At 42.1% G+C, this 248,800-nt stretch overlaps 3 protein-coding genes and 2 long non-coding RNA genes across 15 annotated transcripts; 2 read left to right on the top strand and 3 right to left on the bottom strand.

Moving 5' to 3' along the window:
• The first annotated feature begins 6,867 nt into the window (after positions 1 to 6,867).
• On the top strand, positions 6,868 to 151,814 carry AKAP19 (A-kinase anchoring protein 19). Of its 2 annotated transcripts, XR_013545247.1 has the most exons (4): positions 6,868 to 7,029; positions 8,825 to 8,886; positions 134,786 to 134,860; positions 149,492 to 151,814. XR_013545247.1 is itself a non-coding variant. In XM_020802869.3 (3 exons), the coding sequence occupies exon 3, from the start codon at positions 149,616 to 149,618 to the stop codon at positions 149,877 to 149,879; it is 264 nt and encodes an 87-aa protein (XP_020658528.1). In that variant the 5' UTR covers positions 117,434 to 117,719; positions 134,786 to 134,860; positions 149,492 to 149,615; the 3' UTR covers positions 149,880 to 151,814. The 2 variants fall into 2 exon arrangements, 1 of the variants encoding a protein (XP_020658528.1); XM_020802869.3 differs by lacking the exons at positions 6,868 to 7,029; positions 8,825 to 8,886 and adding an exon at positions 117,434 to 117,719.
• Positions 62,437 to 79,486, bottom strand: MSTN (myostatin). Its single transcript, XM_020802864.3, has 3 exons — positions 74,730 to 79,486; positions 70,595 to 70,968; positions 62,437 to 65,455 (listed from the first exon to the last, which is right to left on the bottom strand). The coding sequence occupies exons 1-3, from the start codon at positions 75,100 to 75,102 to the stop codon at positions 65,075 to 65,077; spliced, it is 1,128 nt and encodes a 375-aa protein (XP_020658523.1). The 5' UTR covers positions 75,103 to 79,486; the 3' UTR covers positions 62,437 to 65,074.
• On the bottom strand, positions 100,195 to 118,487 carry LOC144589237 (uncharacterized). Its single transcript, XR_013545249.1, has 2 exons — positions 118,181 to 118,487; positions 100,195 to 116,090 (listed from the first exon to the last, which is right to left on the bottom strand). It is a non-coding gene; the product is annotated as an uncharacterized LOC144589237 (long non-coding RNA).
• A 418-nt stretch (positions 151,815 to 152,232) lies between the features above and the next one.
• HIBCH (3-hydroxyisobutyryl-CoA hydrolase) lies at positions 152,233 to 230,450 on the bottom strand. Of its 10 annotated transcripts, none has more exons than XM_078393491.1 (16): positions 230,122 to 230,448; positions 227,716 to 227,758; positions 225,834 to 225,974; positions 222,853 to 222,937; positions 222,023 to 222,103; positions 219,535 to 219,587; positions 186,593 to 186,671; positions 184,048 to 184,193; positions 182,647 to 182,733; positions 179,857 to 179,915; positions 178,571 to 178,652; positions 168,883 to 169,002; positions 164,059 to 164,092; positions 158,193 to 158,311; positions 155,828 to 157,257; positions 152,233 to 155,425 (listed from the first exon to the last, which is right to left on the bottom strand). In XM_078393491.1, the coding sequence occupies exons 1-14, from the start codon at positions 230,316 to 230,318 to the stop codon at positions 158,193 to 158,195; spliced, it is 1,326 nt and encodes a 441-aa protein (XP_078249617.1). In that variant the 5' UTR covers positions 230,319 to 230,448; the 3' UTR covers positions 152,233 to 155,425; positions 155,828 to 157,257. The 10 variants fall into 10 exon arrangements, with proteins under 10 accessions (XP_078249617.1, XP_078249619.1, XP_078249608.1 ...); XM_078393493.1 differs by having other exon boundaries at positions 155,828 to 156,775; XM_078393482.1 differs by having other exon boundaries at positions 157,538 to 158,311; positions 230,122 to 230,447.
• LOC144589236 (uncharacterized) lies at positions 198,291 to 204,507 on the top strand. The gene is made up of 2 exons (XR_013545248.1): positions 198,291 to 202,609; positions 204,369 to 204,507. It is a non-coding gene; the product is annotated as an uncharacterized LOC144589236 (long non-coding RNA).
• Positions 230,451 to 248,800: the final 18,350 nt, after the last annotated feature.

Genomic DNA, 248,800 nt, shown 5'->3' with positions numbered 1-248,800 from the left:
TGTAGCAGCGGCTTCTTGATATGGGTTGCCTTGTTGGAATTGTTCAGACAGATGCAGAAGATGTGCATTCAGACATAGCATACATATTGTTAGGAATGTAGGGTCTTATAAAATTGAACTGTGGCTGGGGCAATAGTGCAAAAGAAGGTTCGCAGGACTCGGGTACTGTATAATATTTTAAAGGGTGTTAGCAAATTTCTATGTTATAGTATGCAACTTTTTATAAAATGCATGTAAATGGCAAATACATATTAGCAGTATTATTTGTAATATAATGAGTTCTTAAATGTAACTTTGAACAGGACACTTCCTGTTAACTGTTGCTGTGCCAAAAGGCAAGGAAGCCCTAGGCCATTTATTGTGAAGCAAATTATTTTCAGATTGCTGATTGCTTTAAAAATGAAAGATTGTACAAGACTGACCAGAAACAAAGCTAATTTTGTAGGTTTCTTTCTCTATAAAACAATGGCTGTCTTTTCCACAATGCAACACTGGATGTCTATGATATATGGCTGACATCTGAAAGCAAGAAACTATACTTAAGATTACTTGATGGTTTCAGTAGTTCCTGTACATCAGTGGTCCCCAACCTTGGGCTTCCAGATATTCTTGGACTACAACAGCCTTCACCACCACCCCTGCTGGCCAGGTTTCTGGAAGTTGAAGTCCCAAAAACATCTGGAGGCCCAAAGTTGGGGACCACTGCTGTACATGATGCAATGTAATACGAATAAAATGAACTTGAGTAACATACATAAACATCCATCCTTTTAATTAATACACCCAGTTATATATTTATAGGAAGAGGTACAGAAAGCTTTCTTGGGTCAGACCTCTGACCCACTATTGTCTACTGTGACTGGCCAGCAGCACTTTAGGGACTCCCAACAGTGTTCTTTTACATTACGTCCTAATACACATTAATAGTTGAAATGGAATTCCAGTTTGTTTGTTTGATTGACTGTATGAATGGGAATAGGGTAGTTATTCTCGATGAGGAGCAGGAGGTGATTTTGTCTTGTTGCATTAGGCTTGTACCATACCCAGTGATGCTTATTACAGGGCTCCTTTTTTATGTAAAAAGAAAAGGAGAAGGAAAACCATTGTGTGGCCTGTCTATAATTATGTGAATTAAGAGCAGGGTAAAGTAGGTCACATGAATGACAAAACTGTTGTATGCCTTAGATATACGTATATATCTCTAGTCTGTAGTAAGTATGAAAAGTGGGGTAGAAAATCCTTGTTACTTTAAGTGAGGGAAGCATAACCTTACTACTCAGCTTCCTAGTGTTGTCACCACTACCCCATAATTTAGATCACAGCCTGACCAGCATCCCCAAGTTAGCATTTTGCATATTTCTTGAGACGTGATAAAGCTTGGAATTCCTTTGGGAGAGCCAATAAAGGTGAACATAAAGATGAGGCTCATCCAACATTTCCTCTTGATTTTCTGGAGTACTGGGTGGGGCCCTGCCCCTTGTGTATGGGGTACTAGCCACAAACAAAAGCAAATGGGCACTAACACTGGCTTGGCAGCACAGCCCAGATGCAGTGGTACAGCTTAGAGGGAACATTGGGCTCATCCCAATGCTTTATAGAAGATGTTTTCTGGGATACAATATTTGCCTGCTAATCAGTGGTATTGTAGGGCCATTGCCTGCTGTCTACAAGAAGCATGTGTCACCCTGAGAGAAATAAAGACAGGGAGTAGCCATTGGAACGGTAATGGACAGAGGAATGTATAGAGAAGAGAAAGTTGTTTCATCTTAGAAGAAGGAAGAGTCAAAATGCGTTCATTACTGTGGCGGACAGCCCACATGTCACTTCTGTCAGTCATTTTGGAGCTCTAGTGCAGGAGCCTATGAGAGGACAGGAGGGGTGGAGTCAAGAGAACTGGGTGAGACAGAGTCAGGGAGAAGATTGTGAAGTGTTTAGACAGATTGGAAGGTTGATGTGGTAGAGAATAAGTTAAAAGTAATAAATACATAGAATATATTGAGACTTTGATTAAAGTGAATGAATGCAAGCAAGCGTATATGTAATCAAATCCACGTTTATTGAATGAATAATAAAAGATCAGTGATTTTACTTCTATGATTTACCTACCAAACCATAAGTAAACCATGTTATATTTGTCAGTAATAGTCTGAGATTCATATTTGGTACAGTGAGGGTAATATCCTGTGGTGGCAGCGTAAAAGGGTTAAAATAACAAGTTGTCCGAAGGTGAACCTGTGTGAGTGGGGAAACTAACAGGGGACACTGGGGGTGCATGACAATTACCCTTAAATTATTCCCCAGTTCAGATACCCTCGATATCCTTGGAGATAGTCCCCATGAACTGAAAGCGCTTTTGTTTAGTGCCAGTTTGGTGAGCAAGAAAACCATATGTGACCTGACCCTGGATAATTTTTTTAACTTGGCTTGGATTAGAGATGTGCCTTGATGAAACTGGGGGAAGGCAGCAGGGGGGAGGTTTGATTTCTGTCAACTTTGTCCACCATCAGGTGAGGTCTGGGGATGGAGAAGCAGAGCTGCTATGGTCTGTCAGGTTTCTTTCTCCCTTGCTAGACACCCTACTGCACTGTCTTGCTGGATTCGAATATACAGTGGTGCCTCGCTTAGCGACATTAATCCGTTCCGGAAAAAAGTCACTAAGCTACTTAATCGCTAAGCAATTTTTAAAAGCCCATAGAAACGCATTAAAACTTGTTTAGTGCGTTCCTATGGGCTTTAAAACTAACCTTATGCGAAGATCCTCCATTGCGGTGGCCATTTTTGGTGCCTCTAAAGTGAGGCAACACAGCAGGTGGCCATTTTGAAACCGCCGATCAGCTGGCCGAAAATGGGGGCTTTGCGGTGATCGCTTCTCTCACTAAGCGATTGCTCTGGCGATGGACAAAACCCCATTGCTAAGCAATTTCATCGCTCAATGAAGCAATCGCTAAGCGAGACACCACTGTATTTAAAAGTGGATGTTAGTAAGGCACCCCTCATTTCTCAACAGTCCTTCCTCAGATAGCTGAGCTGGTCTTGGGATAGTGCTGGATTTCCTTCAGTTTGTTTTGTCAGAGGGGCTCAGAACTTTATATCTTCTGACAACCATGGGTTTGTCCCAAGTGGTATCTGGCCCCACTCATGCTAGGGCATACTCTAGACCTGGTTTACTGTGTTGTATGAGATGAGTGTGAAGTAACTCTGTGTATTTAAATTGTCATGGTCAAATCACTACCTGTCATGGTTTAGTCTCACTAGAACTTCTGTAGCAGCGCAGAACTTAGCAAGATGATCTGTCTCAGGGAGCTTATATATCTATGTGGTTTCCTGATGGCTCTTGGGGAGTTTTTTCTCACTTCAGCAGCAATTATTTGGAAGTTCTGGTTGATTTCTGGAATGGGAAAGTGGCCAGGGCACGGGATACAAATGTTCCCAAGTGTTTCCTATGGAATAAAGCCAAACTAACCTGGTTTCCTAGGGAGCTGGCAGCTATAAAACTTGATGTGATTGGAGTGATAACAGCAAAAAATCAAGAGCAGACCAAGTGTGAGCTAGAATCCACTTGAAGTCAGCCCCTCAAGCAGTAGTTGCAGCAAAGACATTGGTACTGTTCAATTCAAAGTGTTAGCGACCTCCTATAAAACTTTTAGTTTGGATCCAAGCTACCAGAAGAACCATCACCCTATTGGAACCTGTCTGGGTCCTAAGATCATCAGGAGGGCCCTGTCTTTTTGTCCCACCACCCTCACAAGCATATCTGGTAAGGACAAGGGTGAGGGCTTTTTTTAGTGGCTGTCCCCAGGCAAGTCCCTTCCTAGGGAAGCTAGGCTGACTCCCTGCTTGCTTCTGTTTTGCCAGCAAAGGCATTTTTCTTTAAACAGGTCTTGTAATGATGAGCATTGTGATGTTATGTTGTTTTTGATGTTAAATGATTTTAAACTTTAATTTTTCCTTTCCTTTGTTTATTTATTTATTTAGTTTATATTACCTGCCTGTCTGGCCAATCACTGCTCGGGATGGTGTGCAAGAGAAATATGGAAAAAATTTAAAAAAAATGAAACCACAATTGCTACAGGCACTAAACAGGCGCACAAATAAAAATTATTTTGAATGTGCTTAATACTGGTTTAATAGCGGAGTTTACTGTAATTGTAATGTTTCAGTTTGCATCTTTTAAATATGTATTTTAAGCTGCCTTGGATCCTGCAAGGTAGATAGGCTGCACGTAGACAGAAAGATAGTAAGGTAATAAAAAAATAAACAAGATACTGTATAGAGAAACTGGGTAAGGTGACAGATTGATGGTCAATGCTGAAAGTAGAATCAAGATATAAAAAGGACAAAATATGGCCTTTCTTGAGGGGAAAAGTCGGATGGATGAATTATGAAATGTCACAAGAAATTGTTCAGCAAAAATTAAGTTTTAAACCTGAAATATTATTGAATATAATGCCAGAAATTGATAAGAAAATAAAATATAGTTTACTGTATATATTTACTGCAGCTAGGTTACTCTGGGCCCAAAAATGGAAGAATGGAGAAAAACCAGTGATGCATGAGCTATTAAAGAAGCTACTGGATATTACAGAGTGGTAAAATGAGTACCCAGCTTCCTGGGGGGGGGGCAATGTGTAGCCTGTATAATTAAAATTGTAAACCGCCTGGAGAGTGCTTGTAGCGCTATGGGGCGGTATATAAGTCCAATCAATCAATCAATCAATCAATCAATCAATAAATACGCTTTCAGAGGCACTATGGCAGCGGTCCCCAACCTTTTTAGCCCTACGGACCAGCTGGGGAAGGCAGGGCACCCCCTGCGCTTGTGTGCATGCGCAAATGAGCGCTCTCGCGCGTGCTGGTGTGCATGCGCAAATGGTGGCATGGCACTTGTGGGTGCTCATGTGCATGCGCAAAGGGCGGTGTAGCGCTCAGGGGCGCTCATGCGCATAGAGGTGGGGGAGCGCTCATGTGGACGCAGGCACGCACGTGCAGGAGCAAATGAGCAAAAGGGGGGAGTGGGGGGGAGGTCTGTGTGGCCCAGTCCGGCTCAGGCCACGGACCGTGGGTTGGGAACCTCTGCACTACAGGATTGTGATCGGGTTCTTTGCCCGTGTTTGACAGTTCCTTGATTTGGATGGGAAATGACAGGAGAGGAGATTCTTTGAACAATCCTTTATTAACACAACTACCTGTATTAGGTTTGTCTATCACAACTTCAACAGGGTCAGCAGAATCAACATCAACAGGTAAATCGGTCCACGACAGGGGTAACATGGTCTCATACATATCTCTCTTCACTGGGAAGACTGGCCGAAGCGTTCATGGTTCGTAGGTCTTCTCAGGCAATCACTTGTATCGCACAAGATTGTCCCGCAGCAGGGGTGACATGCCCCTTCTCCCTCTGGCGGTTTCTGCTGAGGCTGGAGTCGTCCTGGTCGAGCCACCTTCTTCCAGGGACCTTGGCCACATGGGTATACCAAAACCATCCATTCTTCCAGCCCCAGTCCTTCAGTAATTGGTTTCACTCCTTCACCCTTTTTCTCTGTCACCTTACAATCTTTATCCTCCAAATCTATCCCATTCTGTGGGATCTGGAACATCCTCGGTTCCCCTTCTTTTTCTATTCATTCTTCCCAAATCACCACCTTTCTTGTTTCACCCGATTCCTTTTCCTCCTCTTTCAAGTCATCTCTCTGGAATCCTCCCCCTCTTTTCCTGCCTTTAACCCTTTCATCTTTGTAATAACTTTCCTTATTTCTTTTCTCAACATTTCGATCCTTTTTCTTTTTCTTAGACACTTGAGGGGACAGCTCACTCTCACTCTTTTCCTCCCTCTCGCTCACAGGGATAAATCCAGACACTTTATAAAGGAAAGCTGGAAGCTGATATATAACTGGGCCCAGGAAAAGACAGAAATTTAGGGGAAGAAATAGTTTATGGTGAATTACTGCTCAATAGAATCCTTTGATGGTATTCTGATAACCAGACGATTGTGAAATCTGTGATCTATAGGTGTAGTTTGGATATTTATTTTTGATGTTTCTTGTTATTAGTTTTTATTTCTGTTTTGTTTTAGTTTTCTGTTCTGTATGTTTGTATGTATGAAATAAAAATACTATTAAATACAAAAAAATAAATATGTAAATAAATAAATCCTCTGGGCAGGCAGGCAGGGAGAAGTGGGTAACATCCCAGTTCCTTTCCCAAGGTAATATGTATTGTAATTACACGCCTAAACAAATGGCTATTCCTTCCTTAGAAGTACAGTAATGCAATATGTATATTGCAGAACTATTTGCATCATTCCAGCCACTGGAAATCAACCCTGAGTGCTTCCTGAAGCTGAGGCTCCAATACTTTGGCCATCTCATGAGAAGAGAAGACTCCCTGGAAAAGACCCTGATGTTGGGAAAGTGTGATGGCAAGAGGAGAAGGGGACGACCAAGGATGAGATGGCTGGACAGTGTCTGCGAAGCAACCAACATGAATTTAACCCAACTCCGGGAGGCAGTGGAAGACAGGAGGGCCTGGCGTGCTCTGATCCATGGGGTCACAAATAGACACGACTAAACGACTAAGCAACAACAAGCCACTGTTTTGTTAATAAACTATGAATAGACTGGAGCCAAATTATACAAAATAAGGGTAAGGGGTGCTTGTGCGTGCGTGTGGAGAACGGCCCTCTCAGCGAGCATCTCCAGGAAGGCTCTCGAGGCAAACGCTCGACGGCGGGCTCAGTCCTTCCCTCGCTCCTCCCTCCGTTCCTTCTGGCGCTGCAACGGCCGCCTCAACGGTCGCAGCGGAGCAGCTTCGCCCTCGCCGCCCCCCCCCCCCCGTCCAGCTCAGGGCTCGGAAAGCAGAGGCCGGCCGCCGCCCCTTCTCTTCCCCCCCCCTCACCCCGTTCCAGGGAAAATACCACCACCCCCCCCCGAGACCCGCCGGCCATCCCATCCCGGTCCCCCGCCTCGACCTCTCGGACCCATTGGAATTAGGGGGTTAGAAGGGGATGGATAGACAACAGGTTGTGCCCAGGTACTTCGCCCTGAGTTGTCGACGGCGTGAAAGGGTGTGATTTCTGCCTGCCTTCTCCTTCCCTTCGGAGCCTCAACCCGCCTTTAAAAAAAAAAGCCTAATTTTGACGAATGGTAAAATTGAACTGCCGCCCTGTGCCGGGGGCTGCGTCGAAAACCTCAAGTGGGAAGAAAGGGCAGGTTTTGAAACAGTGTGTGGTTTGGTGTTTTTTTTTTTTAAATAGATGGTACGTTTATACACACACACCTTTGCTCTGGTGTAGGGTACGCGGTAATTTCCCGCGCTTTCCCCTCCCCCTTCAGCAGCTAGTAAGGCTGAAAGAGCAAATGAAGAAGAAATCTTATGAGGTGTATCTTGAGGGATATTATGGGGCAGAGGGGGTGTCATATGACCCAGGCTTGCTTTTGGAGGAAATTCAGGGTTCAGTTCCGTGCGAAGCAGGACACGAACGTCTCTTTTGAGATTTGCCCGTATGTGAGATGGCTGCTTTTTGATATAGTAAGCAAAAAATGTAAATGAAGGAAAGTGTAACCTTTGAGTAGAAATCTATATGGTTAGGTTTTGGAAGTGGTATAGGCAGAAATAAAGAAGTAGAAAATACGCTTTTTAGCACAGTCACATAAGAATGCTGCACTGTAGGATTAGTAGCTTTCTCTTCTGTCAGTAGGACGGTGTGATCTGCATATCTTAAATTATTTAAGTTTCTTCCACCAGTTTTCACTCCTTAATCTGAGTCTAGTCCAGGTTTCCATATATCAAGTTTTGCATACAAATTGATCTGATAGAGAAAATGTACCTTCGGCTGTAGGAAACCATTCTGTTTCTTCATATTCTGTCCTAACTTGTAGCTTCTTGTATACTAGATAGATTACGCACCAAGGCAATCAAGTACTGTACTGAGGTGGATCCACTTATTTCAGAATAGCCCATAGCTTCTCATGATCCACACAGTCAAAGGCTATATTGTAGTGTAGTCGGCTCAAGGTTGACTCAGCCTTCCATCCTTCTGAGGTCGGTAAAATGAGTACCCAGCTTGCTGGGGGGGCAATGTGTAGCCTGTATAATTAAAAATTGTAAACCGCCCGGAGAGTGCTTGTAGCGCTATGGGGCGGTATATAAGTCCAATAAATAAATAAAATAAATAAATAGTCTATAAAGCACAGATTGATTTTCTGAAATTCTTTGGTGTGCTGCAGTAGTCAGTTATACTTGCAAAATAATCAAAAGCACCTCTTCAGAATCTACTCTGAACACCAGGCATTTCTTGCTCCACATAAGACAAAAGTCTTCATTGCAACAATTAGAACATCTTTGGTTACATGGGAAATTGCAGCAATTCCCCTCATGCTAACTACCTATACTTGGAAATGATTTTCTTATTAAAAAGAGAAAGTGCCCTGCTTATATACCACCCCATGATGCTTAAAGCACTCTCTGGACAGTATACAATTTAATTGTACAGGCTACACACTGCCCCTCCACCAGGCTTAGTACTCAATTTATTGACCTTGGAAGGATGGAAGGCTGAGTGAACCTCAATCCCTAAATGTAAAATGCTTGTTAAAAGGAAAGAATACCACAGGGAATATAATCAGATCCAATGGACCTCAGCGTACCCATTCCAACCTATGTGCTGAAACCAAGCCACTTGCTCTCTGAGTTGACATGTTGGGCTGTATGTCCTTAGTATGTATTTAATTCCTACAGTCCAGCCTTTGCTGTACGACTTGTAATTTACCCATAAAAACCATTTCTTATTACAGTATATCATTTAATTTAAATTTTTTAATTGTAGGAGAATCATACTGAAAGAAACTGCCTGATGATCTCTCTATGTACAAAGTTGAAGCCCATAAGGTAATAAAATCAATATAATTTACAACTTATGTTAAGATACATTTTAAGCATTTTTATATTCAAAGGAAAGAACACAATATTTTTATTTTTATTTACAGCCAACTAATTATGAATTATTACAGATAGTTTTGTACCATGTCTTTACTGGATCCACTGCTGGTGAAATTAGTTAACTGCTCGTTTATATGTATATTTTATGTATTTTTTATGTAATTCCTTCTAAACGTAAGTCTTTTCTCCTTTTTATTTCAATTTTATTATTCCAGCCAACACACTTAGCATTATTGCCTGTTTAAACAAGGAAATACTTTATCAAATTTTGGTAAGGACACATGGTTGCAAATGATACCGAAGAGTTATTTCAAATAAATATACAATTTCAAGCTTGATTATCATTTATAGCTTAACTAAAATAGAGATATATTACTGCTATGAATTTGATACTCTGTTACTTCATAATTATCATGGTTTTCAGAGGTGAATTTGATATACAACAGTTGGCAAAGAAAGGCTGTTCAGTTGTGTGACTAAAGATTTTATGGAGCACATCTGACATAATTAGTTCAGCATGTGCACAGTGTAATCTTGAATTAAACTCTTGGGCTGTAATCCATGATTGCTTACACCATAATAAATCTGTTAGTCTTTTAAAATGCCACAAATGCTCTTGTTTTATTTCATATCTGTTATACATTAACATATAAATACGTGTTCTATATGGATTTTTATAATAAATGAAATTTGTTCACATTGGTGAAAATATCATTTGGGGTATAATTTAAAAACCTTCAAATTGGAAATTGAATTTGGCTTCTGTTGAAAGGGTCAAACGAATTGTTCACACCTGTTAGATTTAAAACAGCTGTTTCTTTTATTATCTGTAAACAGATGCAGAAGGCAATGGAATTTTTTGAGGGAATAAGACAATCCTGATTTTCAATGTGTCAGTGGAAATCTCCACACAATATCATGATTAAATATGTAAGGGTAATGCATCTGTAATGTTTAATTACATAATCCATTTAAAAAACTTTTTGAAGTCTAAGGAAGAAAACAATTATTCTACAAATCTATGAAACCAATCTTACTGATTTTGTTTTCTTATCTTTAAGTCCTAATCTTGCATCTATCCTGTTTGTGAGTTCGTTTGCCAGGATAACATGTAAATGTTGCATTTTTCCCAGCTATTGATGAAATGTTTCAATGTTCAGTGTTAATTTGGTTATATATTTAAATAACTTTATGAACTGAAGTAGATTTAATAATACAAATCAACAGACTACCCCAGAGAATGTACTTATATTTTGGGGGAAAAATATTACCCTAGATATTTGCCCAACTATATGAATGGGCAAGTAAAGCCACGTTGCACTTGAAGGGATGAACTGGCAGATAGGAAAGAGAGGTACTTTATTCTTCCTATGCTGCATGTTGGTTCAGCTCTAAAAATCCACCCCCCCTCTAGCTCAGCATCAATTTTGAGGTTCATCAGGAGATGGGGAATGATATTCTAAAACTTTGATAGGCGTGTGAACAGAAACATCAGTTAAGAAAAGAACCTTTCGGTACTCCAGTTCTTTTCAGGTGGTCCTACAGCCTGGGTGAGCATTACAACAGAAACACCTGAATTTTCTTTTAGTTTGTTGTTTAGTCGTTAAGTCATGTCCGACTCTTTGTGACCCCATGGACCAGAGCACGCTAGGCCTTCTGTCTTCCACTGCCTCCCATGTTGGTAGCTTCGATGACACTGTCTAACCAGTTCATCTTCTGTCAACCCCGTCTGCTCTTGCCTTCACACTTTCCCAACATCAGGGTCTTTTCCAGAGAGTCTTCTCTTCTCATGAGATGGCCAAAGTATTGGAGGGTTGATTTCCTTTAGAATGGATAGGTTTGTTCTCTTTGCAGTCCAGGGGACTCTCAAGAGTCTCCTCCAGCACTGCAATTCAAAAGCATAAATTCTGGGAGTTCTCAGTCCACATACTGCTGAAGCCTACCTTGTAAGATTTTGAGCATAACTTTGCTAGTGTGTGAAATGGGTGCAATTGTACGGTAGCTGGCACATTCTTTGGCACTGCCCTTCTTTGGGATTGAGATGTAGACTGAGTTTTCCAAACTTGCTGGCATATTGAGTGTAGCACATTAACAGCGTTGTCTTTTAAGATTTTAAATAGTTCAACGGGAACGCCTTCACCTCCACTGGCCTTGTTGTTAGTCATGCTTTCTAAGGCCCATTTGACTTCACTCTCCAGGATTTGTGGCTCAAGGTCAGCAACCACACTATCTGGGTTGTCCGGCATATCCAAATCTTTTTGGTATAATTCCTCTGTGTATTCTTGCCACCTCTTTTTGATGTCTTCTACTTCTGCAAGGTCCCTACCATTTTTGTCCTTTATCATGTCCATCTTTGCATAAGATGTTCCTTTAATAGCTCCAGTTTTCTTGAACAGATCTCTGGTTTTTCCCTTTCTATTGTTTTCCTTAATATCTTTGCATTGTTCATTTAAGAAGGCCCTCTTGTCTCTCCTTGCTATTCTTCGGAAGTCCACATTCAATTTACTTTAACTTTCCCTATCTTCCTTGCATTTTGTTTCCTTTCTCATCTCTGCTATTTCTAAGGCCTTGTTGGACAGCCACTTTGCTTTCTTGCATTTCCTTTTCTTTGAGATGTTTTTTGTTGCTGCCTCCTGTACAATGTTACGAAGCTCCATCCATAATTCTTCAAGCACTCTGTCCAACAAATCTAGTTCCTTAAATCTCTTCTTCACTTCCACCGTGTACTCATAAGGGATTTTGTTTAGATTATACCTGAGTAGCCCAGTGGCTTTTCCTACTTTCTTCAGTTTAAGCTTGAATTTTGCTAATAGAAGCTGATGATCAGAGCCACAATCAGCTCCAGGTCTTGTTTTTGCTGACTGTATAGAGCTTCTTCACCTTTGGCTGCAGAGAACATAATCAATCTGATTTTGTTACTGCCCATCTGGTGATGTCCATGTGTAGAGTCGTCTTTTGTGTCTTTCGAAAAGAGTGTTTGTGATTACCAACTTGTTCTCTTGACAAAACTCTATTGGCCTTTGCCCTGCTTCATTTTGTATTCCAAGGCCAACCTTAACCTATTGTTCCTTTTATCTCTTGACTCCCTACTTTAGCATTCCAGTCCCGTATAATGACAAGGACATCTTTCTTTGATGTCAGTTCTAGAAGGTGTAGTACGTGTTCATAGAATTGGTCAATTTCAGCCTCATCAGCATCAGTGGTTGATACATAAACTTGGATACTAAAACATCAAAGAAAAACTACACCAAACCAATACAGATAATACAATGAAAGATGCTAATTTATTCTCAGCATTGTGAATATATCTTTGGTGAACATGTTTTAAAAAGTAATTTTTAAAAAGAATCCCTTTGTATTATCAAGCTCAAGAAGTAGCCAGGTATACAGACTTTAAGATCAACTGTTAATATTATATTTATATTGGACGAACTGGGATTAAGAAGTCAGTATTGTGGTTCATGGACTAATGGGGGCTCCGAAAAGACTGCAGATCATAGCTCTGTGCAGCTTTTCAACTTGAATGTATGGAAAGGAGCTCATCTGGTTCCTCAACACTTCTATATAAAGCTTTAAAAACTGATTTAAAGCAAATTGAATATAATGATACTCTCAAATGATCCATAACTGAGCACTGATAGGATGGTGCTCCAGGACCCAGATTTTACATGTTCGTCTGCATAAGGGCCTATGTATATATAATCAATCAGATATGGGCTCTGACTCTGTAATGTGTATTCTGTTGAAACAAGAAATTATATGTAAAGAGTTCCTTGTGTTGGGAAGTGTGGAAGTGCCTTTGCGGACAGGACCTTAACATTATATTTGTGGAGAGTAAAGGCCAGCAGGCATAATCCTGAATTTCTACATGCATTCAATTGTACCCAGACAGAACATCTACTGTATATAGGGCTCCTGTCTTTTGTGATGCTGGAATTATTAGACTGGCAGTAGATCCAGAGAAGACTCAGCACAATGTGACGTGTACAGTCAGGACTTCCTTATTTTTCCCTTCCACTAAACCCTCTGCTCCCCCATTCTCAGCTACAACTGAATGTCAAGAGACCTTCTGCAGTTGATTGGAATATAGCCTAGAGGTTGCAGCAAAACAGAAAAATTGCAAGAATTTGGCAAGACTGTGCAAGAGGAAGTATTACATAAATGTAATTGCCACTGCCATATGATGTCAATATTTTTAAAGTTTGATGTCTTCAGATTATATTTGATAATTGAATATACTTTGAATAGGCTTTATTTCTAAAATAGCATTTATTAATTTTAATTTGGAGTATTGGAAGATAATTTAATATTTAACTAGCATTGTTAATGAATTGTCATGCAACTGCGAAGCATTATTAAGCCATCACTCAAAACAGAATAGAAGCACAATAGTTGAGTGTGGTAACATACACAGGAGATTAGTTTCCGGATACATTGAAACGAATGAACATGGCAGCTGCATTATTAAAATATTGTACTGAAGCCCAGATCGGTTTGTTAATTCATGCACACAGGAATTCAGTATTTATTCATTCACTGCATTTTTCAGCCATCTATCTTTCATGCAAGTTGTTTTAGCGAATCATTTTTTTCCAAATGAAAACTTGTGTTGGTTTGGATTGTCTCATCATAGAGTTTTCAAGGTCCACAATATTCAAAAGTGGTTTGCACTAGTTTCTTCGTAGTACTAATAGGTTAGCTAGAGTGTCACTGCAGTTGTCTATGATAGATCCTCTACCAATATCCCATTTTACTACCACTGCTGCCCCGTAACTGCTTCAATAATTTATTTGCTCCAGATACTGTACTGCTGACCTATTCATTCTCTTCTGCTGATGTGCCTATTCATTTCTGAAGAGGATGGATGCACATATTCTGATCTCTCAGCTTTGACCATTCTGCCATGGATGACCCTGCTAGGACTAAACAAGAAAGTCTAATGTCCTCATGATATTGTTTTTAGCTTTCCTGACACACTCCAACCCCCTTACCATGTGAAGGCATGCATTCATGGTTGCAGATTTCCATTTATATCTTATTAAACAACAACAACAACAAAATCATCCAGGTGGGTAACGATGGCGTTAGAACATGTAGCAATAAACTAGGAATTAGACCACATATACACAAGTCATATAGCAAGTCAGTAAGAAGCTAACCCATTATAAATGCATAGTAGGACAAATGAAGTGGGGGAGGTACATAAATAAGGTTAATGCTTGGTCAAAGAAGAGCATTCTAAACTCAGGGCACTATCTGAGAGATCGTATATCTTGTTACCACTCAAAGAACATCCTCAGTGTACTTTTCCCAGTGGTGGAACAAAGAGATGAGATTTACTCATATATTTAATAGCACAGAGAGAACGGTATAAGCTATCCACCAAACCCCTAAGTCCATAGATGCCTGATAGGAGAATATCTTGCACAGCTGATTACTTAAAATGACGCATTTAAACCTTTCAATTTCTTGTCAGCAGAATTTAACTTTTCCCGGTCCATATTATTGCAGTGGCCAAAATCCTGTTGCTTAGCATAGTAAATCACAATAGAGTAGGCCCATTGAATCAATGGGGATTTGTAACTCAACTACTTCATAAATACTGTTTATTCAAATGGGCCTGCTCTCCTTTAATTTGACGTAGTAATTCACAGTTAGAATAGGAAACAGTGTGTAAACAGAAGGTTTCTTTTTAACCAAAGACTGTGCTGTGAGCTTTTGTGTGAAAGTCATGTGTTCTACCAACAAACAACAGTACACCTGAAATTCCAGACATTCTTTAATTATTTTGTACAATCATCTTTTTGTATGCCACTTTTTGGGGCCTAAGAAGGGCCACTAAAGCAGCTTCAATAAAAATAATAGCAAGGATAAAATATTCTAAAATAAAATCAGACTCTGGGCAGAATAAAAATACCACAGCATCTAATTAAAGGTATCCACTGATTTATTTACAACAAAGTTTAACTCGGGGCATGTCTAGATGGGGAAAGTTGGAGTAATCTGATTCACGCTTAAAAGGTTCTTACCTGTAGGCCAATCTATTTTAACTCACTTAAGCAATCCTCCCCTTCACACTAGTCGGTGTTTTTTATTTTGTGAGAAGGGCTGAGACAGGTCTTTGGATTGTTCCAATTTGTCCCAATTTTGATTAATGACACTCCCTTTCCCACCCCCTTCCCTGCCTTTTTTCATTCAGCGGTCCACAGTGACTTCCTTTTTTTTTTTTTAAGTAACTAACATAGTGCAACATCAATGCATCTACCTGACATGGTACACATAATGCTGCCAATGTATCTCATTTAACTAGAATAGTGCTGCATCAATAGAATTATATACACAGAAACATACACACATGTATATGTATATATATAAGTTTAAAACCATATGTCACAGGGTTTCACCTCAGTTAACACTGCCCACTGCTCTGTTTGGGTGTGAACTAACCATCCATATGGACTACAGAATGGGACAATCAAGAGCACTCCAAAATACATCAAAAAACAAAACACTATTGTTCTAGCATTGTGCCAAAAATGAGTGGCACAGTTCTAAAAGGGATCACTCTAAGATATGAAGACACTGTAATTTGATTCAACCTAGACAGCACCAACACCAAATACTGTATGGTCGAAACAGAGAGTGACATACATGCCCATCTGGCTGTGCCTTCATACGCTGAAGTCAATGGACACTTCCAGTTTTCCTGGCATTATCTATAAAATCAGTTGCAATAAATTGCAAATTCAGGTTAATATGAAATAGTACTACATAGACCACATTATTTTTGATACAGTATTTTTATGTGGGCAACAGAAATTTAGGATGCTACAGCTTCTTCCTTAAAAGTATTTATGACTGATTCTCCAGTTTTCCAACTACCATTTTACAAATCAATACAACATTTTGCCCTGTAATTATCTTCCAGGTGATCATTCACTCTAATTGTTAATTGCAGTTTTGAAGCTGCCCACCTTCCCAACATTTTGATATCCATTAAATGAACCTACTGGATTGGGGTGGGGGCAGATCTTTAGAGAAATTGAATGTTCTGTACAGTATTGGCAAATTTTCAGTGAACACTACTTAATATGACCAAATAAGTATACAGTACAAGGAGGAGTCCCCAAAATGACAGGGTAGGACACATTCCTATTCAGTTAATGAGCTACTGGTGTGTACAGCAGTGGCCAGATCTGTACAATCATCATAGCAATATAGCTGGCACATTATTCAAAACTGCAAAAGTCTTCCTAGCCACAGTTGCCAACTGGAGATCAAGAAGCAAGGCTAGACTGAGAACATTCCCACATATTTCACAGGGAATGCAACCCAACTAGAACAGGACATATCCTCGCTACTAGATTCAGCTTTCCTGCTGACCAGAAGCACCTTTATCTTATGTGGATTAAGTCTTAGTTTATTAGCCTGCATCATGATGGAGCAGGTGTGCCGTCTCTTGAAATCTTGGCATGAGGTGCCTCTGTCTAGAAGCCACCTCTGGACTCGATTACTGTACTTGTTGTGTGCCATTAAATTGGGACTGACGTATAGCAACCCTGACGGGGCATTCAAGTAAGTGAGATATTTAAGGAGTGGTTGTGCCAGTTCTACCTCCACAGTGAATTTCCATGGCATTGCCAGAATTTGAACCCAGGTCTCCTGAATCCCAATCTGTCACTCTATCGACTTTACCACACTGGGTATTACTGCACTACTGAACCCAACATTTTCACAGCTTATCTGAAAGAAAGAAGACATGCAGTAATTTTATAAAACAAATTTTAGGATAAAGCCTTCGAGAATACATTTAGGATAACTACTTGATCAGTTTGATTTGTCCAGCTATAGTTTTTTTTAATCAGATCAAATACTTTGGCATAGAGCAGTTTGTTGTAAGGAAGATTTAATAGCTTGTTGCGTCCTATTTATAACCAAAAGTCATGTAGAGTTCAAGAGATATATTTAGGATCAGCATTTGTCCATGGTGTTGCAGCTAAATAAAGTAATATTAGAACTGCATACTAGAAATGTAAAGAGAAATTCAAATTTGTCATTGATTATTATTGAAATATAATTTGAAGACACTTTCAATATACTTTGTGTAAAAGTATCATACCTAGGCTTTGCTTTTTGTTTATTTTTTAGAATTAAAGAATTAACCTTTACAAACAGTTGTTGTCAGCACCCCCTAAGTGTTCAAGTCACTGAATATTTATCTAAAATGTCTGAAAGTACAGTTTGTATTTTTTAACTTCTTAATAGCATTTGTTCTGCTAATACCTTTTTCTGGGTGAAACTCAGATAACTTTCAATGAGATTTTGACAGAAGGCTTAGAGATTTCAGAACTCTTCTGTGTTCTGTGCTGTGGAGTATCATGATATTAATAGAGTTAGTTTTAGTTTAGTTTCTAATTTGTACACTTTAAGATATCTTATGCTAACTTGTCAGTTTAACATATGAATTTTATAGCATATGGTAAACTAAAACCATGGTGACCTTTTGGTCTTGTTGATCACATGGATGAAGATGATCATCTGATAATCTGTACTAATCACTCTGAAATAACACCTGTGCAGAAGGCAGTATAATAAATACTGCTCATTTCTGCTTTTTTAAAAAAGAAACCTTTTCTATTTAAAAATGTTTTAGAGCCCTGAGAAAATGAAATAGCATACTGTATCTGCTTAGCTAGTGAATGTATTTCAGGACAATAGGTGATATATGGTGTAGAAAGAGCAGGTCCAAGTTTCCTGTTGCATCTGCTTCTCCCTAAGACATTTGGAAGAGCTGTCTGGCTTTATCCCAGTCGTTGTTTAGTCGTTAAGTCATGTCCGACTCTTCAGGACCCCATGGACCAGAGCACGCCAGGCCCTCTTGTCTTCCACTGCCTCCCGGAGTTTGGTCAAATTCATGTTGGTAGCTTCGATGACAATGTCCAACCATCTTGTCCCACAGGTCACAGCTATTATGACCCAGTAAGGTAAAGGTTCCCCTTGACATTTAGTCCAGTTGTGTCTGACTCTAGGGCTCGGTGCTCATCTCCATTTCCAAGCCATAGAGCCAGCGTATGTCCGAAGATAGTTTCTGTGGTCATGTGGGCAGCGTGACTAGACACAGAACACCGTTATCTTCCCACCGAGGTGGTACCTATTTATCTGCTTGCATTTACATGCTTTCGAACTGCTAGGTTGGCAGGAGCTGGGACAAGCGACGGGAGCTCACTCCGTTGCGTGGATTCGATCTTACGACTGCTGGTCTGACACTGCAGCACAGAGGCTTCTGCAGTTTAACCCACAGCACCACCACATCCCATTATGACCCAGAGGTTACAGGTATTGTTCCTCCTTCCCTGATACCCAAGAAATCACTTGTGTGGCTTCTGTCAAAAGGATGGGCCTGCTAGGTGCCATGCTGAGTGTAGGGCTACTCAAAATACACTGGTGAAATATTTAATGCTTGAGGTCAGGGGACTGGCTTTGTGATGCTCTTTCAAAATGTCAGGAGTGAGGCATTGTGGCCAAGGCCAGGAATGACTAAAATGACATGCTTGGTTTGTCTTATTATGTTGATTATTCTGATGGTACATATGGTTGCATAAATATTCAAATAGATTTTGATAGTCATTAAGCAATACACTTCTTAAGATCAAAAGAACAATACTCAAAAGATCCAGTACAGTATCTGTTGGCAACAGCACAAGACTTTCTGCAAAAGCATGTACTTAGCAAGCAAAGTAGAAGCTTGATTCCACCCACCCACCCTGGGCAAAGAGCTTTTCAATTTTATTTTATTTTATTTATTTTTCCGGCTTTTACCCCGCCCATCTAGATTCTATAAATCTACTCTGGGCGGCTTACAGTCAGAGTATATAACAAAAATTAACCTATATCACAGCAGAGCCCTGTCTGTTTAATATATCAGAAAGAAGGCAATGCTTCTGGAGTGAAATATAGATGACTTTTTCAATGTCTTTTTCCAACCTAAGATCTAGTTACCATATATCTGATCCAGTAGCTATTAGAATAGACCCATTGAATCAGTAAGGATTTGGTAAGTCAACTCCTCCATAGATTCCATTGATTTAATGGACCTATTTTAGCTGCAATTTAGTACTGGATTTATTTTTTTGACAGTGAATGAATGTCATAATGGGAGGAGGATCTTCTGTTGCTTCCTGTGTGTTTTTCCACCGGAAAAGCCATGTACTGTAATTCAAAATTAATAGACTAATGAAAGGTTAAGCAGCTTTTCCCCTATTCTATTTTTCCACTAAAAATCTCAAACAACCCACTTCTCTTTTTTTAAAAAAAAAATCATGTTGAGTATCTGTTACATGTATTGATGTGAAATGTTAAAATTCACATGTAAAACTTTCAGCAGACTAACACAGATCATGTTGAATAGGAAGACAAGGAAAATGTGAGGATTCTTTTCGCTTCACTGGGTGCAACTCACCTTACACTTAAGAAAGTACATGAGGAGTGGTAGACTTCCTTGAGTTTCCTCAACTGTCTTTTACCTGTTCTGATGTATGCTGACCTTCTTGCAAACTTCGCTGATATTCTTAGTGTTGCTGAAGTCATGCCCTTTTCATATTTCTGTTTTGACTCTCTCAGAGGGCAGACGAGACATTTGTCTTTGTACTGAGGCATCAGCTAGGACTCCTTGCATCTCCATTCTTAAGTAGTTAGAACTAATATTTTTATGGCATAGGATTATGACATAATCTTATGCCATAGCGTACTAATGTTAATGTAACTTTACAAATAATATAGTATATTCTGATTTCTATTTCATGTGCTCTAAGCCTTGTACAGTTCCTATTCCACATTGTAAGTTTTCAAAATAAGCATTTCAGTATTGCCAAACTCAAATCTTGAGATCCAAATATTTATGATAGCAAATTACTTTTGTAGAATTTTGCTGGGTAAAGCTGTTTCTGTGTATTAGCAATTGATCACCTGCAACTGTCACATTGCCTTGTTTTGGAATATATGTTGTAATGGAAAATGTAGGACAAGCTAGAACCCAGGTGTGTCTTCTGCAACATTTTCTATGGGTACTATGGTTCATTTTATATATATATAAACTCCCCACAAAACACTAAAAAACCGAAGAAGTAGGAAACAATGACATAGTAAGTTATCAATACTTAATAATATTGTTGTTTGAATTTAAAAAATCCCTCCAAAGATTCAATTGTATAGCGGGTGGTCCATATGCTGGAGTGCTATTTTTTATGAATTGTATAAAAAGTCTAAATTATTATAAATTTACCTATTCAGATCTCTTTTGTCTTCTGAGTTTGTATGGCAAATTCTTCATTAGGATGATATGCCAGATATGAACCACATCAATGCTGAATCAATCCAAGGTTTTCCATGTCTGTGTTGTCTTCTCTTTTTTTAACTGGTCAATCATAGTAGAGTTATGGATGTATTATATTGTATGACAAATAATGTTCTATATCCTGTCCCCTACATTTTGCTCTTCTCTGTGTATTTCTGTGGTTCACAAGGTTGCATTCCCAGAGATTGTTGGATTACAACTGCTAGAATCCCTGAACATGCTGGCTGGGGCTTGAGGGAAGTGAAATCCAGCAACATCTGGGGACCTAAATTTGAGACCCACCGATTGATTCTGTAGTCTGAACCTATTAATACTTACTTCTGTCACTGTAGCCACCTTTAATTTACTAGTGCCATTCAGGCATAGCAACCAGAGAGAAATTGATGGAGAATAAAACTGGATCTGGAGATGCTATTCTAAGTTTAGGCCTCAATTTTCTGATTTAAAAAAGCAATACAGCTGCTCTTGCTACACTTGTTTGAATAGTCTGTAAAACAAGAACATAAGGCCAGGGACAAGAAGGGAGAAAATGGGAGAAAGTAATTACAGTACAGTAGGACTCCCATATCCAACATTCTCTCTGATTCTCTGCAGCTCTGCACAGAGGCTCCGCCCCGTGTGTGCAGAGTTTCAGCTGCAAACGAAAGCAAATGGGTGTATACACTCCTTTGGCTGAGCATGCCTGATAGAGCGGTGCACTTCTGCGCACCCACACAGGTTAGAGGGAACATGCCCATATCCAAGCCCCCTGCAGATGCATGAAACCGCAGATAGTAGTGAACCCATTAAAAAGAGGGAGAGAATAAAGGCAGAGAGAAGCAGATACATGCACAAGTGCACTGTGGGCTGGGTTGCAGAAACAGCAACCAAGGACAGTGAGAATTGGGGGAAGGGTGCGAGAAGAAGGTAACTGTGCATGTGCACTGTAAGCTGGGTTGCAGCAGCAGCAGTTACAGTACTACAGACAGTTGAAGCCATGGATACTAGTTTCAAAGGTACAGAGGTCCTAGTGTACTACAAATGCGATTTAGTCATGATGTCTCTTATGAAATCACATCTCCATGGTACAACAGAAGGATCATCATATCCAATTATCACATCAGCACACTTATTTATTTTTATTTGTGTGCTGTTCTTCTGCAAAAGACACCCAGAACAGCACACAAGAGATTTGTGGACTACATTCCCCATAGGCCTGCAGCAACTTCCCGAGTCAGATTTCGTGGTACTTTAACCAAGAAATCAAATCCCTGACAGATGTTTTCCAGTTCTTAGGCTAATGAATTTAAACTGCATCAGCTATTTTCATCCCGTGAAGAAGACAGGGGAAATGGGAAGACAGGTCGTAGACCTGTGGAGGTTGCAAGGAATTATGGGTGTGGTAATCTCTGCCCATTGGGCTCTGCACAGGAAGCCTCTCAAAAACAAAAACAAACCCCAGACTCATAATCCCTTGCACCTCCCACAGAGCTTAGCCCTACCTAACAATTCTACCTGGCTTCTCCCCAGAGAATGAGGAGGAGCTAGGTTCTCCCATACACTGCAGTTGTGTCAGAGTTAGCAGTGAGCAAATACTGTAAGTAATGCAGCTATTTAATAAATTGGTAGTCCTTGGTTTCACAAAATTGTTTATATCTTTGTAGACCTTTGCACTCTTTATGTTTAGCTAATATAGTACAGAAGCAAAAGGTTTTCTCTTGATGACTTATAGCTGGATGGAAAACCTCTAAGGAATAATCTAAATGTTGCAGGAATTTGTGAGACATATCTCACCCTTCCATTTAATTCCTTCATAATCCAAATGTAGCCTGGGATGTAAAACCAGGGTCCTGACCACTTGTAGCTGTTAAAATTCCTATGGGACTCATCATAGAAGTATAAGATGTTAATGTTAATGTCCTGGCCAAATTCCAAAAGGGATAATTGCATTCTTCCTACCTAAATTCTCCCTGAGATTTCAATTAGTTATGGTATTCTTCTTCACTTCCTTTTCTGTGATAAGCTACACTCTATACTATGAAGCAGTTGTTGTATTTCATTCCAGAAGTAGCTGTATTTCAGTGACTGATTAAGTGATCTCTGTGTATAATCTGTAAGCATTATTGGATGAAGTGGAAGATTTGAGACCATTATGCAGCTGTAAATTCTTTACATATTTAACTAAAAGCTCAAGGTAAATAATGATTCGAGTTCAAAAATGGCATAACCAGACGCAGAGATACAATAAAGCTAAGAATCTATGTTTTATTTCAGTTCTTCCCACCCTTCTGCCATTAGCTGAAGAAAGCAGGACAGCCAGCAAGAATGGAAGAACTCAAGGCTACATTAATAAGATAGACACACAATTACCACTGCAGTAATTGAAGTTTCTGTTTTAGTTTTATGGAATTCATCTTCCTGTCATGCCCAACTGTTTCATACCCAAAACTCAGGGTATAGGAAAACGTAGCGACTACGTAGACAAGATTAAAATTTCAAAACTCCAGAATGACAAAAATACAATCATAAACCATTTATTGACACAATTAAGAGATAGCTGTTCAGGTATAGCATCATGTAAGAACCAGACAACCAGTATTTTGCTATGTCTTGAACCCTAGCACAATTCATCAGGATATGATATGCTTTTTCCACTGATGCTTGCGTTCTTGATATTGTCGCTCATGGGGACACAATAAGCTTCAGCAAAATCCCACTGATGGAAACTTTGTATATATCATCAGAGATTTTGGTAGCAGAAATATTAACTTTGCTGCAGAAAGATTCAATAGTTCTGTTCCTGCTGTCAGGATAAGAATAGGATTTTATTCTGAGTACCTCACAGTCCTGAAAAAGTATGATGACTGTTGAATTATATATTTTGTGGAAACATAGCAAAAAGGCTGCTACAAGCAAACTGAAAAGATAGGAATGCCCCAAACAAAAAAATTCTAACTATGAAACTGGACCTCAGATCAGCACCAAATTGGGCACGGATATAGCAGAAAGTCTGTTCTTGTTGTTGTTTAGTCGTTAAGCTGTGTCCGACTCTTCATGAACCCATGGACGAGAGCACACCAGGCCCTCCTATCTTCCACTGCCTCCCAGAGTTGGGTTAAATTCATGTTGGTAGCTTTGATGTGTGTCCAACCATCTCCTCCTCTGACGTCCCTTTCTCCTCTTGCCTTCACAGTTTCCCAACATCAGGGTTTTTTCCAGGGAGTCTTCTCTTCTCATGAGATGGCCAAAGTATTGGAGCCTCAGCTTCAGAATCTGTCCTTCCAGTGAGCACTCAGGGTTGATTTCCTTCAAAATGGATAGGTTTGTTCTCTTTGCAGTCCAGGGGACTCTCAAGAGTCTCCTCCAGCACCACAGTTCAAAAGCATCGATTCTTTGGCGGTCAGACTTCTTTATGGTCCATCTCTCACTTCCATTCATCGCTACTGGAAAAACCATAGCATCGACTATGCAGACTTTTGTCGGCAAGGTGATGTGTCTGCTTTTTAAGATGGTGTCTAGGTTTGTCATTGCTTTCCTCCCACGAAGCAGTAGTCTTTTAATTTCGTGTCTACTGTCACCATCTGCAGTGATCATGGAGCCCAAGAAAATAAAATCTGACACTGCCTCCATATCTTCCCCTTCTATTTGCCAGGTGGTGATGGGACCAGTAGCCGTGATCTTAGCTTATTTGATGTTGAGTCTCAGACCATTTTTTGCACTCTCCCCTTTCACCCTCATTAAGAGGTTCTTTAATTCCTCCTCACTTTCTGCCATCAGAGTGGTATCATCTGCATATCGGAGGTTGTTGATATTTCTTCCTGCAATCTTAATTACGGTTTGGGATTCCTCCAGTCCAGTCTTTCACATGATGTATTCTGCATATAAGTTAAATAAGCAGGAAGACAATATACAGCTTTGTCGTACTTCTTTCCCAGTTTTGAACCAATCAGTTGTTCCATATCCAGTTCTAACTGTTGCTTTCTGTCCCACATATAGATTTCTCAGGAGGTAGATATGGTGGTAAGGCACTCCCATTTCTTTAAGAACTTGCCATAGTTCGTTGTGGTGTACACAGTCAAAGGCTTTTGTGTAGTCAAAGAAGCAGAAGGATATGTTTTTCTGGAACTCTCTGGCTTTCTCCATAATCCAGCGCATTTTAGCATTTTGGTCTCGAGTTCCTCTGCCCCTTCAAAATCCAGCTTGTTCTTCTGGGAGTTCTTGGTCCACATACTGCTGAAGCCTACCTTGTAGGATTTTGAGCATAACTTTGCTAGCATGTGAAATGAGTGCAATTGTACAGTAGTTGGAGCATTCTTTGGCACTGCCCTTCTTTGGGATTGGGATGTAGACTGATCTTTTCCAGTCCTCTGGTCACTGTTGAGTTTTCCAAACTTGCTGGCATATCGAGTGTAGCATCTTAACAGCATCATCTTTCAAGATTTTAAATAGTTCAACTGGAATGCCATCACCTCCACTGGCCTTGTTGTTAGCCATGCTTTCTAAGGCCCATTTGACTTCATTCTCCAGGATGTTTGGGTCAAGGTCAGCGACCACACCATCTGGGTTGTCCGGGATATCCAGATCTTTCTGGTATAATTCCTCTATATATTCTTGCCACCTCTTCTTGATGTCTTCTGCTTCTGTTAGGTCCCTAACATTTTTATCCTTTATCATGTCCATCTTCATATCATGTTCCTTTCATATCTCCAATGTTCTTGAACAGATCTCTGGTTTCCCCCTTTCTATTATTTTCCTCTATATCTTTGCACTGTTCATTTAAGAAGGCCCTCTTGTCTCTCCTTGCTATTTTTTGGAAGTCTGCATTCAATTTTCTGTAACTTTCCCTATCTCCCTTGCATTTTGTTTCCCTTCTCTTCTCTGCTATTTGTAAGGCCTTGTTGGACAGCCACTTTGCTTTCTTGCATTTCCTTTTCTTTGGGATGGTTTTGTTGCTGCCTTCTGTACAATGTTGCGAGCCTCTATCCATAATTCTTCAAGCATTGTGTGCAACAAATCTAGTTCCTTAAATCTCTTCTTCACTTCCACCGTGTACTCATAAGGGATTTGGTTTAGATTATACCTGAGTAGCCCATTGGTTTTTCCTACTTTCTTCAGTTTAAGCTTGGATTTTGCTATAAGAAGCTGATGATCAGAGCCACAATCAGCTCCAGGTCTTGTTTTTGCTGACTGTATAGAGCTTCTTCATCTTTGGCTGCAGAGGACATAATCAATCTGATTTTGTTACTGCCCATCTGGTGATGTCCCTGTGTAGAGTCGTCTTTTGTGTTTTTCGAAAAGAGTGTTTGTGATTACCAGCTTGTTCTCTTGACAAAACTCTATTGGCCTTTGCCCTGCTTCATTTTGTATTCCAAGGCCAACCTTAACCTATTGTTCCTTTTATCTCTTGACTCCCTACTTTAGCATTCCAGTCCCCTATAATGAAAAAAACATCTTTCTTTGGTGTCAGTTCTAGAAGGTGTTGTAAGTCCTCATAGAATTGGTCAATTTCAGCCTCCTCAGCATCGGTGGTAGGTGCATAAACCTGGGTTACTGTGATGTTGAAAGGTCTGCCTTGGATTTGTATTGCAATCCAAGTGGAAAGTTCTGACTAAACGCGATCCACCTGGAGGAGGAACTAGCAAGCCATTCCAGTATCTTTGCCAAAAAAACAACAACCCATGAACAGTAACAAAAGGTTGAGATCTGCTGCTGCTCTGTGCCAAATTCGGTTTTTTTAGTTGAGCTTTAAAAAAATACTTTTTTACCATTTTGCACAAGCAAGCAACTGTTAATTACAGCTAGTTGAAAAAGATGAAAAATGTAAATAAGACAAAAATTTGCATACCTCTGTTTTAACCTCTCTTTCTTCTTCCACAGGAATTGGGCCATCATAATTCTAATTCACACCCTTTAATTACTGGTTTTTAACCCCAAAAACTTTTGAAATCTCTCCTTTATTTATAACACAGGTCAGATATCTGTCACTTTTAACCCTGCTATGGCCTTCAGTGTGAAAGCAAGCATTTAATCCCTTCCTGGCCACTCATTCTTAGCTCCTACCTGTGGAAATATTTTAAAAAATAGATAATGATATACAGTAGCTCACTCATTTAAGCTGTGAACTTACTATTTTTTCCCTTTGTAGCTTTGAATTATCTCAGAACATGTTGTACCCAGTTTACTCATAAGTTTATGGATTCACATCATTTCATATGACTGATTAGATGTTATTCTCTCATTTCTCCTGCCTTTTTTTGTTCGTAGGTCAAAGCTCGGGCCGCAAGTCAAAGCAAAATTTTGTGGCCGGAGCTGTTCGTAAGTCAATTTGTTTGTAGGTCAGGGTGTTCGTAAGTCAAGGCACCACTATATACTCAAACATATAAATATTAAAACACTAGGAAAAATAAACAATTCAAATCATTCATGTGATTAAGCTGTAAATCTGATATTTTCAAATGTAACCCAAATTGTATAATACGATTTTCTTGTCGTTATGTGCTGTCAAGTTGCCTCTGACTTATGGCAGCCCTATCTCTAAAATATCCTGTCATCAACAGCTCTGCTGTGTTTTCAGCTTTTGTAAACACAAGCCTATGGCTTTCTTTGGGGAATCGATCCATCTCAATTTGGTCTTCTTCTTTTCCTGCTGCTTTCCGCCTTTCCCAACATTATTGTCTTTTCCAGTGAATCTTGCCTTTTCATGATGTGCCCGAAGTCAGACAGTCTCAGTTTCAACATTTTTGCCTCCAGAGAAAGTTTATTATTTATTTATTTATTTGATTTATACCCCGCCTATCTGGACTACCAGACCACTCTCGGCGGTTCAGGTTTGATTTGCCCTAGGACCCACTTATTCATCTTTCTGACAGTCCAGGGTATCTGCAAACCTCTCTTCCAGCACCACATTTCAAACGAATCATTCCTCCCTCCCCCCCCCCATTAGCTTTCTTAACTGTTCAGCTTTCACACCATTTACTCATTTATATTGCGTTTTGGAGCAATACAGAACTGAAAATGTTCAGCTTCCTGCAACCTCAGATCCAGTTTATGGTATCAGATAAAACACATGATTAACCAGCAAACTGCCAAAGAATTTTATATACTTTATGGCTTTGTGAACTTAAATCCATACTACATGTAATTTAGATTGAAGAAAATGATCTAAACATTGTGACAGTCTTCCCCAAAGCCTGAACTATGCCTGGAATACATTAGACACATGAGTTATTTTGCACAATTTACACTATGTAATCTGATAAGTAAGATTTTTGTAGACTCTTCCTCCCCATTCTCCCCCAAAATTCTGAATTAAATGGGGGGATGTGAAATACTGAAAACAAAGCCAGACAAAAATGTTGAGGGGACTGAAATAAAATGTAAGTGCAGGGTGTATGAGTATGATTTTTTTAAAAACAGGTGATTCGACTATTGATCTTGCTGTATTGAAAATGTTGGTCCCAGACTTACTGCCTTTGTTTTGGACAATGATAGAGAAACTTTAACCTCTAGTCTATTAGAAGGTATTTTTTTCTGTATTGTTGATAGTAATATTATTTTTGTCAGTCTTTAATCAATCAATCAATCAATCAATCAATCAATCAATCAATCAGTCAATCAAGTCACTTTATATCCTGCCTTTCTTCCAATAAAGGAACACAAAGTGGAATTCAACAATTAAAAATACATGTAATTGAAATTTATCATATACAGTACTGTATATGAAATAAGATATTGTCAACAAACATTAAAAATTATAAAGAAATGTAAGTTTTAAAATACGTTTTCACTGTTTTTAATAAAATACATAGCAGAATATATTGCAAAAAAAACTGTATTTTAGCAACAGATTTGAAAGTCTACACATATGGCCTGCATTCTCTGAGCAGAACTAGTATAAATCAAAAGTGGGATTCTTAGTTTGAAATGCATGCAGAAATCATCAATTTATGCGATTAAATTGTTCCCTGAAAGTATTTTCATAGAAATGATAAACTTTTTATAATGCACTGTTGTTTTTTATGTAAGTACTACATCAACCCTCCCACATAGTATTAAATGGTATGTCTTGATCATAGATAATTTAAAATCCCACCCTATACAGAGCTAACCCCCTTTCTGGGTTATATTTTCTATATACTGGAGTCTTCTCATAACAGTTTTTAGCCAATTCAGTTTTATAGTTACGGATGCTTAATGTTTTAAATCATTCTCAAATACCTCATCATACTCTGTTCAGTGATATCTTAAGCTCCTAGACTGATTGCAAAACTAACAGTTGGATCTGAAGCTAGTCAGCTGCTGAACTAGTTATTTACACATGTCATCATCAAAGCACCTCGGCCAATAATTAGCCACTCCTGTTAAAATTTATGCTTGGAGTGCTATCATTGTAATTGATTGAACATAAAATAAGTGAATGGTAGAAGCAGACACTGTGGTGAGAAATACAACTTATTCCAATTAGAAGATACTAGAAAGTGGATTTTTTATATAGGTACATATTTTCTAGGCTTCAATCCAGCATTGTGCTCACTTCTCTTTTTCAGTGTCGCATACTATCTGGAAAGGGTGTATAGAGTACTGCAAAGGAGAAAGGGAATTGCATGTTCCTGATTCTACTAAAAGAAGCAGTTCAGTATCACCCACTGTGCATATAATATGAATTTTATATGAAAAGAATTACTCAAGCCATTTTCCTAATGTAAGATATAAGTAATTGTTCACAGAAATCAGAGATCATTCTGGGAAAAGTGAATAGTTTATTGGCATGAATATGGTTGAAGAAATTAAGTAAGTCTTTTTGTGTACACAGTGATAGCCATAGTAGGAAGTGGTTCTGGCATGAACACAGCAAAAGTAGGGTGAAGGTAAGTATGAATAATAGTTAAACACTTATAAACAGGTGCAGTACATTTTGTCTTCTCTGGGCCCTTGCCACTGTTATTTGATAGCTTAGCTTCTGTACAGCTGGGATGGCAGCAATATTCTGCTTAGGATACATAAGTGGGTATGTCCTGATAAAGTCGCATTTGAAGAATTAGTGTTCATTCTTTGATTAACAGGATTATATTGTGTTTTTGAAGTGTTTCAATAATATGAATATGAATTTTATTTTCTTGATTTCTATTTTTGTGTTTGTCCAGAACATTTAGAATCAAGATGATATTTATGTTTGCATGCCTAAGAAACAGAGTTAAAGAACTATTGTTAATGACAGAATTACCATTTGTCCTGCTACCATATATTGACTAAAATCTTGTTGCATTGCATCGTACCTTACACTAGAATAGGCCCATTGAATCAACAGGAATTTAGTGAGTCAACTGCTTGTAAGTTTCATTAATTCAAACAGGCCTACTCTAACTGCAACTAACTTTAACATAGTAAAGCTTCAGTTAGAGTAGGCCTATTTGAATCAATGGAACTTTCTGAGGAGTTGACTCACCAAATCCCCATTAGTTAATTCAGCCTAGTCTTATGTGATTTATTATGCTAATCAATAGGATTTTAGCCAATATTATATTAGGAATTCTCTTGGAAACAGATACACATTTTGCAGAAACATCTGTACTCTTAGTAACAGATGGAAATAGCTCTATTATCCGATGCAGTTGTCTAACAATTCAGTAGTTTTAGATGTGGAAACCCTCTTTAAGTTACTAATGTGCAATATGCATGTATGTTTCCCTATGTCCATCTTTCATTTCCTTTATATTACTTAGATTACTCCCTTTTACTCCTCTCCTCCTTTGTCTGCTACTTTTCCCTCTGCATCTCTTGTTTTCTTTTAAATTTTTTACATATTTTTAGAAAGGCAGGGGGCTTTTTGTTTTTATGTGCCATAAATTTCTGAAGACCCTCTGAGTTAGCTATCTCCAAAAGGTTTTATCATCATCACCTCTGTTAAGTTCTTATGAACTCAAGCCTGTGACTATCTTTCTTGGCTCAAACCATCTCTTATTTTATCTTCCTTTTTCCCTGTTGCCTTCAACTTTTCCCAGCATTATTATTTGTTTCAGAGAGTTGTGTCATTCCATATTGCCCCCAAAGTGCAATAGCTGCATTCCAGTCACTTTTGCTTATAAAGAGAGAGCTAGGATTGATTTAATCTACAACCCAATTATTTGTTTTCCTGGTACTCCGTGGTATCTGTACAACTCTCGTTCAACATCCTATTTCAAGTGAACTGATTTCTTCATTGTCCAGCTTCAACATCCCTACATTATCACTCCATGAGAGTGCAGTTATGTTATTGTGCAGCATAGTAAATCAGCATTCTACAAGGCAATTCTAAAAACAGGCAGCCCAATCAAAACGTTTGTAACTTTGAAAATGGATTTGGGATCTGCACCAAATTTGGCACAGATGTAGTAGACATACTGCTCTTGCTGTGTTCCAAATTTGGGTAACAGCTTTTGAGTTTCAATTTTAAAACATAAAACCATTTTGGACATGCACACCCTAGTGCAGAAGCAAGCAACCTTTAATGTCTCCAGATTTAAAAAAGATCAAATAGATTGAAAGGGCCTATCTTGCTTATCTTGGAAGAGAATGGTTGGCCTTACACACACACACCCCACTTTTTTTAGGGGGGGAGGAATCTGTGCTGCAAGGTATGCCATCCAGAAAGAGACATTTTGTCATGTGTCCCCAAGGAATTAGCATACACTTTTGTAAGGCATATTCAGCGCATTTCTGCATGACATTTGGAAGGCATCTGGGCTGCAGGGGCTGAAATATTGATCCTTTCAAAAGGACAAACCTGTTACTTTGTTATAAACTGAGAATGCATAGAATATGCTTACCAGCAAGAGTGTTCCAAAACAGAGACATTGTTACAGCTTCTTGGCTAGGAAGGGATATGTTTGGGAGGCAATAAAAGGTCATAAAAACAGTCAAAAGAAAGGTTTTCTTTGAAAAGTTTTTTTTAAAGTCTTGCTTTAAAGAAAATAGTGGAGTGACAGTCCTCCAGAAGAGACATTTATTTATTTATTTATTTATTTATTTATTTATTTATTTATTTATCGATCGATCGATCTATCTATCTATCTATCTATCTATCTATCTATCTATCTATCTATCTATCTATCTATCTATCTATCTATCTATCTATCTATCTATCTATCTATCTATCTATCTATCTATCTATCTATCCCGCCCTTCTGGACAATGTCTACTCAGGGCGGCTTACAATAAAAGTATTCATAAAACATTTTACCATATATCTCCAGGAAATTATCATGCAGTTTTGTAAGGAATATTCAAAGTATTTCTGCATTACAGAAGCACAGATCACTTCTGTTTCTCCCAGCCCTTAATGTTTTCAGTAAACATTCTCTCAGAATTTGAGACCAGTCTCCTGACACAAGTCTTCAAAGCTCCAGGTCTGGGACAATCTGAACTTTTGGCCATGTCTGTCAGGGCCCAATTAGTTGACTCTCAGGAGGACAACTTTTGAACCCCTTCTTGACCAAATAGGCATTCATGTTGGCAAAGGGATTCTGTGTCTGGTTGTAAAAATAATTAAAAAGATATTTTAAAAGGAATAGGCACCAAATATTCAGAAGCTCACTCATTTATGCTGTGAAATTACTGGTTTTTGTTTTATAGCTAGGGATGGTATTACTTTGTACCTATATTGTGTCATAGTTTCCACCATTCCATCCATCTTGTCACTCAACAATTGTTGGACAATTAAGGAAAAAAAACCCAAAGATGTTGTGTGCCATCAAGTCACTTCTGATCTGTGGTGACTGAGTTAATTACCTCCAAAAAGTCATATCATTAACAGCTCTACTTAGATCTTACAAACGAAAGCATCTCATGTTAGACTGTTCTTTCTTCCTACTGCCCCTCCCCTGACCTTCATAGTAAAATTGTCTTTTCCATTAAGTTCTGCTCATGTCTTACAAAGTAACAGCTTAAGCTTCCTTTATTGAGACAATCTGTCATATTAGGCCTTCCTCTGTTCCTGCTGTCTCACTGCTGCCCCCTTTCCCAGGACTACTGTGTTTTCTGGTCAGTTTTGCATTTTCATTATATGTGCATGGTAGGATCACCTCAGTTGACTCATTTTTCCTCTAATCAAAGTTCAGGTTTGACTTGATTGAGCACCTGCTTTTTTCCTTTCTGACTGTGGTGTCTGTAAGGCTCCAACTCTACATTTCAAATGAGTCGATTTCTGTTTCTTTCTTTCTTCACTGTATTTCTTTCACATAGTATGGATGAAAATGACTTTGGTTTCCAGTAACAATTTCTGCTCTCCCCATTTTTTAATTTCAGAAGAAAGCTTTTTAAAAATGTCCACACAACATGTCCGTAGAGCGTTTGGTCCAATGTAGATTTGCTTCCCCAGGTTGCCTACCCCAAAAAAAGGGTTTGGGAATTGGAACATAGCTTTAGTCTGCATTCTGTGAAGAGGGCATGGCAACATTAGTTTACCTGAGAGGTTAAAAGGTGTGCTTGTTTCTCCATTGTATGTATTGCACTCACTCGCACTTTTGCTTCGCTATTTCATTAAGTCCAAAGGACTTCAAAATATTTTGGCACATATTGCAGCCACACAGCTGTTCTTGCTTCTCTTCTCTCCCAGCAACCATAGTACAGGTCATGTACTCATCATCTGAGATCCTGTAGCATAGGGGTCCCCAACCTTTTTTGCCTCCACGGACCGGTTTAGCATGTAGGGAGGGGCGTGCGTGCATCCTTGCATTAGTGGGAGGGGCCTTGCATGTGTGGGATGGGCCGTGCATGCATGGGAGGGGTGTAAATGCATCTCCTGCTGCGGGGACAGGAGATTTGTCTCTGCGGACCGGCCCTGGCAAGGCCACGGACCAGGAGTGGTCCGTGGACCAGGGATTGGGGAACCCCTGCTGTAGCAGATCCTGGATAATTCTTCATGAGGGAAGTTTCTATTGGAATTATTCCCTTTGCTATCTATGTAAAGCTTAGCATTCTTTTTCCAGCTAGCAACAGGAGTACAGTATTGTGCAACAGTTTCAGGCCATTTCCTGGCATTTTGAATTGTGGATATAGAAGCACAATATCCCATATTCATAAACCAGAGGGGTTTTGTGGTTTGAAGAATTGAATAGTAATTGGGAATACTATTGTGGAAATGATCTCACCTTCCATTTGCCACATGTTTCCAGTGGTCTGTGCTTCTTATATCTACGATGCCAGTCTCAGTTCTCCTATTTTACCAAGTTTTGCTGCTGCTGCCACTTCCATCTGTATTAGTAATGTTATTGGTTTACCATTCAACTGTCTTGGCTGCTAATGCTGGACTCCCATCATTCTCTTTGCCTCTGGAACCAGGTCACCCATTCAGCATGCAATCAGCAATTTAAGCCCTACATTCTGTACCAGTGACAGTCTATCCCAGTATCTTCCACTTAAGTAGGAAATTCACATCCAGAAATTATTTCAGGAGCCATGACATCTGCTTCATACTGTGAGTCTCACATATTTTTCTTGTATCTCTGTAGAGAATTCAGTAGCTTTTGGCAGGAATTCTGCCTGCAGCTCTGTCATGTTGAAGCAGTCACTTCGGTTTGTTATTGTCTGCCATATGAGCAGCAGTGTTTTGGAAATGTTCCTTCTTTTTTGTCATCTTCTTCCCAAATAGATTATTGTATATTGCATATAGTACTTTAAGGGACACAGAAAGAGCCTCCCAGAAGAATGTGAGGATTGTGAATACATTCAGATGTCCCCAGGGCAATGACAGTATCATGTCAGTTGATCCTTCTACTCCAGAAGTACCATTGGAATGTCTCTGACATGAATCAAGTTCTCTAATATTTTAATGAGTCCTTACAGTTCAATTTTTTCAATTTAAATAAGTGAATAGTTTTACTTATAGACATTTTATCTACTTTGGTTAATAGCCTCAATAGCTCTTTTCAAGAGTATCACATGTGAGGGCAAAATTGCTCGTTGTGGTAAGACATTTTATGTTAATTGTTTGGCAGACGTTAATTTTCCCCATCTTTGTTCCATCTGTAAGGGCATTGCTAAGCCAGGATTTAAAAATAATCACACCAGAAGCTGTATTTATAGGACCAATCCCTTAATGCTGCTGCTGAAGCTGCTTCTGATAAGCCTTTTTTCATGGCCTTTGCTGGTATTTGCAAAACCCCAGCTCTTGCAAAGTTCTCCAGCTTGTTCCATCTTTGTTGGATCTGACTATATTTCCATGTGGAGCCTTTCAATACTGATGTCTTTGCTTGCAACTCTACATTTATATCTTTCACATCAGGCTCATTGGCACCTATTTCACTGTTTCCAGTTTTACCTCTGTCAACATCAGTGTCAGCTAAAGAGATGACAGAGAGCATACTGAATTTAGAGATAGAGTGATCAAGAAGAAAGCAAAGAAGACAGGCAACTTATCTTTGTTGACTTTGGTTAGCAATTACTTCTATGCATTCGCGAAGGCTTTCACGGCCAGGATCTAATGGTTTTTGTGGGTTTTTCGGGCTCTTTGGTCGTGTTCGTCAACCATCAGTGGTTGGTGCATAAACTTGGATTACTGTGATGTTGAAGGGTCTTCTTTGAATTTGTATTGAAATCATTCTATCATTTTTGAGATTGTATCACAGTACAGCTTTTCGCACTTGACTATGAGGGCTACTCCATTTCTTCTACTGGATTCTTGCCCACAGCAGCAGATATGATAATCATCTGAATTGAATTATCCCATTCCCGTCCATTTTAGTTCACTGACGCCCAGGATGTCAATGTTTATTCTTGCCATCTCCTGCTTTACCACATCCAGCTTACCCTGGTTCATAGATCTTACATTCCAGATTCCTATGATTCCAAATTCTTTCCAATGATTCCAGATTCCAGATTCTTTTCCAGCATCGGACTTTTCTTTCACTTCCATGCACATCCGCAGCTGAGCATCCTTTCGGCTTTGGCCCAATCACTTCATTAGCTCTGGAGCTACTTGTCCTCCGCTCTTCCTCAGTAGCATGTTGGACGCCTTCTGACATGAGGAGTTCATCTTCCAGCGTCATATCTTTTAGCCTTTTGTTTCTGTCCATGGAGTTTTCTTGGCAAAGATACTGGAGTGGCTTGCCAGTTCCTGCTCCAGGTGGATCGCATTTAGTCAGAACTCTCCACTATGACCCATCCATCTTGGGTGTCCCTGCATCGCATAGCCCATAGCTTCTCTGGATTACTCAAGCCCCTTCACCGTGACAAGGCAGCAATCCTTGCCTGGCTTGTTTGCTGGCTGAGAGAGAGAGAGAGAGAGAGAGAGAGAGAGACTCTTTCCCAGCATTCCTGGGATACCTGAATTCCTGCTTTTGGACCCTAGAATAATACACATATTTGACTTTGACTCCCCAGAACTTGACTTGTTGACATATATCAAACTATGTTATCTGTCTTGACCTTGTTTACTAGATGTGACTATAGAAACTCCTTGCCTGACTTGTTTGCTAGCTGAGAGAGAGAGAGAGAGAATATTACTATGAACTTTTAATGAGTAATAATTGTTTTCCACAATATTGTACTAGTTTTACAGAAGCAGTTTGAGAAGTCCAGATTTGTGATTATTTGGTACAGAAAATGGTTCTGAATATAAGAGAACAAAAGAGAGTCTTGCGGCAACAGAATACAAACTAGCATGGCTACTCCTGCAAATTTCTGCAGGTGACTCAAGACTATATTAAGACTGTTAGATATTGGAGATGACACAGAAGGAGATCCCAAAATCAATTTGCAGCCCAGCAGGTGACTGAAATACTCAAAAGTTACTAATTGTCAAAAGTGCCAACTGTGTAAAGCATCTGTGAGCGGAAAGTACGTTTCTCCTCCCCTCTCCTGTGGCATCCCTCCCCCCCGTATCTGAGATAGACGCCAAAGAATAATTCAGTTGCAGAAATTTGTTTCTGCATGTGTATTGAGCAAGTTGCATCCGTGTGCATATGCTTAAATGCAAATAAATTTTTCAGGAGGGTAGTAAAAACACGATTGAAGAAGCATCTGATGTCATTATAGTTCAAAAGTACTAACTGTGTAGTACTTTGCATTCATAGCATAGTTCTTAGAAATATTTCCATAGATTCACAGAACAGAAACCTTCCATTGGAAAGGATCAACCAGACTAGTTGCTGGAAGATTATACTGTGAAATGAAACCATCCAGCCTCATTTCAGAGTATCATCTTTGAGCCATTTGCATTCTGTTGAAATGTTTTCATATGCATACATCTCCTGCATGCCAAACATTTTGAGAGGATTGACCCTGTATCTCTCCCTACTATGGTATGTTCCAAACTGCTATCAAAATCAGAAGTATTAATAGCTTTAAAATTAAGTGACAGATGCATTACATTTAATTGGCAGGCGGACTGAGATCTTGAATCGTGTATCTTCATTAATCAATAACTTTGTTGTTTTACAGAGAATAACTAAAAGGATATTGCAAGACTCCTTAAAACAGACAAGCAATAACATACTTACTCTCTGAAATCAATCTGTTTTTCTACAAATACTGGATAGTCTAACATATTCTTATCCACACATACATGCACACCTTATTTATTTGTTTAAAATATTTTACCCTGCCTTTTAATATTGTTTTACAATATTAAGGCAAACAAAATAAAATCTGGAAAGAGGGAAACAGCATCCCCATCTCCCTAAGTCAGCCAGTTACTGAGAAAAAGCCTGCTGAAGAACGCTGCCTGTGGAAGGACAACAGGGGCCAGACCTGACCTCTAATGGGAGCAAGTTCCACAACTTGAGAATAGTGTCAGAGAAGGCCCTCTCCTCACTAAACAAACCTGTGAGGATGGCAGGATGGAAAATAATTATCATAATTATTACAATTATATACTTGGGTTGCCTAACGTTTGCAATAAACTTTGAAACAGAATTCAACAAAATAACATCAAATGATTGCATTATGTTTCCACCCTACCTTTCTACTACTAGGTAAGGGAAAAACAAGTGCAAACATATGGTCAGTGAAAACAAACATGAAGACTCTAAAGTAAATAAAATGAAATACAATAGCAATGACAACAACTATTTAAAAATCTTCAGCCTGTTAAAATCATCATTTAAGCATAATAAAATAGATAATATTATACAGCAATTGTAAAATAGTTGTATTTATACTCTTCCTAAAAGGAATGAGAGTAGAAACTGATAATCAGTGTCCTCAAGGAGAGCTGCAGTACTACCATCTTGTCAATTACATTAGCCAGTAATGGTAAGTTTGAAACTGGCTTATAGTTAGTCAAAACATCACGGCCAAGGACAGGTTTCATAGAGATGTTATAATGGCTTTCTTTAGGCAGTAAGGAGCAGCCTCTTCCTGTAAGGAATCATTTATCACCACAAGAGTTTGCAGGAGAATAAAACATACTATTTTTATCACTGTCAGTACGTGTTTCTTCAAATTTTGCTGTCTGTATGCCTTGCTATTTGATTATACAAATCCTTCATTGATATACATTATTGATTACTTTTAATTTTAAAAATAATGCACCTATCAGGTAGCTCCGCAGCACCACCACTAGGATAGGTAGAGCCATTACCACGATATGTGTGTATGGGAATACCCATTACAAAATCTGGGATCTGCTGAATGTTCAAATCCCAACATTTGAAGAATATGGCCATATTCTAAAGTTATATATAACTTTAGATTTTGTGATTAATATTATTGTCAAGAGCTGGAGCTGATTTAAGCACATGCTGCTGGCTTGCTGGAAGCAGATTTTATTGCACCTTCGACTCCATGGCATCCCCTGTAACCCCTTGAGAACTGTTTACAGAAGGCAGGGTGGGACTGCTGAATGAGTTGAATTGTAAGGTTATTCCCAGATCCACCTCAGAACTTTTGCATTTCTCCATTTCCTTGCTGATTGATTGTTATTAATATGTTTGCAGTTTTAAAAATTTATGAATAATCTATACAGATAGACCTACTTTCCATTATTATTATTAAAACTGAATATAATTATTAATGTATTAAAGACACTGTGATGCATTAATCCCAGGCTGCATACTGAATGCATCAGCAGAAACTTTAGGAAGATGAGAAGCTCCTTCTGTTTCTGCAGAGGGCTACAGATGCTTCAAAAGATCACATTCACAAGCTTAGCACGTATATTAGGTTTTAGGCATTTATAGATTTCATTCTTTTGCATATGCATGCACACACACATACAGACATACAGAGAGAGATATGCATACTATTTCTGTCTTGAAAAATAATTCAGCAATGGAATCTTTAAAAATTAAGCTCAATTATTGTGTAAACATATTAAATCCATATGTGATGTATTAATATCTTAAGAGCACTAGCTTGGCGAGGCATAGCTGTGATAGGGGGAGATAAGTTTCCGGATCTCAACATTCACTACATGGCAACCTGATGAAAACTAATGGAAATTTTTAAGTTAGGGATACCACAGATATGTGATATATTGCACTTGTGGTGAAGTTTCCGATAATTGTACCGCCTTAACCTCTCTTTTTTAAAACCATTTTATTCATATCTAAACATACAAACTTAAAAACATTAACAATCTAACAGATAATTAACACACAAAAAAGCCCCACAGCTGAACATCCATCCTTCTCCTATGGATCAGAGATTTCACCGTCATCTGGTCATCGGAATAACTTTAAGGGGATTCCGGTGAGCACTGGTTCTCTATAGACTAATTTCCCCCCTAAGTTCCTGTCTTTTTCTGGGCCCAATTATATATCACCTTCCAGCTTTGCATTACAGAGTCTCTTGGTTGATCCCGTAGTGCCTCTGGAAGCATGTCTAGTTCTGCAATAGCTTCTTTAATAACTCATCTGTCGTTGATATCTCTACATTATTCCCTTTTGGGGCCCAGATTAACCTAGGTGCTATGAATATATATAGTAGACTATATTTTATTTTCTTGTCAATAATTTCTGGCATTATATTCAATAATAACATTTCCGGTTTAAAACTTAATTCTTGAACAATCTCTTTTACCATTTCCCAAACCTGTATCCAATTTGTTTTTCTTTTTCACATGACCACCACATATGATAATAAGTCCCTGGATTTTTTTTACACTTCCAACAAACATTACTGTTCCCTTCTGACATTTTTGCCAATCTTACAGGGGTAAAATGCCATCTATGAAACATTTTAAGTATGGTTTCTCTAAGATTCACTGGTTTAATCATTTTATGATTCTCTTTCCATATTTTTGTCCATTCATCAATATCAATATTGTACCCAAAGCTTTGTGCCCATTTTACCATTGCCTCCTTCACCCTCTCATCCTCTAAGTCATATTCTAATAAGTACAGTGGTGCCTCGCATAGCGAGGTTAATCCTTTCCGGATTAACCTACACTATGCGAAAACATCGCTGTACGGATCAAAAAAAAGCCATTGGAACGATGTTTAATGCGTTCCAAATGGTCAAAAACTCACCGTACAGCGATGTTTTCCGGGTCCGGCAGCCATTTTCGCGCTCTCGGTAAGCGAGGGGAGGGCGCAAAAACGCTGTGCACAGCCATTTTGGCCGTAGCGAGACCGTGGATCAGCTGTTCGGTGGGTCCAAAATGGCCGCCGGAACAGCCAAAATGGCCACGCACAGCGTTTTCGCGCCCTCCCCTCGCTTACCAAGGGCGCGAAAACGCCGCCCGTGGCCATTTTGGCTGTTCCGGCGGCCATTTTAGACCCGCCGAACAGCTGATCTGCGGGTCGCAAAGCGAAGGTCGGTAAGCGAAATGCTTACCGATCTTCGCTATGCGAATTTCGGCCATAGAGGCTGACGCGATGCCTTCGCATTAGCGATCCCGGAAAAGGGATCGCTATGCGAATTCATCGCTATACGAGGCGCTCGTAAAGCGAGGCACCACTGTATACATTTTTAAAATTATTTTCTCATTAATGTAAATCCATAATTCATCCACCTGGATTTCCCCCTCAAAAACACCCATAATTTTGTCTTTTTTATATCTTGATTCTAATTTCAACATTGACCACCAATCTGTAGCTAGGCCCAGTTTCTCTAGATCTTGTTTATCTTTTATATTCTGATCTTTAGTTAATAAGTCTTCATACGTGAGTAATGCTCCCTTCTGATGCAATACTTTCAAAGTTAATGCTTCTATTGGTGCTACCCATATTGGAATTTTCTTGTAGGTTTGTATTTGAAATTTTTGCCATACTAGGCAGATCGCATTCCTCAGAATATGTTCTGCAAAATGTGATTGTTCTTTGTATTTCCCATAGCACACATATGCATGCCAACCCATTTTTAGTTCATGACCCTCAAATTCAATAATATTTGATTTTCTAATGTTATCCATTCTTTTATCCAGACCATGGCACATGCCTTATAATACAGTGGGGTCTTGACTTAAGAACGGCTTGAGTTAAGAACATTTTGACTGAAGAACCGCTCTCATAGGAAAATATTGACTTGACTTAAGTACTTAGATTTGAGTTAAGAACTGAAAAAAACCCACGTGGGAGGCAGGGAAAGTGCAAAAAGTGAACTTTCAGTTAACTGTTGGCCAGTGAAAAGGGTGCTTGTCTGCTTCCTCACTCCTCCCAGTGTTTAGAGAGTGGATTGGGAGACAGTCTTCAGACTGCCTGGTACTGTACTGGCTGGACTGTATTTTCCCTGCCTTCCCTTAACCTTTCTTGACCTAAGAAAAAAAGAAACAAAATATCCCCCTCGAGTGGTCGAAGGCAGAATAGCAGCTTCCCATTAGTTTCTATGGACGGAAAAGAGCAGATACGGATTAAATGGTTTTCAATGCATTCCTATGGGAAATGCAGATTTGACTTGAGAACTTTTTGACTTGAGAACCGCCTTCCAATACGGATTAAGTTCTCAAGTCAAGACCCCACTGTATAATAGCCAGTTTGGTAATCCTGAACCACCTCTTTCTTTTAAGTCTTGCAGTATTCTAAGTTTTATTCTTGGTTTCTTGGCCTTCCATACAAATTCCGAAGTTTGGCTGTCCAGGTCCTTGAAGTATTAATAATGTAATAAATTTGGTAAATTTTGAAATAAAAACAACAGTTTTGGTAATATCATCATCTTTATTTTTGAGTTTCTTCCCATTATAGAGGTTTGTAGCTTATTCCATTCATCCAGGTCTCTCTGAATTTCCTTCTGTGTTGTAAGATAATTTTCTTTGAGCAAATTACTTGGGTTTTTTGTAATGATAACTCTTAGATGTTTCACTTTCTGTACCTCCGCAAAATTAGTTTTCATTGGCAATCTTTCCACATCTTCTTTCTTTATGATTTTAATCATGAAATTTTTTTGATAGTTTATTTTAAGACCTGCAACAGCTCTGAATTCTTCTATAGTTCTCACCAATTCTTCCAAACTGTTCAGAGGGTTTTCTAGTGTTATTGCTAAATCATCAGCATTTGCTTGCAGCTTAAATTCTTCTCCCCTGATTCTGAGACCCTTAATTCCAGCATTACCTCTTATTTGTCTATTTTGAATCTCTAATGTTAGAATAAATAATAACAGAGAAACTGGACAACCTTGCCTTGTGCCTTGTTCAATTTGAATATTTTCAGTTAATTGACCATTGATTATAATCTTGGTCTTCTGTTTAGCATATATTGCTTTAATTGTTTGTAGAAAAATTCCTTCTGCTCCCATCTTTTTTAATTGCAGCAACGTAAACTCCCAATCGACATTATCAATGGCCTTTTCTGCATCTAAAAATATTAACATCATTTGCTTTTCTGGATGTGTTTCATAATATTCGAAAATGTTTATTATTGATCTTACATTTGATGATAGTTTCCTTTTTGGGATGAAACCTGTTTGATCTTTGTGTATCATTTCCTTAAGTGCCTCCTTTAGCCTTGTTGCCCAAATGGTTGTATATATCTTATAATCATTCAAGAGAGAGATTGGTCTGTAATTCTTGATTTGTTTTTCCCCCATCTTCGCTTTGTATATTAAGGAGATATGTGTCTCTTTCCATGAATCCGGGATTTCCCCTCTATTTTCAATGTCTTCTATTAATTTCTTGAAGTGTGGACTTAAAGTTTCTTCAAATGCTTTGTAATATTCAGCTGGAAGTCCATCTGGTCCATGGGCTTTCGCATTTTTTTGTTTTTCCATGCTTCTCCAATTTCACTTGCCATGATTGGTTTATTTAAGTTTTCCAATTGTTGAGAACTACCATATTTTTCGCTGCATAAGACGCACTTTTTCTTACAAAAAAGTGTGTGGAAAAGTGTGCGTCTTATGGAGTGAATACTGTAAAAGAAGCTGCTATTTGTAGACAATAGCAGACACCCCCCCAGAGCCCATGCCACTGTCATACATGGCTGGGCTCTGTACTCATTAGTAGCGCTGGTCCTACAGGGCATCCGTAGCAGCCCTGCAGGACCAGCACTGCTTACTGGACAGACGGATCATGTGACCAGCCAGACACCAAGGGAAGCAGAGAGGGAAGAGAGTGCCATGGGGGAAGGGAGAAGATTCATCCAGGTACCGTAAATTACATAATACAGAGGAATTCCTTGCTGGATTGCTGACTGGTGACATTAAGGGGCACATATGGATGACTGAGACATTGTTGGTGAAAAGTAGGATTTGTTTCAGTTGCTCACTGAGTGAAAGGCTTTTAGCTCTTTTGAGATTTGTCATACTATTCAAAGCAACCCACTCTACTGGTATTTTAAACCTGAATTTTGCTCAACCTGCCAAAAGGTGTCTTTCTTCATTTGATACTTTACACTGATGTATTGCGCCTTGGGGTGTCTACTTCACTCCCCTAATAGTGAACATAATTCAAAATGTATTATATAAAGTAATAGACCTCCTCACATGGGAGCACTCTGACTATAGAGATACCATACAACTTGTCCAAAGCCAATTACTTAGTCATTCTCACTGTTGCAAAGTTGCTTTCCCTTGACTTTATATCTTAAAAAGCTTCATTTCTTGGTGGGTGGCTTTTTTAAAACTTATTTTAATGCTCAGGCACATGCAGTTCTGGCAGCAAAAGCCCAGCATCCTGAGTAGGGCTTTCCAGTCTGCCTTATACTTCCTTACAACCAAGATCAATCTATTCAAGTCAGCAGCAGACTTTCAATTATCTTCTTGCAGCCCATTTGCTTTTCTAGCCCTTTTTATCATAAATAATATAATACTGTACAGAGGAATTCCTGGCTCGATTGCTGACTGGTGACATTAAGGGGCACAATATGGATGGCAATATCAATTAAGGTACACAGTATGGATGGCGTCTTATGGTCAAGTGCGTCTTATGGGTTGAAAAATATGGCAAATCTCCAATCCAGATACTGTCTTAACTGCAGAGTGTCTTTGTGTTGTTCACTATTTTATTTGTTTAACATTGAGGGAAAATATTTTTGTGCATATGTGTGAGATATATACTTATACAATATTTTAGTTATTAAATAGACAACATGTCTTATCAAATAGATGCATTTTGTTGATACAAAATATCTGAGTTGTTAACTTGTACATTGAGGTAGGAATCAGGGCAAGGATTAGATCAAACCCCTGAGCATGAGGACAAGAGTCAGAGTCTTCCACAGATACTGAAACCTCAAGGGTACAAGAAGCTGCACCCTCAGAGACAGGGAATATACCCTCTGAATCTGAAAGGCTGTGTCTTTTCTTAGCCAGGAGCAGTTCCTGGTACAAAATAGGCATGAATCCATAGGATGTGCATGGCTACAAGAAAGGAGTCCTCTGGATTAGAGGGCTTCTCAGGAGTAAGGAATTTACTTGAGTGCAGAATCACTTTCTCTGGGAGCGTAAATATTGAATTGCATGTGCAAGAGTAATGGGTGGGATTCAACTGATTCAGCTGTATAAAAGCCTTACTTCTGACCAGGTCAAGCTGCTAAGGTGTGGAGTCATTGATTAGTCAGTCTAGCCTTGTAAATCCATGTTTCTGATAACTTCCTTTTTGGTGCCTCTAACCTTGGTCTGCATTTTGTTTTTATTGTGGAACTTTCTTTGTCAGTTATGCTCATATTTTGACTTTGAATTGCCTCACTTTGCCTCTGTATCTGTTGTAGCTGAGAGTAACTTGCTGCCGGGTAAAATGTGGCTGTTTGATCTTCTCTTTGCTTACAAACCCTCCTGTTAGATCTTTTTGCATGTTGCTCACATGGAATCAATCCTTAAACCAGTCTGACAGTGGGTAACTGTGCCCCTCCGAGTGTTTCTGGACTTCCATCAGTCCCAGTCAGGAAAGCCAACAGTGAGACATTGTGGAAGTTATAGTTCAACAAAATCTTAGTGGCCAGAAATGGTTACGCTTGTGTACATAATATATAATATTGGTTTACTATTTTGAATAACTTGGCTGGCATCTAAAATCCTCTGTTCTCTTTTCTGTTTTGAGAAGATACAGACTGTTAGATTAAGTAGTTTATGGATTTTTTTTCTTAAGAAGAGTCATGCTTGTGCTTGCAAGTGCAGTGATAAATATCTACTGGTATTGTACATTGACATATACTTATACAGAACTAGAACCTTACTCTCTGTCATGTAGGGTTACCTAGTAGGAAAGGAATTGCTAACAGTTGTGTTCAAAGCTATGAGTTGCTGTGCATAGGATCTGAGGATTTTTTAGAAAAATGAAGCATGAATCTGCTAAATGCTAGATCAATAAACGGTAAAATAACAGCCATCCAGGACTTGATCCATGCCAACCTGGCTTGCATTACAGAGACTTGATTGGATAAGGCTTGGGGGTATTAATCCCACTAGGTTTTGCCCTCCAGGCTTCTCTGGGCAGCAGAAGGCAAGACCTGACAGTGAGGAGGTAGAGTTGCAGTGGTCTAACACGATCCCATCCCCCCTTGCCCCATTACCAGGTGACATGTCCTCCAATTTTTGAGGTTTAGATATGTGAATTTAGAAGTGGAAGCTCAGGACAGAATAGGGATTCTTTTGGTGTACTATCCACCCCACTGCTTAACAGTCTGAACTATCTGAGTCGGAGGTGGTGTTGGCGTTCCTCCAGTTTGTTGTGCTGGGGAACTTCAATGTGCATGCCAAGATAGCTTTGTCAGGAGTGGTTCAGGACTTCATGTCCTCCATGATGACCATGGGTCTGACACAAATAGTATCTGGCCCTACCCATACTGAAAGGATGCACTTTAGACCTGGTTTTCTGTACTAGGGTAGATGTTGGTAATCTGAATCTGGAGGAACTCTCTGCCATTCCATTGTCATGTACAGATCATTAGTGGGGTTTAGACTCACTGGCTCAGCGACCTGTTACGTGCAGACCACACTTTGGAGAATTGTGTGACATTTTGCAGCAAAACTGCTCAGACCCACTCTGACTTGGATGCTGTAGTTAATACAAGTCCTGTGAATGTAACTATGGTCCCTGCTTGTTTTGTGTTAATGGATAAGTTTCAGGTTTTTTAGCCTGATAATGTGGACAGGACCCTTGGAGACGTGAAGGCTACCACATGTATTTTGGACCATTGCTCTTCCAGTGTATAACAGCTGCCAGAAAGGGACTCTGAGTGGATAGGAAGAGTGGTGACTGCCTCCTTACAGCAGGTTAGGATCCCAGCATGTTTCAAGGAGGTAGTAGTAAGACCATTGTTGAAAAAGTCATCCTTGGATCACATGGCATTGGATAATGACCAGCCAGTCTCTAATGTTTCATTCTTGGACAAGGTGGTAGGCTGTGACCTCTTAGCTCCAGGGGCTCCTGGATGAAACATTATCTAGATTCATTTCAGTCTGGTTTCAGGCCTAGTTATGAGATGGAGACTGCTTTGGTTGCCTTAATGATGTCTGATGCCAGGAATTGGACAAAGAGAGCATGTTCCTGTTAGTCTTTCTGGACCATCTCTCTGGGATGGAGGCAGTGTTTTACAATGGATTGGGTCCTACCTGGAGGGGAGAACTCAGAAGGTAGCGCTGAGTGAATTCAGTTCAATGCCATGACTGTTGGCCTGTGGGGTCCCTCAGGGTTCTGTTTTGTCCCCTATGCAATTTAACGTCTACATGAAACTACTGGGAGAGGTTGTCCAGAGTTTGTGGGTAGAGTTTACTAGTATGCGGATGATATCCAACTTTATCTCTCCTTTCCATCTAAATCCAAGGAAGCTGTTAGTTCTAGATCAATGTCTGTTTTCAGTAATGCACTAGATGAGGGTGAATAAACTGAAACTTAATCCAGATAAGGCAGAGATGCTCCTGGTTAGTCAAAAGGCACATAAAGAAATAGAGATGCAGCCTGTGCTGGATGGGGTTACACTCCCCCTGAAAACACAGGTGCCCAGCCTGGATGTAACTCTGAATTTGTCTTTGAGCCGGGCTACCAAGCTTCAGAGGTGGCCAGGAGTGCATTTGTCCAAATAAAACTGATGCACCAGCTGTGTTTATTCTCGGAGAGGTCTGACCTGGCCATGGTGACACATGCCTTAGTTACATCCCAGCTGGATTACTATAACTCAGTCTGTGTGAGACTGCCTTTGGAAGGTGTTCAGAAACTCTAGCAGGTCCAAAATGCTGCAGCCAGGTTGTTGACTGGGGCTGGTTGCATGGGTCACACAATCCCCTATTACAGCAAGTCCACTGGCTACTGATCTCTTTCTGGGTACAATTCGAAGTCATGGTGCTCACTTATAAAGGCCTAAATGGCTTGGGTCCAAGTTGTCTCAAATACCACATTTCCCCTTATGAGCTTGCCCAGATGTTAAGATAATCAGGGGGGCCTTTCACTTCTCAGTCCCACCATCCTCACAGGTCCATTTTGTGCAGACACAGGAGAGGGTCTTCTCTGCAGCTGCTCTCAAACTCTGGAATTCCCTCTCAATGGAGGCCAGACTGGCCCCATCTTTGCTGTCCTCCTGCAAGCAGGCAAAGACCTTTCTTTTCAGGCAGGCTTTCCCTTTGTGACTGGCTGGTAGGTGTTCTTCACTAAGTTTTAAAATGGGATGGTTTGTAATTTTGTTGTTTTTAAATCTCTTTTAATAATTTCATCTAACATTTTAATATAATATCTATTTAATTCTTTTTCATACATGTATAATTTACTATTTTTAGCTTCTATATATTGTCTTTTTTAGAGATGTAGACGACCTTGGATCTTTTTTCTAGAGAAAAGCAGAGTAAAATATGTGAAATAAATAAATGGCTGTTCTAAAGGCCATGTTTTTTCTTTGCAACATTGTTCGATTTATGAAAGCAAAAGTGATTTATTTCTGTCATAAGCAGGATGAGTAAAAGTGATAGATTTTTATAAATTATTTTTAAAGAAGTGTAGGTTATCTAGAAGCTGCAATATTAAAACACAAGCAGCATTTAGGAAGTTAAACTTATGAATCAGTGAATGCAGAAATATTTCATCTATGGCATACACTATTAAGGTCCAGAGGATAATAATTAATTAGTAATATATAGCATGTGCAACTTTTCTCAGCACTGGCTATCAATGAAACCCTTTCTATTTTAAATGTTTGCATAGATGGCCTTATTTCTGCATTCAATACTTGATATAGCTCTGCTAACATTAGAACCACAATTGCAGTATGATCCTCTGGGCAGCTGGCAATACTCTGATGCTTTTGGATAGTGACATAAAAGGGAAGGAGGCATATCTTCTTACAGTGTGCATGTGTAACTCCAATTAGTGTTAGTAGGAGTTACGTGCTCACATTGAGAGGAAAGCATATCCTTGAAATATGTAACTATATTTACAATTGGGAAATAAATACACCCTACTGGCACTGTATATTACTTTTAGTGTAAACATCTGTTCTCAAAGGGAAAAATGAACTCTTACTATTTCCTTACTCTTATCTGATATTCTTTCCCCCTTAAATTTTATAAAAATCATGGAGTATGTGGAAATGCCACTTTTTGATACTTTAAAATTTATCCATAGTATAAAGAATTCACTGAGGAGAAGAAAGGAATATATTTCTAGGAGTTCTGTGTTATTAATAAATGCTTATCGTTACTTATGGTTGAGTGCTATCCAACAAGCATCTCTCCTGAATGGAATGGTATTCATCAGCAGAACAGGGCCTACCTCTGTTGCCTTTTCTCCCAAATTCTGCTGCAGTCACAGAACTCTCTGAAATAGGAGGGAGGCAGAAAAAAAGGAGGAAAGGAAGAGAAAATTCCACATACAACATGAGTGAAGTCTGCTCATGCAATAGGTGAAGAGTCACAATGTTTCTTCAGTATTTTGCAACTCTCAGGTTCAGTATACAGTGGTGCCTTGACTTACAACCATAATCCATTCCAGAAGATGGTTGTAAGTCGAATCAGCATTTCCCATTGAAATGCACTGAAACCCATTTAATCCGTTCCGGCTGTTTTTGGTTGTACAGTGGTGCCTCACAAGACGATTGCCTCGCGGGATGAAAAACCCGCAAGATGATTGGTTTTTGCAATCGCTATGGTGCTTCTCAAGATGGTTTCTTCTATGACATGCTTCACAAGACTTTTTTCTATACTGATGCCTCGCAAGATGAATAAATTTTATTCGTCTTGCGAGGTTCCCATAGGAAACCTTGCAAGATGATTTTTTCACAAGACAGTGATTCTCGTGGAACGAATTACAATTGTCTTGCGAGGCACCACTGTATATAGAGGCGTTGGTTGCAAGTCGAAGCATTCGTTCCCATAGGAACTATTAATTAACTATTAATTAAAATACAATTAAAATATGTACTAAAAATTGCCATCAGGACCCACAGTTGATATCATTTCAATTAAAAGCCTTCTGGAACAGGAAGGTTTTGACCTCGCGCTGAAATGTCATCAGCGTCGGCACCAGAAAAGACCCTTTGTCTATAAGCCATCCCTCTTACCTCCTCGAGGGAAAGCTCTTTCAAAAGGGCCCCCTGGCTAGATCTTAACTGCTGGGTAGGTTCATATGGAAGGAGGCAGTCCTTCAGGTCTCCAGGGCCCAAGCCATTTAGGGCTTTATACGTCAAAACAATCACTTTGAATTGGGCCTGGGCAGCAACTGGTAGCCAATGTAATTTAAACAGAATCAACAGAGTTTCAACAAAAAAGAAGAAAGTTTAAAACTGAATAAAGCTTGGCTTCCAGCACTGAAAAATACAGCCTGCAAAAGGTCACGAACTCTACCCATCCACAAGGACTGGTGATCACTATACACAAAGGACCAGCTAGGGACACCCATCAAGCACAGTGACAGATAATCTCTCCTCCTTATCACAACAATAGACACACACAAAAAAACACTGACCACCATTATCATCCATCTCCTGAATAGGACAAAAGCTGAACTCACAGGTATAAATACTCAACTCTCCAACTAATTGCACCAGAGCACAGTGTGCTACTCCTGTCCTCTGAAGATGCTGGCCACAGAGACTGGCAAAACATTAGGAAGAACATCCTTCAGAACACAGTCAAAGAACCTAAAAAAAAACCACAACAACCATTAGATCCTGGCCATGAAAGCCTTCGCGAATACATTAAACAGAATCGGCTTGATATGTCCCCTAGTCGCCCCACCACTCACCAGCCGTGCAGCTGGATTCTGGATCAGTTGCAGTCGCCGGACTGTCTTCAAAGGCAGCCCCACGTAGAGCGCATTGTGATAATCTATACGAGATGTTACCAGTGTGTGTGTAACTGTCATGAGACTCTGCTCGTCCAAGTAGGGCCGTAGCTGGTATAATTTCCGCAACTAAAGGAAGACACCCCAGCCACCGAGTCTGCCTGGGCTTCCAGAGTTAGACTGGGGTCCAGGAGCACCCCCAGGCTGCAGACCCTGTTCCTTAGGGGGAGTGTAACCCCATTCAGGGCAGGGAAATGGCCCTCCAGCCTGTCCAACGAAGCACCCACTAACAGCACTTCCATATTGTTTGGATTGAGTTTCAATTTACAGTGGTGCCTCGCACAACGAGCGCCCCGTAGAGCGATGAATTCGCTCTACGGTGACGCTTTTGCGATCGCTAATGCGATCGCAGAGCGATGGCCCCAATGGGAAAAAATCGCAGAGCGAAGGTCGGTAAGCGGTTCGCTTACCGACCTTCGCTTTGCGACCCGCCGATCAGCTGTTCTGTGGCTTCAAAATGGCCGCCGGAACAGCCGAAAGGGCCGGGGGGCAGCGTTTTCGCACCCTTGGTAAGCAAGGGGAGGGCGCGAAAACGCTGCCAGAACAGCCGAAATGGCTGCGCGCAGCGTTTTCGCGCCCTCCCCTCGCTTACCAAGGGCACGAAAACGCTGCGGCCGGCCGTTTCGGCTGTTCCGGTGGCCATTTTGGACCTGCCGGACAGCTGATCGCAGCCATTTTCGCGCCCTCGTAAAGCGAGGGGAGGGCGCGAAAATGGCTGCCGGCCATAGAGGAACATCGCACAACGGTGAGTATTCGGCCGAATTGGAATGCATTAAACGCTGTTTAATGCATTCCAGTGGCTTTTTACTTTCCGTTGAGCGATGTTTCACACAGCGAGGGTTAATCCGGGACGGATTAACCTCGTTGTGCGAGGCACCACTGTATTAATCCTCATCCAGTCCATTATCAGGTCCAGACACGAGTTCAGCACAGAAACCGCCTCACCTGGATAGGTGGAAAACGAGAGGTAGAGCTGAGTATCGTCAGCATATTGCTGACTCCTCGGCCCAAACCTCCTGATGACCTCCCCCAGCGGTTTCATGTAGATGTTGAACAGCATGGAGGACAGTATCGTGCCCTGAGGAACTCCATGACATAAACGCCATGGGACAGAGCAACTGTCCCCCAGCACCACCCTCTGGACACGGTCAGCCAGGAAGGAGCGGAACCATCGTAAAACTCCCAACCCAGCCAGCCTATCCAGAAGGACACCAGGGTCGATGGTGTCGAAAGCTGCTGAGAAGTCCAGGAGTATCAACAGGGTCACACTCCCCCTGTCTCTCTCCCAGCAAAGGTCATCATACAGGGCGACCAAGGCAGTCTCCGTACCAAAACCCGGCCTGAAACCCGATTGAAATGGATCCAGAAAATCCGTTTTTATCCAGCAGCACTTGGAGTTCCCAGCCACAACCAACACTTTGCCCAAATCGGTAGTTAACCACAAGCTTTGGGTCCAGGTTAGGCTTTTTAAGGAGTTGCCATATGACTCCCTCTCTCAAAGAGGCGTTCATGGCCTCCTGGAACCAGGTGCCAACCGCCCTGGCAGATCTTCCAGTTAGCCAAGATGGGCAAGGGTTGAGCGGAGTGGTGGTAGAATAGATCAGTGGCTCTTAACCTTTGTTACTCAGATGTTTTTGAACTGCAACTCCCAGAAACCCCAGCCAGCACAGTTGGTGGTGAGGGCTTCTGCGAGTTGCAGTCCAAAACCCCTGGGTAACCCAAGGTTAAGAACCAGTGGAATAGACAGATCCAAGCACCATGTCCACATCCTCAGGTCTCAACAATTGAAACTCATCCATTAATATTTGACCTAAGCACGGCACACTGGAGACATCCTCTGATTCTGCAGTAATGGTGGAGTTCAACCCACTACGAATCTGAGCGATTTCCCCCTCAAAATGAATGGCAAACTCATCATAGCGAGCTGATAAGCAGTCCAGCACCTCCACCAATTTCCTGGCTGAAGAAGATCTCAGACCACCCGAAATAGCTCTGCTGGACGACATTCTGAGGAAGCAATACGGCTGGAGAAATTTTGTCATTTCGCCAGCTGTATTGCCACAAAATAGGCCTGATTATGGGATCTAAGTTGTGTTCAATCGGACTCCCAGCGGGGTTTCCTCCACCTGCGCTCCAGCTGTCTCCCCTCTTGCTTCATCGCCCGCAGTTCAAAAGTATACCAAGGAGCTGTCTGGGCTTTGCGTGCAGGGAGAAGGCGCTGAGATGCAATCGTGTCAACCGCCCGGGTCATCTCCCTATTCCATAGGGTGACCTGAGCTTTGACAGGAGTGCTGACCATATCAGATGGATAATCCCCCAGAGCATTCAGGAAACCATCCATTAGTCTCCGAGAGCAGATCATCTTAATAGATCCCCCACCCTTGCAGAGGGGAGAAGAAGCTAATAGAGTAAACTTGAACAGGAAGTGGTCTGACTATGACAATGGGGTCACAACCAGCCCCTCCACATCCAAACCACCACCTACCAGTCCCGTTGAGAAAACCAGGTCCAAGGTATAGCCCTTCTCATGTGTCGGGCCAATGACATATTGAGACAGCCCCTTGGTTGTCATGGCTGCCATGAAGTCCTGGGCTGCCCCAGTCAAGGCAGCCTTGGCATGGATGTTGAGGTACCCCAGCACCAACAGCCTCTGAGTCCTCAACACCAGGTCCAAGACTACCTCCGTCAGCTCAGGCAGGGAGATTGTTGGTACGCAGCAGGGTGGGCGGTACACCAACAGAATCCCTAATCTGTCTTGAAAGCCCAACACACAATACAAGCCCTCAAGACCTCCTCTCAAACAGATAGGAAGCCTGGTCAAAGAGATAGAACTCCTATAGACTATAGCAACTCCCCCTCCCCGACCCTCCAAGTGGTGCTGGACCGAATACCCAGGTGGACACAGCTGGGAGGGGGAACACCACTTTCCTCTCCCACCCAGGTCTCAGTAATGCATGCCAGGTCAGCACCCTCATCCAGAATTACATCATGGATGAGGGCAGTCTTATTTTGTACTGACCTGACATTCATCAACAGCACCGTGTGACTCAAGGGTTTGCTGATATGGTCACCTGATACCATCTGGTTGGGGGTAGGACTAGAAGAGGGGATAGATGTAAGATATTTAACCTCTCTTCTCCTATGTGGCATGTTCTACCCCCACCTCCATTCCTTCCCCTACCCAGCACCACCTCAATGGCTGCCCCCTCCAATCCAACCTAAGATGACTTAGGTTACAAAAAGGACGGGAAAGGAGGGAGGGAGGGAAGGAACAATGGGGAAAAGAGAAAAGAAAGAAGGTTATCATTGGGGCACACAGACCCCTCAGACAAAGGTTTGTGCTGTTAAGCACAAAAAGAGAGAAGATAAAGAGAGAGAAGACAATGGGGCAGGGAGAGAGTTTGGAGTCTAAAATACCTTTTAAACAAAACATTTTTAAAACCAAGCACCTTTTAAACAAAAGACATTTAAAACCAAACCAAGCACATTTTAAACAAAACACATTTTAAACAAAACACTTTTAAACAAAAGACATTTAAACCAAACCAAGCACCTTTTAAACAAAACACATTTAAACCAAGCCAAACACCTTTTAAACAAAACACATTTTAAAACCAAACACCATTTAAACCAAACACATTTTAAACACACCCACCAACACCTTGTTCCATCAAACAGATCCTTCCAGCACAAAAAGAGAGCAAGAGAGAGAGAGAGAGAGAGAGAGAGAGAGAGAGAGAGAGAGAGAAGAAAATTGGGGGGGGGGAGAGACTTGAGTCTAAACCCCATTTTACACCATGGTTTTAAAACAAAAAGACTTATGAGTCTAAACTCCATTTTACAGCATGCTAGCCACCACAGACCCTCACAGATAATTTTCTGATTTTAACACAAAAATACTTTGGAATCACATTTTAAACCCACACATTTTAAAACAAGAGAGAGGTCACAGTACACAAACCCTAGGAGCCACAGAATGCAAAAATAAATAAATAAATTTAACATTTTAAAATTACAATCTAATTTTCACATTTAATTTTAATTTAATGTTACAGTCTACTTTTCACATTTTAAATCCACACTGCAAGACCCATCACAGCACAGAAACATAATGCCCCCATCCCAGTCTCTCTGTTTTAAAAAAAGTCAAAAATCCAAAAAGCAACCAACCCCCCCCAGACCCATCACAGCACAGAAACATAACCCCCCCAGCTCAAAGCCACGCTGCAAAAACACCCAGAACAGTTTTTAAAAAGCAGAAAACAGCACTTTACCTTCCTGCAAATGCATACACGCTCACTCCAAAGCAGAAGGAGGCAGTTCCGAAGCCGACAACACACACTCTCTAACTGCTGGGGCGAAAAAGCTACAAAGAAGCAGCCTCGTCGCCACCTACTGTTATACATTTGAATTTCCCACCTTTCCCCCCTGCCCTTTTCTGTTCATAAGTGGAAGTTCCAGTCGCAAGTAAAAGCAAATTTTGCGACCGGAGCTGGTCGTAACTCGAAATGGTCGTAAGTAGGGATGTTTGTAAGTCGAGGCACCACTGTACAGTAAAGATTGTTCCCTAACCTGTTCGACTTTTACAACTGCCATATCCAAGAAAATAATTTACTACATACTGTTTCTTTTTCTCTATGCCATGTAATATTCATTTTGCTTTTCATAATATAAACTCTAGAGAAAAATAATTTAAGCATTATGTTTAATGCTTTCTGCATTCATATTTCCCATGTAGCTCTAGCATACAAGAAAACTTTAATTAGGTAAGGTTGAAAAGGGTAGGGAGAAGGCAGTTGACTGAAGAGAAGTCATGGCAAAGGGACTAAAGAAAGAAGAGGTGCAAAAAGCAGTTTGCCTGAGAAAGTTCACCAAGTAAGGTTGGTGTGGGTGTGAGGAAAGAGAAACTGTTTCAGAAAAGCAGGAGAGAGAGGTCATGGAATGAAGAGTCAACTAATGTCTGGGGCAGGGAAGCAAAGGATTCAAGACAGGGAGAAATGGAGGAAGCAGAAGTACATCTCATTTTTTAATTTGGGAAATTGCAGGATAGCTCTCAGTTATTTGGTATCTAGAAACATTGGCTCAGTTCAGATATAAAGACAAGCTATGGTCAGCAGAAAGCCTTAGGCTTGTGTTTTCCCATCTTTTTCCTGTTATTTTATATACAAGGTGGGAGGCAGATTAAAAACTGTTGCCATCTGATTTGTAATAAATTATAATAGCTGAAATCCTGTTGTTTAGATACGCCTGCAGAAGTCAGATAGTGTAACAGCAAGTTGTCACTGCTGATTAATGAGTACCTGCTTGGATTTTTCAGGTATGTTGCAACACATTGAACTGGCATGCACCTGAAAATCTAAATAGGAATGTGATCCCTGATGGCTCTGGCCTAGTTGGCTGATAGACCCTCCTTACTCACCTGATCCATAGATTCAATAATGGCTGTTTCTAAAACCACACAATTTATTCTAACTGTGATTGGGTTTACAACTAAATGTGTTTTGCCTGATAGGTGTTTGTTTATATGGAATAGATGCCACACTGGCCCAAACCTTGGCCTGCAAAACTGAGGGCTGGTACTCCTGCAGTGTCTGCAGGATAAGTTTGAAATTTTACCCTGTTCTGCCTGGGGAAGATGCTGGCACTGTTTCTGGTGTTTTCTTTTCCAGTATTCGAGCTTGGTCATTGTTGCCTACCCAATCCTGAACTCTTCCTGTCCACGTGGCGTCTGTTTTTGGCCCCTTTCACCCCAGTTTGAGGGTGGAGAGGAGGCTGGGAAGTTACGTGCTTTTCTCCTTCCACTTTGGTGCCTTCAACTGCACCAGGAACTCTGTCCAGGGATCCTCTTTAATTATGTAGTCCTACTTGTTAGGGAATACTGGGTCCTCTTCTCCTTTCTCCTCTGCTTGGTAGACCTCCCAACATTCTTGGGTGTTACCACAAGCAATCTCTCTTCCCCTTCTTCTACCTGTTCCATCTGAACCCCCAGATCCAAACTCTCTCATTTCTCCTTCAGCTTCAGAGTGCTCTTCACTACCTCCAGTGCCTCCTTTCTGTCTTTTAGTTTCCATTAATCCCCTGCTTCCTGTCCCCCCTCCAGGAGTCACCCCTGATAAGATTAGTTATTATATCCCCTGCAGGCAGCACCTCAGGTTATGTCTCACTGTCCCAGGCACAAGGATCTCCTAGTATGGGTTCTTCACTCTTGGGGTATGGCTTAACCCCTCTGGTACTTAGGCTACTGTGAGGCTGGCTACTCCTTCCTGCCCCTGGCCTTGGGCTTAGATGGCACACCAACAAAGGCAATTTTGCTGAGGTCTCACTCACAGGGGACTTTTTATATCAACAGTGGGAAGCCACTGAGTGTGTTTTGCACTCTGTAGATGTAAATAACCAGCAGGAATTTGGCCAACATGTTTTTAAGTCTGAAGTACGGATGAAGCCATCAAGCTATAGCATGCCACCAGCTAGATGTGAAGCTATCTCATCTTCCTTCATGCACAGAGAAAGAAAGACAGGACAGATACATATGCCCGAGGATTACTCATTCTTCAGATCAGTAGAATACAGGATTCTCTGAATGCTGCCAGCCCTTATGACAGAAGTACAGGCACCCCTGACAACTTAATGCTACTGGAAATTTTAAGTTGAGGAGACTGTCTGAATTATAGCCCTGTGCAGGATGGCTCATCCAGGTCATTTATGAAGATGTTGAAGAGTGCTGGGCCCAAGACAGAACCTTGGGGGACTCCACTACACACTTTCCTCCATGTAGATGTGGTTCCATTGAGGACCACAGGTTGAGTGCAGTTGGTCAGCCAGAGGCAAATCCATCTGGCAATTGCGCTGTCTGTCCCACTTTGTTCTAGCTTACACAGAAGTAGGTTGTGGTCTACCTTATCAAATGCCTTATTGAAGTCTAAGTATACTATTTCCACTGCGTTTCCTTGGTCCACTAATTTAGTTACTTTATCAAAGAAGGTAATATGATTTGTTTGGCATGACCTGTTCTTAACAAACCCATGCTGGCTTCTAATAATCACCTTGTTATTTTCTAGGTGCTCACAAATTGGCTGCTTGATTTTTTTTCCAGGATTTTCCCAGGTATTGATGTCAAGCTGATTAGTCTGGATCCACTTTTTTCCCTTTTTGAAGATTGGAACCACATCAGCTCTTTTCCAGTCCTCTGGCAGTTTGCCTATGGTCCAGGACCTCTCAAAGATTTAATTCAGTGGTTCTGAGATGACATCTGCCAGTTCTTTTAGTACCCTAGGATGTAAAAACCATCCAGTCCATGAGACTTGAACTTATTCAAAGCAGCTAGGTGTTCTTTTACCACTTCCTATTTTACCTATTCTGACCTGCTTCCCTCTCCTTATTTATTTGTTTATTTGATTGATTGATTGATTGATTGATTGATTGATTGATTGATTGATTGATTGATTGATTGATTGATTGATTTATTTATTTATTTATTTATTTATTTATTTATTTATTTATTTATTTATTTATTTATTTATTTATTTATTTCTATCCTGCCCATCTAGACCAAAGGTCTATTCTGGCGGTTTACAAATTTAAAAACAATAAAACCAATAAACATATACTATAGATCCAAGGTGGCGAAAGTACAAGAAATTAAGATACGGCAGGAGGGAAAGCCTGCCCAAATAGCCAGGTTTTAAGTTTGTTCCTGAAAACACCCAGAGAGGGAGCCAGGAGGATCTCCACTGGCAAGTTGTTCCAAAGGCGAGGGGCCACTGCTGAGAAGGCCGGTTTCTCGTTCTTTCCTTCCAGACCTCCCTCAGCCACCCGGCCTGGCTAAAAAGAGTGACTCTGGCAGAACTGGGTGGGAGAAGGCGCTCTGCCAGATATCGAGGTCCTAAACCATTTAGGCCTTTATATGTAATCGTAAGAACTTTACAATCAACACGGAAACGAATGGGCAGCCAATGACAGGTGGCCCATGTCGGGGAAATATGTTGGTACCTTTTCACCCCTGTAGGAAGTCTGGCTGCCGCATTTTGTACAATCTGAAGTTTCCATGTCACTCTCAAAGGCAGCCCCACGTAGAGCGCATTACAGTAGTCTAATCCTGAGACTACAAGCGCATGGACCAAAGTGGTGAGTGCCCCCACATCAAGAAAGGAACACAGCTGGGCAATCTGCCAAAGGTGGAAATGTGCAGAACGGACCACTGATGACACCTGGGTCTCCATGGTGAGCGCCGGGTCCAGATGTATACCCAAACTGTGAACCTCACTCTTGGTGGTGAGCGTCACCCCCCCCCCAAAGGAAAGAGAGTTTCCCAGACCACTGATATCTGGAACACCACACTCCTGTCTCCCACAGTGCTGCTTTTGACAGGGTGGACCAATTTTTCCTTTTGCATAAATACAGATGCAAAAAAAAAAAAAAAAGAATTAAGCAGTTCCGATGCCTGTTGCCTGTCACCTTCTTGTCATCTTCTCCCACTAGTGGACCAACCATTTCCTTTACTTTCCTCTTGCTTCTTACGTTGTTGAAAGAAACTTTGTTGTTATTTTTGGCATGTGTTGCAAGTCTTAGTTCATTCTGAGCCTTAGCCTTCCTGACTCCATCCTTGCAGATTCAAGCTATTTGATGGTATTCTGTTCTAGTTATGAGCCTCCTTTCCAGTTTTTTTTAGTTATCTTTTTTGTCCCTTAGCTTGTCAGAGAGCTCTGTGTGCATCCACACCGGCCTTGTCAGATGTCTCTTGTTTTTCTTTCTCTGTGGTATTGTTTTGGTTTGGGCCTTTATTATCTCGCCTTTCAGGGTTTCCCAGACATCCTGAACTGTTTTAAGAGAGATTACTTTAACAAACTAAGAGATGTGATAGGAAGGATTGATTCCATGGATAGAAATCCTAAAGGATTTCTATCCGTGGAATCAATCCTTCCTATTACATCTCTTAGTTTGTTAAAGTCATCTCTCTTAAAATCTAGACCATTAGTCTGACTTCGTACAGTTACCCTTGCCTGCATGATGGTGGATTCTAATATGACATGGTTGCTTTCTCCTAAAATTCCTACAATTTCCACTCCCTCAACTATTTCCTCCCTATTAGTAAGTATTAAGTCCAGTATGGCTGACCCTCTAGTTCCCCTCCTCCACTTTTTGGATGATAAAGTTGTCAGCCAGGCATGTCAGGAACCTGTTGGATCTTCCACTTGCTGCAGAGTTGGTTTCCCAGTTGATATCCTGGTAGTTAAAGTAGATTACATTTATCACTTTTTCCAGCTAAAGACCACATTTATTGCTACATTATCCATATAGATTTTCCCTCTCCACTCAGCTAGGCATATTGTTTGATATTATCAGTAACAGAATTCCTGCAAATCTAGTTGATTAAAAAAATGTCAAGAAAAATGGGAAGCAGTCAGATGAGTTAACCATTTGTGTAAGTTTAGCAATAGAATAAGGAGGTCAGAGCAGTCAGTCCTCTTCTGTCAAAAAAATGAAGTAAAATGTGAAAGCCACCTGAACAATACCAGTCTAAAGCCAGCAGGACTGGCAGTACTATCCACTGTATTTTACAGTGCCATGCATATGACAGCCTGGTGGAGGGCAGACATCACAGAAGTCTGCTAGAGGAAATTAGTTGCTTCCTAAGGAAAAACCCATCCCTTGAGCCTGAGATTGCTGATCTACAGTTGCCGAGAGGAACTTTTAAAATGTAAGAGGCATATTGCTCCAAGGTCAACAGGACCTCTGTTGTCACAGATTGTGAAGATTAGGGACATCCAATTTACCCTAAGGCAACAGGGAAATGGTCCTTAAGAAAGGTAGTGAACTAATATTTTCCAGTGCAGAAGACATACCTTAGAAAGAAAAGGAAGGAGAGCTTTGAGTAGTCAACAACATCATTATCGGTTGAGGTTCAGCTCTCACTATTCTGTGGAGGGGAGGGGTACTTTTTCTGTTAGGGAAAGGATTAAGAGAAAGTCAAAGAATTAAGTAGTCAAGCACTGAGAGAGCTGAGAGGGAAAAAAATCTAAGACATGCATTTTAAAGTCAGTACTGAGAGGATGAGGGGGGAAAGTGCCATTATAAGCATAGGTTAAGAAGCATAAAAAGATATATGTGAGCTTTTACTTCTTTTTAATGCATAAATCCCCCAATTCAGTTCAGGTACTAATTCAGCTCCCCTGAATTCATTATGACTTCATATTGTTCTGTCTCCCTCTGCCCCCATCCAGGCCATATTCACTATGACAATTCAGGTTTTAAACACTCAGAAGAGCTCCTAAACAAGTGACTGTTACTTTGGTGTTTTTTACAGTGTCATGAAACAGAAAAGCAAAGCAAAAAAATAAAAAAATAAAAAAAAAAATTAGGCATCCTTTCTATTGAAGTTTAGAGTGACAGGGGAAAAGGGCTCCCCACAAACCAACAGATAGAGAGAAGTGGACCAAACAACAATAAGTTATTGTGCTACACTTTTCCTTTGTCCTTGCCAAGGGAAAAAATAGTGTACTGCGATACGAACAGAATTTTGCAGTCACATCCATGTATGCAAAGAAAGAGTTGGTTCCCAATGGGATTTGCTAATTTGGATTTCTACTTTTTGACTGATAATTACCTCACCTGTTCTAATCATTACTTCACCAGTGCTTGGGAACTCCAGATATATTTTAAAGAAAAACTGTGATTTCTCAGTGCTTGCTTATGGGGGAAGGGGAGGTTAAGGGTGAACAATACTACATGAAGCTACTTCTTCAGGTCAAGTAAACACAAGCATACAAACAGCATGCATTTGTATTTGTATATATCACACACACACACACACACACACACACACACACACACAACACACACACACACACACACACACACACACACACACACACACACACACACACACAGAGTTCTGAATGTAAATTTAACTCATAAAAAACCTTCAGTTTATGAATGTGGCCTATTGTGCTTCTGTCTCTGCTGTTCAGAACTGCAAGAAATGGCCCAATATTGTTACACCATATCATGCCCAAATGGCCAGCAGGAAAAAAGATGCCAAGTTTTAAATAGCCAGATGATGCCCTAAATGTGGGAAAGATGCCCCTGGCAGATTCCTGCTAACTAAATGGGTCATTTTTTCACTTTGAGGGTGTGCATGATTTTGTCTCATTGGATGGAAGTTGTGTGCACTCCACAACTGGAAAAGGAACTTTAATTAGAAGCAATCTGTTGGTGGTGATGATATTTCCCACACTATACCAGTTGAGCTCTGCAGGATGAATCTGGCCTTTTAAAAAAAAACATTGAACAGTGGAGAAAGAGTAATAGAAAGTAGCAGTACCACAACTCATAAACTGAGTTGGCACCAGCTGATGAAAACAGAAGAGACTGGCAGTTTCACTCCAGCCCCACCTGAAAACCAAGAATCTCTCTTCCACTAATAGAAACAATTCCATGGTAGAACAGTCTAATTTGATTCTGGCCAATGATACACTGTGTTCCCTCAAAAATAAGACAGGGTCTTATATTAATTTTTGCTCCCAAAAATGCATTAGGTATTATTTGTTTGTTTGTTTGTTTATTTGTTTATTTATTTAATATCCCGCCTATCTGGTCAGTTAAGACCACTCTAGATGGATTATTTTCAGGGCATGTTTTTTTTTCCATTTAAAACAATCTATATTTATTCAAAGACAGTCTTGTCATCTTCCTCTGGTTGCTGCACAATAGTGGAGGGCAGGGTTTCACTTAACTGGGGATTATTTTTTGGGTGGGGCTTATATTATGAGCATCCTGAAAAATCAAACTAGGGCTTATTTTCAGGTTAGGTCTTAATTTCGGGGAAGCAGTGTATTCTCATGGATACAGCTACATTTGTTGCAATATCAGCTACCAGAGCGTGTAGAAAATACTGTATTTTTCTGTGTATACGACCCCCCCAATGTATAAAACCACCCCCTAATGTTGACTCTTGCTGGAGACGGAGGAGCAGTTAATGGGCAACTGCTCCTCCACCTCGGTCTTTCCTGCTGCTGATGCCTCCGCTGCCCGCCCGATCACCTCCTCCAGTGCAACTGCTTTGCCTCCGCCTCCTGCTGATTCCGTTACCGGAGGGGACAAACCATGAGCCCTGGAGGAGGCAATTGGGCACCAGCAGCAGCAAGAGGCGCCCAAACACGCGTGCGACTGCTCTTTTGCCTCTGCCTCCTTCCGTGTATAAAACGACCATCAATTTCTCCTCTAATTGTTTTAGGAAAAGTGTCATTTTATACACGGAAAAATACGGTATGCCATTTAGTTAATCCGTCTCTCTAGTATTACAAATTCTGGCTGTGGTAGGCTTAGAGAGCTAGACATATTTAAGTCTCCTTGAATCCTGTGGCTAGGATCCAGAAAGACCATTTGTCTTCTTCCGCACATACATAAGGGGTTTCCAGCCATTCCTTTCCACTTTCCTCTTGCAGTGTCGCACATAGCTGTTTCCAGAGTAACATTCCATTAAGCTTGAGGTGATGCTGCCAGAAGAGGAAGTCAGCAGCTTCACTGTCAATAAGAGTTTTACATGCATGTATTATTTTTGGATTTTGGGGTGTTTCCAGATAAAGGGCTCTTCACACTAATAGTAAGAAGTCTTTGTACCGCTTTTCCAACTCTTTCTCCTTAACAGACTTTCTCTGGTAAGAAAAAAGATGGAAGAAATGGTGGAAAAACAAGGGGGTAGATCATGCGTGGAAGAAGAACCCAGGAAGAAATCAGTGAGGATGGGTAAAAGCCTCATCTGGAGCACCCAGAACAGTGCATCACTAATAGGCATTTAAATTGTGACAACTAAATACAATTCAGAAAAATATTTTTAATCCAGTTTAAATATTAGAAAAAGTCTGCTTTTGTTATATATACAGTAGAGAAGAGAAGAAAACAAAGCGATTGATACTCTGCTGTAATTTCATGAAAATGAAACAATAAACTGAATCCAGAATACAACAAATAGAGATTTGATATTGTACAAAAATGAAAATATTTTAACAGAAATTATAGCAATTATTGAACATTAAGCATGTTTTCAATAATCTTTCACATTTGAAAAGAACGTCCCTGAATAGGAAATAGGTAGATTTTGTTTTAATTAAAAATTACTGATAATGCTGAGCAAAATATACAGTAATGTGTGGAAATTGAAGTTTATTACATACTTATAAAATAAAGGTAATAAAATATTTGTACGATTTTAGATTTTAAGAAAAATACAATTAATAAACATATTAAGGGGGTTTGTTGTTAACAGTATATTGATATATTACTAAAAGTATGAAATTTAATGTTTCAACTGAATCAATACAAAATTTATAATTGATTGGGTTGGAATCAAATTGAGCAAAACTAGTTATTAGTGAAGTTCTAAAAATACTTATGCAAGAATTCAGCTTCACATACTGATATAAAAATTAGATTCTCTATGCAAGGTCTTTGCAAGTGGAAGGACATCTTGGGATTTTGTTCAATTTTATTGTACAATGCTTTAGCATGAAATAACTTTCCCTTCCACACATGGAAAGACATATTTGGCTCCAACCAATAATGTGCCACATTTATTCTCCTTCTGTATTTTACAAATATAAGAAAGAAGAAAAATAACTATATACTTGTCCTGCGGATTACATTGCTGATCTGGAAGTAATTATATTCACAATTGCTCTGATCCACTAATCTATATTCACATGGAATGCTTACATACAGGCTTTGTCATTCATTTTAAATTAATTTAGCAGAACCCATATGAGCAACAAGTGTACAACAGATGAGTGGAACAGTAATTGAGGCAGGGAACTTCATATGTATGTCACAGCTCTCAGGAGCACAAAAATATACACTGGATCATAGCATACTGGCTGCACAAGGAAAAAATAACTTCTATCATTGTTAGAAATGTAACTGTACATGATAGAACAAGCTAGTCCAAAACCTGTTGCCCCATATATTCATGGTATTTTCATAAGAAATTAAAAAACAAACATTTATTTACAATAAAATATTGTATGTGTATATATGTACATATACATATACACATTACACAAACTTAGTAATATATCAATGTTTTGTTTTTACAATACTGTACTTATTAATTCTATCCATTGGTTTTTCATAGTGCAAACTGTAATGCTGCAATGTGGACAATTTTTCCTTTTATCACTCTCTGTAATGTGGATATCCGCTAAAGCCAACAATCCCTCAAGAAATCCTCATTGCTTGTAGATAATTAATACATTATACTTGAGAAAAGAGAGATTACCATCACCATCTTGATTCCATGGTGTCTGCAGTTCTAGCACATCTAGTTTTGTTACTATGCTATAAAACCAATATTGTGCAACTGCTACTCGTGAGAATTTCTTCCCCTCCTCCTTGCAGCCCTCCATGCTGCCCAGATACAGTACTTGCTCTGAAAGGTTCTCTAGTCCATCTGAGCTGAAGCAGATTTTTAAAGCAAAGAGGGAGGGGGATGAAACTGAGAAGGGCTTGTTTTTGGATTCTGGCCATTGGAGGTATACTTGTTAGCACACCCCAATCTCTGGTTATTGGCTCCTACAGCAATTATTGGGATTAGACTGAAAGTTTACTGTGATAGCACCATTGACAGAAAGTAATGAGCATATTAATTATAAACGGAATGGAAACACAATGTACCTACCCTAATTTGTGGACGTTTCTGTTTTGTGGAATTTCATCTTATCAGTTTTAAAACTCTAAACTTATTCAAGTGTTTGAGGACAATCCAGTGGTACTCTATTCACTCTATCTGTCACCAGTATATATCCTTTAATGTAAATGGAACAGTAAATTAAACTGTTCAGACTATATTTAATAGGTCATTCCTTTGCATTCTTTGGAATAGAAGGAGGTTGTTTTTATCTATTTCTACCTGCTGTATATGATTATATTGTTTACATATGTGAAAACAGATCTCTTTCCAGAATGAGTAATTCATTGTGAAATCCTGTAAGTTTGATTGTAGCTTCTCTTTTTCACTGGTTAAAAACCAGCACTTTCATTAAACGGTCCTTCAGTTCACGTACTGTAGTTTTTTTCTGGTAAGAAATCTTTTTGATAACCTAGAATATAGCCTATTAGAAGTAGGCTTATTGTACAAAAATTCACAGTTTCAGAAATTGCTGAAGGGAATATTTTATGGAGTAGCAAACCTAATGAAGAGCTCATGAGCACCCACAACGATCTACTACCATGGCTGGTATCTTTCCATATATTATTTGTTCTTTTCCGTTGAAATACAGCATATTTATTGGGGACATCTTAGTAGGTGTGCAGCAAGGGCCTGCTGAGCCTCTTGGATTTGCTTGATGTACAAGATGAGTGTGTGGGTATTTTTGTAAAAAAACAAATTCACATTCTCCTGAGCAATAGTTTGCTTTGTATCTTTTGGGTGCAATTATCCAGTCCCATCCAAAAGCTTCAAAATCCACAGTCAGTGGGTAACGGCAGCAGCGAGATTCTGTTGAATGTTCATCACAGTCAAGACCAAAATCTCTACGTGATCTCTTTGGTGTGTCTGTAATCCTGACCTCTAAAAATGGATTCTATGAAAAAAGGAAAAGGAATTACATTTGAAGAAAGTACCAATGCTGTGACAACTGGATTAGACCAAACATTTCCCCCCTAAACTTAGCTTAGCATTTGAATGCTATAATTTCATAATACAAACTCTCCCCCCTTATCCTTAAGAAATACTCTTTTAAAATTGCATGTGGTAATACTTGTAAAATAAATCCATTTTACATTTCTTTTACTCTGCATGTTCATCCATGGTTGTTAAAAACCTATTTTTTAGTGTGGAATTGAAGGAAATATGCAGCTATCTCCATGAATCCAATGAGGTTTTAGACTTGTTTATCTTGAACAGAAGTAACCATCCCCCTTACTATAATGGAAACTACGGTATGCTTTATACAAAGTAGTTTCACTAGCAGTTCATTATATAGCATGATTTTCAAAGAATTGGGTATTTCTGATGTCAAGTGACCATATTTCCATTCATGCAGTGGGACTTGTTCTTCCTCCCTCCTCCCCTTCCATATCTGCTGCAGAGATCCCTGACTTTCCAGAAGATATATGGGGTTATGTGCAATCTGTAGGAAGAGGAGAAATCCATTGTGCCAGTGATGGATTGGCTAAGGGACATAGTTGGTTGCAAACAAACATTTAAAAACTCCATTAAGAATTCTAAAGTTCATGACTGAAGACTATGTAAAGAGAGGGGATCTTTGGATCATAACCATTAATTTTTCAATTACCCCATTAGAAGGGCTTGAAGGCATCTGCATAATAGCAAACTTCCAAATTTCCCTCAAATCAAAACTACAGTAGGGAGTAAAAAGGAAATGCAAAATAAGAAAATAGGAATGTGTTAAAGGGAGGTTGTTGGTCTTTAAAATCCTGACTTCCTTTTGTTCTTAATATACCAAATTTCTCAAATAAATATTGTATAGTTATAAATAGGTGGTGAGAGCAATGATTGGGGATCTTTGTTGTAGAAACCTGAAAAACAGCAACATGTTTCTGCTTTGTGACAGAAGATTGGCATTAAAATATTTGGCATTTCTGGCCTTTATACAAAGGATCACTTGAAAAACACCTGAAACTCTCTAGTATTTATGGAAACAGATTCTTCACTGTGTATTCTCAGCACAGTTAAACTGTTATGTCCAAGAAGTAAAGGATTCATCAGGATTTCTTTTTATTGTATACAGTTCATTACTGTAATGGCCTAAGGAGGTACCTTCGAAAACATGAAAGAAAAGATCAGTGCCAGAAGACCAAGAATCTCCAACCACAGCAAAAATGGCATTATTTTAGTGTATCAGCACTCTGATCACCATGCGGACTAGATAGTCTTTCATGGAAGGAAGTTCCAATGCAGTGTTGAAATACAGTGGACCCTTGACTTACAGACGGCTTGACTTACAGACTTTTTGAGTTACAGACTTCTCTGGCCGCAAAATTTAGGTTTGACTTGCAGCCTGAGAATTGACTTACAGACCAGAAAAAAACCAAAATGGAACAAAAACGGCCTGTTACGGGATTAATCGGTTTTCAATGCACTGTAGGTCAATGGAGACTTGACCTACAGACTTTTTGACTTGAGAACCGCCTTCCAATACGGATTAAGTTCTCAAGTCAAGACCCCACTGTAAGGAATAATAACTACAAAGAAAAAGAAGAAAACTAAACCAAAAGCTCCTACAGAAGTGCCAGTCTTCCTGATCCAAGCAAGCCAACATCCGTTGAAGAGGAACAATCTGCAGCTTCATCAGAGAAGGACAGCATCAATGGTTACCATGTCAATGGCTTGGCCAATAAGGCAGAGTCAGTGGACTCATTCAGTCAAAACTTGGATACACTTTCCATCAGTGCCAGAGAGTTGGAGGAATGTGAACCTGCTATGCCTGAAGTGCCTGATAGGGCAGCAGCACTTGAGCTAGAAAATGGAATTCTACAGTGGTGCCTCACAAGACAAAAATAATTTGTTCTTCGAGACCTGTCTTGTGAAATTTTCTTCTTGCGAGGTGCGTTTTCCCATAGGAATGCATTGAAATTTAATTAATGCATTCCAATGGGCCAAAAAACTCTGAAAAAGTCACTTACCAGGTAGGGAGCTGAGGAAGCACCATTGGAGGACTGGTGGGGGTCCCCTGCAACTGCGATCACCACTTTCAGAGGTCCCCCGGCAGTCCTCCGATGGTGCTGGGCAAGCCTCTGAAGACTTCCCTAGCACCATTTTTGAATTTCCCACCCTCTTCCCCTGCCTTTTTCCATTCGGAGGCTTGCTGGCAAACTACAGTGGTGCCTCGCTTTATGATTGCTCCGTTTAACGACGAAACCACATTACAACGAACTTTTTGCGATCGCTTTACAATGTTTCCTATGGGGGAATTTCACTTTGCAATGATTGGTTCCCTGCTTCGGGAACGGAGTCTTCGCAAAACGATGATTTTCGGACAGCTGATCAGCGGTTTCAGAATGGCCACCGGGTAAACAAAATGCCCCCCGCTGTTTTCTGGGACGGATTTCTTGCTGCACAGGCAGCGAAAATTGCCCCCCTATGGAGGATCTTCGCTGCACTGTGAGTTTCCAGCACATCAGAATGCATTAAATGGGTTTTAATGTGTTTCTGTGGGCTTTTTAATTTCACTTTACGACATTTTTGTTCTACAGCGATTTCGCTGGAACGAATTAACGTCATAATGCAAGGCACCACTGTACACCAGAGCACTGGTGCTGTCCTCTGAAGATGCTGGCCACAGAGACTGGCGAAACGTTAGGAGGAACACGGCCAAACAGCCCGAAAAACCCACAACAACCATTAGATCCCGGCCATGAAAGCCTTCACAAATACATAAAGCACTTTACAGTGGTGCTCCGCATAGCAACGTTAATCCGTTCCAGGATTAATGTCGCTATCTGGAAACATCGCTAAACGGAAAGAAAAACCCCATAGGAATGAACCCTGTTTAATGCGTTCCTATGGGGCAAAAACTCACCATTCAGCGAGGATCCTCCATATGGGTGGCCATTTTCGCTGCCTCGGTAAGCGGGGGGCCATTTTGGAACCACCAATCAACTGGCATTTCCCCCCAGCTGGCCAGCGGGCCCTTCAGAAGGAGCCTCCCGAGGAAGAGGAGGAGGTGAAGCGGGAGACAGGGAGCCAGGCGCCCGGCCGCGCCAGGGCCCTTTCCCTTCCCCTTCCGTCGGCCCAGGAAGAGCAAGCCGACGGCTGCCGGCTTTTGGAAGAAGAGGGGGAGGCGGAGCCAGGCGCCCGGCCGCGCCACGGCCCTTTCCCTTCCCCTGTTGCCGCCGCCGCCCCAGGAGGAGCGAGTCGGCCAAAGCGCCGCTTGCAGCTGGCCTGGGAATGAGCGCACACCGCCGCCTCGTCGGAGGAAGATGGCTCCCCTGCGGTCCTTCTCAAGCTCCCGCCGGCATTTTCCCCCAGCTGACCGGCGGGAGCTTGAGAAGCTCCCCCGCGGTCCTTCCGATGCCCCCGCCGGTCAGCTGGGGGAAAATGGGGCCCATAGGGAACATCGCAATGCGATCGCTTTTGTGATCGCAAAATCCGCATCGGTATGCGGATTCGTTGTTAAACGGGGCACCCGTTAAGCGAGGCACCACTGTATTTGTGAGCAGAAATACAATGAAGATTTGGGAAGGGTGGCTTGCTTCGCTTGTTATCTAGATGCAGTAAAGAGGAGCACTGAATCCTTCGGACATGTTTAACACCCCAAAAATAGTTATAAGTTCAGTGATGCTTTGAGAAGGAGCACATATTTAGATACAGGAAAACTCAATTTGTGGAGTTATATGATGGATCATGATAAAGGTAATTAAGTGATAGTGCTAGAAACCATCCATCTGGAAGCACCTATAGTTTCTTGTTGTTTCTATAGAGATCATTTGAACAGGTGTGAATTCCTTGGTAAAGGAATGAAAATGTTGAATTCTCTTTAATATTTCTCATTATTTTAATTTTTTTTCATATGTCTGTGCCTTCTCTAAAAACATCTGAGTCTAGATTAAATAAACAATATTGCCAGAGGGAGTAGCATTACAAGAGTACAAACTAAAGTGTATCTGGAGTTGCTAGCTGGCAATTCATTTTTCTGCACATCACTGACTTCATTGAAGCCACATCGTTTTCTAAAACTTGCAATTACAGATGCTTCCACAAAAAGACTAGACTAGTTATTCCTAACAATATAGTAAAATGCCTTCTATTGAGTTGTCCTCAGATATGGAGAAATTGGTTAGAGGGAAGTTTTTCTTCTTTTCTTATAATAGTAGAACCTAGGGTCATTAAATGAAGCTGAACAGTAGGAGATTCAAGAGTACAAAAGGAAATACTTATTCAGGCAGCACACTATGAAAATTACTGGTGCTGTATCTGATGATGGCCAACAATTTAGATGGCTTTAAACAGGGATTAAGCACATTCATATGGGATAAAGCTGTCTTTGACTGCTGCTCATTATGGCAATATAATACATCCATTATCAAAGACAGCACTCCGGTGGGAAACAACAGCTTTTTAAAATGTTCTTATTCCATATTTATTGTAATGTTTGCTTGAATGTGCTAGCTATAGTAACTGTTGCCTAACTCACCATAGTTATATAGAAACAGGAAACTGGAGAGCAATTATTATTATTTTGTTAACTGAATATAAAGGCTATGAAAATTTGCCCCTTAAAAACCTAGCAATTCACAGTGGAAGGTACTGTTAAGAACTGAATGTCCCTTTTTGTGACTTAATTACATAAACATGTTGTAGATAGAAAATGCAATAGATAGGAAAATGGATTGCATTCATGCATAATGGTCATTTAAACTGTTAGAAAGCAGGTAAAATGTCCAATCTCTTGATTCTATGGCTTAAATACAATTGGTAGTCTCAACCCATCCAATTGACAGAAGTTACATAAATGGTGACTCACGGAGTTCCCAATGATTCAGTAACCCTACTATAATTACCAGTAAGGTTTAGGACAATGACTTTCAGGAACTTTCACATTGTAAAGCTAATCAGATTTATCTGGAAGCAAGTATTGGAAAAGACAATGCATATGGCCACAGGCTTAGAACATGCCTATTTTATTAATATAAATTAAATCTCATTTGCAAATGCTAAACGAAAAGAATGTTCCTGTAGGTTTTCATATGTAGCTTACCAAGCCATCTTCCCCTGGTCCTGGATATGTTACTGCAAGATCTCTTCCCTTTTCATCCAGTGCTTTGATTTCAATGCCCAAGTTGGATTCAGGTTGTTTGAGCCAGTTTTGCAGCACACTCTTCACATCAATGCTCTGCCAAATACCAGTGCCTGGGTTCATGTCAAGTTTCAAAGATCGTATTGCAGTAGAAGTTGTACCATCTTGCATGGGTCTGATGAGTCTCAGGATCTGCACAAATACTGTTGTAGGCCTTTGGACTTGTCTTAAGTATATCCACAACTGGGCCTTCACTACTTTATTATACTGTATTTTAGAACTAAATTTAAAAAAGCAACATTTTGGTTTTCCTTCCACTGGTATAGGAAAATCAGCTATAAATGAATGGATAGAAAACATTACATGTTTGCAAGCAACCAGAAACATTTGAAAAATAAAGCATTAAAATTAATGGTGTTTCTAAATGGCTTCGTAGGACTTCGTAGCAATAACTTGTGATTTGTAAAAGTGGCGCTTGCCCTTGTCTAGTGAGACAATGCATAAAGTATATCCATTTTAAAAGCCTTCTAGGTCTATCCCTCCCACCATGTTCGCATAGGCATCCTTCAGTCTCGAGAGACTGTGGTAACATGCTCTGAATCAAGGAGTCTCCTTTCCAGAGCATGAAGCCTGGGTAAAGTAATATGGAGGATAGGCTGTTACCCAAGCAGCAGATCCCCCCTCTTCACATTGCTGAAATGGTCCAATGGAAAGGCAAGAGCCAATACAACTGGTTCCAGCAACGTCGCAGGAGTTGGCAGAACAACACGAACTGCCTTCAGGACTCCAGCTCCAGATTTTGCCTCAAAGTTATCTCCTGAAGCTTTTTCCATCAGTGGATATAGCCACAAGGCAGTGGAGGTTTGAAATCAAAGTTTTCCTTCTCCTAGATGGGCTGCCTTCCATGGCTGATGAGCCCCACCTACCCGGCCTGCTCTTTAATAGTGCAGAAGTATGATCCGACCCTTAAAAATTTCCTGCTTCCCAGGTATATGCAAATCTAATTGGTTTTCCTATTTACCATATTAGGGCCAGAGATAGAATCAGAGAGTTTATATTTTAATAAACATCCAATCCTTCTTTTGTCACAGTTAGCTATACCTCCTAACATATGTAACAAAATTTTATACCCAGTCTACTTGTGTGTGAAAACATTATTCCCCAGAAAGACTGAAGTGCCAGACATGCATAAACATACTGCATGGGAAAGAGGAAAAGGTCACATCCAATAATAAGGAATATATACAGAAATACATATTATATCCCATACAAATATTTCAGAGTGTATGCCCTGTGCTCTGTTTATTCATGCGTGCAGTATATAATCTGCTCTGTCCTGGTCTAGAACTGAGGCAATCATTTTTGAAATTTAAAACAGTGCCTTGACAATAGATTGTGGCCTTATGTGCATCATTTTTTTTTGTACTAAGTTAAATCTACCTCCTATGTTTTTAAATAGAATTTCTAAAGCAGCTTACAGTACTCATAAAATATAGTGGTTTCTTTAGGGCTTGTTTCTTAAAACTTATTTTAAAGATAATTTATATGTCATTTTAAAGCTAACTTTTACAATTAAAACCACAGAAGAATTGGACAGATGGCAGGGAATCAAAAGAGGAGAAAAGAATAAATCTAGAATTTTGAGATTCTGATAACGATGATGAATGTTTTTATTAAAGCAACACATGATATGCCAGAAGTTTAGGATGTTTTAGATTATCCTGAAAAGGAACAGATCCACTGAATTGTATGGAAGGTGAGAAAAATATTCAGATAATTTGAAGACTGGGGAAAAAATTAAAATGTTGTGACAAATGTGTAATTTATTTACATATCTATTTACTTTAGATATTCTAGAAAAATAAATTTTCTCTCCCTTTAGAACTATTACTTTCAAAGTTATGCCTAAAATATTCTTACAAAAAAGTGTTGGTAGCATATACTTTTTGAGTCCTTATATTGATTTCTGGTGAAGACATGAGGCTTATATTTATAATTTTAGTGACCTATGAGAAGGAATATACCCAAGGAGTCTTCCGGAAGCTATGTAGTTATACTAGCTGACCAGCTGTACAAATCACTCTCTGAAATACACTCCCCTCACCCCACTTAAAATCACCAGGGATACTGAACACACTGTTCAGAGTACTCAGCCTGAAAAAAGACTGTGTCATGTAACATCTTTCTAAGTCAATTCCTAAAATATCTTTATATAAAGAGAAAGAATCAGCTGTCGTTTCCTGTTTAGAAGGGCTACTGCCCACAAAAGCTTGTTACAGATAGAATATGTTGATCTTTAAGGTCCCACAACACTTTTTGACGGATGTTGAATTTATTGGACTTTCTATAATGCCAAACCAAATTAACTCAGAGATATGTATTTCACTATGCTGCCTGTAGTAAATCTAAGTCATATGTGCCCAGATTTTCATTTCATTTCATCGTCATCTTAAATGCTATTCTGAAAATTGCTGCCACAGCCAAATACTTTAGCTAATTAAGAACATAAGATGCTATAATATAATCTGTGCAAAAGATACTTGATAGGAGTCATGCCAGGTGCCTAGCACTAAGAAACTGGAGAAACTCAGAAATCTGCTCATTCAGTAAATCTTTTCATTCCTCTATAACACAAATAATAGAATTGCTAAATTGTTCATTCATTCAATACTTAAAAGATTGCACTGTTGATATTTCATTTGTGTTTATGGTAATATAAAGATATAGGTTGTTTCATTAATAATTGTCAACAGCCCTATGAGATTAGATGAAAACATATTTACACCAGGCTTGAGTGCAGTGTTGTGAACATTTCTGCAACTCTCAAAAAATTCCTTATCAATCATGTTCAGTAATTTCAGGGAATGCGGAGTGCTCCAGTGTTTTTGTAATAGTAAGGGTGTGTCCCCGATGAGAACTGGATAAAATCTTGTTTGTTGCTTGTTTGTTTACGTGGTCACATTGCCAGTGAAGAAACGGCTGGCTGAATAGCTCAGATACCTAGTGAGTTAGGTGTCCAGCTGCAGAGTCAGAAGCTGGAGTTTGATTTCCCACTAAGTGTTGTCCGAGAAAAGCCAGCCTGTGTAGCTTTGGTCTATTTGCATGGTGTCAGAGTGCCCCCAGAAGAAGGAAATGGTAAACGACTTCTGAGTACTCTACTCTGTATCTAAAAAAAACTCTAGAAAGCGGTGCCCTAAGTCAGAACAAACTTGACAGGACACAATTAATAATTATTAATGAAGAAACTACTATGCCACAGTGGAGTTATAGTACATAGGATATTGGCTGTCTATACTGTATTGCTTTCAATATGATGCATGTTTAAATGTGCTTTGAGAGACGTTGAAGCTGAATTGGAATTTCAAACTGAGAGCAAAGCAGCTCTGTTCACACCACCATGTGGCCAAATATAATTGGTTTTATGCTTCTGTAATGTCTTGAAGGTGTATTATATTATCAATTATTGGCCAGAATCACAAAAAGGAGCAGAAGCAAGAGTTTATTTTGTGGTGGTGGTTGTTTTAAAATGCCAAAAGAGAAGGAGAAAAATGACATTAAAAAGCATTGAAAGATGCGAAAACTGTAGATTGGGGACTGCATTTTTCATGTTTTTCATACTCAAAACATGGCATAATTCTAATTGATATACCTGTATAGTGAAAACATAATATATGAGGGCACCGAAGTTAAATGTTTAACATTTTCAATTCTATCCACTTTTCAGCAAATTCTTAAAAACAGGTGTCTTCAAAAGGTTATCTTTATAATATTCCTGTCATTTATTTTTCTGAAACTTTGCACAAATGCCCTACTAAAGTATTGAAAAAAATAAGATTAAATGTCTTTTTCTTCACCTTTTCAGCAATGGTTGATGGGAATGCTTCTTATATATTACATATTGCATTAGATATATATAATGTGTAGTAGATATTATATATAAGGGGAAAATACCATTATTCAAATTATTTCAAATATGTTCTTCTATCCCCGCTTGCATGCTTCAATAAACAGTTTATTAGAGAATATTAAAAGGAGCTTGTTGCTTCTAACACAAAAATCAGTAGAGCAGTATTTTATAAAGTGATACAGTACTTACACTCTGTAGGCATTGTAATAATAGTTTCAGTAGTAGCATGGTAATCATCATCTTCCAAAGAGCCATCACTGCTATCATCTCTCTGAACATCATACTGATCAATTAGTTCTTGTAGTGGAGGAGCTTTAGGTAAAAGTTGCCTTATAGCATCCCGACTAATGTTAGGTGCTTGTTCCAGACGCAGTTTACTGAGGATCTGAATTTTTATAGCTTCTATTCTTGAAGATTTTGTACTTTGCCTCCATGTACATGCATTGCATGGTCCATCTTTTTCTATGTTCTCATTTGCCTGGTTGTTTTCATTTAAATCCACTGGACCAGGTATGATTAATACAAGAAGGTAAATATAAAGATACCTTTTAAACTTTTGCATGATCTAACATTCACTGCAGTCCTTTTTCTTCTTTTCTTTTTCTCTTTCCTTTAGTTCTTTTTTAATCTTTCAGTACTCTGTGAATCACTGAAGGCAAATGCAATCTGAGACAACTCACTACTCTGGTGAATCTTGTATATTCCAAGAGGGCTTTTTATATTCCAACCCTTCATTAGGCTTGTGTCGTCAAAACCAGTGATTGGCTGTTAAACCAACAATGAATCTAGCTGTCAAATGTTAAAACCATGTCCGTCATAAGTTGCTAGACTGCATTTTGTTCCTGCAAATTGTGAGCTGATTTTTTTTACTATTCCATAGAGGGTATCTCCTCACATACTAAAGGAATATTTCCAAGGAACATGGCCAGCAGTATCAAAAGATAGAATTACCATTCTTAAATGTGAATCAGCTGCTTCTTTTATTATGAATCCATCTATATATCCCTCTCACATCCAAAAGGACCAGTAATTGAAATAGTAGACATTCGCAAATTTTAAAAACTGTACCATAAACACTCTTCTTAACTGTTTGTTTTATCATAAGTTGAGCAATGAACTGTGAGTACACTGTGATTAAAAAGACTGTGTCTCAGTGTTAATAGCACTATATAGATAATGTTTTATTCAATTTCATTCTGTTTTACATTTAGTGCATTCAGTATTTAAGGTGATGGAATATTGTTTGCTTTATGTTTGGTAATCCTAAGCAATAGCTTCTTGAGTGCAGTAGCAGATTCTATTCTATTCTATTCTAATTTTTGCTAAGAGCCTCGTGGCACAGTAGTTAAAACGCTGTACTGCAGCTAAAACTGTGCTCACGACCTGGGGTTCAAATCCCAGGTAGCCGGCTCAAGGTTGACTCAGCCTTCCATCCTTCCGAGGTCGGTAAAATGAGTACCCAGCTTGCTGGGGGGACAATGTATAGCCTGTATAATTAAAAATTGTAAACCGCCCGGAGAGTGCTTGTAGCACTATGGGGCGGTATATAAGTCCAATAAATAAATAAATAAATAAATAAATAAATAAATAAATAAGGCTTAGGATGTCCTTGAGAGCATCCCACAATATCTAGTTGATATAATCAGCTTTACCAGCCTTGGTTGCTTGGTGAGAGGTGGAAATCAGGCTGAGAGAATTCTCCTTTGGAAAGGGAAGTTACCTTATGCAGCACATAAAGAACCGTGCTTCTATATCCAAATCATCTGCATGCTTGATTAGGCTGAGCATGTCATATGATTAAAATAGAAATTATTACAATATGATTACTTTGGTTTCCCTCATTTGTAAACCATTCTGTTTGTATTCATTGTTATACAATATAGTGGCTGAGAGCCAGTAATAAATTGCAACTAGAGTAGGCCCATTTAAGCTGTGGGGATTTAGTAAGTAAACTACTCCCTAAATTCTGCTGATTCAATAGGTCTTTGGTTACTACTTGCTGCTGGATTTCAGTTGCTTATGTCTTTATTAAGGAGAAAAGCTAATACCTTGGGTATCTATTAATCAAAGACATGGGCACTTGTGGTCTGATGTTTTTGAACTGTAACTTACATAATGCCTGATTATTGGCTGTGCTGGCTAGGACTAAGGGGAGTTGTAGGCCAAAATGATTGGAAGGACCAAAATTGCTCTCCCTTGCTCCAAATTAAAATTTTCAGTTAAAACTAATATAATTTGTAAATTTTACATAATATTTAATTATTAAAAACCTGTAGATTTTAGGACTTTTATTACAGAAATAAGATTTCCATTATGTTACAAACTTCATATGATAAATACATATTTGCTAGGTGCTGTTTCTTTTTCCTGTATTCCAAAGAGGTAGCTGTGTGAGTCTTATTTCAGCTTATTGACCAAATAAAAGGTGAGAAAGGAAAAGGGAAGCTAAGGACAGAATGTTGTTGGTTTTAAAAGTAAAAGCAAACAAAGTGTCCTGCTTATATACCATCCCATAGTGCTAAAAGCCCTAAAGAGCGATTTACAATTTAATTATGCAGGCTACAAAAAATAATAGATTTATTTCAGTGTGAGCATTCATGAACCAACATCCACTTCCTCAGACACATTAAATGCTCATACTGTGCTATCTACATTTCCATATATCCCTGTCTTGTCAAGATCATGACTCACTGAAGATACAGCCAGGAGATAAAATGACAATGTATAGGTAACACAGCAATGAGGCTGTCAGTGAGACTATTAATTATTGAAAACTGCAGGATGAGTGATTAGCTGTGTATCAGTAAATTTAGCTGTCATGAAAATGCTAGAGATTGTTTCTAAGGCAGAGCATGGCAAGGAAAACAACTATTTCATACATAAGATGTTACATAAAATTAGTTTATTAATATAAATAGGCTGAAATCTTCTTGCACAGGTCTGTGAATTTAATAGAAATGAGTTTAGCACTAATTAAAGGCAATTTCCAGGTGCACTTGACTTGTACACAGTGTGATAAAGTGACATGTACCCAGAATCCTCCGAGGAAGCCTTTGATCATAGGCAGTTCATCACTGATCAAACTCATCATTGTTACACAGACACAGCTGTGCAAAAGAATTTCAGCCATACTGTGCTAAGAATCCTTGTTCTTTATTTAATCCTTTAGACATACACTGGAATTTGTGTATGTAGGCCTACTTCTGCCCTCTTCAATTTTCCTTTGTAATGTTTGTAATGTCTACACTGCCCAGTTTGATAACCATGACATAACCATGACAGTTGTTTTTCTATTGTAACTTTAACTGCTTCAATCACACATTGTCATCAATATTTTGCAAAATATTAATATTTAGATGTTAAAATATTTGTTATAGTATAGATATTGATTTGAGCAAAATAAATTGCTAAATATATATAATTGATATTATATTTTACATATAATAATGTAAAATGCAACATGCATTTTTCTCTGTGCACAACATGCATTTTTCTCTGTGCACAACATTCATCTTAGGAAATATATGGCACATAAGAGAGAGGTTTCCACCCACCAAATATTCTGCTGAGATCTTTATTTGTGTTCATTCATCCCCACATAAGCAAGCAGGACCTACCATATATTTGTCAGTGAAGTTATCAGTGGGAAAAGGGTCAGCTTTTTAAAAAAATATACTGTATAGCGCTTGTACTATCTTTCTCTCACAATTTTGGGCCATATGTTACAAAATTGTTCTGAAACCAGAATGATTTGCTGAACATCTCTACGGGACTAGCAAGAGCTGGAAGAGAGGGAAAAGTTAAAGGGATGTGTATCTTAATAACAGAATTCAGTATGTATGCTACACTGAGTGAGGAAGAATGTGTGCTAAGTAGAGATTAAGAATAGGTGAGAAGTGGTATAACAAAGAAAGCAACATGGTGAGGTTCTTCTCTTTAAGAAAAAAAGAACTGTAGAAAACCTACAAGACCAGAACTACTCTGATGCCAAGCAAAACTGCTGTTCTGTATGCTGACTAGAGCAGTGGCCCCCAATGTTTTTAATGCCAGGGACCGGATTGTTGAAGACCATTCTTCCAAGGACCGGGGGGGGGGCTGCTGTTGCTGGCATCCGTGAATGGGGGTGGGGGTGGAACGTCTGTGCATACTTGTTATGCAGTAGGTTGTTGGAGGATAGCTATGAATCAACCACATTACATGTATTGTGCCCTTTGTCTCCACCCCCACCCCAGAATAAAGAGGCAAGACACAGGTGTTGGATTAATTAGGGCCACACTTTATTAACTTTAATTCTTGTTGTTCCCAAGCAGGGGGGGCTATAGTAAAAATATATATACCAAAATAAAAATATGTAAACAGAGAAAGTCCCATGCTGGGACTGAAAAAACAAAAAAAAAACAAAACCCGACCCTCAATTCCTCCCCCCCAAAAAACCCCAAAAGCCACCCAAAACTTGTTTTAAAAGCAGCACCTTACCGGTCCCAAGCCTCCTCAGCCTCCTGGGGACCACCTTTTCTCCCCTGCTTTTTGAAGGGGGGGGGAGAAGGAACTGACCCTCCACTGTGTGCCAGGATGCAGGTGTCCTCCACTCCCCCTTCCCTGCCAGCCTGCAGCTGTCGAGGCGCACCTTCCTGCATGTCCAAACAAATCCCTGTGCAGTTCTGGGGTGGGGACAGGGTGGGGTGAGGATCCTTTTCCAGGGGTGGCTGGGTCTCCTGCCCCCCATTAAGAGGGCGATGGGATGGGCTGAGGGGGGCAGGAGGAGGAAGAGGAGGAGGAGGGAGGGCTAATTAATACCTGGTGGCTTGTGCCAGGCATGCCTGGTGCACATCGTTGGCTGCTGCCAGAGGCAACCAGGGCACCCAGCCCACCTTTCCAGGCCAGGCTCAGGGAGCTTTTAAATCCAGAACACGGATCCTGCCTTGCACCACCTCAGGAGTAGTAGTAGTCGTAGAAGCAGTAGGGATGGAGGGCATGGTGGTGTTGTGCCCAAGGAGCTGTCGGGGCCCCGGACGCCGACGCCGCCACTGCCACCCCTTCCCGCAGCAGTGGGGACGCCCTGCCAAGCTGCGCCCTTGGCCACCTGCCCTGTCTGCACGGGCGGCTTCTTGCCCGGCTAAGGTCCGGAGAGGCCAACATTACCAGCCTCCAGCCACCTCCAAGCTCCAAAAGGGGGGCCGTGCTGCCAGTGTGACACGGCCTGCGGGTGGAAGGGCCTCCTGGGGAGAGGGAAGGGGAGGCGATGGCGCAGAATGGGAGGTGGGCGCAGGATCGGGCCTGACACGCGGGGTTCCCCCTCGCTTCCTCTTCCCGCTCCACAACGGGATGGGAGTGCACCGGGCTCCTCTTCCTCTTCCCAGGGACGGCAACATGGGGGAGAGCCGAGGACGGAGACACCTCCAAGCTCCGAAAGGGGGTCCTGCTGCCACTGCCGCCTCTCCCTGTCCTAGCCAGGCTCTCTCCCAGAAGGGCCAGCATGGCGCAGCCTGTGGGTGGAAGGACTGTCCGGGGAGAGCAGAGTGGAGGGGGGAGGTAACGGTGCTGAATGGGAAGCGGGCGCAGGATCGGGCTGGCATGCAGGGATTCCGCCTCGCCTCCTCTTTCTGCTCCGCTAGGGGTCCCAGGGCAATGGGGCAGGGGTGCACTGGGCTCCTCTTCCCAGGGACACAGGGGGGAAACCCAAGGATGGGGTTTATCTCTGCCTTCCGCACCTGTGTCGCTCGCTTGCCCGTCTGTCCGCCCATCGGTCCACCCTTCCTTTTTTGGGCCGGTGGTGGCCCAGCCTCACTTCGGCGTGGGTAGGTGGCCACGCCGCCACCACAAGGGTGGGAGCGAGGCTCTGATGGGAGGCCCCAGAAGGCAGAAGTTTTGCGGACGAACAGCAGCGTCCCATGAGATCCAGCCCGGCCAACCTCTTTGCATTGTGATTGATCTCTTGAACATGATCTAATGACAGTTATCTGTGATAGATGGTTTCTCCCGTTGGTTACCACTAATGTCCATCAATAAAATTTCCTGCCTGTGACAACCCCAGACCTACTGGAGTATGCCACACTTTAAGTATGCTGCCACCAACCATTCCCTGTAAGGAGTCACACAGACCAGGAATGGATTTGAATAAACAAAGGAATAAGGTTTATTGAAATAACAAACAGGGTAAATAAAAAGATCAGGTAAATAGGATAATGTAACGTGGCATAGTCCCAACCATATACATATAACAAATTGGTTCACACAGAACACTTTAAAGTAAAGCACAGACCCTGAACCTATCAGTTCTGGCTACCCAGATAGAAACCTGAACCTATCAGGTAGGTACTAACTGACACACAGTTGTACCCAGTCTGACACACAGACTCCAACTCCTTACTCTCCACACAAGCTCCACATATATATACAGTACAGCTCCTCCCCCTGATGTCCCGCCTTCCACTCCCCATAGGATGGAACTTTCCCTCCAAACCCATGACAGACAGGTACCATCAGTGCTGTATGTGACACCTCCCCTCTTTATAAGTTGTTTTGCAGGGGAAAAGCTAAAGTGCTTTTCTCCAAAAAACAACCAGGATCAAAACACAAAACAGTTATACATTATAACACAATACCATACTTACTCATACTTACACTCTAGGTTAAACATATCATTTATGCATTTAAACATTAATATTTACAATACATTAAGTTACCTTTATTAATACAAACCAAGCATGTTTAATAAACAAGTACATTTAACTTTTGGTCACCAAAATATACATAGTCCATGGTTTCTTCGCCGTCTTCACTCGTCGGGTCTTCTTGACAATGCGTCAGCAACACAGTTCATTGACCCTCTGACCACCTTCACTTCAAAGTCATAATCTTGCAGGTTTAAAGCCCACCTCATAAGTTTACTATTATGGGTTTTCATTGTCTTTAACCACTGCAGTGGTGAGTGGTCAGTGCACAGAACAAAATGTCTTCCCCAGATGTAAGGTTTGGCCTTCTGAATCGCGTATACTATGGCCAGGCACTCCTTTTCCACGGTTGCCAAATGTCTCTCACCTTTCTGGAGTTTCCTACTCAGGTAGGACACTGGATGCTGGTCACCATTTTCATCCTCCTGGCAAAGAACTGCTCCTACCCCGCTGTTAGACGCATCGGTGTAGATGATGAACTCCCGATCGAAGTCAGGAGCACGCAGCACTGGATAATGGATGAGCGCCTGCTTCAACCTCTGGAACGCCTCCTCACAGTCGCTGGTCCACGGGATGCGGTCATCAGTCTTCTTCCGCGTCAGATCGGTCAGCGGAGTCGCCATCTCGCTAAACCTCGGGATGAACTTTCTGTAGTAGCCCACCAACCCAAGAAATGATTTGACTTTTTTCTTGGTGTTGGGTCTGGGCCAATCACGAACGGCTTCTATCTTGGCCTCCAGGGGTTTGATCACTCCTCCCCCTACTATGCGACCCAAGTATTTTATTTCTGGGCTACCCAGCTGCAGTTTGTTCTCTTTGCAGGGCCTAGGCCAAAGCACTTCCTCCCCTGGGTTAAAGTGCCTCTCCTTGGCTTTCTGGTCATACCAGGTTTTCTGTCTGACCTTCTGAGCTTGCAGGTTCTCTGCTGCTAGCTCTAGGTTTCTCTTCAGGTCATTCATTAAAGAGTCTATATAGGTCACAACATCTTGTGGGTCATCCTGGGTGATCTGTTCCCAATTTTGTTTGATTAAATCCAGTGGACCTTTCACCCTTCTCCCAAACAAAAGTTCAAACGGACTGAACCCGGTACTGGCTTGGGGCACTGATCGATAAGCAAACAAAAGGGATTGCAGCTTCTGGTCCCAATTGTTTGGATTCTCTGCCAAGTAAGCCCTAATCATGCGCATCAGAGTCCCATTGAACTTCTCCGTTAACCCATTACTTTCGGGGTGATAGGCAGTGGTTTCCTTGTGTTTAATTCCACAGATTTGCCATAACCGTTTCATGAGCTTTGACGTAAACGATGTGCCCAAATCTGTGATTATTTCTGAGGCAAATCCCATCCTGGACATATACCCCACCAAGGCATCTGCCACTGTGTTAGTTTCGATGTTAGTCAAGGGAATGGCTTCGGGGTACCTCGTGGCATGGTCCACAATGGTGAGGATGAACCGGTTCCCCCTCTTTGTGGCCTTGGGCAAAGGTCCCACAATATCCACCCCTATACATTTGAACGGGGTGTCAATCACAGGCAAAGGGCACAACTTCGCTTTGGTCCTGTCACGGTTATTCCCCTGCCTCTGACACACATCACATTGTTTACAGAACTCCTTGATCTGCTTCCCTATTTCAGGCCAGTAAAAATTCTGTGTGATTCTCTGCTGTGTTTTGTTCACCCCTAAGTGCGCAGCAAACATGTCAGAGTGCCCCCTTTGTAAGATCATGGGGCGATACTTTTCAGGCACCACTAGCTGACTTCTGATCCCATCTCCCCCTTTTGAGATATTCCTCAGGGTCTCTCTATATAAAATTCCCTTTTCCTCGCGAAATCTCGCTGGGGTTTCAGGTGTTAGCTGGGTGTCTGTCACCTTTTCAAAACACTTTTGGAGAGTGGCGTCTGCCTTTTGCTCTTGGCCAAATTTGCTGTCTGTGGTTAAGGTTTCTACCACAGCTTCGGAACTACCCTCATCTGCTCCACCCTCGGGCTCTTCAGTACCCCCCTGAACTGTCCCCGTGGTAGCTTGTGAACGTGTAATCACTAGCACCCGTTTCACATGTTCAGCCAGGTCATTTCCCACGAGCACGGCTGCTGGCAGAGTCGATGAAATCGCTAGCCGCCAAACTCCCCTCCAGCCTTGAAAGCTCACAGGTACCTCAGCTACTGGCAGTGAGATCACCTGCCCCTCAATCCCTGCCACCTTCAAGCTCTCATTTGGGATTATATACTCCCTAGGAATAATATCTGGATGGCACAGGGTCACCTGGGAACAAGTATCCCTTAGCCCCCTATACTGATGGTCAAGTATTCCTACGTCCACCCCTGCGGTCTCAAACAACTGCGAATCTGTCCTCACTAGTAAGCAGCGCTTGACCTCCACAAGAGGACCATTTTCCTCAGCCTGATCAGCAGATGTAACTGGTCCAGAGTGAGTAGCCATGGTAACAGGCTCCCTCAGTGGCAAGGAGCTTTGCTCTGTCTGGACACAGAACACAGCTTTTGGCTTGGTTCCACTCAAATCATGAGGCACATTTCCTTTTAGCTGCTTTAATTTCTCACACTCTGAGATTAGATGGCCCTTTCCTTGACAGAAATAACATTTTCTGCTGTACTTGGAGTCTTTCTCATCTGGTTTTGGTTTTCCCTCCAAAATCTGAGGTCTTGGTGGTTTCATGTCTGAGGGCTTCCCTTCAACATGGGCCCCTCCCCCTTGCTGGTTTTTCCCTGGTCCCTGAGAGTACTTGCTGTAGGTTTCTTTGGGTTTACCTACAGATTTCCCCTCAGCACCTAAGGGCTTTCTTATTTGGTAAATAAAATCTGCGATCTGTGCCGCTTCTGCCACCGATTTCGGTTTCCTCTCCCTCACCTGGAACTTCAGTTCCCCATGCAGGACTGAATAAAACTGTTCCAGCGCTATCAGGTCTTTGAGCTGCTGGAAGGTCTCTGTCCCCTCCTGAGACAGCCATTTCTCTAGCAACCTCACCAGTTGGGCCCCCACTTGGGTAAAAGTCTGCTCTGGTTTCTTTGTGAGTGACCTGAATCTTTGCCTCAGCTGTTCAGCATTTATCCCATGTCTGGCAAACACCAGTTTTTTAAACTCAGCGAAGTCTTTCAGCAGTTCCACTGGCATCTCTGCATAGACTTCTGCCAGGCTGCCACTGATTAAAGATCGCATAATGGTCATCTTCTCAGTTTCCCTTACTGAGAAGTCCACAAACGCTCTTTCCACGAGGGAAAAGAACACCTCAGGGCAATCTCCCTTGTTGTACACAGGGAATTTCTTCAGGTCAGTTTTAGACAATGGGCCCACCTCAGAATCTCTATTGTTATTATTGTTCTGGTTCATCATTTCCAATTTTCTTAACTCAAACGCCATTTTTTCTACCTCCAACTGTCTCTGTTTCTCTTCCCTTTCAAACGCCATTCTCTCTCTCTCTAATTCAAATTGTCTTTGTTTCTCCCTTTCCCTTTCCTCCATTTCAAATTGCCTTTGTTTCTCTTCCCTTTCTATTTCCCTCATCCTCAGTTCATGCTGTTGGGCTAGGAGCATTTTTCTGAGTTCTGGGTTCTGTTCTCCCGTGCTCTCATCCTGCACTGAGCCAAATTCTTCCTCAGAACCTTGGTCTACCTGTGGATCTCTCACTTCACCCATTTCTGCTATTTGGCTTCGAGTCAAGGGCATAATCCCCCCCCAGAACAGGCTGCCTTCAAAAGTCAAGCCTCAAAATAAAACGACGACTTTTTTCCTTTTGCCTCAGAACCAGCCTTCTATAGATTGCTGCTGTTCCTTCAGCACTAACTTGCAACTGTTGCCAGGCAGAATTCACCCCCTCTGCTAGGCCTCTCAGCAGACAGGCTAGATCACTGTTACTTCACACAGCTTTGCCTCAGCCCTTTCCCGCCAAAACAGGTTGCCTCAGAGCTCCCTAATCTAGTCCCCCCAACCTGAGTTGGCACGTTCTTCCACTAGCGTACCTCCCCGTGAGGTAAGCCTAGAAGATTACCTACGCGCCCTCAGATTGTCCCTGACTAGACCCCCCTTGCTCTGGGCACACTTGCCAAGGCTTTGCTGGACCACTGGACAACTGGACTAGTCGTATCCCACCGCTGCCACCAATCAATGTGACAACCCCAGACCTACTGGAGTATGCCACACTTTAAGTATGCTGCCACCAACCATTCCCTATAAGGAGTCACACAGACCAGGAATGGATTTGAATAAACAAAGGAATAAGGTTTATTGAAATAACAAACAGGGTAAATAAAAAGATCAGGTAAATAGGATAATGTAATGTGGCATAGTCCCAACCATATACATATAACAAATTGGTTCACACAGAACACTTTAAAGTAAAGCACAGACCCTGAACCTATCAGTTCTGGCTACCCAGATAGAAACCTGAACCTATCAGGTAGGTACTAACTGACACACAGTTGTACCCAGTCTGACACACAGACTCCAACTCCTTACTCTCCACACAAGCTCCACATATATATACAGTACAGCTCCTCCCCCTGATGTCCCGCCTTCCACTCCCCATAGGATGGAACTTTCCCTCCAAACCCATGACAGACAGGTACCATCAGTGCTGTATGTGACACTGCCTTATCCCTTTTTTGTGACCTCAGTCTTTTACAAGTCACAGCCAAGCACATGCACACCAAATTTTTAAGGCGACTCAATTTTCATATTGCTGAAAGGATGGGGTGGGGGAGATTCAGAGGACATGAATAATAGAATCATCCTTAGAGGCCAAGAGCATACACACCACATATTTCTGAGATGCAACATTGTTTTCTATAAACATACACAGGTTTCAGACAAAGTACTTGGTGGATTTGATGAGTGATTGGATTTTGTTCCAAAAGCTTGTGGCTTCTGGAGCACCCATATGCAGACATATCCCTTTTCAGGGACTGAAACATGGAAGCTAGGTCTATTACAATGTGTCCTGAACTGTGTTTACCTGAAATAACCTAGTGGTAACCAAGTATTGCAGACTAGCAGGGAACAAAGATAATCAAGCATAAGGATGTGTCATTGGAGACCAAGACCAAGGTCATCCACACTATTGATCCCTAATTACTATGTACAAGTGTGAAAGCTAGACAGTAAAGAAAAGCAGACAGGGAAAAAATTAATTTGTTTAACATATGATGCTAGAGGAGATACTGCCAAAAAGACAAATAAGTGGGTCTTAGAGCAAATCAAGCCTAAACTATCTTTGAAGGCAAAAATTATGGAACTGAGGCTAACTTAGTTCGAGCACATCCTAAGAAAGCAGGATGTGCTGGGAAAGACAATAATGCTGGGAAAGTTGAAGGCAGCAAGAAAAGAGGAATACCAAAGATGGATTGTCTGTCTAAAGAAAGCCACAGGCTTGAGTTTACAGGAGCTGAGTAAAACTGTTGAAGACAGGTCATTTTGGAGATCTCTCATTCATATGGTTGCCACAAGTTGGATGCAATTTGACAGCATGTAAAAACAACAAAACAGGGAATCATAGCAACATCATGATTCCCTTGCATCTTGTTAACTACTAACAGTGACTAGAGTATCAAGTTGAGTCTAGGTGTAAAATTCTGAAATGCATTGGTGATGTGTATTCAAATCCTGTAGAAATAAAGGCACTTCCAAATGCCAAAAGTAAATTCAAGCCACTGAGCTTGAATACGTTTTCAGTCATAAGTGTTTAGAGTTCCACCAATACTTTATCTATTAGTTTATATATACTGATCAGCCACAACATTAAAACCACCCACCTAAAGTTGTGTAGGTCCCACCTTGTGCTGCCAAAACAGCTCTGATACATCGAGGCATGGACTCCACAAGACCTCTGAACGTGTCCTGTGGTATCTGGCACCAAGACATTAGCAGCAGATCTTTTTAAGTCCTGCAAGTTGGGTGGTGGGGCCTCTGTGGATCGGACTTGGGGTTCCAGCGCATCCCATAGATGTTCAATCAGATTGAGATCTGGGGGAATTTGGAGGCCAAGGCCTTGCACTTTTTGTCATGCTCCTCAAACCATTCCTGAACATGTTTTACGGTGTGGCAGGGTGCATTATCCTGCTGAAAGAGGCCACTGCCATCAGGGAACACCATTGCCATGAAGGGGTGCACATGGTCTGCAACAATCTCTAAGTAGGTCATACATACCAAAGTAACATCCACATGAATGCCAGGACCCAAGGTTTCCCACCAGAACACTGTCCAGAGGAGAACACTCCTTTGCTGTCCGGTTGCCTTCCCGCTGCAGTCTCTTCCCTTATTAAATGATGCACATACACCTGACCATCCACCCAATCTAAAAGAAAATGTGATTAATCAGACCAGGCAACCTTCTTCCAGTGCGCCATGGTCCAGTTCTGATGTTTATATCCCCATTTTGGGGATAAGAACATCACTTTTGGCAGTGCACAGGGGTCATCATGAGGATTCTGACTGGTCTGCAGCTATGCAGTCCCATACACAGCAAACTGTGATGCACTATGTATTCTATCCCTTTTCTCCCATGTCCAGCATTAAGGTTTTCAGCAATTTGAGCTGGCCTTTGCTCCCCACATGCATCAGTGAGCCTGGGGTGCCTGCTACCCTGATGCTGGCTCACCAATTGTCCTTCCTTGCACCACTCTTGGTAGGTACTAACCACTGCATACTGGAAACACCCCACAAGACTTGCCGTTTTGGAGATGCTCTGACCCTTGTCAAAGTCACTCAGATCTTTTCGCTTGCCCACATTTCATGCTTCCAACATGTGACATTCAAGAACCGACTGTTCACTCATTGTCGAATATATCCCACCCCTTGACACGTACCATTGTAACAATATAATCAATGCTGTCCACTTCACCCGTCAGTGGTTTTAATGCTATGGCTAATCAGTGCATAGAGTGGTCCGAGTTGACTAGATAGGCAGGATATAAATAAATAAATAAATAAATAAATAAATAAATAAATAAATAAATAAATAAATAAATAAATATCTAATTGCATTAGATATATTGAGAACTGTGGAAAGATTAAAATGCTAAACTGTTCCAATAGGATGTGCGTAATTTCTTTATAGTCAAAATAATTTAAATAAACCACAGTAGAGATAACAATTTGCTCCTGTATGTCACTTGGTAGTCTGAATCAACTTTTATAAGCATTATGCAGTGCTCAAGAACAAGTTTCATAATGGAAACAATTGTACACATATTATACACTATTGTAATAAAATGTGGAAACAAAATGTTATTATGCTACTATTTGCATCATTATTTGGGGGGGAATCTCATGTTCATTCAGTTTTCTGATGCCAACTAATGTCTAAAGGAGGCAAATATTTAGCTTTGCATTTAGAAATGAGTTCCCTTAAGTGGCAAAAACTGTTTGTCCCATTATGAGCTTTTTTCTGCATTTGCAAATCAGCTTAATTTCTCCTGTGATTGGTCTCAGGAAGTAAGCAAAAGCTTCATTGGTAACTGTGATTGATCAGATGCACAACTCTAACGGAACTGTATCATCAATGGAATAAGATGCTGTTTGACCCTAGGTCAAGTCATGGCCATACTTTATCATTTCATCTTTTGCTTACTGTTTCAAATGTACACTGGTTCCAGCAATTATGCGTGCAGCATCATTCTTGAAAAGGCCATGTACTATTTTGTCCTTAATTTCCAGTGCCATTATAATAAGTTAATGCCACTTACATTGCGTTTTTGCTACTAAAAGTGTGTGGGTGGCTGGTGGATGAAATGCTATTAGGTTGGTGTTCTAGTCAAATAAGTTGAATACTGGGCATTTAGTATTCTTCCTGTTTCTCTGCCATCTGACAGATTGGAAAAAATAGTTTCTCCCTTTAGTATTATCACATGCTTTTTATTATTCCTTCAGCTAAGATCACTGAATGTTGCTAACTAAAAGGAACCAATTTTGCTTAGTTGCTATTATGAGTTTAATTCTAACCTCTGAAAGTCGCCTGGCACTTGCTGAAAGAGTTCTGTTCAATTAAAATTATTTATCTTCAGAACATAACCCACTTCAAGTGGGCCACTTGGAACCATACCAACCATTAGCATCCTTACACAATTTCCTATTCCTAGATCTCATACTTCCTTCCTTTTATTATTACAATTCTGGAGCTGAAAATGTTCTCCAAAGTTAGCTAATCAATTCTTGCTCTTTAACTGAAAACTGGCCAGAGTTGCCATCACATCTGTGGTCATCATTTCAATATAGTGGTGGATAAAACATGGCAATATGTTTGATATTATCTGTTCCCACATGGGAAAGAAGGGGTCCAAGGCTGGCTTCTTCATCCCTTAAAGCAGCAGAATGTTTGTTTGTTTGTTTGTTTGTTTATTTATTTATACATACCGTGCCTTTCTCCTTGAAAAGCACCCAAGGCAGCTAACAACAGTGAAAGACAATACTTAAAATTCAAAATGAGTATACAATAGTGATTAGCATCATTAAAATGCTAGACATCATTAAAAGACAGTATTTAAAGCTAAGATTAAAGAGGCATCTTACATCATTAAAAGGCAATATTAAAGTTAAGAACAATAAAATAACAATGCCAGTCTGAGAAATGGAAAGCACAAAAATGGAAAACTTAAGTAGTATCGGAAATCCAATCAAAACAGTAATGCATAACAATCCATCTAAAAAATCACACACAGGTGGCCAGTTACTAAGGGAAGGCTGGCCAGAGGAGAAAGGGCTTTGCCTGCTTGCAGAAGGACAGCAAAGATGGGGCCAGTTTGGCCTCCTGTGGGAGGGGGTTCCAGAGTCTGGGAACAGCAACAGAGAAGGCTGTCTCCTGTGTCCCCATTAGATATACCTGTGGAGACAGCAGGACTGAGAGAAAGGCCTCATCTGATGATATTAAAAGCCATGCCGGCTCATAATGGGAGGTACAATCCTTGAGATGCCTTGGACTCAGGCCATTTAGGGCTTTATAGGCTAAAACCAGCACTTTGAATTGTACCCAAAAACTGATCAGCAGCCAGTGGAAGTGCTGTACCAGGGGTGTTCTGTGATCCCTGTTACCAACTTCAATCCGCAATTTGACTGCTGCATTTTGGACCTGCTGAAGTTTCTTGACACCTTTCATTGGCAGCCCCACATAGAGTGCATTACAGTAATCCAGCCAGGAAGTGCTATATTATTCCGTGTATACGACCCCCCCCACTGTATAAGACAACCCAGAGGCGGAGGAGCAGTCAATGGGCAGCCGCAAGGGGTGCCCCAGTGTGGCTGCTCCTCCGCCTCCACCTCCTGTTGCTGTTGCCTCCGCCGCCCCATCACCTCCTCCATCAGTAGTTTCCTTCAGGCAGGGGACAAGGCAGTGATGTGAGCCAGAGGTAAGCCCCGGCAGTCGCACTGGAGAAGGCGATCGGATGGCAGAGTCACCAGTCAATGGGCAGCCATAAGAGGCAGCTGAGTGTGGCTGCTCCTCCACCTCCGTCTCCTGCTGGTGCCTTCCATGTATAAAATGACCCTCAATGTTTCCTCTAATTATTTTAGGAAAAAGTGTTGTTTTATGCATGGAAAAATACGGTAACTTGGGCATGTGTTACAGTGGCCAGATCAGATATCTCAAGAAATAGAAGTAGGAGTGCATTTAATTGTGTAAATGCTCCCCTAGTTACTGCTGAGACTTGGGCATGCAGTCTCAGGGATGAATACAGGAGCACCCTCAGGCTGTGCACCTGTTTTTTCAATGGGAGTGTAATCCCATCCAGTACCAGCTGCATCCTTATTTCTTGATCTGCCTTTTGATTCACCAGGAGCACCTCTGTCTTTTCCGGGTTGTTTCAGTTTATTCACCATCATCCAGTTCATTAGTGATACCAAACACTGACCTGTAGCCAAAGCAGCTTCCTCAGATTTAAAGAATCATAGAATCATAAGGCTGGAAGGGGTCTATAAGGCCATTGAGTCCAACCCCCAGCTCAGTGCAGGGATACAAATCAAAGAATAGCTGCCAGGTTGTTGTCCTAAGTTTCTCTTGAATGCCTCTCCGGATAATTGGTTCCATTGTTGTACTGATCTAACAGTTAGGATTCACTTTCCCTTCTAACTTTATTTGCAGTCCTTTCACATAAAATATGTGTTACCTATTCTACTGAAAAGTGCTACCTTTGGAAACAAATATATGTATGAAAAACTAAAATCAAATTATCCCAATGTTATGTTATTGGCATGAGATCTTTGGGAGTAATAATCTAAGCAGTGCTCAGTAGTTATTTAATTGGTCTTAACAATTCTCTGCCACACCTACCCATTTTTTGACAGGAGGTGCTGGAATGGTATGGGGGCGAATACTGACCTGACCTCTGTCAGGTCATTCATTCATTCATTCATTCATTCATTCATTCATTCATTCATTCATTCATTCATTCATTCATTTATATCCCGCCTATCTGGTCGGTTAAGACCACTCTAGGCGGCTAACAACATAAAATAGAACAATAAATATATAAAAAACAGTACATATTACATAAAATAAACAGCCCCAGAGAGAATAGCAGTCTAGAATCTTCTGGGGAACCAAAGGATAGGGAGATAAGGGCTAGGGATAGTCAGGCCCAATCCAAGGTACTTACAAGAACAATTAAAATAATAAAAAATCAAAATGCTTGACACCACAAACTAAAACAGAAAAGGCAACCGAAGATTGACACCTAATAATTTAAGTCAAGACCATAACATGATAAACAAAATATACAATAGTTTAATGAAAATAACCAATAGTGACAATAGTGTGCAGTCTCAGAAATTAGCCTAAGATGTTGCCAAAAGCTTTCCTAAACAGTTTTGTGTTTACTCATCTTCTAAAGATCTGTAGGAAGGGGCCTGTCTAGTTTCTGACTGAAGTTTATCCCACATCAAGAGTGCCACTGCTGAGAAAGCCCAAATCTTAGTATTGTTTTTCTTTATTTTCCTCAGGGTAGGCACCCTCAATAATGTGCCTGCAGAGATAACGGCAGAAACACCAGAAAGCACAGAATAACCCCTGGAGGAGAGAGATGTAAAGGGGCCTGTCTAGTTTCTGACTGAAGTTTATCCCACATCAAGAGTGCCACTGCTGAGAAAGCCCAAATCTTAGTATTGTTTTTCTTTATTTTCCTCAGGGTAGGCACCCTCAATAATGTGCCTGCAGAGATAACGGCAGAAACACCAGAAAGCACAGAATAACCCCTGGAGGAGAGAGATGTAAAAGGGGCTCACTGGGAGGTTGGGCATAAAGGAAGTGCTGGATGAAATTGACAGTTCAGTTAAAGAGGGAGAAGGAGGGCAAAGGACTGGTGCTGTCAGAGGAAGAGAAGATAGGAGTCTGGGGGAAGGCCCAGGAGGATTTAGGGCAGTGATGGCAAACCTTTTTGATCCCAAGTGCCCAAACACAAACCCAGCCACGACCGTCGTGAAGAGTCCCACTTATCCGGCTGCACAACCTCCAGCACCTGTTCAGGACACCCCCTATTAATAATAATAATAATTTATTGTCATTGTAAGTATATACACATACAACGAAATTCACAAATTCTGCCTCTGGCTGCAATCCTTAAAGGCGCAGGCAGCAGGAACCAGGTGTTTCCATGCCTGGTGTCCTTGAGTTGTGTGTGTTCGTGGTAGCGGTGGCCATTGCCATCTTGGCTCTCCCTTCCCAAGAATTCTTCCCGAAATCCAGGATCGGGGGACGGGTAAGTATTTCTCAGTGGTTATTTATGGCTCATGTGCCCACAGAGAGGGCTCTGTGTGCCAGCTGTGGCACACGTGCCACAGGTTCTCCATAGCTGATCTAGGGGAAGAGTATAATGTCAAGGGAGACATGGAGGAAGAGCTTGAACCACCCAGAGAGTGGAGCTGTATTATAAAGGAGGAAACCTTGATAGGGGTCCTAGTGCAGATGCAGGTGCCTAAGAAGGAGGGAGAAAAACATCAGAATCCACACCTTCCACTTGGCCTGCACTACTGGGGACAACAAGAGGTGGGGTCCTTGATCATAGCTGGGACTAGGCTGAGGAAGCCCATTTCAACATAGCTACAATGCTGGAGACAGAAGCATCAAAAAGAATGCCAGCATTATCTCCAGCAATAGCAGCTCCTGGTGCTGAACCCAACCCACATCTCAACTAGACTAAGTATACCATGTGCTGTCCTACACTGTGGGTATATAGGCCCTTGTTTCTGCACACCTCAGGTTTCAGCAATATATGGTGCCCTCCACCAAGGCAAGACTATAGACTCTAATATCCCAATGCCATCAACTTGAGGTGTGGCACAGAACTGGGCAGAACCAGGGATAATGGAGTTAATTAGCCCTGGGAGAAGCCAGCTGTGCAAAAGTAGATCTGTTACTAACCCTTTCCCAATTAAGATAAACCCTGTTATGTTTGAAACACCTGGTGTCAAGTCCATGAATTAGGAAGTAGAAGAGGGAAGACTCACTGGTCCTAACAGGGTCAGCAGGGCTCACAAATAGATTACCCCAATATTACTGTGTCTGTGGTCAGTTTTACACATGGCTTAACTACAGTTACTTGCTGCATTGCATTCTCAACAAATATGGCCAGTCTTTGGTTGTCTGGGGAAGACCTTTTATAAACTTGCTCAAATACAAATAACATTTGAGATATGCCCACATACTGAGAGGGAGCTGACTCCTATCACAATATCAGTTCAAATCTCAACCTGTTTAATATCCCAGGAGAGAGATGGATCCAGTGCCACTCTCATTCTTAATTGCTTGTATTGTTGTGACCATGCTAGATCTGAAGAACCTGCATAAGCCCTGGTATAATGTCTTGGTAATTCCACAATGATAGCTGTCTTTGTAGTTGGGCCTGACATAATACCCCAGCATAAGTCATTCACTACCTAGTTGACACAAGTGTACTCAGTCTTGGGCCTTTTGAGCTCCATCTGCCTTGGAAAGAGATGCACCTTCACTTTACTGTGTTCCTGAAACTGTAGGAGCCAGAGCTACAGCAATAGGAAAAAACATCTACATACTCTCTTCTTCAGAGTGGGCAACAGGTGTCCTCCCAGTGGGAGCAACAGTTGCATAAGGAATACTCTCCTGAGGAGTTTTCTCTCTATCCATGCCTTCTGCTGCACCAGCAGAAGATAAAGTTGCAGCTCTTGCCACTGTAGCAGGCAGTTTGCCACTAAGACCTAGATGACTTACACAAGTGCAAATCATTGGCGGGATCTGGCCAGTGTCTTCGAGTCTATAATCTGCAGTTTCACACTTGAGGTTAGCCTAAAGATTTTGCTATGTAATGGAACATTAGATATACATTTTGCTTTTCTATCTTAAATGTCTTGATTGCACAAATCAAATTGGGAATTTAAAACTCACCTGAAGCGATGCTTGACAAACTCAGACAGATAACTTCTAGGTCTATGCAGCAGAAAACTGCATGGCCTTCTTCTAGATACTGCCCTTTCAGTTCAAAATGTATCTGTTTGGGATGACAAATATATAGTCCTTCACTGTAGGCTGATTTTTGTTGCGTAACAATATAGTTACTTGTATTTTGTGTAATGAAATATTTCCTATATCAATCCAAATAACAAAAACAAGCTATTGCGTTGGGAAGTGGAGTGTTCACATACTGACCTCTGCTGGAACATTTGGGATCTGAGTACATAAGAATTCACCCCTCATTTGAACTGCAGTTTTCAAAAATAATTACTGTATTGGATATTTCCCTTGAAGGGACGTACTGTAATTGAACAAATCCTTTTCTGAACAAACATTAATTTTTTGTTACTTTTTAAAAAAAGAATACTATTCTCTTAATTGTTTTGCAGTTAAGCTTCTGCTATTTTGACATGTGAATACCATATACCATCAACCCATTTTCTTCTCCATTCAAACTGTTAATCTTGCTTAAATCTATCTGTTCAGAGTTCTGCTCCAAACCATGTTGCTTCTTTTACTTTGACATATTTATGAGGTGTTACTGGATATGACACAGTAAATTATACTTTTGTTCACTTTAAGATGTTTTTCTTTAATTCAGTAAATTCAAATGCACTCGCGTTATGTGAAGTGAACATCTCTATGTTAATTATTTATTTATTTATCATTCATTCATTCTGTTTATAGACAGCCTACTTACAAGAACAATTAAAATAATAAAAAATCAAAATGCTTGACACCACAAACTAAAACAGAAAAGGCAACCGAAGATTGACACCTAATAATTTAAGTCAAGACCATAACATGATAAACAAAATATACAATAGTTTAATGAAAATAACCAATAGTGACAATAGTGTGCAGTCTCAGAAATTAGCCTAAGATGTTGCCAAAAGCTTTCCTAAACAGTTTTGTGTTTACTCATCTTCTAAAGATCTGTAGGAAGGGGCCTGTCTAGTTTCTGACTGAAGTTTATCCCACATCAAGAGTGCCACTGCTGAGAAAGCCCAAATCTTAGTATTGTTTTTCTTTATTTTCCTCAGGGTAGGCACCCTCAATAATGTGCCCTGAGAAGAGCATGTTGGATGAGTAGATACTCTTGGGGAGAGGCTCTCCAATGGGTAATGTGGCCCAAATCATTTAGGGCTTTATAAATCATAACTAACACTTTAAATCTGACACGGTAGCCAACAGGAAGCCAGTACAGATCAGCCAGGATCAGGGAAACATGGTCAAATCTCCTTGCCCCTGAAATTAACTTGGCTGCCACATTCTGAATTGTTGTTGCTTCCATATCATCTTTAAGGAAAGCCATACATAGAGAGCATTACAGTAGTCAGTTTGGAAGATCACCAATGCATGGATCAAGGTCTTCAGGGATTTCTCCTCCAGATAGGTCACAACTATAAATAAATAACTTATTTTGTCCAACTGATAAGCAAAAGATGCTCTGATTATCAGTTAATGCTCCTCAAACAAGGAAAGTACCTTCCAGCTGCACTGTTTTGGAAGATAGCTTGTAAAGAAGGAAACAGTACTAAATTTTTGCAATTGTCTTTGAAGAAATAGCCTCCTTGGGGAACTGTACAATGTTGATTTCTGAAAAGTGATCCTCCTCTGACAACAGTGTTTAGTCCTCCATCTCCCACTGAAGGAAAACATACAAAATTAAAGGGACAAAAGCTCTTTGTAATATGTGGAAAGAAGATATGCAGACACATCTTCACTAGTGCCAAGGAAATTAACAATGCATACTGAAAAATACATCAAGTTCAAAGTCTTCATGATAATGCTCAATGGGTAAACAAACTTAACTTCGTACATGCCTCCGTCATTCAGTATCACAGATATGAAATGAGTCAAACCCAGTGCATCTACTGCTAAATGGTATTTAATGCTTAGGAACAGTTTCCTTTGCATGCTACCTAAATTGAATTTGCTAATCTATTGTAGAAGTACTTAATTATATTAAACTGTAATGTCACAGATAAATTTAGTCAATCGTACTTTATAGTCAGCATTAGACAATACTGAATTAATTTAAATCAAGATGATTTAAGTCATAGTTTAAATCACCCACATGTTCAATTTAAATTATAGATGGAAATCACATTTCCCATATTGGAATGTGTGCATTTCTTGAGTAAGTGGTCATTCTGTTGGAAGTGACAGGATACAACCAAACATGTACTGAAATTGCATGGGGAAAGGGAAAGAGAGTCCTGGTTATGTACCCTGTAGCATGGCAGACTGAGAGAAATGGGAAAAGCCTTGTCTGAAGTTCCAGACAATAAGTTCCAGATAACCTTCATAATATAATAATCTCGGAATTGCAGAACTGGATGGGATCCTATGGATCATCAAGTCCATCCCCTGTCAAGGAGCACAGTGGGGAATTATTGAACTATCAACCTCTGTCTCCCAACTCACTTCATGAGTCACAGAAAATTGTGTGGGCTGTTACTGTAATAAGTACCCTCAGGGGTGAAACAAATGTGAATTTGCTTTTCCAAATGGAAATATACATGATAAAGCCCTCACTTAAGGTTAATATTATTTTTAATATGATCTCATCACTTAGTCCTTGTTCCTAAACAGCAGCATAACCCTAAAATGTCCTGGAGCTTTCAATCGCATCACAATGGTTATACAAATAGTGCTTACCTAGGAAACCTTTCCAGCCTAACTGAGAGATGACAAGTCAGTTAGATATGACAGGTGATTATTGAAATTCAGGATTATCAGCAAGAAATATTTTTGAAAAGTCATTACGGCTCTTGTTTAAGGTATGATTTTTTTAAAAAAAATCAACAGTCATTGCATTTGTTTTGTCTACCGTGTTCCCTGAAAATAAGACAAGGTCTTATATTAATTTTTGCTCCAAAAAAAACGCAGTAGGGCTTATTTTCAGGGGATGTTTTATTTTTTTAATGTACAACAATCTACATTTATTTAAATACAGTCATATCATTTTCTGATTGCTGCATAGTGGTGGAGGGCAGGGTTTCACTTAACTAGGGCTTATTTTGGGAGTAGGGCTTATATTATGAGCATCCTGAAAAATCATACTAGGGCTTATTTTCAGGTTAGGTCTTATTTTGGGGTAAACAGGGTATATGTAATGAAAATAACTTTTTACTATGCTAGCAAGTACTGAATGTTCAGTTTGAATGTTAAGCAGTTGACTGCTGAAGGCAAAATGTGAATAGAACCAACAAGAAGAATAAATTATTGGTTCCATTTCCATCAGTACTCTGTATTTAGGGATATCTGAATTCTGTATTGGACCATCCTAGACAAGTATGGTATCTGGAACAGTATAGCCCCATCCTGAATTAGATTCTTCTTCATGGTCTCTGTGAATGCACACAAATGGGTTAAACTGTGCCTGCACAGGACTCTTCAGAATATTCTAGAGCTTAAATAACTAACCAATAGAACGTTTCCCCGTGGTGCACATGCCCCGCCCCCATGGCACCTCAGTTCCTTTTTGCCGTCACTGCAGTCGGACTCCTTCGCGACGCCTAGAGCTGTTTTCAGTTTATTTAAATTTTCTGGTTTTGATCTTGGCCTGTTTTCTTGACTACGGTTTTTCTCACCTGGAGTATTGTGACTTGGACTGACCTGATTTTCGATTCTTGCATTTTGGTTTGGCTGCTGTTATTGTGTCTGGTTTTTGGCTTTTGGAATGGTTACCATTTGTGATTTGGATTACGGAATTGGACTTGATACTTGGATCTTTATCTTCTCGGCTTGACTCCTTGGTTTTGATCCTGGACTACTATTGTTAACATTTCCTGTGAGTCTTTTTCTTTTTTTCCTTTCCACCCACATTCCCACCAAATTTTATGGCCTCTTCAGGCCCGTTCAAACATTGTACGTTGTGTGCTAACAAGATTCCTTTTACGGACAGCCACAACCATTGTTTATTCTGTTTGGGGGAAAGACACCAGCCCATCTTTTGTCAAGAGTGTAAAAAATTAACCAAGCCTGCCCTGAAGCTCCACTTACAGCAACTCCGCTCATATCTTTGAGAGAAGTCGTTAACACCATTGAGCTCGACAGCCATGGAACCTACTGTGACTCCTGCTCCTCCCACTCCTCGTCCAGATCCCGCTGCCTTGCCCGTGCCTGCTACCCCTTCTTCGAGAGCTTCTTCGAAGGTGTCCAAGTCGAAAAAGTCTTTAACATCAGGGTTGGCATCGACATTGAAGTCGCCATCTGTTAAAGATCCCAAGAAAAAGAAGGAGGTGGTTAAACATGAAAAGGCTAAACACCCTTCTAAGTCTGTTCAACTGAAGGAACTCCCTCCAGTTCGATTGACCCTGCCTTCGCCGATACTCGAGGAATCTTCCAAGGAGCTTCACGATCCCGAATCACTTTCTAAAGGGCATGGTTTTGTACCACAGACACAGACACAGGCTTCGGTATTGATTCTGAGCTTGTCTCCGAGTCATGGCCGTTCTGAGGCTGATATAATCTCCAGCCTGTTCTTGGCCCATTCGAGCCCTATGTCAATTGGGTGGGCAACAATGATTCAGCTGTCGAACTCGGAGGTGTCACGACAGCAATCCCCTCCACGTAAGCGTCTGGCAAAACGTCGGCATGTTTCTCCAGGCCGACAACTCCCTCAGCATCAGGAGGTTATAGTTCTTCCACGTTCATCTCGGCGGGATGCTTTCACTGACTATGAGGAGCCACTTTATGTGGAAATTGATCGGTGTGGCAGTCAATATCAGTACCATGGGGATGATCTTGATCCCTTTTATGACACTGACGATTATGTCAGGCTCAAGAGAGTACGCTATGTCTAAGCTTCCCCATCTGGTTCACTTCTGTCACCTTCACCGCCTCAACGTTGGCATCGTGCTTATCTCAAACTCGACCCTATGGACTCGAAGCCTGTTAATAAGTGCCATTTACCACAGCAGGATCCTCAATCATCATGTCCTGCAAAGTGTTCTCGGGCTCCATTTATACCGTCACCCTCGGTATACCATCCAAAAGCATTTCACGTTCAGTCATTTCACCTGGTTGCGTCTTCTAGAACCGCTTATCCACCTGACATGGAGATCTCCACACCGATTTCCAAGCCCCAGCCTCCATATCAAGATCTCATCCTCGTTCACTGTCACTGCCTCTGTGTATTAATAGAGGATCCAGAGCAGCACCCACCTTTGGAGGCTTCTAGGGAATCCCCCTCAAAGTCACCTACACCGGATTTGGATGTCACTGATATCCATCCCCCATCTCCCTCCGAAGACTTTACATCATATTCTCAGTTAATTCTACACATGGCCAAATCATTGGAACTTGATATAGACCAGCAATGGCGAACCTATGGTACGTGTGCCATAGCTGGCACGAGGAGCTCTTTCTGCCGGCATGTGAGCCATAAGTTGCCGGATTGCTACTCCCCCCCACCCGCAGCCAAATCTGAGCAGGCGGCTGCAACCATGGTGCTGGTGCCCGGACAGGCGGCGGATCTGTGGTGAAGTGGGTGACCTGCTAGAGCTTTTGTGGAAAAGCTTAGTGGCAGTGCTTCTGAATGCAGATCTGGGGGAATTAAAGATGGAGAACCAACTCTAAAGGAAAAATTCTTCTTTGTTTACCTCAGCTTTTGAAAGACCCAGTGAGCTAGCTTGAAATCCAAGTCTATGAGAGATAAGGGAGCACTGGTGGATAAAAATTGGAAGTGGTCAGAGCGGATCTGAGGTGATAGGAAAATAAAAAGCTGGGGCTTGAAAATAGAATTTGTTTTGTGTCTAGAGGCAAGAAGGTTGTCTCAGACCAAGAAACATTGTGGCTTGTGTGTGAGGCCAGAGAAAGTGTAGCCATCATTAGCTGCCGATTAAGAGCTACATAGTACCCCAGAAAAATACTGGGAAAAAGAAAACAGCAGTAAAAGTGTTTTTAAAAGAGGCCTGACTAACTCAGCAATAGAAATCAGTTCCTCTTATCAAGAAAGTACATACTTATGCCACCCAAAAGAACTAAAAAGCCAGTAATGGAGGAAATTGATCCTCAAGAGGTTGAGGGGAATGGGAATGGGAATGGAAATGGAGACCCTCAAATACCTGAGGAACCCTCAAGGGAAATTATTCAAAGCTCCCTAGATCTGGAGAAATGGAAACTAGAAAAGGAATATAGACTCAGAGAAAAAGCCATGGAATTAGAAATTAGGGAAAAAGCCAGAGCTGAAGAGAAAGTTAAGCAGCTACAGCTCAAGGAGTTAGAGATTATGAAGAAAGAAATGGCAAAAGGAAATTGATTTTGAAATGGCGAAAGAAAGAGCTAGGGAAAAGGAGAGGGCTGAGGCCAGAGAAATGGAATTAAGACAAAGAAAAATGGCATTTGACCAAGAAAAAAGACAAATGGAATTTCAAATAGAGATGAAAAGATTGGAAATTGCTGCTCAAAGTAATAATAGTAGCAATAATAACTCTACTGAAGGAAATCTCTCAAAAATCGATCTAAAGAAATTTCCCCAATATAGGAAAGGAGATTGCCCTGAATCTTTCCTCATTTCATTTGAGAGAGTGTGCTGGGACCTTGAGATTAAGGATGATGAAATGATGAGAGTTTTGAGATCACAAATAAGTAGAGATTTAGCTGAGATTTATTCTCAGATGCCTCTGGAGCAGGCTAGAGATTTTGAGGCATATAGAAAAATCATATACAGTGGTGCCCCGCTGTGAACGGGTTCACTTCCTGCCATGGGCGGCCCCCCAAAAGGCACAACAATGAGGCTGGCTTGAAACTTTAACAGATTCTTTTTTATTATTCAAAATTTCTTGCTCCACAGCTTCAAACGGGTCCATCAAACTCAACTCAGGAAGAACTTTGTAACTTTTAACTCTTAACTTGGGGGTTGTCCACTCACTTCTTACATCAGGGCTGGCCCAAACTGCTCGCAATCTGTCATCGGCCTCAAAGGGGTGGTCCTGACTGCGCAGATCGTCCTACAACAGGGATGCCTCACCCTGTCCCCCTCGCGCGGTTGTATTAAAGAGGGACTGGGACGAATCACCCTCTGTCCCCCATGCTGGTTGTGGGGGTAGACGACCACCGTCCATTCTAATGCTTCAAGTATGCCTTCAGCAGCATTCTTCCCCAAAGGATCAGGCAGCAGACCTCCTTCGGTGTGAAGGTTAGGGAACTCCTTCAGCAGTCCAGCCAGACTTTCGTGTTCCCCTTCAGGTTCGGCCTGAACTGCCTTCTCTACCCTCTCTTTAGCTGGTTCAACTGTTATTTGAAAAGCCCGTGCAGTCTCTCCCTCATTTAAGTCCTCCTCTCAGATAATCAAATCCCGCTCCGCCCCCTTGTCATCTGCCAAGCAAACCTCCAGAGCCTGTCTCTCCGTTTGTTCTTCCTGTTCAATCTCCACTAGAACCCCTTCTCCACATCCGTGATCTTCTCTGGTGGTAGACACCCTGGAGGACGGCACACTGTGTACTCCTTGCTCACACCTGCTTAACGCTTACCCCGCTTGACAATTAAGTTTTTGGGATCGCTTTTGCGATCGCAAAACGATGTTTTAATGGGCAAAAACCGCTTTACAAGGATCAGTTCCCTGCTTCGGGAACCGATTCCTCACATTACGACAATCAAAACAGCTGATCGTCGGGTTTTCAAAATGGCCACTGGCTGCTGAAAATGGCTCCCTGCTGTGTTCAGAAAGGAATTTTTCTCTGCATAGGCATGGAAAATGACCACCCTATGGAGGATCTTCTCTGGACAGTGAATTATTTAGCCCATTGGAACACATTGAACCGGTTTTCAATGCATTTCAATGGGCTTTTTTATTTCGCTTGACGAGGATTCCACTCTACAGTGATTTTGCTGGAATGGATTACCCTCATCAAGCGAGGCACCACTGTATTCTAGATTTGGTATAAATGCAGAGCACCTTAGAAGAAAATTTTGTTCCCTTACCAAAAAGCCTGAAGAATCTTATGCCCAGTTAGGGGCTAAATTGATTCAATGTTTGGACAAATGGATGGAACGTAAACATGTCATTTCTCTAGCCCAAATGAAAAATTTAGTTGGTTTAGAACAATTTTATTCAGTGTTGCCAGAAGAATTGCATTATTTGGTCAAGGACAAAAATCCTAAAAATGTATTACAGGCATCTGAATACGCTGATTCCATTAGTGAAATTAGAGATCCTCAATTTTCTGAGGTGAAAATTGGTAGAAAAGTGTGAGACGACAGGAGAAGGGGACACCCACTCAGTAGAGATTACCTCAGGAGTACTCAAGCTACTGGAAGCCATTTTGGAGATAGACCCTCATCTCCAGAGCACAGTGATCTGAAACCTAATAGTCCTGAGGGAAAAGTTAACAAGGCCCTTTGTTTTGAACCCAAGGCCAGTAAACGGTGTTATATGTGTGGGGAGAAAGGTCATTTTTGGGCTCAGTGTGAGACTCAAAAGACTAGGGATTGTAATCAGCATAGGGGTGGAGATTCTAGTCCCCCTAAGAAGGTGTTTTGTGCACAGCATAATGGAACAGCTAGTACTGCAGTTGAAGCTAGCTGTGGAGCTGTTGCCATAGTAACACAAGTAACAGAATGGTCAGAGAGCCAAGATCCCCCTGTTGCCAGGGTTGTTCAGTGCTTTCTGATAGAAAGTAATCAGAATCTTCTTCTACATAGCTCAGGAGATTTTATCTATGTTGATAATAATAAGTATCTAACACTCAAAGATTCTTGTTCACAAGTTACAGTATGCCTCCCTGATATAGTCCCTAAGGAAAATATGGTAGACCACGAAAATATTTCTATTAAAGGGATTGGTTCTGAAATAGTGGTTCTGCCCATGGCAAAAATACCAATGAGATATAAAGGATGGTCAGGAATTTAGAAGGTGGCCATATCTGATCAAATTCCTGCCCCATGTTTAATAGGTCTGGATTTAGCTGAGCATGAACAGTGTTTTTATGACAACTCAGTCTCAGTGAAGGCAGATTAAAGCCACTGAGGGAAATGATGGAAATCTTCCTGATGTAAGAGAAGTGAGAGAGATGACTGATCTGGTTATTCTGAGAAATCCTAAGAATCTATCTTTCATCAAAGAACAAAAGGAAGACCCTACCTTAATTGAATGCTTTGCACACATTAAAGAAATTCCACTGACCCCTGAAAATTCAGAACGATGCCCCAGTCTAGAGGAAAACCCTGAGGTAGCAGAAATGGCTGTGGAGGTCATATTGAAAAAACCCTAATAATACTTCCTGTATTGAGCAGCAGAAGGAAGACATTACTTTAAATGATTGTATTAGAACACCTAATGAGAATCCCATTCCACTGGCCCCTGAACACCCGGAGAGGTTTATAGCTGATAAAAACCTGACATACAGAGAGGTTTTATTAACACCTCATAGGACTGAAGATGGACATCTCAAGCAGCTAATTGGCCCTGTAAAATATAGGGAGAAGTCCTTAGAAGTAACAGAGCCAAGCTTGGGGGGGTACTCATTGAAAGGAGAAAGGCGTGTATGAGGCCCAGGAAAGAGCATTCTGTCCTGAGAAAAAGTGGTGATGCTGACACCCTTAGAGGGGAGTAAATTGCAGCTAGCATGGTCAGGACCTGTAGATGAGTTGCAACAGCACTGGAAAACTGAAAAGACTAGTACTGGGAAGACTCCTCATGCAGCTGCAAAGGCACTGAAAATCTTGCAAGGCAAACCCCTACCTAACAAACCAAATATTAAAGATATAGAACCAGATGAGGAAAACCTCAATGCATCTAAAATAAACTAAGTGTTTGAGAGAACACCTAAAAGAAACATGCCTGTGAATTTGGAGGTGACCCATGATAGTGGTCCTCCACATCTGGAAAACTTTGCAACAAAAGTACATGTGGGTGAATTTGTTGGTGAGGAGGAAGGCATAAGCAATAAGATCTCCAGGAAGAACGCAGGCATAGCTGTGCTGGAGAAGTGGAAGAAACCACCTAACTTTCCCACAGCTGAGAAAATTAAACCACTATTCAGTAAGAGAAGAGGCTTAACCCGGAAGAGGCGAGCCGAGGACATCCAGTGAACTTCAGAGTGCCCAGTGACTGCCAGTTGACAGAATAGAGCGTGGACTTCAACATCTGCCTTTGTTATGCCAGACTACAACCGGAGGTTCACAATCTATGTGGATGCATCAAGCGTCAAACTTGGAGTGGTGCTGTGCCAAGCGGATGACAGCGGGAATCTGCGCCCAGTGACTCTGATCAGCAGGAGATTCCAACCTGGTGAGAAACATTGGTTTGCCATCCGGAGGGCATGCCTGTCGACTGTTTGGACACTGCAAAGACTGAAGCCTTACGTTTGGGGGAGGAAGTTCATCCTTTGCACCGACCCTTTCCCTCTGGTGTGGCTACAAACTATGAAATACACTAACAGTAAACTTGCAAGATGGACTCTGAACCTGCAAGACTTTGAGATCCACAGCATAAAAGGGACTCAAAATATGGTTGCTGATGCCTGGTGTCAAAGACCAAATGACTAATGGATGGATAAGAGAGTGTAATGTTGTGTTAAATGTTCTGTGTGTGCACCAGTTATGAAATGCAATTAAAATGCAATGTCTCGGTGAATCCTGATGAACTGAGAGGTGTATAGTGATGGGAAATAATAATGGTGAGTAGATGTAATGTAATCTGTCTTAATGTAAGTGATGCAAATATTTATAATTGTATGAATGTTTTGAATGCTTAAAGTAATAAATTTAATCTAGGAAACATGGTAATATAGAGAAAACTAGTATAAGATATATATAAGTATATGGTAAGTATAATATATTATATGTTAAAATACAGTATATGATTTAGGACATAATTGGTAAGCATATTATTATGGTGTTTTGTATGTAATGTTCCATGTATGTTCCGTTGTTCATAAGGGTAAACTGTAAAGTTTTCCCTCATGAAACAAACTTTTTCTTAGGGGGGAGGAATGTGCCACATCACTCATGCTATTCATATTCATGAGCTGATTTGCATGAATCTATGAGAGTACTAGAGAGGCTGAGTCAGCAGCTATATGAGGCTTGGCGGGAGAAGGAGGAGTCAGGGTGGTTAGTCAGAGAGAGGGAACAGATACTGAGAGAAATAGATCTGGTTAAGAAAATAAGTAGAGAAGGTGGTAATGATATAGCAAGAGAAAAGAAGTATGTACTGACAGAACTGTTGATGATTTGCTTATGTATAATGTGTATCTGAAGAACCTCTGTTATTATTCAATCTGCTTCACTTCAAAAAATAAGTTCTGCTTCTGTTCACAAGACAAGTGTTCAGGCAGACATCATTTATATTGTGGATTGAGGTAATCCACTAGTAGCAGTGAGAGGAAAATGTGACGTGAGCCTTTGTGAGAGAAAGACAAGCAGGGGCCACAAGGACGAACGCCACAGTCAGCATCACACGTTTTGGTTACCTGTTAGAGTTCTCAGGTCTTCCTCCTGTCAGTCGCCTCAAGATCACGGCTTACTCACTTGCTCTAGAAAAAGAAGTCTCTGTTCTTCTCCAGAAGCATGCTATTCAATGCGTTTCTTCTCAAGAAGCACTGGATGGCTTCTATTCCCGATATTTTACAGTTCCCAAAAAGAATGGCGGACTGCAACCTATCTTAGATCTCAAGCTTCTCAATACTTACCTTCGTCCAAGGCATTTCCGAATGGTCACCTTAGAGTCCATCATTCCGCTTCTTTCTCCAGACAATTGGTTTGTGGTGATAGACTTACAGGACGCTTACTTTCATATTTCCATCCACGAGTGTCATCGCAAATATCTCCACTTCGTCTTCATGGAGTCAGTGTACCAGTTCTGTGCTCTTCCATTCGGGCTTGCCACCACCCCAAGGACCTTCACAAAGTGTCTAGCTCCAGTAGCAGCCTACCTGTGTCTGAACAATATCATGGTCTTTCCATATATATACACACAACTGGTTGATGGTCGCTGACTCTTACGCCAAGGCACAAGAGGACATACGTTTTACCCTACCAACAATGGCAGATCTAGGCCTTCAGGTCGACTTTGCAAAGTCCCATCTTCAACCATCTCAGATCATGGACTATATTGGCGTGGTTCTGGACTCCAACAGAGCCAGGTTCTTCCTCCCTTCCGAGAGGATTTACAAATTGAGTCGTGCTATTCGTCTGTTCCGCCCATACGCCAGGGTTTCTGCTCATCACACTCAACATCTTTTAGGCCTTATGGCTTCCACCACATCTTCTCTTCCTCACACTGGATTGAAGATGCGCTCCCTGCAGGCATGGTACCTGTCTCAATTCAATCCGTTATTAGACAACCCTGCCAAACATCTACATGTGACTCCAGAGTTATCACGTCAACTGACGTGGTGGACTTTCATGCTGCATCTTCTAATTGGTTGACCCTTCAGGCCCCTTCAACTGATGGTAGAGATCAGACGCCAACACAACAGGTTGGGACACACATTGTGGCATTCACAAGATCCATGCCCTGTGATCCAGCTCAGAGAAGCTGCTACATATCAATCTTCCAGAAATGTTGGCAGTAATCAAGGCTCTTCATGCTTTCTATCCTCTAGTGGTCAGTCGCAGAGTGCAAGTGGCTACAGACAACATGACCACTCTGTATTATATAAACAAGCAGGGAGGCACTCACTATTTGTCGCTTCTGTACTTAGCGATTCACCTGTGGGAGTGGTGCTACGATCATCACATATTTCTGATCGCCATCCATGTGTCGACAGAGCACAATGATGTAGGCGATCACCTGAGCTGCCTGACCACTCAAACGCACTAATGGGTTCTAGATGACTCTGTGTTCGCCCATATCTGTAGCATGTGGGGCACACTGACCATCAACATCTTTGTGACTCAGATCAACGCAAAGTGTAAAACGTTTTGCTCTCGAGCAGGAAGAGTCAATGGTTCTTTGGGCGATGCCTTCATGGTGACATGGGATGCTGTCCTTTATCTTTTTCCTCCCATCCTGCTTATTCAATGGACAGCTGTCAAGATCTGCCAGTTGCAAGCCGTTTCCATCCTGGTAGCTACATGGTGACCTCATCAACCATGGTTTACCACCCTCAAGACCATCGCGTCCAATTTCCTGAGACTTCCTTCCCAACCATTCCTCCTAACTGAATATGGAGGCAATGTCTGTCACCCTGACATTGAATTGCTCCATCTCATGGTGTGGAGGATTCTCCCAGTATAAAGGAGGTGCTGGACAGGGCTAGGAAGCCTTCAGCCAAATTGCTGCATTCTTATAAGTGGTCTGTTTTTACCAAGTTTGCTGCGTCCAGAGGTTTTATGGCTGTTCCAGCTTTGTTAGGTACTCTTCTTGCCGATATTTGTTTGATCTAGGACTGGCGCATTCTACACTTAAAGTTTATATTTCAGCCATTGTTTCTTATCAGCCTTTGGGTTCAGACGCTTCCCACTTATTCTCACACCCGACTGTGAAGAGATTCCTTCAAAGTTTGAATAACATTCATCCAACTGTACGCCCTCCAATCTCTCAATGGTCTCTTCAGAGTGTTCAGAGGGCTCTTACATGCTCACCATTTGAACCTATGGCTTCTACTCCTCTAAAATGTCTTTCTCTAGAGACTTTGTTTCTGGTGGCTATTACATCTGCACGGAGGGCATGTGAGTTGGCTGCACTCCGGGCTAATGCACCTTATATACAATTTCACTCCATTAAGGTTGTCTTATATCCTGATGTGTCATTCCTCCCTAAGGTGATTTTGAGTTTTCATGTTAGTCAGCTTTTGATCCTCCCAACATTGTTTCCTAACCCTTCTTCCGATGTTGAGTGCATGCTCCATTTCCCTTGATGTTCGTCGGGCTTTGGCCTTTTATATTTCTAGAACGAAGAACTTCCACAAATCTCCAAGATTGTTTGTTTGCTTCGACGGTCCTCGGAAAGGTAATCCGGTCTCTTCTCAGACAGTTTCCAGATGGATAGTTTCTGCCATTGCTTTAGCCTATGAGCTGGTTGGCAAGGCCCCACCAGTGTATTGAGCGTGCATTCCACTAGAACTGTGGCTACCTCTACTGCCTGGCGAGGAGGCATTAAAGTCTCTGATATCTGTCGATCAGCTGCTTGGTCTACACCGACCTTTGTTACACATTACAAGCTGGATGCCAGAGCCAAAAAGAAAGCAAGTTTTGGAAGGGCTGTGCTGACCGTGACGGCCCTCCGGTAAGCAAGCTTGCTAATCACCCATTCGTGTGCATTCACAGAGATCAAGAAGAAGAAAGAGAGATTGCTTATCTGTAAGCATGGTTCTTCGAGTAGTACTCTGTGAATCCACACGTCCCGCCCAACCTTCCCGCTGTCCGTCACAGGTTGTCTACAGCTTTCTAATTAGCAGAGCTAGGACAGCAGCAGACGTTCGGAACTAAGGTACCATGGGTGGGTGGGGCATGCACACCACCGGGAAACGTTCTATTGGTCAATTATTTAAGTTCTAGAATATTCTGAAGAGGCCTGCACAGGCTCAGTTTAACCCATGGATTCACAGAGTACCACTCGAAGAACCATGATTACAGGTAAGTAGCCTCTCTAATTCAAACATGGACAGTTTATTATACCAGCTTCTGTGGGACTCTGTCCCGCCTTTTGAGTCAATGGTCCTCTTGAAAAAAAATTGAAATCAATTGGTATATATTAGTGACTACCTTGGAGCTCTAAGACAAGAGCTAGCTTGCCAAATTATTAAAAGAAGAATTTTGGATATTGAATTCCAGGACCTTTGTAGTGCTGCCAATAAATTGTGTTCACCATTGTTTTTCCATATTACTCCTAAAACAGGTAAACCTGTTGCCTACCTTTCCTTGCTCAAATGCCCCCCAAAACATAGGACCTTTTCTTTGGCCAGATGCAATGTCATGCCTACTGCTATATTATATGGCAGAATTAATGCAGTTCCCTATTCTGAAAGGGGGGTGAACAGGGGGTGCTGGAAACCCTTGTTCATATGTTTTTGCACTCGATCAGCAGATCAAGATAGCCTTAATTTTATTAAAGCTGGAAGGGAGGTCAGATCTGGATAAAGTTCGCTATACTGTATGCTGGCAGCTGAGATGACTCTAGAAAGAGTCGCAGACTTCCTTGATACTATTATTAGGAGATGAACCATTGTCCCGTTAAGGATGTCTAACGTTTTTCTGCTCTCTTGATGCCTATACAGTGGTGTCTCGCTTAACGATGTTAATTGGTTCCCCAAAAAAACATCGCTATAGGAAAACATCGCTAAGCGAAACACCATTTCCCATAGGAATGCATTGAAAACCGGTTAATCTGTTCCAATGGGAACGGATTGCCGTCCTTAAGCGAAAATCGCCATAGGAAACATCGCTAAGCGATACAATGTTTCCCCCACTGGAATGCATTGAAGCCTATTCAATGCATTCCAGTGGTTTTGCGATGTCCGTTTTCGCTATTTTTAAAGTGTCTTACAATGTTCAAAAACGGTTTTAAATGCTTGGGATTGTTAATGCACCTTGCAAAACCTGTGCAAACTTAATTTGGCTTTGTTCTGAGTCTTCGTTAATTTTTGGTGAATTTTTCTCCCCCATTGGAATGCACTGAACTCTCGGTTTGACAGCTTAGGAGAAGAATACCAATGTCCCATAGAAATGCATGAAGAAACTATAAGGATTAATTCTAACATCCTCTTTTCCAAGATTTGCTCTTACTGATTTTTTATTTTCAAGCTCCCAAACACATGAACAGAGTCTTAGCACATAGACTGCAGTGAAGTTGTTGCATAATTTTATTTTTACTTGTTATTTACATTTTGATATTCTATTATCCTGATCAGTGCTCAATACTGCCCTGAATGCTGTACTTTGCCACTGTACAATTTCAGAAAAAATTATAAAAGGAATTCGGAGTGAAGAACATATTAATTTAGCTAGAAAACGTGAAAAGAACAGTCTATACAAAAACAAAGGAATATCTTAAAGAAAGAAACAGCCTATGTGTTTCTGTTTTTCTTTTCATGTGAATTGCATGGTTTTCTTAATTATTTAAAATAACTGTTTAAGAACTCTTTTTTTAAAAGTTTCAAAACTTTTCAGCATGTTAGCAACAGCATTGGCGAGGAAATTGTGTTACTTTTTCTTAGCATTATCTAACAGGCAGCTATGACATTTACACCAGAATGTAAATATATCTGTTACAGCAGTGTTAAGTGCACTGTGGGAAGACACCAATCACATACCTGCTAAAATAGTCCAGAGAAAAAGACTTATAATGCCTGTCATAAGATGTAGGGAATTTCAGATGAGTGTAGGTGGGTCTACGAATAATTTGGTCCTGAGCGATTTAGAAGTAAAAAACACCTCATTAAACTGAGCCAGAAAGAAACTGGCAACCAGTGTAACAGGATTTGTATAATATGATCTGACTATCTTGCCCTACCAACATTCTAACTTCTGCATTTTGTACAACACATAGATCATTCCATTAATCCATCCTGATGTAAGCAAAGCATAGGGGTGGAACACCCTCTAGGACAGATTACCTAAATGGCCCAGATGATCAGAATTTCCAACAAACAACATTTCCATCTTATTCTGAATTAAGGGTCACTTTGTTCACACTTGCCATGACCTAACTTCCTTGGATACTCATTTAGAATTTCCTTCATCTCCCTAGGACCAGAAGATAGGAATGAGGACTATTTCATATTGTCAGCTTCCTGGGGACTCTGTAGCCCAAATCTCCAGATGTACACTTGATCGTTAGTTGCATGTTATGTATTAAACTGCATCGGGGAATGAATTCTTATTGTAAGAAATAAATCATGGGTTGAAACAGTAGGTCCCTGTATTCCTTCTGGGAAGGGCCCTCTAGAAAGAATTGTAAATTAAAATAATGCAAACCTGTTTCACCTCTGTCAGATGCCCCAGAAAGATACCATTGCTGATGGTCTAATAGCACACCCCAGTTATATCCTGTTGAAGGTTATTCACCAAGGTGAAAGTATCCTGGAAGTAAACTGGAAATCAGAGTAAAGTGAATTTCAGAAGTTATTTATCTACTATACGTATATATTTGGGATTGTTACTATGCCTGCCAACCAAGCAAAAAAGACTTTTGTGCTGATATCCTAAACATATTTTCATGGGGTAAATCCTACTAAATGCCTGCTTCTCAGAAGGCATGCACAGATACTCACTGTTCCAAGGACTAGTAACAGTAAGTTTCAGAGTCAAAGCAACCATAAATTAGATAGTGAATTCTGGTTGGCAGCAACTTTGTTACAGTGGACAAAATCCTATTGCCATAATTTTGCACAGGCACCGGAAGCAATTAATTTAAAGCAATTAAAATCTTCATATTCTCCCCCTTTTCTGAAGCTCCTCTGGGTTTCCTTTTGACCTGGGGAAGCTTTCGGGAGACTCTGGGTTCGGGAGGAGGAGAGCCTTTTATAGTAAAAAAAAAGTCATCAGATCCCCACCAGTGGTCTTAATACTGGGTGGCAGTTCAGCATTTTTATTTTGAAAGCCTGACCACCACTGTGGCAATCGTCCTCGTGGCCCCTGCTTGTTTCCCCAAAGACAGAGCTCACAAGGTACCCCAGCACACCCTCTGATACGCTGCCACCAGTTGATCTATTTTATCAACTTAGTTTACTTAGAAAAGACAAAGGCCCATCCAGTACTGACTTTTCAACAGAACGAGTTTATTAATTACAGATGGTTTCTGGAATAATTCATAAGCACATTCTTCAAGATTCATAAGTCATCAATATTAACCTTCTGTATTAATTATCACAAGTTACACTCTAACTAATCACTCCTCAGGCCCCCAAACTGTCTTTCTCTCTCTGATTCCAGACTCTGACTCTGACTCTCCTCTCTCAGGCTTCTCCTTTTTAGCATCTCTTTTGGCCCCGCCTCTTAACCACATTAACATATAACATGAATAATGCATAACTTACAAAGCAAAACTTAGGGTGAACGCTACAACCACCAATGTCCCAAAGCTCCCAAAGGCTTCCCAAATCAAACGGGAGCCCTAGAGAGCCTCAGAATTGGAGGGGGGGGGAGGAAGCTTTTAATTACTTTAAATTAAATGTTTCCAGTCCTCAGTCTGGGTTATGCTAGTGTAAAATTATTCAGCAGGAGCATTGCCATAAAGCATTTACTAAGGGATCATTCATCTTACAAAGCTAAAATGTTTAAGCAGAGTTACAGCAGCTTGCCCTATGACTATGAAGCACTTTCCTCTTTACCTCCTGAAATACATGTACTGTACTAAATAAAGAAATACACTTTAATCTTTGCAGTATTTCCCCAATAGTTTTTGGAGAAAAACATAGTTAACACTGAATATCTAGTTGACCAAACTATAAATCTCTCTCAGGTTTAGGCTTTGTACGAACTGCCATAACTTGTTTCATAACTATTCATATATAGCAGAATCATCATGAGAGCTTTATCCATAAAATAACTCTTAAAATTACAATTTACACTCATATTCTTTTTCCTTTAAACCATTTGGTTACTTTTTCCACACTGCTATATTGTGTCAAAGTGGGAAGGCTTGCCACTCCAGAATAACTGGGTCCGAAAATCAATGTTGTGCCCTTAGGCTTATGTATTGTAGGCAGTAGCCAATTACTGTCTGCTACTTTCATTAAAACAGCTCCAAGTGAGGGTGGTACAGAATAACTTCAGTACAACAGAGCAGTACTGACAATTTAAAAAAAACAACAACACACACACACACATTGAGACTCAAATTAGTGTCTCAAAGAAAATATTGTGCTGGTTAATTTTTTTTAAGTAAGTACCTTTGAAGGCTAAATAGAATGGAGACTACATAGTTTAGTATTTTTATGGATGGTTTTGTATGTGTGTTTACAAAAATCTCGTGACATTTACTTAACCGTTTGCTTCTGCCCCAGTCTCATTCAGATACAAGCAATATAGTGGTCAGAGGGTGAGACTAGGCCTTAAGATCTAAATACAAACCTCACTCAGCCAAGAAGATAACTGGGTGATCTTGGGTCTCTCATCTTGACCCATCTCTCACAGTTTTTGTGGAAGTGAGTTGAGGGAGGAAAAGCAGGATACAAATGTATCAAACAAATAGCCAGGCTCCTTGAAGACACTGTTTCCAGGGAGATGGTGAACAGCAGCTTTTGAGAAGGCAAAGGATTAAAGCCTTCTTCCTCCAAACCATAATCTAGATTAGAGGTCCCCAACCGCTGGTCCGTGGCCCAGTACCAGTCCGTGGCCTTGGCAGGACAGGTACTGGGCCACGGACAGATCTGCCCCCCGCATGTACAGACACATGCCCCCATGCACACATGCCCACATGCATGCACAGAAGCACACACAGATGCCCCCACATGCAAATGTACTCCCACACGCATACATGCATGCACAGAGGGCCCCCCAGCACACACGCTAAACCGGTCCATGGTGTCAAAAAGATTGGGGACCACTGATCTAGATCAGTGGTTCTTAACGTGGGCAATAATGCCCCCCAGGGGGCAATTTCATTTTTCAGGGGGGCAGTAGAATGAAAAGGGGCGGTGTGGGGGCGAAAGAACAGAAGGGGGCAGTAGGGGGGTGCTGGAGCGAGCCAAACCTGTGAAGGCGACAGCAGCCGCAATGCTGGCAGTAGATCCGGTGCTGCTGCCGCTGCCAGATGATCCAGCTCTTTCTACCTGCCACGCCTCGCCTTTCTCCTTTAGGGGAGCACTGAGTGTGGATTGGGTGGAAGGAAAGGGTCTCTTGGGTCCTCATCCTTGCCCCGTGAAGTGCTGCCTCGCACCCGGGTGGGGAGGGAGACTAGGTAGGTAGGTAGGTAGGTAGGTAGGTAGGTAGGTAGGTAGGTAGGTAGGTAGGTAGGTAGGTAGGTAGGTAGGTAGGTAGGTAGGTAGGTAGGTAAGATATCACCTCAGGGAGGGGGGCAATGATAACTTCCTCAATGGCTCAAGGGGGTGTTTCTTTCAAAAAGGTTAAGAACCACTGATCTAGGTCATCCCCAACCCTATTTTTCTGCCACGATCATAAACACAATATGAAAGAAAGACAGGCCAAATCAGGATTGTACAAGTCACACAATGAGCCTTATAAGGTGGTGTGTGAAGAATTATTTCTAGTCTGTGGCTCCCTTCAAATGTGCCAGGTTCCGCCATTGAGAACGGCTGAGCTAGAAAATAGTGCCTCTTCCCCCTTGCTGCACTATCCATTATGAAACCTTGCAAAGCTAAACAAGATTAAGAACCTATCAACTTTTACAATTATTCATATGGATGACCGAAGTTGTTATTGAAATTCAGAAAAAAAATTGTGACGTATCAATTGTTTTGGTTACTTTTCATCATTTTAAAAACCACCATAACAAGAAAGCCTGACTCCAAGGTCTGTAGAGCTTTATAGTATACCACTGGTTCTTAACCTTTGTTACTCAGATGTTTTTGGACTGCAATTCCCAGAAGCCTTCACCATCAGCTCTGCTGGCTGAGGTTTCTGGGAGTTGCAGTTCAAAAACACCTGAGTAACAAAGGTTAAGAACCACTGCTTTATACAATGGTGCCTCAACTTATGAACGTCCCTGCTTATGACCATTTCGAGTTACGACCAGCTCCAGCTGCAAATTTTGGCTTCTGCTTGCGTCTGGAGCTTTCACTTATGAACAGAAAAAGGCAGGGAAAAAAGGTGGGAAATTTATAACTGTAGATGGTGACGAGGCTACTTCTTTGTAGCTCTTTTGCCTCAGCAGTTAGAGAGTGTGCAGGCTTGGGTCTGCCTCCCATTTCTGATGGGTCTGGGGTTTGGTTGCTTTCTGGGTTTTTTCCCCTTTTCCGATGGGTCTTGGGGGTTGGTTTGTTTGTTGGCTTCCCCCCATTTCTGATGGGTCTTGGGGAGTTTGGCTGCTTTTGGGTTTTCCCCCCCATTTCTGATGGGTCGTGCATGCTTCCCTTGCTTTTTCCTTTGTTTTCTTTGCATTTCCGACCTGCCCCCTTTGTTCTCTGTGCATTTCCGATCTGCTCTGTTTGTTTTCTGTGCATTTCCAGTGGGTCTTGCACACTTCATTGCTTTTCTTTTCTTTTTTCCCCTTTAGCCGGAAGGAATTAATCGTATTTCCAATGAGTCTTGCAGTGATTTTTTTGGTGATTTTTTTTCTTCGGCCAGAACGGATTATTTGCATTTCAGTGCATTTCTATGGGAAATGGTGCTTTGACTTATGACCATTTCAAATTACGTCCATCTTCTGGAATGGATTATGGTCATAAGTCAAGGCATCACTGTAGTTCATAACCAGTTCTTTGAACTGGGCTCAGAAATGTTCTAGTAGCCACAGGAACTGTTGCAATGGGGGTGTTATGTGTTTTTTACCCAGTTGTGTTTCTTGAAATCAGGAGTAAAACTGAGTAAGGACTTATCAGAGCACAGGTCCCTATACTAGTTGGAATTGTATGGTTCAGTTCTTGAAGGTAGGTTTCTGGAAGAACAAGAGTAGCTATGAGCATATGTAAAATTTTAGTTATGTATTTATTTATTTAAAATATTTTTAACCCAACTTTCTCCTTGAAAAGGACCCAAGGCAGCTTACAGACAATGAAAGACAGTATTTAAAGTTACAATGGTGGTTAACATCATTAAAAGACAATCTTTAAAACTGAGAACAATGAATAAGGAGCCATCGCACAACATTAACAGGCAATATTAAGGCAGTACTGAGTCATCACAACCAGTAGCAATTCTCTCAAGCAAGGGCTCTCGTTCTGGAGGCTGTAATTCCCACCTAACTAGGAGGGTCAGTACTTCTCAGTTAAGCACTGCTTGAAATGAAGGCAGCAGAGGAGGGAAAGAGACAAAACAAGAACATGCTAACAAGAGACACCCTCCCCACTTTCTTCCTGTCAGGCTTCTCTTCTATCTGGTTCCTAGAAAATGTTGCTGGCTCTGTTTTGGAAATCGTTGTATACCTTCTAGAATCTAGAGGATTTGGAATTTACACTGCTTCCGACAATTGTCTCAGCAATGTTTACAACAGAATGCGGGACGTACCCCTGGGCTAGGTTGGATGGAAATTGTAATCTAGCAGTGTCTGGAGGGCCATGTGTTCTCCATCCCTGCTTTAAAACAGGAAAGTACATTTGTAGTTCTTTTAAAATAGCACATTTAGTACTGCTGTTTCTTTAAAACATTAAGATGAGTGATATGCTACTCCCTCAGAAAGAATTTTACTTTAACCTGAGAATCTCCTGCCTTTCTTCCAAATAAAATCAGGTCTCATGCCATTATGTGAGCAATAGTAAATTAAAATTAACCGCAAGGCAGTCATAGATAGAGATAACAAATATAAACAATGGCTGAAATCCAGCAATAAGCCATAACTAGAGTAGGCCCATTGAATCAGTAGTTATATGGTGAGTCAACTTATGCAAAAGTTCTGTTGATTCCACAGGCGTACTCTAGTTGTAACTTCCTGCTAGGTTTCAGGTTTTATATGGTTTAGCCAGAATACGCTTGTATTGCAGACGAGAGGTGCTTGCTTCAGAAATGTCTCTCCTGAAGGCATAAGTTCATCCCTAATTTTATTTGCCTTTCTCCAGTGCAGTGGTTCCCAACCTTGGGTACCTCAGGTGTTCTTGGACTGCAGTTCCCAGAAGCCTTCACCACCAGCTGTGCTGGCTGGGATTTCTGGGAGTTGCAGTCCACAAACATCTGCTTCACCCAAGGTCGGGAGCCAGGGCTCGGGCCGGTCTGTTGCCGATACCTCTCGCGCTGTACGTCCTCGCATTCTCTCTGCTCTTTGCTCGGCGAAGTCGTTTCGCTCGTCCTCTAGGTGTCGCTGCAGAGCCGTGTGGCCGGCGTGGAGATTGGATGGTTAATCGTGCAGGATAAGTGCAATAAGGAACTGAGGAATTGCACGGTGGTGGTTGGGATTTTCTCAACAACCGGCAGTTTCAATTCCTCACCGTACTACTCTATGGACGTGTTCAAGCTCGGGTTCATTTAAGTGATCCAGACGGGGCCCCCACTGTTACTCGGATCAAAGATGCGCTTCCCTCTTTCTTGCAAGCAAGCGGGGCTCGAAGCTACAGCCACAACCTCGGGGAGACGAGTGAGTAGTACCAGCCTCGGCGGAAGGACGAGCTGTCCTCCAGATCGCTTTTTCTACTCCCGTAAGCCGCCATCCACTCGGGGCGGGGGCTGCCGCGGGGCGGGGGGGGCGCGCCGGGGGAGGCGCGGGGCATCGGCAGGCAGAGCCGAGGCGGGAGAATCGAAGTGCCTCCGCCGGGCTTGGCGGCGTGCATCTTCCGCAGGAGGCGCAGATCGGCGGGAGGGAAGGAGAGAAACGAGCGGGGAGGGGGCTGCCCGAGAACGGCGGTGGAAGACGTTGCCGGGCCGGGAGGAGGGAGCCAGGGGCGCTCGCTGCCCGCGGCGTGGGCTTGTTTTCCTGCGAGGGGAGCCCCTGTCTTGATCCGGGAGCGGGGGGGGGGGGAAGGGAAGGGAAACAAAGTGTCGGGCAAGCGGGTCGCACTCACAGCTCCGCCCCATCGCGGGCGCTTCATGTCTAGTTACCTTTTTCTCCGCCCGCCCGTCCTTCCCACGAAGTAGGTGGGAGGAAGCAACCCAGCCCCTGCCCTTCGATTAGTTGGTTGCCTGGAAGGCAGCCACAGGAAGGCGGGGCGGGCGGGCGAGGGCTTCTCAATGGACTCGCCGCCATCCCTTCCGCAAGCGGGGGGGGGAGTGGGCTTGGGAGGCGGCGGCGGCGCAGCAGACGCCTTTCCCTCGGGCAGCTCCGGCTGGGGCCCTCGCCCGTTTGCTGGCCACCTGCTTGCCTGCCGGCTGGCGACCAAAGGAACCGCTGCCATCTCTGGTCCGTACAAACCGCCAGATGTCAACGGACGGACTCTGTTGCCTGCCACCCGTCCGTCAAGCTTAGATCTGCGGCGTCCAACCAGGGCAGCTCCTGTTGCTTTGGTGCAAATCAGACATCTGGGCTTGGCCCCGGCCTTGTGAAGTCACGGAGAGGTGGCCACTAGCCGTTGTTCTCTGCTCGCCCCTTTTAGCAGACAGGAGAGACTGGCAGCGGGAGAGACGCCGCTGCTACACGACGCTGGCTAAAGCTGTCGCTTTACATTCCATACGGGAGACGTAGGGAAACGCGGGTTTGATATATACTGATTTAAACTTGCTCCTACCTAACCCTGAAGGCAGTCTTCTTTTCTAAATGAGTCTGAAAAAGACGCAGGGCTAAAGGTAGGCTGGGGCAATAACCATTGTACGTATCTTAGGGACTTGTTTTCAGGGTTTCTCCACTGCTCAAGCTGTACCACTTAGATACTGTATAGGTCGATCGCCCAGTTATTATGTACTTTTAAAAGAAGACTGACTCCAATGCTTGTTCTTTAAAAAATCTCTTTTCCGTTTAGAAACTAGTGATAAATTGATCCTTACACACACACACTGAATATTCAACACAATATATACGTCAGCATGTAGTATTATGATAGATCAATTAAGAGTCAGGAATGCTGATTCCCTTGATGGGTAAACTGTTTGCCTGAGTGGACTGCCATTCATATCCTGATGAATTTATCAACTTTGTTTGATGTACTTCAGTGAAATACAAAAAGAATGTGTTTTAGTCTCAGGAAATTACAAATTACAATACCTATGCTGTTATGTTTAAATAGAACAGCACAGATTTTCAAATATTTGAATAATCCAAGCAAATTCCTTTATTACAGTAATTAATCAACCATCTAATATTTAAAGCAAGCAGACTCAGTGGCTTATTCCTTGCTTTCACGTTGACATCAGTAGAATTGTCAAGAGACATTTCTCAATTCATGCAGGGAGCATGGTAAAATGCTAATGCTGTCAGATTAGCCTTTACTGATTTCACTTTATTAAAGGTTGCTCTGTTGATGCAACAGTTAAGGAGATGCAACAGTCCATTTAAAGAGTACTACCTAATTGAGGAAGTAGATTTCCTAACCCTCAAGTATACTTCTGATTAAAAGCAAACAAAAGGTTTGCCATGGTTTCCATAAGCAGCAGGTATTGGGGCCTGTTCCTCCATTCAAAGATGTTTGACAGCTGAATGTTGATGCTCAAAATAATCCCCACCCCTCTATCTCATCTATGTGGATTAGGCTCCAAAATGGTAATGCTTCAAGTGGTTGCTGAAGCCCAGTCCTCCTCCCATCCAGAACTTTCCCATATTTCATCATAAAGAGCCAGTAAAGTTGTGCAGCTTCCTCAAGGGGACTTCTGGAAAGGGACTATTTTACATGTGTAAGATGCTATCTGGAATGTCAAAAGGAAAAGATTGTGAAGCTGTTAGCCTGGCAAGACCCTGCCCCTTTCCTGCATCCCTGAAAAGCTGAAAACATTTTTTGGAGAAAGGATTACAGTATACTCCTTTACATGCTTGTTTGCAAATGTCTCATTCGGTTTAATGTTATTTACTTCCAAGTAAGTGTGTGTTGGTCAGCTTATTCATTGGAGCTTCCTATGCAGTGTGCTTACAGGTTTCATAAATTAGATCTCTGTGTTGACATGTCCTATGTCAAAGGTTGCCCAGTCATTGCTGATATAGGCGAATCTAGAGAAAATTAAAATATTACAAATGAAGTTTGAGTCTTTCTGCTTGATCTGAAGTTGCTTGGGAACCACTACTGAAGTGTTTCACACATGACTGACTGTATTTGGACTTTTGGGCAGAATCACGTTAAGCTTCCAGTACTTTGTCAGCCTTCTTACACGCTTAACTTTTTCACAACAACTGGAAATTGCTGCTGACAATCCACAAGATTAGCATTATGTAACCCTTTATTTAAATATTTTCCTAGAGCATGCTTGGAGAGAGTTCAGCTAAAAAAATGTACAGGGGATGGTATAAGATAGTAGCAGTGTGGGTTGCTGTATAAAGGCTGAGTAATGTTGAGTTAGCTCTGGAGCATCTGTTTAAATTCCATAGCTCTTTACTTCTCTGTGCAAGGAAAATCCAATAGTGCATGAGTTTTTTTAATAATCAGTGCATAAAAATGTATTAAAATGGAGCAACAACCAGGCTATTGAGAGGAAAGAGGTTGTAAACGGATAACTTGACATAGTTCTTTTACACTAGATTTGCAATCTCTGCTTAGCTTTGTCAAGAGCCTACTTTCAATAATAATAGTAGTTACCTCAGGTTATATTTATTTGGACTTGGTCTTTTTCCTTCTTCTCCAATCACCAAATTTTTAAAACATTTACACTGCATAAGAGTTCTGGAGGATTTGGAAGCTTACCTTGTTTGTAGGTCACTGTGTCTGTGTGACTCAACAAACTATAATGGAAATTAAACTGATGTGTCACCTTTAAAGACTCAGTTATGATCCACTTCCTCAGACATAAAGTACAGTATTTCAGCTACAAGTTTATATACATGATTTTAAGGGTAGTGGGGATGGGGACCAATTAAATGAGACAAAGGCATGGATAATGAACTTTCAAAATAACAATAGCATAATTAATAATTAAAGTGTTGATTATGTAAGCATCCTGGCAGTAGCTAATCTGCTAATGCAAATTGTGTGTTGGCTGTTGTCTTTGAAATATCGGTGGAATGACTTTTGCTCCCAGGAAACAGTTGTACTAAGGCCAGACTTTTTTTTTTTTTAACCCAACTTTTTGACTGTAGAAAAAAGTAGCATACAAAGAAGGAGGAAGTGGGGGAAGCTACAATATCTATTGAAGCCTCTAGATGCATACTGAACTTTATGGATGTAACCCACTTAATGTGTTTCCCTCGAACTTCCTTTGTAATTTAGTTTTCCTGCAGTAGCCACTTTGAAATAAGTACCAGTGTCCTGGAAGTTTTCAGTGTCCTAGCTCCTGATGCTCACTTCTGTTTATTGAGATTCCAGATTTTTATTCATTTACTCTATTCAATAAAGATTGTCTTGTTTGTCCAGTGTAGAGCATAGAAAGGCACTGATGGCAGAGGACAGAATACATTGGATTAAAAGATGTACAAGTAAATTAGCCCTGACATTGTGTGTGACATTGTGGGCTAGTACCTGGTATGCTCTTAGACACATATCTAAGAATATGAAATGTGTATGAGAATCTATGAGGGATAGTTGAGCCATGGCAGTAATTAGAGATGGGCACAAAGTGCCATTTGAACCAGTGTCTGTCAGTCCAACAGATCTTCTGTGGTTCTGAACTCCGCCTCCTCCGTCTGGTACTGCCTCGGAGGCAGTGCCCCGGCTTCCCTGCCCTACCTCCTCTGGACACTGCCTCTGAGTTGGTGCCTGCCAGAGGAGGGGAAGCTTAGAATCGCAGAACACCTGTTGGACTGACAGACAAACCTGCACAAACTGCAAAACTGACAGTTTGTGCCCATATCTATTAGTAATGTGTCTTAACACAACCAGGCTCACTGAATGACATTTTCTTGGACACATAAAAATCAAAATAAACACAATGCTTGCATTAGGAGTAGCGGGGAGCACAACAGAGTTTTATGAGTAGCAAACAATAAGTAAATAAACTAGATATTAAAATATATTTGCTTCAGGCATATTACTTGCAAGGGTGAAGGATCTTAAGATCCACAGTACTGTTGTACAACTTGGATAAACTATAGAAGGCTGGATTCAGATTCTAGAAGATAGCCCCAAACCCTTGCTAAAGGTCCAGTAAATCCGATGGCGGCTGCTATGTAGAGAATTACTCCTCAAATATAGATTCTGAGGTGACAGACATACGTTACCTGTCCTTCTTTTTGTCACTTAAAATGATCTGTAACACTCGTTGGAGCAGTGCAATGAAAAACAAATTTTGGGCACAGGTAATAACAGAAAACAGATTAAGAAAGATCCTAGTACAGAAGCAGAGCCAGCATCCTGTTCCGTTATGTGATCAAATGCTTCCCATTGCATGGCCAGTTTCACACTGATTTTGAGATTGGCTGTGCATACAGTTGCATGATGGGGGGGACTGCAAGATCCACGGGAATGCTCTTGCACTTCCTGTTATGTTCTAAATAGGATACTGGCTTCCAAGAGAAGATTAGCAAGTTTTTCGGGCCACATTCTGCAGGTTTAGAGTGTGTGACTCCCTACTAGGCCTGATCTCAGGGAGATTCAGCTGTTTAGGGAATTCAGCTTAAAAGAAAGCCTGGAACTGATACAACAGTGCTTCAGCAGGAGGCATCCAAGAGGAAAAGGCAGGTGGCATCAGGCAGAGATGAATACAGCAAGCACCCCAGACCCATATTAAATATATGGCAGTCTTAGACTTTTGGATAGTTTCTCTGTCTCTTAACATCTTCATGATAAGTCATTCTTCCCTTTCTCATCTAGCTCCAATCTGTTTATATCATTGCGCAGATGGATCTTCTTTCTTGCTGATCCTATTTGCTCAGGACTCAGGAAAGTACCAAAGGGCAGTACAGTAGTGTGATTCATAGGTCCACTGTTTTTTGGGAGAGATACTAGAATCATATTTTGCTGGACAAAAGGATTGAGTATTCCAGGCTGATTGCTCTCAAGACCTCTAGGAGATGTTATGGGCACAGCAAAAGAAAGCTGGAAGTGATTTTTACATGACAGTACAGTGGTGCCTTGCATTACGACCTTAATTCGTTCCAGCGAAATCGCTGTAGAACGAAAACGTCATAATGCGAAAAGAAACAACCCATTGAAATGCATTAAAACCCGTTTAATGCGTTCCAAAGGGCTGTAAACTCACCGTCCAGCGAACATCCTCCATAGGGCAGCCATTTTTGCTGCCTGTGCAGCGAGGAATCCGTCCCAGAAAACAGCGGGGGGCCATTTTGTTTACCTGGTGGCCATTTTGAAACCGCCAATCAGCTGTTGGAAAATCGTCGTTTTGCGAAGAATCGGTTCCCGAAGCAGGGAACCGATCATCGCAAAGCGAAATTCCCCCATAGGAAACATTGTTTGGCGATCGCAAAAAGTTCGTCGTAATGCGGTTTCGTCGTTAAACGGGGCAATCGTTTAACGTAAAGCAAGGCACCACTGTAGATATTGCCTGTCAGAGGCAACTCTTTGCTTTTGCCCACTGATTGCACCTCCTTGCATGTTAGGAGCAGGCTGCATTGAATAGGATTGTTTAAAGATGTATTCCTTATCATGTTGTCTTGCCACTGAGGTTCATAACAGAGGGTCTTATTTTTCCAGTTATCTCTTCCTTTTCTGGGACACTGCAGCATATGCACAAGCCCCTTCTTCCAGTTTTCCAGTATAGTCAGCAACTCTTCACATTACCCCTAAACACACACATGAAAGACTTTATAAGCATAACTGTGTGCAAGATGGTGGGTTGAGTTGTATAAACTTAGCCAACTTGGTAACCATAGGATCTGTAATGGTACTTCCAGGGCAGATGTGGGGGCACAGTTGGCATCTAGGCTTGTAGTAGATGTTGCTTTGTCCATCTTGAGTGACCTGGTTGTGTGTGATGATCATTGTTTTAGTTGGGGTGTTGTATGTCCCTGTACTGAGAACAAACGTGTCAGTCAAAGCCTGGGAGGGATAAGTTATTGCCCAGAATTGTTTCTAGCTCCTAATTATAGGTATGAGTGCTCTCACCTGTGAGCTGTACGGTAGAGTCAATGTTGTTCTGACATTTTTGTTTTTGGACCTGTCTTGTAGCTTGTTCCTGGGTAATAAGCTTGCCCTGTCAATTCGTTATTTCACTTCACCAAGTGGATATTTTAGTTTAAGAAATGCCATCAATGTAGTTTTTAAAATGCCTGCTGTAAAGGAATGCTACAATAATCCACTAAAGATGTTGCTTCACCTAGAATTCTGTTTCTATCCATGGATCAATCAGCTATGCTGATTTTTTCAATATTGGGAAAGGAGAAGTTGCAGTTTACTTGACTCCCGACCAGTAAAAGAAAACATAAATTTGCCAGTGCCAGAGTTGTACTCATGACAGCTACATGCTAGACAATTTTTCTTGTTTCTTCAGTGGACTGAAAATCAAGCCTGTTTTGTCAAGTTAGTAGGTCAGAACCCTCATGTGTGTTCCTTGTCATAGGGCCTCTGGGATAGTCATATGTTGGGCTGAGACAGTTAAACCACACTGCTCTACTACTCATATCTATGCATCTATAGCTTGATGAGTAAACGTCAAAAGTTTAACATGTATTGCTTGTGTTTGGATTTTTCCTTTACAATTTACTGGTTTAGATTTGTCTGCTGTTTGCCCCGTTTGTGGGGAGCATCTTTTGGCAAGTTCTTGTTTTGATTTATATACTGCCTCATAGTGCTAAAGTACTCTTTGGGCTGTTTACAATATAATTATGCAAACAACACTTAGCTTCCTAGCAAGCTAGTTACTCATTTTACTTACCTTGGACGAAGGGGAGACTGAGTCAACCTTGAGCCAGCTACCTGAACTGTCGGGATCAAACGTAGGTCATGAGCAGAGATTTGACTGCAGTATGGCAGTTTGACCAGTGCCCCATGAGGCTCGTGGTTCCACGTAGAAAATCCAGTACATGCTGTGCCCTCGTAAAACATGCCTGCAGTTTTTATTAGAAATGCATCATGTGGGATTCATTCAACTACAGGGGGAAAGCAAAGGATAAGTATTAATAGCTCTGTCCCTAAATTAAAGCTGAAAGGACTAGTGGCTGTCATACACAGAAGTTAAAAGGAAAGTCTAATGCTGTACAACACATGCAACTAGAACATGGAACGTGAGAAATATGAACCAAGGTAAACTAGAAACTATTTAAAGCAAGAAATGTAACATTTAAACATTGCAGTGTTTAGTATCAGTGAACTAAAGTGGACTGGAAAGGGATATTTTTAGTCAGACAATTACAAAATGTACTACTCTAGAAATGACTGAAGAAACAGAGTGGCTCTGATACTGAGGCAAAATATAGCACAGGCAGTTAGGGGCTATAATGCAAGGTCTGATCAAATAATATCAGTCAGACTCCATGGAAAACCTATCAACACAACCATCATTCAAGTTTGTACTCCATCTATCAATGTTGAAGAAAATGAAACTGAAGATTTTTATGCAAGCATCTACAGTCATGGTCAAAAAAGTTGGCACCCTTGCAATTCTGTCAGAAAATGCAACCCTTCTCTCAGAAAATTGTTGCAGTTGCAAATGTTTTGCTACTCACATGTTCATTTCTTTGGTTTGCGTTGGAACAACACAAAAAAACAGAGAAGAAAAATCAAATCTGATATATTCCCACACAGAAACCCAAAAATGCACTGGCCAAAATTATTGGCACCCTGTCTAAATTGTAAGAAATAATTGCTTCTCAAGCATGTGATGCTCCTTTAATTTATACTGTATTTAGACACACCTGTCGCAAATAAGAGGTGTGGGCAATATAGTAATCATACTTGCAACCAGTTAAGATGGAGAAAAGTTTGTGTAAAATTTGTGTCAACCTTTGTGTTGTGTGTGGCACTGAGCATGGAAAAAGAATTAAGTGTAAAGAGTTGTCTGTGGATTTGAGAGAAAAAAGTGTGGGAAAACATTGACAATCTCAAGGCTACAAGTCCATCTCCAGAGATCTTAATGTTCCTGTGTCCACTGTGTGCAATATCATCAAGAGGTTTACAGCCCATGGCACTGTAGCTAACCTCCCTGGACATGGATGGAGGAGCAAAATTACTGAAAAATTACAACGAATGGTTGTATGAATGGTGGATACAGAATCCAGATTAACTTCCAAACAAATTCAAGCTGATCTGCAGACATGGGGTACAACAGTGTCAGCTCGCACTATTCGTCGCCATCTGAATGAAAAGGGACACTATGGTAGTGTGAGAACAGGAGCCAGAGTGAGCCATCCCCTCACGAAAATAGCCTAGAGCAGACAAGTAAAACCGCGAAGAGAGGAAAGGAAGGAGAAATAAAAGGAACAAAAGAACAAGCTACCGGGTCGCATGAGGAGAAGGAGGAAAAAGACAGCCGCACGGAAGGACTAGAATGGTCTCGAGGAGAGGAAAGACACACGAGGGGGGAACTGTTAGGACAGTTGACAAGTGGGGAGAGAGAAGTGAGGGAGTTAGATCAAGAGAGGGAAAAAGTAGATGTGTTCCTGACAACGGAGATAGGAGAATCCTCTAAAGAGACAGAGAAAGTGACTGTATACAAAGAGAAAAGACAGGAGAATGTAGGAGAAAATGTACATACAGTGGTGCCTCGCATAGCGACGTTAATCCGTTCCGGATTAATCGTCGCTATGCGAAAACATCGCTGAACGGAATAAAAAAAGCCATAGGAACACATTAAACTTTGTTTAATGTGTTCCTATGGAGGATAAACTCACCGTTCAGCGATGTTCCTCCATAGGGGCGGCCATTTTCGGTGCCTCTAAAGCGAGGCAGCACAGCCAGTCGGCCATTTTAGAACCGCCGACCAGCTGACCAAAAATGGCATTTTCCCCCAGCTGAGTGGCGGGAGCTTCAAAGCCCCGCCGCTCAGCTGGGGGAAAATATCGGCAGTCGGCGGTGGCTTTGGATGGATCCCAAAGCCACCGCCGACCGCCGACATTTGCCTTCCGAGCTCTCAAAGGGCTTCCCCACCACACATTGGAGAAAGCCCTTTGAGAGCTCGGAAGGCTCTCAGCGGCGGCGGGGACAGGGTAGGGGGTGTCCGAATGGCTTCCAGGTGAAGCACTGGAAGCCATTCGGAACCCCCCTGCCCCCGCCGCCGCTTGGATCCAGCCCCCGGCCGGTTCCCCTTGCATGGTCTGATCCGACCATGCAAGGGGAACCGGCTGGGGGCCGGATCTAAGCTCCTACCGCCGCCGCCGCCGCTTGGATCCGGCCCCGGCCGGTTCCCCTTGCTTAGTCTGATCTGACCATGCAAGGGGAACCGGCTGGGGGCCGGATCAAAGCTCCTACCGCCGCCGCCGCCGCTTGGATCCGGCCCCCGGCCGGTTCCCCTTGCTTGGTCTGATATGACCATGCAAGGGGAACCGGCTGGGGGCCGGATCAAAGCTCCTACCGCCGCTGCCGCCGCTTGGATCCGGCCCCCGGCCGGTTCCCCTTGCTTGGTCTGATCTGACCAAGCAACGGGAACCGGCCGGGGGGCGAATCCAAGCGGCGGCGGCGGTAGGGGCTTTGATCCGGCCCCCGGCCGGTTCCCCTTGCTTGGTCTGATCTGACCATGCAAGGGGAACCGGCTGGGGGCCGGATCCAAGCTCCTACCGCCGCCGCCGCTGCTTGGATACGGCCCCCGGCCGGTTCCCCTTGCACGGTCGGATCAGACCATGCAAGGGGAACCGGCCGGGGGCCGTATCCAAGCAGCGGCGGCGGCGGTAGGAGCTTAGATCCGGCCCCCAGCCGGATCCAAGCTCCTACCGCCGCCGCCGCTGCTTGGATTCTCCCCCCGGCCGGCTTTCCCTTCCATGGTCGGACTCTCTGGAGTCCAGCCATGGATGGGGTAACCGGCCGGGGGGAGAATCCAAGCTCCTACCGCTGCCGCCGCCGCTTGGATCCGGCCCCCGGCCGGTTCCCCTTGCATGGTCGGATCCGACCATGCAAGGGGAACCGGCCGGGGGGCGGTTCCAAGCGGCGGCGGTGGCGGTGGGGCTTGGATCCGCCTCCCGGCCGGTTACCCCATTCATGGCCGGACTCCTGAGAGTCCGACCATGGAAGGGGAACCGGCCGGGGGGCAGATCCTAGCCCCGGATGCCTGATAGGCATCCGGACCCCTGCCGCCGCGGCTTGGATCCGCGTTGCGGCCGGCTACCCCATCCATGGTCGGACTCCTGAGAGTCCGACCATGGCGGGGGTAGCCGGCCGCGGGGCGGATACAAGCGGCGGCGGCGGCGGGGGTCCGGATGCCTTTTAGGCATCCGAAGGGGAATCCCGGCGGTGGCCTCGGAAGGACCCTTCGGAAGGGTCCTTCCGAGGCTACCGCCGGCATTTTCCTCCAGCTGAGCAGCGGGGCTCCCGCTCAGCTAGGGGAAAATGCCCCCTCCGAAGGGGAATCCCGGCGGTGGCCTTGGAACGACCCTTCGGAAGGGTCCTTCCGAGGCTACCGCCGGCATTTTCCCCCAGCTGAGTAGCGGGGCTCCCGCTCAGCTAGGGGAAAATGCCCCCTCCGAAGGGGAATCCCGGCGGTGGCCTTGGAACGACCCTTCGGAAGGGTCCTTCTGAGGCTACCACCAGCATTTTCCCCCAGCTGAGCAGCGGGAGCGGTCCTTTGGAGGCTCCCGCCACTCAGCTGGGGGAAAATGGGGCCCATGGGGAAAACATCGCAAAGCGATTTTTCCCCATAGGCAACATCGCAAAGCGATGGCAAAAGAGATTGCTTTTTTGCCATCGCTATGCGAATTCATCGTTAACCGGGGCACTCGTTAAACGAGGCACCACTGTACTTTCTCAGTACCGCGAAAGAGAGTAGCCGAGAGTCTAGAGGATCTAGGAGAAGGAACATCTACCAAGGATAGATTTCGCCCAATCATCTCTGGATTAAGTCCTCACGAATGGACCATCTTGGTCTATCCAAGGATTCTAGGTCCGGAACGACCAGTGTACACAGTGGACCCGAAGATGGTGACAGAGGAGCCGTTAGAAGGTGAATGGGCTCGTCACCCGTGTTGCGGGACACTGTGCATGGTACGCAACCGATGTTTAAGGTAACCAACAAAACAGGAGAGAGAGGCGAAAACTTATTATTAAAAGGAGTTGATTGTGAAAGGTCTTTGTAATGGTTATGGGAGGAATCCCCTCCCCAGTTATCTATATGTTGTCCAAGTGAAATAAGTAGAAAAGACACAGATGGATTTAACAATAAAAACTTGTTTATTCAGAATTCAGACTTGTCTTTTATGGTGCAAGGAGAGGAACAGTCAAAAGTGAACCAGAACCTGCTCACAGGTAGGAGACCCAGGAGGATCACTGCTGACACAAAGGCATAAAAAAAAGCAAGACTGGAGTATGCCAAAACTTATGTGACAAAACCACGATCGTTCTGGGAGAACGTGCTGTGGACAGATGAGACAAAATTAGAGCTTTTTGGTCAAGGACATCATGGCACTGTTTACAGAAAAAGAAATGAGGAATTCAAGGAACAGAACACAGTCCCTACAGTCAAACATGGTGGAGGTTCAAAGATGTTTTGGGGTTGCTTTGCTGCTTCTAGCACTGGATGCCTTGATTGTGTGAACGATATCATGTAATCTGATGATTACCGAAGAATTTTGGGACGCAACGTAGTGGCCGGTATCAGAAAGCTGCGTCTCCACCAGAGGATATGGGTCTTCCAGCAGGACAATGACCCAAAACACACTTCAAAAAGCACTCAGAAATAGTTACAAACAAAGCGCTGGAGAGTTCTGAAATGGCCAGCAGTGAGTCCAGATCTGAATCCCATAGAACACCTGTGGAGAGATCTCAAAACAGCAGTTGGGAGGAGGCATCCTTCAAATCTGAAGGCCCTGGAACAATTTACAAAATAAGAGTGGTCCAAAATTCCAGTAGAGAGGTGTAAGAAACTCATTCATGGTTACAGGAAGCGATTGATTTCTGTCATTTTTTCCAAAGGGGGTGCGACCAAATATTAAGTTAAGGGTGCCAATAATTTTGGCCAGTGCATTTTTGGGTTTCTATGTATCAGATTTGACTTTTCTGTTTCTTGTGTTGTTCCAATACAAACCAAAGAAATGAACATGTGAGTATCAAAATGTTTGCAACTGCAACAATTTTCTGAGAGAAGGGTTGCGTTTTCTGACAGATTTGCAAAGGTGCCAATAAGAGGAAATTGACCACACACCAAAACAAAATATGCTTATAATCACAGGTGACTGGAATATAAAAGTGGGGAACAAAGCAGAACCAAATTTTAGAAAATTTGGCCTAGGTGATAGAAATGAATCAGGATAATGGTTCATAGAGTTGTGCACTTTGTTTACTGCAAATACATGATTCCAACAACTGAACAGTCAGCTGTACATCAACAGATAACCAATACAGAAATCAAATCGACTATGTAACTGGAAGCAGGAGATGGAGAAGCTATATGGTTTCCACCAAAGCAATATCAGGAGCATATTGTGGTACTGATCATGAGCTGTTAATATCCAGAGTAAAGCTGAAAAAGAACATTAAAAGAATTGTAGTACCAAAATATAATTTAAACATTCCTGGTGAATTTAAAGTCCACATAAGGAACAGATTTGCATTACTAAACTCAACTGACCATGGACCAGAAGAATTGTGGATTGAAACCAGACATATTATTAGGGAACAATTCAAAAAGACAGTTTCTGTAGTAAAAAGAAAAGAAAACCCTAGATAAATGATGGAAGAAAACTTAAAATTGTAAAGGACATGTGAAAAGCAGAAGTAAAAGGTGACAGAAATAGGTTCAGAACCAGGAATGCAGCTTTCCAGCAAGTATCATGTACTATTACAAGAGAACTATTACAAAAACCACTGCAAAGAAACAGATAACAAGACAAAGGGAAAAAAACAAGAGATCTAGATCACTGGTTCTTAACCTTGGGTTACTCAGGAGTTTTGGACTGCAACCCCCAGAAGCCTTCACCACCAGCTGTGCTGGCTGGGGTTTCTGGGAGTTGCAGTTCAAAAACATCTGAGTAACAAAGGTTAAGAACCACTGATCTAGATGATCCAAGAAATTAAAGGCAATTTCAAGTCTAGATTAGGAATGCTGAATGACCAAAAGGGATGCACAATATCTGACCAGCAGAAAAGAAAAAGAAGGTGGGAACAGTATACTGAAGACCTGTACAGAAGAGAAATTCTGTGATGAAGAACATGCAGTTCTAGAAAGTGAAGTGAAAGCTGTTCTGAAAGTACTAGGAAAAAATAAATCACGAGGGGTAAATGGAATACCAATATAAATATTTTGAGCCACAGAGACCGAATGTGTCAAAATCCAAACAAGATTATGCCAACAAATATGGTAAACAAGAAAGTGGCACCGAAGACTGGCAACATTTAATATATATTCCAATCTCCAAGAACGGAGATACTAAGGAGTACATTAATTTAATTTCTTATGCAAGCAAAGTGATGCTCAAGATGTTGCAACAAAGGCTTTTACCTTATATGGAATATTTCTGGTTCTTTACAGGTTCTTTAAAAAAATCCTCCAGTTTATGAATGTGAAATGCTGTGCTTCCATATTTACACTTGCCAGGAAGTGGCCCAATATTGCTGCACAGTGTCATGCCCACATAACAAAGCAAAGGCCAGTATGAATGTTGACCACAATGGCAGTAGTCAAAAATGATCTACAGCAGTGCTTCCCAACCTTGAGTAACCCAGAGGTTGTTGGACTGCCACTCTCAGAAGCCTTCACCACTAGTGGTGCTGGCCAGGCCTTCTAAGAGTGGCAGTCCAGAAATACTTGGGTTACCAAAGGCTGGGAACTACTAATCTACAAGGTATCCATTTGTGCTCATAGCTTTTCACAAAGCAACAGCAAGCAAGGGAAAATCCCAGAACCCTTTTTCATCCGTTAACCACTTGTCTCCCAAGCACAAAACAATGATCAGCTGTTTGTGAACAAGTGTGAAATGTTATGTAAAGCTTGGCATCCTTTTTTACTGTTTGCAACAGAGGAACAATATTGTACAACAACATCAGGCCATTCCCTGGTGTTTTGAATCGTGGATTTGGAAGCGCAGTATCCCATACTATAAACCAGAACACACACGCGTGCGTGCACACACACACACACACACACACACACACACACACACACACACACACACACGAACACACACACGAACACACACGCGTGCGTGCACACACACACACACACACACACACACACACACACACACACACACACACACGAGAGAAGAACTGATATTCTTGTGAATGATACCTTGGGAGTGTGTGGTAGTGCACATCATCAGATGAACTGGATAAAAGTACAGTAGTTTACAAAAGGTTTGGACTGCACAGAATAAGAAAAATGCTGGCTCAAAAACCTAGACCCTGGAGTTTGGTGCAGACTTTCCTGCTGAGAAACTCTGGCATTACTCATATAGAACCATCAGTGTGCAAGGCACTTAACAACAGGACAGTTCAATATTAAGAAGACAGAGGAGAGTAAATCTTCAGCAGCCTCATTGGTAAAAGTATATAGAAAATTCTAACTACTTCAAAGCCGTTTGTTAGTAGCTCTAATTTGGCAAAATTATTGCCATGTCACAGCACCATTATCAGATATGAAATTAATTCCTTTTTCTGCCAAAGATCAGTATTGCTTCAAAATGTCAGGTTAGTTTTGTGTCTCCCTGCTCCAGCAGGTCTCCTCTCACATGACTGATATGCAACTGTCTATGGAACCAATCTCACAAGCAATATAAGACTGACCATGCAAAGGGGAGCTCACTGAATTGGGGTGACAGGGAACACTCATGTGATTGCCCTTTCATAGTTGTATACTTCAACAGGATACTGGCCACTTTCCTTTGCCAGTTTCACATTACTGAAGACTCTCATCTACATTCTGTTCATTTACTTTGCAACAGCTTGTCCTTTAGTGTTTTCTGATTGTGCTGCAGATTGATTGATTGATTGATTGATTGATTGATTGATTGATTGATTCTAACATGACTCTGATATTACCTCTTCTTTAAATCTAGTTGTACTTTGCATAGAATAGCTGCAATCATAATAAAGTCAACAGCATTTATTATAAGGACAAGTGATTACGAGTAATGGTGATGAAATGGAAACAGTACATTTTATATCTGTTTGCATACATGTGCAGTAGATGCATCCTTGACTCTCAGAAAAGCAGATTAAATTTCTACATCCTTGGACAAGGAGCTACAACTTCAATAATGTCAACTAATGCTAAGGGGAAAAAATTAAAGACGGCCACAAACACACCCATATATATGTAAATAAAAGGAACAATATCATACTATCAGTTGGTGCTGGCCAACTGCTGGAAGGAAAAAATGAAACCCAAATACAGTATATTGATAAGATATATTTATATGACACAGTCCAAGGGTAACCTTATAAAACTTTGGTCTGTGTTATGTACTAGCAGTGCTGTGGTGTGTATGGGAAGCAACAGATCGGTAGTTTTAATACCTTTAATATAAGGGAAGTAGAAATCCAGGAGTACTGTAGCACTATGAGATTCAAGAATTCTGAGGGTCGTTTATAGACTTTGTAGTAACTAATTTGGTTTTAGTTTTTTGCCATGGTAAAATTAGTGCTCTTAATTAGTGACACTATGTTCCTGTAATTGCCACAGTGTCTGTGGATGTTTCCAGCACTGATTTGTCTTTCATGAAGACAGTTGCAGTAGTGTGTTTTCTTTTGAAGAAAAATAAATCCTGTTATTTCAGTCAAATCCTAACAACATCTACTTGGAAGTATTTCCCAGTAAGCTAAGTAAATGTGCTTATGATTTTGACTTGTGACTTTCAGGTGCAATTAATACTAACTCCATGTGATATTGCAACAAGTGCTAAGGCAGTTTATTGCAATATTTGAGATACAATTTAAAGGTGTGTTTTTTAAATATGCTTTTAATTCTTTCAGTCTCTAAAGGTGTAATGTGACAGTGGGTTTTTATTTGACATTAAAGATCCTGAACTCACCACATTTTGAATAATACCCTAAAAACCAAGCTGCACACTGATTATAAATATCAAAAAGTCTGTTCATTTGGGTTAAACTGAGAAAGTAAATATCCAGGAATGTTTATTTAGCATTTTAAAAAGGAGGGTATTTCATATCTTGAGGGTATTTTACTAGCTAGGGGTCTTCACATCAGAATTCTGCAAAACAGGAAGATACAGGTAGTTAACAGCACAATCCTGTGCATCTTTACTCAGAAGAAAGCTTGATTAATCATAGTGGGTTTTACTCCCAGGCAGTGTAAACATAAAATTACAGAAGCTTTTACTGCGTTTTGACTATAATTAAAAATACTTTGATACCCCTATATCTGCTCTGACCTAAATGTGTGCACACCTATCTTGTGGCAATTTAAGCTAAATTTAAGCATATGTACAAGAAAGTGAATCCCATGGAACCTGATGGGACTTCTTCCTGATTAAACTTACATTGTGTTTTAAGAACTATTAATTCTCGGAAGATTGCTGAGAAGAGTTCTTTTTAATGTGAAAGTTTTATGCTTGAACAAATTTTTCTGTTTGCTAAACAGGAACCTAAACTTGGAGCTGTGCCTGGTATTCTGTGGCCCATAAGGAGAAACACACTTAAAGAAAGATACTAATTGGTAAGTGGCCTCCAGGAACACTTAAGGAAAGACTTGTGCCTGGATTTCCTCTTTTCAGAAGAACTTGGCACATCTAAATTTGTCATTAGAGCACAGTATTCTGGGAAATGTTTGGTCTTGTTTAGTAGCCATAAATCTTAGTGAGGGAGGTGTTGTATGTCTCAATAGTCCATTAGGTTTAAATATGCTTAATTTATTAAACTGACTAAGCAAGGGCTCAATCTGTATAGCATGGAATGTAAAAGACAGCAGTTGAGCAAACTGCTTATGAGTTTTTACTTTTGTTCTGTATATTGATTTTTTACAATGCAGATTTTCAGTCACATTATTTTATACCAAGGTTTGAAGCAGCAGCTGATGTATATTTGTTTCAATTATATTTGCAAGATCATAATCTATAATGTCACTCCCTTTGAAATGTAACTTTAACTGTGAACTACATATGGGTTCATTACCTAAATGTGCTTTGCATCACAGGCCAGCAGCTTGTAGCATTCTTGTGGATTTTTTAAAAAACTAATTACATGTTTCAGTTTTCATTACTTTTGCATAGCTACAGCAAAGAAGCAAACAAATATGTTTCTTTAAAATTGGTAATAACAGTGTAATGAAACAATTTGAGGGAGCACACCTTGTAGCAGTCACTAGTTATCTTTTAAAATGAACTTTCCAAGTTGTGATTCTATAAGGTGAACTTGTAAACATGTTGTAGGTGATTCTCAGAACATAAGGGATTATTCAGCTGAATTTAAGAGATGTAAGTATACTGGTATTCCATGGTTTAGCACAAGCATCTCACCTAATTACTCCTCCTCTTGCATACTTATTGTTCTCCATCCGTTTACTGGTTTCCATATGTCAAATATGTCTCACCCATTTTATTGTCAAGGTCTTTTAAAAAAGCAAAAAGAAAGAAAAATAAATCTTAAAAAGAAAAGGGCATTTTTCTTTTTAACAGTGCAACAATAAGTTACACTGGTAGCCATTTTATTATTTCCTGCACACTCCTCCCTTCCCTTCACACAAGAAGGGGGAAAATTATAAAGCTTCCATTACTGTCTGTTTCTAAACCAGTCTTCAATTTCATCTGGAGAAACTGTGCTTTGTGCAAACTGCAGTTAGTTAAGCCAGTATATCAAACCAGAATCTGAGTAGTTATTAGAGCTTGTGACCCAAAGGCTCCAATAACCAAAGAAGATAGGTAACTGTGGCTTATAATGAGCCAGAAATAAAAAATATACTCTCCAGATACTTCATATGCTGGTCTGTGGCTTATAACACCTAATCTAGTTCTGTTGTTCGTGTCTGAAAGAGGCCATTGTGTGAAGCATTCTAGTTAAGTCCAGTTGTGGAAAACTGGCATATTTGCACAATGCCAATCATGGCGTTTTGTTTGCTACATTTAGATTTCTTGATCACACAGAACATGGCAGCATTTATACAGACTCCCATTCTTCTGTAAAAGAAAATATTCTTACTTAAATTGGTATTTTTTCAAAAATAGAGATTTTGATAAGTCATGTTTCTCTTGGCACTTCAAAGCAGGACTGTCCATAAAATGAGGAAAATGGGGGGGGCGGTCAGCGGGAATAGAAAATACTTGATTATTTAGGCATTCCAGATAGGATTTTGGTAACATATCAGATAATGCATTTCAACTATTTGATGTGGCTTATTGAGCTAGTTAAAAGCATGTGCTCATAGTTTAGTAACAATGAGTTGAACTCTGTGTTATTTTTCTAACTGTGCTGCACCTTTCTTGTTAATTACATGTTTTTTTAATGACTGGCAACAGAAGCCGCCAGTTAAAGCCAGTTTTTCAAATCATAAAAACAGATTATATTTGCTATTCCCATTCTAGTCATAAGAGTTGTAAAGTGATTTTTGAGAAGCATTTAATTTTATTGACTTTATCCAGGTGGTCATTCAGTAGCCACTCTGTTCCTCAGTGGGATTTTGTCCTCTGCAAGCCTGCAGAAAATAATGTATTATGGGATAACAATATGCTTGTCAGCTCATGATGCAAGTTCTGCTATCTGACCTCCTTTTATTATCTGCCTGAAATTCCTAGCCTTAGAATTAATGTAAATAATACTCTCCTTACACCACAGAAATGCTATTATTTATGCCAAACAAATCATTTGAAAGGAACATGAATGTTAAAAAACTGTGAGTACCTTTGTCCATCTTCTAGCACTGATAATACTAACTGCTGGAAATGTACCAAAAAAAGGACTTCAGATGGTCATTGTGGTGTGTTGGTTCCTCCAGGCAGCCATAAGAAATCACTGGGTGCTTTTAGGGATTGCCTCTGGTCCACAATAATTGCTACAGGTTGTTTTCTCTGAATGAAAACCATCTCTTACATGGTAATCTTTAGGGAATATCTCTAAACAGTTTCTGATAATGCAGATTTTAGAGAGTGCTTCTGAACAGTTAAACACAGAATGCATTAAATCAGGGTTTCCTGGGATCATTTACAGCAAAAATGGTGAAGCTGTAGGTGTTGAGATGTTCTTGTACTCTCCACCCTGACTATTGTTGATGCTGACTAGGGCTAGAAGGAGTTTCAATCCAACTATACCTAGGGCAATGGTTCCCAACCTTGGGTTCACAGATTTTCTTGGGCTACAACTTCCAGACATCCTGGCCAGAACAGCTAGTAGTTAAGACTTCTGGGATGCCAAGAACATCTGAGGACCCAAAGTTGGGAATTACTGATACAGGATATCAAGGATCCTCACCCTCAGTTTGCACATTTCCCTATTTCCAGTATTACATATGGGTACAGATAGGAATCCAAGATTTTCCAGCCTTTCTAGACGCCCTTCCCCATACAGTAGTTCTATGGAAAACCATTTCCAGTTATCAGGAAGGTGCTGTGAAATACTTTGTGATATCTAATTGCACAAGGTGGAGTACCACAGGACATGAAGGATGCAAACATCGTCACATTGTACAAGAACAAAGGAGACAGGGGTGACTGCAGTAACTACCGTGGCATCTCTCTTCTTAGTGTGGTAGGGAAGCTGCTTGCCCGTGTTGTGCTGAAGAGGCTCCAGGTGCTTGCAGATAGAGTCTATCCAGAATCACAGTGTGGATTTCGAGCTAATAGATCCACCACTGACATGGTATTCTCCCTCCGACAGCTGCAGGAGAAATGTAGGGAACAACAACAGCCACTCTTAGTGACCTTCATAGACCTTACAAAAGCATTTGATCTGGTTAGCAGGGATGGCCTTTTTAAAATACTTCCCAAGACTGGATGTCCACCTCGTCTCCTTAACATCATCAGATCTTTCCATGAGGGAATGAAAGGCACTGTAGTTTTTGACGGCTCAACATCAGACCCCTTTGACATCCAAAGCAGAGTGAAACAGGGCTGTGTCCTCGCACCAACACTTTTTGGGATCTTTTTTGCTGTCATGCTGAAGCATGCCTTTGGAGCTGCAACCGAGGACGTCTATCTCCGGACTAGATCAGATGGAAAGCTCTTTAATCTCTCTAGATTGAGAGCAAAGACCAAAGTCCAGCTGAAATGCATGCGGGACTTCCTCTTCGCAGATGATGCAGCCATTGTTGCCCACTCTGCTGAAGACCTCCAACAACTCATGAATCATTTCAGCAAGGCCTGCCAAGACTTTGGACTAACAATCAGCCTGAAGAAAACACAAGTCATGGGCCAGGGCGTGGACTCACCTCCCTCTATTACCATCTCCACACAAGAATTGGAGGTTGTTCATGACTTTGTGTACCTCGGCTCAACCATCTCTGACACCCTCTCTCTAGATGTCGAGCTGGATAAACGCATTGGCAAAGCAGCCACCATGTTCTCTAGACTCACAAAGAGAGTACAGTGGGGTCTTGACTTGAGAACTTAATCCGTATTGGAAGGCGGTTCTCAAGTCAAAAAGTCTGTAAGTCAAGTCTCCATTGACCTACAGTGCATTGAAAACCGATTAATCCCGTAACAGGCCGTTTTTGTTCCATTTTGGTTTTTTTCTGGTCTGTAAGTCAAATCTCAGTCTGCAAGTCAAACCTAAATTTTGCGGCCAGAGAAGTCTGTAACTCAAAAAGTCTGTAAGTCAAGCCATCTGTAAGTCAAGGGTCCACTGTATGGCTCAATAAGAAGCTGACGACACATACGAAGATCCAGGTTTATAGAGCCTGTGTTCTAAGCACACTCCTGTACTGCAGTGAGTCCTGGACCCTTTGTGCACGGCAGGAGAGGAAGCTGAACACCTTCCATATGCGTTGCCTCCGACGGATTTTTGGCATCACCTGGCAGGACAAAGTTCCAAACAGAGCAATCCTAGAACGAGCTGGAATTTTCAGCATGAATACATTACTGAAACAGCGACGTCTACGTTGGCTTGGGCACATCGTGAGAATGGCTGATGGTCGGATTCCAAAGGATCTCCTCTATGGAGAATTAGTGCAGGGAAGGTGCCCCAGAGGGAGACCACAACTGCGATACAAGGACATCTGCAAGCGAGATCTGAAGGCCTTAGGAATAGACCTCAACAGATGGGAAACCCTGACATCTGACCGTTCAGCCTGGAGGCAGGCAGTGCATCACGGCCTCTCCCAATTTGAAGAGACCCTTGCCCAGCAGGCCGAGGCAAAGAGGAAGTCACATAAGCAGCAAAACCAGGGAGCCGGACAGGGGACAGACTGGGTTTGTCTTCAGTGTGGAAGGGACTGTCACTCTCGAATTGGCCTTCTCAGCCACACTAGGCGCTGTTCCAAGCCCTCCATACAGAGCACGCTACCATAGTCTTTCGAGACTGAAGGATGCCTAACTAATCTAATTGCCAGCAGAGAAACCCATATTAGTAGTGATCAGACAGCAAGAGAGGAATCACACTGGAAAGGGTTACTTTGCTGGGAGTGATCTCCCTTAAAGCAGCCCTTCCATTTGCACTGGAATTGCTCCATTTGATCCCCAAAATAGCTGTTGGATCGAAATGGTCCAGTTTGGGCATGGATTAGGGCTAGACTGGTTCACAGTCTCCTGTACATTCTGGGATCAGGAGATCCCTCAGACCACACCATGCAACTAGTGGTCCAAAACACAAACTATTTCTCTGACGTATCACACCCTTAGTCACAGAGAAGTATAAGGATACCACCACCATACACACACACATCACAATATAGCAGTGCTTACAGGCACCCCATGGCATTGGAATATTGTAGTCTGTTCATTTCAATTGATTATAATAGTGCTCTGACATATTTTCTGATGCTGCATAATTGTCAGTGAAATGTTTTAGTAGCTCTCATATAAAAGTTCTGGATTGTGTTTGGTTTTGAATTTTTGTCCAAGTTTCTGAAGTGTATGCACACAAAATTTTAGAATAGTCAATGCAGTCTGTTACAACTGTTTTAGAGAGAGACACAAATCCTTTGCTTTTTGCTTGGCTCTTGGATTCTGTCGGGTCAGAATGAAGACTAACTAGAATGGTGTGTTGTTAAGAGGCTATCAAACACAGGCATTCTTCGTAATCTGGCTTGACAAAAGTTTGGCGAGAAGAATGGCCCATCATGTTGACCATCTTTGGATATACAGTACCTAAATTTGTAAACAGGAGTAGCAGATGATTTGTGGCAACATTGGGCTGTTTGTGTGGATCACATAAGTACTTCTGTTGTGAGACTCATTCCTGTTGTTTCCTTTGAGGAACTTAAGGGCTTTAATCCAATGACTGGCCAGTTCCTAAGGAGATGTTTTGGTGAGAGGAACAACGTGATGCCATCTAAATGCTACTATTATGCTTTCCTAGTCTGAGTACTCTCTTAAAACCTGTGCTGTTACCGTTTTTAATTGCCACCACACATGTGCATGTTAGTGCAGGAAAAACAGGATAGGAAATCTGAAAGTCCACAGAAATGTATTTTATTAGTCTCAATGCTTTTTTCCATTGGGATATTCTTCAGTGATATTTTATCTTTTAAAATTATGTGTCATCAAGTCAATTCTGACTTATGGCAATCCTTTTCAGGATTTTCTCTGTACAGACTACTCAGAAGCAGTTTACCCTTCCCTTCTTATAATGGTGCTCTGGGATTGTGCAGCTTGCCCCAAGGCTATAAGGCTGGCTCTTCTCCCGGGAGAGACAGCGGAGAATCGAATTCCCTATCTCTGACTTCCCAGCTCTGTACCCAGCTCAGAGTTGTCCACCTAGCCTTCAGAAACGTCTCATGGCTAAATCCGGAGCCAGAGTCCCAGAGGCAGTTCGTGTCATTCTGGCAACTCCTGTGACATCGCTGTAACCAGTTGTATTGGCTCTCGCCTTTCCACTGGACTATTTCAGTGATGTGGAGAGGGGGGATCTGCTGCTTGGGTAACAGCCTATCTTCCATATTATTTTACCCAGGCTTCGTGCTCTGAAGAGGACACTCCAGCTTCGCATACAGCGTCGAAGTCCTCCATACAGAGCACGTTACCATAGTCTCTCGAGACTGAAGGATGCCTATGATGATGTGTATATATGATAAATCTAGATAAGATATACAAACATATAGATGACATAAACACACAAAAATATATATGAGCTGTCTAAATTTTTATATTGCAATGATACTGAAAAAGTTCTTAGCTAATTCAAAATCCACTGAGCCTAATAACCTAACATGTCTTTTCTATTGGAGTGCAAATAATATATCAAGCCTTTACTCCACATGCCCTATAAAGAATGCCCTGTAAACAAGAAACATGTTTAGATAAAAAATTCTTTAGAAGCAACTTGACTGCACACTGAGAACATGGGTGCAGCAGCCTTTGTAAATGGCCCCTCCCATGCTTGTGTTAATGAGCATGCCCTAGAGCAGTGCCACAGCTGGCACACGTGGCCCTTTCTGTGGGCACGCAAGCCATAAGTCGCTAGGTTGCTACTCCCCCCCCCCCAGCCAAACCTCAGGAGGCAGCTGCAGTCGCGGTGCTGGTGCTTCGACAGGTGGCGGGCTAGGATCCGGAGCAGCTGGCGCTGGCGGCAGATCCAGAGTGGGGTCTCAACGCACCTCCATGCCCGGGATTCCCCCTTCTGCCACCACTTTCGGTTCTGCCACCACCACGGCCCAATGCACGCTGATTCACCCACCCACCCCAAGTTTGGCACTTGGGCCCAAAAAGGTTCACCACCACTGCCCTAGAGTAATCTTCCCCAATGTGATGCCATCCACATTGAGACAAGTTACAGCCCGTATCACACACATAAACCCCAAGATAGCCAGTAGTCCAAGACTTGTGCAAGGTACTGTGAGGGGGAAGGCTATCCTAGACAGTTGGCTGGTCTGACTATGTATTCCAAGGGAAGACTGTTCTAGCCATGCTCCCCTGACCTTTGGAAATGATTTGGGAGGGATGCTGGAGGGATATGCTTTGTCTGGTAATGGGCCTGGGACTATTAAAAAGATGATGCCACATCCTGCTTTTAACTATTGAATGTACTCTTGAGAAAATGTATTTTTAGGAAAAACTTTCATTGAAATCCAAGCAACTCTGTTTGGTTTCATAAAGTTTCTCAGATTATTTAAGATGTTGAATTGTGACTTTTTCATGGGCTCTGTGAATCACACATATGGGTTTCTTTCATGCCTGCACAAATGTATTTGGAATCTTCTATAACCTACACCCTCTCTGCTATGCATGCTCCCACCCTTCATCTAATTCTCAGTGTCCTTTTGTGCCACCACTGAAAGAACAGCTTACAAGCTTCTCTAGAGCAGTAGGGGCTCCAAACGTTTCAGTGTGAGGATCACATCATATATGTTCCACATTTTTGAGGGCCAAAGAAAATGTGCATGTACACACACACACACACACACAGAGAGAGAGAGAGAGAGAGAGAGAGAGAGAGAGAGAGATGGAAGGGAATGGACCTGAGCCTGTGATGTTCGCCAGGCCGGATAAAAAGGCAAGGTGGGTTGGATGTGGTCCGTGGGCTGTAGTTTGGAGACCCCTGGTCTAGAGCCTTCATGTATTCGTCTCAGACCCTCAACAGTTTGTATATAATTAAAGCATTGCCCTTCAATGCCTTTCCCACTCCCATTCTCTTCTGATCTAGAGCATCAAACGCAAAATGTCAGATCTGTTGTAAATTCACCAAGTTAGCCATCAGTCCCCCTTGAAATTCTGCTTATGGGAAGAGTTCTTACAGGCAGTTAACACCATTGCCAAAGGGACCATATCGGTTTCAACAGTCCCCATTTGTAAAGCACCTTCGAAACAGTTTCTTATGGAGGCATTGCAGTCCAACACTACCTAAAGTAAAGCCCTCAAGTATCCATCCACTCAAATATCACCTAGTCAGCAAGTGCCAACCGTTAATGCCAAGGATAGGCCCTCAACCTTAAAGCTGATGATGAAAGCACCACCCCTGACACAGAAAAAAAAAGAAAAAGGCCTATGGATTCATTTTCCCAGCCTTAAAAAATGAAGATCAAGAAAACAAAGCGTAATCAGACGTCTGTACCAATGGCTGTGCCAACTCAAGTATCACCTTAGAGCAAAAGACCAGGAGGACTACAATGAACTTTGGCTCAGCATCTAAAGGAGAAATGTCCCAATGATGGGCATCCTCATCTGCACCTGTCATTCCCCAAATGATCCAGCAAACTTTGAGCAAGCTGTCACCTCTTTGCCCAGAGACTAAAGGCTGCCTAAACCCTGTTTGCCACCTGTCTGGAGTAATCTCACAACTGCTCTTCTAATTTGGCCTTAACCCTGAAGGAGAATGGATCCTTCAGTGAGAAGAGACATGCCAAGTGATTGCATCAGCAAACAAAGGAGGCAAAATTTCCTGCCACTCTTCTACCAGTACAGGGTAATGCAAGATGACAGAACCATTGGTCCATTTCAAGGCCTACTCATGTTCTCAGATACCAGTTCCCCACTGCTACCACTCACAAGAGCAAAAGCTTTCACGATCAAGGTCACCTGAACTGAAATGCTCATGCAGAGCCTCAGTTTCTAAATTTCTGAATCCAAAGTACTCACACACAACTTTGGTTCCAAGATCACCTAAACCAAAGAGATCTCGCCATGCTAGCCACTCATACCCGGTCTCAAAATTGCCCCAGTGAAAGGGATATCATGCCAACCGCTCATACTTGAAATTGCTTCTCCAGAAGGGACATTGCCATCAGTCTTACCATCAGTCTTTGTTTATCTCTGTGCTGTTTGATATTGAGTGTGAAGAATTCATGAAAATTAAGCAGAATTCTGTTCTAAGCTAGAAAGCCATCCACAAGGCATATTCATTTATTTATTTTATTTAAAATATTTATATGCCACCTCCCAAGGGATCCAAGGTGCCTTACAATATTAAACAAATTTAAAAGTTAAATAATACATTATTACAATATTTTAAAAGCCGCTCCAAGTAGACTTTGTCTAGAGAAAACAACAGAATAAAATAATCCCCTTTTAAAAATCCTCTTAGTCAACCAATAATGTAAAGAAAAGCTTGCCTGAAGAGAAAGGTCTTCATCTGTTTGCAGAAGGACACCAAAGATGGGGCCCAGCCTGGCCTCCCATGGGTGGGAGTAGTAAATACAAGTGGAGGAAATTCATGGATTTTGTAAAATCTGTGCAGCAATCCTACCTCCCACCTAAGCTCCACATGGTTCTCCAGTTTTTGCTACATCTTACGGAAAAAGGATTATTCCTTTCCTCCATAAATATATACATCAGCAATTGTCATGCATCAAGCGCAAGAATCTACAGCTTCACACATCTTTAAAAACTCAATCCTCAAAAGATTTTTGAAGGATCTGAAAATTGTTTATCCAGCCATCAGAGCCCTGCTGCAGCAATGGACACTGACTTTTCATGCTTACACAACTGCCATTCGAGCCCATGACAACTTTGGATGCCAGACTGCTGACCTACAAGACCATGTTCCTGACTGCAGTTACCTCTGCACACAGGGCGAGTGAACTCTGTGGTCTCTGACACGACCCACTTTTCCTACAGTTCCATAAGAGTAAGGTGTCCATGTACCCTGAACTTTCCTTCCTATCAGTAGTCTCCAGTTTCCACATGAATCAACCTATGGTGTTTTCTACATTTTTTCCATCACCCACCTTGGAGGTAGAAAAGTCACTGCATACTTTCGATATTTGAAGAGTGTTGGCCTGCTACATGATAACGAGACGATTCTGAAAATTTACCAGACTTTTTGTCAGGTGCCAAGGGTCAAAGGAAGGTGATTGTCTTACATTGCAGAGATTATCAAAATGGATATTTAGCACTATCACTTTATCCCTACCAGCTAGAAAACAGTCAGTGCCCACTTCTTTAAAAGGGCATTAAGCCAGAGCAGTTGCTGCATCTACTGCATTTCTCAGAGGAATTCAGGTAACAGACATTTGCAAAGCAACGCCATGGTTGCAGCCGTTGACATTCATCCAGGATTATAGATTGGATGTCAGGGCTATGCTTGATGCTGCATTAGGCAGTGATCTCCTTTGCATTGATGTGGCATCCCACCAGCTGGTCAGTGAACTTGTCAGTCACCTATATGTGTGATTCATAGAGACCATGAAGGACAGGTTGCTTACTTGTAACTGTAGTCTTCTAGTGGTCATCTATTAATACACACAATCCACTGAAACTCCCCTCTACCTGTTTATGTATCAGCAATGAACTGGAGGAACTATGGATTAGATGCAGGGTGGGGAGCATGTGTGCTGGAGAAGGTGTGTTCTAACACTTTCTTTAGGTTCTATAAGGTTCCAAGGACATTTACACAGGCACAAAAGAAACCCATTTTATGTGAATTCACAGATACCCGCTCAAAGAACTACGGTTACACATACGCAACCTGTCCTTTCTTTGACTGGCTTCTGATATTTGACTACCTGATCTTGTTATAGCCAGCTATAAGACTTGGTTTGTCAAGGTCAAGCCCATCAGTCACAGTAGCACTTGCCAAAGTAAACTCTAGTGAGTTGAATAAAAAACAGCAGCAGATGTGGACAGCTGGGAGACGATAACACAAATTAAAACTTTGGCTGAGTTACATATGTTTGTTTTGCTTCTCCCATCTCGCATGTAAGCTAGGTTATAGAGATTAAGTGCCAACTAATTAATATTGTTTAGGAGAATGTTTCTTCAGTAAATATGGCCAATGCAGTATTTGCAGACCTGCCCAAAGAATTGGTCTGAATATTTGCAAAATACTGAGCCTGTACCTTCTAGAAGCCATCAGTTGCCAACCTTTCCTCTTGTATCTTGATCCTTCTCTACTCAAGGTTACTTTCGTATCTTAAGCATATTGAGTTATTGTTAAAACAGATACACTTATCAGGGGAGGGGCAAAGGGTTTTTCACTCCCCTCCCCCAAATTAAACTTATACTGGGTAGCTCAGACTCTTCTGTATGAATACATTGGGACCATACTATCCAGAAGCCATAATTATAGTTGTCAAAAACTTGTGTCATTTATTGGAGCTGGGACTTCCTAAGATCATCAGAAGCTCCAAAATTGAAAACCATTGCTTCATAAAGAACTAATTAGTCACTTCCATTTATACTTCCCAAACCCTACAAGAAAGTCTGACTGAGGATATAGTGCAGCCTCATTAAGACGAACCTCAGAGATTTTGCTTTTTAATCCAAGGCAGCTACTGAGCTTGTAATGATCATTTCCCATTGCATTCAAATCAGTTCAAAAGCTTTGCTCACAGCTGAAAAGAAATACTGGCTTCCGTTCCCCATGGCTAATGGCCGAAAAGATGTTATTTGGAGGAAGACCAGAACTGAGCAGCCTCTGTGCAAGATGAAACTGGGATGATCTGCATATCCTTCCCCACCCTGTGCATAAAGGCATCTCTGAGGCTTCTGAGGGTTATAGCATTTATAGGGCAAGTATAAATTTAGTTTTGGAAGGGAGGTGCTCAGTCTCTTTTCTTTGGAGGAGGGAATGTGGAATGACATGTCCCTTATGTAGAGGGTGGGGAATCATCTAAAGTTTAAATTAATTAGCGCAAGTTAAGTAACACATTAATAACCTTAATTTTAAAGTATTTTACAACAATAATAACACTGGCTGAAATTCAGTACCAAGTTGCAACTAGAGGAGGTCCACAGAATCAGTGGGGATTTTGTGAGTCAACTCCTCCATAAATTCTATTGATTCAGTGGGCCTACTCTAGTTTAAACTTACTGCTGCAATTTAGGCAATTATCTAACCAGTTTCTAATATTTAGCCAAATAATTTTTAAACTTAACATTCTTCCATGTTTAACCAAGCAAAAATGTGTTCTTTAGAATGACATTTCCCACACAGAGTATGAAAAAGCTGGCTGATAGAATTTGCCAACAGGCCAATTACACCTCAAGTTGTGAGTACAGGAGAGTCCCCTAGAGTCCTAAGTCATACACAATTGTTGATTGTTCTGGGTTTTTTGGGCTCTTTGGCGGTGTTCTGAAGGTTGTTCTTCCTGACGTTTCGCCAGTCTCTGTGGCCGGCATCTTCAGAGGACTGGAGTAGGAACTCTGTCCATACACGATTGTATTTAAAACAAAGCATTTCTAGCATTTTTCGAGGTATAAACATGTCAATGTCTGGAAGCAGGCGGAACTCTTTACAGTATATGATCTACACAAATTCAGCAAGTAACTTAAACAAACAAGTCCCTTTTATTAGCATTTTAGTGTAGGAGATCTTTCTCTACCTAGCATTTGATATTGAAAAAAATGTTTTTTGGTTCAGTGTTTTTGCGGAATGTAGCATCTCTGTAAGCGTTGCACTTTGTGTGATTTTCAGCATGTAGTAGCACAAGCCAGAGATTGCCTAATTCAAAACAGTGGGAATTTCCGTATTCATAAGTGGGTGGTTAATACCTATTTACACAAGTGGCATGAAGGAAGAAGTCACATGTGAAACAACCCATTTATGCCTGTTTAAAAAACAAAACAAAACAGGATTCCATCCAGTGTTTATTTTAAAAGGGCAGTGAATTGTGGCTGCTGCGTGGCTCTCAGTATTCCAGGAAAACTTTGTCTTCATTACATGAAAGACCAGCCTCTGCCAAGCATTTAATTTAGGGCTACCAAGCCAGCTGACAGTATTTGCAGAGAAGTTCAAAAGTTATTTAGTAAAACTTTGTACCAGGAAGATTTTTCTATATTCAGAACATGCCTATCGACATCCTTCTCAGACTTCTCTTTGCAGTCGCCATAACTCTTTCCAACAGACTTCTGACCCCTTCTCCCCAACGTTATTGCCATGGCTTATTTTTAAGTTCTGCCACCACTACCTAACAGGATGTCATATCTCACATGATCAAGTCTCTTCTGGATTTCTGAGACCACATTTTACATAGTGCAAGAATTTAGTTTAGCCTTAGAGATTAGGGTATTTGTATACGAATCCCCATGCAACTGGACTTAACTAGGGGCTGACCCTTGCAGCCTGCCCGTCCACTCATGTGTCCACCGGTGACAGCCTTGCTCATGCTTCCAATCGCTCCCGGAGCTCCGCTCTCTTCCTGCTCGACTAGCGACTCAGCAGCCATACAGGGAGACTCATCTTCCCTCCCACTGCCTGGAGTGGCTAGCCAAGCAGGAAGAGAGCAGCACTCCGGGAGCGATTGGAAGGATGAGCGAGGCCGCCAGTGGCAGCAGGCATGTGAGTGGGTGGGCCAGCCGCATGGGCCGGCCCCTCGTTAAGTTCAGCTGCTTGGAGATACTCATATTAATATACGAATACCCCCATCTCTACTTAGCATTACTGAAATTATTTTGTCCACCAGCTCCAGAGAAAGTATAGTCATTAGAAAGAACAATAACTTTGTTCTTATTACACAATAAAGCTAACAATGATTTTATATATAGACTTTATTTACAAGAGAAAATTACTCATTAGTGGCTGCAAAAATCTGCAAATACATGTGAAGCAGTGGAATACTCTTGTGGATAAAGTTAACATGATTACAAGGACTAATGGCACTTATTATCATTGCCTGGTCTGGTGATCAAAAACTTCCAAATTACAAACAATATCAGAGTTGCTTCGTGGAACAGTATTATGAGTTTTCTCTGTCCAGTGGCACAAGTACAGTACACTTTGTTTCACTTACTGTATTTTTAAGCAATTTAAATCGAAGATAATCTTGTCCCACCAATGCTAGGAAGAATTCTGTGCCAGATTCTTGAATTCTGATCATATTTTAGTATGATTTTGAGAATTTAACAAACAGGAATCTTAGAGTTGGTATTTACATTTTTATTTAACGTCTTCTGATGGAAGCCTCCACCGGGGTATGCAAAAGCTTCCCCACATCATGCTTTTTAAACACTGTGACCCAACACTTCTCAGTATTGCTTAGCTTGGTTCATAATAAAAACAGCTAAAATTGTGACTTAGTCCTGAATATGGCACATGCCAATTTTGGCTGCTCAGTTATATTAAGCAGCTCAGATAATGAGATGTGAAAGTAGCAACCTAGGTTTTACTTTAACAGGCATTAAACTACACTAAACTGGTACTGTTTTGAAGTTGTAACAAAAGAGTAAGATTTATTTTTTAATCATAATCCTCCTAAAGAAGCAGATCAAAAGCTGTGGAACTGCTCAATGCAAATAATCTGAGCGCTACAATATAAATGTTCTCTTTACAGATATTGGGAGAGACACGCACCCCCATACTGCTTGCAAGGACGTGGCATTCAGTACCACCTACCACAAGGACAATACCTCAAGGTCGACTGTGCTGTTAAATCAAACTTTTACTGCTGTGGTACCATGGGATGTATTAAATCAAAAAGCCCCTTCCCGCACACTATTCTAGATGATGGAAGCAGGGAAATCGATGGATACAATAGTGGATGTAACACAGAAAAATCTGCTCTTATTCAGCGGTCTGGGATGTCAGCTTCAACAAACACTGCAGTGCTGGACTTTGCTCATCGTCTCTCGCTAGAGATTCTGGATCAAGCTGTGAAGCAATGGGCACTAACGGAAAGCAAATACAGTGACATCCCATTCATAGAGAGCGAGGAGCCATGAAATGCAAGATTTGGCTCCCTTCACCATGACTCCATCAGGCCTCTCATGTTTTGGTGCTAGCACAAATAAAGTGATGTTTCAACCAGCAGAAGTTGTGATTTCCAGAGGTACCAGAGTTATACAGAGGCCGCTAGCCTTGGCTGAGGCAGTGTAACATCTTGCCTTTACTATTAAACCTCTAACAGAACCACAGTAGCACCAAATGGTTCCAGGGTAGCAGACAGGTCAGCACCACTGGAGATGCACAAGAATAGGGCATGCAAGCTCATGTATGTTTGGAATCTGTGGTATAAAGGGCATCATTGGAAGACCAAACAAGACTGGGCCACCATTTGTAAATTAAAGATTAGAGCTCTTAGCAGTGACAGGGTGTTCTGGCTGCTACTGAGCTCTGTGGATTAATCACTCTAGGCAAAATAATATATTTAAGCACAGGATTCGGTCTTGTCAAATTTCAGCATTACTAAGAAATTTGTCTGTTTTATTCTCCCACTGGAACATGAGATTTAAATGCTTAGCAGAAGAACAAATCATACTAACAGCTTATCTACTGCCAGACTTTACTTTCCTAGACATATCAGTTCTCTAGTGGTCTGCAACCTTTTTTAGCTGAGCAAACAAAAATTAACTTCAGACCAAAGACTAAAAGTAGAGGGATGATAAAGGAACATGTGAACAACATTGAGTGTTTCTTACTTAAGAAAAAAGAAATCAGTGAAAATGGTCAGCTGATCTTGTGAGGCCTTGGGAGTAATTCAGACCTGTTCCGGCCTGTTTACTTTTGTGGCAAAATTTTTAATATTGCTAAAGAACCTTTGTATAGATCACAAAGTGAAGGAAACGATTCAGCATCAAAAGAAAAGAAAATTATAATAACAGCCCACAGCTTAAAGCAAAGTGGTGAATTCATGGCTTTTCAGCTGTTGCTGTACTGCAGTGTCCATCATCCTTCACTATGGGCCATGCCTTGCAGTGCAAAATGTGGAGAACCAAGTATTTTCCATCCCTTATTTAAAATACTATTCGTGAATGTACAGAAACAGAACGGAATGGAAAACTCCCAAAAAGAGAGGGCTAGTTCAGGAATTTAGGGATGTAGTGACATGATATATGTTTTACTGGAAATGCTTGGGGTGGGTCCTTGCTGTAATCTTCACTGAAGAGTAAGTTCCAGTGTGAGAGGAAAAGGATGGCACTACACCCAAGGCATTCTGGCTATAACGCTCTCAGCCAACATGAATAGCTGTTGAAAAGATTTATCTGACTGTCATAGATATCACACAGTGTCATTTCCAGCCACTGCAGTTACATGTTCAATACAAAAAAAAAGTTGGTATATCCAACCGTCATTTTATTCTGGTGTTATCTCATTGTAGCAGAAATACCAGCCACAGGCGATAGAAGCTCTGTTTTTCAAAGTACTGTATAACTCATCCTGCAGCAAGTCTTTAAATTGCAAAGAGCTTGGCGGAAGCTGCAGAAAAGCAGCTTGACATCATCATAGCTAAAATACTACCTTGTGCTCTTACCTTTTCTCCACAATTTAAATGTTACTGAAATGGTCCTAGCCTGAACAGAAAGATGTGTTAAATGTTGAACTGACTGCCTATTAGAAACTGTCAAAACTATCATATTCTAGGAATGTATCCTCACAGAGATCCAGTGTTGATTTATTCTGTATAGCACAAGAGGTAAGAAGGCGCACGTGTCCTGATTTTTTGAAAATGAAGAAGATAACACTAAGTAAACATGTTACGGTCATACTTCCATGCCAATCTGAAGCACAACTTTATCAGTCTGGTATTTCAGCAACATAAGGCAAGAAATTGCATCCAGAACTACAGCATATTAAATATATTTTTACAGTATATATTATGTATTATTACTACTCAAATAATCAGTTGCAATTGTGTTTGAATAAAACAGTATTTCATACTTTTGTGTATTTATCTGAAAATATACATAAGAGTGCTAAGGTATTGTTCCTTTACAACAGATTTTAAGTCCATGAGGTGAGAAGACATCATAGCTAGACAAATGTACTGAAAACATTATCTGTGAGATTCTGCTTTAGTGGCTAGAATACTACTAGTGTTTATGTAAGGTTTGCACAATTTGTCAGTGTTAATTGTGCCATGATGTGTCTTGTCTGCACAGGCAAGACTATGAAAATGAGCACAGCCAAGATGTGCTTCAGTGCCTCATCAATTACCCTGGTAAGCTATGGAAATACTACACAAAATACCATTCAAATTCTGTCTTTGTTTTGTTTTGTTTTACTTTAATGTGAGTATATTCATCCTGAAAGTTGATCAAAATAATTACATTTCATGTCAAAACTAGACAACTGCAATTGTGTATAAGTTAATTTTGCTTTATTTTATTTAAATCAAAACATAAAAATAAATGAAAAAATTATTATCTAACAAAGCAAACCTAAGGGAAAAAATGACCGCCAGTCAAAAACATAAAATATACAATTGCATAAACAATGCACCACTCCCCTGGTATAATTTGTGGAGACATATTAAGTCTCACACACACACCTTTTACAAAGCCCCATTCCCCTTCCAAAACTGCATTATATCTTGTGAAGATACACAACCTATCCCTTTTATTAACACATAAATAAAATTTCCCCACATATCACTAAAAATACTAGACAGAAATGTCCTCCTTCCCCTATATTATTTGCATTAGTTATAGAATTCTTAATGGATGGTAATACAAAAAGATAATTTAATGAAGGGTATAGGTTTTAAAGAAAAACAATTGAAATTTGTTTATTTACTGAGGATTATTACAAACAGGATCCACCTAAGGTTATAGATCAAGTTAAAAAGATAGAAAACCCTTTTCTTATGAATATATTGCAAATTCAGAATAATTACATGAGAATATTTATCCCATCAATCTTCCTATTATATCCAATACTAGAATTTCTAGGAAATTTGAAAGAGTTTTAAAAATATTAAACAAACAAATTAAAAGATTGGTTGGAGAAGATGAATAGTGGCAGTACAGTGGGGTCTCGACTTACGAACTTAATCCGTATTGGAAGGCGGTTCGTAGGTCGAATCTGCATTTCCCATAGGAATGCACTGAAAACCATTTAATCCGTATCTGCTCTTTTCCGTCCATAGAAACTGATGGGAAACTAATGGGAAGCTGTTATTCCGCCTTCTGCCACTAGAGGGGGATATTTTTTTTCTTTTCTTTTTTTCTTAGCTCAAGAAAAGTTCAGGGAAGGAGGGGGAAGGCAGGGAACAGTTTTAAAAGCACTTCTGAAATTTTTTTTTCAACGAAGCCAATTTTAAAGCATGCTTTAAAGCATGTTGTGCTGATTTTTTCAGCACAAAGACACACAGGCAGGAGTCTGGAACTCACATCTCAGCCTTTTTAGGTGCTGAGCAAGCCTCCCCAAGCCTCTTCAGAGCCAGCCGATCAGCTATTAGGCAGGGAAAGGAGAGGGCAGGAGCGGAGAAGAGCACAAAATGGCTGCCAGGCTCCCTTCTGGGTGTCGGCTTTTATCTGTTTGCTGCTCTTTTTCCTGCAGTTTGGGGGCTACCAAGGCCTGGTAAGTGACTTTCTTTTATTTATTTTTAAATTTCTGACCTTTCCCCACCCTCCAGAAGCCTCTAAGGGGAGGGGGGCACTTTTTTCCTGTTCGTAACTCGAGGGAAGTTCGTATGTTGAGTATGTAATTTCCTATTGGGCGGGTTCGTAAGTCGAAAAGTTTGTATGTAGAACCGTTCGTAAGTCGAGACCCCACTGTATTAGGAGAAAATAACTTGATTTAATTTGATTCAGTTTGAACAATGGACTAAAAAATGGGTAAAAAGAAATGATGAATATAGGGATTTTACAGAATTTGAAGAGATAGTAGTACAAAAGGAAAAAGATAATGAGAAGGGTAACAAATAGAATTTATAAGATATTAACAGAAGTAGAGGACCAAGCAGAGGAATCATTTTTGAGAAGGGAAATAAATACTGAGGTCTGTAAGAATATTTGGGATTAGAGAATATTAAAGTGTACAGTATGTTTAAGGATAACAGAACTTTTTAATAAATTAGTTTGGAGATGGTATCTAACACAGGTGAAACTGAACTGTATGGATACTAATTCCAATTTATGCTAAGATGTGGTCAGGATGTAATTAGTTATTTTCATATATGGTGGGAATGTGTGAATATAGTGAAATTCTGGAGGTTGGTTTTTAAAGAAATAAAATATTGAAGTTAAATGCAGAGAGACATGCCCCAGAATAACGCTTTTATCAATATTTGATAGAGAACAATGGGATTGGACAGTGAAGTACAAACTGATTTAACAGTGGCAAGACTAATAGCAAAGTATTCAATGGAAGAGCTGGAAGGGACTCTACAGACTGAGTTCAGGCCACTGGGGTAGTGAACTCCCAATTTCTGACTCCAGAGCCAGAGACCTAACCACTGAATTATCCAGCAGTAAAGTATGTTTTTCAATTAAACGCTTGGTATAAAGTATAGAATATAGCTACAGTGGTGCCTCGACTTACAAAAGTCCCAGTTTACGACCATTTCAAGTTACAACCAGCTCGATGCAAAATTTTGCTTCGACTTGCAGCTGGAGCTTCAAGTTACAAACAGAAAAAGGCGGGGAATTCAAATATACTAACTGTTGGTGGTGAAGAGGCTGTCAGCAGTTAGAATGTGTACAATCGGAGGAGGCTTTGGACTGCCTGATAAGGTAAGGTGCTGCTTTGTGCTTTTTGTTAACTGTTTTGCATCATGGTTTTTGGCTGGGGGGGATTATGTTTCTGTGGTATGATGGGTCTTGGGGGGTTGTTTGTTTTTTAGTTTTTTTCCTTCCCATTTCCAATGGGTCTTGGCTTTGTTTGAGTTTTTTTGTCCCCCCAATTTCCGATGGGTCTTGGGGGGGGGGTTTTCCTTGCTTTTTGGAGGTTTTTTCCCATTTCCAATGGGTCTTGGGGGCTTTGTTTGTTTTTGCCCCCCCCATTTCCGATGGGTCTTGGGGGGTTTCCTTGCTTTTTGGTGTTTTTTCCCCCCATTTCCAATAGGTCTTGCGGGGTTTGGTTGCTTTCTTGGTTTTTTTTTCTTCCCCCATTTCCGATGGGTCTTGCACGATCTGCTTGCTTTTTGCTTTGTTTTCTTTGCATTTGCAATGGGTTGCACGCTTGATTGCTTTTCTGCTGTTTTATTTGCATTTGCAATGGGTCTTGCACGCTTGATTGCTTTTCTTTCCCCCACTTTCAGCCGGAAGGGATTGATCGTGTTTCCAATGGGTCTTGCAGGGATTTTTTTTCTTCATTCGGACCGGATTAATTGCATTTCAATGGGAAATGGTGCTTTGACTTATGACCATTTCGAGTTATAACCATCCTCCGGAACCAATTAAGTTCATAAGTCGAGGCATCACTATATTAATATAGGTAATATCTATAAGCTAAATTGTGATACTAAAGTAAAAAAGCTTTGATAAATAAGAATATTTTTAATTTTGCTTTCTAGCAAGGAACAGCAGCTTGGTAAACTATTGATATTCTATGTACAGTGGTGCCTCGCTTAGCGAGTGCACCGTATAGCGATGTTTCCGTATAGCGATCCCTTTTTCGGGATCGCTATACGGAAACATACCCGATCTTCGCAATGGGGAAAACCCGCATTGCGAAGATCGGCTATTGTGGCGGCCATTTTGGAGCCGCCGAACAGCTGATCGGCGGTTCCAAAATGGCTGCCGGCAGCCCGGAAATGGCTGCCGGCAGCCGTTTTCGCGCCCTGCCCTCGCTTAGCGAGGGCGCGAAAATGGCTGCCGGCAAGGGGAATCCTCGCTGAACGGGTAAGTAAGCAAGGTATTGGAACGCATTAAACTAAGTTTAATGCGTTTCAATACGTTTCCCCTACCCGTTTAGCGACGATTCCGCATAGCCTCGCTATGCGGGGCACCACTGTATAAAGAACAGACCCAACAGGATGCTAGATGTGGCACTGAACTTGCTAGGAGATTTTAAATACAGACATTAGGGGACAGGATAGTGACTAGAAAGTAATCCCACCCTGACATGAAACACATGAATAGCCTTGGATGAAAGGACCGTCTGTTTCCATGTCCTTGTGGAAACAGTGGGATAAGAATTTGATAAATAGAGGCCCAGGCTAATTATTGTCAGACATTTGAATTTATCCTCTTTCTGCCAAAATGATCAGGAGGAAAACAGTTGTATATATATTTTTTTCCTTTCATGCTGAAAAATGGCTATGAAAACCACAAAGACAGAGTGGCATGCAAAAAAGAACAGGTTTCTTCCTTGTCTGCCACCTTCTCTTCTATCATCTGTGGATGGGGAGGATCATTCAGAAGTGAATCAAAAATAAAAGAATGAAAAATAATATAACTAAAATAGAAACAAAAGGAATGAGCCTTCGTCTTGTATTCCATAAAGTGCAGTATGCAGTGAGGTGGACTGGTAGAAGGTGGGATGGGGGGTGATACTGAGAAATCCTCTTCCTGGCAAAAGATCAATATTCACTTTGTTTGGAGGGAAGCTGTATGCCTGTTTTCTCCCCATCTGTTGTAGTTAGGATAAATTATCTTACAATTCTGAAATCTTGACTTAAAGGGCTGTTGGTTATTCTACTTTGTTTCTTCCTTGCTATCACTGAACCCGTTTCTTTTCACATAAGCTTCCAATTTCTTAAGTCTTCAGAGAAATCTAAATTCTGAAATGGTATCATCTGTTACCATGGAAACAAGTGCCATAGAAGCATATAAAAAAGCATAGAATGTATCCATGTGCAAGAAACAGAACAAATCATTTGTGAATGTCAATTTTCATTGACTAACCACAGCTATAGCTGAAATCAATAGAATCTCACTTGAGGCTGCCGCTGCATCTGCAAAAACCCAAGAAACAGAAAATAAGCATGAAAACACCTACAAAGCACCTGTCACATCAATGGAGCAAGGAGTATGCGTGCTGGTGCTCTCTGCACATACACACACCAACACCTTTGTATTTGTTACTTTCTACAGCAGTCTCTAGTCCGTTGGCCATTGGTTGGTGTACATTCTGTTTAGGTTATACTCCTGGAACTAAGCAGAAATTTCCATTGTGTTGACAGGAGCTCAGATCTTTGGTAACATTCAAGTGGTTCCCTCAATTGCACTGGCTTCTAATTGTTTCCAGATCCAATTTCAAATGCTGATTCTTATCTTCAAAGCTCTGTGTATCCTGGGAGCAGGTTAACTGAAAGACCATGCCTTCATACATAAACGTCTAATTGTGGTTAGCAGGAAATGTGGAAGAGCAGAACACATCACTGGACCTTTCTGATGGAAGCATGGAAGAACCCATATCACAGGGATGTGCAGCTGTCTATCCATTTGAAAGAGCATGTAAAAAAGAAATATCCTGAATGGAGTTATATGCTATACTTTCCTTATTTTGGTATTGCTTTGCATTAATCTATTAATATCTGTTCTTAAGAGCCCTACACGGGTGGAAGATAGAGAAAAGTATGGATGTTGATAAAACAATACTAAAGCACTACTAAAATGTTGACAATTTGTTTAGATCAATTACATTAAGCAATTTAAAATCTTATGATTAAATTAAAAAGGTGGTTTTGATGAATCAAACCAATACAAGTACTTACAAATAAAGTACTGCAGAAGAATTTGCCTTCTTTCATAAAGACAAGGAAATTCCTCCTTTTCCAAGACGGAAGGCATGGTCATTATCAACAAAGTGCTGCTCTTTCTTCTGATCTTGCTCTTATATTAGATATCTTTATGTGTGTTAGATGGTATAATTAACCATCTAAGAGCCTTACAAAAAAGTTTCCATGAATATAATCTACTTGACCACAAATCAGAACCTGATTTCTCATGACAAATTAGTCAGAGATGGACAAGCCACATCACTTACAGGTAGGCCACGGTTCAGTACCTCCCTAGTTCACTAGTCAACTACACACCTCCTCCATCTGGCAGAGTTAACTTTTTATGCAGGCAGCATTTATTTTCAAATGAACTAAGACTCAGTCTTCATATAAACTGATACTCTTATTTTTTTATGGAAAACTAAAACTGGAGAAACATAGATGTGAAACCAAACACTTTAATCCTTGGTGGCACTACCTTGGCACAATTCCCTCGGAATCTGTACTTGTCTCCCCAGTACATTCCTGCAGTAAGCATTTCATAAAATGCAGATTACACCTTTATGAGCTGAATGTATAACTAACTACTCATTCCTTGGGTTAAACAAAACTAGAAATAAAATGGACTTAGGATGGCTTCAGTCCAAACCTATTGTAACTCAAGATCATTGCTTCCAAGTGACTTAAAGCATGAATCCAAAAATTCATCTGTTACTTCTTCTAGAGTAGCTGGCTTCCACTTTGGAGACTGGTCTTTGTCAATAAGCACTACCAGGGGGAAAAAGAGAAAGGAATTGGTTAGGAGGCCTGCCTTAATGTTCGTAATTAAAGTAACAGATCTTATGGATGCATATTAACCATATACTATTACGGCACAGCAGCACATTACACATACTCCATGTATTCTTTACTGAAAGTGGAGCAAATGATTACATTTCCTGAATGAAGGTTCTGCATCCCACACATTCTCCAGGTGAGATAATACATGGCTGACATTGACAGAAGATAAAAGCTGTAGTCTAGCTAAATCTAGATGTCACGTATTGCTCATCTCTCCTTCATTGTTCACTGGCTAGCTAGATCACAAGAATTGCAAATCACAAAAGTTAGATTCACCTTTTTGGTTTTTGCTGCTGTGAAAGAGATAGGAATTTAAGCAGCTGCTTTATGCCAAGTCCCTCTGGTCCCTGATCATCATCTTTGACTGGCAAAGGCTCTCTAGGGTCTCAGGATTCTCTCTTGCCCTAGCTGGAGTTGCCTAGTACTCCCTGGTGATCCTCCATCCAAGGCATAACCCCACTTAGCTTCTGAACTCAGATGGGATCAGTGCTTTTGGAGGAGTATGGTGGCATTAACTGAGCACATCCTCTGCTCTGCGTCAGGTGATGCATAAATACAGTAGCATATGGCCAGCCTAACAGATATTCTAGTTGCACTGCTATAGTGAGAAGGCCAAGTAGTGGGAGGGGGGAGGATAGTAGGTGTGTAGATAGCTATGTGACGTTTATCTTGAACAAGATAATGAGCACAGTCAGGTTAGAATATTCAAATGACATTTATACCTGACACTTTCAAGTTTTGCAGTAATCACCCTTTAGATTTTAAAACAATAAAGCTATTTAAAATAGGAAATGGGTTATCCGCAGCTGCTCTGAACGTTTTATTTCTCAGTCAGCACTTTGTATGGCTATGCATAATAATCTGTTTATGCCCTCTGTCTGACTCCTGCTTGGCCATAAAAACATTGCACATTACCAATGAAAACTACTGGAATTTTATTTATTTGGCTCTGAACAAAGACTTCTGCTTTCCTAAAGAATTCTCCTACCAGTGTTCATTTGGGAGGGGGGGAATAAAACAAAGAAAGAGTTAATTTAATAATAAACAGGCATTTCTCTGTCATAAGGGGTGAATGAAGCAGAAAGTTAAATGCAAATATTAAGAAATTGTATCAGAAATACCTTCATTATGAATCCTTTAGCAGCCAATAGAACTGTAGTAAATGTTGAACTGCAAATACTCTTCCTCACAGTTTCCATGGCTCACCCTCCCCAGTACTGTCCTAAAATAAAGGCATCTGTGCAAATTCCTATCAACTAATTTGTGGCAAAATATTTCATCTCTGCAAAGAGCAGATCTTTTGCAAAGCAAATTAACTCTTAATGGCTCATGCAGGACTAAGCTAACCTGAAACACTTTTCATTACAACTTGAATAGCTCACAAAAATACAGTGGTGCCTTGCTTAACGATTGCCTCATTTAGCGATGAATTCGCATAACAATGTGTTTTTTAAGAAAATAATATGCACCGTATAACGATGTTTCCTATGGGCGATTTTCGCTTAGCGAAGTTTGGGACCATGCTTCGCATAACGAATGTGATTTTAGGTCCCCTGCTTCACTTAACGATGTTTCTTTTTTCAATTAAAAAAGTGTCTTAGAAGGGTCAAAAACGGTTCTAAATGCTTGGATTCGTTAGAGGACCCCCTAAGTCGTGTGCAAACCTGATTTGGCTTTGATCTGACTTTACGTTAATTTATGGTTAATTTTTTTTTCCGGCCCATAGGAACCAATGGACCTGTCAAAATCTGACAGCTCCATGCTTTCCTATGGGGGAGAAAACAATTCGCCATAAATTAATGAAAGTTCAGATCAAAGCCAAATCAGGTTTGCACACGACTTAGGGGGTCCTCTAATGAATCCAAGCATTTAGAACAGTTGCTGAGTCTTCATTAATTTTTTGTGAATTTTTTCTTCCCCCATAGTAAATAATGGAGCTGTCAGATTTTGACAGCTGTCAAAAGTTGGAGGGAAAAAATTCACCATTAATTAACGAAAAGTCAGATCAAAGCCAAATTAACTTTTGCATCCGTTTTAGAGGGTGCAGAAGCTAATCCAAGCATTTAAAACCATTTTTGACCCTTTTATGACACACTTAATTTTGCAAAAATTGACTTCGCAAAGCCATTGAAATGTATTGAGTCAGCTTCAATACATTCCAATGGAGGAAACATTGTATCGTTTAACGATGTTTCCTATGGGTTTTTTCGCTTAAGGATGGCAATCCGTGCCTATTGGAACGGATTAACCGGTTTCCAATGCATTCCTATGGAAAATGGTGTTTCGCATAACGATGTTTCACATAACGTGTTTTTTTTTGAACCAATTAAAATCGTTATGCGAGGCACCACTGTAGATTGTTGGGGAAATCCATCCTGTCCTCACTGGTTACTATTAGAATTGAAGCTAAATTAAGAAAGAACAGGGTAGTGTGAAGGGCAATTGACTTGACTGTCCTTGCTAATTAAAATGCCCCAATACAGTGGTGCCTCGCTTAATGTTAATTCGTTCCAGCGAAATCACTGTAGAGCGAAAACGGCGTAAAGCGAAATTAAAAAGCCCATTGAAACGCATTGAAAACCGTTCAATGCGTTCCAATGGGCTAAAAAACTCACTGTCCAGCGAAGATCCTCCATAGGGGTGGCCATTTTCGGTGCCTGTAGAGCAAGGAATCCGTCCAAAAACACAGCAGGGAGCCATTTTGAGCACCCGGCAGCTGTTTTGATCGTCGTAATGCGAAGAATCGGTTCCCGAAGCAGGGAACCGATCTCCGCAAAGCGAAAAAACCCCATTTAAAACATCGTTTTGCGATCACAATTGCGATTGCACATCGTTGTGAAGCGGATTCGTCGTTATATGGGGTAATCGTTAAGTGGATCATGACTGTACGCCAACCCTATGGGTCCTGGCTCTGCTACACCATTGTAAACATGTTTGCAAGAATGTTTCTGTTTTGTCTAGAGCTATTAAAGACGCCTCTCATTTTGTAAGAAAATAACATCTAATATAAAATCCAAAAATTTCTCTTTGTATATCCAATTTTTAATTTGTGAACATTTCCCAAATTCTCAAGGGACTGATTTTTTTCATTTTGATGTTTGGAAATACCAGCACTGGTGTGCATGTCACATTTGTTACACTAAGGAATGCCCAGCCACAGATACTGCAAGAGCAGCCACGCTTCATACAGCCCCATGGAGATGATGACTGATGACAGAAAATGTGGCTCAGAGACTGCATGCCCACTCAGAGGCTAACCAAAAAGATAGGAATGTAAATCCACAGTCCCAGCCAAGGCCCACAACGGAAGTTGGAAGGACAGCCTGTCTGCTACTTCATCAGGCACAGCTCCTGTGGGACATTATCACTTCCAAATGCCAGAGGGAGAGCTACATCCTGCAGTGTTAAAGAAAAACCCTTCCCTTTTTTGAAAAAACAGGACTGAAGGGTGACAGGCTAGCTTTCTTTCTACTCCATTAATTTCCAACATAAAGAAGCACCCTAACATGCAATTCTGTACCTGCAGCCTAAAACGATAAAGCTCTAAGAGTGTGGCACTTGATGACTTGGGGGGAGCATAGAGAGCAACATTACCACCAGTACATCAAAAATGTCCTAACTTAAGGCTGATGTCCTATAGCATGATGTTCGGTGAAAGGATTTCTTGGTATCTGTGCTCATGAAAGACACTGTAAACAAACCAGAGAACAAACAAAACTAACTGCTGTTAACTTCAGGAAAAGTAACTATTCAATAAAATAGTTCATTCTTCTTGGGTTTTCAGAATAAATGAGGATGTGTTTTTTGGGGGGCGGTTGCAAACAATTCTGCCTGAGGTAACCTATTCTTATTCTTGCATATATATTTTTTTCTTGGAACAACAGTTCACTACTATCTTAGATAGATCATGGGAAAGTCACATTTCACAGTTATCTCAGAAAAAATCTCTGACCCAAGACTGCTCACTAAAATCGCCCTAGATCTTCCTTTGCATGTGACTAGTAACAAGCCTGCACCAGCCATTTCTGAAGGAATCCCAATATCCCTGGACTTTGTGTACCAGCAGTTCAGTGAAATAGCTGTCATCTCATTTGCAAAAGAAACACAACTGAAATCTGACTGATGATCCTAAACAGCTGTGCCAAGTCAGTGGCATTCACATCTCCTGCCTGCTTGCTAGTGCTTCCCATGTGTATCTGCCCTGCATTTGCAAAGTGATACCATGATAGAAGTACTTGATTGTGTCATCTGCCTCTTATGAAAAGGGAGATATCTTGGATAATCATATTTATTTAGCAGCAAATATAATTCCTTTGTTATTGAGAGTAAGCCCTGATAACTGTGTATCCCTTTATTCCCTCAATCTGAAGATATCCTTGTAGTCTTTTCACACTGCCCTGTGATCCATGCATAGAGTTGGGGGAAAGCAGCTGTCCACCCCTGGCATCTTGGCAAGTCTGGGCTTTTCACTTGGAAATGTGCCTGAAAGTTTACTAGAAAGAGGCAGTAATGACAGAGAGATTGCTACCTTAGTGTCAATGAAGGACAGAAGTCTATCCCAGATCCCTTAACACTGACATCACATAGTGCTCCCAAGTTTGTTTTAGAGGATCTGGAATAGATCTGCCCATCAGTGAAACGTCAGATCAGTATCCAGGAAAAACACAGTGCATAAAAATTCTGCACTGCGATTAGATCTAATGATGCAAGGAAAACAGGAAAAACTAGTGAACACATTATGGTTTCAGTCCATCTCAAAATATAAACTACCATGCAGTTTATATTCACCAAGCAACACTGCAACTGTCCAGGTGCCCAAGCTACCAGCATTTTAGAAATGGTCCAAAGTACAGTGGACCCTCGACTTACAGACGGCTCGACTTACAGACTTTTCGAGTTACAGACTTCTCTGGCCGCAAAATTTAGATTCGACTTGCAGCCTGAGAATTGACTTACAGACCAGAAAAAAACCAAAATGGAACTAAAATCGAATAAAAACTGCCAGTTATGGAATTAATCAGTTTTCAATGCATTGTAGGTCAATGGAGACTCGACCTACAGACTTTTCGACCTGCAGCCACTGTTCCAATACGGATTAATTCCGTAAGTAGAGGGTCCACTGTAACAAGCAGTTCGGTTGCTGCAAATTTAGGAAACTCTTAAGTTTATCTGGCTCCTAAGTTCAGGAAACATTGCATTCTTGCTTCAAGTGAAACAGATGGTAGTACCAATCAGTACCAGATGGGCTATTTACTAATAATGACAATATAAGAAGTATAAAAAGGTAAAGGTTTCCTTGACAATTAAGTCCAGTTATGTCCATCTCTAGGGGCTGGTGCTCAACCCCATCTATAAGCCAAAGACCTGGCGTTTGTCCATAGACAGTTTCTGTGCTCACCTGGCCGGCATGACTAGACACGGAATGCCGTTACCTTCCCACCAAGCTGGTACCTATTTATCTATTTGCATTTGCATGCTTTCAAACTGCTAGGTTGGCAGGAGCTGAGACAAGCAACAGGAGCTCACCCTGTCGCGCAGATTCAAACTGCCAACCATTCAATCAACAACCAAGTGGCTCAGCAATTTAACTCACAGTGCCACCCGCATCCCTTATAAGAAGTATAACACTGAGCACAGCAAATCCCCCAACTCAGCCTCTCTGGCTTCTACTTTACCTGCTCGGACACCTTCATAGAAGTCATGGCCTCTCTGGAAAATTAAGAGGAGAAAAAAAGTCAGCACGATACAGAAATCCCCTGGCATATTTTTTTCTCTGTAGGGTTTGGAATGCTTGCATTGTGTGTGTGTTACATTGTCTACCTAAAGAGTTGTTGTAGGTGTGGATGACTCTGGACTAGCACTTAACAATATTTATGTGAATAAAAATATCTCATTCTGTGAGGGTGGGCTGGAGCTTCCTAAAGCACAGAGAGTATTGTCTGCTGTACTCTGCGCTTCTATTCCAAATCTTCTCTCTTTACAATGAGATTTATGTACAGTCACATGAAAAAGAAAGCACACCCTCTTTGAAATCTATGGTTCCACATTATCAGGACATCTGGTCCTTAGTAGGTCTGAAAATCAGGTAAATACAACCTCAGATGAACAACTCATGACATATTACACTGTGTCATGATTTATTTTACAAAAATAAAGCCAAAATGGAGAAGCCATGTGTGAAAAACTAAGCTGACCTTTTGATTCAGTAGCTTGCAGAACCACCTTGAGCAGCCATAAACTGAAATAATTGTTTTCTGTATGATTTTACTAGTCTCTTACATTGTTGTGAAGGAATTTTGGCCCACTCTTCCTCACAACGTTGCTTCAGTTCATTGAGGTTTGCAGACATTTATGCATAGCTCTCTCTTAACGTTCTGCCAGAGCATTTCAATCAGTTGGGGTTTGGACTTTGACTGGGCCATTGCAGTATCTTGATTCTTTTCTTTTTAAGCCATTCCACTGTAGATTTGCTGGTGTGCTCGGGATCATTGTCCTGTTGCATGACCCAATTTCAGCCAAGCTTTAGCGGTTGGACAGATGGCCTCACATTTGACTCTAGGATATTTTGGTGTAGAGAGGAATTCATGGCCGACCCCATGACTACAAGGTGCTCAGGTCCTGTGGCTGCAAAACAAGCTCAAATCATCACCCATATACCATCATGCTTGACACCTGCTATGCTATGTTTGGTTTTTTCGCCAAATGTGGCACTGTGCATTTATGGCCAAACATGTCCAACTCTGGTCTTGTCTGTCCAAAGGACATTGTTCCAGATGTCTTGTGGTTTGTACAGATGCAACTTTGCAAACCTAAGCCATACTGCCATGTTCTTCTTAGAGTGAAGAGGCTTTCTCCTGGTAACTTTTTCAAACAAATCATACTTGTTCAGTCCTTTTCTAATTGTACTGTCAAGAACTTTAATATTTAACATGCTAACTGGGGCCAGTAGAGTTTGAGATGTAACTCTTAGAGGTTTGGGTTTTTTTTTGTAATTTCTCTGAGCATTGCAGTCTGAGCAACTGCACGTGGGGTGAATTTGATTGGATGTCCACTCCTGGGAAGACTGTCTGGAATGTTTTCCACTTGTGAATAATCATCCTCACTGTAGAATGATGAACTTTAAATTGTTTGGAAATGGCCTTATAACCCTTCCCAGATAGATGGGCAGCAGCATTTGCTTCTCTACAATAATTGCCGATATGCTTACTCCTTGGCATTGTGTTAATACACACTTGAATTATCCACACCATCAAACTGCTAAAACTTTGGCTTTTATACAGGTGGGCACACTTACTGATTATCAATTAATTACTCAAGGACATTTGGTTAGCAGCACTTGGTTACTTAGCCTTTTAATTCCTAGGGAAGCAGTAGGTGTGCACTTCATTTTTCACACATGGCTTCTCCATTTTGGCATTATTTTTGTAAAATAAATCATGACACAGTGTGTCATTTGTTATAGTTCATTTGAGATTGTATTTACCTAATTTTTCAGACCTAGTAAGGACCATATTATTTTTATTATGACCTGATACATAGAACCACATAATTCAAAAAGAGTGCACATTCTTTTTGACATAACTGTAAGGTTTATACTTTTTTAAAAATGCTATCATGTACATTCTGATTCAGCTCTGGTCTTTTTATGAAAATGGGCTCTGCTCATGAACATTCACTGAAGGGAAATGCAGAATGGGCAAACACCAGTTCTGCCTAGCATCCAATTTATACCAGCAGTTCCTGATCCAATTTCTGCAAATGGATTTCTTTCTATGAATCTGGGAATCTATATTCATTTACTATGTCCAGTTCTTTATCATTTTTAAAGAAAACAAAACAGCTATTGACTCACTGCACTGAGATCATAGCACCTGCAAAATTACCCTACTTCACTTCTGCATCATCTCCCAAGAGAGGCTGGATGTCATCGTGGCTATTCTGAGTTTGGATGCAGCACTTTAAAATTCATGTACGCAACTGGCAGATTGCAGTGCTGTTGATTGTTTTACTGCACGTGAACCAGTCTCTCCAGCTCTTCAGCCAAGAAACTCTCCTTCTTGCATTTCTTTTCCCCTTTATTTGACCTGGAATGATCAGCTATAATTATCTTAACTTTTTGCTTCTCAATAAGTGAGCAAAGGATTTTAGCTTATTGAAATGTATGTACCTCATGAGTTCTTGATATTTATATATTCATGTTAGTATTTCTTCATTGTTCATCTTTTTGATTCAAGACGTTTTTCACATTTTGCAATCAATTTACATTTAAAATTATTTATCTTTGCCTGTATTAAAGTCCCACATCACCTGTCACATTACAAAACTGAGCAGACATAGCACTGGACAATGTACATTCTCAGAGCCAATGTTAAGGTTTCCTTGCATGTTAAGGAAGCAGCTCTACGCTATCTCTATTCTGACTTCTACTATACACCTATAATCTAAAGCGTGCTGCTTATATACCACCCCATAGTGCTTCAAGCACTCTCTGGGCGGTTTACAAGTTAAATATACAGGCTACACATTGCCCCCCCCAGCAAGCTGGGTACTCATTTTACTGACCTCGGAAGGATAGAAGGCTGAGTCAACCTTGAGCCGCTACCTGGGATTGAACCCTAGGTCGTGAGCACAGTTTTGGCTGCAGTACAGCGGTTTAACCACTGCACCACAAGCTAATCCACCATTCTCTTATACAGTGGTGCCCCGGAACGGATTAACCTTCGCTGTGGGAAACATCGCACTACGGAACAGAAAAAGGCATTGGAACGCATTAAACAGCGTTTAATGCGTTCCAATGCCATAGAATACTCACCGTTGTGCGATGTTTCCCAGGGCCGGCAGCCATTTTCGCGCCCTCCCCTCGCACAACGAGGGCGCCAAAATGGCTGCCATCAGCTGTCCAGCGGGTCCAAAATGGCTGCCGGAACAGCCGAAAGGGGCTGGGGCGCAGCGTTTTCACGCCCTTGGTAAGCAAGGGGAGGGCGCGAAAACGCTGCCGGAAGCCCCGAAATGGTTGCGCACAGCCATTTTGGGGCTTCCGCAGCGTTTTCGCGCGCTCCCCTTGCTTACCAAGGGCGCGAAAACGCTGCGCCCCGGCCCCTTTCGGCTGTTCCGGCGGCCATTTTGAAGCCGCGGAACAGCTGATCGGCGGGTCGCAAAGCGAAGGTCGGTAAGCGAGCAGCTTACCGACCTTCGTTCTGCGATTTCCCGCCTATACGGGCACCATTTTGCGATCGCATTTGCGATCGCAAAAACGGCCTCGTAGAGCGAATTCATCGCTCTACGAGGCACCCGTTGTACGAGGCACCACTGTACAGTATAAGAAACTTACATTTGTCAACATAGTTCATATTTTCATTTTAATAATGGCAACTACAATCATAAAGAAAACAGGTAGAAGGCAGGCCATTAAATCTTCATATTTATGGCTGAAGCACTCTAGCAAGTTATAATAAAAACTTTGGCAGCTTTCTCTGGCATGCCTCCAAGAGCTCATGATTTATGATTAACCTAAGCAGGTGAAAGAAAACAACACTGATACTGCTGTATTGTATATAACTAGAGCTTTAAGAAAAATCTTCTACACACCATGCAGCTACACGTACTGGCACCATATTACACCAGTCATCCCATTTCAAATGTGGTCAGTGGGATGTCGGAGACTCAGCTCAATTTTTAACTTCACTGTTCCTCTCTTTTGTTTTACAAGTAGGTTGCTTAGGCAGCCATTGCAGCCTTATTGTCACAACCATCCTCCTCCTCAATCCAAGCTCACGTTTCTTATCGTTTTGCACTATAGTTCTCTGAACTTCCACCAGTATCCCCTTATCTGCTCAGGATCATGGGAGCTGATACTGCATTGGGGTGCTCAACCTGAGCGCTCTCCAGTCTACACACAATCAACAGCACTGCAGTTTGCCAGTTGCCCACATGAGTTCGAAACATACACTGCCCGGTTCTGTACACAGCTGCAGTACATAGCTGCAGACATCAACAAGGACAGAAAGTACTGCAAACATCTTTCTGGATCAGAAGACCTTGGGTTTGAGCCTGTATCCCCTTACTATTCACATAATAGCCAGTATGTTTAGTGGTGAACTGGGATTTGGGAGAGCCAGGTTTATGTTCTCACAGAGCCATGAAACTCTTGAGTAATACTGAGCACTTAATTCTCTTTCAGTCTGTCCTGTCTAACCGGATTTTTGAGAGGGCGAGCTGGAGAGGAGGTGGAGGGTCACATATGCCACTTTGAGCTCAATGGAGGAAAAAACTGCTGGATAGCTCAGTGGTTTAGGTCTCTGGCTGCAAAGTCAGCGGTTGGGAGTTCAATTCCCCACTGTGCCTCCTTGACAGGGGCTGGACTTGATGATTCACAGGGTCCCTTCCAGATCTGCAGTTCTAAGGTTGTTATTATTAAAAGAGAGATATACATATTTCATCATAATCTGTCTCACACATACAAGCACAAGGCTCAAAATTCTGAATGCAATACTTCTTACCATACACGCTTGGCTCAATCTGTACTCCATGATAAGCACATCCTGGAGGCTCAAGGAAGCACCTTCCGTAAGCTGCCTGAAGGTAATCTTTAACGATGTTGGAGACATTTTGGTAATTGTCTGTATGGGGAGGGAAACCCTGTGTGAATTTTGTTTTCAAAGATGGGGGGGGGAATCTGGTGTTGTACATTTCAGAAAATAAATGTGGCTGCATTTTGAATTAGTTCTATGCAAGAAATAAGAAAACCACAAATCTTGGCAAGATGCACAATTCCTGACTGGAATAAATCCAATGAACGTTTTCACCCATTAAAGTGACAGCCATCATACTTTAACTGTCCTCATTTGACTCTGATGTGTGAATAGCTAAAAACACAGCATTTTTGAAAAGCAGTATTGCCTTCTGATTATTTCAAAGGATTCTAAAAGTTTTCCCACACCAACCTAACATTTTTTGATCCATTATTTTTCTTTTCTATAATACTTTAGCTCCTCTGGTGCCCTCAGGGACAGAACCCAGGTCGCTTCCTGAAAGGTGCACAGGGATCCTGCTGGATTACATACACAGGACTAGCACCAGACAGTTCCCATTCTTTGAGATGGTTCTGTGTTCATTTTACACCTTGCCATTTGAAGCAAACAACTAGAATGCACCTTGAAATAAGATTACAGACCTTCAGAAATGTGGCTAGTGTTTCTGACTAGTTTTAACTAGCAAGGCCTAATGAGCGAAGAAGCACTTCACCTCCATGGCATATCAGTAATGAAAATAATTAAAGCAAAGTTACATTTTGCATTAGGAAAAAGCCATGATTTTAAAAGCTAAATTTTGCATAGGAGGAGATAACAAGATCCCCCAACCCATGGACTTCCTGTCTTAGGAGTGGAGGAGCCTTCTATAAGAGGGAAATTCCCTCTCTTTAGGAGTGGAAAAGCAGAAAGCAGGCCTTCTGTAGTGACTAGTTATCTCTCCTCAGCATGGAGCAACAAAGGCTGAGAGCACAGAACTTGGACAGGAGAAATCTGAACAGAAGAGGATCTCTCAAGGAAATGGAACCAGGGTGGACTGGGGCCAAATGTTGCTCTGCCTGTACTCAGTAAAGAGATTCTTCAGAGGAAAGATGATTCCTTTCTCCCATGATATGAACGGAAAAACATGCTAGATGTGTAACATATGTATATAAGAAATGGCTAAATCTGAGGAGGTTGTCTGTAGACCCAGCAGCCCCAAGACCTCTGAAGAGGGCTGTGACTACCAGCAGCTTTGCCCACTGACCAGACGTCAATCTATTTTTAACTCATCAAATCTTTTCTATTCAGGAAATAACCACAACAGGCTGCGATTGTTCTTGTTATGTCTGGTGTTCAGAACAGGCAGTAACTCTCTCAGGAACTCCTCGGCTCGATGCGAAGAGAAGTAGCTGAAGTGAACGAAAGCAAGACGGTCTCCTTCAAGTTTTGGACTGCAACTCTGATTCATCCCTGTGCCAGCGGGGCTTCCAGGCCTTGTACCACAAAATATCTGGCAGGCAAGAGGTGGTCTCCTCCTGGCTGCAAAGCAGCCACAGAAACCAAGCAACAAGGGGCAGAGCTCTGTTTTACTATGTTCCCCAGACAAAGAAGAGCAGCCCGAGTTGTGCCTCAGTGACAAAACCGATCCTTCCAGCCTTTGCTTCAGTTCACTGGAGCTCCTGGGTGCACTTTCTCCCTTATTCCCTTTGTTACACTAAAAAGGGAAAGGAATAAGGAAAGCACAGAAAAACAGAAAGAGACAAAGAGCAATTAAGTGCATTAAGAGAAAGTAAGTTGGTATGGCCAGAGGAGTGACCTACACCAGTTTCCTAGCTCCCTGTGTAGAAACAGAGCGTTTCCTCTCTCAAATAAGGTAACCTACATTTTTTTTGCTTCCTGGCCTGAAGAAAGGGGGCTTTCTGGAATGTTTCTCTGCCGATCTCCAGAAAATATATATGTTTTTTTTTCTAAACTGAAAGAAGCAAACAGAGGTTTGAAATACTTTGTTCTATTACAATATGTACCACCGAGAGAGATACTTTACCAGCACATTAAGAATTGACAGATGGCAAAATGAACCTATAGCTGTTGTTTTCAACGGTAACAGTTAACTCCTAACCCACAGGGGCAAATGGCAGATTTTTCACCATAATCATTAACCTTTTTCCTCCCTGGCTTTTTATCACTCAGATCTCCAGCTCTCCCTCCCTCTCCCTCTCTCCAGATGCCAGCTGATAAAAGCAGTGACCCATTTTGCCTGGACCCTTACATCTGCTATCTCCCAGCTGCAGGGCACATCCTGGAAGCAGAAGCAAGAGAGTTTTATGCTTCTGGTTTTGTATAAATGAATCAACACCAGCTGGTTTAATAGCAAAGGCAAGAAAAGAAAAAAAGGCTGCTCTGAAAATAAAATTAAAACAACCCTTGTTAATAGCATCTACTTTCAAGCCCTCTTTAATAATCCAGACCCTTTATCGTTCTCTGGGAAAAAGGAAATTTCCTGTGATACTGTCTTTTCAACAGAGAATTTTGAAAAGTCATATATATTCCGCATCAATTTTATGATAATAATCTTAGAATAAATCTGCAGAGCTGGAAGTGACCCTATGGATCTTTGAATCCAGCCCCTGTCAAGGACCCATAGTGGGGAATCGAACTCCCAACCTCTGGCTCCACAAGCAGATACCTAAACCACTGAGCTATCTCCTCTCAGAGCTACTGACCAAAGGACACATGTCTGGATACATTCTGCATCTTATCTCCTGTTTGCTGTGGCAAGGGGTAACTTGAGTAAGCTGCAACTGTCTTTAAACTGGCCAGAGCAAATGCACTAGAGTTCAGAAGAAGAACAAGGCCTATGCATGACATGAGACAGAAGGACATGGCTATAACCTGGGAGCACTGCCCAAGAATGCATTGCATACGGAAGCCTGAAGGCTTTTAGAGAAAGCCACTTTATCATCAAATGTGAAGGTTTGGTTATGCTTGCCTTGGAAGGAGAGCTCAGCTGCCAAATTCACCACGGTAGAGAAGACTTTCATATTTATTTCCCCCTATGATCTCCAGAGCACCATATTTACTCCCCACTTCACCTGCCTACAGCAGAAAACAGATGGCATTCCACCACTGAAGATCCCTGGAGCAAAAAGAGTTCTTCAATAGTGGATTGGTGGTTTTTTCACATGCTCCAAGTTCTTTGCAAGGCTAAAGTCTCTGCAATTCTGCCTCCTGAAGCCTCTACTGACATTATTCCACTGGAGACAACAGGAACTATCTTTTGCCTTCCCAAGCCGGGCTTTCCACAGATGCACTTCCAAAACAGGCCCTATGCAAGCTGTAAAAAAGTGGTGGTCCCCTGAAACCTGGGGTAATGTGAAAGGCAGCACATCAGGATTGCTTTCAAAACTGCAAGGGGAATGACTTCCTCATTTCTGAGTCATCTAAACATGACCAGGAGAGCTCCCTCATCTCTGGTCCTACAAACTAAGCCAGAAAGTCTATTCTGATTTCAAACACAGTAGGTTTTATAACCATACTATACCCCAAGGGAAAGTGTCCCATGAGGCATTGAAAAATTTGAAAACTTCCTCTATTGGCAACCACTATAAGAAATCTCCAGAAGACAGAAGGGGCAGGGCTTCTAACAGGAGCCAAACAGAAGAAAAATGCAGAAAGGAGACAGAAGAATATCAATGGTACCCTGTTTTCCCAAAAAATAAGACCTAACCTGAAAATAAGCCCCAGTTAAGTAAAACCCTGCCCTCCACCATTGTGTAGCAACCAGAAGAAGATGACATGGCTGTAAAATAAAACATCCCCTGAAAATAAGCCCTAATGCGTTTTTCAGAGTAAAAATTAATATAAGACACTGCCTTATTTTCAGGAAAACACGGTAGTTGCATCCTCAAGGAGATAGTCACTGCAGCATTCTATTAACAAATACAATATGCTAGAGCAGAGTTCCCCAATCTTTTTACTAGCCCGGACCGACGGAGTCTCTGACGGAGGTGGAGCGGCCCTTCGTGCTTGCCCTCTCCAATGCACGCGCACAGTGGTTGGGATGCGTGCACGCCTATGGCACGCACGCATTCCCTCACCACTTAGCGCATGTGCAGGAGCGCCTGCCCGCCTGTGGCAGCGGCGGCGGAAGCCTGGGAGTCTTAATTTTAATTTTATCCGGCTCTTGCCCACCCCCTACCCCCCTTGCCGCTGCCACTGCCGGGAGGGGAGCCGCCAGAATACCTGGGCCATGCTCTCTCTCCCGGCTGTTCTCCAGCCACCCCCGTTGCCGCTGCTGTTGCCGGGAGGAGAGCCGCCAGAACACGCGGCCCCTGCCCTGCTTTTCGGCTCTTCCCCAGCCCTGTTGCCGCCACCAGGCCACGAAGGCAGACCTCCCGCCTTCCCCCACACGCACTCCCCTCCTCATAGCTGCTTTGCGCACACAGGGGCTTGCATGAAGGGGAGCACACTTGCATGAGGAAACACGCCACTGACACACACACGTGCAAAGTAGCTGTGGGGAGGGGGGCGGGAGGTCTGCCTTCGCGGCCTGGTCAGGCTCAAGCCACGGACCGGCAATGGGCCGCAGACCGGGGGTTGACGACCTCTGTGCTAGAGGAGGTGGCAGGCAGAGCTAGGAAATTGAACAGAAAATGGAGGAACTGGTCCACTAGTAAGAAATCAGGATCCTTACATGAAGGTCTCTCTCCAGTGAGATCAGCTTGCCCCCTGCTATATTTCTTATAAATAAAATGTCCCCCTTTTTGCAGGATGGGGTTGTATCCAGGCAAGAGGAAGAAACTGGCATTCAGAAGCTCAGCATACACCGAGCTTAACCCTTTTCAGAAAATTCTGTGTGCTAATAATTCTCCGGACAGAAGCATCCAAGCTCAATACACAGGGCTTGCCGGGAGAAGCTGCATTCACCACCTCCCGCCTCCCTGAGAAAAGAATCACTGGGATTAAGTGACAGATGAACAGCTGTGCTTTCAAGGGAGGGCTGGGACTGAAATTCCTCCAGATTAAGGGATCCTCTTAGAAACAGCAGCTTTACTAATCAACCATTCCTCCTGGTTCCAGTGTTTATTCATTGAAAGATGAATACTCGAAAACTCCACATACTAAGCTTGGATAAATCCCAGAGGGCTAGGCTGAAGCACCCGCTATCATTCATTCACAGGGAAGTAAATGCTTCAGTTAAGCAAATGGTGGTGGACAATACGAAAGCCTCCAAAAAGAAAAATCCTGTTTGGTAATGACGTGATGCTTGTCTGTATCCACAAATACTTCTCTGCACTTGAGTCAAAAACCCAACTTTAATTTTTTCCCCAACTCTTAAGATAGTTACTGTAGCATTTGTTCTTACTGCCAGACAAGCAATATCAAACCTGAATGGATAGTGAACAGAATGTATTACAGTGGATCCTTGACTTACAGACGGCTTGACTTACAGACTTTTTGAGTTACAGACTTCTCTGGCCGCAAAATTTAGGTTTGACTTGCAGACTGAGATTTGACTTACAGACCAGAAAAAAACCAAAATGGAACAAAAACGGCCTGTTATGGGATTAATCGGTTTTCAATGCACTGTAGGTCAATGGAGACTTGACTTACAGACTTTTTGACTTGAGAACCGCCTTCCAATACGGATTAAGTTCTCAAGTCAAGACCCCACTGTACAGGCTACTACTGAGCTTTATAAATCAAAACATCCAGGTACTGGAAACATGTATTCTACTTCATTTCACTGCCCCAGGGTAGCCACTTATACCCTGCATAGCACCTGAAAAACAGCATCTGACTATGCAACAGGGTGAATTTTGTCAAACTGGTTGCATACTGGATCGTAAAGCCAATTCTGGATGCCAGAGAGGCCCACCACGGAGCATGTGCCACACAGTATGTTTAGAAACAGCCACTATGGAGCAAACAATAGTTGACACTCCGTCTAAGATGGCTCTGGAATGGGGCAGTGCTAAATACATCTACTGATAAGAATGTCCAGTGAGTTCAGAGGAGTTTATTAAAGTTTTTAAATTCCAAATATTTACAGAATCCCTTACACATATACATGCCCAGAGCTTTGCCTGAGCCATAAGTGTTCAGCATTAAATGAGAACTCTTATTTTATAATAATTCCACAGAAGGTCAACGTCTTATTTGGTTTTTTAAACTAGTCGCCAATAAAATTAGTCACCAATAAAACACAGTCCAATAAAACTGTTTTAAAAAAGGAGTTACACATGACCTGTTCCAGCACTAAGATGCACATTCAAATATCAACAAATAGCATCCCACGTGGATGCTAATTTCTACAGATGTGTCAAGCACACAATTCCTGCCCCTGATCTAACCAGGGGAGACTAAATTGGCTTGAGCATGGCAGCAAGCCAGTTTAGCATGGGCTCTTCTTTAAAACCTGGGGATCCCAGAATCATGACCTGACTAAGTTGTAAAGTGCTGCTACAATGATTAAAATCCTGTCGATTAGCACAGCAAGTTGCAACAAGTAGACCCATTTGAATCAACAGAGCTTATGGAGGAGTTGATCCCCACTGACTCAATGGGCCTACTCCAGTTGTGACTTACTACGCTAAGCAACAGGATTTCAGCCAATATATGTACAAGGCTGTAGGTTTTTCTCGGTCATTTCACATTATTTGAACTGTTCACTATTTTAATCTTTTTAATTTCAAATGCATCTTTTTAGTTCATTCGTTTGAGACTTATTTTAATCACACAGCCATGCTGGAATTCTGAGAGATACGGCCCCCAAACAACAACAACTTTGCCAAATTCAGAGGAGCCCTCCTGGTTCCATCCCCGAACAAGAGACAGAACGGCTGCAGGGAATGTTCCTCTTCCTCCCGGCCAGAAAGCACGCACGGCTCTCAAGTGCCTCAGGACTGCAGCAGAAGTGAAGAAGACAACACTTGTCCCCCTCCACTGCCTGCTGGACTTATGTGGGCTGGAAATCTGTTTTGTCTTCCTCTACTGCAATCAGCTGCATATCCCCTTTGTCACCATTAAATCAAAAGGCAGGCAATACATTTTCAAAAGAGAGCAACAATAAGATATCAAATCACCCTTAGGAAAGTCTAGCTTCCTTGTTTTTTTAATGTGCATTTGCAATGTGAAACTACTGAAGCCACAGGACAGAAGAATGAAAATAAGCGGGGAGCTGAGACAAATTAAAAACTGCCTAATTGATGCTTGAATACAAGCTGTGGTACACGGAGAGAACATTACTGTTGGGAGCAGGTATGGGGACAAAGAAGTACTGTATTTAGCTGTTCAATCTTCAGCCTTGTCACTCATCAAAACTATGTCTAACTAAGCTCCTCCTCTTCAGTCAGCCAAGGCCCTGAACAAAGTCTGTCTTTATAATAGCTAAGGTGAGACATGGTTGGAAAATATCAGTCCCTTTGGTTTCTAACACATTGTCTCAATCCAGCAGTGCTTTCACACCTGCTGCAGTCAAGCTGTGTGATTCAGGATAAACAGCAATTCCACACCTCTTAAGACTTCACACTCTAGATGTTCCCAAATATTACCACCTGAACCAGACAAACATCTTCCGTTATAACAAATTTTAAGATTGATATTTTGAATATACTGTATTTGTCAATAAAACAACATTTATACAAATGATCATCTTTAAGAAATTATATGCCTCCCCCCCCCCCAATTATGAAGGGCCAGCTAACTCTAAACAGATCTAACTCATATTTGTGCTCAGGCTCTGGTGGAAAACCACCAAGGTAGGATTAAGTAAATACTTCAAGTATGTCTGATTCTGAAAATACAAATAATTCAACATTTCCAAAATGAGGGACAGAGGACCGTCTTTGGTCTTTTAGAAGTTTTGGACCTCAGTTGCCATAAGACTCAGCCCCCTTGCCCTGGATCCACACCTTAACATGGGATTTGAGTGTGTCAAAGAAGCCAAGAGGCTAGACTCCATTATGAGTCTAGAGACTCCTATCAGTCACACAAGGTGGAATGGTCACAGCTGACATGCCAGACTAAGACACATCAAACTTCTTCAGGAATGAAAAGAATCATAGATCCAGTTGTGGTGATATCAGAGAAGTTCTTGAATGGCAAGAGAAAGGAGACACTGGCAAAGGATCTTTCCACAGAGAACAGCAGTGGCTCTGAAGCCAAGTCTTGTCAGTACTGAGCAGGAGACAATAATGGTAGACCTCTTTTAAATATTTATATACTGAAAATCCTACAATGAGACAATCCTACAATGAAACAAGAGATAGTGCTCAAGAAGAGATGCCCAAGTCAGAAAGTATTGCTGGAAAAAAAGAAAAGGATAAGTACAAACAATGCTATTGCTAATCATGCAACTAGATTAAAGCTGAAAGGATGTCTAGCTGCTGACATACACAGAGGCAAAGGAAAGTCTGATGCTGCATGACATTGGAACATGGAATATAATCAGTAAGAAAAAGGTAAGTTTGAAATAATAAAACATGAAATAGAATATTTCAACATAGTAATACTTGGTGTAAACAAACTAAAAGTAGACTGGAATAGGACATTTTCAATTACAAAACATTTCCTTCTGGAAATGACAAACTCAAATGAAACTCCTTGACTAAGAATGAGATATGATATGGCATATGCAATGTAAAGTCTGACTGAATGCAAATCCTTATGACAGTAACAATAATTCAAGTCTATATCCAACTGCAAATGCTAAAGAAGAACAAACTGAAAGCTTTTAGGCAAGTGTCCAGGAAGAGATTGATGACACAACAAAACAGGACATGCTGGCAATCATGGGTGACATGAATACAAAAGCAGGAAACAATGAATAACCAATCATTGTTGGAGAATTTGGCCTAGGATTTAGAAGCAAAGCAGGAGATTAACTCACAGAACTGTGTGCACACATGGACAAAAAGAACTATTATAATAATCACTGCAGGGAAATAGAAGAGAATAAAAAAGGAAAATAAGAGAAGGAAAAGCAGTAGTAAAAGATTAGTAAAAGAGTAGTAAAAGACCTCATATAAAATGTTTTGACTCAGTAAGGGGAGCCACAACCTTTAGTTTGTAAGGCTTGAGTGGGACTGCTAATGATAAGATTTTCCGGTGGTCCTTAATTCATATTGTAGTCACCATACATCAGCAGTGACTTGATGACATACAGCAACAATCTCTGGCCAGCATGGCCAATGGATAAAGGATTATGGAAGCGGAAATCTGAACAGGGGCTCGACACACTTGTCTTAACCAGTTATTTTCAATTAAAGAGCATGTCTTAAGTTTGATTTTATTTACAGGGTCTTTCTGTCAAAGCTGATTGAAAACGTAACCACTGCAACCTTAGCAACTCTAAAGAAGTATCCAGGTGATTCTCAGGATTCTCAGCAAGAAGGGACAACAGACCTATAAATATTTGTAAATGACCAAAGCAAAAATATCCCAGTTGGCCACTTCCCCAAAGTCCTTTTGACACCACATTACCCGTGAAGGGCCTGAGGGATCACTGTACATCAAGCAGGTTACCATTAGCAACTTATAATGGGGAAAACAGCCACAGACACAAAAAATTATCACTCAGTCACCTTTTAGGTAGCATGGTGAGCTGGAAATAACACGTAGGATGGTTTGAGATATGCACCCCTAGAACAGTATTCAAAACATAATACAACGTCACCTCTAGTTGCTTAAGTGCAAAAGGAGAGCCATCCTTGCTCAATTTTTGAATGATTTCTTCCATGCTGTTTGCTGAAAAGAGACTGGAAACAGAAAAGATACCACACATCACTCAAGAGGAGACATATTTATCAGGGAAAAATGACACTGAAGAAAAAAGAAAATATTGCATTGGGAATAATTTTAATGCTGCCAGACATGGATATTAAATGCATACCCTCAGGTAATATGTGTACATATTGCCCTTAAATTAACTACACCAGGCAAAAAATGAAAGCTTTGACTATCAGTAATTTTCAAATTTGAACGATTATTTACAGGGATTAGCCTATAATCCTTAATACCTGTATCAAAAATTAGTGACATGGTAAAAGTAGTAATCATGTTTTTTTCCCTCACAGGCATAAACATTTTTACACATCAGTAATCATTTAGGCAAATAAAAGTAACTTAAATGCCATATCATTTCTTTTCTACCTATTAATTATTGAAAGGATTGTTGGGTCTTCAGGAGAGACCTATTTAACAAATCACTATGATTTTTTTAAAAAAAATCTAAAAATTATGTCTTCACAAAGTTTCTCCTATTAACGAGTACAGTAGAGAAAATGTGATACAATTTACCACCTAGACATGATTGCAGCAGGCCCATGCCCTTTACAGAGGATCATTCTGAAGACAGTGAGATGTCATTTGACTTCTTATGGCCAACGTAAGGCCACCCCATATTTTCCAGGTGGACATTAATGAAGTCTGACCTAACCATCCTCAACCTTCTTTTCCCTTCAGAAACCCCACAGGTTGGGATTCCCACCCATCCCCACCTTTCACATTTTGATGCCCAAAGAAGGCTTGATGTAACCCTACATAAAATGGGGTGGGCAGATATACCACTTAATGTGTGTGGGCAGGGAAGATGTTCTCTCCCTTGCTGCGCTGTCTCTAACCTCAGGGCCTCTTTCCAAGCTCCCCTCCAGTATTGGGAGTCCAACTGTGGGGAGAAAAGGTCTCAAAGAACAGACTGCAGAGGGGAAGCACCCTGTCTGAAGAACAGGCCCATTCCCCAGGTGGTGACAAAACCTGTGTTGATGGCCATGCGTTGGTTGCCTGTCATGTGCAATTTGGCCCTTGGGCAGCCACAATTGTTCAGACATCACCGAGTCACCAAAAGCAGGTCTGGCAGGTAAATATGTTCATAAGCATCTTAAAAACATGACAGATAATTTTATACAGGACTTCCCCACAACCAGTCTCTGATGTCAAGCATGACCACTTATGAACAAGTACCTGTTAATTTTATCCATGTGTTCACCAAGAATGAACTCTTTTTCTTGATCAAGTTTGCACTAGGAAAAAAAAAGGGGGGGGGACAATACATCATTAATCTCCCAGTCACTATCCCAACAGTCAAAAACAAAAAGAGAAAAGGCAACAGACTATGGAATGATTAATTTCAACACTTGTAATTCTTTCTCTAATCTTCCATCAACATGGGCCTCATAGCCATCTCCCCTCCACATCTTTGATCACCTTTGAACTGCTTAGGCTTTCCCCATGCAATAGCATCAAGCTTGCAGGGGCTTCAAGAGCCCCCCCCCCATGTTCTAAACTAGTTTTCTAAAACAATTCAGGGCATTCTTTGAAATGCAGGGCTGCATGCATCGCACTCTGACTTCCACTTACACAAATCCCTCCCACCTTTCCTCCCTCCCTCCCTCCCTCCTTCCTTCCTTCCTTCCTTCCTTCCTTCCGTTTCCTATATGCCCCTTCAAATCTGTTCCAGAGGGTAAACTAATTCTTGATATGGGGTGGGGGAGACACTAGGGGCTGTGTTGAGGAGACGGCAAGTATCTTCCACCAGCAGCTGACACAATTGGATTTCACCCACACACTTCTAATACCTTTTTGATTTAATTACAATGAAATATATAGCTCTTTGTGTTTCTTTGCACATATTTGAGGAAGGTAAAAAGCCCATTTACTGTTATACAAATGAAATGCAGGACAAACAAGCAGGGCAGCCAGGTGGCCCCAGTAAATGGGTGTGGTTGGTGAGCTGAGGTTGCAAATTAGACAGGCATGTCTCTCAATTAATCCTTTGGCTAGGAGTGGAAAAATATTTGTAGGTTTCACATCTCCTCACAGAAACATCCACACGGCACTGTCTGAATGGGATGCAATGGAATGAAGCATACATTGCCTCAGAAATCCGTACATTTTGGAAGGCTGTGACGTAGTGCAGCCAAGAAAAAAAGGCACACAGACTCATGCATATGTTCAGCAAATACTCTTGGAGGGGAAAAAAACTTAATTCAGTGGGGACAATGGGTAAGAATACATTAAAAAGCATACTTCAAGGAAAATGTGTACCAATCTACACATAAATTTTCATCCAAAAAGATATATTCGCAACCCAGCCCATAACTGGGGCGGGATCAGAATGCCTGGGGATTTCAAGGACTGATGTTCACATCCCTTCCCTCAGATGGGAGACCCTTGGGAGCTCTAAATAACAGAAGAACAAGTAGTAGTAACCATGGGGCTCCTGTCCCTTTAAGGATCTGTGGGCTAAGCAACTTTGGCAGCGGTAGCTTGTCATATCAGGGATGTTAACAGAAGGCCACACCTGTTTGTGATAAAAGCTGCACCTGTTGAAATTCCTTCTGTCTATTAAAGGTTCAGCAGCTAGACCCTCCTTGCATCTAGCTAGCCAATGAATGAATCTTCCTGACGATCTGCAATAATGCAGAGTGCTCTGGGAACTATATTTATACACATTTCGATTGGAAGGAATGTCAATTAGGTGTCGAGTATTGACTTATTTCCTGCCCGCTGAGAGGCCGTGCCTTGTGTGAACCTTTTGAATTCTCTCGTGACAAATGCCTTGAACATCCTGGCGCTGCAGGGGTCAAGGTTAAGCTACTGGCATGTGTTTTGGTTGCAACAGCATCAGCTGGAAACCAGAAACAAATGGCCATCATTTGTATTCTGGCAGCTTCTCCTGCACAGCTTCCATTCCATTAACTCTCAGCTTGCATGTACATCACCTCACTCCTTATCTGCCTTTTCCTGAAAATTTACTGCTGTAGCTGTAAATTAATTCCATTAATATTTTGTTGACTGCTTATCAGAGGAGCTTGGTAAGGAAATGATATTATCCTTTTGGATAAGATGTAAGAAGGATGCACATTTTATGAGTCTAATTTCTGCTGGCATACAAGGATTCAAAGCAACACATAATTGAGATTTAGTCACTATGTCATTTCATATGAAGGAAATATCCTGTGAAACTAAAACAGTTGTATTGATGTCAACAGATTTATTCCCATGTGAGTGTTGTTAGGGCTGCAGCTTTATACATTTTTAATGGATAGTAAGAAAAGCAAAACATTCAGTTATGTGCACCATGTAGGAATAATACTAATAATATTTGTCCCAATATTCGTTAGTTTAAAATTATACTGGAAAGGGCATTTAACTAATTAAGCAGAAGAGCATCTCACAGTTTTAATTTAGGTACCAAGAATGCTGATAAAAAACCACTGGTACTTTTCAGGATAAACCAAAGCTTGCAATGTTGTACAAATAAAGCATTCTATTACCCATCAAATCTTCTACAGTTCATGAGCCTCCTTAAAATATCAAAATATTTTGACATTTTTAAAATAAGTATTTATATTTATAGCACTGCAATCTGCAAGAAAGCTGTTTATTTATCAATAAAAAAAGGATAAGAAAGAACACTCCATGTTCTCAGATTTGCAATCTAAAAAGAAATCACACACATACAAAGGAGATATGGAGAGAATGGTTGAAAAGAAAAAACCCACATGCATGTATTTCTAATGTTATAAATATTTGCATTTGTTGGTTTAGAATTTTCTAACCTATCTAAACTCTGGATTACATCTCCTTCAATCCACTTTTAATAATCAATATTCTATTAGAAATAAGTATTATCTGTAGATTTTTTTAAAAAAATTGGAAAGTACTGTATCTTAAATGTAAATTAGCAGTGTGTGATTTATAAGAGCGCTCCATTCCAGCACCAGCTATTATAGCTAGCTGCCTACATACCTTCTTATGATATGAGTCCAAGATGCCTGCAACATTTTCCCTTGAGGGCGATTTCAATTCCAACAAATCTTTTTCTACAGCAGCCATCTACAAATAAAAAGCATCCAAAGTGCTGTAAAAACAACTGTTGAATACATTACTCAAGTTGCTAGAATTTCAACTCTTAACATGGAACGCCAACATTCAGCTCTCGAAAAATTTACTGGGCGAAGGGAGCAATATCATAAACTATCAAAGGTTACAATCTGCTTCCCTTCCTTCCCTTCAGAGAGTTCCACTTCTGTGAGCAAAATTGAACAGGCCCTTCTTGGCATGGCCAAAAGCTGAGTCAAAGGATCATGGCAGTGTTACAAGAGAACCCCAGAAATTTTGGCCTCCCATTCTTGGCTCTGTATATAAGCATTGCACGTTTTTCAACTTGGGATTCAACACGGGAGCTGAAAGCTTGTACCATGAATGTAATGTAAGGACAGAATTGCCCAAAATGTCTGTGTTGTCCTTATTTTTGTACACTGTGTTTTATAAAGGGAGAAGAACAGCTGTATGACATAACAGGTTATTTATCACCTTCTCCCAACCTGACAGAAATAAGAACAAAAGACTTTGCACCTGAGAAAGAGACATACACAGAGAGAGAAGTTTTAACAAGGCCATGCGATCCTAAGGCCCCGGTCTGATATGAAATAAAGACATTCTGACTTTTACCGGCTTGGATCCTATGTAAACCTCCACAAATGGAAAAGGCCATCCAATTATTGGAGCTTAGTCTGATAAAAAGTGGAGGACCACCACTGTTGTAAAAAAAAGGAGAAACCCTTTTCCTCACTCAACTCCACCCCAACAGTCCCCCAGCGCTGCACTGCTCCAGAAGAGACACCAAAACAGGTTTTTAGAGACATGAAGGACCGCAGGAGTGAAAGGAAGCGACTGAACGCCATCCCCTCACCTTCTCTTGGTGTAAATGTCCTATAAGCAGAATTATATTCAGAGAAGTATGAATAGGATCCCTGCCACCAAAGTTGATAAAACTCAAGCAGGATCACAGCCACTGAAATCAAGAGTCTTAGACAGGGGAAGAGAACTAAAGGCTGTTTTAGATGCTGCTGAACTACAACTCCCACCATGCCTCCTTGTTGGCTGAGGCTGTTGGGAATCAGAGTCTAGTGATATCTAATCAGCTGTATTTTTTTTTTTTTAGCCTGGTCTTCATCTTACTTAATTTTGTATTGAATGGTGGCTTGGAAATTTACTTTCAGTACCAGAGGATTAATATGGAGAGTCGTTTTCCGTATCAAAAACCAAGCAGTAGTGAATGCCTGAGAAGACCCCAACATCCTAGAACCAGGCTCCTGTAATCTACCAGATATACAGCACAGACCATTAACTGCTAGACAGGCTTACCTTCTCTGCTTCTATAAAGTGAGTTGCAACTCCTGCTTTGTGTACATCTCTACCTTTCAACCGAAAACCCGTCAGGGCAAGAAAATATCCCAGCTTCCCTGAAAGTCTTGGCAAGAAATAGCCTCCCCCAACATCAGGAAAAAGACCTACAATTAAAGGGGAAAAACAATGTAATATCATGACAACTGTGAAATAATGAACAAACATTACAAACCTGGTGATTCCTAGGGTTCAGACGTCTTGTTGTCATCTAGTGTTCCCATCCTATCTCTAAGCCTTCTGTGTGGCCCTTCATGCCCCAGATTGAGCTCATCTTCCACCCAGAAATGACACACCACCAACGTTCCCTCTAATTTTCCACCAACTCTGAGCAGAAACCATGCTCCGTGGGCACAAAGTTCGACCAGCCATGACCAGAACCAAATGTATGGCAATACTAACTGTGGGTGCACGGCACTAATGCAGCGCTGTGCAACCAGCATCTGAGAAGGAACATTGCACAATGCTAACAATCACTGGGTTTGCTTATTAACTCTGATGATGTTCTACCCTGTGGTTTTTCACAGCCACAAAATTAGATTCTGAAATAAAAGGTATAATTGATTTCTACTTTTACTCATTTTAAAGGGGTTGCTCACAAAAGTGGACACGGGTGACATAAAATGCAAATAAACTGTAAGATGCTTCCCTCCAGTTTTCACTTTCATGCTGCTGTACAAACTGCACATGGTCAAGTCTACAAAATTATTTTCAAAAGTGATGTGTGGTATAGGCAAGTATGTGCACGGTGGGTTTTGCTATTTTTGCTGTTTTTGGAAAATAATTCTCAGAAAATAAAACATCAACCTGTATGTCAGCAGTTGATTCCTGGAAGAAGGGCAAAACTAGGCAACACTCAATGGGATTCTGGATCAGAACCGTGGTATGGGTGATAGAAGGGCTTTACTCTTCGTCCTCTGCTGCCATCCCAATCCAAGTCAGACTCCCTGAATGGGATATTTGCCTTGGAAGAAAAACTCCCATGAGCATCAACGCAATGTTTCCCTATGATCCAAACAACAGCTCCGGGGCCAGAGACTGCACAGAGGTGCATATAGAAGTCCTTTCCCCTGACTAAGGTCCCAACATCAATTGGACGCGGAGGGACGTGGTGGCGCTGTGGGCTAAACCGCAGAAGCCTGTGCTGCAGGGTCAGAAGACCAATCAGTCGTAAGATCGAATCCACGCGACGGAGTGAGCGCCTGTCGCTTGTCCCAGCTCCCGCCAACCTAGCGGTTCGAAAGCATGCAAAATGCGAGTAGATAAATAGGTACCATCTCGGTGGGAAGGTAAACAGCGTTCCGTGTCTAAATCACACTGGCCATGTGACCACAGAAAGATTGTCTTCGGACAAACGCTGGCTCTATGGCTTGAAGAGCGGGATGAGCGCCGCCCCCTAGAGTCGGACACGACTGGACAAAAATTGTCAAGGGGAACCTTTACCTTTACCTTTATCAATTGGACGCACACAGTGCAGCTGCTGTTTGCCTTCACCTATGTGCCAATTGCTGAGATGGCAACTCATCTTAATTTGGCCCTTAGCAACAGAATAACTGGATTTCCGGAAAGCACTGAAGCTTCCTCCAGAAAGGAGTGGATCCACTGCAGCGGATCATCCCATTCATTCTCTTCCCTGGATTTGTTCCATCAGAGTTTGTGGCAAGATGCCCAAGCACTGGCAGAGATCATGGAGTTACAACTTCAGAAATATTTTAATGCCCAAACAGTATGTTTTACCAGCATTAGCATTCCCAAACATTTTCCCTGTGGGCCAGAGTGGGCAGTTCTGTTTTTAACTTCTGTTAAAAACAGAGTGGTCTAGCCGCCTAGAGTGGTCTTAACACGACCAGATAGGTGGGATATAAATAAAATAAATAAATAAAAATAAATTAGCCACCCAAAGTAGTGCTTAGGCACTAGATGGGTAGGGTACAAATGTAATGAATAAAAAATGAAATACAGTGGTACCTCGCAAGAGGATTACCCCACATAACGATGAATCTGCATGACAATGAGGTTTTGCAACCGCCATTGCGCTTCGCAAAACAGTGTTTCCTGTGGGGGAATTTCGCTGGACAACATTTCGGTCTGAGAACAATTCTAACAGCTGATTGGCGGCTCCGCAAAATGGCTCCCTAGGGTGTTTTTGGGACCAATGCTTCTCAAGAAAGCGATTTAAAATGGCTTCCCTATGGCGATCTTCGCACAACGATGACTACAGCTGATCGGCGGCTCCACAAAATGGCTTCCCTAGGGTGTTTTCGGACCGATGCTTCTCAAGACAGCGATTTAAAAGGGCTTGCCTACGGGCGATTTTCGCTGGATTATGACTATTTTCCCCATTGGAACGCATTAAATGGGTTTCAATGCATTCCAATGGGGAAACGCTTTTCGCAAGACGATGATTTCGCTAAACAGCGATTTCAATGGAACGCATTATCATCGTCTTGCGGGGCACCACTGTAAATAATACAGAGCAAAAGAAAATGCAGTGTTCAGTCTTTACCTATTGCTGTTTCTGGCATTGCAAAAACAGTCTTCTCCGTAGCAACTCTGAATTGACCATGAACAGATAAACCAACACCCTATAAGAGAAAAGGAAAGCAGCAGCTGTTAGGAAAGTTTGCAATATCCATATAGAAGGTTTTACCTGGTCACCACCTTGACAGTTCTAGACTAATTTGTTTATTTAAAATATTTTGACCCCACTTTTCTCCTTGAAAAGCACCCAAAGCAGCTTACAACACTGAAAGGTAATATTTAAAGTTGGAAACAATGTGTTTACACCATCATTAAAAGACAATATTTAAAGCTAAGAACAATATATATGAAGAGGCAGCTTACATCATTAAAAGGCAATATGACAGAAGTATACAAATATCAAAAAGAAAACAAATGCCACTCTGAGAAATGGAAAAGACAAAAATGAAAAACACAAGCTGTACTACAAATCCAGTCAAAGCAATAATGCATAAAAGTCCATCTAAAAACCACACACAGGTAGCTGGTTACTGAGGGAAGGCTTGACTGAAGAGAAAGGCCTTTGCCTGCTTGTGAAAAGACAGCAAAGATGGGGCCAGCCTAGTCTCCTGTGGGAGGGAGTTCCACAGCCTGGGAGCAGCGAGAGAGAAGGCACTCTCCCATGTCCCCTTCAAATGGACCTGTGAAAGTGGTGGGATCGAGAGAAAGGCCTCTCCTGATTATCTTAACACCTCAGCCATAATGGGGCACATGGTCTTGCAAAAAGCTTGGACCCAGGCCATTTAGGGCTTTAAAGGTGAAACCCAGCATTTTGAATTGTACCTGAAAATGGATCGGCAGCCAATGAATGTGCTGTAATGGGGCGTTATGTGATCCCTGTAAGCAGCCCCAGTGAGCAATCTGGCTGCTGCATTTTTGGACCTGCTGAAGTTTCCTGAGCCTCTCCATCGGCAGCCCCACATAGAGCACATTACATCCTAACCTCTATAGCAAGCTATTTCTATTTCCACGCCAGCAGCTCTGACTGAGGTTCTTCAAACTCAACAACAACATTTTGCCTTTTGTGCAGTTGGAGCTCTTGCTGTGGAAACGGCAAAGAAACAGCCCGCTTGTGACCTCCCCAAAGCCGTGTCTCTTCATGCTTGCTCTGAAAGACAACAACAACCCTACTTTCTAGGTTTATTTTACTAAATCCCACCACCAGAGATGAAGGAGGCCACAAGGCAGATGCTAGCACATACAGTACTATCTGTGGAATGAGCTAGACTTTGGCAATATCACTAAACCTGGAAAGCAGATCGTTGCTCAGGTGAGACCTAGGGAAGAAGAGCGAGAAAGGGAGGGTAGGAGTGGGATAAAGGAACATAACCCTGACCTTGACCACCAACACAAATACTAGCATAGGAAAGCAACTAGGGAGGGAAATACAGAGATAAAACTGGAAGGCAGAAAAGGGTTCAACAAGGCTCATCCATTGACCCTCCTTCAAAATCATGCCTCTGCCCACCAAAGCCTTTGGTGCTTCTCCGGTGTTTTGCGCTAATCTAGAAACCTACACATTGGCTACTAAATACTTACTATTGTCTCATGGTTACAAAACAGACCAAAAGGGAAATTGATGTAATACCAAAGCAACAGAGATTATATATTCTCTAGAAGGTAGCGCACATGTCTCATAAACGAAGCCAGAATTATCTATCTGAAACACAATCAGGCCCGTCCACAGAAACACACCATGCAAAGCAAGAATGCCAGTATAGTTAAGAGAAAAAAGTGAATCATCAGGCCAACTGGCAAACTCAGTGGAATAACTACCTACATGTGCCTGTGTTGTTTTTAATAACTGAAAATCTAATAACTGTTCCCATGGGTGCCCTTTCCCTGCCTTCTTGACAAAAACCTGGGAAAAGATTAAGGTTTTCCAGGCAGTTTACCTTCTTCTCTGTTGGCTGAAACTCTAATAACTGGGCAGTGAGGTGAGGGAGGCTACCTACCTTCCAGTTTTTGTAATGTCCTTCAGATAAACATTAAGGATTTATATGTCCCAAAAATTATACTGGGTTTCATCAGCAACTGTGTGATGTTTCTAACAGAGTCCAGGACAACAGCCCACACCCCTCAGTCCCTAAGGAACTCCTCACGCAGCCAGGACTGTAAGAGAAAAGGGTGACCTCACTCCACCTCCCTAACAGTACAGCGTGGCTGGCTGTGTTGTGTTGACAGTTACTGAGGGGGATGAGAGCCAAAAGAGACATCCCAGCCCAATGAGCCCGACTCCCACCCTTTGTGTTTGGTCCCCCTGCCCTCCTGTCACGTTCAAGATAGCAATGAGTGCCAGCAGCCATAGCCCCACTCAGATGCTCCTCCTCCCTCCTTTTTATCACTTTCTCCAAAGAGAAATAGTGGACATGGAGAGGAAGTCCCCAGACATGGACGGACCCTACATGCAAGCACAGGGGTCTCTGCAGACCTACCACTCTCTACAAGAAAAACGAGAAATGACAGAGAGGGGAAACAGCTAAGGCACACCCTCCTCACATTGCTAGAAATATGCAGGTAAGCAGTGGCGGAACACTGCTCACCTGGAGTCAGGTAACCAAACAGATTCCCTCTCCCCTCCCCTCTTCTGCAGTCTTCCACGAGTCCTCAAATGTTGCTCCAGGTAATCTGGAGAGTCTCCATGCCAGATCGGGAAGGCATGCAATTGCTCGTCTTGAGCCAATGGACTTGATGCTGGATGGCTCTTCCTTGTGTTCAGCCAATGGGCTTCTCAAGGAACACTCTTAAGAACTTAGCCGCGGGAGTGGCATCGCCTCCCCTTGGCCCCTCGGAGCACCCTCACCTCCAGCAGGCTGCCAGAGCTGTGCAATTACTGACCTTCAAAACACAATAAAAAGGCTAATTAATTCACTTAGGCTGCTCCCTAGCAGTGCATCTCCATGGGGAAACCAGATTATTTCAGGACATCAGTTCCCTCCGCTTCAAAGCTGTTGAATTAATGAATCCTTTAGCAGGCAACCGACTCTTAAACATGGATGTTATGGAAACATAAAAAAGGACACCTATGATTGTTTAAAAAGGGCAAGTCAGGTACAGACGAAAACTGCCTCTTAAAAAAAAAACCCAACCCTATATATTTAATAATTGGGAACAAGGAATAAGTGACACAACATAAAGGACTATCATATCTTTGATGGAAGTGAAAAATATTTAAGAAGAGAGAGAAATCTCCCTGTGACATGAGGAACACTGAAGCAATCATGATGTTAATGTCATACGTATGATTTAGGAGCAAAGGAGAAGCTAACTTGCTCTGAATTAGACTGGTCCATCTAGCCCGGCACTGCAATCTCTGACTGGCAGTGGCTCTCCAGAGTTTCAGGTGGGATTCCTTCTTGATCCTACCTAGAGATCCCTGATCTCCCATTCAAGTATTAACTACGCTCAGCCCTCTTCCAAGATAAATATACCTGCTTCTTGTCAGCATGAGGTTGCCTGCAGTTCTGCTATGAAATAGTAGTAGTAATAGTGGTAACAGCAGCAGCAATACAAAAACATGCACATGCAAAAACATTATGACAGATTATGAATCATAGATTATTAATTGATTATAGAGTAAAAATTATCTGATCAGCTCTGAAACCTTTAATCTGATAGCTGATCTCTCCTTTGTCTACCTTTCAACAGCTGATGCAAGCACCTCTTTCAACTCAGCAGTCAAACAAAAAGAAGTATGTGCTGTGTACTGGATAGCTGCTTGTGAAAGATGCAGACAAACAGGCCCTTCATTGACACTCAGTACAAATTCTGCCGTTAACAATCAGCAGCAGCAATACGCGAGGAGAAAAAAATATGTCTCAAATTACTGCACTCAGACAGCAAGAGATGACTGAGAATAGTCATTTTCACAGGCTTTTGTAAATGTCAGAGGTAACCCATAGGAGACAATGAGTCACACTGCAACGGTAAGGTGCCGAGGAATTACAGATTTATGGGCTTAGACTAACCCAGTATATCTATGAAAATAGTCACGGAGCAACACCAAGCACACCATGCTCTAATCACCCAAAGGTCAATCACTCAATGTGCACTCTTTTTTATATATCTGATAAATTATAGGGAAGGAACAAAGTTCAACGGTAGAGGAAATTGCTTTGCATAGAGAATGTCCAAGGTCCAATCTCTGATTTCACCTTTCAAAAGGGCCCCACGTCGAGGGCCTGGCGAATGTGCCAGACCCATTTCGTGCTGCAAAACACAGCCAAACACAGTGACATCTGGAATGCCACCAAAGCCCCATATCAAAATGGGGGATATAAATGTGATTTTAAAAACTCCAGTTGTTTACCGAGCAGGTCTGCAGTGCTGGGAGTGATCTCTGCCCATGCGTGCTCAGTAGACCGATCATCTAGCTTTGCTTAGTGCCAGGTTATATATTCCACAAGCACACTGGGGTGGGGTGGGGAATAACAGAAACAGCCTTTACACAGAGGTAACTGTTCAGTTTCTAAAGGCTGACCAAAGGATCAACATGGATCCCAGATGATGATGATGATCTTATTTTCTTCTTACAACAACCCTGCCTGTGAACTAAGTTAGGATGTGGGGATGTGACTGGCCTAAGATGACAGAAAGCATGAACCTGCCTCTTCCTTAAGTTAGTCTGACTCTAACCATGGACTCACACTGGCTTCCAAATGGCTACTGTAAGGCCCAGAAATGTTGGTCCTTCTCTCATCACACATCCTGCCTTCTCACACAAATATCAGACCTTAATGGCCCAGGACCCCAAACTTCCAACATCAGGCTCAACAGTACTGATGTCACATAAAATGATGCTTTCTTTTTCTTTTGAACTTCCCATACTGATTGCTAATTTACCCCCACATGCCTCCATGTAACATTCAAACAGATGGCTGCCACCTAATAATGTGTGCCTTCCTCCCCTTTCCTTTGCCCACCAAAAGTGATTTTAGCACAATGGGGCAATAATGGCAATTGGAAGGTGAGAGAATAGACTCTCTTTTTTGAGAGAGAGTTTTTGTCCAAACACAGTACATCTTGTAAGCATTTGGCTTACAGCATTTAAGTAGTTTGGTTTTCTTTATGTATTTTATTCTATCATTTTTAATAATTCTGCCACTTCCAAAGAAGCAAAATAACTTAAGTACTGGAGGCATTAAGTGGCAGTTATTAAAAGGCATTTCTGCCAGTCTTAAAATCCTCATGGATTTGAGCATTTCTCTGGTAGCCAAAGGTGACCATGATTTCCATGCAGGCGAGCAAGCAGATTGAGAGGCAGCGGAAGGAGAGATTGCTCTGTTCCTCTCTGCGAGCCCGCTCGCTTCGTCTGCTATCTATGGGGAAAAATACATTTCTTTTTCTACAGCCAGGAAAGGCGTGCACTGGGGGAGGGAGGCATCACTTTGGTAGTCACTTGGTAGAAATCATTTTGAAAGCCTGCTAAAAGGCCAATAGCGTTTGTTTCCCACTGACTGAGAAGGAGAGAACTTTGCCTTAGGAGGATATGAACTTCCATAATTGAATTAAAAGGCTGTCTCAGCCTCTCCACATTGCAACGTAATCAACATCATTCATTGGATCAAATAAGCAACTGCTCATGTTCATGAATCAATGTGTTAACTCCACTTAGGGTGGATTAAGCCGGGCATTCTATGCATTCTCTATCAGGAGCGGCTATTACAGCCAGAAATTAGCTGCAACACTAACTGCACTCTTTGTCTCTTGGACACTGTTCAGGGAGCTCAGCAGACAAACCAATATGCTAGACAGGAAATGCACTGCAACATCAAAGATGCAGTGCTTTTCCTTCTTGATTTAGCACAGCATCCGGTGTCCTCAGCACAGTGTTAAATAGTACCCAGGTCAATTTCACACATATGCTAGTAGGAAATAGAAGACTGAACATGCAGTTTTCAAAACAAATACAGTACTCAAGAAAACACCACTGGACATGCATCTATTTGGATCTAACACACGTGGCCTCATCTACAAGCAGCTTATCCAGTTTGGGGTAACAGCTATCTTTGGCCTGATGAAAAAGCTTAGAAATAGATATTACAAAGAATAATTCAATGTCCCCTACCTCCTTTAGGTGGTAAAGAGTTATAACAGCATATAAGAGGCTGTGAAGTTAATCTAAAAATGAACCATAAGTATCAGTCCAGTTGCCGGTTTAAATAAGCCTATTAAATATAGATTTGAAGCTGGATTTTTTCAACAAGCCATGATTACCAAACTGTACATTCTGTCCCTCAAAACAAGCCATGTTTATTTGAAAAAGGTAGCCAATGCTTCCAGTCTTGCACAGCCATACTAGCAGTGGATTGAGAAGAGCACAAGTTCAATATTTGTGCAAGTAAAGGTAAAGGTTCCCCTTGACATTTAGTCCAGTCGTGTCCGACTCTAGGGCGCGGTGCTCATCCCTGTCTCCAAGCCATAGAGCCGGCGTATGTCCGAAGATAGTTTCTGTGGTCACGTGGCCAACGCAACTAGACATGGAACTCTGTTACCTTCCCACTATGGTGATACCTATTTATCTACTCACATTTATCACATTATCAAAACTTTGTAAGCTGTGACATTAGATCACTGGTTCTTAACCTTGGGTTACTCAGGAGTTTTGGACTGCAACTCCCAGAAGCCTTCACCACCAGCTGTGCTGGCTGGGGTTTCTGGGAGTTGCAATTCAAAAACATCCGAATAACAAAGGTTAAGAACCACTGCATTAGATGTAGAGATTTGAATCTAAAATGCAATAGCAAAACTTGTTCTTTGAATGTGACTATTTTTCTCATTACTGAACACTGAAACTGGTAGGAATTTGTGGAAAGCTCTGCCTCTTTTCCATCGCAATCCTCTAAACCTCACCTGCATTTTCTTCCTCTATTTGTTTTGTACTTTCTTCTTCCCATAACAAAGTCCATGCATGTATTTCCTAATGTGCACATTACTTTGCACATTTACCCAACGTATGCACTTATTTACACACATATTCTCCACTGACAACCACAATGATGTTTTTTTCCCAACTGCATTTTACCCATTAACTTTTTAAAATGTGCACACAGTTTAGGATATACTTAATTCTTTGAGAGCACCACCTATACCTTACTAATGTGCTAATTCCAGTGGCAAAAGCACTTTTCTTCAAGACATAAGAAAACTCTGCTTTTGTTGAGATGGTTAAACAAGCCCAAATTATTTCTCAACCTTAATCATCAGTGCAGGGATCAGTCACGCCAATCAACCAGTTTGCCCACAAAATACAGTAGTTTAGAGCTACATGTACAATACATCACATAACAATCAAATAGCTGCATGGGTGTTTAGGATGTTTCTAAACCCCTGTACAATGTGCTGTCTAAATGAGCTAAGTTCTGCATACCTCAGAAACTCTCCGGTCCCTCTTATAGCTTGAGATTAACTGAAGAGGTCCTAGAATTAATTGTTTAAACATACATACAAGCAATGTAGCAAACAAAGGCAGAAAAAGTCTTTAACATTCTCTTCAGAGCCTACATGTCTAGGAAAACCACAATCAATACGAGCAACTTGAGTACAGATGCTGTAATAAGATGCTCTTCAACCCAAGGAACAAAAAGCACATCTTTTGTTTGTAAATCTTAGTAATGAATCATATGTTTCAAGTAAGACGTTGCCTATAGGGCAACCTGCAAAACTATCTATGGGTACAGTACACCAAAAAGACACAGCTTGTCAGATAGATACTAGTCATTATTTCTGGTGTCATGAAACAGGAATAAAATTTCCCAGGAGATATCAATACTGGGAGTGCCACAGCTCAATGGCACAAACCCTGCTCTGCATGTAGAAGCTCCCAGGTTCAATTTCTTGTATCTGCAGGTCAGGAGAGGATACAGCATGAAAACCTGGAGAGTTGCTGCTGATCAGTGTTGACAACAGTGATGAACCAGTAGCCTGAATCAGTGCAAGGCAGATTTATTCTTAATATCCCAAGGTTCCAATTCTCATGTGTTTCAACAACAGCGGACGCCGTTTAATCCCTTCAGCACTGCCTGGAAGCCGCACTGGAACGGATGCAGGAGAATGGACTGAGGTGGAACCCGGGCAAGATGGAGGTCCTGAGGGTGTGTGACCCCGATGTCAGTGGTTTAGGGAACTCCCTCTCTTTTGAGGGAGTGACTCTCACCACAAAGACTGAGGTTCGCAGCTTGGGGGTCCATCTGGATCCAGCGCTTACGATGGAAACCCAGGTGGCATCAGTGGTCTGCTCTGCCTATTTCCATCTCAGGCAGACTGCCCAGCTCCGTACCTATCTTGATGTTGGGGCCCTCACCACTCTGGTCCATGCGCTTGAGATTAGACTACTGCAATGTGCTCTATGTGGGGCTGCCTTTGAGATTGATGTGGAAGCTTCAAATGGTGCAGAACACGGCAGCCAGACTTCTCACCAGGGTGAGAAAATATCAGCATATTTCCCCCACTCCAACTGCCTTGCATTGGCTGCCCATTCATTTCCGTATTGATTTTGAGGTGTTAATGATGACATATGAAGTCCTAAACAGTTCAGGACCTCAATATCTAGCGGAAGGCCTCCTTCCACCTAGAGCTACCCAAATCGTTCACTCTAGCCAGAACAGGTGGCTGAGGGGCTTAACACTGAGGAAGGCCCGGAGAGAAAGAACAAGAAACGGGGCCTTCTCAACAGTGGCCCCTCGGCTGTGGAACAGTCTGCCATCAGAGATCTGACTGGCTCCATCGCTGGGTGTTTTTAACAGCCAACTTAGGCCTAAAGCCTCCCTCCTGTCATCACCTAATGCCTTTGCCATTTTGAATTATATTGTCATTGTTGTTTTTTATTTTATTATATTGCTTTTACTTTTATGTCTTATTGTTAGCCGCCCAGAGCAGACTTTGGTCTTGATGGGTGGGGTATAAATCCAATCAATCAATCAATCAATCAATCAAAGCACAGAATTAAGCTCCAATCACACATCTAGACAAACTGGGAAATCTTCCAAAAACTATCATTTGCTGTTTTGTCTAAATCAGAAAAGTATAGCTCACAGGTGTCAAAAGCAAGGCCCGCGGGCCAAATCCGGCCCCCCAGACCTCGACTGATGGCCCGCGGAGCCGCCGCCAGCCTTGCAGCCTCCCCCCCTTTTTTTTCCAATGAATTTACTCCGTGCCTGCACGGAGTAAATTCATTGAAAAAATGGCTCAAATTAACAAGGCTACGTCCTCCTTCCGATTGGCTGTGGCGCTGTCACTCCTTTCCTCTCCCTCCGCCCCCCGCTCCCCCTCCCTCCCTCCCTCCCTCCCGTGCCTGTTCCTCGCTCGCTCTCGGCCTGAGGCGAGAGCCGTTCCCAAGGCCGCGCGAGGAGGGGGCTCCGCGCCGCCTCTGTCGCCCCGAGGGGAAGGGAAGGGAAGGGGAGCGGTGGGAGTTCCTGGCCGGGCTCCGAGGCGGAGGGAGGAGATGCTGGGGGGACGCGGGAGGCAGCGGCCAGCGCGGCCCTGAGGAGAGGGAGAGAAGAGGGAACGCGGAGCGATGCGCCGGCCCGGTTGGGTAACGTCGGAGGCGGCCGTTCGACCCAGCCGCGGAGAGAAGAGAGGGAGGGCTGGCTGGTTGCTCGCTTCCCTTCCCTTCCCTTCCCTTCCCTGACGTTCCGTTCTCTCTCTTGCTCGATTGGAATGCCTGAGGATTTGAAAGGACCGAAGAATGCGGGTTTTTTTGCGAGATCCAAGCAGAGTTGCATATACTAAATAACTCTCTCTCTCTCTCTCTCTCTCTCACACACACACACACACACACACACACACACACACAGACCCCGGCACTTTCCCTTCCTTCACACACACATACGCATTCTCTTCCTTCCTGTAACTCTCTCTGTCTCTCTCTCTCTCTTTCTCTCTCACACACACAGAACCCGGCACTTTCTCTTCCTTCACACACAACACACACACACACACACACGTTCTCTTCCTTCCTGTATCTCTCTCACACACAGAAACACACACACACACACAGAGACCCCGGCACTTTCTCTTCCTTCACACACACACACACACACAGACACACACACACACATTCTCTTCCTGTATCTCTCTTTCTCACACACACACACACACACACACACACACACACACACACACACAGGCACTTTCTCTTCCTACACACACACACACACACACACACACACACACACACACACACACACACACACACACGCACACACACACACACACACACTTTCTCTTCCTTCCTTTTCCCACCAAGTCGGATGGGGTCCTTGCAAGGCCATCAGCACAGATACAACCGGCCCTTTGATGGGGACCAAACTGCTGATGCGGCCCCCGATGAATTTGAGTTTGACACCCCTGGTATAGCTAGCTATGTCAGACTAATAAAGTGCATTAGACCATGGTTAATGCAACTTGGTTTATACTGAAGCTGCTGACCATAATCCTCAAAGTGGGACACAACAGGCAGCTTTTTGTCTGCTTACGCAAAGGGACTGCACTGGCTAGTCTTTTGTCTGCACATCTTTCAGTTATTAAGCCAAGAGTAGGGTCATCCAAACTTACTGCCTTAAGGGGAACCGGCCTCCTGTTTTGCAAAACAGTAGCATTCCCAACAAAAATTATTTCCTTTAGAAACATGCAGACAGCCAATATGCTTCAGCTAGTACTGTCCATACTTTTTTCAGTAATAAACCTTTCAGAAGTGAAGCTGCACGTTGTATTTCACAAGGAAAGTTCTTCAATAAAGATTTTACAGCTCCCAATGGCAAACCTAGCAAGACTCAAAGAACCAGAGGTCCCCCCCCCCCCCATCTTCCAGATTTTGAAACCTTCTTTGACTCCTGTATGTCTGGCTAATAGGAAGCAGCAGGTACGAAAGTAAGATGTGAAGACGGAAAAAAAATCTGAATGTCTGATTTGCCTTTGACACACAGGGACTACAAGAAACACCTTTTGATAAAAGAATATGTTGGACGGCAGAGGAATCATCTGCCTTATCTACAAAGCTGTACACTTCATGATGGTTTTCCAAAGAATGTCTTAAACTGGCTCTACTCTACTCAATACTGAGCTAGCTATGATATTACCAATGGAGGAAAAACCAACATTTAACTGAAAATTGTTGTTGCAATCTCACAGGCACGTACTCCACCAAGCTTTGAATTCACAGCAAAATCTGCCCATTAGCAGCATCATGGAGCTCCCAGTCATTAAAGCTCACGGTACATTCTCCCTTCCTAGAATGGATGAAGAAACCTTGGGACCTCCAAGTCCAGAAAAGCAGACTGAAAGCAGCCCTCTTTTACTCGAGAACAGTTTTCTAGCAGCAAACCCATCTTCAAACATACCCCAACCCCAGTCCTGTCCTTAAAACGTAAGACAGCAATGCAATGTCACCACTCATTTGTACAGCGTGGTTCAGAACACTCTTTTATGGAAGTGGTTATCACATCTGCACAGCAGAAGTCTGCACTAGCCGCCCCGAGTAAACGTTGTCTAGAGGGGCGGGGTAAAAATCGAATAAATAAATAAATAAATAGATAGATAGATAGATAGATAGATAGATAGATAGATAGATAGATAGATAGATAGATAGATAGATAGATAGATAGATAGATAGATAGATAGATAGATAGATAGATAGATAGATAGATAGATAGATAGATAGATAGATCACTTTCTCCTGAGGGAAGGAAGCCGCTTTTGTTACCACTATTCTGTAGAACACAGTTATGCAAGCATCACAGACTAGAGACTCTGCAGAGCTCAAAGAGCCAGGGGTAACGGAATACCACATTGTTAACTTCCGTTTTAAAGGCTTGGCAATTTTACAAGGACCCACCTTCAGATATCGAAACGAATCTAACAACACACCCTAGCAAGGCTTTAATTTCCCCTATCAATGTATGAAACACTGGGGTCCTTTTTTAAATTGTTCCATGCTCCTCATGAGATATTTAAGAAGAGGTCTAGTCCTGCCTGCTGTCTCTCCCCCCTTCCCTCCCATGCCACTCCTCTTGTCCTAGTTAAGTTATCCACTTCATTATATACAGGGTTGTTTCTCCGGAGGGGCCGGTCGGGGCCTGCTGCACCAAGGCAAAAGAAGTCAGCTCTGCTCAGTCATGTGGGAAGGCCTCAGTGCCGTCGACCTAATCACAGCTAGGCTGCTAATGGAATGTTTGCTACTGCGATAAGCCACACACCCTCAGAAAGAGAACACATTGTTCCACAAATAGCGAACCGCCTGGTCTGTGAAGTGAAGTTCAGTTTACACTTCTTCTTCTTCTTAAAGGGTTGATTTGCACCTTCCATTTAGGCTGCTGTAAGTGCTTATCTGGAATAACAAATGGAATTTTGCTCCATTCCTCACAATGAAAAGCTCTCCTCTGCTAACGGGATCCTGACTATTTCACAGCTGGAGAGCTCCCTTCTTGCCAAGTCTGGAAAACATTTGTAACTTGCATGAACTTCATGGGATAATTCAGTGAAGCATATGGCCAGACCTTTTCAGCCACCAAAATTTATGTGTTTTAATACTTTCTATACCATGTCTCTATACAATGCACATGCAAATATTACAAATCCCTTTAACCCTCAGCCCCTATATAGACACATCTTTAGTGCAGCGGCTCGCAAACAAAGGTATCCCCAAGTCTGCTTTGGAACAAACCTTAGACGGAAAGTCTGCCTTCCCTGCCATAGAGGAAAAGTTGACAACTCCCAATTCAGAGCCCAATTCCAAAAGTATTAAGCCCTGCACGGTTTCCTTTGAACTAACAGATAAAGAAGAGACCCAGATGCCTAATGTCAACCATCTTCTATTACCAGGAGCCCTTGTGAGGTTGAATGAGTGGCAGAATGGTTTTGCAAAAGAGAAAAGCCTTGACCAATTACTTCCACTCAGTTGCCACGGAACAGAGATAAACCTCCGTTCTAGACATGCTAGCATTTGAGTGTTTCCGTCCAAAAATGCCCTCCTTCTGCCGTGAATACTATTACACCCAATGGGCAAAATCCTGTTGCGTTAACTTTGTGCTGACAGGACCTTGATTGAGTGCTGGAAGCATTTAAGCCAAAGTAATTAAAAGCTTCCTATCCTCCTCCTTTTAGGTTCTGATGCTCCCCTGGGTTCCCTTTTGCCCTGGGGAGTCTTCAAGCGCCTCAGGATGGGGGGGGGGGTTGGGCCATTAATACTAAAACAAATGGTACCAGATCATTGGCAACAGTCCCAATCTCAGTGGTGGGGGAATTTTTACTATTAAAGGTTTCCCCACCCGGGGAGCCTTGGAACCAAAAAGAGGAAGCTTTCAATTAATGTAAATTACAGTGGTGCCTCGCTTAACGAGCGCCTCGCTGAGCGATGAAACCGCTTAACGAGGGGCTCTGGGCCATCGCTGGAGCATTCGCTCAGCGATGGCCCCTATGGCGTTTTTTCGCTTTGCGATATTCGCTAAGCGATTCGCTTAGCGAATATCGCATAACGAAGCAGGGGAGAACAGCTGATCGGCGGTTCCAAGATGGCTGCCGGAAGGTCCGCGCCCTGCCCTCGCTTACCGAGGGCGCGAAAATGGCGGCGCTATGGAAGAACATCGCTTAACGGTGAGTTTTAAAGCCATAGGAACTATGGCTTTTTAAATTCCGTTTAGCGATGTTTCGCTATAGCGAAGGTTAATCCGGAACGGATTAACCTCGCTATGCGAGGCACCACTGTACATGTTTCCAGCATCAGATCCGGGTTACGCCAAGCAAAGACATGCCAACAGGACTTTGCCCAATGTGTACTTTAACACAGAGACAGGTCAACATAACCCCATACTCTTCCTTTCTAAAGATAAAGTGTATTGTGAGCTGCCCCCTCCTCCACACCAGACCTTCTTGATGGAAGAAGCAAATTATTCCGAAGCCATTACACAAGCCAAATAGTATTCAAAGGAGCAAGTGCGTGTCACGGAAAAAGCTCTGCTTCCAAAGCTAATAAACAGGAGAAGCTCTCCAACCCCATCTATTGGATGCTGCAGAACATGAAAGACCAAATGAGTGCCATTGATAATATCCATGAAGAGGAGGAGAATCTGAAAAACAAACGAGCTTGGCAACAAGTTGCTGATGGCTGCTATTGATCTTAAGTGCCATATACTCTATCAAGGTTGGTATAATCGCTCTGGCATTTTCAGGCTTTATTGCCTAAGAGCAAAAGGCACAGTTGAACCCAACTGAAGAACATACACAAAATGCTGGTATCACTTCAAATAACATCTGAGTTGATGTCACTTTAAAAACACTTAACTGAAAGCACAAGTTTATATCAACTGAAAGAATTTAGCCCAACAATAAACTGTGTTTTGAAAACAAAAATCCCAATAGACTCCCCAAATAGTTAGGAAAGCCGCCATGTCTGAAACCCAAGAAACCACCAACTGTAGACCATACTGAGCCAGATGGACAAATGATTTAACTTAGTATCATGCAGCATATTCAACTCCTACAATCTTACTTGCAAGGGCAAGATGCTAGAATCTAGAGCCTGCTATGGGAATATCCATCACAAGTAGATGCATCAGAACTCCAAAGGGTGACATACAATAATTAGCAACCTTCTTCAATAACTGTTACCGGCCAAACCTTGGTTCTAATATTCTCTGGCAAGGAATCAGGCATAGACGCAACAGCTGAAGCAAAGGCCCAATTTTATTTGAATAGCAGCAATCCCCTTTTAAAGGCATCTAGGCCAGATGCCATCACTGCATCCTGTGGCAAGGAGTTCTACAGACTAACAACACGCTGGGTCAAGAAATACTTTATTTTCACTCTCCCAACACTCAATTGGAATGGATGTCCCTTGGTTCTGGTATTGCGTGAGAGGGAAAAGAGCTTCCCTCTATCCACTTTATTCATTTTCTGCATAATTTTATAGTGTACAGTGGTGCCTCGCAAGACAATTGCTTCGTGGGACGATTAGTTTTTTGATCACTGTTGCGCTTCGCAAGACGATGGTTTCCTATGGACGATTTTCGCAAGATGACGATTTTTCCCAATTGGAACACATTAAATAGATTTCAGTGCATTCCAATGGGGAACCGCATTTCACAAGACAATGTTTTCTATGGACAATTTCCACAAGACGACAATTTTTCCATTGGAACGCATCAAATAGATTTCAATGCATTCCAATGGGGAACTGTGTTTCGCAAGACAATGTTTTCGCAAGACAGCGTTTTTCGCGGAACGAATTAACATCATCTTGGGAGGCAACACTGTATTCCCCTCATGTCAGCAGGTGTGTGAGTTCAGCTGGCTGTGACTTGATTTCAGCATTTTGGTAAGGAAGCAATTTGTACGGGTATGCATAACACACTATGTACGTACAAATGTTGCCACAGGGAGTGATTTTGGAACTAGAAAACAGTTTCTGAATCAGAAAGCACAGTCGGAACCCCATATCTACGGGTGATTGGTTACAAGCCCCTCACAGATGCTGAAAACTGTGGATAATAGTGAACACTATAATAATAACTAGCATGGCAAAAGAGCAAAATCCAAGAATATGTACTTTCACCTATATCACCAGAACTGGCCAACCAAGGGAGCCAGAGACCATGCTATGTATTCTCCAACGATAACAATACCTAGTATGGTCTTAGGCTCCCTGTAGTGGCCAGTTTGGGTAAATACATTGTGAAAATACCTATTTCAATTTTTTTCTTTTTCTTTTAATTGTTTTCAAAATTTCAGACTACAGATAAGTGAAACTGTGGATACTGATCCAGCACATACAGGGGTCCTACTGTATGTCCAGCCTGAGAGAAACGGATGTCTACCCAACTGTCTGCAGTACCTTTGCAGCAATGTGCTCAATGCTGAAAGGGAGACAGAAAGGAAGCACTTTCTATTTATAGACATTTTAATTGGAATCCTATTGGCACTTGCATAAGATATGAGGAACTTGGCTACCTGCAGCTGATTGATGAAGTGCTGGAGTACATCCTGATTGCACAAATCAGGCACATGACAGGTATGTGACCCACACTCCTTGGCACCTTTCAATTAACCAGGAAACGTTACTCAAACCTTAAGCAAACACCAGTATGCAGGCACCTACGTATAATAGGTGCCGGGCATCCATAACCAAAGGCCTCCTAAGGCCCATGAGGGCATCAGCAATGGAGAATGTGACGGGAGCAACTTAGTTCATAGGCTGGCAGCAAGTCTGGCATGCAGGAAGTTGCAGGTTCAGTCCATGACAACTGCGCTTCAAAAGGTGCTGGAAAAAGGAATTTACAGGAATAAATACTCCAATAAAAATAGTAAACAAAAGCAACACCAAAGCAATAAGGCACAACAGTCCATTCAAGACCCAGGCAGCCAATCCATAAGGGAAAGCTTGCCCGAAGACCAACGTCTTCGTCAGCTTGTGGAATGACAGCAAAGATGGGGCAAATCTGCCTTCCAGTGGGAGGGAGTTCCAAAGGCTGGGAGAGTTTTTTAAACACAGCTGCCTCTTTGATAGTGCAGGGATGGTGTTGAAATACTGGTATGTGTTTCAAACACTTAGGTTTTTTTCTTAATGGGCTCCTTATAATATCTTTTTCATGGCAAGGGCAAGAAAAAAGTGTCCAAAAAAGCAAAAAAATCAAAAACCCAAAAGAGTCAAAGGCTGCATTGTGTGACTGTGCCCATCCTTATTCATTTATTACTTTCATCCCCCCCCCCCCAATTCGGGGCTTAGGAAAGTTCCTTTTGGTGCAAATGCTGAAAGATAACTAGCGTAGAATCCTCTCAGAAGGCCAACACGGGGAGATTTATCAATCACAGGGATTCGTGACAGGGGATACATTTATAGGCCACTAATTTTAAATATATATATTTTAAATCATGCAAAATGCAAGCTTTTGTGGGTGGATCATTTGATCAGAGGGACTGCTGACATCTTCAGGACTCAGCCAATCCCAAGGGTGCTGATGCTGCTGCCTTGGGAACCCAACCCCATTCACCTGGGTCTTTGTGACCTCACAGGGGCCCCACCTCTGTGGTGGCAGATAAAAGGGGCTTGCTGGGCAGGGCAGGAGACCAGAAGGGAGGCTAGTGGCCAGAGGGCAGCCCGGCAGAGAGAGCAGCAGTGGCTGCAGAGGACCCAGCCCTTCTGGCCAAGGCAACTTCTCTCACGAAAGCAGATGATTTTGCTATGTGGGCTGGTGAGTTAACAGCTTGAGACTGGCGGAGATCCGTGGCTTGAAGCTGGCTGATGTCGGCTATGGACCAGGGGGAACTCGGTGGTCGCTGGCAGACAGAAGCTGGTGGAATCTCCTTGCGGAAGCTGGCTGAGGCCGCAAGGCGGAGGCCAGCAGAGGTTGGCGGATGAAGCCGGGAGACTTTAGCCTCCTGAAACCAGCTGGCGGAAGTTTGGTGGATATCGGTGGATGGAAGCCCGGGCATGTGTGTGAATGGCTGGTGGAGTGAAGGTTTGTGTCGGGGGATGGCTGGTGTGTATAAATGTGTGTGTGAATGGGCGGGCGAGCTGGCGTTCTGTGGGGATGTCGCCAGGGCGTGAGTGTGACCCAAGCATTCAGGAGCCGGCAGAGGTTGGGTTCAGAAATGGATGGAAGAGATGAATGGGTGGATATTCCTGGTGGAAGCCAGGGGATGCTGGCAGGCGGAACTTTGGGATGAAGTTGCCAGAACATTGGTCGGTGGATACGCCTGGGTTGAAGCCGGTTGACGGCCGTGGACGAGCTCGCTCCTTAGTTGTTTTTTTCTCTCTCTTTCTCTTGCAGGGTCTGAAGCTTCCTTTTCCCCAGGGGGATGCGAGGGATCAGAAGGCAGGCTTCCTGCTGGAGCTGAACCAGGCCGTTGTCTCTGCTGAGGATACCCATTTAGCCTCTTTCCCAAAACCAATAAATGAATTTTTCTGGAATGGTTTTGAAGTGTTATCTTGTTTGTCAGGGGCTGTCACGGGATTATCTTCCCCATCCCCTCATTATTTCTGGGGCCCAATGCCTGGGGTGGGTCTTTGTGAAGTCATGGTGTGGGGCCCTGTGATGTCATAAGAATTGGGAACATAATATTTCTCCATGCATGTGTGAGGGAGTGAACTAGGCATTGTGGGTTCCCTGTCTGAGCTCCTAAGCAAGTATATTACGTGTCGTGTTGGACAGACACAGGAAGCCAGTGAGCCCTGGTGCCATTTGGAGAGGGTTGGAGTTGGGTACCCAAACAATATGGCCACCCCGTAACAATAAATGAGACTCGCTCCTTCCCTTCCACCACTGCTCCTCACATTTGTTTGCCTGGCCTGGAGACTCAGGGGAGCCCAGCCATTTCCTGGCACAGCAGTTCATTCTCTGAGACCTGGCAAGCCTCATCTTCATCATCAACACCAAGAGCACTCCATGGACAGCTCCTTGCAGAGTATAAGTGGGGAGGACATATGGCACTTCAAAGAAGCTTCCAGTCCAACCTCTCACGAAAGTGCCACAACCGAGGAAATGGAGATGCGCAATGATTTGGAGATGAGTGTACATTAAAATTCATGTGGATCCATGCTATGGATACGTAGATGGTAAAAATACACTGGTACTGCAAAATCTGCTGCTTGAGGGCAGCGGCTGCCTCTGAGCGCCTAGATGATGAAAATACATGCTCTGCCATGACCTCTGAAACACACAACCTTGTCAGTAATCCAATTCAGACATCCACCACAGGGAGACAGTGCATTTTGCCAAGTCTACAGAGAGGTTTAAGTGCTAGCTAATGACTCTGAAATGGTATAATTTGTGCCAATAGGTGTTTACTGAAATGTGCAGATGACAATTGAAATGTTAGTGTTACCATTCGGCGCCTCTAACAGACAATCCCAAGCAGGAACATTCAGCTAAGTGCTCATTAACAGATGCTCAAGTACCTTTACCTATGCGCCGTCTATGTACCACTACAATTGCTTATCACATTTACCTCATTGCTAAAAGTGTAAGGAAATGTGAAATGAATTCACTCCACACAACAACTGTGCAGAAAAGAGTTGCCAACTGAATGTTCCTCTGTTTTGAATGTATTCATACCTGTCTTTATAAAGATTTACAAAGCACTTTTCGGGGTGTGAATTGCATTAAAGTGCTTGTTGGAACTCCTACAACCACTCTTCGGTTATTCCTATGATCTCATTTTGGAAGTAAAGAAGAGGGAGTCAAAGGAGCAGAGGCTCACCAAATACCATGGGGCAGGGTGGAGCTAGGTGGCAAAAGGACATGGCTAACACTGGGATTAACGCCAAATCCATGATCAACTGCTCTAATCTGTCACTCACAACAGGGCCGCAAATTTACAGTGCACATAACCTGGTATTCAGATCCATTACACAACCAGTACAATGATATATAGCTATAGCAAGTTCAGAAGATCAAAGATGTGCTTAGTGTGCTTACCATGCTGAAGGTTGCAAAAGCAACTTGGAAAAGTTACTTTTATCTATTACAGTTCCAGTTACCCACAACCAGCCTTGCCAGTAGCCCTGCAGCCTGGGTGATTCTGCAAGCTATACTGTAGTTCAAAAAGTAACTTTCCCAAGCTCTGTTCCCAGTTACAGACCGTTGGCTGGACAGCAATGGAAGCTGTAGTCCAACACATTTCAACAGTACCAGGCTCAGGAAGGCTGATCTACTCCATCTGGAACCTGCCTCTGCCCTGCCTATCAGGGACAAAATCCAGAATGTGAGGAGCTAAACCTGGAACTTTTTACATGGAAAACCATGTGGTTTTTGAGGGGCTAGAGAAGGTTTTGCCTGCAGATGGTCTCAAGCCAAAGCCCTGCCATCTGTAGTTTAAAAATGTCAGGCACTGAGCCACAAAGGAGCCTTTGCCAGCCAGGTCAGATAATAACTGGGTTAAACAGACAAATTGGCTGAGTTGGTACAACAGAGCTTACTGTGGCTCACACTTGTCACATTACTGCTGAGCTACAGCCTGGATGAAGAATGGGTTGGTCACACTCTTTTGAACCATGCTCTGTGGAAAAGCAATCAACATATCCACCATTCAAATCTATGCTCCAACTACCGATGCAGAAGATGATGAAACTGAAAGCTTTTACTCAAGCATTCAAGAGGAAATTGACCACACACCCAAACATGCTTATAATCATAGGTGGCTGGAACACAAAGTAGGGGACAAAGTAGAACCAAATGTTGTTGAAAAATTTGATCCACAGGACACAAATGAAGCAGGAAAATGGCTCACAGAGTTCTGCAAGGCCAACAATCTGTTTCTTGCAAATACATGCTTCAAACAACCAAACAGATAGCTGTACCAAACAGACATCACCAGATGGCCACCCTAGCAATCAAATAGACGATGTTCAGTAATTAGAAGCAGGAAATGGAGAAGCTCTTGTACTCATTGACATAAATAAATATGCAGATGTGTGCACAAGAATGCACACTTCCAGACCCTAACCTCTCTTCCCACATGAATACAACTTGCCAGACAAACCCACATCATGTTTCTATGGTCTTTTAAGCTAGTTTTGCACACATAAGAAAAGGGAGAAGACCACCATCTAACAAAGCCCTCCTGACCATAAATAATGAAGACAACGCACTGCAGAGATTCTGAATTGCAGATCACCCTACTCTTAATGTATGTATGTCCCTATTAATTGTGGACAACGACCCAAATCCAACTACTGGTCCCAACTAGAACAAACCTATTGGCCAATATTCTATTCCAGAACTCTGCAAGTGCAATGGGAGTAACATCACTGGCAGTGGCAAATTACTGCTAATTAAGAGTTCTTGCTTTGCTTTTTGGTTGCATGCCACTTCATCTCGTCGCATGTGTTGTGCACAACTCAAAATCAAAGCAGGAAACCTTTCCTTGACAACAGTGTGTCTCTGCCAGTGGTGTCAATCCTCTTGTGCTAGTGGAGCTAGGGAACAAGATACTGGCTACTGAATCAACTGCTGCATGGTAAGTCAAGATGATACAGATCCCACCGATTCTGTAGGTCTGCTTTAGTTGTGATTAGCAGCTGGGTTGAAGCCAATATTTCATACATGTGGCAAAGGGAATTTTAACCTACAAAAGGTTCTGCAATACAGTGGCCTCGCTTAACGAGTGCCTCGCTCAACGATGAATTCGCATAATGATTGCCTTTGCTGGAAATTTTGCCGCCTCACCTAAGGATGTTTCCTATGGGGGATTTTCGCATAACGATGTTTGGGACCTTGCTTCACTTAACGATGACAGTTTTAGGTCCCCTGTTTTGCTTAACTTTTTTTTGACAGCCCTGTTTTTGCTATTTTAAAAATATTCTAAAATGTTTAAAAAATGTTTAAAATGCTTGGAATCGTTAGTGTACCTAATAAAACCTTTGTTAAATTAATTTGGCTTCGTTCTGAGTCTTTTTGAATTTTTGGTGATTTTTTTTCACCATTGAAATGTATTGAATAGGCTCCTATTGGAACGGATTAACCGGTTTTCAATGCATTCCTATGGGAAATGGTGTTTCGCTTAACAATGTTTTCACATAACGATGTTTTTAATGGAACCAATTAACATTGTTATGCGAGGCACCACTGTAATATATTTTTTAGTCTTTGATGGGCAGGAAAATATTCCATTGTACTCTAGAAACTTTTAACATATTCTCTTGGAAGCCAGTCAGGTTGGCGACAATGGGACTGTGACAAACCCAGACCTACTGGGATCTGCCACACGTTACTAAGCTGCCACCAACCATTCCCTATAAGAAGTCACACAGACCAGGGATGGATTTTCAACAAATTAAAAGAATAAGGTTTATTTAAAACAACACACAGGGAAAATAAAATGATCAGGTGAATAAGATATAGTAACGTGGCTTAGTCTCATTCATACATGCACACAGTTTGGTTCACACAGAACCCTTAACTTGAAGCACAGACCCTGAACCTATCAGTTCTGGCTAACCAACAGACACCTGAACCTATCAGGTTGGTACTCTGACACACAGTAGTACCCTGTCTGACACACAGACTCCCACACCAGCTTCTTCTTCCCAGCTGCTGCTTCTTCACATCCCAGCGTCTCAACTTCTCCACACACGCATCACATATATATACAGTACAGCCCCTCCTCCTGATGTCCCGCCTTCCACTCCCCATAGGATGGAACTTTCCCTCCAAACCCATGACAGACAGGTAACATCAGTGCTGTATGTAACACCTCCCCTCTTTATAAGTTGTTTTGTAGGGGGAAAGCTAAGGTGCTTTTTCCCAAAAAACAACCTGGATAAAACACACAACAGTTATACATACCATATCATACTTACTTATACTTACATTCTAAGTTAACCATAGCAATTAGGCATTTAAACATTTACCATATACATTACATCAATTTACCTTTATTCATACAAACCAAATTCAAAACCCAGGTACATTTAACTTTTTGTCATCAATATATATACATAGTCCATGTTTCTTTCGCCGTCTTCAATCTTCAGGTCTTCTTGACAAGGCGTCAGCAACACAGTTCACTGACCCTCTGACCACCTTCACTTCAAAGTCATAGTCCTGTAGGTTTAAAGCCCACCTCATAAGTTTACTATTGTGGGTTTTCATTGTCTTTAACCATTGCAGTGGTGAATGGTCAGTGCACAGAGTAAAATGTCTTCCCCAGATGTAAGGCTTGGCCTTCTGGATCGCGTAGACTATGGCCAAACACTCCTTCTCCACGGTTGCCAAATGTCTCTCACCTTTTTGAAGTTTCCTACTCAGGTAGGACACTGGATGCTGGTCACCATTCTCATCCTCCTGGCAAAGAACTGCTCCTACCCCGCTGTTAGACGCATCGGTGTAGATGATGAACTCCCGGTCGAAGTCTGGAGCACGCAGCACTGGATAGTTGATTAGCGCCTGCTTCAACCTCTGGAACGCCTCCTCACAGTCGCTGGTCCACGGGATGCGGTCATCAGCCTTCTTCCTCGTCAGATCGGTCAGCGGAGCCGCAATCTCGCTAAACCTCGGGATGAACTTTCTGTAGTAGCCCACCAACCCAAGAAATGATTTGACTTTTTTCTTGGTGTTGGGTCTGGGCCAATCACGAACAGCTTCTATCTTGGCCTCGAGGGGTTTTATCACTCCTCCCCCTACTATGTGACCCAAGTATTTTATTTCTGGGCTACCCAGCTGCAGTTTGTTCTCTTTGCAGAGCCTAGGCCAAAGCACTTCCTCCCCTGGATTAAAGCGCCTCTCCCTGCCTTCCTGGTCATCCCAAGCTTTCTTTCTGACCTTTTGAGCTTGCAGGGTCTCTGCTGCTAGCTCTAGGTTTCTCTTTAGGTCATTCCTTAAAGAGTCTATGTATGTCACAACGTCCTGTGGGTCATCCTGGGTGATCTGCTCCCAATCTTGCTTGATTAAATCAAGGGGCCCTTTCACCCTTCTCCCAAATAAAAGTTCAAACGGACTGAACCCGGTACTGCTTGTGGCACTGATCGATAAGCAAACAAAAGGGATTGAAGCTTCTGGTCCCAATTGTTTGGATTCTCTGCCAAGTAAGCCCTAATCATGCGCATTAGAGTCCCATTGAACTTCTCAGTTAACCCATTACTTTCAGGATGATAGGCAGTAGTTTCCTTGTGCTTAGTTCCACAGATTTGCCATAAGCGTTTCATGAGCTTTGACGTGAACGATGCGCCCAAATCTGTGATTATTTCTGAGGCAAATCCCATCCTGGACATATACCCCACCAAGGCATCTGCCACTGTGTTAGTTTCAATGTTAGTCAAGGGAATGGCTTCAGGGTACCTCGTGGCATGGTCCACAATGGTGAGAATGAACCTGTTCCCCCTCTTTGTGGCCTTGGGCAAAGGTCCCACAATATCCACCCCTATACATTTGAACGGAGTGTCAATCACAGGCAAAGGGCACAACTTTGCTTTGGTCCTGTCGCGGCTATTCCCCTGCCTTTGACACACATCACATTTTTTACAGAACTCCCTGATCTGCTTCCCTATGTCAGGCCAGTAAAAATTCTGTGTGATTCTCTGCTGTGTTTTGTTCACCCCTAAGTGTGCAGCAAACATGTCAGAGTGCCCCCTTTGTAAGATCATGGGGCGATACTTTTCAGGTACCACCAGCTGACTTCTGATCCCATCTCCCCCTTTTGAGATATTCCTCAGGGTCTCTCTATACAAAATCCCCTTTTTCTCTAGAAATCTCACTGGGGTTTCAGGTGTTAGCTGGGCGTCAGTCACCTGTTCAAAACACTTTTGGAGAGTGGCGTCTGCCTTTTGCTCTTGTCCAAACCTGCTGTCTGTGGTTAAGGTTTCCACCACAGCTTCTGAACTCCCCCCCTCTGCTTCCGTCTCTGGCTCATCATTACCCCCCTGAACTGTCCCCGTGGTGGCTTGTGAACGTGTAATCACTAGCACCCGTTTCACATGTTCAGCCAGGTCATTTCCCACGAGCACGGCTGCTGGCAGAGTCGATGAAATCGCTAGCCGCCAAACTCCCCTCCAGCCTTGAAAGTTGACAGGTACCTCCGCGACTGGCAGTGAGATTACCTGCCCCTCAATCCCTGCCACCTTCATGCTCTCATTTGGGATCACATATTCCCTAGGAATAATATCTGGATGGCACAGGGTCACCTGAGAACAAGTGTCCCGCAGCCCCCGATACTGACGGTCAAGTATTCCTACGTCCACCCCTGCTGTTTCAAACAACTGAGAATCTGTTCTCACCAGCAGGCAGCGCCTGACCTCTACAAGAGGACCATTTTCCTCAGCCTGATCAGCAGATGTAGCTGTTCCAGATTGAGTAGCCATGGCAACAGGCTCCCTCAGTGACAATGAGCCTTGCTCTTTCTGGACACAGAACACAGCTTTTGGCTTGGTCCCACTCGAATCCTGAGGCACAATTCCTTTTAGCTGCTTTAATTTCTCACACTCTGAGATTAGATGGCCCTTTCCCTGACAGAAATAACACTTTCTGGTGTATTTTGAGTCTCTCTCATCTTGTTTTGGTTTTCCCTCCAAAATCTGAGGTCCTGGTTTTATGTCTGAGGGCTTCCCTTCCCCATGGGCCCCTCCCCCTTGCTGGCTTTTCCCTGGTCCCTGAGAGTACTTGCTGTAGGTTTCTTTAGGTTTCCCCACAGATTTCTCCTCACCTAAGGGCTTTCTTATCTGGTAAATAAAATCTGCGATCTCGGCTGCTTCTGCCACAGATTTTGGTTTCCTTTCCCTCACCTGGAATTTCAGTTCCCCATGCAGGACTGAATAGAACTGTTCCAGCGCTATCAAGTCTTTGAGCTGCTGAAAGGTCTCTGTCCCCTCCTGAGATAGCCATTTCTCTAGCAGCCTCACCAATTGGGCCCCCACTTGGGTAAAAGTCTGCTCTGGTTTCTTTGTGAGGGACCTGAATCTTTGCCTCAGCTGTTCCGCATTTATCCCATGTCTTGCAAACACCAGTTTTTTAAACTCTGCAAAATCTCTCATCAGTTCCTGTGGCATCTCTGAATAAACCTCAGCCAGGCTACCACTGATTAAAGATCGCATGATGGTCATCTTCTCAGTTTCCCTCACTGAGAAGTCCACAAACGCTCTTTCCACTAAGGAAAAGAACACCTCAGGACAATCTCCCTTGTGGTACACAGGGAATTTCTTCAGGTCAGCTTTAGACAATTGGCCTCCCTCAGAATCCCTATTGTTATTATTGTTCTGGTTCATCATTTCCAATTTTCTTAATTCAAACGCCATCCTTTCCTTTTCCAGAGCAATTTTCTCTCTCTCTAATCTTTCTTCTTTTTCCAATTGCCTCATCCTCAGTTCATGCTGTTGGGCTATGAGCAATTTTCTGAGTTCTGGGTTCTGTTCTCCCGTGCTGTCACCTTGCACTGAGCCAAATTCATCCTCAGAACCTTGGTCTACCTGGGGGTCTTTCACTTCACCCATTTCTGCCATCTGGCTTCGAGTCAAGGGCATAATCCCCCCTCAGAACAGGCTGCTTTCAAAAGTCAAGCCTCAAAATAAAACGACCACTTTTTTTTCTTCTTTTGCCTCAGAACCAGCTTTCTCTATAGATTGCTGCTGTCCTTCAGCACTACTTGCAACAGTTGCGAGCTAGAGTCTACCCCCCTCTGCTGGGCCTCTCAGCAGACAAGCTAGCCCACTGCTATTTCACAGTTTTGCCTCAGTTTTTTCCCGCCAAAACAGGCTGCCTCAGAGCTCCCTAATCTAGCCCCCAATCTGAGGTTACACGTTCTTCTACTAGTGCACCCCCCCGTGAGGTACACCTAGAAGATTACCTACGCGCTCTCAGATTGTCCCTGACTAGACCCCCCTCGCTCTGGGCACTCTTGCCAAGGCTTTGCTGGACCACTGGACAACTGGACCAGTCGTATCCCACACGCTGGACACCAATCAATGTGACAAACCCAGACCTACTGGGATCTGCCACACGTTACTAAGCTGCCACCAACCATTCCCTATAAGAAGTCACACAGACCAGGGATGGATTTTCAACAAATTAAAAGAATAAGGTTTATTTAAAACAACACACAGGGAAAATAAAATGATCAGGTGAATAAGATATAGTAACGTGGCTTAGTCTCATTCATACATGCACACAGTTTGGTTCACACAGAACCCTTAACTTGAAGCACAGACCCTGAACCTATCAGTTCTGGCTAACCAACAGACACCTGAACCTATCAGGTTGGTACTCTGACACACAGTAGTACCCTGTCTGACACACAGACTCCCACACCAGCTTCTTCTTCCCAGCTGCTGCTTCTTCACATCCCAGCGTCTCAACTTCTCCACACACGCATCACATATATATACAGTACAGCCCCTCCTCCTGATGTCCCGCCTTCCACTCCCCATAGGATGGAACTTTCCCTCCAAACCCATGACAGACAGGTAACATCAGTGCTGTATGTAACAGGGACAACCTCTTGAGTAGCCAGCCTTGGGATCTGGATAGATAAAGATCTCCCCTAAACTTGGAAGGTGGAGGGAGTCCTTAATATTAATTGTGTGCCATCAAGCTAGTTATGCCTTATGGTGATCCTTTAAGTGTTTTCCAAGTAGAGAGAGTACTCAGAAGTGGTGGGACTGGGACTCTTACCTAACGCTGCACAGGCTGACACAGTAAGAAATCAAACTCCTAAGTCCTGGCTCTGGAGCCAGATACTTAACTCACTGAGCTATCCGGCCAGCAAAGGATAGGAAGGAATTTTTTAAAAACTAAGAAGAAAATGGCAGCCCAAGCTGTACAGCAAAATTGTCAAGTTGTAAAACACTTTTGGAAGTTTCACAATATGAGATCCCGCACATTTTACCTTCCAGTGAGCAAATGCAGCTGCAAGCTTTTAAGAAAACACATTATTACCACAAGTAGCAAGCTGCAGATGCAGAACCCCCTTGAGGAGCCATAATTTGAAGTAATCATTTTCTGTATGACTTTACCCGTTTCTCACACCATTGTGGAGGAATTTTGGCCCACTCTTCTTTACAACATTGCTTCAATTCATTGAGGTTTGTTGACATTTGTTTATGCACAAAAGGTCCCACCACAGCATTTCAGTAGGTTGAGGACTGAACTTTGACTGGGCTATTACAACATTTGGATTATTTTCTCTCTTTTTGCCATTCTGTTGTAGATTTACTGGTGTGCTCAGGATCACTGTCCTATTACATGACCCAATTTTGGCCAAGATTTAGCTGTTGGACAGATGGCCTCACGTTTGACTCCAGAACACTTTGGTATACAGAGGAGTTCGTGGTCAACTCCATGACTACAAGGTGCTCAGGTCCTGTGGCTGCAAAACAAGCCCAAATCATCACCCATCCACCACCATGCTTGACCCCTGCTATGTTTGGTTTTTCACCAAAATGTGGTGCTGCGCATTATGGCCAAACATTTACACTTTGGTCTTGTCTGTCCAAAGGACATTGTTCCAGAACTCTTGAGGTTTGTCCAGATGCAACTTTGCAGACCTTTTAAAGAGAGAAGCAGCTTTTACTTGGTAATTCTTGCAAGCAAATAATACTTGTTCAGTCTTTTTCTAATTGCACTACCAAGAACTTTAACATTTTACATGCTAAATGGGGGCAGTAGAGTCTGAGACGTATCAGGGTTGTTGTTGGGGTTTTTTCCCCCCAGTTTCTGTGAGCATTGAACTGTCTCACCTTGGGGTGAATTTGTTTGGACGTCTACTCCTGGGAAGACTGGCAACTGTCTGGAATGTTTTCCACTTGTGAATAATCTTCCTCACTGTAGAATGATGGACTTAAATTGTTTGGAAATGGTCTTATGACCCTTCCCAGATAGATGGGTAGCAACAATTGCTTCTTAATGATCACTGCTGATGTGTTACCTCCTTAGCATTGTGTTAATACACATCTGAATGCTACAGACCAGTAAAGAGCTAAAACTTTGGCTTTTATACAGGTGGTCATACTTGCTGATTATTAATTAATTACTCAAGGGCATTTGGTTAGCAGCACTTGGCTGCTACTTAGCCTCTTAATACTTAGGAAAGCAGTAACAGAGTACAATGGTACCTCAACTTACGAACTTAATTTGTACTGGAACACCATTCGTACGTCAAGAAGTTCGTAAGTCGAAGCAAGATTTCCCATAGGAATGCACTGAAAACCATTTAATCTGTTCAGGTTGTTTTTCGTTCATATCTCAAGGCGCTGTTCGTAAGTAGAGGCATTCGTTCCCATAGGAACTAATGCAAAGCCAGTTAAACTGTACTCTAGCACTAGGGGAAGATTTTTCTTCTTCTTTTGACCTAAGATGAACTTAGATTGAAAAAAAGGGCAGGAAATGGGGTTTTTGTTCGCAAGTCGAGGCTCCATTCATAAGTCAAACAACATTTTGCGAACGGACCATTCGTAACTCAAAATGTTCACAAGTGGAGATGTTCGTAAGTTGAGGTACTACTGTACTTCGTTTTTCACACATGGCTTCTCCATTTTGGCTTTACAAATTAAATCATGACACGGTGTAATATGTCATGAATTGTTGTACTTAACTAATTTTTAGACCTGCTAAGGACCGGATGATTTTTATTTTATTATGTAAAACCACAGGATTCAAAGAGGATTTACTTTCTTTTTTTTTTTCACTACTGTAAATGCCCTGCAATGTTCTCTGAACTATCATCATTAAGAGCTTTCACTGTAGAGTGCTCAAAATATTATCTGTATGGTTAATGTATTTATGATGTCTTGTGTGTCTGCTATGGACGCCTAGCTTCCCTCTGCTCATTAGAAATTAATGGATGAAAAAAACAATAGATTAACACCTATTAGTGTCCTTTGCAATACTGTCATTGTTGTTATGTGTCACCAAGTTGGAACCAGCTTAGAGCGACCCCAAGAAGGTTCTCAGGTTCAGTGGTTTTCAAGGAGTGGTTTTACCAGTTCTACATCCCCAGGGAGTTTCCATGGCCGAGTGGGGATTCGAACCCAGGTCTCCTGGGTCCTGGTCTGTCACTCTAATCACTACACCACACTGGGTATCCTCTGCAGTATAAGAAACACATGTTTAGTTACATATTCCTTTCTGAATAGGCAGCACCAGTATATTGAAAAGAAAAGGTTCTCCAAAGACTCCTGCAGGTGCTTTCCTGAACAGTCTGTTCTTTGCTTGCTGTCACATAAGCCAATGTCAGGAATGACTCTTTGGTAAACCAAATGCAACAAAACAAACGAACAAAAATTCATAAACAACTATTTCATAAGCATTTGTTGGGTTTCTACGTAAAAGGCTGTAGGAGGTCAATTTGAGACAATTCCTGGCAACCTCCCTTTACTCTACATGTGCAAAAAGATGGCCCTCTGTCTGACTTAAGTGGATGTGGTCTGTTTTCTATCCTGTCCTACCTCACAGTATTTTATCTTGACAGATGTTTGCATCTTTCTGCCTCAGCTCCATTCCGGCATATGTCATCCAAAGACAGATGGTTTAAACAAGGAAACATTTGCAAGGTTGGTTTAATAACAGAGAAAATAAATCAAGATTCAACTGCGTTCATATTCCACAGTGCATATCCAAGGCTCTCTAAACATGCATTAGCAGTTATAAAAACACTGCCTCTTGTTAATGTGATGTTTGGTTTAATTTACCACCAACAGCAAACAACAACAGTTAAAGGCCAAGCCTTAACTTTGAGCCAACACAGGAGGGAAATGGAAAGAAAGACCCAGTATTCCATCCCTCTGCTTTAAGCTGATCCAGAATTCTGTGAAATATGAACAAACCAATGAGCAATTTCCAGACACCAGCCAGCTTTTTAGTCAGCGGGAGGCAGAGAAACCATCAACTGTGATGCTATGCCTCAGAGCACCCAACAATAGCAATGCGATATTGTGTTAGCCATATGAACATTGTATACCCTGTAACAGCTAGATATGAAGAGAAGAAGCCATGGGCCCAGGAAGGAGAGATCACAGAGATCAAGAAATTTTTACAGATATTGCTAGTAAATGCTTTTGGAAGAAATTATAGGTGCAAACCTTTCAATCAAGTTATGATAGAGCTCCAACACACGTCAAGACTGGTAAATAGGCCTCTCTTTTCTTTCTCTCTGCCGTCCTTCTCCTTCGCTGAAGATTGCCTAGGGGCCCCGGAGAGGCGAAATGCTCCTGCCACTTTTACATCACTTATAGCACAGTTCCTCAGTCTTAATAGAGGCACTGCCCATTGCTGCCTTTTGTTCTTAGGGACCGCATCGCTTCTTGTGAAAATGTTATTTCACAGGAAGGACTGTGTTCTGCCTCTCGAGGACATATCAACAGCCACCAAAACAGAAGAGAGGAGGGGAGCATGGGAAAGGGGATCCTGACACATCCGTCTTCCACACCTCTGCAAAGAGCGGCTGGCTGAAGCCAATCGGGCAGCGCTGGGTCTAGAGTTTGTCTTCCGTTCCTTTCCTCCCTTCACATCAGATCTGCATGGTTGGTTTCAATCAGCCCGAGACATTTAACAACTTGTTTCACTCCTTCTTGAGCCACAGTTCCAGCTTAGGCCTTATAAGCGCAAACATGAAAGGACTGTGACTGATTAACACTGCCATTAATCTCAGACGGTGCTGGGTGGATAGCTCTGCGGTTTAGGCATCTGGCTGCAAGAGGTTTGGAGTTCAGTGCCCCACAGTGCCTCCTGAGAATAGAGCCAGCCTGGGGGGCCATGGGCAAGCTTCACCATCCCAGGGTCCCCTAGAAGAAAGGGATAGTAAACCACTTTGCTCTATTCTCTACCTAGAAAACCCTGGAAAGTGTCACCGTAAGCCAGAATTCACTTGACGGCACACAATTATTATTATTAGTCGCAGACAAATTCCTATTTTGCCCTCTACAACAGTGGTCCCCAACCTTGGGCCTCCAGATGTTCTTGGACTACCACTCCCAGAAGCCTTTTCACCACCACCTCTGCTGGCCAGGATTTCTTGGAATTGTAGTCCAAGAACATCTGGAGGCCCAAGTTTGGGGACCACTGCTCTACAACACAGCACCAAGAATGTCACGAGAAAAGCGAGATGACTTCACTCCACCCCACCATCTCTGCTGGGTGGAGACAGCGGAGTTCCTTTTTCTTCTAAATACCACAGACCAAGCAGCTGAAAGTAGAAAGAGAGAAATGGATTGCATCCAAGCCATGTCCATGTCCACTGGCTAGTCCCCAAATCTTAAATTTGCAGATAGGTTAGAGAAGTACAATGGAGTTAACTAAACAGAGTACACAATAGACAAACAAGGAGACAGAAAATATCTTGTTAAACGTTTTAAACCTTATGCTGCTTCTAGTCACAGGAACTCATTATAGAAAGATGTGAGGGACAGGCTCCTTGAAGCCGAAAGGAAAAGTGAGCAGCTGCCATCTGACATTCAGAAAGATTTCCCTGCTACCAGTTAACAAAGAGGGAAGTTGAACTAGCCAACCTCTTGAAAAGGGAAAGGAACCGTTTGTCCCCATCCAACCAATGGCCATTTCCCCCAAACTACTGGGACAGGACCTACTCCCTCAAGAGTAAGCAATCTTTGCACATCACCATTAAAGTGTTTACCAGCTCCATGAGGACCAAAAGAAGAAGATGTGGGCCGGGCACTAACTGAAGGCATCTCCCAGTCTTTCAGACAAGTAAGGCAACGTAGAAAGCTTCTCCTCATTGTGGGCATGTAAAATGCTTTGCACATGTTTTTGAGGCGTGTACATACAGGCGTGTGTACAGAGGTGAGCACAACCAGGAAGCAGAAGGGAAACAACAGACTTTTCGCAACAGGGTGCTCTCTCCATGAGAGACACTACAGGTCTAATTCCACAGAAACAAGAACTTTACTGGGTAAGTTGAGACTCTCATCATAATCTTGCAGTACCAGAACAAGCTGCACAACGAGGTATTTTTACCTTCTCTCTCTCTCTCTCTCTCTCTCTCTCTCTCTCAATAGCTGAAGGTGCTTCCTGGAGTCTATACCAGGCAACTGCCCCTACTGGGTCTCTGGTCTTTTCCAGATGTTCCTTGCTATCAGGTACCTGCCCCAATGCTCTTCCTTATAATTCCCTCAGATTTCTGTTTTACAACACATTGTCGATTCCCACCCTTTCCTGACACCCACTCGCCCTCTGCCCCTCCATTTCTTCACACCCTAAAATCCCTCCCTGCCAAAGCATTCCCCGCTTTTCACACCCAAACACTTCTTCCTGTCATTAAGTCTTTGTGGATGTTCTTTTCAGACCAAGAAACACTTCCCCTCAGTGCACAGGAGTGGAATTTTAGGAATGTTTCTAAGCAAAAATCTTCCCCTGTAGACAGAATGTGTGCAAATACTTCACAAATGCTTAAAAATGATGATTTTTTAATTAGCATGCATCTTATGATTCACTGACAGCTGTACCAGTGGAGGGGGAAGAAAGAAGCCAATTTATAATCTTAGAAAATATTGCTACTTACACCTCCCATTGTAATTCCATCAATAAGTGCCACATATGGTTTCTGACAGGTGCCTGTGACAGAAGATACAACATATTTATTTATTTATTTGGCTTTTATACCGCCCATCTAGATAAATCTACTCTGGGAGGTTTACAGTCGAAAAAGGAATAGAATTAAAAACATCAATTAAAAAAAAACCTAAAACAGGCAAACACAATCCAAGATGGAAAAATAAGGGGAAGAAATATTCACAAACTGTAGGTAGTTTAGTGCTCATATTTGTACAGAATGGGCTTGCAAATCCATATAATGTTAACTCGAATGTCCACAGAAGGGACCAAATACTAATTTTTCCATTCTGAATTCCAGAGGCCCTGCTTGTTTTTGAGTCCTAGAGCACCATAAAGATTAACAGTTAAAAAGGTCAGCCACCATAAATCTTTCAGTCTTTTAAGGTGGCAAAAATCTGTTGTTATTTTCTTCCCATTCTGCACATATTTATTTGTTGTTTAAAATATTCTGCCATCCTTCAGTTTAACAAACCACTTAGGATGGCTGACAATAATCGAAACATCAGCGAAAATACAGAAGAGTAAAAGCAGAGCAGTGTCAAAAACTAGCAGTGCCAGTAAAAGGAAGGAGATTAAAACCAGCTTAAACGACATACTGAAGAGCCCAGATAAATAGACATTTGCCTGGCACAGAAGGAACATCAAATTAAGTACCAGGCAAACGTTCCTCTGCCACAAGCAGAGTGGCACAACATCTTAAAACATCACTGTGCAGTATTGATATAGATGGTGGAAACTGTGAAATGATTCTCAAAATAATTGTTTTAAGCCTAGTTAAATAATTTAAGAAGGGAAAATGAAATCAAGCAGCATATGCGTTTATTAATTTTCATCCTATCTAGTTTAACGGCTTCTTTCCTTATGTTGCTATACAGTACAATTACAAAATACTACGTCATACATCACAAGCCAGGAAGCCCAAAGTTGCCACTGAGTACATTGCCACTGAAGTTGACAGGGACCCCCGTCAATCACAGCTCTTTGAGAAGCATGCCTGTAAGACATTGCTGTTTGCAAACAAGTACAGTGGTGCCTCGACTTACGAATGTCCCAACGTATGACCATTTCAAGTTACGACCAGCTCCGACCACAAAATTTTGCTTCGACTTGCAACCGGAGCTTCAAGTTACAATAAAAAAAGCAGGGGGAAAAGGTGGGGAATTCAAATTGCTAACTGTTGGTGGCAAAGAGGCTGCTTCTTTGTAGCTCTTTCATCCCAGCAGTTAGAGAGTGTGTGATCAGAGGTGGCTTCGGACTGCCTGGTAAGGTAAGGTGCTGCTTTTTGCTTTTTAAAAACTGTTCAGGGTGAGTTTTGCAGCGTGGTTTTGGGCTGGGGGGGTTATGTTTCTGTGCTGTGATGGGTCTTGCAGTCTTTTTTGGGGCGGGGGGTTTCGCATTTCCGATCGGTCTTGCAGGGTTTGTTTGCTTTTTGGGGTTTCCCCCATTTCCGATGGGTCTTGCAGGGTTTGTTTGCTTTTTGAGTCCCACCCCCAATTTCCGATGGATTTTGCAGGGTTTGTTTGCTTTTTGCTTTTCTTTTTTTGCATTTCTGATGGGTCTTGCAGGGTTTTTTTGCTTTTCTTTTTTTGCATTTCTGAAGGGTCCTGCATGGTTTGTTTGCTTTGCTTTGCTTTTCTCCAACCAGAATGGATTAGTCATGTTTCTGATAGGTCTTGCAGTGTTTTGTGGGTTTTTTGGTGATTTTTTTCTTCAGCCAGAATGGTTTAATTGCATTTCAATGCATTCCTATAAGAAATGGTGCTTCTACTTACAACCATTTTGAGTTACGACTGGAGTTTCAGAACCAATTAAGTTCGTAAGTTGAGACACCACTGTATTTGGAGCCTTCATACCTTACATTCACAAATAAAGGTGCATCTAAAACACAGTGGATAAAATCCTGTTGCTTAGCATTTTAAATCATAGGTGAGTAGACCCATTTGAATCCACTGAATCTGTGGAGGAGCTGTGGCACCCCCACTGATTCAATGGGCCTACTCTAATGCAATTTACTAGATTAAGCAAACAGATTTCAGCAAATATGTGAACTAGCCCTAACATCAAAATTGCTGATCTGCATTTTACAAAATTTGCCAGTGCTCTTTGAATTAAACTAAGTAGCTTTATTCACTGAATGGCTTCTCCTATCAAGGCAAAGACGTTCTTTAATGTCTTTTACAACAGATGGAAAACACTTCATAAATATCTGAAATTTTAAAATACATTTCTCATTGCTATGGAAACAAAATGAATGGGCTAGAATTTCTGTTCTTCTCTTCTATAAACTGTTTCAGACTTCAATTCTTATATGTATGGAAACATGGTGAGCTGATACCAATGCATACTTAATATTATAAAAATCTGAACCCATGCCTCTCCCATACTGTTTGATCATGCCTACTGTAGATTGTACTTTAAATTACTGGCATACGCACCAATTGCATTGTTCAAGATGTATTCTTCTCTGAAGAAATCTTCAGTCAATCTGTTTCCACTTCTTCCTGCTTCAGTCACAGCTACCAAAAAAAAGGGGGGGCCAAACTTAAGTACCCCAGAATAACAAATTCTAATAAACATCATCACCAGTCTAGCAAACTAAACCTCCATTTTGCACTAGTGCTGCCCTTTGTTCCCAAGTTGTCACTTGTAAAAATTAAATTAAATTGACCAAGGAAGAAGCGACGACAGCCAGTGTGATTTGAGTGCGGAGAAGTGGGAGTTCTCATTTGAGATTGCTATTCAGCCTTAAAGCTCACTTGGGCGACCTCGGCCCAGTAACACACTCTCAGCTTGATCTACCTCATGGATTTACTATGAGGATGAAGCTGAGTAAGCAGCTCCTGGTTTGCCGATTCAGAAGAGCATATCAGAATATTAAAAAACGGAAAGAGCAAAGAGTCTTGGGAATCTTAAAGTCTAACAAATCTTATTAGGCATGAGTTTTCATTAACTGCAGCAGACTTTATCAGATGCATTTGGGGGAAGGGGAAATGTGAAATGTTTTAGAAATGTAAAACAAACAAACAAAAACCACACGTTGATAGCACCCTCTTACACACACATTTCAATAATAACTTTTTAAAACCCTAAGAAAATGCAAGGGGTTCGAGCGAGAGCAAAGCCCATGAAAGGAAGTAGCCCAAAGCGGGCTCCTCCCCACGCCCACCGCTGGAACATGCATCCCAAAATCTCTCTCCCAAGGACTGGGGATCCTGATGAAAGGGGAGGGTTGCAGGTTATGGGGCTGACAGGCACCAAGCCTTACCTCTGATATCACCCCCTGCACAGAAAGCTTTGTCACCAGCGCCCTTTATGATTATTAGGAAAGTGTCGGGATCCTGCTCCCACTTCTAAACAAAGCAAGCAAAAAACTTGTATCAGAAAACGAGTAGCTGATGCGCGCAGCCCCTTTTCTTTCAAATTAGAGAATACATGTTGGAACATGACCCAAATCACAGGTGGACCATCCTGGAAGAATGGAACATCAGAGGGCAACAACCCTTTGCAGAGTAAATCTGTGCTTGTCTAGGCAGAATTAAGCCCCATTGGGTTCAATGAAGCTTGTCGCTAGGCAGTGTCCACAGCTTTTATGCAGGAGTAAAGAATGTGTGGTCTGCCAGATACTGTTACACCACAGCTCCCATTAGCCCCAGTCAGCACAGCTAATGCTGAGTGATTGTAGGAGTTGTGCTGTAACATCTGGAGAGCCACATGTTCCCCATCACTAGCTTCTTAGCAAGTCACTGGTTAGTTGTCCAGAAGCAGAATCTCTCTCTTCACCCATGCATAAAATGGAACTGAAATCGTGAGGGCAGATTTTTCTCTCTGGAAGCACAAAGTAAGGGATTTATTTTAATTAAAAAAATTAACTTTTGCTTCAGGAAGAGGCTCTATGCAAAGTAAACCTTATCAGTGTGCCTGTTGAGAAGGCAGTTATATTTGCTTCCAGTCACATCCACTTTCCTGATTTAGAAAAGGCCTGTTAACAGGACCATGCTAAAGATGAACCTCATGTTGGCTACGTGACACAAATAAAGCTGTATATTGATTATAAAAGATCTTATTGATGAGTCTTACTTGTTATAAAGACTCCTTCACGTAAGCATGCAGAAGAACTGAAGAAAAAGAAACAAATCAGCCATTTTGTGTATAATTCAGAAAGTGGAAGATGGAACGAAATATGATGGCCACCATCCCACAGCACACCTTGACACTCCTTCCAGTAGGGAAGATCATCTGTAACAGTCTCTCCAGCATAGACTCCGTAGACACGGCTGACACAGGATGCTTTGACCCTTCTATTGTGACAAGAGAAGGAGCCCAGTCTGTGAAAATGGAGCTCTGATTTGTCCCAGTCCCAGTTACACTTCCCGTCTCTAATACCTCTTCACACAGTTCACCCATCCTCGGGGGGGGGGCTCAGTTCCCTCATTAGCTCCTCATTATTGCTGAGTTGTGTTCACTGGCCCTGTCTGTTCACTGATGACCTCCGGGGCTGAGTCAAAGTCACTCGCCTCAGCACTCCAACGCCCTTCAAAGAGGGCTTCTAGTCCCGGATGGTGGTGGGTCTTCTGGGTGGGGCAGTTCCACTAAATCCTGAGCCAGCTGTGCCAGGCGCAGGTTTTGTCAATGGCATTCCCAGCATCATCTCTGTGTGGGCATCCATCTTGTCAGGAGAAGCTCTCCGGGCTGGCATCATCCCTGCAGTGGTGGCTCAGGTGGGAAGATGGGTATGAAGGCCTTGGGCAAAATCAACCCCTCCCTCATCCAGGGGTCTTGTAGCCAAAAAGGCTGGGTTTCCCCTACAGTGCCTGGGGGCAGTTCTTCCTGCGCCTCCTCCATTCCTCTTAGTGCTGATTCTGTACAACCCATGCCATGCTTCTTGTGGCTTCCTCCTGCCCCAACTCCTCGCAGGTGCTCTGGCTCACGGTTGCCGCAGCACCAAAAGAGAGGTGGAAATAGGGTGGCACCCAGGTCTCTGCGCAGCCCTCCAGGGAGCGTGAAGACAATGTGGCTGGCCTGTCAAAGACGGCAAAGCCGTCCTCCTCACATTCATGCTTTCAAAGAAAGGGCAGCAAATTGCTGTAAAACCAGGTGGAAAGCGGATTTCATACAACAGTCTTAGCAGGACCAGTGGCCATTCTTGAAATGGATTCCAAACCCCAGTGAAAATTCCTTCTCATGCCCTCTAGTGACCAATTTTTACATGTTGGATGATACTGGGGGGGGAGGGCAGAAAGGTGTTGGAGTGCAGCATCAAAACATGGCACAATTACCCCATGCCCCCAGAGGGTACCAGGGACTCTCTGAGCAAAATTTCCCAACCTTTTTTAAATGGGGAGGGGGCACGAAAGTGCCCCCGGGGGCTGCACATTGCCCACAGGCCAACGTGTTGCTCTCCCTGGCCCTACAGGGGATGCGTAAGCAAGGGGAAGAGAGTGTGGGACTCCATTCTTGTGCCTGCAGCACCTTTGCTGTCTGTTGGGCTTGACGACCAGCAGAGAACAGGACACGGCACTTGTCGCTAAGCCCTTTCAGTGCTCCTCCAGCTATCAGCTGAAACCCAGAAGATACAAGTGGGGCAGTTCTGCCTATTAACAGAGGGCTGAATCAGGTAATAGTCAAAAAAATCCAAAGGAGTTATCCTTTAGGATCCCATGAAAGCAGCTGTGAACCCACCCCCTCCCGTGCCATGGTTCAACCAACTCGCTTAGATACTCCAGTTACCATGATGGTTACACTGCCTTCCCCAGGAAAAATTCTCTTTTTTAAGTGGAAGGTCTCAGTTACACAAAGCCAATTCCCTTAACGCAGCATCCGTACAGAGAAGCAACAGTGTGTCCTGCCTCACAAAAGGAAACATGGAATACTCCCTTCTTCCATATGGAAAGAAGGGTCTGAATAGAGAGTGGCAGAAATGCTGCTGCAGGCAGTTTTAGTCAGGTTCACATGGTTGTGATGATTACTTGCTCACTCCAGAGTCAAACCATGACTTATTTATTTATTGAAGTCATGGTTTGACTCTGGAGTGAGCAAGTAATGATCAACAATGGGGAGGAGTGATGGGAGCCATCGTTTAGCAAGATCTGGAGGGTCAAAGGCCATAAAACTCTTCCATACCATCTCATACCTACCTCTTCTCAGCAGAGACAGTTCACAAATTCAGCTACCAACAATTAGGTGGCCAAAAAGCCCACAAAATTATAACCTTCGCATACAGCAGTGGTTTAATATATAACCACTAACCTTTAGTTGTGGATATATCAGTCGAATCATAGAAAGAGTACATGCATTCAGAGTCTTGGGTCTGTTCAGAGTTATAACTCCAGCACATCCTTTTTTTTCCAGCAGAACCTCTGGTGAAGAATCCACTGTCTTGGACATATTCTGTATGCAACAACAAGCAGAATCAAGCTTTCTAACAACGTTGTTAATCACAAGTTGGCTCATGACTAGACATGAGGACAAATATAAAAACGAATCAGGATATTCGTTAAATATCCCTGATTCATCAGATATTAGTTTCTTCATATTCTTGGGGTCCAGAGACCCTTATGAATACAAAGCAACAAATATAACCCTTTTATATTTGTCCATTCATTCCCTATCTGCTTATGCCTCTGTGGATCAGCTGCTCCTCAGGGGCATAAGCAGAGAGGGATTTTCCCTTCAGGCGGCTTGCTAAACCCTGCCCGAAGGGAATCCCACCCCGGGACTGGGGGATGGTTTGGTTTCCCCTTTCCTCCTCTTCCTATGCCTGCACAAAGAGGAGAGAAGGGATCAAAGGGATCCCTCAGCTATGCAGGATCACTTTGATCCCCGCTTTCCCCCTTCTTACTAAGCCCCGGGGGGCTTAGCAAAAGGAGGGGAAAAGGGAGCAAAAGCACTGCAGGATCGCTTTGATCTCTGCTTTCCCCCTCCTTTTGCTAAGCCCTGCTGAGCTTAGCAAGTGGAGGGGGGAAAGCAGGGATGAAAGTGCTGCAGGATCGCTTTGATCCCTGCTTTCCCTCCTCTTGAGGGAAAGCAAAAAAAAAAAAAAAGACCCAAAAAATGACGGATTGATTCATAGTTCCTCAGGGCAGGCGGGGGGGGGGAATTCAACTTTGACAACCCACAAAGCAAGATGAAGCATCCCATCTCTACTCATGACTCTACAGATCACATGCCAAGAATGTCTTTAAAGTCATGCATGTTGATTACTACTTTAAAGTAGTATTTTAACCACAACTGCTTTCAAAAGGAATAGTACACACCTCTACCAGCAAACACAGCACCAAAAATTCAAACCAGCTCCACACCAATGTCAAGGCAAAATGCTGCTAGTTACAGTTCCTGCTAGTGCACCCTTTCACTACTTCACTCCCATTTTTTTTGTCCACAGTGCCTTTGGCTTAACAATTTATCCCTCAGAGGCTGGGGACATTCGTAATACCTTATCCTAACATCACGCTATTCTCCCTATTTTGAAATATTGCAGAATTCTGGAATGCCCAAAATGTAGCAGGAATTATTAACAGAGAAAAACCACAGAGGTCAGTTTCTCCATACGAACTTTATGCTCTGTAGTCCTCCTCTGCCTCGAGAGTGACTCACTTTTACAAACACTATATTGTCTTTCCCCACCTATATTCAAGCAATGGGGGGGGGATATGTTGCCTGCAGATGTTGAACCTCACCTCCCATCATCCTAAACTAACACAGCCTATGGTGAAGAATGATGGTAGCCATAGTTCAACAAAATCTGAAAGGCCACACATGACTCATCCTAGTTTTATGCTCTCATCTAGGAGCTTATGCACATCTGTAGGGATTTTCCTCCCCCCCTATTATTTGAACAGCAAAGCACATTTTTTATCATGTTTTGTTTCTGATACTGTTGTTAGCCGCCCAGAGTGTCCTGGTTGACAGATGGTGCGGGATATAAATTTACCAAACAAATTAGTAAATAAATTGGATCTTAAATTCCTTTTGAAACTCCCTTCTGTTTCCAAAGCAGCTGCCACAGAGGCTGCAAGGGAAACTGAATCCCAACGCTCTCTTGGAATTTGGACGGCACAGCTCTTTCTAACCTGACTATATTTCAAACCCATATTGGCCAGTATGATATGAAAGAGATGTCCAAACTCACTAAGTGTTGAAGTATGATCTGCAACCTGTTGAATGGCTTCAGCCTGGGGAAGGGAAAAGAGAGACAAATCAAAGTCAGACATGCCTCTGTACAGCCAATGTAAATACTACAAGCAAGCCATCCATATAAATGTTGATAAACTTGTTTCTTGATGTGTACATCTCTCATCCCACATTCTCTTCCTCAATAATTTATACGTTTGCATCTCAATTACAGGTACACAACCTGGTGCAAGCAAGGCCAGTGGCTAGGGATTATGGGAGCTGGTGGTCCAAAACATACAGAGGGCATCTGTTTATCTTCCCCCAGATAATTACTGTACTTACTTTTTCAGAAACATTGGACATGATTAGAGAAAGTTACCTGTTTTTGTGTGTGCTAATTTTCCAATCCTTAGCAGCCATTTTAGGTATCCTACAATAACACCCAAAACAGGGACACCCCCCAAGAATGTATGATATGGGGCTTTGCTACCTACAGGCTATAAGTGCACAGATGCATTTCAGATTCAGGTTACGTTAGACGTAGTCATTAACCATCAAAATAGAAGAGCAGAATACTTTTTCCACTCCACAGGAGCCACACACTTCATTTTATATTTAAATAGATATTTTTAGAGAGCACTGTTATTTCAAGAAACCAGGTACAATTTTCAAGCTACATCGTTGTACTCTGTGTTATTGTCTTTCAATGATACCATGCACAGCTAATTAATGAGTAATTTCATATACTAGAAGATGCAACTTTTAAAAAGAGACCTAAATAAAATTGATGTATAACTTTTAGACAAAAAAAACTGGGCCAACTTTCTGCAAAACAGGCATTATCTCTAGAATACAGTTCTCTACCCATAGGCTAGTTTTTACCCATATGAATGCAAATGTACTAACATCACTATAAAATTTCAAAAACTTTTCAGCTGAGTGGGAAGCACAGCAGACAGTAGGACAGCAAGAACTGTCTATCTGCTTTGTCTCTATGTTTGACCTTTCTTCAACACTTGGAAAATTAGCAATTATATAACTTGATTTGGATCACCTTAACGTTTTATGCAATCAGCTTCTTTCATCAAAAGAGCCATGAACTCATCAAGTACTTGTTTCTTCTTTCCCTGTACTATTAGTATACAAAAGCCAAGCATAGATCTTGGGGGTCAGTCTTGAGCTGTGTTTACTTAATCATGACTCTCAAAAATCAGAACAGGGGCATCAAATACATCCTGCTTCCTACCATTCCCCTCTCTGTCAGCTACAAATGGTTGCCCAAACTCTTAGCACCAAGTACAAGCACAACGCCTGATTAGTAGGACAGAAGTGGTTACATCATGAGGGGCTTCAGCTGTTGTCAGTCCTGCTCAATGCAACCAGGAGTAAGCAAGGGCGGGAGCTGTGATTCAAACCATCTGGAAAGCCAATGGTTCACCAATCCGTGACGCTGCAACTTAGCCCCACTTTAGTTATCACTTTTGATGATCCCAAAGGCTGAGTTGTCGTATAGCTGGAGAGCAACTGAGCCTGTTTGGGGACGGGGGCTGAGAACTAATTAGCACTGTTGACGCAGCCGCTCTAATTAGACTCCCTCCCAGGTCCCGGGGGGGCACATCGGATAACCCTGGGTTCAAGGGGCGGCATCCTGCGGATAACACAGAGAGCGAGCCACATGCAAGGCCTCTCCCGGACGCCGCTCCACTTCGCCAGCCTCCTCCCCGCGATCTACCTGCGAAGCGGCCGCCTCAGGAGCGGAGCCGCCAAAAACCCCATCCTGCCACCGGTAAAGCCCTGGACACAGCAGGGACACAGCGCCAGCCAGAGGGCGAGGCGCGGGATGATGACGCCATCCGCCCCTGCCTATAATCGTCCCCCCGCTTCGGGCACAGCACATTCTGACACGTAGAGTCGACCGTCCGGTTGGGGAAAACAAATATAAGAAAAAAATAGACTAGCGCACTCATTGTGTGGAGAGGGAACTTCCGGGTCCACGCTGGATGAACCATGTTAAATCTGTCCAGGAGGGCAGAGACCTGCCGACAGAAATCAATATGGAAACCTAGGATTTTGAGGGGAGTGTGACTGAGCAGCAATATGTTCCTCCAGCAACGACAGGTGGCACTAAAAAGTGAGGCGATGGTCTCCTTTCCAATGAAATATGCCATTTTAATTTACCTTTTATTTATTTATTTATTTATTCATTCATTTATTTATTTATAAAGAGGCCGATGCATGATGCAGCGGAGGGCATGGTTGAGAGACTCGTGCAGAGTCTGAAAATGGAGTTTCACCTCTTCCACTTCGGGTCCACCTGAGGAAGAGCTACTTGCATTATAGTGCAATGCTATTACCTCGCTGTGGAAACCCCGGGAGGCCGTTGCAAAATAGCCCACCTCTCGTGAGGCATGTCAGGGAGTACCTTGAATCTGAGCCGGATTTCCACCTAAGCATCTCCTTTCCCAGTCGCCCCTCCTGCGGCAGCCCCCGTCCCTCTCCTTGCAGCACTGGCCTCACCACTCCCTGCCCAAGTTCCGCCCTCAGTGGCAGGCCGGAGGCCACGCCTGGGCTTGTGCCTCTCGCTCGAAATGGACGGATCACAAAGGTTGGGAAGCCCATTTTCAGGAAAGGGCGCAGCTTCCCGTTCCCGCCGTTTTCGGGTGTTTATGGGCGGGGAAGAGGCGACCCTCTCCAGGCACCCTTCAAACCCTTGTAATTCTGGAAAGATGTGACCGGTCCCAGTCAAACAGGATGAATTGGCTCAAAGAACTTCACAGGTTTCGCTTCCAAGTGAAAACTTGAATGGAACAAGAAAAGATCGAGCTTGCGACAAGAAAAGATGGCAGGACGCGTTTTTCTTGTCGAAAGCTTGATCTTTTCTTGTTTCATCAAAGTTTTCGCTTGGAAGCGAAACCTGTGAAGTCCTTTGAGCCCATTCAGTCTGTTTGGCTGGGACTGGCCCTCTTTTTCTAATGGGCTCCAAGAAACCTGAAAGGTTTTCACTCGTAACGCTAGCCTGCCCAGCTCTCACTTCCGCCTCAAGGACGAAAACCGGAAGGTGAACGTCTAACTCGCAGCACGACGGAGAGTTTCCGTCTCTGGACAGGAAATAAGTCGGAGCCTTTCCCTTTGCTAGGCTCCTTCTCCTCTATGGTGTGGGTGGTCGGCTCGGTTCGTGCGTTGGCGCCACCTGGAGGTTGCTGTGCTAACTGCTGTGGTGCCTTTTTATCAGCCGCCTCTCTACAGTCGGCTCTGTAGAACTTTGGCTCCAGCTTCTGTCATCCCCCCTATATTTAATAATAGTGTGTAACAGATTTACAGCGATGATGAATGGGCGAGCTAACGGGGCCAACCCCCCCTCAAGCTATGGTTCCAACTGGCATAGGCAACCACAACTCAACAGCTGGCATTTTGCATCCTATAGTGATGGGGGAGGAGATGCACCTGCTCCATGGAATCGCATCAGGACAGAAACGGACTCGCGGATTAGGCAGGCATTGTAAAACGCATTAGAGATTATAATCGCTGCTTTCCCAATTTTATTTTTAAGTGCTTAAATATTCTAACTGTACAGAGGTTAAAAAAACAAGACCATTGTGCATCTATGTAAGTAATGATTGACATATGTTGTAGAATATCCATGAGCAGGATTTTAGCAGGATTTTCAAACCTTAATCTATAATATACAGAGGATCCAGCAGATCATTAGGAGCGGAAAACCTTGCATATGTGCTTTGTTCAGGAAAAAGTGTGTTTTAGGATTGCGATTCTATGTACACTAATGCAGTGGTTCTTAACCTTTTTGAAAGAAACGCCCCCTTGAGACATTGAGGAAGTTACCATTGCCCCCCTCCCCGCAGTGATGATTTATTTATTTGTTTGTTTATTTGTTTGTTTATTTATTTAAGACACTTAAATCCAATGACCCCTGAAAACAAAATTAAATTCCAAGAAAATGAAATGCCCCCAAAAAGGTAACATTTAATGATTTAGTTGCAAGTGAATTTTAGGATGCAAAAAGAAATATTAAAAGGGCATAAAAACAAATGCAGGAACTAAAAATTTCAAGACAAAAAGTCTGAAACTAAATTAAAATTGGAGGAAAATATATATTCATGCACACTGTAAAAAGCCTGCAACCATCTTCACAAGTTTGGCTTGCTCCAGCGCCCCTCTACCGCCCCCTTCTGCTCCAGCGCCCCCACACCGCCCCTTTTCATTCCACCGCCCCCCTGAAAAATGAAATCGCCCCCTGGGGGGCATTATCGCCCACATTAAGAACCACTGCACTAATGTGTCAGAGAGCTCCATAAAAACTGATTTTCCTAGAACCACAGACAAAATAGGGCTACACAGCTTTGACTGCAAACATTTTGTTTTAAAAACAGATGAGATTATAATTAGGAATGATAGAGACAGCAACATGTTGGTTAGCTCATCTTGATGCCAGTGCACTCATTCCTTGCTCATTTAGGGTTTAAAAGGCTCTTTGTTTACCATAGTAAGACAATAACATCACAAAATATAATGTCTTGTGGCACCTAAAAGATTCACACACTTTATTTGGTGTGAGCTTTTTTAGATTACAGGGGGTGTTGGCACACAATTATACACAGACACACATACACACAAAAGGCTAGGCAGGTGAGTGAAGAAGTAAATAGAAAATGGTAATCCTTAAGGTCAGAGGGATTGAAAAGAAAAAAGTACGTACAGTAATAATGGCTTTAACAGTGCTCTGTCCCTGTAATAGCCACTCTTTGTACAGTTTCACATCTGCCTGACCCCAGTGATCATAATCCTTTCCCCACACACACACACACCAATAGATGAATAAATATTTGCTGACTGAGGCAGCGCTCTGTGCATCTCACAAAGGAGGTAGTAGTACCTACCAAATAAAATGTGTCTGTCTTTAATATGTTCTGAAACTCTGCATTGCTTTTGCTGCAAAGATTAACATGGCTACACCCTGGAAATATTAACAAACTGGTACAATAATCAGAAGAAATATTGCAATTTACAAGCTTTGTCCCTACATTGATGCTGGACAGAGGAAGACAGGTGACTGGCAGGGCCCTGCTGCATTTCAACAGTAAAAGGTTCATGCAGACTCTCATTTTAGCTGCCTCCGTTTTCTAAATAGTCTTGGAGGACAGTTCCACTCAGAGAATAATGCAGTAGTCAAGCCAAGAGGCTATTGAGGCAAATATGATATATGGTAGATCTTGTTGACGTGCTAGGAGAGGAAAGCAATCCCAGCCACTGGCATTCATCATTGCTGTCTCCACAGGGGTGATGCCACACTGCAAGCATCTAGATGCTCTGGCTCAGAGACTTCATTGAAATTTTAATTTAACGTAACAGACAAGCTCAAAGTTTGGAGTGCTTTCCTGGATAATTGTGCTTGGCTATGCCAGCAAAGTCAGAGGCAGTTTGTGAGATAGGACCAGAATCGCCACAAAACCACCCTCAGTGTTTCCTGCCCTTCTGTAAAGGCGGGCTTCTATTTTTAGTCTTTGTACAGATATTGTTGTAAGACTTCATTTGGACTTTCATGTGTCCAGTTGAATATTGTAAAGTTATATCTACGTGATGAGGGGAGAATTGCAGATAGGGCTTCGATCAGGGCTGATGAACGTGTGGCCTTCAAGATGCTGTTGAACTACAACTCCCCTAGGTGGAAACCTACAACACCCAGTGGGTCACAGTTTCTCCAGCCCTTCCGTAGGTCCTGCAGCTTGATGAAACTATTGTGCAGTCACTGTGTTACAGAAGTGCTCAGAGAAGGCCCCAGATGGCAGCATTGATCCTTTCTAAGAAAGCATCCCCTCTGTCTGTCTCCTCTAATTTTCTTCCATAGAATTCCACACAGCTGTTAACTTTCCATTAGCATTCCCCACAAAAGGGATACTAGTCTTCTGGCTTGGTGTCCCTTTGCCTCTGGTTCAGGTGGCGGCAGTGCAGCTGAAGCTGCCCTAGGTTACTGTAAACCTCCCCTTTGCTTCACCTGGTTACAAACTTGTGATGTAAAAAGATGAGCGATGGGGACACAATAGGAGAATATAAAATGACACAGGATGAAGAGAAAATAAATATGGAGAACTTCTCTTTGCGTCTCCAAATATTAGATCTGGGGTCATCCAATTAAGCTGACGAGTGGGAGACTCAAAACAGAGAAAGAGAAGCGCTACTTCACACAGCACATATTCAAAGAGCAGAAGTTGTTCCCTCAAGGTGTAGTGGGGATTGTCAACATGTACAGTTCTAAAGTGGGGTCAGGCAAATCACAGGTGGTGGAGCTGTTAGTAGTTACTACCACCCTTATCAACAGAATGCCCTCACTGGTTCTGGAGTTAGCTGTATTGCTAATGGCAAATCCCTCCCATATCTGCCCTAATAGCTATTCCTAACTTCCATTATCTGTAATGACATTTTTTTAACAAGGGCTCTCTTGTCAACTGTCACCAACTGGGATTTATAAAATGAGTTACTTAACTCAAGCCCACAGTGTTTACAGAGACCGAAACCTCCCAGGGCCCTTCTTCAAGCACCTCTCATTTCCCTTGTGTTTTGGCTTGGACCTAGGAATGAACCACTAAGACTCATTAAAAAAACAAAACAGGAACAGGGAGACGTCTGCCTATATACAGCACAATCCTTGGAGTTAAAGCAGGGGTGGGCCACAGATGGCCTGCATGGAGCCAATTATGCCTCCCCCCAGCAACCCACGCCATCTTCCAGTAAGCTTTCAAAATTTAGAGAAGGTGCTCAACTTTCCTTGGTCCCGTTTAGGGAGATTGTAAAGGTTTTTTTAAATCCACATTCTTGTAAGAAAACTGGGAGAAGTGAGCTGGAGATGGTGCAGCCCTATGTGTTCCAAAAATGGGTATGTGCACCATGGGATAAAAAGTCATTTGCCTGTTGTACCTGAGGCTGAGTGAAAGCGGTGGAGGAGATACATAAGACTGTCTTGAGGGTAGGATGTTGCTGGGGCAGATTTAGCACATGCCTGTCAATTTTTAGATCCTATCCTCGTGTATCTAAAGGATTTCCACACAATCCATATAAATTCTGACATTAATTTAAAGTACCACATTGCTCTATAAGTAGCTAGCAATGACTCTAAGACTTTTAAAATATATGTGTTGGGATGTGCTTTGTCTTATTTAGTGCACGTCCAATTTACTAGATCCAAAGTCTGTGTTTCAGGATGGGTGGGAATTTGAATATATGCTAGTTGCAAAATAATTTGTTCAAACCAGAGAAAAGCAGATCAAATGTGAGCCCTTAAAATGTAGAGCACCCAGCTTCATATCATTTAAGGTCATTTTGAAGCGATGTTTGTACATTTGCACAAAATACAAGAAACAGTCTTTATGGCTAACGTACATTTGGATGGAGAAGTACATGCAAAAAATGGTCATTTTTGATCAGCAGGGTTTTTTGTCACACCCTGTCTTGCAGTAGGATATTTATGGATGTTTGATCCACTTTAGCCTAGCACCATTTTAGAACAGAAGGCACCGCTTTCGTGAGTCATACACCAAACTGTTCCGTAATGGAAAGTAATGTTCTCTGAAGGCCTGGCGTCATCTGGCCACTGAAGGGCGAAATGGATACTGACAATCACTGATGAGGCCTTTTTGTCTAAAATCATGATGGGAGAAATGTTTGGGCCTCGGGGACCAAATTCTGATTGGTGTTGGGGTGGGGTGTCTCTCAGTGTTGCAGTCTAGCAGTGGCAGTGCTAAGAGTATGGCACAACACCAGCGCAAAGTGAGTGGGGCCAGTTGTCATTCTTATTTATTTGTACATTTCCTGACCAAGCATACAAATTGCAGCTCAGATCTATGCGTCTGGTTAGGAGCAAGCCCCAGTACAACAGATTTCAGTTTCTGCAAAGCAGGGTTCACTTCCATGCAACAATTTCAATGCAGAATACTGTATAGTTCAGTTTCATATAACGCTTTCTTAACTGCAAGACACAGCTTAGTTCCACACAATAGCTTTCTTTTGTCTGCAAAGCACTGTTCAGTTGTTATGCAAGATACAGTATTTAAAGCTTAAATAAATAGCTTTATATTGATATTGACCAGTATCCTGTCTGCTTGCACAACAAGAGTGATGTCACCAGCTGCCTCACATTGCTCCTAATTACAGTGGTGCCTCCCACAACAGGCACCTCGTAGAGCGATGAATTCGCTCTACGAGGCTGGTTTTGCGATCGCAAATGCGATCGCAAAACGGTGCCCACATAGGGCGAAAATCGCAGAGCGAAGGGCGGTAAGCAGTTCACTTACCGACCTTCGCTTTGCACCCTGCCGATCAGCTGTTCGGCGGCTACAAAATGGCCGCCAGACGCCCCAAAATGGCCGCGCGCAGCGTTTTCGCGCCCTCGTAAAGCGAGGGGAGGGCGCGAAAATGGCTGCCGGCCATAGAGAAGCATCGTTGAACGGTGAGTATTCGGCCCAATTGGAACGCATTAAACCATGTTTAATGCGTTCCAATGGGTTTTTACGTTCTGTTCAACGATGCTTTCACACAGCGAGGGTTAATCCGGAACGGATTAACCTCACTGTGCGAGGCACCACTGTAGTTCCTTTCTGTGTGTGACTTTGGATTACTGCATGCCAGTCATGCACATCCCAAAGTCAGAAAAGGAACTCTTGAATTAGCCGTAATCAGCCATGGTCCGTGACATCACTCCCATTGTGCAGGTGCCGTGTGCAGCAAGCAACTGCTCATAGTGTGCAATCCCCTGGCAGGTTGGAAGAATCCGCAACCGGGCTTGCTTTGCATAGCACAAGTGGGATTAGCATTCTGTAATGTGTGTTTGGCAGTTCCTAGGGGAATGCGATTGTCAACCAGAATGAGTGGCTGTTAGGCCAGTCTTACACCAGTAACTGGATGGTGGCTCAGATCGATTCATCTCGACTGCCATTTCCTCAGGCTAAGCAGAACAATCAAAGCTCTGCCAAGTCTCAACGCAGTAAGCGAACAGGAGTGATCATGTGGCATTAGCAGTGTCCCTGACTAGTGCTAACGAACAAGAACAGGAGGGTCACATAACATTCCATTCAGCTTCCCACTTGCTGGGCCCAGGAACCACTGAACCAGAAAGAGAGAAGGAAATGTGTTGCTGGTGGGCATTCATGCTGCTTTCGCTCTTAAAGCAAAAACGAACATTAAATAAAACTGCATTGTACAAAAGCAACAATAATTATTACAATCTTCCAAAATAGCACACACATTTATAGCATCAGAAGGTATTGTCAAATTAAGTTAACATACTCTGTGTCCCCATAGATCAACATGGGAGGTTCAGGGGAGAGCAGGGACCATTGAAAACATTTGTATAATTATGTCCATACTAAGTAAAAGGGAGCCAAGTTTTGCCAAAGAAGTGTTGGCACTCTAGTACACTCTAGTACCTGACTGTGCCATGAGCTTTTATGTCAATGCTAATTTCCCTACTCTATATTCCCAAGCTCCATATTCCTACAGCTGTTTTCCAAGGCTGAGCCATCATTTGTCTGCCCATTAGATACAGAAAAGTGATTAACTCTTTGTGGTGGAATGATGTCATGCTGGTTTCTCTTGATGCTTTTTCTATATCCAGGAACTATGAGACGGATGCCTTAGACCAGGGCTGAGCATCTTGTGACTCTCCAGATGTTCTTGGACTGCCATTCCCATGCCAGCATCTTCAAGGGTGAGAGGAGCTACCATCTGGCAGTTATCACAGGGCCACATGTTCCCTGCTACTGCTTGAGAACAGCTCTGTGCCCTACTTTGGAGAGAACAGGCATCCAGCATTTGAAGGGCTGTTAAGTCCAAAAGTGATATACTGTATAGGTAAAGACCCCCTAAGGAGGAGAAGGAAGGGACCTTGATTTTGCCTATCCTATGGGAGCACCCGCACAGCGGGCTACGTGGAAAGGCATGTGGGCCACCCAGTCACAGTGATCCCCCTGACCATGGTATAGGACATTTTTTTAAAATTTCCACCACACTAACCATGTCTATATTTGCATCTGCAGATATAAATTAGCATCACTTTAATGTAAGATCATACTCTTACACTCAGAAATGACTGTTAGGTTGGTAGACATAAGACTGCAGGTGTCTTCTAATCAAATAGAGTAGAATAGAATAGCTTTTCTGAGCTGTGGCCCTGCATTTTTATGCAGAAGGAGATTCCACTGTGTTCTGGGCAACTTAAACCCAGGTAGGTGGCTACAGAATTGCCCTTGTAATCAGTGAGGAGGCTCATTCCTTAGGACCACCAAAGGGATCTGTTTACTACCATTAGCATACAGGATTGCAATCTTACAATGAAGTCTTAAAGTAAAGACATGTTAGCAGCTGGAAATTCATGTCATGAAAAACTTTCTCAGGTAAGAGATGAAGTGGACTTGTCCAAGAAAGCTCACATTAAAAAATATAAACGTCTTTAAAGTGCCACCACATTTTTGTCTTTTTTTACTTTTTATTTTTATTTTGTTTTCCCCTGTAACCTTTTATCATAATCAGCTATTCTGCAGAGAGAAACCACTGATGCTTCCAGTCCATGAATGGTCTGCGATCTTTGTTAAATATTGCTTAAGGAGTCTTGCTATAAAGGCCAGAATCCTACTGACTTTTCTGCTTGTAGAATACCTGATCTTTGTCTGGGGATCTCCATAAAGAAAATCTGCCCTCTACCTGCCCACCAGCAACACTTACGTAAATGGCATGATTCTGTCTGTTGCTACATTAGCAGGACTTTCCACCCAGCAGATGTTCATTACAAAGTTGGCCAAGGTATTAATATGCCCTTTGAAATGGTTGAAATCTGGATCTTCTTAAGATCACGAATTGAATTCTGGCAACCAGATTTTATTCTAGACATTAATAGGAAAGCCAAAGCTACTGTAATGTTTTGTGTTGTGTTGTTTTGTGTGTGTCTGTATTGTTTTCTTTTGTTTGTATCCCACCTTTCTCTCTGTATTATTTCATAATAATTGAGAGCCTGTATATTTTGAAGGTCTCACTCAAAAATAATTCTGCTTGTAGGTCTACGTCAACACCTTCATGCACATAGTAACTTTCCTTTTCATATGTGCTTATGCGCCTTCCCTCCTTTTTGTATTGTTTTAAGAATAACCTACTTCTGAAAACTAAAAGACCATATTAGTCAGTAAAGGCAGATCATGTAGTGAGATTAATAATGTCTTTTTTGATTTAAAAAATGATAATATGTTCAACGATATGCCCATGCATGCACACGCACGCATACACATAAGCAGTGTGGTGAGGGATGGTCTCCGGAAAACGGCATATGCAGTAGTCTCTGACTCTTCAGTCATTGAGGCTCAATCTCTTCCACCTAATGCCTCAGCTCAGAAAGCTGAATTGGTGGCCCTCACCAATTGCAATTGGCACAAGGCAGAAAGGTTAACATATATACCAACTCCCGCTATGCCTTTGGGGTGCTCCATGCCTTTGGGTGTCTGTGGAGAAACCGTGGGTACAAGACCGTAGAGGGAGAGGACATTAAACACCTTCAGGAAGTTCAGAACCTCCTCGAAGCAGTTCAACTGCCTCATAAAGTTGCAGTCATACATGTGAAGGGGCATGGGAAGATCCACTACTCAGGGAAGGGAATAGACTAGCTGATGAGATAGCCAGGAGGATGGCCGAGGAGTCCCCTGTGGATTATCAGGCTTTAACTGTCCTCCCGGCCCTGGCAATTCCATTGCCAACCCCTCCACAGTAGTCGAAGCGGGAAAGAGTTGAGGTTTTAGGAAAGAATGGCACAGTAGGTGAGAATGGATGGTTGTACGTGGAAGATGGGAAGCTCGTACTGCCGAGACAGCTCACAAGGCACTTTATGTGGGAACTTCACAGATGCACTTATGCCAGTCTGCAGGTCATACTTGAAAGTGTTTGACCCTGGGCATACGGTCACAGCCTTTCTTCCTTAGCTCAAGATGTGACTGATGCCTGTGAAATTTGTTGTGAAAATAATCCCCATACAGGACTCCGAAGAGGGCCCATGGGAACCCAACCAAAAGGTTTGTGGCCAGGGGCGAAGTGGCAAGTAGATTTCACTGAATTGAAGCCTCATAAATGCTATAAATACTGCCTTGTTTTTGTAGATACCCTCACTGGATGGCCAGAAGCTTTTCCGACACAAACGGAAAAAGCTAAAGAAGTGGTCCACTTCCTCTTACGTGATATCATACTGAGACATGGCATTGCCTGGGAAGGACTCTCCTCAGACAATGATCCCCACTTTGTGGCAGACATGGTTCAACAAGCATTCACCTATTTGCACATAGACTGGAAGCTCCACGCCGCATATAGGCCCCAATCCTCCAGGCAGGTGGAGAGGCTTAACCAAACACTCAAAAACCACCTCCAAAAAATGATGCAGGAAACTGGTCTTGGGTGGGTGGACTTACTCCCCCAAGCCCTTCTTCGTATTCGCATTTTGCCCCGAGGACATTTAGCCATCAGCCCATTCGAAGCAATGTATGGCCGCCCATTTGTCGTGGCCAGCCTCACCTCGGGCGATTCCAACCTACCTGGGAAAGGGGGGTGGAGGATTTGTGTAATTATCTTTTGGGAATTTCCTGACTCTTGCAGGAAAATCACAGCCAGCTTCTCGAGAATGACCTCATGACGCTGGAACGGCCCCTCCACCCCTTCTCTCCGGGTGACTGGATTTACACTAAATCTTTGTCAGACTCACCGCTGACAGCGAAGTGAAAGGGTCTGCTCCAAGTTATTTTGACTACCCCATCCTGCGTCAAAGTTGAGGGACAAGCCATCTAGATCCATTATTCCTGCATCAAATGTGCCTCGCCACCTCAGGACTATCTTCTGCCTGTTCCCCCTGCACCTGGAAGCGCTCGCCACGACTGGTGGACCGTAAGAGGACTTGACGGACTCCGTTTTCTCTTCAAGAAGCAGTCAGGGATGTAACTCGCTGATTGGAGCCCCTCTTACAGACTTTCATTATGACTATCTTTTTCATATCTTGTATGGTATTTGGTTTTCTTGGACATTTCCAAAGGGGGGCAGGTTTCGAGGACAACACTATGGTACGATTACACCAGGAGGTGGTGCAACATGCGTCCCTCCCTACCTGTTGGATTTGTATCTATTTCCCCTTCCATGGCCGTCTTGGTTTGCCGTCCTGGCCGGTTCTGCTTGATCTCAATGACTGGTACAATCGATCGGCCAACGCTATTGAGATAGGCCCCTCTGATATCCCCCCTTTCTCCCTGAAAGGACCCCAGCAAATGGCTCCTATTTGCTTCAATAAGACCTTAGGTCTCTCTTGCTCTCTGGGATCATGGAAAAACTTTAATTTGACATTTATATGGGATGAGACCACCTGGATGCTGGACCACGGTCCCGTCCCTTTCTTGAATCATAGCCGAAATAGCACAAGATTTATCTTATATACTCTATTTCTTCAGTACCCCCAGAGACTTAATATTCCCAAACCGCTTATTATTACTACCCTTCATGTTTTACACAATGAGAAACCCCTTAGACTTGACTCTGGCTTTTGGTGGTTTTGCAGTCCTAAGGCCTTTAAGGTCTTGCCACCTGAGTGGGAAGGGATATGTACTATCGGCTGGTTGTGGCCGGGGGTATGCACCCCCAAGATGTATCTGCCATCCAGTATTCTACCCGCACCACCCACTGAGCCATCGGTTCACTATCTAAGCCCTGGAAATGGTCTATAAGTACCCTTATTGCTCGCACCTTACTTCCAACTCTGGGCATTGCCCAAAACTACAAAGACATTCATATGCTAGCCAATTTTGTTTATAACACCTCCATTGCATTGGAAACACTGGCAAATGTCACTGCTGGCATCCAATCAAAACTCCAATCTGAAATTGTTTCTGTTAAGAATATGGTTCTACAACACCGTCTTGCTTTAGACATAATGCTGCTTCAACAAAGCGGCTTATGTGCATACATCAATGAAACCTGTTGCATGTATCACGATGAGGAAAAGGGCTAAATCCTAGATCATGATGATTTGACAACACTAGTCTGCAAGCACCAGCTTGATCGCACTCATACTTACGACACTTTCAATGCTGAAAACTGGGAGAATTGGGACTGGAGCAAATTAACCTCGTGGCTCCCTGATTTCTCTACCTTTAAAAATATTGTGATTGGCATAGTTTTTCTCATTGTAATGACCCTCCTCATTGGGATACTCGCAAAAGTCCTTACTATGACTTCCTCTCTTTGTCCTTCTTGCCCCTGCCGCTCCGCACTTCCCAAGTACAACTCGCCTAGTTTAAATTCCGCCATGCTGTTGCTATCAGAATTTTAAAAGGGGGGAGTGTTAGGGGGACAAGATGAAACTCTGTTTTAACATACACTATTATGCTTTATGCCTGCTTGATATATACCTGATTTATGCAACTGATTTATATTTTCTTATAAGTTTATGTAACTACTTATGTAGTGTGATTGTACCTTGTATCTTAGTGCTTTTGAGAATCCCAAGTGCCTCCTATATTCCAGAACACATTGGCTACATTGACCTCTGCAAAACAGGCAATAAGAGAAATCACACCGCAACGAGATAACACTCAGGCCTTATTTAAAATAACACAGCAACTTTTCCTCCTTCAAAAGAAGGGCAATTCCCGAGACAAATGGCACAGCTGTGCTTTCTAATAAAATTGGCTTTGGCATCAGCATCTTAGTCTGTCTGTCCTTGCCAGAGATCCAAACTTAAAATCAGAGGTAGCAGTATCGTATTCCTTGAAATTTATTTTTAAGCCATGGTCTAGATGCCCTCAACTTCTAAAGTAGTAACTGGGTACTGTAAAGGGCCTTTACTGTGAGGGTCCCCGCTAAAGATATACCTCTCCATCGGATATACCTTTACATCAGCAAACTCATTATCATTTGGTGACAAACTGGATAATGAATCATTCTATCAAGCATTTTGTATACTATAGTATGTTCATTGACATCTTTTTTAAGGAAAAACTGTTGCTTTTTGGATTTAATGTTGAATTGCTTATATGCGTGTTAGCTGACTTCTTAGAGAAAAATATAAGGGAGAAATAATTTAAGCAAAGGAACAAATGCCCATCTGCTCCTGGGGAGTAATTGAATTCTATATTCTGAAACACAGGGCACTCTTGGGTCACTTATATGCCAAAGGGCCTTTGTTAGCCTTTTTTTTATTTTAACCAACGTAGGAGAAAAATCTGATTATGAGGACTAAACTTAGCTACCTTCGATCTGTCTATGGAGGATGTGGTGGAAATGATCTTACAGCCTGTGAACAAAGCAAATTGATTTGTACTTGCCACATTGCTCCTTTTCCTGGCAAGCTCCAGGCAGCAAGCACTGTGTGGCCAGTTTGATTCTGTGGGTTTGAACTGAAATGCCACACAAAGCAAGCCAGCTGTTTCTTTGCATGGCAGTAACCTTTTAAAAATCATTTAAATCCCTTTGGAGCTTTGACCTGGGAGGAGTGGGCTTTAACCCTCTGTGTTGCCAGTAAACATGTTTATATTGTCCATAAAATTAATTCTGAGGGACCTGTAAGTGTAGCAGAAATTCAGGCTGACCTAGGCAAACAGTGAATCAATGGATCCATCACCTCTTAGGGGTGCTATGTATCTTGCAAGAAAAAAAGTGATCTCAATGTTTCATAAGAAGTTGTAATAGCCAGATACTTGATAGTTATTCTAGCCTCAGTTTTCTTCTGTCAAAAGAAACAGGGAATTAAGCAAATGGGTAGGCCTTCTTTAATCACTTCCTAAAAACAGTAACCCTAAACTGATATTATGCAACATGTTCCTGTGTCTCTCTTTTTCTGGGAGAGTTCCCATGCATCTCTCTCTATGGAAATTTTTTGCATCAACAATAGATCTGCATTGTCATTTAACTGGAGTTTTCTTTTGTCCGTTAAATGGCAGTTAAAGCCATTAATGAGATTCCAGAAAAGAATAGCCCAAACATTTCCATTCTGTGGGGGAGAGTATGGGTTTTCTGTTCCTGTATTTTTATTAAAAAATAACCATTAAAGTGTAATATTGAAGTAAATTCTGCAAAGCTAGGAAGCTGTAACACCATGCAGTGTGATGCTGCCTTGATGCATAGACCAAGGCTTCCACCATATTTGTATATCGCAAGAGGAGACATACCAAATAATGTCAGGAGCCCTGTTACCTTCACAAGTAAAGAGTCAAGGACTAGTCAACATACAGCCTTGAAAAGGTTCACTGCCATTCTAAATTGAAGATGCACTGACTGTTGAGAGTCAGGATTTAGCATAAGCTGTTTCTGTCCACAGAAACTCCCTCTTCTCAAACAGAAATGTCTTTCTACTTGTTGACTGGTTTCATGGAACTGTTGACAGAGGTATATGCGGACAGAGCTGGTCTGCTGGCAAAAACATGGGCAGAGAAGGGGTGGCATCAAGGAGATGGGCGCAATTATACTTGATCCAATCCAGGGACACCACCTCTGTGCCAGCACAAACCAAGGCCAAGGTGAGAGGAGTTCTAAATGATTTCTGAGAGTTTTCGGCTGAGAAGAGTTTGGAGGCCACATGGCCCCAGGTGGCCTTTTGTGGTCTCCTCCGGCCCATAGCCGTTTTGGCAGTATGACGGAAATTAGTGCAATGGAACCGGAGCATTTAAAATGGTGCAAGATGCATAATAATACTTCATTTATTTATTAACTTCAAGTATTGGATAGGTCAGTGGTTTATTTCTCTTGCTGCTGAGCCAGAGGTTGGGAGTTCAATTCCCCGCTGGGCCTCTTTGACAGGAGCTGGTCTCGATGATCCAGAGGGTTATTTCCAGCTGTATAATTCTAAAAGCATTATTATTTATATATCACCCATTTGATAACAATTGGGGTGATGCCCAGACTATTTAGAAAACAAAGCAGCAGTCAAATGCATAGAGAAACCCTGGAAGCGTAATAAAAAACTGTAAAGATGACGGAGCTCCTGACAGTATTAGACATTTCTCTGCCTGTCATGGAAAGAGCAGAGATTTTAAAAGGTGTATCTTGACACTGCCTCAGTATGCTGAGAGTGGGGCCCAGTCTCAGCTCCAAAGGGGACACATCCCCAGGATTTGGCAGCAACACAGGACGAAGCCTCTTTTCAAAATGTTAGCCAAGCAGCAACCCAGAAGCAAGTGCATCTGAAGAAGGAACTTTCCTGCTCATCTTGATAACCCAAGGGATTAATCCTTGTGTAGGTATGCATTGACACAACAGACCATCCCTCTGGAACCCATAACCCTGGTAAGTGTCTTCTTTTCTCAGGCGGCTGCCCAAATCCCATGATTTTTAGAACTGGAATGGTAAGAGCTGATGCTGTTGGAAATACTTGCATATCTTTCCGATGGAGCTTTGAAGTTTTAAAGTAACATCCGCTTGTACTTTGGAAGCAAAGATCATAGACTTCTATTACACCGCGAGATGGAATGACACTTTTTATTTTTTTTTCCTCATGACTTCTCCAACACCCTGCCCGGACCCACCCCTCAATTTTCATATGTCCCACTCCTCATTTCTCTTCTACGTTTTGTAAGTCATTGCTGGAAACCAGCAAATACCCTGGAGAAGATGCTCAGAATGAAGACAACAGCCATGGGTGCCTATGTAAGGATTCAGTCTGAGATCTAGCGTTTAACAGAATAGTTCACATGGTTTCTTTGAGGAATATTTCCATATGTATAGAAAGATATACATACCCATACATATGTATCTTCCTCGGAAAGCTTGTGAACCGTTCTGTTAGTGCAGGAGCTCAGACCTAATCCATGTGTATGTGTGTCAAGTCAGAGTAAGTTGTGTACCTGGCTGCAGGGCCAGGGCGGGGGTTACCTAACTGTGCATCTTGGAAGAAGAGTCTAGCCTTGGCAACACAAAAAATGCCAGTGTGCCCCAGAAGGTGGGGTAGGCAAACCAGTCTGTACCCAGGAACCCTAAACTGTAGGTATTGTATACTTAGAAAAACCTGAAAAAGGTCACTGTAAGTCAGAATTGGCTTGGCAACATCTAACTGATGTTAGTAAACATATACAGTAGAACTAAATATATGCTCTGTTTTGTTTTGTTTTTACATACAGTAATTAAGTTTGATTGTGTTTTGCTGGGGAAAAATAGGATTTCTTTCTTCACGATCAGCGGATAAAGCTTTTGCTAAGGAGGAATCTATTGACTTTACTCATGAGCTGTGAGACTCGTATTCTTGACCAGCATCCAGAGGAGGATATCAGATAACAGAATTGCTTTCCTCTGCAGAAGAGAAAGGGAGCAACCTCGCATTCCCCCCATAAGGACATCCCTCCCCAGCACCTTAACATCTGCTGGTTTTCTGGCTTTTTTTTTTGTCTGGATCGTGGGCTCCCAGAATAGAGTTTTATCTCAAAACAATATGATTTGAAACAAATTTGCAAAACATTTTTAGAAATCCTAGGCAGTTATAATCATATTTATTGCTGCTATAGGCATGGCATGAATCTATAATTAAGGCAAATGATAGAAGGGAGTTGCGTTTGCAAGTGAGATGAGGAGAGGGCTTGTGGCACATTTCCAACCTTTTCTGAACAACTGGGAACACCACATATTTTCATGAGCGTGGGCAGGTGAGTCCCTGCTCTGTGTGTAAACTTTGCAGAATTTTATAAATAACAGCTTCTTTGGACTGATGGCTTCAGCGTCCTCTCTGTTTTCATTCCTGGTCCACCTCTGCTGAGGTCTGTTGTGATGAGTACAATATTAGTTGCTTGAAGTGAAAGAATAAAACTTTAAAGACAAGGTAAATACCAGCCATAGACAGTGGTGCCTCGCATAGCGACAATAATCCGTGCAGCAAAAATTGCTGCTAAGCGATTTCGTCACTATGCAAAATAAAAAAGCCCATAGGAATGCATTTAAACCTGTTTAATGCGTTCCTATGGCTTAAAACTTACCTTTAAGTGAAAATCCTCCATATGGCAGCCATTTTGGGTGCCCGGTAAGTGAGGAATCTATCCCTAAACACAGCGGGCAGCCATTTTTTTCCCCGGTGATCATTTTGGAACCGCCAATCAGCTGTTTTAAAATCATCGCTTTGCGATGATCGGTAAGCGAAGCAGGGCACCGATCATCACAACGTGAAAAACCCCCATTCAGACCATCGCAAAGCGATCGCAAAAGTGATCGCAAAATCCTCATCGCTATGCGATTTCATCGTTAAACGGAGCGCCCGTTAAGCGAGGCACCACTGTATGTTTGTTGGCCAACTCTACATTATGTACTCTTCTCCTTTTTTTTTTACAGTTTTGATCAACATTCCATTTTTTAAAAATTGAAATTATTTTTGTATGGGATACATTTGGAAAACAAAACTTAGAAAAAACTTAAAAACAGGATTGCTGATCTTTTCCTTTCAAGTGCCAGGACCGTTCTTCACCTTCCTGTTCCTTAATCCAATGCTATGCTCAACAAATTTACATTGCTTTAATCAATGTAAATAATAGGTCATATATGTTCCTAGGATATGCCTCCTTAAGCCGTGTTTCAATAGAATGTCTTGCTTGAATAGCAATGATGCATCCGCCTTTGGAATTTTGTGTACAATTATGATTTCTTCTTCTGATTTTCCATTACATTGTCTGCCACTAAAATTGCTTAAGGAAGTAACACCAGAAGAATGGTGTAATGCCTTATGGTCAGAGTGTAGAGAAATTAATTGTTAAGACATCATAATAATTTCATGCTGTCAAGTTGATTCGAACTCGTGGCAGCTTACGGTCAGGCTAGGTATCGAGTACTCAGAAGTGCTTCACCTTTCCCTTCTTCTTGGTGCACCTTGGGAGTGTGTGTCTCGCCCATGGCCACACAGGCTGGCTCTTCTCCTGGGTAATCCAACTCACAGCCTCTGACTCTGCAGCCCAATATCTAATGCACTGACCTTTCTACAAGCTGTAACTTCCCAAATCATTCAGCCAGCACAACTACTGGCTATGCCAGCTGATCAGAGTTCTGGGACTTGTAGTCCAAACTTGAACTTTCCTGAGCTCTTCTTTTGATTGGTACCACTAGCAACCCCTGTGTCTAGAACCCTCACCTTTGCTGGGTTCAGGAAACTCTTAAAGTCACAAGAGCCCTCTTAAAGGAAAAAAAAAACTAGAATTGTTGAAAAATTCTCAAAACTTCAAATTATTTCCTGAAATATGTGGCGATGTCAGTTCTACTATGCAAGGTAAATGATGGAGACCAAAAAGCTGAGCGACAGCTGTTGACATCTTCCCCTCAGCTAGGAAAACAATTTGTGGGAGCTTAATGAATGGTGTCCATTTCCTTTCAAATGAAGCTACTTTTAAGATGAATAAATAGAATGGGGCACTGAAGCCATCCATGGCTGAGCAATGGTAGGACATTACTCTGGGTTCCAAGGTGCCATTCTATCGCAACTTAGTCATGAGTAGCAGGTTACTTCACTAACTATCGTTAAAGGCAACTTCCCGGCAGCTGCTTCTGTAAACATTTCCTTTCCCTCTGGGCTGGAGAAACATTTAATTTCCTCAAGGCTTACCTACTGTTTAACCACTTTCAGGTAATGCCTGAGGCAGAGATGTCACTACTTCAGGAAATCAATCCCATTGCAACACAAGATCAGCCAGCAATTCAGGATCTCTAGCTTAAGGTCTAGGGTGGAACTACTGTACGCCATAAATAATCTGCACCCTAAATGAGGGGAAGCAGTGCTTTGATCTATGGGCCATGTGTGGTTTCCATGTGCCTTTTATGGAGAAAAACGACTGAGCCACCAATAATTTCGTCGTTGTGACTTTAAAATGAAAATTTCTTCTCCTAGGAACCTCTAGGAGCAAGGCCCCACCCCAGACTTTACATGCCACCACCCCAAAGAGGTTTTATAAAACCAGACGTTTACTTCTGGCCCCTTCCAGTTTTGTTTAATATACAGAGATATATCAGTGAACTATCCCAGGCACTGTATCTAATGGATTCCCAACCACCAAAGCTGACTTCAGCAAAAGATCTCCAGCCTTCGTTGTGCCAATGACACAGTATTACTCTCTGAGACAAGA

Source organism: Pogona vitticeps, chromosome 1, assembly GCF_051106095.1.
Source record: "Pogona vitticeps strain Pit_001003342236 chromosome 1, PviZW2.1, whole genome shotgun sequence".
Taxonomy (NCBI): domain Eukaryota; kingdom Metazoa; phylum Chordata; class Lepidosauria; order Squamata; family Agamidae; genus Pogona; species Pogona vitticeps.
The sequence above is the reverse complement of the archived record's forward strand: the minus strand, read 5'-3'. Positions and strand labels throughout refer to the sequence as shown.

Excerpts from the sequence above, each read along its gene's own strand:
- MSTN (XM_020802864.3), bottom strand. The coding sequence starts at position 75,102 with ATGCAAAAGTTTAAAAGGTATCTTTATATTTACCTTCTTGTATTAATC. Across the intron at positions 70,969-74,729 it reads TATTACAATGCCTACAGAGT|CTGATTTTCCTATACCAGTG; the intron begins GTAAGTACTGTA and ends ATTCATTTATAG. Across the intron at positions 65,456-70,594 it reads GACCAGGGGAAGATGGCTTG|AATCCATTTTTAGAGGTCAG; the intron begins GTAAGCTACATA and ends CTTTTTTCATAG.
- AKAP19 (XM_020802869.3), top strand. The coding sequence starts at position 149,616 with ATGGGATGTATTAAATCAAAAAGCCCCTTCCCGCACACTATTCTAGAT.
- HIBCH (XM_078393491.1), bottom strand. The coding sequence starts at position 230,318 with ATGGGCTTCCCAACCTTTGTGATCCGTCCATTTCGAGCGAGAGGCACA. Across the intron at positions 186,672-219,534 it reads ATGGAATTACAATGGGAGGT|GGTGTTGGTTTATCTGTTCA; the intron begins GTAAGTAGCAAT and ends TTTCTCTTATAG. Across the intron at positions 182,734-184,047 it reads ACTTTATAGAAGCAGAGAAG|ATGGCTGCTGTAGAAAAAGA; the intron begins GTAAGCCTGTCT and ends TTTTATTTGTAG.